General features: G+C 39.3%; 3 protein-coding genes and 1 long non-coding RNA gene across 14 annotated transcripts; 3 read left to right on the forward strand and 1 right to left on the reverse strand.

The window, feature by feature from the left end:
• The first annotated feature begins 77,631 nt into the window (after positions 1–77,631).
• Positions 77,632–80,258, forward strand: LOC130924012 (cathepsin Z-like). Its single transcript, XM_057850294.1, has 6 exons — positions 77,632–77,797; positions 78,710–78,873; positions 78,935–79,114; positions 79,315–79,465; positions 79,830–79,992; positions 80,069–80,258. The coding sequence occupies exons 1-6, from the start codon at positions 77,673–77,675 to the stop codon at positions 80,189–80,191; spliced, it is 906 nt and encodes a 301-aa protein (XP_057706277.1). The 5' UTR covers positions 77,632–77,672; the 3' UTR covers positions 80,192–80,258.
• A 2,700-nt stretch (positions 80,259–82,958) lies between these two features.
• On the reverse strand, positions 82,959–90,684 carry LOC130924014 (transmembrane O-methyltransferase-like). 7 transcript variants are annotated; one of them, XM_057850303.1, is made up of 5 exons: positions 90,640–90,684; positions 84,947–85,073; positions 84,091–84,381; positions 83,832–84,028; positions 82,959–83,742 (listed from the first exon to the last, which is right to left on the reverse strand). In XM_057850303.1, the coding sequence occupies exons 3-5, from the start codon at positions 84,350–84,352 to the stop codon at positions 83,419–83,421; spliced, it is 783 nt and encodes a 260-aa protein (XP_057706286.1). In that variant the 5' UTR covers positions 84,353–84,381; positions 84,947–85,073; positions 90,640–90,684; the 3' UTR covers positions 82,959–83,418. The 7 variants fall into 7 exon arrangements, with proteins under 7 accessions (XP_057706286.1, XP_057706284.1, XP_057706281.1 ...); XM_057850301.1 differs by lacking the exon at positions 90,640–90,684 and adding an exon at positions 86,717–87,034; XM_057850298.1 differs by lacking the exon at positions 90,640–90,684 and adding an exon at positions 86,630–87,034.
• LOC130924018 (uncharacterized) lies at positions 83,366–84,644 on the forward strand. The gene is made up of 2 exons (XR_009064817.1): positions 83,366–83,619; positions 83,848–84,644. It is a non-coding gene; the product is annotated as an uncharacterized LOC130924018 (long non-coding RNA).
• On the forward strand, positions 86,380–213,510 carry LOC130924010 (LIM and calponin homology domains-containing protein 1-like). Of its 5 annotated transcripts, none has more exons than XM_057850285.1 (27): positions 86,380–86,696; positions 130,461–130,531; positions 134,258–134,327; positions 139,566–139,672; positions 146,786–146,816; positions 150,308–150,418; positions 153,618–153,816; positions 161,256–161,517; positions 166,776–166,793; positions 167,245–167,377; positions 171,981–172,138; positions 172,245–172,710; positions 180,157–180,408; positions 185,698–185,806; positions 187,405–187,454; positions 187,622–187,706; positions 188,573–188,641; positions 188,933–188,961; positions 189,400–189,513; positions 196,186–196,278; positions 196,352–196,489; positions 196,725–196,819; positions 202,048–202,170; positions 207,424–207,477; positions 210,353–210,461; positions 210,546–210,648; positions 211,656–213,510. In XM_057850285.1, the coding sequence occupies exons 1-27, from the start codon at positions 86,607–86,609 to the stop codon at positions 211,679–211,681; spliced, it is 3,165 nt and encodes a 1,054-aa protein (XP_057706268.1). In that variant the 5' UTR covers positions 86,380–86,606; the 3' UTR covers positions 211,682–213,510. The 5 variants fall into 5 exon arrangements, with proteins under 5 accessions (XP_057706268.1, XP_057706270.1, XP_057706269.1 ...); XM_057850290.1 differs by lacking the exon at positions 86,380–86,696 and adding an exon at positions 91,557–91,565; XM_057850287.1 differs by lacking the exon at positions 189,400–189,513.
• The last annotated feature ends 1,446 nt before the right edge of the window (positions 213,511–214,956 follow it).

The raw sequence follows: 214,956 nt of genomic DNA on the forward strand, positions 1-214,956 counted from the left end.
CATTCTCAGGGTTATCCTCAACCCATTTAAAAAAATTTTATGACTGTTGTCAAGTCCCACCCTTCCTAAAAAGCCGTGTTCAAGGCAAGCTAGGCGCTAATGACGCACAGCTGCACCACTACCGTGGCGTCTCTCTCGCTTTTTGATGACGTAATTTCTGCATGAATTCCGATTTGAGAGACTGGACAGTACAGACCGCCGCGACAGTCTGGAAAAATGTGGCCCAGATCGGATTTGAACCACATACGAAAGTGACCCAGATCGGATTTGAAATGGTCCAGTTCTATGCGACTTGTCACGTTCAGACCGTCAAGTTAATGCCTCACTCGAGTCGGAAAAACACGAAAAAATCGGATTCGTGCATTAAGACCTGTAGTATGAACGTAGCCATAGTGCCTTAATATGTGAAATTTAATGAAAACAAGGAATTCATCAGTTTAAATTATAAAATCAAAGTGAAAATGTGAAGGCAAGAAAAAGGCAAGGCAAATATATTTGTATAGCACAATTCAACACAAGGCAATTCAAAGTGCTTTACATCACATGAAGATCCACAGGCAGCGATAAAATGATTCATAAGAATCACATTAAATCAAAAGAAAGTTAAAACAAAGAGAATTGAAACAGGAAATAAAATTATACATAAATTACTAACGCTAACGAGTCTGTCATTTCGCAAGTAGTTCTATATGCATGAGATATCTAGGCGTAGATTGTATGTTGTCGGCTAAGTCAGGTAATATTGGAGCCACCTAGCCTAGCATCGAGTTTGCTACAGCGTCTCAATAAACACTCTTCCATCTCTGAGTCTCTGACTTTTCTTGCGTCATTCAACCAACGCATTGTCTCGTTGCAGAAACGGTGACCAAATCCGAACGGATGAAAAAAAAAATCGTAATGCCTGAAAAACGTGCAGATTTTGAACGTAATGTACGGCGTACACATTTAAAAATGAGTGCTCACTTGTACAAATTACGATGAGACCGTACAATTTGACAGGTATGAATTATAGTGGACCGTCACAGTTAGGTAGTAGCACTCTGTAGCACGGGACGTCCAACCTTCAACTGTCAGTGGTCAGGGCGAAACTATGTGCTTTAGCAAAATCATCTTCGATGGCTTTGCGTGCCATTTCATAAATGTCGAGGATACGCTGTTGGAGAAATATGTCTGTGAGGGAACAATGTAACGCGGGTCAAGCGTTGCAAATAAATTAACGAAGCCCGCCGTGTGTTTTCACTGGTGTCATTTTCGGGGTTGTCCTACCCGGGGAAAGTGATATCTGTGGGTGATGCGAGCTGAGGTGCCGGAGTCATGTTATAAAAGTGTTGCAATTAGCATGGGGAACAAGTGCTGAGCAATGCTTGCAATTTTTTTTTTTTTTCAATATTTTCTCTCCCTCTGCATTGTAATCCATGGGGAAACCAAAATGTTGCCACACCGCAACAATAAGCCAGTGCTTCCTTAAAATTCGGTCTCTCCGCTCCTCCGCTCGCCTTAGCTATTTGTTTTCTTTCTTGTTTCACTTTCACTTCGCTCGTAAGCGAGAGAGGGCGTTACTCGGCTTCTATTACACAGGTGCTTGACAGCGATCCGACATTTACTTGCGGGGCGGGAATTTCTCCACAGTGGTGCTTCACGTCACACACACACACAGAGCTCAATCATTTCATTTCACAAGCGTTCGGAATACATTAATTGCAAAACCGAAAAGGCGCGGGTTATAAAGGCGCACTGAACCGTACAGGGCGAACCGAACGGTTCGGCTTCGAACCGAAAACCGTTTCACCGCTATTTCCAATTGATACAAAGAAATCCCTATCATGTAAATAAGATGTGAACCACTGAAGAACATTGTCAGTGAGCCTTACCCACTGTTCCAATCTGCTGAGTCATATGGTGTGATCAACCGTGTCGAATGCGGCACTGAGATCCAATAGTAGCAGAACAGATGATTTGCCTGAGTCAGTATTCCGATGAATATCATTTAGGACTTTGATCAGCACAGTCTCGGTGCTATGTTGTGGCCGAAATCAAGACTGAAATGAGTTAAAAAGATTGTTTTGCATCATAAAAGCCTGGATCAGTTAAAAAAAACGACCCTCTCGATGATTTCCCCGATGTTTGCCTATGATTACTAATGGTTGAGGCATCCAGATTAGGTTTTTTTTTTTTTTAACAAGAGGTTTTATTACTGCTGTTTTTAAAGTATGTGGGAATGGTCCTGTTTGAAGAGAAGTATTTATAATCTGTTGTATGTCTGGGGCTATGCAATAAAAACAGTTTTGAAGGATGTCAAGGGAGCAAGTTGTGGGCTTTAATTAAATTTAACACAATTTCTGCTAAGGCAGCATAGTCCAAGAGGCTAAACTATTTAAGAATGACTCGGGGGACAGGTTTGGGAAACAGTTAGTGAAATTTATCACATTAACGTATGACATTTATCTGGCTAAAATGTGAAATCCATGTTATAGTATGAAACTGAACTTTTTCCCCCCGAGCTATAAGCGAAAGAGATATACCGTATTGGCCCGAATATAAGACGGTGTTTTTGCATTGAAATTAGACTGAAAAAGAGGGGGTCGTCTTATATTCACGGTCTAGACGTTATACCCATTCACGACACTAGATGGCACCAGATATCATTGAAGCGATGTTCTGTCATGACAGATCTCAGCTACTCTCAAGTTTAACCAGTTTGCATTATTTCATTGCAATGTTTTTCCTTATTCAGATTTGTTTCAAGACTACAGTTACAGTTAGACTTCATTTTTATGGTTAATGCAGTTATTGCAATTTTGTTGTTTTGTTTTATCACAATAGATTGGTTTATTTACATTTCAAAAACCAGAAGCCATTCATTTACGAATGTAGATTGCACTTTAGTTTACATATTTAAATGTTCAGATATTAAGATTTGAGTGAGGCAAAATAACATGCTTTTTCTCTCAAATATACTCTTATAATCATTTGTTCCGGATGTACTGTCTTTCTGTATAAAAATTAATTTTGTGTTCAAAAAGTCTTTTTTCAAACTTGAGTCTTGAAAAGGAGGGGGGTCGTCTTATAATCAGGGCCGTCTTGTATTCGGGCCAATACGGGTAGTTTTTCGGTCCCTCTTTCCAATTTATTTATTTGGTTGCGTGCTGTGGGATTTTGCTGATGTATAATATGCGGGCAAGCTTCATAAAAGTGTGACGACACTGCCGTAGACCATGAAAAAGCCTGCAGATCATTTTAATGTTGTCACATACTGTACATTGCACGGCAGAGGAGCGTCATGTACTCAGTTGAGGGACAATTCATCACCAGGCTTGCTGACTTGAAATGGGGGTGATCGCAGAGGCTGATGAGTTCGGAGTGGTGAGGAGGAAGATGAAGAGGATGAGTGCTGGGGGGGTAAGATATGGTGGAGGGGTGGTTAAGGGCTTACCTGAGCTGTCAGAGGTGGCCGACAGGCTTCTCCATCAAGCCGCCTCTCGCTCTAATAACTGGGAGAAAAGGCAGGCGCATGACTGATGGATGTCGACAGGTAGTTTGGAGGACGCCGCGTCATATCGCATTCGGCGGTCCTCCATTGCCACCCCGACACCATCCCGGGGGGCTCGGCTGTAGAGCTGTGTTTTATGACATCATCAAGATTATTTGCGCTGCACTGTCAAAACACAACATGCTATCAGGAAAAACGCAGCCAGGTGGGAAAACACATGTGTTACGTCTTACACATTGGCTTTCATATTGATATCAACTACAGTGAAACATATCCTACTTCCGGGTACCAACATGGCCTAAATGCATTTAAATGGGTTTATCACTAATAGACATCCAATCCATTTGAAGTGGGATCATTCACTGCCTACCCTCCCATTTTAAATGGATTGGATGCCTAACGCCGTCAATGGAAGACGATAAGTTTAACAGTGTCAGACCAAACCATGATAGAAATCACTTTACATTTAAGTGAGTATCCAGTATATATAAAATATATATGTATGCTTTTTGTTTATTTATTTTTCTTTTCAAAAAATGTGGTATCGGCATTGGGCAATACCTCACAACCAGGTGTTGGTATCGGAAGCCAAATAATGGTACCAGTGCAACATTATAAAAAAACCAAACCTTTAAAGAAATCTGACCTTTTGGCCTGATTGCCGGAATCACGCCAGCTGAACCGCCGGAACAGCACTAGCGCAAGTTCACGGACCTGGGCCGGCGCCAACCCAACAACCTGGCCAAAAGGCCAAACTCCGCGAATTCACCTTAGTCTTAACCACTTGTACTGACATTTTAAAAGCTGGATAAAGGCTTCCAAACAAGATGACAATTTATTCCAAGTCGGCAGCAATCATACAGCACAGAGAGACCCAGGCGAGGAGGCAAACTGGATCCAGGGCCACCATATCACAAGTCAACAAAAGATTCCCGAGAAAATGTCAACGATTAGTTATACATTCAGTCTTTTAAAGGCTCTGGTGAGGCGGGTTGTGGTCTATAAGAAGGGTGTGTTTGGGCGTTGTTTAGGATTATTGTTTGTTGTGGATTGGACAGGAGAATTTGGGCATTACTGTTGTCAGGGCAACGAGAGTTAAGGATTTCCCCATCCTTAGCGTTACGTGAGTGCTGAGTGTTCACTTCTCGGTCGCGGGTTCCTCCGTATCAGATGTTCCTTGTGGCAAGAAAAGATGTCCCGCCATTTGTTGTGGACTGTCCAGAAGAGCTAATTGCGGGATTTGGTTCTGCAGAAGTGGTCTTGCCTTGCCTATCACCTGCTTGTCGGTGTCAATCTTGCTCAGTCAGCTGCATTACGCACGCATTGGGCTTCCGTGGTCCGAAGGCGTCCTGTGTCTGTTCTGCCCTTATCTGCCTGTTGTCTTGGCGCTGCAAATTCTAATCTATCCAAGTCCAACTGTTCATAATATCTCATATATTCAGCTTGTTTTTCATAAACTATGATATAAATGCTATTTATTTTATATTGGGTGTGTTAGAGTAATAGAAACAGTCAAACAGTAAAAATGAGAAAATATGTTATTCCCTTCACCTTTTAGACACAGTTGATCCACCACATTTAGTCCATACATTAATAGTTTCATGTTTTTCTTCCCTACCTTTAGTTCTCACAGTTACGCAGAGCTCCAAACTAGCATTTTTTACTAGGAGCACAGTGGCCCCTAACTTAAAATTTTAGGGGTGCAAGCAGAAGATTCAGGAGCGCACACTATAAATCAATGTGCAAAGTTTTCCTCAAATTTTCACTGTTTAACGGATAAATACTTTAATAATAAATGCATAAAACTACGAAATTATGACTATTTTATCCTCTATCAGTTTTTAAATCAACCTTTTTTATCAGTTTTGAAATCAACGGACTATTTTCTACTTCTGTCCCTATCACCTGTGATGGGGGGAAAATATTATGTGATGCCTTAACATTTGCACATTATTCCTTTGTGATGTATGATTGCTTCTGTGACCTAGATTGTAACAACTTCTATTGTTTTTCACCTTGGGTCCCATAGTTAGGAGGGAATCTCACGAGATAACTTAAATAAACATTCTACTTTAACCGCTGGGAGGCTCAACTGGGGGGGAATCTCATACCCTTCGGGGGGTGGTCTCACGAGTTCAGTTGGTGCATCTTCGTGGGGACAGGGAGTGGCCACCCGTGTTCCTGCATCAGACGTGCCCATAAGAGTCGGGAGATTACCCCAACTCCCCGGAAGTCTGCCAGAGGATTACGTATGGGTCGCTTGGCTTTGTTCCTTCGCCACTTTGCCGGAGCGTTTGGCTCCCCGCTCATTTGTCAACGGTAAGCGAGTTTCATTGCTAAGGAACAGTTTGTTGTGCTGTAACGGTAACGCGGGGATTCTGGGATTGACAAACTAGATCTAACGTCATCGTTACCACTTGTTCTTGTTTTGATACTTGTTGTTTGCTCTTGTGGGACTGTAATCAATAAATCTCATTTATTCTGCATTTTCTAATCAATAAACATCGTCTATTGGGCAAAAGTGTGCTGGTTGCTGACTCACCGCGAGCCCGGAAATTTCGGAAAACAACCTGTCACTAGAACCAATCAGCAACAAATGTATTGATGGACAAATCACCTGCGAGGACACTAGCCAACCCGGAAATTGACATCCACACTTTGTCAACATGGAGAAGCATATCATTTTGGCAGCAGGGTGGGAAGTTGTTGGCGCTCAGAAAAAGACTTCAAATTTTGAAATGCCCTCCTAATCAGAGATGAGTGATGACGCACAGGCAGTGGATGTCGCTGCCGCTTGTTGCTGCAGTCGCATCGCGCCCCGTTGTGGGCTTTCAGCTCAGCGGCGATGTCTTTCGCCATCGCTCATCGCCCCCCGTGTGTACTCCCCCCTTCGGCCTCCTTTGAAACAGTGCCGGCGCCTTTGCTGGAAAGAAAGTCACTTATTGTCCTTTTCACCATTGTCCGCAAGTGCTGTCAATTTTTTGTGCTTCCCCCAATTATAACCCGCTCCACAGCGTCCACACTTTGCCCGCCTCCACCTTCTTTCTCTTCTGGTATATTTTCACTTGGCAAACTAGCTAGTTACATCACCACCAACGAGTGGATTTAACCATGAAGGAGTTTGTCAGCAAAAACAAAAACAACATAATGTTACTGGTCGCGCATGTGTGCACTGGCTCTAATTTTAGTCAAAAACTGCGACCATTTGGTCACAGTCTGGAGCACTGTACCGTGTACATCTTCACATGGCACACCCCCTCCCATACAACAGCGCCATGCATGCTTCCTGTTATCCTTCATGTCTATTCTGCCCCTTGGAGCCATTCATAGGCCTCCGACTTTTAGAACCAGGGCATCTTATAGAAGCTTCCCAGCAGGTCATTGCACCCCACCCCGACAGCGTGGATATATTATCCCCCATTGGGAGCCCCACAGATTACAGTAGCCACGACCAGCTGGCGCCACTATGGTGGCCCCTCTTGTACCACCCGCTGATGCTGATTGACGGCACTGTTTTGTCACATCTCCACTCTAGGAACTCTTTCAAATGTATACAGATATGTATTTTTCTTACTCTGTGTGTGACCTTTATTTCTATAAAAAGGACTGACAGGCCTGTTCTATGACTCATGATATGTTTACAGGGAAGAAGAACACTGGTTCCTTATATTGGTATGATAAATTATCACGTTTAAAAATAATAATTTTGACTTCTATATTTGCCAAGACATTTTTTTTTTTTATTATTTGCGGTGCAGGTCACTGGGAGAGCATCAATATACAGTATGTTGGTTCTATTTAAATAATAAATGTTTTTAAATAGGTTTTTTGCCTCTTCTTGTTACAGTATTAGAGAAGTACTTTGTAGTTCTGTACTGTAATTACAGTAGTAACTTCGATTTATAAGACCAAGGGCGTAAGTTTGGCCTCAACATTGGTAGAGATGATATAACAGCATAACCTGCATGTAGACTTTTTGCTGAGGACGGGACATTAATAAGACCAAATAGATTAGTGAACTGCAGGGCTACATTTCTCATGAATATGAAACTAATTAACTGATAGGCTATATCATCATTGCAAAATAAATACAGTGCCCTCCATAATTATTGGCACCCCTGAAGAAGATGTGTTTTTTAGCTTCTAATATATTTTTTTGAAATTTAAATACGTAATATGGGACCTTTAATGGAAAAATCCAACCTTCAATACAAGTGAATTCATTCAGTGGGGAAAAAATCCCACATAAAGAAAAAAATATTTGACATCAAATATTGTGTGTCACAATTATTAGCACCCCTGGTGTTAATACTTTGTACAACCCCCTTTTGCCAACAAAACAAGGTCTGGGGACTGAGATGGCCAGGGGAGGAGCTTGATTTTGTGTCTGGTGAACCATTTCTGTGTAGATTTGGCCATATGTTTAGGGTCATTGTCATGCTGAAAGACCCAGTGACGACCCATCTTCAGCTTTCGGGCAGAGGGCAACAGATTTTGATTTAAAATGTCCTGGTATTTCAAAGCATTCATGATGCCATGCACCCTAACAAGGTTCCCAGGGCCTTTGGAAGCGAAACAGCCCCACAGCATCACTGACCCACCCCCATACTTCACAGTGGGTATGAGGTGCTTTTCAGCATGCGCATCTTTCGTGGCATGCCAGACCCACTTAGAGTGTTTGTTGCCAAAAAGCTCAATCTTGGTCTCATCTGACGAAAGCACAAGGTCCCAGTTGAAGCCTGGGACGGTGTGTATTTTTTGTGTCGGACCAAGATTTTTGTTGCCAAAAAGCTCAATCTTGGTCTCATCTGACCAAAGCACACGGTCCCAGTTGAAGCCTGGGACCGTGTGTATTTTTGTGTGAATTCAAAATGAAGGAAAAAAGTAGCGGCTTATAGTCCGAAAATTAATGTAATGCAAATAAGGTTGCTAAAAAGTTGGTGGGGACAATATGAGCATCCTGAAAAGTCGGTCGTGTTATGTCCCTACTGTCCCTATGCAAATGTACGCCCTTGTATAAGACGTAGCACGGATGAAAATTCATGCATTTCACAAAAACTGAAGTAATTTTGATGAAAATACCACCTGCATATCCAACCATAAGAGGTTCTACTTTGGTTATTTACTGCCGATTTTACTACAACAACACCTTTATCCCATCCATCCAAATTAACAACTGCATTTTCAGTGGAATGGAGTTCCTCAAGGCAATGTTGGAGGTCCCATCAGTTTCTATAAATGTTGACTATTCTCATCCTTGCCAACTTGAGTGCTCGTTGCATAGCCAAGCAGGTGGCCCGCAGCTGTTTCCACGGCGACCACCATCTTCTCCTTTCAAGTGTGCACAAACATGCAACGAACAGGAGACGACGTGCATAAATTGTTTCCTAATCTGGTTATTCCTCATTTCCATGGATATTGGATTACAAGTATGCAGCCAAGACAGGAGCGGGTGGGGAAATTTTCAAATTTTTTCTCAGTGTGCCATATTCCATCACCATCCGCCATTGATTTACCAAGTGCACGTTAACCCTTTAAAGAACAGTGGTGATACAATGGACAGCTACACAAAAAATTACATTTAAAGTGCCTTTGACAGGATAAAAAGTCTTAAATAGCATTATTATGTGTATTATAATCATATTATGAGAGGATTCGACTATATACAACAATTTGGCAAAGCGCAGAAATTAGGCTTTTAATCTGCTGTTTAGCCATGCCTTCCATTATAGGGCTCTAGCGTCCCCTGATTTAAAATTCAGCCCATTGAGGGAGAATTATTCAAAATGGGGAAAATGCAACAAAGAGATACGCAAAATGTCATTGTTTCAGTCTCTCTACTCCAATATTTTTACAGAATATTCTTTTTATCAAAGTATTTTTCCCCAATTGCTAAATAAATGGTATGGTCATGACAAATAACATTCTTGTGCTACATGGAATATGAAATATTTAAAATGCATTTATTCTGTACGGCATGGCAAAATTACTCCATAATGGTCAAAACTGTCCACTTCTTGCACCTCCCAAACTATATTTCATGCCACCGGAGTTAGTCCAGCTTTTGTCATTTCCCTGCCCGGCTTCGGAGAGCATAAACAAACCAGGAGGCGTGACAGCTAGCCGACATGCTAACCCAAACCGAGTGATGTTTCAAAGTCTATTCTTGGCTTTCGAAACGAAAAATCACTCAAAACTACCCGGGATCATGTCATACAGCGGGGGGGTTGTTGATTGTCTTCGCTGATCGTCAACCGGCCGAGTTACAGCTCGTCAAACCCGTTCCCCTGGTGCGGCCAGGAGAGCTGGCAGCTGGAAAATGTCCGCCGAACAAACTCGCCGACATTGGAGTAGCGCGTAGCTGCCACATGGTCAACACGAATATGGCATAAATTAATGCTTAAAAACACGGCGAAGACGTAAACAGTGAGAAAGCGGCGTACAGTTGTTATGTGCAGCTAAGAAGGCAGGATGTGTCTTAGTAGAACCTTTCTACGTGTCCGTCCATGATCAAACCTAAGTAAATATTCCTTTATTTAAAGAAGGTTTGTAGTGTTTCCTTTGTAATTGTTGTATTCGCGGCCATTTTTAACACAAAGTAGACATTTCTGATGGGGTGGAAAATTTGCCAGAACACCGGGCAGACGAAGAGGGCAATAAACTGAGTATAGCGCTCTCACAGCGTGGGGGGTGTGCGACAAGCCGCAGGTCGTCGGCAGAGTGGACAAGGAGCATGTCAGCCACAAGATGCAAGCCACCTCCTAATTAAAAAGATTGCCATGATCCCAGTATAGTTTGCTCACTTCATCCTAAGTCCAATGGTCCCACAGTTTTCGCACACTTGTTTTGGCCGATCTCGGGTTGAACGGGAACTTTCTGAAACCCAAAAAGGCTCACACGCCTCTCCCTGGTGCAGCTACAAAAGCCTGCAGCCGTTTGACTGGCGTGATGCGAATAATAAACTAATTAATCTGCATAATCAGCTGAATCCGCAGTCCATATGCATGCTATAGAGCAGTGCTGTATTGTGAGATGCTGATCCGGATGACGTCACATTTGCATTCGTCCTCAACCCAAGACTGGAGCCGGAAGTCACTCATTTTGATGGCGCGGGATTCAAAAATTGAATATATAAAACAATCACTTCCACATACATTCAAGCAGTCCATTTCATTCAGGCGCATAAAACACCATGTGAACTATCAAATAAACATGCTTTTTGGTGTTGTCCGCACTTTAAGACATGGGCAAGTGACTATTTTTTAATATTATTATATTACTATTATATTACTATTACTATTATTACTGTTATTATTACTATTTTTATTTTTATTTATTCTTTATAAACTTAGATATTAGCTATTTTTAAATGTTAATCATTATAATGATGATTTATTTTGGAATATGAATAAATTTCAGATTACTACAATGTTTTTAAAAAAGCTAAATAGTGAAAACCCTTGTTATGGCCCCAATTAACACTTTAGTATTAGTACTTGAGTCATTGCATGCCGTTGACAACATGTCCAATTTATTTAAACTTGGAAGGACTACCGTAATTTCCCGAATATAACGCGCACTTTTTTTCCCCAAAATCAACTCGTAAAATCATGGATGCGCATTATACACGGGTACATGAATGGAGACAGAAATATATATAAAGTAGGGCTGTCAAACGATTAAAATTTTTAATCGAGTTAATTACAGCTTAAAAATTAATTAATCGTAATTAATCGCAATTAATCGCAATTCAAACCATCTATAAAATATGCCATATTTTTCTGTAAATTATATATATATTCTGTAAAATAAATTGTTGGAATGGAAAGATAAGACACAAGATGGATATATACATTCAACATACAGTACATAAGGACTGTAGTAGGCATTTCACTCTACTGTCATTTAAATCTGTCTATGCTGTCCTCACTCCGAAGCGTCTACTTTTTCCAAAGCTAGACAGCTAGTGAATGACGCCTTAATAATCAGACTTCTTCCTTTTTAATCTGATTTATTCATAAAATGGCTTCAAACCATTGTCCTCTTTAGACCATCGTAAAACTACAAAAAAAAGTACACAAGCATTGTATTAGCAACAACGTTAGCTTAGCACGCTATACAGGTTCACTAAACATAAACAAAAAGCGTCTCATACAAAAAATATAACATTTCGCTTACTAGCATAATATGTACATTCTTTACAACAACCATACTTACGGACAAATCTTGTCCAAGGATCATATAAGCACAACATTACAACGTAGGCGTCAGCCCCAGGCGTCTTGCAGCCATATTGAACTGGCAAGAAGACAAGAAACCATGTCGCAAAGCGACCACAAGAGTTCGCTGTTAGACAGCACAAAAAGTCTTGCTGTAAAACTTACCAAAAGGCAGAATACTGTCTGAGCGGGACATGTGCGTTAATTGCGTCAAATATTTTAACGCGATTAATTTAAAAAATTAATTACCGCGCGTTAACGCGATAATTTTGACAGCCCTAATATAAAGACAGATTTTTTTTTTCATTGACACAGCCATGTTGTGTTGAAGAAAATGTATGCGGCGATCCGTTGCCGACCATTACGGTACATGACGTCACCATTTTGTTTCGGTAATACTTGTTTTGGTAATACCACACTGATTGGTCGAATTATTTCGTCTGTGTTAAATTCTGCTTTTTTCACTCTTCATAAAGCACAGAATTTAGTTTCTTGAACTCATTTCAGTCAACGTTTATTGCAGCTGCGCAACTCGGACCGTAACAAACGTAACACAACACAGACTTTCTGTGTCCGTCAACTATACAGTATCTGTCCCTCGGGAAACTCAAACCCAAATAACAATAGTTCCTCTTGTTACAGTCCACAGCGATGTGCTTTTTCCGTTTTCCGACTTCAATCCCCATTTTAATTTTACCGTATCAATCCATGGAAGAAACATTTATTCATCATGATGAACCGAGCAAGTTATACAGCAGCCTTTAACTTTAAAAGAAAAGTCACATCTGTTTTGTTTTCTCCTAGATTCTGGTAAGTTGGAGAAGTTGTCAAATCATATTATTACCGTAAATATTGTCGGTTTATGGTAATGTTTTGAACTACTAATGTGCTATGCTTGTGCTGTGTTTTACCAGTCAGTAAAATGACATTTCTGTATCTGTACATGAGCTCTGTTTTCTTGTATTCATCTATTTATTGGTGCTAAAATCAGGGTGCGCGTTATAAACGGGGACAATAATTTCCCCTAGATTTTACAAGTAAATTTGGGATGCGCATTATACATGGGTGCGCCTTATATTCAGGAAATTACGGTAACCGTGTATGCTCATCTTTCAGTGCCAATGACGCCGCTGAATGTCCAATCCATTTTGACTGGGAGGGTAAAAAATGACGCCTAGTGCTATTAATGTCAGCGAAGGAGTTAAATGAGTGCCCTGTAAAGGTAAAAAAAGAAGTCATAATTTGTGCTTGAAGGGGTTAATGAAAGCCGCTTATAACAGCGACACATTAATCGTGCGGGCTAAATCTTTTATGGCATTTTCCTTTTCAGTCAGCATATTTTATACAATGCAATAATTACTCTTTGTCTCCTTGAAATGACATTTGCGTGCCATTAATGGGACATTTTCTAACCACTTACATGCAGCAGTGCTGCTTGAATAAAAAAAGAAAGAAAACGTTGCTTTTACCGAGTCGCATTACACTCTGCTTAATGAATATTTACTAAATGCCTTTTGTTGTCCTGCGGCACTCACACTCACTGCAGTAAGAGTTATTATTATATCACATGTTCTATGGGATTATGCTCCCCTTATCGTCAAGGTTAAAATGGCATTGTGGCAGTGGTAAGCATTCGGTTTGTTTAAATATATTTTAGGGTTTGACTAAGCAGAGGAAAACGAACACCATGGATGTTCTTCCTGCATGGCCAGCGTTGACCTTCCTTGCAAGGGGTCAAAGAGTGCTGCACATAACTGTATTTTAATATTCACTAGGGGTATATGTCAGCCTTAGGCAAACCACATAATTCAACTACTATTCACAGATACCGATACTAGTATCAGTAATGAGTTTTGACCAACATTTGACCATGTTGGTAAATTCGGTAATTTAATAAAACAAGAAAATATTAGTCTTTTCATCCCGCTTTGACTCTGTGTTGTTCGGCTATGTTCATTCCCCTTTAAGAACTCAGACAGTGTGCTTACGTATGGAGTCGCGTGGTTTTCAGGAAGCCAAACCAACAGAAGCCCGGTAGGCTAACGCTAGTGGCTAATGCTACAAGTAAACGGGATGGATTTGGGCTTAAGTTAGCTTCACCAAACTTTCACCCGACATTAAGTAAACTCTTGGCGGGTTCCAAACGGGCTTTCACCTACTGTCCTCCCTGGTTCTCACGATTACAGGAGAGGATGCTTTCAGTGCTTTCTTCTGGTAGCCAAGCCACAGGCTAACGCTAGCGGCTAACGGTACAAATGAACGTGATGGAGTCGGATAGCGGCTCTAACCTTGTCGAAATGGCTGAAATTAATATCTGGACTGGGCACGGACTTCATAGAGCAGGGGTAGAGGTTAGATTTTGTGCCCGAACCCGAACCCGACCCGACCCCGGGTCGGGTCGGGTCAGGTCGGGTCGGGCCCACATTTTAAGCATTCACGCTCGGGTAAGGTCGGGTCGGGCCGCCATGCCGGACTTAGAAATTATTTTAAAAAATTAAAAAATAAAAAATAAAAAAAAAATGGAGAGCAGGCTCTCTGTATTGCGCTTTTGCTTGTGCGTGTGCACGAACGCCGTGGCGCCGGCCGCTTTTTCTTCTTGTCCTCCCGCTGTATCGTTTGCGCACGGCCGAGGCACCGCCCTCATTTTCATTTCCTTGTCAGAGAGGCGCGTCCATGTGAGAACAATATCCCACACACTCAGAAATATGTTTAACAAACTTTCCCAGCATTATTTCGTTGTGTGAATGCTTTGATTATTCTAAAAAAAATATGTAGATTATTTAAACATTAAGAAAACTTGCGTTTTTTTCTGCCAACTCGAAGAAATGAAAATAAATTGCTGCTGCTGCGTTTTTTCCGCCTCACTCAAAAAAAAAACAAAAAAAAAAATCGGGTTTTTCGGGCTCGGGCCTGCAAATCTAGTTAAGTGATCGAGCTCGGGCCGGGTCGGGCCTCAATACCAGCGGGCCGTGTCGGGTCGGGCTGGATTTTTTAGGCCCGAACTAGGCTCTAAGAGGGGTGCCCAAGTCTGGTTCTCGAGAGCCCCTATCCAGCTTGTTTTCCATGTCTCCCTCCTCCAACACAACTGAATCAAATGATCAGCTCATCAGCAAGCTCTGCAGGAGCATGATAACGATCCTGATTATTTGATTCAGGTGTGTTAGAGGAGGGATACATGGAAAACAAGCTGGATAGGTGCTCTCGAGGGCTGGACTTGGGCACCCCTGTCATAGAGCAATCATTATGTCGCGTTATTTGGTATCTCTGTGTGATTCCTCTGAAAGCTTTCATGTTGGTAAAGCACTCAGCATAAAGTATAATCCAACAGTGAAGCCTATATATAATATGACAGTTTAATGGCCACAGCTATTTTTCTGTATGTGTTTGCTTTATTCTGCCATCATAAAATCTTAAATGTTTCATTGGCATCAGAGCAATACAGCTTTAATCTGATTGTGTCTGTGTGGGGTGCATGTATTAAAAAATGTTCTGGGGAAAAAAAAAACCTGAAACCTTGACGTAAACACTTGTGTTGAATAATTATGTCACAGCAGCCATTACTAATAAGTTGTCTGAAGTGTACTGTTAAAGCTGCAAGTTATTTGTGTTACAATGACATGTTTGCACAGTCGTCATATTGATTTTTATTACGTTGTACATTTTTCAAGTCATACAAGCTGTTATAAATGTTCACACTACAATTCTTATTGTTTACAAGATTTTTTTAATACTTAATGTTTAGACTGCATGTGCAATTGTTAAATTGAAAGCTGGTAAATAACGAGAAACAGCTCATTTGTATTCCATGCATTGATTCAAATTTTCAAACTATATAACAGTCCGCTTGGGCGAATTTATCGTCATTTATCGTTATCGAGGTAAATCTGCTCAATTTATCGTGATACGTACTTAAGGCCATATCGCCCAGCCCTACTAAAATTACGTCAATAGTATCGGGGAGTACTAAAAAATAACGTGCTGATGGTGCGGAATATGTACTTTTCGAGATTTAATTTCCAATCTCCAGTTACAATACCTAAAATTGACCGCCCAGAAGATGATAGACGAGTGGCATCCAGTGTTTTTTTTCATCAACGATGATGATAACGAAGATATTTCGTTGACGAACAATGACGCTGATGTGACGATGACGAGCCAAAAATGTGTCTTGGGAGACTAAAACATGACGAGACAAGAAAGAGATGAAAATTTGCCATAGTTTCCGTCATAAGTTCACAATGTGTTTAATTTTCTTACAATATGTATGTGAAATTAGCACGCATCGTAGCAGTGTTTGGTCGTTTCACTCATGTGACGTGCTGCACCCCCGCTCTCCCTTCATACATGCTTAAGGAGGAAGTTCAGGATTTTTTACATTAGGCTTAATTTTTGAGTTAGCAGGCGTTTAGTTAGTGGTTAGTTGTTTGTTATTTGTTAGTTTCAAGGCTCTGGAGTGGCTAAACCAGCGCAAGTCAGTGGCACCATTACAGCATGCCAATATAAAAAAAAGGATACAGATCTACGAACAGATTTAACATAGTAAAAAAAAAAAATACAAAACGCAGATCATTGTTTCAAAACAACCACGCAGCCAAAACAATGTCACACCAAACTGCCGTAATTCATTTCATTCTGCAGGACTATTCTTTTAGATGTGTTATACGACCCCAATAAAGAGTAGTGCTTCGGTCACTCGTTGTCACGCTGCATTCGAGCAATGTGACCCAGATCGGATTTAAATCACATACGAATGCGACCCAGATCGGATTTGAAATGGTCCACTTCTATGCCACTTTTCCCATTTAGACCACCAAGTTAATGCCTCACTCGAGTCGGAAAAACACGAAGAAATTGGATTCATGCGTTAAGCCCTATGGTTTGAACTTAGCAATTGGAAGAAGACAAACACATTTTGAGATTACTAAAATATGACTGAAACTAACAAGTATTTTCGGCCAAAAGACTAAGAAAATTAAAAGGGCTGCCAAAAACAACACTGGTGGCATCCAATCATCGTTCTGCTATTCCAATGGTTGCCCATCAATATACATGACGTTAGCAATTGTGTCTATGTGGGTCAACCTCCCGTTTGTCCCCAATAGTAAATTAATGGAAATGAATGAATGGAAATAGTACTGAGCTAAACCTACCAATTCTGTCCGAAAATGATTTCCCTGGTGCTGAATTCTCTGGTAAAGATGTGGAAGAACATACAAATGTTCAGTTAAATAGATGGCTTGAGTGTCGAGGGCTAAAAAAGAGCCGAGCCGACCTAAGCTTAGCCTTAGCTTTTTTTATCGACACCTTTTTCTTACGCCACTGACAATGACATTCTCCTGTTTCAACAGTCCATCCTTTACCACCATATGCCTGTCTTTCTTATACTGTATATTATATCCTCTGGTTGTTCTTGGGGGCAATTTACATTGCTATTTTTGTGTAGCGATCGCAAATGCTACTCAGTGACAGCCAACAAACACATTTAATTTTTTCATTAATAACAAATTTTAATTCTATAATTTCTTTACACTTCCCCCTTACTAAAGTTGTTTTTTTACAACAGAAAAAGTAACAGTGGCAGTCAGATACCGTTTAAAAATTTTTTTTTAGATGATTCATTGTCAGTCTGAAGGAGCACGGCAAAACGCCACGCTAAAAAGTAAGTAAAAATAATCAAAATGGCTTGCCTTTTCGTCCTCTGAAGGACCATGGCTCCAACAAAATGTTTACTGCATATGAAATGTGAATGGCTTCACCTGGCTGACGTTAAACTGGTCTTTTGGACGTCCGCGCAACTTGATCCATTCTTCACATTTTTTCCTTCGAGTTTTTAGTTACGGGAAACCTATGAAGAAAACATCCTTCATATGTCGTAATGTCTACAGACGTTTCTACAAGTTCTATATCAGCAGTGTTTGATCGTCATGTTTATTTTTGAAAGATTACCGGAGAAAACAAGCAGAAATATAATGGACTGTATGTGAGGGTGTGTGTATAATGTCCCACTTCCGCGTTACGATGGCAATGTCACGGTCTAAAAATAGCATCTGTGCGGTATGCTACTGGGAGGGTGCCAGCGAATAAACATTCACATGTCTAGCAATGTCGATTGCTGCCACTGAGAAAAGAGCAAATGCTTTGACATGGATAAAATAATCTTTTCAAAATCGGTTGAGAAATACGATAGAAATGACTTCATTTCAACGTCAATGTATTGATTTTGATGGGAAGTCGCCCTTACCAACATGGCCGCCCTGAGGCCATTTTGGTGGGGCGATGAAAGGTCTTTTCATGCTTCTACCATGAATTGAAATGAGTTCATCATTAGTAGACGTCCAATCCATTTGAAGTTCAAGTTTGGCTGCAGTTCGACGTACATTCGTTTATTTGCTTCCAACCCTCCCATTTCAAATGGATTTAACATCTAGTGCCGTAAATTATGTTCGTCCTCTGGCCAATTAGATTATCACTATCGCCAAACTATGTTAGTAATTACTAGGGTTGTTCCGATCATGTTTTTTTGCTCCCGATCCGATCCCGATCGTTTTAGTTTGAGTATCTGCCGATCCAGATATTTCCCGATCCGATTGCTTTTTTTTTGCTCCCGATTCAATTCTAATCATTCCCGATAATTTTTCCCGATCATATACATTTTGGCAATGCATTAAGAAAAAAAATGGATAAAACTCGGACGAATATACTGTATACATTCAACATACAGTACATAATTACTGTATTTGTTTATTATGACAATAAATCCTCAAGATTGCATTTACATTACTAACATTCTTTCTGTGAGAGGGATCCACGGATAGAAAGACTTGTAATTCTTAAAGGATAAATGTGACTTTGTATATTGTGACTAAATATTGCCATCTATTGTATTTGTTGAGCTTTCAGTAAATGATACTGTAGCCATTTAACTGTTCTGCCCAAATGCATGATGGGAAGTGCAACCATGACTGTGCAACGTGGCACCAATTGATATATCTTCTCTGCGTTGGGAAATAACATAGGGTGTTAAGAAAAAGATCAACTACTACCCTTAGTCCCCACTTTGCTTCCCACGATATCTCTATTGTTGAGAGAGGGATAGTAAGGCTTAAGCCAATTAAAAAAAGGCACTAAAGGCTGCCAAAATTCACTCTATTCATTTTACGCTGCCTTTTAGCTCTATATATAGGTAAAACGGCGCCATTATAGATTAAACGTGACATTGCGTGAGTGGGTCGTGCAGCGCATGCGTTGATTGCGTCAAATACTTTAACGTGATTAATTTTTAAAAAATTAATTACCGCCGTTAATGCGATAAATTTGATTACCCTATTTTAAGCCAAAACTAAAGACTCTGGATGAGTGTAAGACATTTTGTCTGTAACGTTAATACAATTAGAAAAAGATTTAATTAAAAAATATATATATTTAAAAAAGGTATGTCCGATATTTTTTTGCCGATTCCGATAGTTTTGAAAATGACGTGATCGGGACATCTTTAGTAATTACTTTAAAATATTCCAGTACTGTTTTATGGTGGATTTGGAAAAGTTAAAAAAACATATGTATATATTCAATTTGAAAGCAAAATGGTAGAATTACAGTTTTTTTGTAGGTCTACCCCTGTTATCCAATATCTTGCTCCCAAGAGGGACCAATTGCAAAACGTGGTGATCTTTTTGTGTATTTAATTGGCCCAAAAATGACAATAATGAAAATATTTCAAGAGGGTTACTAATTATCACTGCAAACTGAAGCGTGACCAGTTAAACTGAACTCAATGGTAACAATGGGCTCATTTGCGCTGGTTGCGTCTTTATACTGTCACATAAATCACATAGTGGGCAGCTGGGGATGAGCTCTGGATTCCTATATTCCAGTTATCTTTGACCCTTTTGTGCTTCCGACGATGACACATATTTTTTCTTCGAGGCCTTTCCGAGTTGAAACACAAGATGGCTCCTCCCGAATGTGCCGCCCGACTGGATTTCAAAAAGAATAGCGTAAATATGCCCCTGGTTAGAGCTTTAGATCATGTCAAACATGAAAAGAGTAAGATGAGACACGCTGCAAACGCACTTTGTAACCATGCCACCAAATTTGGGGGTCTTAAAATGAGTCATTGTAAATCGGTCTTTTAATTTTAACTCAATCACAGAACCAATGAAGTAAAACTACTCCCTTTGGGTAGTAAATAGAATAGTTTACACAATGCTTACAATACTTACACAATGATGAAAACTCTTCATCTCTGAGATATTATGGCACCTTTGTCTGAGAGTATATATGTTTATAGACTCTAGGACAAGTTAATCTTTGAATAATTCCTAAAAGTGGTCAAAATGACCATGTTTTTTGGGGGTCATGGCTTCCTGAGACTTTTTGGTGGGTCTGCTCATGATTGATGTGCCTACTAAATTTCACATTGCTTAGTAAAAGCAGTTAAAGGGGCTAATTTTTTCAAACTCTTCCATGTTGACCATATAATTGTAGGGATGCTATGCAAAGCAAAGGAACCCATATATAATATGCGCTTTGAGCAAATCTTAAATACTATATGGTTCTACCAAGATTTGACATCCCATTTATTTCCAATGGTGCTATTCATTTCCAATGGGATAAAAATGACCCCACCTGAAAAAGCCCCGAAATGTACAGGTGTGACAAATGAACAGGAAGTGAGTCCGAAATGCTCTCAAATCAATGCAATATACCAAAACCAGAAACAATGAAAATTTGCAAAACACCAAAAAAAACTGCAAAATTTTAATCAAATTTAGTCAAATAGCCCTTTACAAAAACCTGAGAGGTCCTTAAGGGGCTTTACAACAAAGCAACATACAGGTAGTCTCCGGGTTACAAACAAGTTTCGTTCCTACGCTAGCGATGTAACCTGAATTTCCGCGTAAAACGGAATTAACCCCTTAACTACCCCTAAATACCACCTACATCTCAAAATAACTAACCAAAAACATGTATTATACCTCATTGTACCGTCTTCGCCAAGACATTGGAGCTAAGTCCTAGCTAGATAGCGAGCTAAGCTCCAAAAAGACGATGACAGACATCTCTGTGGTTTGCTGACTTTACTCAGCTGCTCATGACATCAACACTTGCAGAATGAAACTAAAATTAAAATGAATTTGAATCAGTTTCATTTCAATAACAGTAATTCAAATTTGTGTTCATAACTAGCTCCTGATATAGCAATAACAATTAGGGTTGTTCCGATCATGTTTTTTTTGCTCCTGATCCGATCCCGATCGTTTTAGTTTGAGTATCTGCCGATCCCGATATTTCCCGATCCGATTGCTTTTCTTTTTTTTTTGCTCCCGATTCAATTCCAACATTCCCGATAATTTTTCCCGATCATATACATTTTGGCAATGCATTAAGAAAAAAATGAATAAAACTCGGACAATTATATACATTCAACATACAGTACATAAGTACTGTATTTGTTTATTATGACAATAAATCCTCAAGATGGCATTTACGTTATTAACATTCTTTCTGTGAGAGGGATCCACGGATAGAAAGTCATGTAATTCTTAAAGGATAAATGTGACTTTGTATATTGTGACTAAATACTGCCATCTAGTGTATTTGTTGAGCTTTCAGTAAAGGATACTGCAGCCATTTAACTTCTGCCCAAATGCATGATGGGAAGTGCAACCATGACTGTGCGTAGGGCTACCAATTGATATATCTTCTCTGCATTGGGAAAGAACATAGGGTGTTAAGAAAATGATCAACTACTAACTTTCTTCCCCACATTCCCACGTTATATTTAATTGCTGAGAGAGGTATTGTAAGGCTTTAGCCACATAAAAAATGGCTCCAAAGGCTGTCAAAATTCTCTCTACACATTGTATGCTGCCTTTTAGCGCTATCTATAGGTAAAACGGCGCCTTTATAGATTGAACGCAACAATGCGTGAGTGGGTCGTGCAGCGCATGCGTTAGTTACTTAACGTGATTATTGAAAAAAAATTAATTACCGCCGTTAACGCGATAAATTTGATAGCCCTACTTTAAGCCAAAACTACTCTGGATCAGTGTAAGACATTTTATCTGTAACGTTAAATACAATTAGAAAACGATTTAAATAAAAAATATATATATATTAAAAAAAGACATGTCCGATATTTTTTGCCAATTCCAATACTTTGAAAATGACGTGATCGGACCCGATCGATCGGGACATCTTTAATAACAATCCACACAAACAATTACAGTAATTTCCTGAATATAAGGCGCACCCGTGTATAATGCGCACCCCAGATTTACTTGTTAAATCTAGGGAAAATTATTGTACCCGTTTATAACGCGCACCCTAATTTTAGCACCAATAAATAGAAGAATACAAGAAAACAGCGCTCGTGTACAGATACAGAAATGTCATTTTACTGACTGGTGAAACACAGCACCAACATAGCACATTGGTAGTTCAAAACATTACCGTAAACAGACAATATGTACGGTAATAATTAGAGGTGGGAATCTTTGGGCACCTAACGATTCGATTACGATTCAGAGACTCCGATTTGATTATAAATCGATTATTGATGCCCCACTCCACCCATTTTTAAAAAAAATTTTTTTATGTTTTGTATATTTGTTCCAAAATTGTTCAAAAATCCTCTCAGGCTAAATAAGCCAAACTACTATTTTAGTATCAAGTTACCGGTTAAAAACAGTAAATAAAATACTCAATTCCCCATTCTGTGTCAGCAGCTTTAAACTACATTCAATTAATTTAATGTTGTGAATCAACCGTTAAAGTTGTTAAAATTGCGCCCGTTATTCCATAATTTCCCTCATGTCTAGTTTCGACATGTGAAAGTTTTTTTTTTTTTTTTTTTTTTTTTTTTTTAAACCTGTCCTGTTCAGCTGTTTGACACAGAGAATGGAAGTCTAAGTGCCCGGATTCTGAACAGTTTTAATGTTTCACATTGAGAGTCTGACATACTCCCATTGTGATCATTCAAAATACCTTTTTATTATGACAAAGCAGCGAACAGGAAGGGATTATGGGGGGACAGAAGAAAAGAAATACAAGAGAAGAAAGAAAAGAAACACATACACAAACAACAACAAGAAATACATTGAACATCTAAACTAGTTACTAATATGCTGGTGCTATCGTCAGCGAGATGTAATTCCGGTTTACACCATGTGGGGGCCTATTGGCCAGTGAAAGAGGAGAATGGGGGTGGGGGTGTCTATAAGACTATAAACTAAGTGATTGAAAGGGGTAGAGTGTACACAAATCAGTTCTGTGATCTAGAACCCAGTAATCGTGTGAATCTCTTATGAGTGAAAGCCCGTTGGCGACCAACCCTACGCCGCCGCATCGCCAATCCCGGCACCGGAACCCCCAACCCGAGCATGCCCTACCACATCCAGCAGCACGCAAGCCCCACCGGGCGCGCGACAGCCACGCAGACGGGCGGAGAGACCGCGCGGGCACCAACCCAGGGCCACGGCCCACACCCAGCCAGCCCGGGGAGGGAGGGCGGGCGGGGGGGCGGGGGGATCCATGCGCAGCCCATCCCTCCTCCAACCGCCCAGCAAAGGAGCCACCGTCACCCCCCCCCGGGACCCAGGGTGGTCCCCCGGGCCACCCGCGTGCCCATCAACCGGCCTTCAGGGATGGCAGGAGGGGACGCATCACCAACCCCACGCCTACACCCACCCCCGCCCGCCCACCCGGACCACGAGCCACAGCCCCCCAACCGGCACGGCACGCCACGGGACCCCCAGCGGCCCGCCAAGCCCCAGGCAAGGCAGGGTCCCCCGCCGGTGCAGGCGACACCCCGCTGATACACCGGCGCCCAGCCAGCGACCCGCGACGGAGCGCAGGGTGGACGCCCAGCCAGAGAAGAGAGGGGAAGGCGGAGGCAGGAGAACGCCCAGGGACTGCCATGGGGCGACGCAAGATCGGAGACCCGACCCCCCAACCTACTCCCGCGGCCGGCAGCCGAGGCAGAGGGGGAGGCCACACCCCGGGAGCCACGCCATATAGAAAAAGTGTGGGACCCACCTACCACCCTATTACTGTGGCTGCCAGGTTCCCGACTGGCAGCCATCACCCAGCACCGTGATGGGGGTGTGAGGGGAGGGTAGTGCAATGTATGCATTAAAATAGGAGAGCTTGGCTTGGGGCAGTGGGACCGCAGCATGGAGTTTCTGTCCAGCCGCCCGTCCCACCGCCCTTTGCCAGAGCTCTCCTGTGGAGTATGATGTGTGTGGTGCATTTAAAAAAGGTGCAGGGATGGCGGGGCCTGTGGTGAGGAGGCAGCCGTGAGGCCCCCCCCCCCCCAGCAGGTCCCAACCATCCCACAACCTTGGTGTGTGGTGCATTAAAAACAGGGGGGAGTCGGGCTGGGACTGTAAAGCCCCGTCCCAACTCTCCCCGGAGAAATGTATGAGCATGTAAGTGCCAGGGTGAAAAATATTTACAGTGCCGAAGTGAGAAGTGCGTGAGTTAAGAGGCAGGCTCCCGCGGGCGTGGCCCCGTCCACCAGAACCACCGGCCCCAGGGCGGAAGAAGCGTCAGGGCCCCGATCAATCCCCGCCCCAGAACACACACGGCGCCTCCGCGACCGCCCACCCCCCTCCCACCCACCGAGCACCCACCCCGCACCCCGAGCAGGCGCCACACCAAGCGCCGGCGACCAGGGGGCGTCCACCCCACCGGCAAGGGACAACAAGCCTCACCCTAGGCCCCGCGGGCCCCAAGAGGCCCCGCTAACGACCCCGCCGGCCGGGGGGCAGCCGCGGCCGCCGCGGCCCAGGGAGGCAGACAGGGCCGGAAACAGACCAAGGGGAGAGAAGCGCACCCCCCACAACCCACCCCCGGGCCAAGAGGGGCGCGCGGTATGGCACCAGAGGGCACCTCCCCGGCACCCGGTACAGGGAGACGCGGCTCCGGCCGGGCGGACCTGGGAGGCAACCATGGCTGCCGCATACACCCCCCGGCCCCCACCCCAACCCCAACCCCACCCCGGCCGGCCGGGGAAGGGCCGCGGCCCCGGACCGTCACCCGCACGGCCCCCCCCACCCGCCCACGACACCAGCGCGCGCCCGACGGGACCCCCCGCACAGCCAGACGCAACCGGACAAGCCCCGGCCGAAAATCCCGGGGGCCAAGACCGGCGGCGGGACGGCCCAGGGCAGGACGCCAACAAACTCCACCTGTAAAGCTGATAGAAGAAGAGGTTTATCAAACACCATTAGATGTATGCCAAGGACCAGTGAAGTGTATTATTTACGCATAGTTCCTTAATTGTTCCAAGTCTGATAAGTAATATATAGGGTGTTCCAAAAAAAGTTGCATATGATCCCCAGCAGCTGGAAACCAAATTGTCCATGAGTATCCTTGTAAAATAAGCCCATTGACCGACTAAACTGTGAAGAAAGAAAAATTATTTATTACATGCTGTTGGGAGTGTATAAAACAATTCGGATTTAAACATGTCCAGTTTCCAGCTGCAGAAGGATGCATACAACTTCCCTGGACACCCCGCATACATCCATTTATGTATACAATTTTATTATTTTTGTGGCATTCCTTCGCAGGTGAGAGAGAATCCTTAGTCTATGTTCATCATTCTTGCGACCGTTTCCCACTGTTGTTCGTATTTGTCCATTTTATTTGTCTGTTTGGCAGATATTTTCTCTAATGTTATATATTCAATGATTAGATTTAGCCATTGGTTAATGCTAATGTTTTGTTTGTTTTTCCAATTCAACAATATTGTTTTTTTGGCTATCGTTAGACTTGCTAGTAGTGGACGGGTTTGATGGATAGAGATATTCACTGTATTCAGATCGCCAAGCAGACAAAGAGTTGGAGACAATGGAATCCTGCAGTTCAATAGGAAAGAGAGTTTCTTCGTTATCTGTGCCCAGAAATCTTGTATTGGTTTACATTGCCAAAGAGCATGAAAGTATGTATCTGAAATATCTTCGTTGCAGCTTATACATTTATCGGATTGGGAGAACCCCATTTTGTGCATTTTAGATTGAGTAATATGCCATCTGTGCAGTATTTTGAACTGTATAAGCTGAAGGTTCTTATTCTTTGTCATTATAAATGCATTTTTACAGATGTTGGACCAATAGTTATTATCTAATGTTACCGAAAGTTCGTTATTCCATTTTTCGATTGGTAGGCAAGTAGAGTTGTTACATGAGAGGGCTTTATATACTTTTGAAAGTATTTTTTGTTGTTGAGGATGTATATTTATTATTTTATTTACGAAAGGTGGTGGGTCTAACGTACCCGTTAGTGATGGAAATTTGCTTCTGATGGCTGCCCTGATTTTATTGTATTGAAGGAAATTGACCCCTTTGATCTGGAAATCTTGTACTATTTTTTCATATGACATGAATGTATTATCTTTAAACAAATGCTGTAACTGGTTTATTCCCGTATCATCCCATGTGCTGAAATAAATAGGAATTTTATTAACTACAAAGTCTGGGTTGTGCCAGATTGGTGAGAATTTACACGGGGCTTGTTGTGATTGCGTAATTTCCATACCTCTCCACCAGGCTTTCAAGGTACATGCTATCATTGGGTTTTTGAAGCAGCTATGGTGCTTAATACTAGAGCTAATAAAGGGGAGGTTTGCCAATTGTATTGTGAAAGTTTTAAAACTGTTTCATCATTTAAAGATGGATTCAAGTCAAGATTTTGCCGATTTAGAGGTATTTTAGATAAAAGTAATTAGGTTCTCTACAACAAAACCTTCTGGAGAAGTCTACTGCTTTAAGATGGCGCCTGTTTACTAGCGCGGGAAAGTCTGTCATTTCACATCTAGTCTAGATATATGTGATATCTACTATAGCCGTATGTTGCCGTATCTTTGCAACAACTAGCAACTGGGCGCTGTTTGTAGTGGCTGATGGCCGCAGTCAGGTATTATTGTTTTTTTTTCACCTAGCTGCATTAGCTGCACATGATATTTACTCTTGGTCCGTTCCTCATTGCGTCCCGAAGACCGCGCTGACTGCGTTTTATTTCCGCTTTACCTGTTATAATTCAATAATCGGAATTTGGATGTCTGTGAATCGTTCTCGAATATTCCACGGCCGAATCGCGAATAATCTAAGAATCGGAAATTTTGCGCGCCTCCAGTAATAATATGATCTGACAACTTCTTCAACTTGCTAGAATCCAGGAGAAAACAAAACAGATGTGACTTTTCTTTTAAAGGCTGCTGTATAACTTGCTCGTTTCATCATGATGAATAAATGTTTCTTCCATGGATTGATACGGTAAAATGAAAGTGAGAACGTAAGTCGGAAATCCGTGACCGCTCATCGCTGTCGACACGACAGTAACAATAGGGACTATTGTTATTTGGGTTTGAGTTTCCCGAGGGACAGATATGTATAGTTGACGGACACAGGAAGTCTGTGTGCTTACATTTGTTATGGTCCGAGTTGCGGAGCTGCAATAAACGTTGACTCAAATGAGTTCAAGAAACTAAATTCTGTGCTTTACGAAGAGTGGAAAAAAGCAGAATTTAACACAGACGAAATCATTCGGCCGATTAGAGTAAAGTATTACCGAAACAAAATGGTGACGTCACGTACCGTAATGGTCAGCAACGGATCGCCACATACGTTTCAACACAACGTGGCCGTGTCAATTAAAAAAAAAAAAATCGGGTTTTATATATATATATATATATATATATATATATGTTAATTTCTGTCTCCATCCATGTACCCGTTTATAATGCGCACCATGATTTTACAAGTTGATTTTGGGGGAAAAAAGTCCACGTTATATTCGGGAAATCATGGTAGCATGTATAAGTTTGCATCCACACATCATCAAAAACAATCACATAACCTCGCTCCACGTAGTCGACCCCAATTGAAAATGCACAATAAACAGTACAAAAGGTTTTATATACAGGTGTTGACTCCGTGGATGCTTCACAAGCAACAAATGTGCGCACAGTGGGGATTCTTTACGAGGTTCTTCCAGTCCTGTAGATTTCAGTCACTTCCAATTAATTTTGGAGCATTTTCAGGTCACCTCCTTGTTGGCTAATTGGCTGCCATTGACTGTGCTGGATGTCCAATCCATTTCAACTGAAATGGGGCAAATGAACAATCACGTTTGAAGTCCAAATTTTCCAAAAGAAATTGCTGAAACGATGAAAAGAGAAATATCAAAACTCTGTGGTGACTGGTGATTAGACATGAGCAGTTTACCGGTTTCAATGTATACCGTGGTATGAAAACATCACGGTTTAAAAACCGCAAAAATTTTCCCTCATACCGTCTGTTATGTCCCAAGGACGGCTCGCGAAAGGCGTAACATAAAACGAGCCACACAAATTCACAAGTGGCACAGATTTATTTACACAACAATCAAATTCGCAATCAATATGTACAAAATGTGGATGAAGCGCAGCTTCAGGGTAAGCCCAGGCCAAAACAACAAACAAAAGGAATCTACACTTGAACCCCACCCGCTAACTAAACCCTGATCATGAAAAAGAACAAAGAAAAGACAGCCACTAACCTCGCTTCTTACACTAAACCAAACAGGAGAAAACAGGTTGAACAGAAATGGCGAATTACCCCTACTTGCTTCAGTGCTCTTATTTACAGTGGTGAACAAAAACGATCCAATAACGAATAAACACAAAAGACCTCACCGAAAAAGCGGGAGTGTATCAAACTAGCGATCAAATGCAAACGAGAGTGAATGGCGAGCAAACAGCTGGCGAGGAGGACCGCGGCAGAATGCTGTCAAATGCGACCTCCCAGAGCGTTGACAGCGGCAGGTTTTTGAAGCTTCGCGCCTTTTTTCGTGGCCAATCAGCGTCGATCAGCTTTCGTCATAGTGGGAGAGGAAGCAGCCAGCTGGTGGAGGCGATGATCAGCTGACTGGAAGAGTCTCAGAAAATTAACTATTAAACGACCAGGGGCCGTCACACCGTCCCTACGGTATTAGCTATTTTTTTATGTCCCAAAAATGAATGGAGAAATCCCTTGCTTGCATTTGCAAGGCTCAATGCCCCCCCCCACCGGTTGTTGCACCGTGTCAGCTGTTCTACACCATGGCTGGAGGAGGGGAAAGAAAACAAAGTCCCTGGTATGGGAATACTTCGGCTACAGAAAAGTTACAGAAGGCCGCGGCTTTGAGGAGGAGGGCCAACCGACATGTAAAACATGTTTGCTGAGGGTGGCTGCCGAGGAGGCAATACATCCAATATGATTTCGCATTTATACAAAATTTAAGGTTAGTAAACACTGTCATGAACATTTCCCACCAGCTACGACCGTTAACTCCAGCGTGTTTAGTGTGTCTAGCGGTCGTAAAACATAGTGCTTTTTTTCCTCTCTGGCAACTGTCTGTGTTGAGAAAGAGTGTGTCTGTGTAATTTAAAAATGATACCTGTCATACACATGTGTTTTTTATGGGAAATAATTATTTTTATTTATTTATAAAAATTCTGTTCAAAGGAAAATGTTTTTTTTTTTTTTTTTTAATTAAGCCAGATATCTCAGAGTAACACATTTCAGAGCTGTAATTGCAATACCGTGGTACCGTGAAACCATGATAGTGGCTTGAGGTTATCATACCGTCAGTACCGGCACATGCCTACATTCAAACCATTGCTCAACAGTTCTGGAGGGTTGTCTGTGACTTCCCCTTATTTGATTATCAAAGCCTTGAGTACATTAAGGGGGATCATGTTACACCTTTGTGTTCTTCAAAGTATTGAGATAACAGGGCTTACTTTTATTTCACCAATTAGTATATGTTAAAACTAACCCAAATGTGAAATACGATTGCTTTGACTGAGAATAAAAGACTGCATAATACATACAAGTAAACATACAAATTTGAGTACATAACAGTTTCGACTGTTCGATGCAGAATTGAATAGAAAATGTTACTTAAAGTGATCCTCGATCTTTAAGACAAGTAATTCTTAAAAGATAAATATTAGTATGAGTTATAATAATTTGATATTAAAACCCCTCTTAATGTTTTCGTTTTAATAAAATTTGTAAAATTATTTTAAGTGATAGGTCGCCGTTCTTTTTACGTCGCAGTGCGTCACCGGGCCGAACTTCCAGCGTGTCACTCTTAGATACCCCAACATGTCGTCGGTTCTGCCCTTCCAATTTGAACCAGATCGGAAAAGTGAAGGGAAGGACAGCACTGTTGGTCGTTCAAAAGACGAGCAGCAAAGGCAAAATGAGAACAGGAAATACAGTACCTTATAAGAGAAGAATTGGGCAAAACTGGTGATGTACTCGCTGCAAGTGCGTCTCAATGATAACGGAGCAGAGAGTGTATGCTGTTGAGAACTCCGGTTTTTGTTGGCAGATCTTCAAGGTAAGATATTGCGTTTTCAAACTTATCCCAGTATAATTATGTATATTGTTATTGTCCAGAGCTGCCGTATGCTTTACATACAGTACAAGCCAACAGTTTGAGGGGAACAAATCCTAGAATCGAGTGTAATCCATGTCTTGTACATTGTAACGCGTGGTAGGTAGGATACGTGCATAAAAGTACCAAAAAGAGGAGAAGCTTCCACTTATGCACTTTTATTCACGCAAAAAATAATATTTTCACCTTGACCACTCGGGAGCTCGGCGGTACGCAGACACGCGTTCCCAGACAAACTCCAACATAAAAGTAAGGTCCATGTCAGAGTCACTGTCGTCACTGTAGCAGGCCATAGTGCTTTAATTATTTGGTATGATTTGGGGAAAACTCCCACGAAGAATAGTCAACAAAAAAGATAGCAATAGTAATCCAAATCCGCGTTTTTTCACTCACTCGAAGATCCAGGAATTAGACCGATTAATGGCAATGTTGCAACCGCGATCAGGCCGTCGAATCCACAAAATGGACTGATCCCAAAAGCCGCCGTGGGACCGACGAATCCAGAAACTAGACAGATCCGAAACCAATATTGCAGCCGCGGTGGGACCGTTGGATCCAGAAATTAGACGGATCCCTTACTTGACTGAGGATCCAGGAAAAATGTCTGGGCGCCAGTTCTAACGCGTGGTAGGTAGGATACGAGCATACAGGGACCAAAAAGAGGAGAAGCTTCCACTTATGCATACCCTAATTTTTGCACTATAAGGCACACCTGACTATAAGCCACAGCCCACCAAATTTGGCACGAATACGACATTTGTTCATAGATAAGCCGCACCGGACTATAAGCCGCAGCTGTCCTCACTGTATCATGGGATATTTACACCAAAGGATATTAACCGGTACAACCTTATTTGACAGCGGCATCATACGACCGACTGTCATAACACCAAATGAACCATCATTAAACTTTGACCCAATTACTGCAAAGCTTTATTGCTTCAAGAAGCTTCATTTGGCCATCACTGCTCCCTTGGGGGAGACAGTCAACCTCTGCTGCATCCAGCTGTTGACTGCTGTCATCCCACATGCCTCTTAGCATGCATTGCAGCGCTACAGATGTAAATAACAATCAAAAATCATGTTCTGTGCTAAATATTTCTTCAGTTACTGTTCCAATTGTTTCATCAATTGCTAGTTATGGTATTTGCTAACACTTTCTTTGACAGTGGTGCCATAAGACTGTCATTACACAATCATAATTATGACATGTCTCTGTCCTGAGCATTCATGAATGCTTATAACAGATGTCATTAAGTGTTATCCGGCAAATGATCTCACTTTTAAATGGATGCAAAAGATCCAAGATGGACAAAAATTGAGTTAGTGACATAATTTGCCAAATGACACTTAATGACATAAGCATTCAGTAATGTCCATGATAGTGTCATGTCATAATTTTGATGATCTTATGACAGACAGTCTTATGACACCGCTGTCAAATAAAGTGTTACCTAAAAAAATAACAAATAAGCCGCACTGGACTATAAGCCACAGGTATCAAAATGAAGGAAAAATGTAGCGGCTTATAGTCCGAAAATTACGGTATTTATTCACAAAAAAATAATAATTCCACCTTGACCACTCACCTCACTCCACTTGTTACCATTTGACTGGAAATTGCATCCAAAAGCAGCACAGCGTGGCATTTTACTAAGTGAGTTTAGGCAGCAATACGCAATTGTTGTACGCTACACATTTGGAAACATCCCATTTACGTCATCACTGCAAGCCCGCAAAACATGGCGTCAACTATCGGTCAAAATATGTACTAAATATGATCAAATATTGCCATTGATTCAACCTTTTATGTGTTTCTAACAACATATTTTAGTACAAGAGAACAATTGTGGTTTATTAGAGCCTACATGTATTTAAGGTAGAGGATCACTTTAAAATATATTGCCATTACAGTGGCAGGAGTTTGGCAAGGGTTTGAACTATTTGGAGACCACCAAGAATCTCTCCTTTTCTCAACAAAAATGTCCTTTATGTAGTCATACAAACAGTGTTGGCTCAGCGTACGCAAGATGATGTCATGATGAGGATTAGTATTGTAGCAGCTTAATCCTTGGGAAACAAACAAATAAATACGCAGCCTGATGAGTATTGAGGTTTGTCGGAGCATATGGATGACCTCCGTGAACAATGAATGCATCCTTTCCGGCTGGAGAATCCCTCTAAGCATGATAAATGATGCTCGGACTGCTGCACATTGATTTGGGCCATCTGGACTGAACAGGATGTGACCATATTTGGTAAAGGGAGTCTAATTCAACCCAAGCTCCCCATGTCTTATCACGCATATGCTACATTCCAAACGGCTAGAAAGTTGGGAACTTCCAACATCCAAGTAAATGCCATTTATGGGGAAATTGCATGGGGATGCTTTGCTCTCCCATGGGTGACTTCCTATAGATTTTCGGTCACTTCCTATTCATTTTGGTGTATTTCCTTGTTAACTCATTGGCTGCCATTGACGGTGCAAGACGTCCAATCCATTTGGACTGGAAGGCGCGAATGAACAAATATTCAGAATAAAAAGTTTCCATGTATTTTTTATTTTTCTCATTTTTTGTGAACTTTGTAGTTTTTGTGATTTGGTAAACTTATTCCCCAAATGTTACAGTTTTACTGTTTAGTTTTTTCTCTGACTGTTTTCGCGGATTTATTTATAACCTTTATTGCGGTCTGTTGCATTTTCTGTGTTTTTTCATTTATTCACCGTTGTGAGATATATTCGAGATTTTTTTGTGGTTTTCACAGCGGGGTTGCATTTATTTTAGGGCATTTCTGAGTCATTTCCTGTAGATTTTCGTCACTCCCTGTTAATTTTGGAGCTTTTTCAGGTCACTTTCTTGTTCACTCATTGGCTGCCATTGACGGTGCAAGACGTCCAATTCATTTGGACTGGTTAGGGGGGAATAAAATGTTTAGAACAAAAAGTTTTCAGGGGTTTTTTTTTTGTCAATTTTGTGTGGTTTTGACGAATAGGGTGTTTTTTGTGAGGTTTTTTTTTTTTTTTTTTGTATCGGGGTTTTCGCAATGTTTTTGTGTAACTTGCAGTTTTCGTGATTTGGTCATTTTATTCCTGCATTTTTCGGTTTTATTGTTATTTTTTTGTCTCACTGTTTTAGCAGGGTTTTTTGTTTTTACCTTTTATTGCGTTGTTTTTTTTTTGTTGTTTTTTTTTTTTTCACATTTTCTGTGTTATTTTATTTTTTTCACGGTCTCCGATATTAAAAAAAAATTCTTGGCTTTTGCAAGGAGGTTGAATTTATTTTAGGTTCATTTCTGAGTCACTTACTGTTCATTTTGAAACTTGGAAATGAATGGTGCCATTGGAAATAAACTGCAATGTTTTGGTCCAAATTTGAAAATCTTTTTGCAAAAAAAAAAAAAAAAAAACCCTACAACAACGCACCCACGATTATGTAGGAAGCTGCTATAAACTGAAACTAACGTAAAGAAAGAAACAATACACGCAACTAAAAATGTCCCTCGACATGTTTAGCCTCTCTCCATTGACTTCCAGTAAAATCCCAATGGGTCTCTCGCTGATTTATGGTTATTCCTTTAGCCACGACGGAGCCTCAGGGTGGAAAAGGTCCGGGATTAACAAGGTCGGTGATAAGAGAGAAACACCGACCCGTGTCTCTGTGTTTAATAGCTCCTGCAATGCGGGGGGAATTGTGGGGGTGTACATCTGCAGCTTGTGGGGCTCAAGGGATTTCATTACACAAAGACAAATGGAGGATCCAGGCAGGCACAGCAGAATTTTGGGGAGAGAGGAGGATGGCAATTAAGCTTATCGGGGGTAGCATGTCTCAAGTGGTAGAAGAGCATGCATTGGGATGACCTACTAAAACCTCATGTCAACTGGAAACTGGCTAGCTGCTGCTAGTAATCATGATTTCCTGACACATTGTGATGAGAACATACGGACTAACGCTGCATGGCCATCACATATAATGTTCTTCACAACCCTTTTTTCAGATGTTCCATACAACACTAATGTATTATATACATAAAATGATTTTCTTTTCTTTCTTTTTTTTTTTTTATATAATTTCGGTGTACCATATTTATACATTATTCTATGCAACTGTTATGTAACATAGTTACATCTGATACACGTTCCATACAACTCTAAAGTAATGTATTTACTTATCTTTATAATACCGCGTTTACACCGTATGGTACGTTATATCCAACTCCAGTGAACAATATTTGTCCTCTTTAATGTTTACATTCTAAATGTATCATTTTTACACCACAATCAACAATCTACATAACTTCAATGTTCCATTTTTGTCATATTCGTCAAACCTAATTTACTATAAATTACTACTCTATCACATTTACATCATATTACACATTCTCTATATGCGAATGAAACATATTTACATGATATCAAATGTTCTATAGAACGATGACATTTTCATCACATGTATTGTTCTATAAGTCTAATACATTGCATACCATATCATACCACACCATGTTGAAGTTCTATACAAGTCATATGTATCTTGTTTACATCATCATTATCATCATGTCTACGAAACTACATTCTACCGTTAATATTCCATACTTTCATTTTAGGCAACTATAGGTAGTCCCCAGGTTACCAACGGGTTCCTTTCTTATGCTGGCGATGTAACCCAAATTTCTGCGCGAGTTGGAATTAACCTTTTAAGTACCCCTAATTAACCCCTCTCAAAATTACTATCCAAAAACATGTATTATATGAGTAAAGTAAAAAAAAAAAAAAAAAAAAAAAAAAAAGATAGATAGATATTACTTCCCCCTGGTAACGCTGATCACACCATAGTTCTTCTTGCAACTGACATTTATTAATTTGTCAACGTCAAACTATGAACACACTATTAGGAAATATGTAAAATCCAATAATGACAAAGAGTGGACAATAATGCCTTAAGTGCCTATGACAACAAAAAGTATGTTTATTTCATATTTCTTATTCATATTTCACGTGGTATTTTATGCTCCCGAATGAAATGGATCACTTGGATGTGTGTGGAAGCAATCGATTTATATATTCAATTTTTTGAATCCCGCACAACGAAAATGAGTAACTTCCTGGATTGTGGAAGAATGCGAATGTGACGTCACCCGGGTCAGCATCTCACAATACAGCATTGCTTTAAAGGACTGCGGATTCAGCTGATTTTGCGGATTAATTTGTTTATTTTTCGCATCACGCCAGCCAAATGTACTGCAGGGTTTTGTTGCTGCACCAGGGAGAGGCGTGTGAGCCATTTTGGGTTTCAAAAAGTTCCCGTTCACCGCGGAGTTGGGCCAAAACAAGTCCGACAACCATGGGACCTTTGGACTTACGATGAAGTGAGCAAACTACGTGTTTTGTATTATGTCAAATACTGGGATCATGGCAATCGTTTTAGTAAGGATGTGGCTTGCATTTTGTGGCTGACAATGCTTCTTGTCCACCCAGAAGGCCACTCGGCCAACGACTGAAAGCTTGTCACACACCCCCCTCGGTCCTCTTCGCATGCCCTCCGGGAGAGCACTATACTCAGCTTATGCTCATGCAGTCCCCCGCTCTTGTCTGCGGTTCTCCATATTGTCCAGACTTCCGGCCCCCTCTGCCCTCTTTGTGTGCCCGGCAGTAGACTACTATCCTCGGGTTGAGTTCGGGCAGCTACGCGCCCCTCCGACGTCGGCCGATTTTGTCCGGCGGTCATTCTACAGCTTCATCCACGGGAACGAGCACTCCTGCCCGTAGCAGGGGAACGACGACCCGAACCTTGCTCGCCGACGGAGGCTGGCCGATCGGTGAAGGCTGTCATGTCACCCTTGCTATCGTGTTTGACATTAATTGGGGTAGTTTTAAGCCATTTTTCATTTTCAAAAGGCGAAAAAGATTGGAACAGCCGCTCGATGGTCATTCTCCAGCTGCTTCCCCGGCAACGAGCACTTCAGCAGGGGAACGACGAGCTGTAACTTGCTCACCCCCAGGTGGTTGGCCGATCGGTGATGACAATTGACAACAATGATCCGGGGTAGTTTTGTTTGATTTTTCGTTTTCGAAAGATAAAAAATATGACTTGGAAACGCCGCTCTTTTCGGGTTAGCATGTCGTCAAACTGTCACTCCTCCTGTTTTGTTTACACTCTCCGAAGCAGGGGCAGGGAAATGACAAAAGCAGGACTAACTCCGGTGCCATAAAATACCGTTCGGGAGGTGTAAGAAGTCGACAGTTTTGACCATGATGCAGTAATTTTGATTGAATCAATGCATTTTTAATATCTCATATACCATTTAGGACAAGACTGTTATTTTTCATGACCATACCATTTATTTAGAAATTGGGGAAAAATACTTGGATAAAAAGAATATCTCGTAAAAATATTGGAGTAGAGAGATTGAAAAAATGACATTTTGCTACTCTCTTCGTCTCATTTTCCTCGTTCTGAATCTTCCCCCTCAATGGGCTGAATTCTAAATCAGATGAAATGGTGATCCTGCCGACGTCATCCTCCAGCCGGGGATGCTAGAGCACTATAATGACAGGCGGGGCTAAATGGCAGATTAAAAGATTAATTTCTCGTCATCTTTGCTTTGCTAAATTGTTGTATATAATTGAATAATCTCAAAATATGATCGTAATTCATATAATAATGCTATTTAAGGTTTTTTTTTTTTTTTCATGCTGTCACAGGAACTTTAAAACTAAATCAATCGAGACATTTTTTTTTTTTTTTTTACAAAAACATTGCTCAATTCAATGGCTGCACAATAATACCAAGGGAAATAAGGTCCAAATCTTGGGCAATTCAACAAGGAAAACGCCAGGTATTAGTGGCAGCGGTGAAAACAAAAGCTGCTCCATAAGCTAGCGGTCAAATAGTGAGCGAACAGTGGAGGGCATCGCCGATCCCGTTCCGTTTACTGTTTCTCTGCCTTCTTGAAATGTTAATTGGCGTTCATCCCTGCTCCCCAACGTGAAAGCAACGCTTCAAACTAACAGAAAATAATGCTGGCGTGACGTCAAACAAGTCCGAGTGCAACAAAGGAAAGCGGACTGCACATATACTGTAGTATAATGAAATACCAGCTATGCATTGTAAGTACTGTAGAGATCAACCATTTAGATTGAATTTTGTTATTTATTAGGTCTAATTAATGTGAAATGTATAAAATGTATCATTGTACTGTACTTACCATTCCATGCTGAGAGTTGGCGAACAAGACACTGTTAAGCGACTTAAAAAAAAAAAAAAAAATCCACTGGAGACAAAACAGCGGACGAGACACGCATCGTAAAGTCGAAATGACGTAAATCGGGTACATCGTAACCTGGGAACTACCTGTAAAATGTAGTACATTTAATATTTTTACAGTTCTATACGACTCTGGTGCACCTTCTTTAAAACATCTAATTTGTGACGCTTCATCACACTCACTTTTCTGTACAACTCATAAATGCCATAGTTAATCATATTTAATGATCTGCACAAGTGTATTACACCATGTTACATCAGATTATACATGCTACTGTGAAATTTAATCTACCTCGCTTACACCATCTTCACATTCTATACAACTAACACAGCATAGTTACTGTTCTATACAAGTATATGGCACCATATTTACACTGTACTGCTTCATGAACTGCATGTTTAGCATTTTACCAAAAGAGTTCAGCACGAAATCAATTGTTGCTGGCATACTGAGAGGTCATTAAGAACATGCCAAGCAAATTCCTTCTCCATGGTCCAAGGCACACAAAGACTCCAAATCCTGTTTTTTAACGGCTGACTTGACGTCGGGGAGCTTATCGGCGTCGCCAATTTACTTAGGTGGAAAAAGAGCGCGGATCAAATGCTGCCAGTTCGTCAAGATTAACCACCTGCATGACGCCTGACGTTACCGCTTTCACCACAATCTTCTTAATCTTCTTTTTTCCTCCTCTATGCCATTGTTGTCATGTAATAGAATCCATACAACTCCAATTTAGCATATTTACACCGTATTTAAACCTGTAGGCAACTTTAGCAGACCATATTTAGACTATTTTATAACACAACCATCTGTTTTATATATAAGGTAATATTTTTATTACATAACATTTGCACCAAAATGAATGGAATTTAACACTAAGTATATACATACAAAGATAGTTCCCTAAAATAAATTTAAACAAATCTATAAATGTTAGTATTTCTCCTTTGCTACGACAATCCATTACACCTCACAAGTCGTCTTGTAACGATACTATTTTCTGGCTTCTGATAACGGTTGTAGTCTCAGCCGATGCCGATACTGTACCAATAATGCATTTTTGAGAAAATACTTTTTTGCCCCTTTAACACTAAATTACTGCATACTCACATGACTGTAAAGAAAATTCCTGGTGAGACACTGCTTGACTCATTGTCTGCCATTGACGGCCTAAGATGTCCAATCCATTTGAAGTGGGAGGGATGGTACCCTCCCGCTTCAAATGGATTGGGCGTGTATTCATGTTAAACTAATTGTTGGGAGGGTACAGTTTGGCCAGAGCAAGAACAAATTTTATTGTTTGCCTAATTGGACCTAATTGAACTGAATAAACTTTTTTAAACTTCTCAAAGGCCAAACAGTGCATCTTCATGAAATTATAAGCAGTAAAAATAATAATTGACCACAGCATCCTATCTCTCTATTAGCCTCCCTCTTTGTGCACCAGCAGCAACATAACTCAACTCCATCTGTAGCAATGCACAAATGCAAACAGCGCCCACACACGCAGTTTAGCCACTTACCTTAGCTTACTTTGCTTACTTCTACAGCACTTTTAAAACAGGTCTCAAATTACTGCGGCATTTCTTTCAGTAAAAGACAAGAAAATTAAAGTACCTTTGACTTTGGGATGCTCCAGTTGAGCAGCAATAGCTTGGCCGGTGTGTGTGTGATGTGTGTGAAGTACTACGCTTTCCAGTCTGTCAGGGAAATTAAAGTTTGAACTCCAAGACAAGTGTTACCTCGATAGCTCGATTAGAGAAATGAATACGACCAACCAAAGATTGCCTGCTTCAAAGACTTAATAAACATGATATATCAAGGGTACAAAATGATGTGATTCAGCCAGGAGCTGTGATCACCCAGAAGTACAATAGAGGCTGGACATTTATACTATTGAAAGACCCAAGTATGCTTACTGTGAAACGATACCTATGAAAACGAAAGTGAAACTTAGTATCATCTCCGGTGGTTTTCCACAGAAAAACATCTCCAGTAAGGGAAAAAACACCTCGAGTTCTGACCTTGAACACAGGCTCTGGCTAGAACGATGATGACATCAGTCTGATAAGCCACAGTCGCCCATTGTATTCATTCAGGGCATATTGGAAAACACAGGAACATAACAGTCCACATTTGGGCATATTGTGATACAGTCTACAATAGTCAAGGCTATGGGAAGGCACACTCAAACAGGTTAATATAACAATGATGCTCTATGCGACAATGTTCTCATGCAAGCATTACAAAAGCATACAAAATATGAAGTATAATGGTTGTGTTTTTAGCATAAATAGAATTTCTTTCACACAGTCGGCTATCTAGCAAAGCAGGGAAAGTTGAAAGACTTGGCTGCTCCAGACGTCGTTTAAAAGTTTATGGCCCGTGCCTTCTCCAGCTTTTCTAAAACATGTTTCATTACTTAATTTTTTTAGTGCAAGATAGTCATCTCCTTAATGTATTTGCGACTTGGGACCTGATACTTAGGGTCTTTGGTTCTTAACCTGGGTTCAATCGAACTCCAGTGGTTCCATGAGTAAGTCTAAAGGGTTCGGCGAAGGTAAAGAAATGCAGAGCCCTATTTTCGTACGCTGATTAAATCCAGGCAAAGTGGCTTTTTAGACTAGGTTTTTGACTGGGTTGCTCTCAATTTAAAAGTTTAATCCATTTCTTTAAATTGCTAGTCCTCAAACTGATGGGCGGAGGAACTGGTTTGCTCAGTGGAAGGTTGACTCGCACTTGATATGGGGAAATACAAAAGAGAAAATGACAGCGTGGTCTCAAACTTTGACCTGTTTTTAAAACATGCTGTCAAAATGAGAAGAATTTTGAACGAGGGTTTGCTAAATAATTAGCTTACTTGCTTAGATACATTGGTTTTGACTTAGAAAAAAAATTGCTTTATTATCTAATTCTGAAGGGTTTGGTGAATCCACATGTGAAACTTGTAGGGTTCGGTACCTTCAGCAAGGTTAAGAACCACTGACTTAGGTACTGCCTGTGCCATAAAAGGCAGGGTTCCCACGCTTTCAACGAAGGCAAGGGGCAGGTTACAGACAACAGTCATTTCGGTGATTTTTTTTGGACATCTGTCTTGCTGCTTCACTCTTTTCGTCCCACTGCCCAGGGTTTGTTGCTGCAGTCCATCCCCAGCCATTGTACTCAACGCTGAAATATTCCAAAACCGCCGACATTTTCTTCTCCTACACCTAGTTTGTTTTTCCTCCATGTGAAAAAGCTGCCCCGGCATTGGTTAAGAGCAACTAGCCAGCTGTGGTCTGGAGCTGGTCAATAGCGATAGCTGCTTAGCATTCAAAGTAATTCAATTTAATTCAATTCAATTTTATTTGCATAGCCCTAAATCACCACAAGGTTGTCTCAAAGGGCTTTGTAGAGGCAATATGATACACAATCAGAAACAACAAATAAGTAAACAAAGATGAATAAATAAAGTTCAAGTCCTGGGCATCCCCCATCATTGGACCCTCCATGTCGGCAAGGAAAAACTCCCAAAACTCCAAGCTCTTTGTGAGAAAATGAGAAACCATGGGGAGTACCACAGTCAGGAGAGATCCACTCCCAGGACGGATAGACAGGATGCACCAGGACTGCTAATGGGAATTAGCAGACGGGGTTACAGTCTATAAAGATGCAGTAGAGTAAAGGAACAAGAAGATGTCCATCTAGCCAGATGAGACGGGGGTGGCAACGAGGACGTCCATCCAGCCAGGGGTCCGGATAGTCAGGAGGCTGCAGCTGAAAAATAGCGGGGGGAAAGGGGACACCGGGTGACTAGTGATGAAAAGACTAGTTAACTAAATATTAACATTGGGAAATAGAAATAAAGTAAGACAAGTGGTAGGTAGATGGAGAAAAAGGAGATAGAACTCAGTGGCTGTACTTCCCCCAGCATTATAGCTTCTAGTGCAGTTTAGATTGAACTGTGAGTCTAATCCGACTTCAACTAGCCTGGCCATAAGCTTTGTCGAATAGGAACGTTTTTAATCTAATCTTAAATGTGCAGACTGTCTCGGCTTCTTTAATATTAGCTGGAAGCTGATTCCATAAAACAGGGGCTTGGTGGCTAAAGGCTCTAGCTCCGACAGTACTTTTAGAAACCCTGGGAACTACCAGTAGACCTGCATTCTGAGAGCGGAGTGTTCTGTTGGGGTGATATGGAACTAGAGCATCGGTGAGATAAGATGGCCCCAACCCATTAATGGTCTTAAATGTAAGAAGGAGGATTTTAAATTTAATTCTAAACTCGACTGAAAGCCAGTGAAGGGCCTGGAGCACAGGGGTGACATGCTCTCTTCTATTAGTTCCTGTTAAAAGTCTTGCTGCTGCGTTTTGGACTAGCTGCAGACCTTTTAGAGAACTTTTAGGACAAGCTGCAAGTAGGGAGTTACAGTAATCTAATTTAGATGTAATGAACGTGTGTATTCATTTTTCTGCATCGTTTTTAGATAAAATATTTCTAATTTTGGCTATGTTGTGCAGGTGAAAAAAGGCCGTTCTGCAGGTTTGTTTAATATGAGCTTTAAACGATAAGTCTGGGTCAAATAGAACCCCTAGGTTTTTAACTGTGGTGCTGGAGGCTACACTTACATTGTCCAGAGTGACTATCTGGGCAGTTAAAGAGTCTCTCACACTTTTCGGGACTATTATAAGGACTTCTGTCTTTTCAGGGTTAAGTAGAAGATAGTTAGTGCTCATCCAGGTATTTATATCTCGGACGCAGGTGCTTAGTTTATCCACTTGCCTGATCTGCTCAGGTTTCATTAATAAATACAGTTGTGTGTCGTCAGCGTAACAAAGACGATCAAGTGTGATCACACAACACAAAGGGTATTGAGTGTCAGGAGAAAAAAGGCTGCGTTCAGTGTTACCGGACCAGTAAATTGTATCAGCACCCTGTTTGTTGGTACTCGCCGATACCGATACCACCATTTCGGGCCGGCTCGGGCCCCCCCCCCCCGCCGATACTGGTATCGGTGCATCAGGAGTATCTATACACAGTAAACATACTGTAATCCAATGTTTTATACAACAACAAATCTAAACCAATTTTATTATAGGGTACCATATTTATTTGCAGTATTTTGTGTCCTACTGTACACAATTCTTGCATATTGTGGTCTTTTTTTCGTCCAAATGCAATCAGCATTACATTGCATTGCAGTCATCTGCGGTCTTTCCAGCCTCATTTGCATGTGCAGGCCCAGCCTAAAATGTCAAACTACTGCGGCTGCCTCATTAATAAGAAAAAGGGAACATCTCCAACCCAAAGCGAGTGTGTTCGTGCGCATGTACACGTGTCTGTTGGTGGTGTGCGCTTCACTTTTGGCAATTAAACGAGCGAGTGCGGTAATTCCAAGCACTCCCCTCCGGCTCTGACATGCATACAATAAATATTTCAATGAAAGTGCAGACAAAAGACACACAAACACACACACAGTCGGGGGCTGATTTAGGGAAACACACAAAATAGTCAAGTTGTTTTATAATAAATAGATTGTTATTGATGGAGGGGTATTTTGCCTAAAAGCCAAGGTCACCTTGTATTTTTTTTTTTTTTTTATTACTGCAGCGTGTGTAGTCTAATGGCGCAAGTATATTAATGGATGAGGCGATGGTGTATTTGCATAATGTTTCTATTTTGCATTTGTCTTTATAATGCTTGCCAACATTACTGCAATCTGATTGCATATATTAGTGACTTCATGCCATACTCAACTGCAATGTCAAGCTTTTTTCTTTTTCTTTTTTTTTTTTTTTAAGAATGGACAGTGTCGGTGATGGCTGAGAATGTGGCATTAAAAAAAAAATTTTCTTCTTTGTCATTATTTTGATGTTTTTCAGAAATATTAGGAAAAATATTTTTTATTTACGGATTTATTTTTATTCTTCAAACTCATAAAAGTTCCTTGGGGTAATATTAGATTGTGAATTCAAATACAATTAAAAATCCTTCCTAGCAACAAGTAGCTTGATTTTTTTTCATGCACCAAGCAACAACCATTCTTCCTTGAAGGGGGGTCTCGCCTATTTTTCAAGCATACGGCATCATTGTAAAGCACATTCAAGTAACAATTTAACCTTGAGTTGATTTGTTAAAGCGACTCACCGGCCACTTTATTAGGTACACCTGTCCAACTGCTCGTTAACACCTAATTTCTAATCAGCCAATCACATGGTGGCAACTCAGTGCATTTAGGCATGTAGACATGGCTTAAGACAATCTCCAGCAGTTCAAACCGAGCATCAGTATGGGGAAGAAAGGTGATTTGAGAGACTTTGAACGTGGCATGGTTGTTGGTGCCAGAAGGGCTGGTCTGAGTATTTCAGAAACTACTGATCTGCTGGGATTTTCACGCACAACCATCTCTAGGGTTTACAGAGAATGGTCCGAAAAAGAAAAAATATCCAGTGAGCGGCAGTTCTGTGGGTGGAAATACCTTGTTGATGCCAGAGGTCAGAGGAGAATGGTCAGACTGGTTGGAGCTGATAGAAAGGCAACAGTGACTCAAATAACCACCCGTTACAACCAAGGTAGGCAGAAGAGCATCTCTGAACGCACAGTAGGTCGAACTTTGAGGCAGATGGGCTACAGCAGCAGAAGACCACACGCCTGGTGCCACTCCTTTCAGCGAAGAACAGGAAACTGAGGCTACAATTTGCACAAGCTCATCGAAATTGGACAATAGAAGATTGGGAAATACGTTGCCTGGTCTGATGAGTCTCGATTTCTGCTGCGACATTCGGATGGTAGGGTCAGAATTTGGCGTCAACAACATGAAAGGATCCATCCTGCCTTGTATCAACGGTTCAGGCTGGTGGTGGTGGTGTAATGGTGTGGGGAATATTTTCTTGACACTCTTTGGGCCCCTTGGTACCAATTGAGCATCGTTGGAATGCCACAGCCTACCTGAGTATTGTTGCTGACCATGTCCATCCCTTTATTACCACAATGTACCCAACTTCTGATGGCTCCTTTCAGCAGGATAATGCACCATGTCATAAAGCTGGAATCATCTCAGACTGGTTTCTTGAACATGACAATGAGTTCACTGTACTCAAATGGCCTCCACAGTCACCAGATCTCAATCCAATAGAGCATCTTTGGGATGTGATGGAACGGGAGATTGGCATCATGGATGTGCAGCCAACAAATCTGCACCAACTGTGTGATGCCATCATGTCAATATGGACCAAACTCTCTGAGGAATGCTTCCAGCACCTTGTTTAATCTATGTCAGGAAGAATTGAGGCAGTTCTGGAGGCAAAAGGGGGTCCAACCAGTTACTAGCATGGTGCACCTAATAAAGTGGCCGGTGGGTTTATTTCACACAAGGCTTAGGCTACATTTACACTAGGTTGGGTATAGCCTTAAACACGTAGTTAGTTATGACTATACGGTATGTCGGCTACACTAATGTACCTCTTCTTGGTATACAGTAAATCCTTGCACGGGATAGGTAGCCGTGTAATGTTACCTGCTGCTTAATATAGACGGGTGTCTCCGTATAATAATCGGATACAAACGAAGTGACGTCATGGAGCGCACCTTTGTCATTTTTAGTGCGGGATTACGGCATTGTAAGCAATGGAGGGGGATGATCAGGACGTGGCATTCCTGCTCCTCTTTTCTTTTCCACAGCCATTGTTTACAGTTTATCCTCTACAGTACGGGTCCCCAACCACCAGTCCGCAGACCGGTACCGGTCCGTGGCGCATTTGCTACCAGGCCGCACAGAAATAATAATTTATTAATGACTGCATTCTGGCCAAATTAACTTTGGCGTGTGCCCCTTTAACACACCAATATCCCTGTCTACTCTAGATATAATACTACAGGATAGAATGTCGTCATAGAAATCCATTGATTGGACTGCTAGCAGTACATCTTGTTTTGTATATCTACAGTATGTGCGCTTGTCCTCGATAATGATGTATGACGTAGGGCGGGAGCATCACATTTGTTCCCGGAAATAATTATTCCCCCACACTAGAATGACTGAAAAACAGACATCTTTGGACATTTTTTACTGGGAAGAGGACACTTGACAAGCCAGAAGATGAGCCTACAACCACGAAGAAAAAAAAATCTATGCTACTTCCCAATCATTAAAGACCCAAGACCTGCGAAGGAGTGGATTCGTGACCCGTATGTGAACAAACCGAGTGATTCGAGCATGAATGTGCAACAGGAATATCAGCTTGTAGAGATCGCAAACCACAGTGACTTTAAACGTGCATTTGAGACAACAACTCTACCGAGGTTCTGGATTAAAGTCATTTCAGAATATCCTGACATCGCTAGGAGACCACTGAAAAGTGTGCAACAATTTCCAACATTTTTGTGAAGCGGGCTTCTCTCACTCTCCAATCTCGGGACCATCTCGTCTCAACGAAACAAGCTCAGGCCTCCAACTGATTCAGCGGGTGAGTTGTATTTTCCCTGCACTTTAACACAACGGGGCTAAAACAAATGTTATTTCATTAGGGCTATCATAATTATCGCGTTTATGGGCGGTAATTATTTTTTTTAATTAATCACGTTAAAATATTTGAAGCAATTAACGCACATGCCCCGCTCAAACAGATTAAAATGACAGCAGAGTGTAATGTCTGCTTGTTACTTGTTTTTGGGTGTTTGGTGCCCTCTGCTGGCGCTTGGGTCCAACTGATTTTATGGCTTTCAGTACTATCAGTGAGCATGGTGTAATCATTGACATCAACAATGGCGAACTATTTATTTTTTGTTTGAAAATTTTACAAATTTCAGAGGTAAACCGCGCGGACACATGAGGCTGCTCCTTTCTACGCATGCGTAGTCTGTACAAATGCAGGCGTACCTTGCAGAAGCGGGGGGTGGGGCCTTAAACGCACCTTAAACGTATTGCGGAAAGGTATAAAAATAGTCTGCAAAATAACCGTGAGAAAGTTATGCCTCCTAGTGTAGACGTAGCCTTAATATAAACTTGTCTTTGCATAATGACTTTCTCAAACAGCTGGAAATTTAACTCATTTACTCCCAAAAACGTATAAATACGTTCTATTTTTAATTGCTTCAGTGTCCCAAAAACGTATGTATACGTCTTTTGCGTTTTTTTGTTTTGTTTTGTTTTTTACAAGAGGCATCTATAGGTTCCGATCTATCTAAGATACAATGCACAAAGCTCCAAACCCATTTTAAAGCAATAAAACTGGCCACTGGAGGTCAGTAGCGCATTTGGTAAGAACTCATCTCGGGACAAGAAAAATAGTCAGGAAGCGGAAGTTGGAGGGATCTTGTGAAGATGCGTGAGAATTTGAGAAAAATGTGGAGAACGATCAGGAAAAAACTACACAGGAGGAGTGTTTTGAAAAGAAAACAAAACCATCGTCAAAGAAGGATTAAAAAAAAATCTATCTTGATGAGACAGACGGTGACGTCCACAACAGCGTCAGGTTCCACACGCATTCTGCGGAGCTCACGTTTGAGTTACTCCTTAGCCCGAGGTTGAAACCAACGATGAAGATGATGAAAAAAGTTAGACCGATCTTGATCCGGACTTATCAGATTAGCCACGGGAGCAGCTGAGAGCCTTCCCCGTTGTTATGTGCGCAAATAGTTCAACAGTTCAATAGTTTAGTTATGTGTAAATTAATTGTTACTTTGCGATCAAAAGCTCTATTTGTCTTGTTGTTTGTTATTTTGTAGAACGAAAACATTATTCAGATGTCTGAGATGTCACATAAGCGAAAAATAGCTGTGTTAAAGTCAAAGTTATGTTTGAAATGTATGCTTTCACAAAAAGCTCAATTTCTCTGTTGTTTAATCAGAAATTGGAAAATTGCTCAAACTAATGCTGATTTCTAAAGAATGGAAAAAGATATGAACTAACTTTTTTTCTGCTAAAAGAAGAGAGTCCAATCTTTCTTTTAGTGGGTTCCATGTTTATATAGCAATAGAACAGAATTTTATGTGGGCCTTGCCAAATCAGTCAAATTCCAGTAAAACGGCCTGGAGCGAAGGGCCTTGCTCCGGTGAAAATGGCTGGGAGTGAATGAGTTTGAGAACCTCTCTCTTTCTCTTACTTTCGGTTTTCAGAGTGCAGGCATTTCTGACGAAACGCATCGAGCTTTGGAAGTGTGAAAAAAAGAAACTCTCTATTGCATCAAAAACACATTTCCTCTGTGACAGTTTGGAAAAGTATTCCATTAATTCGACTGCGTTTTGTTGTTTGTCTGCATCTTGTAACCTGCTCAAGTGCTAAGTGTTAGCTAAACTGTAGCATTAGTACATGCATTGTGTCTTGAGGGTGAGGGGGCAGTGCCGCACACGTCAGAGCAAAGGAGCTCTGGAAAGAGACAGGTACCACTGATCGTTTCAGCACCACCCACCGGCAGACAGAAAAGATTAGATGATTTCTAAAACATATGAATGTGTGGATGGTCAAGAAAACCATGCCGGCTGTGTTTTTATCTGGGGAATGACGATATTGCAGGATTAAAAGCTCAAAAAAGTGAAATTCTGCATGCATCCCCTCCCCCTTTATATTACTACACCTGCTAGCTTAATTAAATTCAAATGACATCCTCCTTATTTTCGTATAGTTTATGTGACGTTTGATTTAATAGTGCTCAAGTAATTTTTCGTTGTCTTTTTCTTTCTTTTTCAGTTGGGAGCTAGAAAGGTTTTTACAAATGTTTTCCTCCCTCTGTGTTGGTTTTGAAGGTGAACTATGAAAACAAAACCTGCAGCTCTCAGCGTGATGTCAAAAGAATATTCCTCCCAGTAACAATTCAGCAACACGGGAAACACATAACAGCAGCCAGCTGTCAACAAAAGCAGCAAAATCTTATTCTCCCGCCAAGTGACGAGGAGCTCGTTATCCCAGAACGACTGAAGGCTTCTTGCAAAATGCATGTTGACATTTTTAGCAGCTCAGCACTAACAAAACCATTCAATTACATTTACAATGTAATCATAAAGACATCTTTTTCAAGTGTCCAGCAGGTCAATGCTTGTGCCACGAGACCACTTGGCTGAGATCATGTAAGGCCTAACCAAGAATATTATGATTATGTATGATTAGAAGTTATTAGGATTACAATTAGTGAGATTAGATACGACTGCGGCTAATTATTTTTTACTCGAGACGAGGGCTGAAACTATTGATTATTTTAATAGTTGATTAATTGATGAACTAGTTAGTTCGAATAATCGAGTAATCGGATAAGGTACGTAGGAAAATAAAATACCTGAGCTAAGCCTCAAATAAATGGTATAAAAAATAAATTAATGAGGATCGAAGTACAACACAAGAACAATTGGCTAACTTACTGAAGGAGTTCGGCCCCAAAGCCGTGGAAACAGCGACAGCCGAACGAAACGGTTATTCTGCTGGCACTGGTCCCGCAAGTCGGCCGGGAGGGGCCAAAATCCTGCGCGTTCATTCCGGTGTTAACCCTTTGTACTGACTCCATTTCAAACGGTTCAAAGAAGGCTCACCGAAAACAGGTTGACAATTTATTCGTCGACAGTGGTCAAAAACAAGGCAAGACAGACGATGGAGAGACAATGCTGGATCCAGGGTCGGCAAAACAAAGGCTACATAGGAATGTTCCTGAGAAGCAACAGTTGTCATCTAAATGTTCAGTCCTTTTGAAAGTTGCGGTGGAGTGGGACGTGCCGAAGAAGTGGCTCGGTGTTGTCTTGGGATCATCCCTCTGTGGCAGGTTTGGCCGGTCGAGTTTGTGCGTCATCGTTCGTGGATGGGACGTGGTTGCCACGGCGACCGACGCAGGTTTTGACGTCCAAAGCGCCCATGCTAGCAAGTTGTTGGTGGGGCAGGAGCGTCCTGACCCCTAGCGGAGCACTGATGACGCTTTTTTCTTCGCCTATCAGGTGAAGGCTGATAAGCTAGTCCACTTTACTGTGTCAAAGGGCATGGAGCTTGTTTCTTTAAACTATGGTTAAATGCTTTACTATAATGAATCGGTTAGACTAGTACTTCTCAAATAGTGGGGCGCGCCCCCCCAGGGGCGATGCCAGGGGTGGCGCGTGACCTCGGGGAACATGCTTTTTTCAATGTGCGCGCAGTATTTTTGAAGTAAGCAAGAGCACACGGAAGAGACTCATGAAGACCTGGAGAGCTGTGCGCCATTTTCGAACGCTGTTTTCCGGCCGGACTCACGCAGCGACCCACTGTCTTCTCCGGTTCTCACGTGTCCGCCCGAGAAGTGCCATTTTCGGCTTGGGATCGTCACAACGACCGCCCTCACCTACGGTTCTCCCTCGGCCGCCGAGAATGCGCTTTTTTTGGGCCGTTTGCCTTTTGGCTTTGACATTTAATACAGTGGTAGATGAGGAAAGACCACTGTTTACTGTGTCTAAAAATGATTATAGCGGACAGCCGGAAGCCAAATCAATTAAGACGCCACTTAAAGACATTAGACCCCAATCTCATTGTTGTTTTTCAGCGAAAACGTGCCGAATATTGCCAACAATCGTCCTGCTTTGTCAGTGTTATATCAGTAAACCAGTGAGCACTATTAGCATGCTCAGTGCAAAATAACCCCACACCATTGCAAACTGGAGGTGATACTGCGAGCAGCAAGCAGCGAAAATAACAACTGTCCTTCTGTCCAAAGACACCTTTTTTTATTTATTTTTTTTTTTCTTCTATTCAGTTTTGTTTTTTGGGTCCAATTTTTTTGGCATATTGTCCTCATGAGTTCATGTTTCTAATCAATTTGAATTTGATATTATTTACTGATTTTATTTTTCAGTATCAAATGGTCAAAAATTTACCTTGAGTGTATTTTTACAGTTTGGATGTGACTTTTTTTTTTTTTTTTTTCAAATTCAGGCAAATTGATGCGCGTTAAGTGTTTTCTGTTAGAAACAAAACAATGTTAATAAAGTTATACTTTATAAGTTGATCTCTGTTATTTTCTCTAATAGAAAAAAAGGATACAATGTGAGGCAGAGGTGTACTTATAATAGTAATATTATAGACAAATGATACTATTTACAGTGGTGGCAGAGTTTGGGGGGGGGGCGCAAAACATTTGCGTCTTCCTTAAGGGGGGGGCGTAACAGAAAAGAATTGAAGCACTGGGTTAGACTAATGCAAACAATTATATGGTGTGTGCGAGAAAGGTAACTATTCTCTTCATTCCCCCTCACGAGCCCCGACGGGATCGCAAAAACATGGATGGAGCCTTAGAACTTAGCAAGTGGTTGAAAAATTAAGCATAGCAAAAGTGCACTAGCTTAAAAGTTATAAAATGCTAACTTTTTGTTGACAATGCTCTCAACAAATGGTTCAAACACATATTCCCACAAAAAACGGATTTAAAAAAAAAAAAAAAAAAAAACATCAGCTCAAACAAAAACTTATCTTATATTAGTCTTAAAAGGGAGCAACTGGATTCAGCCATGTGAAATGAGTTGTTTCATATTCACTGTCACCTCGAGAGGTCAGTGTATCCACCCAAATCAATAAAAATACAGTGGTACCTCTATTTACGAAGTTAATTTGTTCCATGACCTTGTTTGTAAGTCGAAATGGTCGTATGTCGAGCAGGATTTTCCCATAACAATATTTTACAATTCCATTAATTCATTCAAATGCACGAAAACCTACACTAAATTCTCAATAAATATTAATGTTACTATAGCAAACATCAATTACAAAGAGAAAAAAAAATACATTATAAATGAAAATCGGAATAATGATATAATAATAGCAATAATATCAATAATGATACCTGTAATAATGTAACAAACCGGGTTCTAATGTGGCAAATGTCTTCGCGTGGTGTACCTATACGCATCGTGTGGCTGACTTGATAGTGAGCCTGTTTATTCACTGAAAAAAACAAAACATTATAAATAACAAACAGAAATGGCATAGTCAGTCAGTAAAACATGCAAATAATATTGTAAACTGTCTTACAAAAGCAAAACACACAAACAACCTCAGTGAAAAATCCCACAAACCCCCAGGCTATTCGATGCTTTTAATGTTTCGTTCATTAGTTACAATAATTGTATAAAAAGCCTCTCAGGTTTAAATAAACGACTATTTCAGTATCAAATTAACATTTTAAAACAGTAAATAAAATACTCAATTCCCCATTCTGTATCAGCAGCTTTAAACTACATTCATTTCATTTAATTTTGCGAATCAACTGTTAAAGTTGTTAAAATTGCTCCCGTTATTCCATAATTTGCCTTCTGTCTACTTTCGACATGTGAAAGTTTTAAAACTGTTTTGAAGATAGATTCAAGTCAAGATTTTGCCGATTTAGGAGTATTTTAGATAAAAAGTCAATTAGGTTCGCTTGGAAGGTTCACAACAGCCTACTAGGGAAGTCTTCTGCTTTAAGATAGCGACTGTTTACTAACGTATCTAGTTTTCAATACTTCAATGTTGCTAACTTAGTCGAGTCTGTCGTTTTGCATCTAGTTCTATATACATATGATATCTATTATCTCCAGTAAAACGACGTTGACGTCGTTTGTAGCGGTTGTCGGCAGCAGTCAGGTATTCTTGTGTGTTTTATCCTGCGGCATGAGTTCAGCTAAAGCCGTGAGTTGAGCATTGGCATTACCCGGGTCTATGACAAGCATGAAGTTTACTCTCGGGACACAATGCGGTCCCGAAGACCGCGCTGTGTATTAGTTCCGCTTTACTCGACATATTTCAATTATTGGAATTTGGATGTTTGTGAATCGTTCTCGAATCTTCCACGGCCGAATCGCTCAAGGATGTAATGATGGCTGGACATGTTGTACCGTGGTTCCAAGTGTTGGATGGTGCGTCTTTACTCACGAGAGGTAATGGCTCGTCATCCAGAATGAATTCTTCGGCAATGACTCTTGTTATTCCCTGGGCTTTGGGACTGTTGAGTGCCAGTTTGTCACGCATAGCAAAGGTTTCTGCCAGTGTTAGTTGCGTAGGACCTTTCTTTTTGTCTTCGGTTTTCTTAACATACTCCTTATATTGTTTGTGGTGGTATTTCGCTAAATGCTTGATTAGATTGGTTGTATTAAAACTTCTTACAGCTTTACCACCACGCTTGACTTTATTGTGGCATATGTTGCACTCTGCCTCTTCTTCTTTGTCATCCTTTAAGGTGAAATTATCCCAAAAAGCTGACATTTTTACCGATAAGATCTCTCGGTAAATTGGGAAACGGTAATGTAGTTTGTTGAAGGTGTGCCATAAAATGTGGACCGGATTTTAGGGAAACGAAGCAAAAACTGGAATGGATTATGTAAATCGGTGCGCTGGAAAACACGGACCAGAATTTCAAAAAAACTGGATCGGAAGTCTGGATCGGAATTTTTCTGTGTCAGCCGATCCGATACCGATGCGTATTTTTTTGCCCATATCGGCGTTCGATCCGATCCAAATATCGGATCGGGACATCTGTAATCCTAATATGCCCCAAAATAAATAGGAAATGACTAGAGATGTCCAGATCGATCAGCATCCCGATCGATCGGGTCCGATCACGTCATTTTCAAAGTATCGGAATCGGCAAAAAAATATCGGACATGCCTTTTTTTAATATATATATATATTTTAATTAAATCGTATTCTAATTGTATTTAACGTTACAGACATAATGTGTTACACTCTTCCAGAGTCTTTAGTTTAAGCTTAAGGTAGGATTATCAAATTTATCGCGTTAATGGCGAGGATTAATATTTTTTAAATTTATCACGTTACAATATTTAACGCAATTAACGCATGCGCTGCACGACCTACTCACGCATTGTCGCATTCAATCTATAATGGCGCCGTTTTACCCATACAGTATATAGTGCTAAAAGGCAGCATAAAATGAGAAGAGAGAATTTAGGCAGCCTTTGGAGCCTATTTTTAAATGGCTAAAGCCTTACAATCCCTCTCCCAACAATTAGAATAATCGTGGGAAGCAATGTGGGGAAGAAAGGTAGTAATTGTTCTTTTTCTTTACACCCTATGTTATTTCCCAACGCAGAGAAGATATATCAATTGGTACCACGACGCACAGTCATGGTTGCACTCAGCTCAACAAACACACTAGATGGCAATATTTAGTCACAATATACAAAGTCACATTTATCCTTTAAGAATTACAAGTCTTTCTATCCGTGGATCCCTCTCACAGAAAGAATGTTAATCATGTAAATGCCATCTTGAGGATTTATTGTCATAATAGACAAATACAGTACTTATGTACTGTATGTTGAATGTATATATTCGTCCGAGTTTTATTCATTTTTTTCGTAATGCATTGCCAAAATGTATATAATCGGGAAAAATTATCGGGAATGATTGGAATTGAATCGGGAGCAAAAAAAAGCAATCGGATTGGGAAATATCGGGATCAGAAGATACTCAAACTAAAACGATTGGGATCGGATCGGGAGCAAAAAAACATGATCGGAACAACCCTAGAAATGACTAAAAAAATTTATTCTCCAGGAACTGTATTTCCTAGTTGCATACTAAAATCCTTTTAAATAAAATAAATAATTAGATCTTTGGGAAAATTATTGCTATGTGATGAATAAAGATTCATTAATTATAAAGCCTATAATAAATTAATTTTATAATCAAGTCTATTTTTATGCTTTGAAAAGAGGAGTAGGTCTAGTATGATATTATGATTTGCACATATTAAGAGGCATCACCGTAGTATTTTGCACCTGCCCTGCCACAAGAAGATAGAAGACCGTATCCTCAATGGGCCCCTAGCTCGTCTTTTTCACTTCTGTCGTCTTCTGAAAGAGGGAAGCTGCCTGCCGCCGCTGTGACCTTTTTGAATTTCACTGAGGAGAGGCGCTCTCCTCAGGAGAGCAGCTTGGGGGTCAGTTCTTGACATTCCGCTCAAGTCCAAAAGGAGGTCTTCAGCTTCTCTTTTGGAAAAAGAAAAAAACCTCAGGGAGGTGCTTGACTTTGAACACAGAGGTCACATGCATGTGATTTAATCAATCAATTCAAATGGGGGTGCGGCATTTGGATCGCAATGCTTTTTGTGTTCCGTTTTATTTTATGGCTTGTTTTCTGCACTTTGTCAACAAATGATTATTATTATTGATCTAACCCACCAAACATTTATAGTTTGCCTTTCAGGGACAGGAATCACTACAGTGGACAGTGAAAAAATGTCAAATCTTTTCTGCTGGTATTTTTCTCAATGATGTGGTGTTGAACTCATAAGTTGAGTTCAAAAGGCGGCCGACGAAATTCGCTCTGCTATTATAGGACTTTTTCAAGTCCGAAAGGGGGATTGAAGTCAATATGCATCTCGCCTAATGCAATCATGTCCGTAAATGGAGTTGTTTTTCACAGAAAACCGCTGACAGTTAGTTTTGCCTCAGATAACCATGGACTTTAACTGCCAACAATAATCATGGACTTTTAACTGCCAACCAGCAAGGCTCATGACCTATTTTGCAAGATGAGTTAATCAACAAACAGACACACCTCCTTTTAAGTACAGCATATAAGCAACGGCGAGCTCTCTGTTCGGTGTGCATTCCTCTACACAGCTTTTGTTCTGTCATTGAATGCACCCAGAAATTTCTGAAATTAAAACTGCGCTGTAATGATCTCTTGCCTCCAGTCTTTTATAAGGGTGTAACGGTACATGTATTCGTATTGAACCGTTTCGGTACTTGGTGCTCGGTTCGGAACGGAGGCGTACCGAACGAGTTTCTGACGTAATGTAACCCTTACTTTTCGAGGCTGTGAGTCGATCGGGTTACAGTTTCTTTGTGTGGATTATATTTACTCCGTCTTCTGTACTATAATGAGGACCAACACGGTAGGACAGTATTACCCAGAAACGTCAACGGCGCGACAACGTGGCCGCCGCGAGAACGCAGTGAAACGCGGGCGTTAAAGTCAATCAGCCAATGCACACCAGTCGCAGTGCTGCCGCGTGTGAGACGCGTCCCAGAAGCAGCTCAATGCGATGCACGCGAAATGAACGGCAGAGTTTATTATTTAACGCGAGAGGCGGCCCTCCTGCGTCAATACTACTAGCTAGCAGACCGGGCAGACCGGAAGTCACTCGTGTAAAAATACGGTGGATCCGGTCGATTTTCAAACTAATATGCAATCTTAACTAGAGCTGAGACGAATACTCGAGCAACTCGAGTAACTCGAGTTTAAAAACGGATCAGAGTAATTTTATTCACCTCGAGGAATCGTTTAATTTTGCCAGCTCTAAGCATCACGTTTTGCCCAGACTACTTTTAATGCGGGACATCGTGCTGACGTCACGTGCGTAGAGGAAGAAGCAATAAAAAAAATTTTTTTTAAACTTACCGCCGTCAACAGCCGCTACAAACTACGCCGATATTGCTAAAAACTACGGCCGCATGATGCCAGTGTGGTAGCAAGTAGTGTCCGATGCGTCTCATAGATATCGCATGCATTTAGGACTAGATGCGAAATGACAGACTCGGCCGCGTCTGGGCAGCGTTAGTAAACAGCCGCCATCCTTAAGCAGTAGACTTATCAGCGCTAATAAATATAATTTTACTGTCACTCGCTCACGTAACATTAGCCCTTCGGAGGGCTAGGTTTCTATTGATTATGACCACTGTCGATGCGTGGCTAACGTGTCTTACATACAGGCTTTATTTAATCTGTAAAAACACAGCGCTGTAGAGTCATGAGGGTTTAAAATTAGTCAGTCAGTTTTAGCTCAGTAGTCATTGCTGTATAAAACACCAAGTAGCACTGGTCCCTAATGTGCTCCAATACAGCAGGTATCATACATTTATTTTAAAGACTGCAAAAACTCAAAATCCTATCAGGACTTACAGTTTAGACTAACTTAAAAATAGCTTGACACAAATGGAAATTCAATTGAAACACGTGGGAAAAACACGTAGCTTTCAAGTGATGTGTGTTATCAAGCGTAATTACATTTTTAGGTAAGAAATATTTCTTTTATAAGATCTAGAAGTTTTTTGAGTGAAAGCAGTTAATTTTCTTTTCCTAGTCACATCTGAGATGCAATTGTTGGCTGTTTTCAACAATGTACATCGAAAATAAAGACATTGATTGACTGAAAATCGTTCAGTATTGGATTAAATGTATTTTTTTTCTCATGTATATTGATAATTGCTCTTTACCTAAAAAAAAAAAAAATGTTTTATCTGATTACTCGATTAATCGATAGAATTTTCAATCGATTACTAAAATATTTGATAGCAGCAGCCCTAATCGTAACCCACTTTTTGAGTCCATCAGATCTCTTGAGTGGTAGATCGGGGCACAATTGACTTGTCTTTGTTGATTTACAGTTGTCTTCTCTGCTATAATAATAACCAACACGGCCCCGTGTTCAATACAAAACCCCCCTACCACAACAAAACAAGTAGGAACTAGTATTCACATAGGAACTAAAGTCATACAACATAAAATATACAATATAAATGAATACTAAATCACATTTGTAAAATAAATAATATAATAAAATAAGTAATAGCCCAAACACACACATTTAAATTCATTATACTAAATGAATAAACCAATGAGAGTTCTTTTGTACAGTCCTTTTGTAAAGCCCTGATAATGGTAATTCTACCCCATTCCTGAAGGAGGCAGTAATTTACATGACCCGCCGAATCTCAACCACCAAACCTGATGTACTATAGACCCTACTCACCTACGTCACAAAATGACGTGTCGCTGTATCCGGCCGCCATATTGTCCGTATTTTTTAGACCTATTCTCATTGTTTTCAATTAGTCGTGCAAGTTATAGAGCAATTCATGGAAGCCCCGGTGTTATCTGACGCCGTAAACTCATTGGATGCGTTGCATAAAAGGCGTTATGTGGAAAAGCTTCAGTTTATCCATTCGCCAGATCCATATTTGATGCCTAAATTGATGTTTTTCGACCCGCTGTCTTCGCCGTCTTTGCCTGACATTGATATTTACAACTATCTTGTCCACACAAAATCAGCCTATTCTCACAAAAGTTTGAAAAACTTTAAGAGCTTGGAGGCTTATAAATGCTACGTTGCTGGTTGGGTGAAACAGGTCCTCGTACACGAAAATTCGGCAGGAATCTTCTGTTCTTGCTAACATCCACTGTCAAGTCTAATGTATTTCATGTCATTTGTCAATGGAGCTAGGGCTTTTAATGTTTATATGGTTTAGCGATAGCACTCTCACTACATACATATATAATATGTAATAAATATGAAGTGCGATAGCACTACTCCAGATTGTCCCTAGTTGAATTTATTTTTTGGCTTTTGACCTCAATAGTGAAATTGTAAATTAATTGTATGACAACTGTCTTATTATCCCCTTATAATTATATATTTTCAGGTAGTTCATTCACAACGTCTGAGTGTATGTTGTCGGCGATTAGCCTAGCAATGATCTTAATTGTGGTTGTCAGCCCAAAACCCTCTAAATATATATTAAATGCATCTTACCAGATATAAAATGACTACTACATAATCTGTGGTAATTGTTTGGAGCCCAGTTTTCCCATCGAATGGCAGCAACCCATCTCGCTCTCATCTCCAGGTCTCTCGGAATCCGGTAGAACTTCAAGTCTCTCCGTCGATCTTCTCTGTAATTGCAACCGACCGCCACACACGCCTTCACCATTTTTATTATTAATGTTAACGAGCAGAAAAACACGCCATAATAGGAGGAATTTACGTAGCGGTAATTAGGGATGGGAATCGAAATCCAATTCCAATTCGGAACCGGTTCCGAGTGTTTCGAGGCCTCGACATCACAATGAAAAAGCCTTAACGATCCCTTTAACGATTCCTAAAGACGCATATTGCGTCGTGACGTGTCTTGTTGTCCAGACGCATCAAACTAGCATGGCGCCAAGAACCACTCGCTCCAAAGCTTGACTACACTTCACCAGGAAAGAGTGTGAAAATGAAAGGTTACGACGGGTAAGCACGAGCATTGCAGCCATAAACATAACAATGACAGCACGTAAGTTGAAACGCTCGAAAGTGTGTCTTCACTTCACGAGGAAAAATTACAACAAAGCGACTTGCAGTCATTGCAAGGTGGAGATGACTGCATCGGGAGGGAATACGACTGCGCTGTCCTCACAGAGAGGCTAAGGCTCAGTCCTGGCTATACAGCTAGCTAAACTCCCAAATGAGATGCAGAAGACGTTGGTATAATTTGCTGACTTTATTCAACCATCACTTGAAGAGTGAAACTACGAATAGAAATGAAACAAATCCATTTCGTCCCCAATAACAAACAGGTTTGCATCAACGTAAATCAGCGATGATTAGCTGCTAATAACAGTAATAACAAATGGTTAGCATTCGTTCGCTAGCATTAGCACATCGTTCAAACCACTACACAACTGGATTTAAGTGTCCGATCGCGAGTGAAAACACAACAACAACAACACAAAAGATGATACATACAGGCGTTGCCTCTGTAGATATTAACATTAACAAAGAACGTAGGCTCGTAGAAGTGTTTCCTTCTTCTTCACGTGAGCGCGTTCTTCTTCGCGTGAGGAAGCGCAAGGGCGCCCTCATTTGAGCGTGTAAGCGCCACAAAAACTAAAAGGCATGCATTTCAATGTAATGGTAAATAATACACGTTAACCCAGTAGTCCCCAAACTGCGGCCCGCGGCCCAAATACGGCCCGCCTCCACATTTGGTCCGGCCATTTTGAAATTTTTTTTTTTCTCAATCGTGTTATTTATTTCCTGGCCTTTTCCTTGAAGAATTCAGAGAGGGTTATTTGGTTATTATCTATTTAATTAATAGTGTTTTTATTATTAATTAATATTATGATTATTACATTATATTATTATTTTTATTTTATTTACTTTCATTCCGTGAAGAATCCAGAAAGGGTTATTTGATTGTGGCTTTCTGAAAAACAATAATTTTTTACATTTATGCACTTCTGCAATCATCACACTTTTTCTGTTACAAACTGACCCCGGCCCCTCATCAGAGAAGGGAAAAGTTATGTGGCCCTCACAGGAAAAAGTTTGGGGACCCCTGATTTAACACATATTGCCAAAGGCAGAACAACAACCTATCTGCCAATATATACCAATGTTTTTTATTTCTATTAGATAAATGTTTCAGTAAAATGTTACACATTCTTGTGTATTTGCCACTTATTGCCACAGTTAACATTGAGGCTTTGGGCCTCTTTTGATCTCGTTGTGAGTTTGTAAGGTTGTGACTTCTGATTAAACAAACTCGATGCCAATCAAGACGTTTGTTCTTCCTTTTCCCCAAATTAGAAACGATAAGAGAATCGATAAAGAATCGAATCGTTAAGCAATATCGATAATGGAATCGGAATCGTAAAAATCCTATCAATTCCAATCCCTAGCGATAATGCTTAAACCCGACGAGCTGACGGACAATATGGCGCGGAGGCGTGGTTGTGACGTCATGTGAGTAGGGTCTATAGAAGCCAGCACAACTACTGTATGTACTCTCTTTTGTCTCACAAATCTTTGCAAAATCCTTCCTGCACAAAACACTGAAATAAAAACAATGACGCTTGAAGCCATTTTCCACGTTGTAACATGTAACATAACTCTTTCTCCTGTATTTCCTTTTTGTTTACTGCAGCTTTAATCAGCATCACAATTAAATCCAAATTAAGACCCCCTCCCTCCTTCTGCCCACCCCTTCCATCTTCTTAATACCTTGCACATCTAATCCAATTCATTATTGGAGGTAGGGGCTGTCAGAAGAGACAAAAGCGCTGCCAAATATGGATGCCTTTTGCTTTTCATTGGATTTTTTTTGTGCAGCCCTCCCATGGGGATGCTGGAGCGAGAAGAGCTAAGAAAGAAAAATACCTGAAGGGGGCTTGGGATGGGGTGTGGGGGTCCATTGTGTCACCTGCTTCATTGATGGAGGTGGCATTCAGAAAAAGGCAGGAGGGCATTCAGGGTGCTAATTGAATGTAAAGGTGGGAAACAACATTATTTACCACAACTTTTGATGTACAGTATGAGCACGACGTGCAAGGGGACACGGATGTTAATGCTTTCTTTTTAATCGCAGATGTGAATGCTCGTGTCGCAAATCAACACATTTACAGTAGCGTTATTTACGAAAGAAAACCATTGGTAATAGGGGGAAGCAGGTAACTTAATTTGCATTTCAACACATTGCGTGCCATTAACTCTTTGAGGTAATGTGGTCACTATTCAGGTCACAATATTTGTGATGTGGTAGTTAGTAAAGGAGGGAAACTGCTATTTAAAAAACACCTATTGACGGCATTACACGTCCAATCCATTTCAACGGGGAGAGGTTGGAAGTTATAATTCGATCGCTACAGCCGTTTTAACCTATAGATAAAACGAATATGATGTCTACTGCAGTCAAAGGCTGCAAAAAGGTCAATTTTATGTCGAGTCAGAAAACAATACAAATAAATAATTAAAATTCCTGCAGCAAAATATACACGGGCCACACTTCTTTTTTTCAATTGATTACAATTTGTTCTAATTTATTTTCTGAAGTTTTAATTTATTTATAATTTATTAGTATAAGTACAAATTTTAATAATTGTTTTATTTTTCATAATTATTTATTTCTAATTTTTATTTCTCATGGCCTGTTTGGAGTTTTTTTTTAATGATTTTTTTTATTTATTACAATTAAAATTGATTTTTCCTTTCAATTAATGAATGGAATTTACATGAATTAAAAAATAAATGAATTAAAAAAAAAAAAAAAAATTTATACATATATTTTTTATTTCTCATCGCAAAATACGTATGGGCAACACTGGAACCTCGACATTCGATCGCTTCGACACACGATCTTTTTGACGTCGGACATAAAATTCGACTCGCCATTAGTTTCTACATCCGACGACGTGCTCAAGACACGACCATTTATGACAGCGCGGCACTTTCTTTGTTTTCTTGCAAAACGGACGTATGGAGGTGATGAAAAAAGGTGACGCTTACCATTGAAATGAAGATGGAAATGACAGAAATTATGAGCGTGGTGTGCGCCTCAGTGAATTGGCTCGACTATACGGCCATAGAATGTCAATGATCTCGACAGTCCTCCTCCGACCTCAGTTTGCCAGTCTTTTTAAGGTGACAATTATTATTGTGGTAACATTGCCAAAGAAACCGTCAAGTTTTTAATCATTTATTTCAGAACTTGTGCAACACAGCATGCGTACTATCCACTGCAGTTGACGCCAACAACAACATTAATCGCTACTGCACCTGTCCAACTACCACGTCAGCCACGTGGTGCGTTCAGGTACAACACGCAAAACACATCAGTCACATTAGAACCCGATTCGTTACATTATTACAGGAAATATTAATATTTTTTTATTATTATTATAATTCCAATTTTTATTTATAATCTATTTATTTTTCCATGTGTAATTGCCATTTATAATAGTACCAGCAGTATTTATTAAGCATTTAGTGTAGGTTTTCTGGCTGTGGAATGAATTACGATAACTTTCAGATTAAAACCGCTACTTTTTTTCTTCATCTTGAATCCTGCGGCTTATAGCCCAGAGGAGCTTATTTGTTGATTTATTTGGGTTAATAGGTAACAACTTAATTTGACAGCGGCTTTATAAAACCGTCATAATTATGACATGGCACTACTATGGGCATTACTAAATAATTTTTCTGAGTGTCATCCGGCAAATTATGTCACTAACTCCATTTATTTTCAGCTCAGATCTTTTACCTCCATTCAAATTTGAAATCATTTGCCGGATAACACTAAATGACATCTGTTGTAAGCATTCATTAATGCTCATGACAGTGTCATGTCACAATTATGATTGTTTAGTGACAGTCTTATGGCCCCACTGTCAAATAAAGTATTACCAAATGCCATAACTATCAATTAATGAAACAACTGGAACAGTAACTGAAGAAATAATTAGTTTTGATTGTTATTTACATCTGTAGCGCTGTAATGCATGGTAGGAGGCATGTTGGAAAACAACTGTGTGACAACAGGTGGCAGTAGAGGTTAACCGTCTCCCCCAAGGGAGCAGAAATGGCCAAATGAAGCTTTGCAGCCAATTGGTTCAAAGCTTCAGGGTGTTTCATTTGGTTTTATGACAGTCGTATGATGCCGCTGTCAAATAAAGTGTTACCGGTTAATATCTTTTGGTGTAAATATCCCATATTACAGTGAGGACAGCCGCGGCTTATAGTCCAGTGCGGCTTATCGATGAACAAATGTAGTTTTCGTGTCAAATTTTGGGGATGGCGGCCTATAGTCAGGTGCAGTGTTGGGCACGTTACTTTAAAAACTGTTAGTAACTGAATTACTCGATAGTAAAAGTAACTAGTTACCAGGGAAAGAAACTATTTCCGTTACATTAAAAAGAAGTTGTATGTCAAAGAATTTTAAATTTTCTGAGCAGCATTCGAGTCAATTGAATAGAGAAGAACAGACAGGTCGTTGTGTTACAGAACTTTGTAATATTTATTGCACTTCACCAGCAACAGATTTATCCTACACTTGAAGTGCAACAAAAATAAACAGTAAACAATATAATAAAATAACAATCAGCAGTAAACAATATACGTAAAGTGAGTTTAGTAAATTAAATCTAACTTTCACAACCTGAGACAACTGGTCAAGTAGACATAGCTTACTCTACTTCAAGTATTTTGTTAACAAAAGTCAATAGTAAAACAATACAAAGATAGTTTCACTCTGTAGCATAAATCACAATCTCTAGTCAGACAACTGCTCAAGTAGACATATGCTACATATTCCTCTGAATCTGTTTTGCGTGTGTGTGTTTGCCGCACGCGCTGTTCCGGTTTGTGTGTGAAAACACCGGCTCTAATTGGCTTACCATGACACATGACTAACCCTCAGCCAATCACAATCACTTCCATCGCATCTATCCAGGGGGTGCATTCAGGTAGCCTCGTCCCCCTACTCCTCCCGTCACCCTCAAAGGGTCTGCCGTCCTCAAGATGGAAGCAGCAGTCTTGCTGGCTGACAGTATGGGATGGGAACGAGGGTAGCATTCAGGTGTAGCAAACACAGAAACGTTAGCAAGCTTTGGAAAGCATTGTCTAATTAAATGAGCAGGGACAAACAGCCTGGAGTCATAAGAAGTACGTGCGCTATTCTCGAACCTGAACGCACCTCAAGTCTTGGATGACAAATAAACAGAGCAGAGTAGACTCGCTACGGCCGTTGGCTGGTAGTTCCTTCAATTTATTCAGAGTAAGTAACGCACCGCTTTTGACCATCAGTAACGGGAATGGCGTTGTAACGGCGGAAAAAATAATTAGTTAGATTACCCTGTTACTGAAAAAATAACACCGCTATTTATAACGGCGTTATTCCCAACACTGGTCAGGTGTGCCTTATAGTGCGAAAATTACGGTAATCAAATTATATTGCATTCTTATGGGAGAATCCTGCTGAATTTACGACCATTTCAACTAACAAACAAGGTCCTGGAATGAATTAACTTCGTATGTAGAGGTACCACTGTACTAAAATAGGATGTCAAATGGGGGCCACAAAATATTGTCCTGTGGGCCACAATTGGCCCCTTGGCCACACATTTGAGACTACTGTCCTATCATGAAAGTAATGAAAATATTCAAGAAAAAAATAGAACATAATTTGTGCATGAAAGGGTTAACAGTGACTGACATTCATTTTATTTGAAGAGGGTTGATTGGTGGTGATTTTACTGGCCAAACATTTTCAGGTAATGTGTTCACACAATTTTTATTTTGATCACTAAAATGGATGTCGAGTAACAATTAAAAAAAAAAAAAAAATTATAGCTGATTTATTGTTAAAATGGTTATGGAAGTACATTTACAACACAAAAGCGAGCTTGTACAGTTAAAGCTGTTGGACTTGATGACACTATGCACTTTCCCCATCTGTGAAGAAGCTAGCGTTGACCCGCGCCGGGTGTTGGCCTCTTCTGTGTTATTCTATAAATATCAGATCAGGTTCCCATGTGTGAGCGTGTCCTTAATTGAGATAGAGTCCCTGCTGACCCCATGTAGGGCTGAGGCCTCTGCGACACCACCCGTCAATCACCCCGACTAATTGGTAGCGGTCACCGGCGTGTACAAAAATGGAGAGAAAAAATGATGGGACTGAACCTTTTCAGGTGTTCGGGGTTGTGACTAAAAACAGCAACACTGTATCATTGCAACATTCTTATAAACAAATGAGTCTTTCTTAACCTCTTGATGCCTGAATTGACATTAACCTGTTTCAGTGCCACCAATCATGTGGCCTATTGGAGTGAATTGAAATGAGTTTGTCGCTAGTAGACATCTATTTGAAGCGGACTTCAAATGGACTGAACATCTAGCGCCGTCTATGGCAGCTGAAGCATTAACTAACATACAATGGAGGAATGCATAAGTATATAAAAATTTGTATTGATTAAAATTAGGGCCGTCAAAATTATCGCGTTAACGGGCGTTAATTATTATTTTTTAATTAATCACGTTAAAATATTTGACGCAATTAACGCACATGCCCCGCTCAAACAGATTAAAATGACAGTACAGTGTAATGTCCGCTTGTTACTTGTTTTTTGGTGTTTGGCGCCCTCTGCTGGCGCTTGGGTCCAACTGATTTCATGGGTTAGTATCATGAGTGAGCATGGTGTAATTATTGACATCAACAATGGCGAGCTACTAGTTTATTTTTTGATTGAAAATTTTTACACATTTTAATCAAACGAAAACATTAAGAGGGGTTTTAATATAAAATTTCTCTAACTTGTACTAACATTTATCTTTTAAGAACTACAAGTCTTTCTGTCCATGGATCACTTTAAGAGAATGTTGATTTATTGTTATAATAAACAAATACAGTACTTATGTACCGTATGTTGAATGTATATATCCGTCTTGTGTCTTATCTTTCCATTCCAACAATAATTTGCAGAAAAATATGGAATATTTTATAGATGGTTCGAATTGCGATTAATTACGATTAATTAATTTTTAAGCTATAATTAACTCGATTAAAATTTTTAATCATTTGACAGCCCTAATTCAAATAAATGGTGAATATAGTAAATTAAATTGAAAAATACTGCTAAAAATGAGAATTTCTAAAATAAAAAAGATAATAAGAAATACAAGTAAGTATAGAAAATTTAATGAAAAAAATTCAAAAATAGTTGTGGCTGAATACACTCCCTGACAAAAGTATTGTCGCTTATCCATTTTGTAGAAACAATTGCTAATAACCTGACTTTTAACTAGAAACTGCAATTTCGGGAGAAATTACTTCTGGTCTTTGCCATGTGGAGATACAAATCTTAGCCCCAGCCAAGGTTGGTTTGGGGACAATTCGGGGACAATATCAGGTCACTTTCTGTCTATTTGGGGACATTTATGGGGCCTTTGATAATGATATCAGGTCATTTGGGAACATTTGGGAGGCGTGGCCTATTCATATCAGGTCATTTGGGAGCATTTGGGGGCGTGGCCTAGTCATATCAGGTGATTTGGGAACATTTGGAGGGCGTGGCCTGATCATATCAGGTCATTTGGGGACACGTTTTAATTATTCAATTGGTTTCAGAAATGGCTCATATGAAAGCTATGACCCTCCCAAATGATGTTGAATGTACAAAAAAACTCACTCAACTCACTAAAAAAAGATTTATCATATAATGAAGACAAATATGAATTTTTGGCAAGACAAAAGTTTTGTCGCCTACAGAAAGTCCTGTGAAAATTGAACACAAAATGTACTTCAAATATAAAAATTTGATACATAACAGAAGTGAATTAAAGGGTATGACGACACCTGGGGAAATGCTAATATTCCATCATTTATCCATAAACGCATGCCTTTTGGATTCATATCATGCCACTTCGTGTAAATACACACATCGCAACATCAAGAAAATGATAGAAATTTGGCTCGATTGTCAAGCTAAAAGGACCTGCCCCCGAAATACCGGAAATCTAGCATATTGTGTGCGTGACGTCACTACTAGGAAACAACTGGCTCAGTGCTTAGTACTGAATGGCGGCGATGATGGCGGACAATTTCGTTTCTAGTTGCAGCGACGAATCCGACGAAACGAACATTTTTCTAATGGTGACGAGGAGAGTTATGAACCTTTCTTTGGTGTTTTGGGTTATCAATTTGAGCCCAAACGAAAGCCAATGCAGCCTAATGAAAGGATCATTGAGGGGAGCAATCACACTGATGAAACCCCGTCAACAGTTCGTGTGGGAAACACCAAATGGTACGTTTTGCATTTCTTTTTGTGAAGCTGATACACCGTGACCGCAAAATAAAGTAATGTATAGAATAATTATCATTTATTGTGCTCAGTGTTGTTAATCTCACTGAAAAAAAGTAATTAATTATAGTTACAAATTACTTCTCCCAAAAAGTAATTGCGTTAGTAACTCAATTACCTGAATGTAAGAGTAATTAGTTACTTGGCAAAGTAATTGGTGATAATTACTTTTTTTTTTTCCCCTCAATTAAAAAAAAAAAAAAAAACATTGGCCACACTATGTGAAGTTTTTTGTGAAGGTTTTTGGTACAATTGGCTCGAGCCCAATTCTTTACCCTAATTTACTCTTTACCCTGAATCAAGTGTTAAAAGTTGTTAGAATTGCTCCCATTATTGCATTAGTTCCCTTCTCTCTACTTTCGACATATGAACGTTTTAAAACTGTTTCATCATTTAAAGACAGATTCAAGTCAAGATTTTGCCGATTTAGAAGTATTTTATATAAAAAGTTACTTAGGTTTGCTAGGAAGGTTCTCTACAACAGAGCCATCCTAAAAAGTCTACTGCTTCAAGATGGCGGCTGTCTACTAACGCATTTAGTGTCTGTCATTTGGCATCTAGTTATATCTATATACAGTACATGTGATATCTACCATGTCTACCATATCTACCATAACATGCGGGCGTAGTTTGAAGGCTATCGGCAACCACATGTATTGTGTTATTGGAGCTACCTAGCATCGCGTTTGTTCGGCGTCACAACTTTCTTGCCTCCTCCACACTCCTGCTCTGCTCTGTCGTCTCGGTGAGTCAGTCTCCCTCAGACTTTTCGACCAATATAGTAACGCATAGTAACGCATGCCTTTCCGTCCTCAGTAACGGTAACGGCGTTGCCAAGACGAGAAAAGTAATTAATTAGATTACCCACTACTGAAAAAAATAACGCCGTTAGTAACGCCGTTATATTGTAACGCCGTTATTAACAACACTGATTGTGCTATCATCAGTTTTCGCTCTGCCAACCGACACAAATATGAATTGGATTAGAGGATTTGTTCTATATATTTTATGAGTGATAATTTATACATGTGTCCAGTCCTATATCCAATGCGGGATATGTTTTTATTAACAAAGAGTACTCACTCTGGCCATTTTCCTCCTTTGCTTTGCCTGGGGTGGTGGGGTGGTCTCATCAGAGCCAGTCATCGTCCTCTTTCTTGATATCTCGGGACATTTAGGTGGCTGCACGTTTAGGTGGGCACCGCATCTGCTTTCAGCAGCAATTTCTTAGCAAAACCTGATTTAATTTGTCCATAGTTCGTATAGCTTTCAGGAGTAAAATGCGCACTACACAAAACCGTGCCGGAGGCTGGGTCTGCAAAATTAGCCCTCTTACCATTTAGCACTGACGAACTTTACTCATTGTCGGCGTAGTCCAGCTCTTTTTCTCGCGTTCGGGAACTCATGGGTACTACATTGCGACAGATGGCTATTTGTACACCACATAGCATGACAGGTTTGAACCATTTTAGCGATTTTTTGATGAAACACGAACGCAACTCTCTCGTCGATAAACAACGATGGCACCTGCCTCGACCTATTGTTTCCTTGTTATGACGTCTCCGCCCCATTCGGCTGTTTCCGGAATACTTTCGGAAATGTTTGTAGTTTTCGATCTATTTTCGATAATTGCTCATGAATGTGATTTATTTTTTTGTTAACTTTATTAATATTTGTTATCTTGCCACATAACGGTTCTATTGATATCTCACAGCCCCTTAGTGTTTTAATATCCTTTAAGTGGTGGGGCTGTGAGATCCAAATTTTGTATGACTTCCATGGGCTTGAAGGACTGCATCCATGCGGTTCGGCAAGGATTCATACAATTTATTGATGAAGTCAACAGGAACATCAAAGAGAGCAGTCTTGCATGCCTCCCGGAGTTCATCAACATTCTTGGGTTTTGTCTTCCATGCTCATGCTCAATGATGTTCATGTCTGGTGACTGGGCAGGCCAGTCCTGGAGGATCTTGATCTTCTTTGCCTTGAGGAACTTTGAGGTAGAGATTGAAGTATGCGATGGAGCACCATCCTGCTGCAGAATTTGTCCCTTTTTATGGTTAGGAATGTAAGAGGCAGCTAAGACTTGTTGATATTTCAGACTATTTATCTCTCAGGGTGCAGACAATTTAAAAACTGTGGCATTTGCCAAGGCCTGCAGCCTGTCAAAAGGATGGATGCTGGATAAGTGGCAAAAGGTGGATTTTTCAGATGACTCTTCCATCGAATTACACCACAGCCGCCACAAATATTGCAAGAGACCTACTGGAGCCCGCATGTATCCGAGATTTACTCAGAAAACAGTGAAGTTTGGTGGTGGCAAAATTATGGTCTGGGTTACATCCAGTATGGGGGTGTGCGAGAGATCTGCAGGGTGGAAGGCAACATAAATAGTACGAAATATCAACAAATCTTAGCTGCCTCTTACATTCCTAAACATAAAAAGGGACAAATTCTGCAGCAGGATGGTGCTCCATCGCATACTTCATCGCACACATCATTGAGCATGTCTGGGGTAGGATGAAAAAGGAAGCATGGAAGACGAAACCCATGAATGTTGATGAACTCTGGGAGGCATGCAAGACTGCTTTCTTTGATGTTCCTGATGACTTCATCAATAAATTGTACGAATCCTTGCCGTGCCGCATGGATGCAGTCCTTCAAGCCCATGGAAGTCATACAAAATATTAAATTTGGATGTCACAGCACCACTACTTAATTCGCTTATGTTATGTGACATATTTTTGTATTTGAAGTACAGTTTTTGTTCAATTTTCACATTACTTTCTGTAGGCGACAAAACTTTGGTCTTGCAAAATTTGACCTTTATGTCTTCAATAAATGATCAGTCTTTTTTCATTGAAACACATATATTTTTGTACATTCAACATCATTTGGGAGGGTCTTAGCTTTCATATGAGCCATTTCTGAAACCAATTGAGTAGTTAAAAGTCAGGTTATTAGCAATTGTTTCTACAAAATGGATAAGCGACAAGGCTTTTGTCAGGGACTGTATTTGAGAACATCGAAGAGCACTGAAGTCACATCATACGTGGATACTTGCCCTGACTATGCAACTGAATCTTCCATGTTGGCTCCTCAAGTACAACCATAATAGCCAAGTATTTCGGGAGGTTTTACTTGTAGTCAAAAACTTGCATGAGAGTAGTTTTTTTTTTTTTTTTTTTTTTAAATCAAAATTCCATCCATGTTGTTGGTCGATGTACAGCAGAACGATTCAAATGTCCAAGGGCAGTGCTGTAGCTTGGTCAATTTTCATCAAGGCATCCCACTTCTGCCGCCAAAAACTATGTTTGCGGGCGCAAATCACAGATCTCTCGAGAGCCGTTTTTCCCAGAATACAATTTGTGCTGGTAACCACAGGTCAAAGTATAATAGAATGATTGAAATGTCCAAGGACAGGACGGGTGCAGGTTCAGTTTTCACCAAAGTATGTTACATGGACAGTATCCCACTTCTGATACCCCCCCCAAAAAATAGAAAAAAAGATAGAATGTTTAAGCGTAGGAGGTCTCTTCATCCCGAGAGAACATCGGGAGAGGTTTCAACCCTCTTAAAATGCCGCGTGGTGGGAGGTCTATTTTCTCTCCATCTTCCCTCGCTCTGCAGGGAGTGTGCAGTGGTGTGTGTACGTGTGCTTGTGTGTGTTTATGTGTGCGTGCAGGTTTAAGCAGGGGATCAGAGGTGGGTGGTAGGGCTGCTTGACGTTCTAAGATCTTTCCGTGAGATTAAAAGCGAGAACCGGCGAGCGTTTTTATCTGGAGGTCACAAGGAGAGCTGAGATATGAGGGTCACTCGGTTCAATCTGGAAGTTTTTTCTATAGATAGAGGCATATATATTACTTTTTAATGTATGAAAGGGATGCTCTCTCACCAGGTGTATGACTAGAATGAATCCAAAAAGGAGTAAATAGCAGTTAATCTTTTAGCTTGCAACAACAAGAAAAAACAAAATATATAGTAGCAGGCATTAAAATGTCTTGTAAGTAGTATCTTTTTTTTAATATACAGTATATGAAATGTTTTATGTGTATCTACTTATGTGTATAAATGTGGGTTTTTACTTTGTATGCGTACTTACAGGTGCAGTATGTATGTGTACTGTATATGAAATGTGTATGTTCATGTTACATGTATTAAGCATTATGTGTGTATGCGTAAGTCTCATGAAATTAGAGTGAAATTACAATTATACATGGTTAAAAATTGTTATAATTTTGAGGGCATTGTAAAAATATCTAAAAGAGAAACAAATGCCTTAAAATGTGTGCCATTCATAGTTGTGTATGATTGTGTATGACTGTATGATACTAAAACAAGCAGCATTATTGTAGTTTTGACAAGCAAACAGCGCCAGCAAGTGGAGGTGTTGTGTGATTACATTTGTGTGAAAGGTTCAGTTCCTGTAATAATACCAAGGGCGTAGGTTTGCTAGGGATGGTAGGCATAGGCGGAGTTTGACTTTTGGGCCAGTGGGGCCACAACATGTTGATGACCCCAAAGCGTAGTGTCAGCAATAAAATTAACTTACAGGAATATTTATAATAATAAGTTGAAAATGAGCGTTTTTTTGTTTCCCATCATTCTTGAGGGGAATTCTAAATCAGGCTGCTCAGGACTTAAATATGGTACGCCCGCCGGTGTCGTGCCAATGTAGTTACCCCAGTCAAAAATTGTATCCCCTGTGTGGAGCAATATGGAGGTAGATTTGTGTCTTCATTATTTGTTTAAAAAAAAAAAAGTGATTGCAAAAATAAATTTGAAACTCATAAAAATACATTTGAAAGCTGTTTTTCTTTAATTAAAAAAAAAAAAAAAATTTATTGAAGTCAAATTTTTTTATTGATTGAAGCAACTTTTTGGATTTAAGTAATGTTGTTTTGCGTTTGGGCCACATTTTAGCAAGGACATTGGTGTCTTTATCATTCAATCAAAAAATAAGTTGCTTGAAACAAAAATAATATATTTTCAAACAAATAATCAACTCAATCCAAAAAAAGAGAAATTTCAATCATAGAAAAAAGGTTTTTGAATGCAAAAAATTGGGGTGCCAAAATTATCGCGTTAACGGGTGGTAATTAATTTATTAATTAATCACGTTAAAATATTTGACATATTTAACGCACATGCCCCGCTCAAACAGATTAAAATGACAGCACAGTGTAATGTCCACTTGTTACTTGTGTTTTTTTTTTTGTGTTTTGTCGCCCTCTGCTGGCGCTTGGGTGCGACTGGATTTATGGGTTTCAGCAGCATGAGTATTGTGTAATTATTGACATCAACAATGGCGAGCTAGTAGTTTATTTTTTGATTGAAAATTTTACAAATTTTATTAAAACGAAAACATTAAGAGGGGTTTTAATATAAAATTTCTATAACTTGTACTAACATTTCTCTTTTAAGAACTACAAGTCTTTTTATCCATGGATCGCTTTAACAGAATGTTAATAATGTTAATGCCATCTTGTTGATTTATTGTTATAATAAACAAGTACAGTACTATGTTGAATGTATATATCCGTCTTGTGTCTTATCTTTCCATTCCAACAATAATTTACAGAAAAATATGGCATATTTTATAGGTGGTTTGAATTCCGATTAATTACGATTAATTAATTTTTAAGCTGTAATTAACTCGATTAAAAATTTTAATCGTTTGACAGCCCTAGAAAAAATATCTGAGACTCAAATATTTGCATTTGAACACTTAATTTTTAAGTTAAAAAGTTTTCTTTGATTTTAGCAATCCTTTTTGTGTTTGGGCATCATTAAAAAAATAAAATTGCCCTCCCCTATTTTTTTTTTAAATAATATGCAGAGCAAATGACCGTCTAAGGTGCTAGTCACATAATCTGTTCGAAAAATGGCTGGCCTCCCCTTAAACTCCGCTTATGACAGTAGGGACATTACACTACCAACTTTTCAGGATGCTCAAATTGCCCCCACCAACTTTTACGCAACCTTTTTTGCATTATATAATGACTTCAATCATATACCGTAATTTCCCGAATATAAGGCGCACCCGTGTATAATGCGCACCCCAAATTTACTTGTAAAATCTCGGGGAAATTATTGTACCCGTTTATAATGCGCACCCTAATTTTAGAAGAAAACAGAGCTTGTGTACAGATACAGAGATGTCATTTTACTGACTGGTGAAACACAGCACAAGCATAGCACATTGGTAGTTCAAAACATTACCGTAAACTGACAATATTTACGGTAATGATATGATTTGACAACTTCTCCAACTTACCAGAATCTAGGAGAAAACAAAACAGATGTGACTTTTCTTTTAAAGGCTGCTGTATAACTTGCTCGTTTCCTCATGATGAATAAATGTTTCTTCCATGGATTGATATGGTAAAATGAAAGTGAGAACGTAAGTCGGAAATCCGTGAGAGCTCATAGCTGTCAACACGACAGTAACAAAAGGAACTATTGTTATTTGGGTTTGAGTTTCCCGAGGGAACGATATAGTTGACGGACACAGGAAGTGTGTGTCCTTACATTTGTTATGGTCCGAATTGCGGAGCTGCAATAAACGTCGACTCAAATGAGTTCAAGAAACTAAATTCTGTGCTTTATGAAGAGTGAAAAAAGCAGAATTTAACACAGACGAAATCATTCGGCCGACTAGAGTGAAGTATTACCGAAACAAAACGGTGACGTCACGTACCGTAATGGTCGGCAACGGGTCGCCGCATACGTTTCTTCAACACAACGTGGCCGTGTCAATGAAAAAAAATCGGTTTACATATATATGTAATACATATATATTTCTGTCTCCATCCATATACCCGTTTATAATGCGCACCATGAGTTTACAAGTTGATTTTGGGGGAAAAAAGTGCGCGTTATATTCGGGAAATTACGGTAGCTAAAATAGATTGTCTTCCCATGTTGTAAGGATATAATCAGCCCCACCATTATTAAGTGAATTACAGTACTTTCAATATGTTCAGACTTACATTGACCCCTTTTCACTTGCTGAATGTGCCAGTCCATTTTATCCCCTCGAACGCAAGTTTGATTGGCTGAAGACTTGAGCCCCCCTACACTCACACACACTCGTTTACATTCAGTTGGACTCTCACTGTTATCCCAAAGGTTCTAAATAAACAAGTTACATCATGAACATACACGTCCAACATGAATATGGCATAAATAAATGATTAAAGACATGGCAGGACGTTAAAAGTGAGAGAGCTGCGTGCAGTTGAGTTGTGTGCAGCCACATGGGAGGATGTGTATGAGGAGAACTTTTCTACATGTTCGTCCATAATCAAAAGAAGTAAATATTCCTTTTTTTATCGAAAGTTTGTAGTGTTTACTTTGGAACCACTGCATTCTCGGCCATTTTTAACATTACGCGCATGCGCAAAACCATTTATTTTTTCCATTCCTGGATCGTTAACAGATGATTAACAAGTTTGTACTTCATGTGGATGTTAATATAATTTGTGTTCAAATATTGCAACTTAAATTTGCATATAAAATCAAGTTTTCAAAATGTTTCTTTAGTAGTTTTTGAAAACAAAGGTTTGAATCGACAGGTGTACCACCTAAACCAATACATATGCACTGCAAAACCCCACCTCCTTGAAACTGAGAGTTAAAAAAAAATTAAATTCCCTTGTTTTCAGTGTAATAGAAATAATTGAAATTATCTGCTTGGGCTTCAAGTAAATTTTACTCACTTAGATTTCTTGAAATAAGAAAAGTACATAGCTGAAGATAAGCTTAACCCTTTATTGCCAAATGTATCATATTTGATACACCTAAGATTTTATGATTTTGAGAGTAATTCAGAATTTTGACTTTTTTTTTTTTTTTTTTTTTTTAATTAAAAAAAATGATGGATGCAAGTCAACACATGCATCGGCAGGTTCCATGAGGGGAAAAAAAACAGGATTTAGCTAGGGTTATAGATATTACAGCGCTTATTACACATATTCATTTCGACATTTCTTTTCACAAATTTGAAAAAAAGGTTTCATTAGGACCTTATTTTTCAAATTTTGGGATTCTCTGATAACTGCTTCATGTTGCAGGTCTTTAAGGGTTAACATACTTATTTTAGGCATAAAGTTTGTATGTTTAATATAAAAAAACGTTTTTGTCTGAAATGTACTTAATTCAAGAATAGAGATTGTTCAAAACATTCTGACATTACATTCAAAAGCATTTTTTTCTGGATTTAGGTGAAAAATGACCAACTTTTAGATGTGCGGCCTTAATAAGAATAAATACAGTAGTAATATTTACTTAAAGTAAGTGGAAGAATCTGACGCATTAATCTGTTAACTAGCCTTTAACACTCAAAACAAGATGGAGAAAATTATCCGACAAGATTTAAGAAAAATTGTCAGATTAAGACGTTATAGATTTGCAGTGTGAAAGTTAGTATAAGTCAATACAGATATATTTTTCATTAATCATTTAGCCTATCAATTAATTAGGTTCTTATTGGTGACAAATTTAGCCCTGACCGCCGTTCACCCAATCTGTTTGGTCTTATTAATGTCCCGTCCCCAGCAAAAAGTGCACATGCAGGTTATGCTGCTATATCGTCCCTACCAATATTGAGACTAAACCTACTGATTATCTTCACATAAATAAATATCATTAATTAGTATAACATATAACACTAGAAAATGCTCGGGTGAAACTGTGGAAAGGCTTTACTCTCTTATTCATTTTTAGGCATTTTGGGTCACGTTCTTGTCAACTCATTGGCTGCCATTGACGGCGCTAGAGGTCCAATAGCGTACCGCACATAGGCTATTTTTAGACCATGACATCGCATCGTAAAGCGGAAGTAGGACATTATATACACGCCCTCGCATGCAAACCATTGTATTTTGGCCTTCTTTCTTCGGTAATTTAAAAAACTGACATGCCGATTATTCACTGCTATGAAACTTGTAGAAATGACTCTAGACATTACAACATATAAAGGATGTTTTCTTCATACTCTCCCAGAACCAAAAAATGTGAAGAATGGAGCTACTATGCCGCGGACAAATGACCTGGAAAAAAAAAAATTAATGTGGTATCTGACTGCCACCGTTGTTACCTTTTCTGTTGTAAAGAAACAACTTTAGTAAGGAGGAAGTGTAAATAAATTAATAGGATTAAGATTTGTTATTAATGAAAAAATGAATCGTTCGTTGGCTGTCAACGAGTAGCATTTGCGATCGCTACACATAACAGCAATGTCCCCCAAAAGAGACGTAAGACAACCAGGGTTATAGATAAAAAGATGTATTAAAGATATAAAGATGGGGCTTATGGTAGTAAAGGATAGATTGTTGAAACAGGAGAATGTCATTGTCAGTGGCGTAAGAAAAAGTGTCGATAAAAAAGCTAAGGGAAGCTTAGGTCGGCTCGTTTTTTTCCGTCTTTTTCAGCCGTCGACACTCAAGCCATCTCTTTAACTGAACATTTGTATGTTCTTCCACATTTTTACCAGTGAATTCGGCACCAGGGACATCATTTTCAGACAGAATTGGTAGGTTTAGCTCTGTAAACATCTCCGTCGTACACTATTACCATTCATTTCCTATTGGGCACAAACAAGAGCTTGGCTAACAGCAGAGCCACAGAAGCTAACGTCATAAATATTAATGAGCGGAAGTGACGTGTAGCGTGCGGTACCACATTCATTTTGACTGGGAGGGCCAAATGAACGAATGCTGGTCAATGGCACTGAAAGATGAGCAATCCCAGCCACTCCTCCAAGTTTAAATGATCTGGATACCTATTGTTCTCAATTGCAGGTAATGGGTTATTTGGAAATCATCTAGAGATAGTTCAGTACCTTTTTTGGACCTGCTCTTTTTCCTATAAATTTTGGAAAGAATTTTGCAAATTAATCTTCAGGAATCTACACTAGGACTTCAAACGCAAATAGGAAAATGTCATTTGTTTGTTTCTAAAAAAACTAAAAAATGACAATGTTTGTATTATTATTCTACTCATTTTATTATCGAAATTCTACCTCCACAAATGTAAATTTAGCAAGCTGTTACCTTCTTTTTCTCACTTTCATAAATGTGTTTAAAAAAAAAAATCAAAGAATCTGAAAGCGGAAAAAGCACCGAATATTTATTTAAAAAAACCAATAATAATATAATATAATATAATATAATAATGGAATAATTGAATGACAGCATTATTCTTTTTTTTTTCTCTCTGATGTGCAATGTTTGGAATGTTTGTACCCCCTGGCATATTTGTGTTTGTTTTGTTTTGTTTTTGTTTTGTTTTGCTGATTGTTCATCTTTGTCTGCTTTTTAATAATAAAAAAAAAAAGTTATTTGTGGGTCACTTCCTTGTTAATTTTAGAGTATTTAAAGGTCACTTCCGGTTGATTATCGGTCCCTTCAAGCACATTTTGGGGCATTCGTTGGTCACATCTTGTACATTTTGGGTCATTTACTGCTGCTTTTAGGGTATTTCTGGGTCACATACCGTTGATATCGGGTCTTTTTTCCTATTGGAAATGAATGGGGCTATTGGTAATAAATGAGGAGGTTACTGTCAAATTTTGGTGGAACCATAGTTTTTTTTTTCTTTTGGGGGGGGCAAAAACTGTATACAACTTTTGTGTGCCTTATTTCCTGATTTTTTTTTTAATTATGTGATTTATTTTTTTAATGTAGGACGAGATACATTTTGATATATGAAAATTTAAATGCTTTGCCATTGGAAGCATACAATTGTACAGCACAGTAGAGGAAGGTCTCAAGTTTTAAAAAATTGGTGAGCCCTGCTATACGCCTTCATGAGATTTATTGGACCAATGACAGGCTGGCTGTGGATCTCAAGTGATGCCAATCAAGCCTAATTGTCATGTTCTACTTCCTCCTCTTTAAAATCAGGTGACATTTATTCTTGACTGCATTGCGTTCAAGTCCATTCGACATGTCTCTGCTGCTGAATTTCTTCCTTTTGGTTGCGTGGCCTGCAACCATATTGGAGGGAAGCATTTTCAGAGAGAGACCTCACTGTTATCGACCCGTGCCTCGCAAACCAGACTGGGGAGTCAAGTGAGTTCTTTTTTTTTTTTGAGACTTTTTACATCAGCATGAAGACTGCTTGAAACCGTTTGTCAGTATCAAGTGCATAGGTTATCATAGGGACGGTAGGGACCTAACACTAGCAACTTTTCAGGATGCTGAAATTGTCCCCACCAACTTTTAAGCAACCTTATTTCATTATATAGAGTTCTAATATATTCGTAATTTAGATTGTCTAACCATATGTTGTAAGGATAGAATAGACCCTATGATTCTTAAGTGACTTATTTTCATTATGTTCAGACTTCCATTAATCCCTTTTCACTTGCTGAATGTGCCGGTCCATTTTTTTTCCCCCTCAAACGAACGTTTGGTTGGCTGATGACTTGAAGTCCTTCGTCCCACTATAGACACACACGCACAGACATTCACTGATTCATGTCGACAACATGCTACCCCCTTCGGAGAGGAGGGATATTAGTGTTTTTGGCCAGCAGCAGGCACTGTAGGTCATTTATAAAGATGTCAATGTTGTGGAGGTGGGGGAAACACCACTAATTTTGCTACTGAAAGTCTGGCCTGCAACAGTTGGCATAACATTAAACTTGCTAACCATCAAAACTACTGCGGTCAGTCTAGCCTCCACAAAGAACAACAAAGTCCAGCTAGTCGTTTCTTATTTGGATCATTGTTTGCTTTATGTGCATTACGGTCATATCGTCCCTACCAATATTGAGACCAAACCTACGCCCTTGGTCAGTATACATGTCTGAATCAAGACTCGCTTGATGGGCAATGGGCAAGAGAGTAACAAACATTTTGCACTTCAAGTATGGACAGATGAATGCAAATGTCTTTGCTCCCCCCCCCACCCCCCCAGCCAGTAGATTTTCATTAACAACCTAAAAATTGCATCTAAGTAATATTTTGGTTAACTCTCAGAACTGCGCCAAGGCCCCACGAGATACTAAACCTTGTCCAGCTGCCGAAGACTTGGGACTGGAGGAACATTGACGGCATCAACTATGTCAGTGCCACTCGCAATCAGCACATCCCCCAGTACTGTGGGTCCTGTTGGGCCCATGCCAGCACCAGTGCCATGGCAGGTAAGGTTTCTTAAGTACTTAAAGTACAAAAGGAGAAATTCACTTTAGCCCTTCTTGGCAGATCGCATCAACATCAAGCGGAGAGCTGCATGGCCTTCAGCCTACCTGTCGGTCCAGCACGTGCTTGACTGTGCGGACTCTGGTACGTGTCATGGGGGCGATCACGGCGGAGTTTGGGAGTACGCCCACAAGAACGGCATCCCGGATGAGACCTGCAACAACTACCAGGCTATTGATCAAAGTTAGTATTTCAGGAAAATCTAGTTGCTGCTTATACCATATAAAAGTCCTGACCAACTTAAATGGTTGGTTGATGAAATTTTAATTTCTAGTCTGTGGTTTTTGTTGCATTTCTTAAATTGCATATAGTAAATTTGTAGCTCACCAATGTACAGTGCTTATTTGTAGTGCGATTCTATAATGCCAATTTCATTTCTGCAGAATGCCATCCATTCAACGCATGCGGGACGTGTCTCACATTTGGGCAATGTGACAATGTGCGTAACTACACTTTGTGGAGAGTTGGTGACTATGGAGCAATCACAGGACGGGACAATATGAAGGCTGAAATCTACACTAGAGGACCAATCAGGTTTAGTAAAACTCTTGAGGCTATGTGTAATTGAGTAGGGATGCAAACCCACCAAAATTGGGGAAAACTGTCTTCATAGGGCATTCATTGAAAGCGCTAAGCATCCAATTTCTGTTCACTCGCCCATCCCAGTCAAAAACCGATTGGACATCTAGTGCTGTCAATGGCAGCCAAGTGAGTAGACTAGCAAATGCCCAAATATTAATGGGCAGTGACCCATGAGATGGAGAGTAAAGAATCCTCAAGCAGTCTTTCCAGAAATTGAATCTTCTCGTAGATAACTCCACATTTTGAAACTTCAGTTTCTTACATTTTGTAGCAACGTATCATATGCTCCCACAAAAGTAATCTCTCAATCATGCAGCTGCGCAATCATGGCCACGGAGAAACTAGATCTTTACACCGGCGGTTTGTACATGGAATATGACAAAAATCCTGAGATCAACCACATTGTCTCGGTTGCCGGCTGGGGGGTGGAAAACGGTACGGAATACTGGATTGTCCGCAACTCCTGGGGGGAGCCCTGGGTAAGAAGTCCTTTGTACTAGGTGGCAGTACCTGCTTGAGTTTGGTGAAACTATTTTAACTCCATCTTCCCATTAGGGGGAACGGGGTTGGCTAAGGATCGTCACCAGTGCCTACAAAGGAGGAAGTGGACCACTCTACAACCTGGCTATAGAGGAAGACTGCATGTATGGCGATGTCATTGTACCAACAAAATATTAGATGCATTGAAAAGTAACATTTTAGTCTTGTATCTGCCATTCATAGACAATAAACTTATTTTTGGAAACTTTTCTTTATTACTGCCTAAAATTCAACAAGATGGGGAGAAAGCTAAATTGGTATTTCTTTGGTGTCAAAGTGGTGGACCCAAACTATGTATTGGAGTAGACTAACTCATGAGCTCGAATGCTTAAAATCTCAACTTTAATGTGCATTCTATCAACCAATTGATTGAACTACCCCGCCGTTTTCCCATGTGTGTTTGACTGTTGTCGTCTTCACAATAAAATTCATTCACCAAACTAGTTTGAAAATGGCACCGCTGATCTGTAGTGTCTACTGTAGTTGTAGTGCCTCCAAGCTTTCTCAGTTCCAGGTGAAAGTTGAGAACCTAAATTTTGCTAAGAGGAACATCCATAAAACATTTGAGAGCATGGTTTGTTTCAACCAGAGGTGGGTAAACTGTTCCTCCCACGGCCGCAGTGGGTCCTGGTGTTCCAACTGAATCGGCAGTTTAACCAATGAGGTTTCAGCAGAAACGAGTACCTGATTGCACTCGTAAGTAGGGCTGAACGATATTGTAAAAAAACTCACTTTTTAAGGGTTTTCGATGTTACGATATACTGTATATGTTGTGAAGGAATCTGAGCTTTAAGCAAGATTGCCAGAATCACGCCAGCCGGACCCAACCTGGGCCTGCGGAATTCCAACAACCCGGCCAAAAGGTCAAACTCCGTGCGTTCACCTTAAGTCTTAACCCCTTTTACTGACTCAATTTTGTAAGCTGGGGAAAAAGGCTTCAAAGCGCAAGTCTCCCTGAATAAATTGTCAGCAATCATACAGCACAGAGGGACCCAGGCGAGGATTCAGTCACCATATCACAAGTCAACAAAAGGTTCCTGAGAAATGAGTAGTTAAACATTCTTTTTGAACTCTCGCGGGGCGGGCTGTGGACAGAAGGATGTGTTCAGGCATTGTATAGGATTATTGTCTGTTTGTGGATTGGACAGGTGGTTTCGGGAGTTACTGTTGTCAGGGCAACGAGGGTTGTGAATTTTGCCACCTCAGTGTCAAAGGGGCTCTTGGAGTCTTATCAGTTGTTTATCAGTTGGATATCAGGCGATCTCCAGTGTTCCTTGTGTTGGCACAGGGCGTACCGCCATTTGTTCTGGACTGTCCGGGAGAACTGATTGCGAGAGTTGGTGGTGCAGACGTGGGCTTGTCAGCGTCAGTCTTGCTCAGTCAGTTGCATGACTCATGGTGGGCATCCGTGATAAGGTGTCATGTATCTTATGCCCTATTATTTTGCTTGTTTTCCTTAAATCATGGTATAAGTGCTATCCATTTTATATTGGGTGTGTTAGAGTAAAACAGTCAAACAGAAAATATGAGAAAAGATACTATTCCCTGATTGATTATATTAAGTGTGTTAAAATAATGCAAACAGTACCTTTTCTTGTAGGCACAGTCTATCGCTTTCAATTGCGATATTAAAACTTGAATTTTCTCCAGATGATCTGAATAGCTCTGTTTGGGAAGACAAGTTCACTCACCATGAGCACATTGTATTCACTTGAGATGTCCCGATCTGATTAAGTGATCGAAAATTGGGCCGATCGCCCCATTTTTCAGAGGATCGGAATTGTGTGAAAAGGATCTGGTTTTGTTTTTCTGCCACGTGTGTATAGCCTCTCACCCTCCCTCTTGCTAAGCAATGCGACCACTGTTTTTTCTTGGTCACCAGTGCAGCTGGTGTTTGGTACTAAAGTTAATGATGACTGACAGGTTTTTAGCTTTGATCTGGCAAGAGACTCCTCGATAGCTCTATGATCAAATGCACAAATGTGTTAATCATCATTAAGCTTGGTACAGTCTGAAGTGTGCTGTGGCAACTCGTTATGTAAGCGAGATGCTGTTCTCTGCAGCTTGAGCGCCAAAGCAAAAAAAAAAAAAATCGGATTTGAAACTCTGTATCGGCAGATTCTCAAAATCAGGTGACTCGAACTCTAACTTGGGTGCAAAAATAGATGGTAGGGACATCCCTATTGCAGATTTTATGAAGAAAAAGGTTTACATGAAAAGTCACACGTCCTGCAGTAGGACTATTGCGCATGTGCACATTGCGATGGTGATGTTCGAACGATGTATTGTGCAGGCCTACTTGTAAGACAACAGATTGGTGAACAGGTGTACTCATTAAGGCGTTCGAACAAAAATCTGCGCACACACTGCCCACCCCTGGTTGGAAACAATACATGATTTCCAACAGGAATTATTGTGTTCTTTTCTTTTGATAAAAGAGCTCCAGCATTCCGGGAATTAACGACTTGATGGTATAACAGTCTGGTTTTGCTTGAGTCATTTCAATCAATTCAATCAGAACTTTATCTTTCTGGTTCCTGAGGATCACAACAATGGAGCAACCTACAGGGCACAGCAGACCCTCTTTCTCCAGAGCTCGGAGATCCATAAGGTACTGTTGGGGGTCATGGTCCATGAGCACCAGGTGAAAGGTGTCACTGGTCCCTGGAGCCACTCCCAGAAGAGAGTGCAGTGTCGGGATGGTGTCGCCCGAGCTGCCTGTCAACACCTGGAACTACATAGTTTCATGTTTGCTGCTCCAATAGGACATTTTGCTGAGTTTCTGCAATGTTTTGAAGGCTTCAAAACAAAACAAAAACAGAAATTGAATCATAATGAAAATATGACATATTGTGGAAACGTGAGTTTTTAATGACTTGTGTGCAAATATACTAGTAGTGTTTCCTTGTTGTATTCGAAATATGCCATTGTCCTTTTATATCACACTTTTCTGTTAGCAAGATGAGAAGTTTGTTTAATCATGTTGCAAAGTGCTGAAAATGTTAGTTAATATCACTGTTAAAATAAGTCATGCAAAAATACTATTAAATATTGCAATAAAACTTCAAGGGTTGCTACGTGGTATCATAAGGTTAATTTTTGTCTCCCTCTGTTGGCCAACATTAGTACAGTATTTCCTCTTTTAATTCAAAATGAAAGAAATACTGTTCAGTATATTATTTAAACTACTTTTTAAAATTATTTTTACACAATCATAGAATACAAACATTATCTACAAGGATTAAGATGAATCTATCACAGCTTTTTAAAAAAAATCATGTTTGCCAAAAGAGTTTAAATTCCAGCCATTTGTGTAGTAGTGTGCCCACCCCTGGTTGGAAACAATACATGATTTCCAACAGGAATTATTGTGTTCTTTTCTTTTGATAAAAGAGCTCCAGCATTCCGGGAATTAACGACTTGATGGTATAACAGTCTGGTTTTGCTTGAGTCATTTCAATCAATTCAATCAGAACTTTATCTTTCTGGTTCCTGAGGATCACAACAATGGAGCAACCTACAGGGCACAGCAGACCCTCTTTCTCCAGAGCTCGGAGATCCATAAGGTACTGTTGGGGGTCATGGTCCATGAGCACCAGGTGAAAGGTGTCACTGGTCCCTGGAGCCACTCCCAGAAGAGAGTGCAGTGTCGGGATGGTGTCGCCCGAGCTGCCTGTCAACACCTGGAACTACATAGTTTCATGTTTGCTGCAAATTAACAAGTGGCTTTAATCAGTGCAATATTAGTGATTTAAGAGTCATGTTTTAACCTCCCTACCTGTGTGTGTTTAAAGCCTGCCACCAGGATGAGCTCCTCCCCGAGGTCGGCCACCGCAGGGTCCTGCTCCACTGTAAACAGCTTCCCATCAGGCGGTAGCAGACGCAGGAAAAGCACTGAGGTGTAGCCGCAATGCATTCCGAGTTCGAGCACCTTCGAGGGCTGGACGCGCTTAACCACCTGGTTTAAGGCCTCACCTGTACATAGAATAATTGTGAGGCCTACCACTATATTTCAGTTTGAACAGGCACACACTGACCTATCTGCGGGCCAACCGCGGCAGAGGCATGGGTCTCTGCGTACACGTCAAAGGCCTCCAGGACGCTGCTAGCATTGCCGTGGGTGCACCGTGAAAAGACAAAGGCGTGCGTGCTCTTTGCGCAGACTTGTCCTTGCAACAGCCGCAAGATCCAAGAGAGTGCGACATGACACAACTGGGCCGCACGGGCACGGTGGTGACCCAACGCCAGCATGATGGCAGGAAGAAGCGGCAGAGACGCCACCATCATCCAATAGGACATTTTGCTGAGTTTCTGCAATGTTTTGAAGGCTTCAAAACAAAACAAAAACAGAAATTGAATCATAATGAAAATATGACATATTGTGGAAACGTGAGTTTTTAATGACTTGTGTGCAAATATACTAGTAGTGTTTCCTTGTTGTATTCGAAATATGCCATTGTCCTTTTATATCACACTTTTCTGTTAGCAAGATGAGAAGTTTGTTTAATCATGTTGCAAAGTGCTGAAAATGTTAGTTAATATCACTGTTAAAATAAGTCATGCAAAAATACTATTAAATATTGCAATAAAACTTCAAGGGTTGCTACGTGGTATCATAAGGTTAATTTTTGTCTCCCTCTGTTGGCCAACATTAGTACAGTATTTCCTCTTTTAATTCAAAATGAAAGAAATACTGTTCAGTATATTATTTAAACTACTTTTTAAAATTATTTTTACACAATCATAGAATACAAACATTATCTACAAGGATTAAGATGAATCTATCACAGCTTTTTAAAAAAAAATCATGTTTGCCAAAAGAGTTGTTAAATGTTAAAATACAAATCCACATGTATATAGATTTGAAGGTTTAAAAAAAAAAAATACACTTACCAAGTCCAAAGTACGTTTGTGTCCAGTCAGGCACAGATGCAACAGCCGATTTACAAATAAACCCCGGATCTCAAGTACACTGAAGTACACTACTTCACTCTCGTTGCTATCATGGTATCCAGGACGCCTGAGGAGCAGATGGAAGTAATTCAGCCCCTCAGAAGGACTTTATTAGATACAAATGTACACTCCAACGAAAGCCCAACATCGACATTTGTCATTCACACTGATATTATTACTCACCTTTAGATTAGGTAATGATTTGTTCAATTATTTTACTTTTAATTGCGCACAGTTGTCGTCAGTTAGTGCATACCCCTGTAAATCCGGTTCCGTTTCACAATAAGAAAATGGCTTGGACTTAAAAAAAAAAAAAAAAAAAAAAAAAACTATGACAATTACATCCCATTTAAATATTATTGAATATGAATAAGTAGTGACTAAATACTGATACACTTCCTCTCAAACTACCATCACAGTAAGGCTAATCCAAACCAACTCTACCTTGATTGTTGTATGTCCAACGTCTTGCATTCGCAGATACTGATATCATCAAGCTTATCCGAAATTAGCGTTTTTTAAAAAAAATATTATTAATAAAGAACCAATGACGGGTTTTAATACAGGGACTGGCATGCATTCATTTGACACTCAGTGTAACTTCCTGTATGTTACTTTGCCCCCACCTCACCTTGCAGCTGGCACACCAATGAGAGTGTCCCGTTTTGATCACGTGGTTTAATCTCGTTGTCGGCCAGAAAACGGTATTTTTTATTTATAGTCTTGAAAAGCTGTTGTTATACAGATTTTTTTTTCTTTTGTAAATACATTTTAGTATATATTAGTACCTCCTGGCGTGTTTTTGTTTATTAGATGTAATTTCTTTTTCTTTTATATTTTTATGTTAATGAAAACAACAAAAATCTAAGTACCGGTAAATCTTGCAGTATGTTGTTATAAAAAAGAAAAATGTCACAGTTTAATAAAGGAAACAAAATTGCTAAATAATATCATAGTCCTTGAGGAAGATTTTTTTTTCAAATTGTCACAAAAAAAAGTTTATTTGTGCATTTAGAGACAGCATGTTTTCTCTTAATTAGTTTATTCGTTCTTATTTTCCCAATGCTTGTATTGATAATTGTTTTCGCGTCATATAAATAGATTTTTGGTGGTAACATGCAGTAAAGAGGACTGATTTGAAAGATGGATAAATACATACGAAGGACGTTGCCTTTGTGTGCCTGTTTTTCAACTTTCATCGCAAAACCACACAATAAATGGACTCATTACACGTTTTAAAGACGTTATCTCGCGCTAGCAATTCAAATGACAATTAGCGCAAATTATCGTCTTAAAACGTCATACAGTCAAAAGGTACGCTCATAAAATGGCCACCTGCGTGTTGCTTTATTAGAACTCAAATGCGAGCGTCGACACCGGAACTAGTGAAGCTGACTAGGGCGAGCTTTATGCTAGCTTGCCCTCCTCCTGTGGCCGCCCCCACACTCGCCGTGGAGCTCAAGCGGTGGGGAGCCACCGCAGCTAGATTGTTTCACCGGTGCTGCAACTGCGACACAACTGCCAGAGCCGACTAAATTGGAATAACGACATTAGCAATTATCTTTTAGGCGAAACCTAACTGTGCCAACAACGCTCGGGAATGGAAAATCCGGTGGCACCCACCGGACAGTCGCATCAGCATCGGCCGGTGACCGCGTCCGCTTTCCGAGAGGCGCAGAAATGGATTGAGGTAAGTGCCTCGTCGTTTACCTCATTCATCGTATTTTCCGTAGTCTTTGATGCTGTCTTTGTGATTTTGCATCTTCTCGCCTTGCAAGATTGTTGCCTCGTCACCTGTTGAAAGGTGACGTACGCTGACGTGCATGGAAAAATGGTTGCCCACCTGAGACGATACATTTTATCAAAAAACTTAACACTGGATACTGAGAGTTTCAATTAGTCACACGCTAGCCTAGTGCGTGCTATGTTTACTTGTCTAGTTAAACACAAAATAATTATAGTACATTGATGCCAACAGGTGCAAATAGAGATCAATTGTAGATTTGGCTTCAAATCTGCAATTTAGAAATATAGTAAGTCAGTTTATTGTTCTGGCTGTTTTGTTTTCCAATTTTGGGAGCTGCAGCAGTGTATTTTCACCACACTCAGTTTTACAATTTGGAAATTAAGAGAGTAAAAATTGGAATGGAATCAAATAAACTGAGATTGGAATTAGGTAGATGCAGTTCTGATGTCTACTAATGCTAATAAATGTCGTTTACCGTATTTTTCGGACGATAAGTCGCAGCTGAGTATAAGTCGCACCAGCCATAAAATGCAGAACGATGAGGAAAAAAACATATAAGTCGCACCGGAGTATAAGTCACATTTTTGGGGGACATTTACTTGATGAAATCCACCAAATAGAACATATATGTCATCCATAAAGGCAATTTGAAATAAAAAATACAATCGAGAACAACATGCTGAATAAGTGTACAGCAGGGTTCACTAGATCCGGACCTCGGTGTCACTTTTCCTGTCGTGTTTTCCATGTCTCCCTCCTCCAACACACCTGAATCAAAATAATCAGGATCATTATCAGGATTCTGGAGACGTTGCTGATGACATAATCATTTGAAAAAGGTGCCGTATTTATGTCCTGAAAAGTACGATACTTCTCGGCTTTTTTCTTTTTGCCATCTTTTCAGAAGGGTTTCTAAAATTAGATGACAACACGGAAAACGAAACTGAAAACGAGGAAAGTTTACTTTCTGATCTCACACGCACATCGCCCGATAAATAGATAGATAGATAGATAGATAGATAGATAGATAGATAGATAGACATAACGACATGTATGTTTGCCACAAAAATTACTGCGAACCGGCTTTCTAGTTGCCGGTTGTAGTATATTGACAACGCATCTCATGATCACCCTGGGCTCACGCAGCACAATGGCATGGGACTTGGGGGGGGATCTAACGTAGCACTTCTAGGTTGCTATTTGATTATATCTAGTGCGCGAGTGTTGTCGGAACATTAAAAAAATGTTAACATACGCCGCAAAAGTCACGTCTGCTCATCACTGCAAAACACCAGCGTATGACCGGTGACCGTTGCGGTTCCGCGCAATGCGCAAAGGAGTATAACAAAACTTTTTTTTATCTTAATGAAGATTTGTCTGCGAGTCAGATGCAGCCATCAAAAGAGCCAGATCTGGCTCGCGAGCCATAGGTTCCCGACCCTTGCACAAGATGGTGCTGCACTAAAGGGAATGTCATGCCATGATTAACCAATATTGAGCGATATATAAGGTGCATCGAATTATAAAGCGCACTGCTTTTGAGAAAATTTAATGCTTCTAGGTACGCCTTATAGTGTGCAAAATATGGTAGGTTACAGGGGCGTTACCAGGGGCAGTGGTGGCAGTGCCCACCCACAGACACGCTCTGCCCACCCAAAGAAAACTGGATGTAGTACTAACGGCAGTCTGGGCACCGCGTATGGTATCCCATTCAGGTTTTAACCTTTGCGTTATCACCTCCTCTTTCACCTTATGAAAAAAATAATAATAATAAAATTTAAAAAAAAAAAAATAATAATAATAATAAGATGTTGGTTTTGTTCCTAGAGGGCGCTACACACATTTAAGCATATTTTGATTTTCTTTTTTTATTTTATTTTTTTTTATTTTTTTTTTTTACATTTTACATTTTATCAGTTTTCACCAGTGTTCACCTGGCTGTTGAGTTTGCTGAGTTTTGAAACATTCTGAGGGGGTCAAAGTAGGGCTCAAAGTGTCGGCGGGACAAAAAATGACTGCTAGGGGGCGCTACATAGTGTATATGGAATTTGTCTTTACACTGTATCAAAGTTTGCACCTGTCTTGACCTGCCTGCCGATTTTGGTACATTTTGAGGCATTCTAAGGGGGTTAAATTGAGCTCATAGGGGCTGCGGAACAAAGAATAACTGTAATAATAATAATAAAACCGAGGAACCACAATAGGTTACCTAAAAAAACATTGTCACCTGCATGTCCATACTGTTCAGTTATGAGTGTGTTCTAAGTCAAATAAAATCAAATCAACTTTTATTTTTTTAGACCAAATCAGGAGAAAAAAAAACATGTTTTAAGGTGCACTAGCCCTACGCTGGATTTCGACCTACTTGAGCAATGTAGCTTTTTTTGTTGTTGTTGTTTTTGGGTTAGGGTTAACACGACTGGTAGGTTATGTATACCAAAATGGTAATTGTATAGTCTAACATTACTCTAGAGGTGGGAACCTGTGGGTACCTTCCGATACAATTTGCGATACGAGCTCACGATATATTGCGGTACAACAATTAACGATGATTGGGTCCGAAAATCAATCTATGATATTCTACAATACAACTATTCAAGAGAAAAGCAAGCTATTTGTAAATGGAATTTTTTTTTTTTTTGCGCTGTCAAAAAAATAGAAAGCAGCAGAATATTTCAGTGCAACATTTCTGTAAATAAATACAGAAAACACAACATTATTGGAAAATTCATGTTTAAGTGCCTGTGGCACAGTAGTTGGGGATCACTGACATATACTAAATCTATTAAGCTTCACCAAACTGCATGAACTGTTGACATATTTTACTAATGATGCAGCAGTTTGGTGGTCATCTATAGACCCCACTCACCAACGTCACACAATGACGTGTCGCTGTATCCGGCCACCATATTGTCCGTCATTTTTTATCCGTATTCTCAATGGTTTCAATTTGTCGTGCAATTTATAGTGCAATTCATGGAAGCCCCGGTGCTTTCAGACGCTGTAAACTCATTGGATGTGTTGCATAAAAGGCGTTATGTGGAACAGCTTCGGTCGATCCATTCGCCAGATCCATATTTGTTGCCTAAATCGATATTTTTCGACCCGCTGTCTTCGCCGTCTCTGCCTGACATCTGCTACCCTGATATTTACAACTATCTTGTCCACAGAAACTCAGCATATTCTCATGAAAGTTTGAAAAACTTTAACAGCAGCACTCTAAGCAGCATTACCCCCTTGTGACCCTTTACTTCCAATTTTCTAAAATGGCGACAATCCAAAAAAAAAAAAAAAGTTGACTGCGATTGCCGACACTTCAAGGATAGGTTGATATTGGACTATTTCTTCAATAAAATATGCCTGCCTCATTTGCAAAGAGACAGTCGCTGTTTTCAAAGAGTTCGATGTGACGCCAATATTACCAAACGACACGCTAACATGTACAACATTACAGGAAAGATACGCGGCGAGAAATTAAAGCAACTTGAAGCTAGTTTAATTTCACAGCAGGGTCGAAAGAATGCCACAAAGGCGAGATTGTTGAAATTATGAATTAAAAAAAAAAAAAAAAAAGTAAATGTGACACACAGAAGGGCTTGCTAAAAATCTGTTTAAATATATTGTTCTACGTAAATCAGCCAAGGTAGCCCCCCCCACATTTTTACCACACCAAATCTGACCCCTTTGCAATAAGTTTGGATACCCCTGTTTAACTGATGATCCGTAGACGAGGCCAGCTTCTTTCACTTGGTACCAGCTAAATATTATTCAAAAAATAATGATGGTGGAAGAAATAAACATCTTGAATTTGAAACTGTATGTTGTCGGCGATTAGCCTCGCAATGATCTTACAAAACCCTCTGAATATATATTAAATGCATCTTACCAGATATAAAATGACTACTACATAATCCGTGGTGATCGTTTGGTGCCCAGTTTTCTCGTCGAATTGCAGCAGTCCATCTCGCGCTCCTCTCCGGGTCTCTCGGAATACGGTAGAACTTCAAGTATCTCCGTCTATCTTCTCTGTTACTGCAACCAACCGCCACACACGCCTTCACCATTTTGATTATTAATGTTAACGAGCGGAAAAACACGCCATAATAGGAGGAATTTACATAGCAGTAATGCGTAAACACAACAAGTTGACGGACAATATGGCGCGGAGGCGTGGTTGTGACGTCATGTGAGTGGGGTCTATATTTGGGAGGAAAACACCATTTTAACATTTTTCCTTAAGCGCATATAAAGTAATTGATTTAGTAAAGATAACTTTCTGCTAGTGTTTATGATATATGATTGATGTATTATTAGCAAAACCAGCCATTGGGTTTTTTGGCAACAGCGACAATAAGTTATTTATAAAATAATAAAGCAGGAATAATCAACAGTTATATTGGCTGTTGGTGTGTGGATACTGTATCATGAGTGATATTGATTCAATATTTTTCAATATTTAGCCAAAAGCGACAAAAATATCACAATATATGTTGTGATAAAGAACACATCTGACAAATATGAACTGATAAATTTGTAAAAATAGATCACTATTTGGGCTAGGCGCTAAATTAGTGCACCTCTGCTTTTCAATAATCACCCAGTGGAGCATAAATGAGCACCACAGTGCCACAATAATGAGATATGATCCATATTTGAAGTGTGCCAGCAGAAACAATGAGCACATCATGTGGAATGGATTTTAGCCTCAATGCCAGACCGGCCCAACAATCAGCACACAAGCATCGTTTTGTTTGCCGCCAGGGAGAATTTCAGTGACAGCAACTTGTCGCTTTTGACTCATCATACCGCTCGGTCAGTCCACTGCATGAAAAGTCTGATGAATGGTTTGTTATCTGTTTTTTTGTTGTTGTTGTTGTTGAGTGGAATGCAGCCACAGCTTTATGAGATGACAAAAAGGCTGGCATAGCTGATAAATGCCTGATTTTCAGTGATGGAGTCGATGCAGCGGGGCCACAGCTAAGTATATAGAAGACTTTTTTTTTTTTTTAATCATGTTGCTTTATTTCCTGATTAATCACTGGGAAAAGTGATCACTGCTATCAGTATCATGATATCACTGAAGCAAATTAAGCTTTTGCTCCTGAGTTGGCAGATGTGATAGCTAAAACAGCAATGGTGAATATATTACTACAATTGAAATAAAAATAAAATATAGGTAAAAATGTACAAATTTTAGACAAAGGTACACACATTTGTGGAGGGAAATGCATTTAAAAATGGGGTAAAACTACTTAAATATTGGTCAAAAAATTACAAAGCATTATACAAATAGGACAATGATATTTCCAAAGAACAAAATATTAATTATTTTGTGTATTCTAATATTTGAGGTTGCATTGTGTAATCTAATATTTTATTTATGGCATTTCAGTACAATTTAAAAAATCAGAAAAATAATGAAATTTTGAATCTGAATAAAATTAGCCGTGAACTAGAAAGTTATTGGAAACGAAGCACAAGTGTGCTACTACAGGCTGAAGGCTGCCATCTACTGGCCAACTCAACCTACAGGCTACTCGTCACCTACGAGCACAATTAATTAATCAGCTCTAATAAAAAAAAAAAAAAACTAAATTATTTCTAGCCGAGAATTGATAGATACTGGCTCATATTCCAGAGTTACAAGTTTAAAGACATTTTGTCCTTAAATGACGGAGGAGTAGGACTTCAAAGTCAACTAGTACAACAACTTGAGTCGTGACTTGACAGGCCTTCAGCCTGTAAGAAAAAACTATACAGCTTTACTTAGACGAATTTTAAGAAAATGATGCCAAATGAGTAACAAATGCACACATGTAAATAATATACACGCAATAGATACAATTTTTCTTTTTAAAGTAATACTGAAGACAAAATGTAAATCAGTCATCATCAATCATTATTATTACAAATACAAAAATAAGTATTGCATGACATTGCAAAATATTATGATACCTAAATGTAAAAAAGTCAACTATTATTCAACAAATCTAAAAATATGAGAAAATACAAACTTTGGGGGAAATAATTTTTCAACGCAAAATACGCTAGACATGTGCCAATTACCGGTTTCAAGGGATACCGTGGTATGAAAATGTCATGGTTTCAAAACTGCCACAAAAATTCTCTCATACCGTCACTACAGTATAAGCTATTTTTATGTCCCAAAATGCTGGGCGAAATCCCTCGCTTACAGCTGCATGGCTCAACCCCCCCACCCCCACCGTTTGTTACTCAGTGTCAGTAAGTCAGCTGTGCTTCACGATAGATGGAGGAGGTGAAACTCCTGAACTTTTTCCGCCATCGAAGAAATCGAAATCACTGGTATGGGAATACTTCGGCTACAGAAAAGTTACGGACAGCCGTGGCTTAGAGGACATGTTTGCGGAGGGTGGCTACCGAGGAAGCTATACCTTCAATATGAGTTTGCATTTATAGAAATTTAAAGGTTAGTAAACACTGGCATGAACGTTTCCCTAGTACAAGAGTTAACTCCAGCATGTTTAGTGTGTCTAGTGGTGGCAAAACACATGGTGTTTTTTTCTCTCCAGCTAATGTCTGTGTAGAGAAACAGAGTGTGTGTATAATGTAAACATGATACGAGTCATACACACATGCTTTTTGTGGAAAATAATTCAATTATTTTTGTTCTGACGGTTATAATGTTGAGCTGTGGCTGTAGGTTTAGGCTCACCTAAAGGACTGCATTTATTTGAATTTTGTTTTGAATATTTCAGGGTTTTTTTTTTCAAAGTTACTTTAACCTAACATTATAGTAATATTCCAATTTGCTAATAGGTTTTGAAAAATAAATATTCTATTCAATGGAAAAAAAAGATTTTCAAAGTTACACATTTTAGAGCTGTAATTGCAATACCGTGAAACCGTGATATTTTGGTAAGGTTATATCAAACTGTCAGAATCTCATACCTGCACATTCCTGAAATGCACATTTATTAAAAAACGTATTGATATAGTGTACCCTCATAATTTGAGCGCTATTGTCAGTAGGGCTGCAGCTATCGAATATTTTAGTAATCGAGTAATCGACTGAAAATTCTATCGATTAATCGAGTAATCGGATAAAACATATATATTTTTAGGTGAAGAGCAATTATGAATATACATGAGAAAACAAGACATTTCATCGAATATAGAACACTTTTCAGTCAATCAATGTCTTTATTTTTGATGTACATTGTTGAAAACAGCCAACAATTGCATCTCAGATGTAACTAGAATAATAAAAAAAGACTAATTCACTGCTTTCACTCCAAAAACTTTTAGATCTTATTTAAAAAAAAAAAATTATATAGATATATTTCTTACCTAAAAATGCCATTACGCTTGATAACACACATCACTTAAAAGTTAGGATTTTTTCCCACGTGTTTCAATTGAATTTCTATTTGTGTCAAGCTATTTTTAAGTTCTAGTTAAGTTTTAAGTTAGTCTAAACTGTAAGTCCTGATAGGATTTTGAGTTTTTGCAGTGTTCAAAATAAATGTATGATACAGGCTGTATTAGAGCACATTAAGAACCAGTGCTACTTGGTGTTTTATCCAGCAATGACTACTAGAGCTAAAATTGATAGTTAGCATTATTATTTATTTTACACCCTCATCACTCCACAACGCTATGTTATGTTAAAGCCTGTATGTAAGACACGTTAGCTACGCATCGACAGTGGTCATAATTAATAGAAACCTAGCCCTCCGCAGGGCTAACGTTACGTGAGCCAGTGACAGTAACGTTAATCTTATTTATTAGCGCTTAGCGCTCTTTATTAGCGCTTAGCGCTCTACTGCTTTAAGATGGCGGCTGTTTACTAACGCCGCTGACTCTGTCATTTTGCATCTAGTTCGATGTGATCTCTATGAGACGCGTCAGACGCTACCTGCTACCAACGTAGCATCATGCGGGCTAGTTTTTAGCAACGTCGGCGTCTTTTGTAGCGGGTGTCAGCTGCAGTAAGTTTTTTTGCTTCTTCCTCTACGCACGTGACATCAGCGCGTTGTCCCGCATTAAAAGTAGTCCGAGCAAAACGTGATGCTTAGAGCTGTCAAAATAAACGATTACTCGAGGTGAATAAAATTACTCGGATCAGTTTTTAAACTCGAGTTACTCGAGTTGCTCGAGTATTCGTTTCAGCTCTAATTGTCAGATATGTACAGTACAGTAAATGCTGAACAAGTTTATTCTTACTTGGAATTATTATTTTAAAAAGAAAACATTATTTTAAGCCTCATCATTTTAATTTTAATGTTTATTTGTTTATTTTAATGTGATGTTAGCTTCTTCCATTTACATTTATCAATGACGATAATTCAATAGATGGTTATTTTGTACATCTGACCCTCCTCGCACACACAAAAAAAAAATCTTCCAAAGTATGAGCCAACTCCTGGGAGGCTTGTTGGCATCTTTTAAAAAGCTTCTTTTGACCCAGAATAAGAATGGGATCAGTGCATGGAGCTGAATAGGTAACTGATAGTGCAATCACGGTGTTTTTCTTCTCTTCCTCCCCCCGCCCCTCGGGGAAGGAGAGGGCTGGTATCATTGGCCACCTGGTAACGCTCACTGGCTCACTCACCCGAGGGAATCTGATCAAGTCTCTGTGAATGAATAAAAGGTTAGGTGAATGTAACGAGGCCTCCCCGTTCAGGATCCCGGCTCTCTGTCCAAGAATGCTAATTTTTTGTATGCACTGTGATGGATCAAATCAGAACTCAAAGGTCATCAAAAGTTGCTAGTACTTTGTCAGATAGTCAGTCACTTTACTAGACCTTATTTTTTTTTACCAGAACATTCGTCAAAAACTGCAAAAAAGTAAATGTCTTTTGTATGATTTTATTTTCAATTCCTATACAACCAATAATAATTGCCGTAACTTGCACAAATTTCAATGCTAGGGTTTCCTGATCTTTTCAAAATGTTCAAAAATTTCAAATCTGCAGTATGTAGCTGAACAATAGAGTTTAGTGAACCACTATATATTCACAGCTCACCTGTCAATAATTTGCCTAGTCGTGGATTGTTTTGGTGGGAAACCTATTCATCATCAATGAGTCTAGTGTTTTTTGTGCTCACTCTGACCCTATGTCAGTGTTAAAGGACCCATTATTCCATGGGCATCACCTGTAAATCGCCAGGATCGCAAAATCGAAACATGACGCCACATATCTTTCTCTTCGCCCTGTGGGCTGCCTTGGAATTGGTGTGTGCACATAACCCCTGCTGTCATGTCAGACTCCATCAATGATGTCATTCCCAGTTCATTGTTGTTTTTTCCGAGAGATGATGGACAGATGTGTTGAGTGCAGAGCATTCCTGTCATTTCCTCCCAAAAATTCGCGTTGATTGCAAGCAAAAGAAAAGGGTCATTTTAGTAGCTTGAGGATGGCTCCTTCATCAGCCTTCCCGAATCCTATGTTGATCTTAAACTCAATCCTATAGCAAAGAATGCCAGGATTGAATTCTGTCATCTGCCTTAACCAAGTTAATTTCATGAAATCTTTTTCCGGCATGTGACTCAATTTAATGAAGATTATGCTAATGAAAAGATTTAGGAAGTAGACACGTGAAGCGGTATTAAGGAGTCTTGTTAGCTCGAATTGCTGTGTCCAGCGCTGTAACTCTGCTGTTCTCTGGTAACTCTCTAATGAGCCGTAACGCGCACGCCTCTTTATAGTGTCTCTGTGTCACGTGTAATGTGTAGCCGGTAACGCGCACGGCCAAATGGACACTCAAGTACGGTGGGTGAATTATGACATAAAAAAGGGTCACCACACACGCACCGAATGCCAGTCAAGACCTTGAAGTTACTATTTGCCCCATTTGAACTACCAGTTGAGTTGAAACACTAAGGAAAATGGACCACCAATTTTCTGGTTTTAGAGTACAATCTGAACACTGATAGAAGCTACGTAAGAGGAAAACTCTTCTTTTACTTTTGTCTTTTCTCTACAGGGGTCGCCAGTGCTCGCCACCCCGAATCAGTTGACTCCATCTAACCTTGTCCTCTGCATCCTCTGCTCTCACACCAACTCTCTTCCGGTCCTCTTTAACTACTGTAAATGCATAAACCTCCTTGTTGGTCTTTCTTTAGACCTCCTGCCTGGTTTATGGGAATCCAGTTTCTCTCCAAATCCTCTAACATGTGCTGTCTCCCTCGTATGCTCATTGCTGATCATATCCATCCTGGTCACTCCCAAAGAGCATCTTCATCTCTGCCACCTCCAGCTCTGCCTCCATCCTGGTCACTCCCACAGAGAACATCAGCATCTTCATCCCTGCCACCTCCAGCTCTGCCTTCGGTCTTTTCCTCAGTGGCGCTGTCTCCAGACCAAACACCAAAGCTGGTCCCACCACAGTTTTATAGACCTTTCATTTTAGCTGAAACTCTTCACACATTACACCTGACACTTTTCTACCCGTTCCAGCCTGCCCGCACATGTTTTTTCCCTTCTTTTCCACACTCTCCATTGCTCTGGACTGTTGAGCCTAATTACTTAAACTCCTCCACCTTTTGGTCTCTTCTCCCTGAAACCTCACTCTTCCCCTTGGCTCCCACTCATTTACACACAGATACTCTGTCTTGCTACGGCTAACCTTCATTCCCCTCCTTTCCAGGGCAAACCTCCACACCTCCAGTTTCTCCTCCCTCTTCCCTGCCCTCTCTACAGATTTTTGCAAAGTTAACCACCATCTGTCCTTCTGCTTTTTTTCTCCTGGATAGAAAACCTGCCCTTCACCTCCTCTTCACCTCTGTTTCCTGCACCAGCATGTCCATTGATGTCCGCTCCAATGATAACTTTCACTTCAAGGGAGGTTCTGCATCATCTCATCAAAGTCCAACCAAAATTTCTCCTCCTTCAGCTCACATCCTACCTGTGACGCATACCCACTAACAACATTGATCATCACACCTTGAATTTCTAGCTTCAGGCTCATCACACTATCAAACACTCTTTTTACCTCCAGGACGTTCCTAACAAACTCCTCCATCACGATAACTCCTGCTCGATTTTTCTTCCTATCCTTATCATGATGGAACAATGTGAACCCTACTCCTAAACTTCTAGCTTTGCTCCCTTTCCACATGTCTCCTGAACACACAGTACAGTGGGGCAAATAAGTATTTAGTCAACCACTAATTGTGCAAGTTCTCCCACTTGAAAATATTAGAGAGGCCTGTAATTGTCAACATGGGTAAACCTCAACCACGAGAGACAGAATGTGGGAAAAACCCCAGAAAATCACATTGTTTGATTTTTTTAAAGAATTTATTTGCAAATCATGGTGGAAAATAAGTATTTGGTCAATACCAAAAGTTCATCTCAATACTTTGTTATGCACCCTTTGTTGGCAATAACTGAGGCCAAACGTTTTCTGTAACTCTTCACAAGGTTTTCACACACTGTTGCTGGTCTTTGACCCATTCCTCCATGCAAATCTCCTCTAGAGCAGTGATGTTTTGGGGCTGTCGTTGGGCAAGACGGACTTTCAACTCCCTCCACACATTTTCTATGGGGTTGAGATCTGGAGACTGGCTAGGCCACTCCAGGACCTTGAAATGCTTCTTACGAAGCCACTCCTTTGTTGCCCTGGCTGTGAGTTTGGGATCATTGTCATGCTGAAAGACCAGCCACGTCTCATCTTCAATGCTCTTGCTGATGGAAGGAGATTTTCACTCAAAATCTCTCGATACATGACCCCATTCATTCTTTCCTTTACACAGGTCAGTCGTCCTGGTCCCTTTGCAGAAAAACAGCCCCAAAGCATGATGTTTCCACCCCCATGCTTCACAGTGGGTATGGTGTTCTTCGAATGCAATTCAGTATTCTTTCTCCTCCAAACACGAGAACCTGTGTTTCTACCAAAAAGTTCTATTTTGGTTTCATCTGACCATAACACATTCTCCCAGTCCTCTTCTGGATAATCCAAATGCTCTCTAGCGAACCGCAGACGGGCCTGGACGTGTGCTTTCTTCAGCAGGGGGACACGTCTGGCAGTGCAGGATTTGAGTCCCTGACGGCGCATTGTGTTACTGTGGTCCCAGCTCTCTGTAGGTCATTCACTAGGTCCCCCCGTGTGGTTCTGGGATTTTTTTTCTCACAGTTCTTGTTATCATTTTGACGCCACGGGGTGAGATCTTGCATGGAGCCTCAGATCGAGGGAGATTATCAGTGGTCTTGTATATCTTCCATTTTCTAATAATTGCTCCCACAGTTGATTTCTTTACACAAAGCGTTTTACCTATTGCAGATTAAGTCTTCCCAGCCCGGTGCAGGTCTACAATTTTGTCTGTGTCCTTCGACAGCTCTTTGGTCTTTGCCAAAGTGGAGTTTGGAGTGTGACTGACTGAGGTTGTGGACAGGTGTCTTTTATACCGATAATGAGATAAAACAGGTGCCATTAATGCAGGTAACGAGTCGAGCCTCGTTAGACCTCGTTAGAAGTTAGACCTCTTTGACAGCCAGAAATCATGCTTGTTTGTAGGTTACCAAATACTTATTTTCCATTCTAATTTGGAAATAATTAAAAAAAAAAAAAATCAAACGATGTGATTTTCTGTTTTTTTCCCACATTCTGTCTCTCATGGTTGAGGTTTAGCCATGTTGACAATTACAGGCCTCTCTAATCTTTTCAAGCAGGAGAACTTGCACAATTGGTGGTTGACTAAATACTTATTTGCCCCACTGCATGTCCACCTTCCTCCTCTGCATCATGTCAATCAGCTCTCTACCTTTTTCCTGTCATAGTTCCAAAATTCAAAGTCCCTACTCTTAATTCTAGTCTCTTGGTGTTCCTCTTCTTGTTCTTCCTACGAACGCACCATCCTCCTCTCCTTCTTCGACCAACAGTAGTCCAGTTTCCACCGGTACCCTGTGGGTCAACAGCACTGATGGCGTTCACTGTTAACCCGGCCTCCACCGATCCAGTATGGAATTCATATATCTGATTTGCAGGTTTGATTTGGCACAGCAAAACACTGGCTTGTGCCCCCTTGCGGCTACATTTAAACTGCCAAAACCTAAAATAATCATAGCTGCTGTCCCCTCTTTACGAAAAATCTGACACTACCCCCAAATCTAGGAAATAACTGCGAGTCATTGTCCTTCAAGGAATAAAAACACGCACATGGTCTGTTCTAATGAGTGGTGTCAAAAAAGCTAAAGAAGTACAGTGTAAACATTTTTAACTTTTTGGACAATCGCACATTGTTCCATTTATTGGTTACACTAATAATGCCATCTGACTCCACTCTATTGATTGGCCCCATTCTCAGGCAAAGTGGGTCACTTTGCGTGACTCCTGAATCAAGCTCCCATTTCATTGATATATCTTAGCGGGGCTGAACAAGTCATTGGGCTGGATTTGTAACACAGTCAGGTTACCGTCTCCAAAAATGAGCAAGTTTTAAGTGTTGCGTGATGAATCACTGCTGAAATCGATGCCTGAAGATTGATAGATGATAGATTCAATCAAAAAATTATACTTGCCATTTGTCATGTTTGACAAGATTGATACATGATAGATTAAATCAAAGATTATACTTGCTATTTGTCATGTTTGACAGCTAGGAAAGAGACTGATGAAGCTTCCCCCATCAAGGGACTGTTTCTAATTGGGTCACTCAGGCTGCGTTGGTTTTCTAATTTCTGAGCTGCGACGCTGGGGAGCTTGATTCCTTTGGCCGCCAAGGGAGTTTGTGAAACATACCTTGGAGGGCTCACTGCCAGTGCTGTAAAAATGTGAGATTATACAGTGTAATATTAAGGACTAAGCTGGTTACTGTTTTTTTTGTTGTGCTTATTTCCATTGCTGATTTCAGTTATTATTAGTAGTAGTAGTTTTTATTTTTATTTATTTTTATTCTATTTGTGATTAAATGCAATCTTTATGTATAATTTTATTTCCGATTTTGATTGTCTTGGTTTTTACGTTGTATTGATTTAAATGTGATTTTTATGATCTTCATGTGATGTAAAGCACTTTGAATTGCCTTGTGGTGAATTGTGCTATATAAATAAATTTGCTTTGCCTTGCCTTGCCTTTTTCGATTATATAAGCCTGTAGTTGGAGAGATTTGTCTGTTGGAAGTTCTCCCATTCATATTTCATTTTTTTTCCAGTAATTTAATTTCCAGTATCGGTTCTCATCTGAAGACATTCAAGGCGAGGCAAGGCAAATTTATTTATATAGCACAATTCAACACAAGGCAATTCAAAGTGCTTTACATCACATGAAGATCATAAAAATCACATTAAATCAGTAGAACGTAAAAACAAAGATAATTGAAACAGGAAATAAAATTATACATAAAAATCGCATTTAATCACGAATAGAATAAGAAAAAAGAAAAAATACTACTACTAATAATAATTGAAATCAGCAATGGAGATAAAGCACAAGAGGAATAGAAAGCAAATAGATTGAAATATAAAGATGGTTTTGGATATGCTGTGTGAGCGTTTTTTGCCCTGATTTAAAGGAGCCAACAGTTTGACCATACTTCTGACCTTCAGGTATCCTGTTCCAGAGGTGAGGAGCATGATAACTAAATGCTGCCTCACCCTTCTTGGTTCTTGTTCTTGGAACATACAGGAGACCGGTTCTAGATGACCTTAGTGGTCTAGATGCTTCATTGGAATCTAACAAATCAAGCATGTATTTTGGCCGAAGGCAATTAAGTGTTTTGTAGACGAGCAGTGGTATTTTATAGTCTGTCCTTTGACTCACTGGAAGCCAGTGTAACAATTTCGAAACCGGTGTAATGTGGTCCAGTTTTCTTGTATTTGTGAAGACTCTGGCTGCAGCATTCTGTACTAGCTGCAGCTTCCTGACTGATTTTTTATCAAGACTTGTAAATATACCGTTGCAATAGTCCAATCTGCTGAAAATGAATGCATGCATAAGTTTTTCCATGTCTTGTTGAGTCAAAAGCCCCTTAATTCTGGCTATATTTTTTAGGTGGTAATAAGCAGATTTAGTGACTGACTTTAGATTCAATTCCAGTAGTTAGTAGTAGCCACATTAGACAATGTTTAACTAAGTGTGTAGTTTGCAGTTTAGCCAAAATGAACATGAATAGTCATAGTGCTTTAGGAGCTTGTTACCTTTAAGGGATCCTGGGAGGTTTAGGAGCAAACTTGAAACCTAATTTCTAGTACATATGATTTGTATGTTCCAAATGCTTAGTGGCCCAACCTAGACAAGCTTTATAACCCGGGTGGTCACACATTTTGTCAATAAATAACAAAATAACATTGTTCAGTCAGCAGAAGTGGAATGAGTCAATTACCCAAGTCAAGAAAGTTGCAATAGAGCAGGTTCAAATTATGACATGAGGATTCTTTGTCAGCTGATCACTGGACAGCATCGGGTCCAGCCCTAGTAAACACTAGCATTGTATCGTAGAATATTTGTGATTCTTTAGTTGTACACCAATTAAGCTTGTTGAAAAGTGCAGCAGTAAACGTTGGGAAGTGTTAGGCTCTTGACAATGTGCATAGTTGAAACTTACTGCTATGTGGCTAAACCTCAGTCACAGTTGTCAACTGTTGCTGGGCAGCCTTAGCGAGGCACTTTTCCACTGGGCTCATCCATGCACAAAACAGCTCACTCACGAAGATAAACGTGATAAATCCATGCACTCATTAGCATTTGTTGGCCTGCTACAGTAGAAACCTTGTTCTCATGTGAGGCAATGGAAGCCTTCACGGCTCGTTTGACCCTGACTCAGAACTTCACCGTGAACAGCAATGCGATCCTGCTGAAAGGTTTTTCAGTCTTTTTAAAATGGTCTTTGTGACCTGATGAAACCAATGCTGATATGTTTTTTAGAGCTGTCCCGACTAGTCGACATAGTCGACGTCATCGATGACGTAAATCCGTCGACGAGCACAACATCCCGTCGACGGTTAATGAAGGGTTAAAAAAAATATATGCACGGAAAGTTCAGAATGTCGGATGCTCTGTATGCAAGCGGGGAAAGCGGCACAAAGCCAAAAAACCGCACCAGAGTGTCCAAAACATTGATTTATTTCAAAGAAACAAAGGAGCGTACACTCTTCCGTCCTGTCTCTTCAATGCCAAGCTTGGCTAAACGTCGGCCGTGAAGAAACACCTCAAGCGCCGTAGCCCAGTTTGTAATTTTGTTTTTTTGTTTTTTCATTTTTTGTACACCAGAGGGTGCTGTCGCCTTACTAAATAATAATGTTTCATTGACAATGGGCCTGTAAGCGCTATTAGTATTGTTCTTAATGCTAACTGAAAGGTTTATTTCATGTTATGGTTTATTTTATAGTATAGAAAATTATATAAGGTTAAAAGGTCATAAATATATACAGTATATACAGTGATTGCACTTAAGGGAGAGATTGTCAATGATAAGGTAATTAATTAAGGTAAAGGCAATTCATATAGGCAATTCATTGATATATAAATAAGGTTTAAAAGGAAAAAGGTGAAAAGTTTTCGTTAATTTCTAATTGTGTTGTTTTATTTGTGTGCACCGTAGCTTTTACAGTGTGATCACATCAAGGATGGAATAAAAGTTGTAAACCATCAGTTTAAGAGACCATCTTTTCAATCAAGATGCTACACTAGTTAATTCTATCAGCATTTCAACTCATTGTTTATTTGTGATTTATTATTGTTATTTACGTGTTTATTTGTACTTTAATAAATAATTTAAGTGTTCCAATATGTTTTTTGTGAATTGATAAGCGTCAACAAAAATGTCATTGCTAAATTAGAAAACAAAACAAACAAAAAAAAATTTTTTTTTTTAAATGATTAGATTAGTCGACTAATCGTAAAAATAGTCGGCTGACTAATCGGGAGAAAATTAGTCGTTTGGGACAGCCCTAATGTTTTTGGACATATATCCTAAATGCTTGTCTACTCTTTGGATGAGCTAAATGGTCCCTTTACCATTTAATTCACCACCTAAGATTATGATGCACATCCTTGTGTGATATGGATTGCATGACAATTTTGAAGGCAAACGCAATTACTGAATAAATGACTTAACTGTGCTTTTACTAATTTCTCTCCTTTTGAGAATGTCAAATATCCTGAAGTGAAATGATTTACATTAAAGCACGTGCCTCTTGAGCACTTTTATCGCCATCCTCTTGCTAGTAGCAAGGGATAAAGTCTAATCCTTACTAATCTAGCCAGCTGCACCTCCCTCATTTCAGGGAAGGAGGTGTTGGGGTGCATTGACGGTTCCCATAAAATGGCTTGTGTCCCACTTAGTCTCATACACGATCTACTCTGAGGTGATATTTTACGTTTACTGGACTTTCAGCTTCTCTGACTTTTAAACGGAAGCACGAACAAAAAGACGTAGTTCTTAAATGATAAATGTTGGTATGAGTTAGGCCTGAACGATATTGGAAGAAACTATTGCTGTGATTTTTTGGGGGGGTTTGCGATATATTGCGATATTACAATATATATACATATATATATTTTAAGACATTTTCACTAGATGACTTGAATAGCTGTTTGGAAAGACTTTGGATGACTCACAATGACCAGTGTGCAGTGATCCCTCGTTTTTCGCGGTTAGTGGGGACCAGAACCCTGTGCTCTGTGTATTTATTCAGATTTAGCATTGGAAAGAGATACATATAAGGTATGTTTTTTTAATTTTTCCCCAAAGTATGATTTTAAAAAATGTATGTGTGTGTGTGTATATATATATATATATATATATATTTATATATATATTAGGGCTGTCAAAAAAACACGTTAACGGCCGGTAATTAATTTTTTAAATTAATCACGTTAAAATATTTAACGCAATTAACGCATGCGCGGAATGAACCACTCAAGCATTGCCGCGAACAGACTACAATGGCGCCGTTGGAAGTATATTGAGAGCTAAGCAAGTGGAGTGGATGCAAGTGTTACCGGCACCCCCAAGGGGCCGCTGTTATTTTCAATGTGACCGGCATTGTCAGATTGAGCAATGAGGAAGAAAGTGGTCAAGCGAGTCAGAGAGAGGGAGCGAGAAAGGAGACTGTAGAGATAGTGCGCAGTTAGCGCAGGCTTAAAATGCTGCGTCCCCCACATGCTTTTGTTTTGTAAATAAAAGTACCCACAAAAAGCCATCCAACGCCTTTCGGTACTTATATGCACACCGCCACATTCCTAAGGAGGAAGTCTGATGAACCGAGTCAACCGACGACAAAGAGCCAACCTGGATCGCCGGTCCACTCCTCACTATGGCGAGGAGTTCAAAGCACCGCCAATTACCAAAAGGGGCGAATAGGTAATACAGACATTCATTGGGGCCGCGCTATTTATTGGTATAAGCTGTAGCATTTCAAACACAACAGTTATAATTATTGTGGTGCGCGAAATGGCGAAGAATGACTGGAGATGATCTTTATCTTAACACCATGTATTGTAGTGTTGTATCGGTCGCGAACGATTCGTTCTTTTTGAACGAATTGTTTGGGTGAACGAGACCGAACTAATCACCATCTGCACTGATTCGTTCTATGAAGTTGGTGGCGCTTGTTCGCTGCGTGGGAGGGCGTTGAGCAAGCGGCAGCGTCTTCTGACATCGCACACGACCAATCGGACGCCAGCTTCATCGCGGGCAGGGGAGGGAGCGGAAACAGAATCAAGGCGTCTGTCACTCATTTCCACGTGTGGCCAATAAGCAGCCAGCGTGCAGGCAGGGGGGAAAGACTGAGTTTTGTCACTTCCCGTTCAGTGATTCGGGTCTCCGCTTCCTGACCTAGCTTGCTGCTAACTTGACTTTCCAGTAATGACTATGCGGTGTACGAGTCATAAAATGAAAGGAAATGACTTTGTCACATATTTGTTAACGTGGAGCCTATCAAATGCTGCTCAAACAGACAAAAACACCACACAAATCTAGCGAGCATGGTTTAGTGTTCTACTTTTCTCAACAGACTCGGGACTGTACCTATGACTATATACTATCAAATTTACAGTAATTTAAAACGCGTAGCTACGAGGCAAGCAAAAGCTGAGCTGCGGTCGCGTGACGGCAGTGAAGCGGGCAGAGAACTGTCACTATGTGGAGGCTTCATGGCAGCGATATTTACCTCATATGTGCACAGAAAAAAAAAGAATATTTAGTATGATCACCATAATACTGATTTGCAATGAAACTGTATATACATGTCAATTTTTTCCGAGTGTTTTATTTTTTTTTTCGTGTCAGAGGGTGTCGGTTGGTTTGACAAATTATGTCAATCCGTCCATCATGTGCTACTCAAGCGCCCAAAAACAAAGCGCGCGGACACGGGAGAAGTCGCAATATGTCTACATTTTTCTTAACAGACTAATGAGAGTAGAAAGGCGACATCATAAAGAGCAAACAATTATTTCTCGTCAGCATTTGACGATCTGAGATGCGGGGACGACAGGGGAGCTGACCGGATTATTTTATTTATTAATACCAGTGCAAAAATTCAATACGATCATCTTAATAATAAAAAACAAAAATACAACAGAACGAGAGGTAAATATGATGTGTTGGTCGTTCCATATTTAGAAATTAAACTTTCGATTTATTTTTATTTTCGTGACAGCAAGCATGCCGCGTTGGCTGGTAGCAGCAGCATTGTATATGTGAGCAAGATCATGCTAAAGAAAGTCCGTGCGCCCCCGACCCCCCACTTCCCCCTCAAAAGGAAAATGTTTAACCGTGTCCTAAATCGAAATGCAAGCACGAGCCATGACTTTGAGCCCATAGAACTAGGACAGACGACGCGGAAGTTCTCCCTCGCTTTTGCAGCAGCGGGAGGGAGACGAGGCTGTCTGTGAAAGCAGAATGATATCGCCTGTCACTCATTTCTGAAACTACGACGAGTGGTCAATGTGCAAGAGAGGGAGGGACCAAGCAATGTCACTTCCGTTCAGTTATACTGCGAAGCGGACTTTGGTGATTCGTTCGGCAACGTCACTTCCCGTTCACTAACCGAACGATTCGTTTGGGCGGGGAGGGAGATGAGGGGGGCGAACGATTCGTTGAACGATTCGTTTGAACGAATCTTTTTACTGAACGAACCGGAATGGATTCGTTTACTCAAGTGAACGACAGATCCCGTCACTAATGTATTGTATACAACGCAGAGAAGATATACCATTTGTAGCCACCATTGTGACTCATGGTTGCCCAAATTCCCATCATGCTTTTGGGCAGTTAAGAACATTTAGGTCACTACAGTATCATTTAGTGAAAGCACAACAAAAATAATATTCCTATCTCTCAAAAAAAATAATGTTCACAAAAAGAAAAGCGCTCAATGCAAAGAGAAGTGGCATTGTACTCACATTTATCTTTTAATTACTATAACTTGTACTCACATTTATCTTTTGAGAATTACAAGTCTTTCTATCCGTGGATCCCTTTCACAGAAAGAATGTTAATGTTAATGCCGTCTTGTGGATTTATTGTTATAATAAACAAATACTGTACTTATGTAAAGTATGTTGAATTTATATATCCATCTTGTCTTATCTTTCCATTCCAACAATAATTTACAGAAAAATATGGCATATTTTAGAGATGGTTTGAATTGCGATTAATTGCCATTAATTACGATTAATTAATTTTTAAGCTATAATTAACTCGATTAAAAATTTTAATCATTTGACAGCCCTAATATATCTTAATAAATGGTTTTAAGCACTTCAAATGTAATGATTATGATCAGTTTTAAACATAACTGTCCAACCAAATCATTTTTGAACAAGAATAAAATACTGTAGTAGAAAAATGCTTGGCTTTATTAAATACTTCTGTTTATCTACCTTAGCTGTGACTCTTGGTGGACATGTAGAAATTACAAACTCCTCATGATCACTTCTGGCATTTAATTTATATGTCTCAAACGTCTCCACACACACACACACACATTCATTCCAAAGCGGCTTCCTTGCAGAAACTGTTTAACAAGTTAAACGATGATTGACAGCTGCTGCGCTGTGATGTCCGCTTCTTTGGCAAGATCAAAGATACCAGCATCGTTAACTTTAATAAGCAAGTGCTGCAGTGACTGTGAGGTTCAAAGAGCGTGTGAGGCTCCGCGCAGAGCAGAAAGCAGGGCGTATGTGGATTAAAAAAAATAAAAACTATCGCACGTCCTTGCGATGGGACTATCGCGCACGCACACATCGCGATGGCGATGTTTAAACGATATATCGTTCAGGCTTAGTATGAGTTATAATAATTTGATATTCAAACCCTTCTTAATGTTTTCGTTTTTATAAAATCTGAAAAATTAGTTCAACTGGTAGGTCACCATTGTTGTTGACAAAGCAATGCACTTTGGGTGGTGACGTCACTGGGCAGTTCTGCTGTACTTCCACAGTGTCACTCGTTAGCTACATAAACATGTCATCGGTTTTGCCCTTCCAATTTTAACCAGAGCGGAAAAGTGATGAGCAGGACAGCACTGTCGATATTTCACAAAACAAGCACCAAAAGCAGTTAAATGAAAGTCTCCAGCAGGATTCGAACCCGTGTTTCCTGTGCGACAGATGAGCCCATAGACCACATGATTATACTTCCGCGTGACGTTAGAGTCATGATTTTCCTTTTGCAACCCACATGCGCTGTCTGTCTGTGCTGTAAAATCTGAAAGGGAAACGCAACTGTAAAGTGCGGCTGGCTTGACCACTGAATCAAAAAACGCAGCTCACTTCAGACAGCAAGCAGACAACAATAACATAGGAATTGCTTAAAAGGGTTTTATTGAACACACAAAAAAAACGATCGCGAAAAGGGAGACACAAAAACGGTCCGTGACAGCAGGTCGGGATCAATTTAAAAAAAAAAAAAAAAAAAAATGAGGGAAAACCATGTTGAGAGGCAGACAAACGAACAAAACAAGGCAATGATGCAACTAACAATGAAGGGATATACAAGCTGTCAAATGGCAGCAAGTTCATACAAGCTGCCTAGGATCGGTTAAAGACACTGCTGATGTGCTGGAATTGAATGCAGGTACGACGTCTGTAACTCATACCACATCTGTTACAAAACAATCTGACCAGCAGCAAAGTGTGACAAAATCATGCTAGTAGTCAAACTAGCTTCGCTTGCTAGCTAACAAATATTCTCCCAGTCCAGGCCAACCGATCGCATCATCACCCCCAGCGTGCATTGCGTGATTAAAACATGGCGCACTCCTGTACTAAATATTATAGATTTTTAAATCAATAACAATAATATATGTGTTTCTAATAACATAATTTAGTGAAAGAGAACAATTGTGGCTTATTAGAGCCTACAAGTTTTTAAGTCTGAGGATCCCTTTAAGCCATTAACAGTCTGTTTAGTTCAGGGCTGAAAACTTTTTTTTCTTGAATTTCTTCCATTTTGATGGCCGATATTGCATTTTGATTCCATTTAGTTTTCTTCGAGATCAAGCCGTAGTGTTAAATTCAAGATGCAAATTTATAAACATGACAAAATTACATCATACCATTGAAACATAATAAACTATGGCTGTAGTAATGCATGGAGACAAAAGTGACTTTATAAGACACTTTTTTGAATTTTAGAATTGCTGCCATAAAACAACAAGTGATGCTTGCTGTCAGTATATGACATTTTACTCTTCTGTGAATATGGGGGTCTTGATGACAATTACAGCAATGCAATCATTTTATAATGTTGATATACTGTTTACATTCGTGTGAACGTTCTTTGGAGGTGGACTTCTTGCTGAACTTATTAGCTACTTCAGTTCTAATGTCTCCATAACATTGCTTTGTTTTTACTTGGCATGAGCTGTAATATACTGGTAATATGTTTGATATTGTTAAATTTGTACACCTGTATAAATAAACACCACATCTCTAACTGCTGTTGCGTAAGTAAACCTTGCCAACCACTTTTTGTGTGAATATGTTGCGATGACATAATAAGCCTGAAGTCTACAGTTGTTAAATACAAGAACTGTTGGGAAACTAGTTAGGCTAATACACCTGAGGGGACCGATCCTACCATTTCCTTTTAGAATACTTCATAACTCATTATGAAATTTGTTGCTTTGGCAAGAGAAGGGATACGTTTACATAACAGTTCATAACTTAATCCATGTGAGTTGTTTCAAGTCGTGTTAGCAACAAGCACTGACCCTGAACTGGACCTTATTAAGAATGCACTGCTATTCATCTATTCCCAATTTTCTCTTTGGATTTCTTTCCTCCTAATATCCTAAAGCCCCCTAGGGAGAGGCACAATGGAAGGATTTCTGTACATTTGGGGTGGAGGGAGAAAAGAAGGGCTTCCTTCTGTTGATAGGAGCTCACCACTAACATGGACTGACAGACAACCACATTTCCAGGAATGACACATGGATTTGGTGTCAATGAAAGTGTAAACAAACAAGGTTTGTATACTGTATTTCCCCATGCAATAAGCATGGGTGTTTATTTTATCAAATGCAGATAGGGGAAGCCATTGATCTATAGAACCACATTTTTAAAATATTAAAATTATGAATATGTTTTGGGAAAATTACACTATTGAGCCTTTGAATCCCCCAAAAATGGGTGTGACAGATTTCTGCACTTGGAAAAATAGAAGAAGCCTCCCACTTGGATTGCATACAGTCGTGACTTTCTCTAAAATATTATCAAATTTACCGTAATTGCCAGACGACAAGCCAGTAGATTTTTTCCTCTGCTTTGAACTCTGAAGTCCAGTGCGGCTCATATATGGATTTCCACCAGTCTATGAGGTGTATGTCTTTAGTACGGTTGTCAAAGTTAGGAAAAAAATATCAAGACTGCAATGTTGTATCCAGATATGATATTTGATTGCAAAAGGATCAATACTCGTTTGTTTGTTTTTGTATAACCACGGGTCACCAGAAATTTGGTATCACGGGATAAATTTTATTTTTCACTTCTCTTGGTCATAATAGAAGACATTTTTGCGTTTCCTTGTTAACTAATTGGCTGCCATTGATGGCGCTAGACGTCTAATCCATTTGAAGTGGAAGGGTGGCAGCGAATGAACAAACTCCCAGTTTGAATGGATTGGACGTCTACTAGTGATAAACTATTTTAAAGAGTTTTAATTAATTTTTTAAGAGCCACATGATCACACCTCTATCGTCATCAATGAAACGAAAAGACAAAATAACATTTATTTATTATTATTATTATTTTTTTTTTTTAAATCAAGTAGTATCTAAAACTTTAGGATCGTATCAATAGTAGCCTTTCGGTATTAATATCTCTGCAGCTTAGCTTTCAGTGTGGCTTATATGTATATGATTCGATTTTGGCATTAACTCACCTTTTTTAAAGACACAGTTCGCATATTGACATTCACTATTTTTGTAAGAAGCAATGGAAATCAAACTGCAATAAAATTGGTTTCAACACAATCGTGCCACCATAAGCAGGCGGATGAGCCCTCATTCTGCCTCAGTGTTGACATAGTACGTCAGTGAATCTCCTGATTAGTTCAGTCTTGACAAGTACAGCTCATCTTTGTGGTGGTGAGAGTGGCGAACAAGTCTGAACGTGAGGACCAGAGAATAGGATCTTATCACTTTGCGTGTTTACAGGAGTCTTTGTTGCTTTTAGACTGAACACAGCATTGTACTGTACCATGGATGAATCTAGCCGTTGACATCTATGATAGGATACAGGATTGATTGTACAGTATGCTGATGTGTCTGTTGCCTGGATACTCGAATAATAATAGCAATTTTTATGTGTAGAGCGCTTTTACAGTTGCTAAAAGATGCTTTACATTTAAAACGAAGAAACTAGCAACGTAAGCAGAATAAAACAATTGATTAAAAACAACCATAATTTCAGTTTAATTTAATTTAAAAAGGTAGTTTTTTTTAGCAATTTTTTCAATCTAGGAAGGTTTAAACAGGTGCGGATGGATTTAGGGAGTGAAAGCTATAGAGAGAGGTCAGCAACAGAGAAGTCTAGTTTAGACAGCTGCTCTTCACAAGTGCCATAAATTGGTAATAGAAGGCAATTACAGGAAAACATTGGTATTTGGACAAATTTACTTAAAGAGCAAAGTGACTAATTCTAAAATATTTCCTTTTCCCATGTACCGTATTGGCCCGAATATAAGACTGATTATAAGACTGACCCTGAATATAAGACAACCCCCTCTTTTTCAAGACTCAAGTTTGAAAAAAGACTTTTTGAACACCAAAATCATTTTTATACAGAAAATAATTACAGTACATCTGAAACAAATGATTATAACAATATATTTGAGAGAAAAAGCATGTTGCCTCATTCAAATCGTAATATCTGAACATTTAAATATGTAAACTAAAGTGCAATCAAACTCTTAAATGAATGTCTTCTGGTTTTTGAAATGTAAATAAACCAATCTATTGTGGTAAAACAACAAAATTGCAATAAATGCAATAACTATCAAAGTGAAGTCTAACTGTAGTTTTGAAACAAATCTAAGGAAAAACATTGCAATAAAATAATGCAAACTGGTTAAACTAGTAGCTGAGATCTGTCATGACAGAACATCGCTTCAATGATATCTGGCGCCATCTAGCATCATGAATGGGGAGAGTATCTGAGATCTATCATAACAGAACTTCGCTTCAATGATATCTGGCGTCATCTATCGTCGTGAATGGGTATAATGTCTAGACCGCGAATATAAGACGACCCCCTCTTTTTAAATTTATTTCAATGCAAAAAACACAGTCTTATATTCGGGCCAATACGGTACTTTTTTAAATGAGACATATCGCATGTGGCTTTATATGCACTGAGGAAACACATGAAACGGCCTACAGCTTTCCAAATTGCACAGAAAATGATAACATTGCAAGAAAATAACAATACACAAATAATACAATTATTAAACATTTTATTGTTTTTAGTTGGTTGAGTATAGAGTTATGTTGAAGGGTAACCTCCACGTACCTCAATTAAACATGACGTCACACTTTTGCTACAAACGACAATAGTTTTCTATGAGTCCAACATTTAATAGCAAGTAACACACTTAAATATACTAGTATATCATATATTTTTAGTCTCTGACTTTTCTCCATCTCTGTAAGGCACTCGAAATTCTTTCAAAACATTCCGTACAGTACACTATTCAGTTTTAAATGTAGTCAATATCAATGTCTACAATGAGGCCTTTTTCTGAATCAAAGCCCTTTTTAAAAACCCCGTCGATCCTGGGTCTCCGAGAAAGCAGGTCAAGGTGAGGCATCTCCTTGCCTGTTTGAATGAGGCTTCTGGTGTGGTCAATGGCTCCGTTTCCTTCGGCCTCCTAAGAAAACGTGGTGAGCAGGATATTGGAGACTCATGGAGGCCCTCTCGAAAAGACCTTAAGCGTAAGAAACTAAGCTGAAAAAGCTGCCGTCAACACGGCGCCTCTTTGTTTCTTTTCCCGCAAGGCTTTAGGGGGGTTGTCACTATTCATCTTATGTGGTGTGCAGCATGGTTTTAGTCGGCTAAGCTTGCATTAAGTAGTTTAAAAATGACATCCAACAGAATTTTAAACTGTGGTGTATGTGAGTATTCAGAATCCCACGAGACGCTAATATAGTATGTCATCTACATCTGCAGTCAAGGGTCTCTGACTCTTGTGCACATCTGTCATTGCTCATTACTTAACCACTGTATGTAAAACAGATAGATCAGCTACACAAATTTGAAGTATAATTCTGTGGCTTGGTGATTAAATGCTGCAACTACCAGCGAAAACACTATAGACCCTACCCACCGACGTCACAAAATCACGTGCTCGCTGTATGGTTCCGCCCACTTGTCCGTCATTTTGTGTCTGTATTATCAATGGTCTCAATTGATCGAGCAATTTATAATGCATTTCATGGAAGACCCGGTGCTTTCGGATGCCGTAAACTCACTTGATGCGTTGCATAAAAGGCGTTATGTGGAAAAGCTTCAGTTTATCCATTCGCCAGATCCATATTTGATGCCTAAATCGATGTTTTTCGACCCGCTGTCTCCGCCGTATTTGCCTGACATCTGCTAGCTTCCCTGAACTGTACAACTATCTTGTCCACACAAAATCAGCCTATTCTCGCGAAAGTTTGAAAAACTTTAAGAGCTTGGAGGCTTATAAATACTTCGTTGCTGGTTGGGTGAAACAGGTCCTCGTCCACGAAAATTCGGCAGGAATCCATCTTGTGCTTGGAAAGGTGAGTTACGAAATTTTCAATTCAAAATCTTTTGTTATTGCTAACATCCACTGTCAAGTCTAATGTATTTCATGTCGTTTGTCAATGGAGTTAGGGCTTTTAATGTTTATATGGTTTAGCGATAGCACTCTCACTACATCCATACGTGTATGTTGTCGGCGATTAGCCTAGCAATGATCTTAATTGTGGTTGTCAGCCCAAAACCCTCTAAATATATATTAAATGCATCTTACCAGATATAAAATGACTACTACATAATCTGTGGTAATCGTTTGGAGCCCAGTTTTCTCGTCGAATTGCAGCAGCCCATCTCGCTCTCTTCTCTCCGGGTCTCTCGGAATCCGGTAGAACTTCAAGTCTCTCCGTCTTCTCCGTCTATCTTCTCTGTTATTGCAACCGACCGCCACACACGCCTTCACCATTTTGATTATTAATGTTAACGAGCAGAAAAACACTTCGTAAATAGGAGGAATGTACGTAGCCGTAACAGGGAAACATGATGTGTTGACGGACAATTGGGCGGCACCAGTCAGGAGGAAGGAGTTGTGACGTCACGTGGGTAGGGTCTATTCAGGGTTTCCACCATGTTTTTAAAAAGAATATAAGAATACTACTCCAGTTATAACAAGCACACAAAAATGCAATTAAATAAGATAAACTGTTTTCACTTAAAGCAACACAACCTTTCAGTTTTGATCAATTTTAGCGACGCCGATGGACAAAAGCAGTAGTGTTTTGCCTCGAGGAAGACTGTATTTCCCATGAGGACCAGCGCACACCCACACAGTGTCGTAAAATGATGATCTCCCGGTCGCCTGCAAATGGATTAAACCAGTGGTCTTCAAACTGGTCCGCTGTGGGTCATGGTTTTAGTTCCTGCTCATATAGTTGAACCAATGAGGTTTCTGCTAAAACACCCAGCACCTGACTGCAATCAACTGATTGCCCTTGTAAAACACCAGATTGGTGAAAAAGTCTCGTCATCTTGTCTGATTGGAATGAAATCCTGCACCCACAGCGGGCCTTTGAGGACCGGGTTGGAACCCACTGGATTAAATGACATTTCTGTTTCCAGGGGCTGTGTGAAGGATGAATATGAATAAGGTAATGTATCCTGTTGTGCCGAAACAATAGCATATGACGGTTAGCAACCTTGCGTATTAGTGTGGCTAAGCCCCCCCCCACCCCACTCGAATTTGTCAGCGCTGACGAGTTCAGTTGAGGGAGGGGGTGTCACGCCAGCGAGTGAAAGCCTGGCCAATGTTTATTCTTGAGTTTTGTTTTGTCTTGGTAGCCTCCCTTTTTTTCCTCCTCGGACAAAACTTTTTGTCTCTTTGGTTGCTCTACCGTTTTTGCAGAATTTGCACGAAAGCGTTTGCATCGACTTCCGTCTGTATAATGAATGTGGAAAGTGACGTATACCCTAAAGCAGTCAGCAAGGAACCTGCCGCCCTTCTCAAAGTTGATTGGTGCCGGTGAAAGCGATAAAGACTCCCTCAAGATATTAAAGAAGTGTAATTTGACTAGTTGTCAGTCAGCATATCACAAATGTTAAGAACATATTATATAAACGTTGAAAAGTTACCTAGTGTTGCTTTAACCTAAATCCCAGTGAATCTTAAAACCAATCCATTGCTGTTCACTGTTTAAAAGTAAAAAAAAAAGGTTAGTCTGAAACTCGCCTAAATTAACCAGTGAGACTACAAAAGTAAGGCAGCAAAATTGCCTTTTTTTTTTTTAAAGGTCGACAGGTATATCGGTCAGCTGAGACTGTATATCGGGCTAATTTATGGACTTTTTTCAATATCGGTTTTCGGCCAATATATAGCCGATATAATAGAAGGACTTACAGTGGGGCAAGTAAGTATTTAGTCAACCACCAATTGTGCAAGTTCTCCTTCTTGAAAAGATTAGAGAGGCTTGTAAGTGTTAACATGGGTAAACCTCAACCATGAGAGACAGAATGTGGGGGAAAAAAAACAGAAAATCACATTGTTTGATTTTAAAGAATGTATTTCCAAATTAGAGTGGAAAATAAGTATTTGGTCGCCTACAAACAAGCAAGATTTCTGGCTGTCAAAGAGGTCTAACTTCTAACAAGGTCTAACTAGGCTCTACTTGTTACCTGTATTAATGGCACCTGTTTTAACTCATTATTGGTGTAAAACACACCTGTCCACAAACTCAGTCAGTCACATTCCAAACTCCACTATGGCCAAGACCAAAGAGCTGTCGAAGGACACCAGAGACAAAATTGTAGACCTGCACTAGGCCGTGAAGACTGAATCTGCAATAGGTAAAATGCTTGGTGTAAAGAAATCAACTGTGGGAGCAATTATTAGAAAATGGAAGACAAAGAAGAACACTGATAATCTCCCTCGATCTGGGGCTCCATGCAAGATCTCACCCCGTGGCGTCAAAATGATAACAAGAACGGTGAGCAATAATGCCTTAACCACACGGGGGGACCTAGTGAATGACCTATAGAGAGCTGGGACCACAGTAACAAAGGCTACTATCAGTAACACAATGCGCCGCCAGGGACTCAAATCCTGCACTGCCAGACGTGTCCCCCTGCTGAAGCCAGTACACGTCCAGGCTCGTCTGCGGTTTGCTAGAGAGCATTTGGATGATCTAGAAGAGGACTGGGAGAATGTGTTATGGTCAGATGAAACCAAAATAGAACTTTTTGGTAGAAACACAGGTTCTCGTGTTTGCAGGAGAAAGAATACTGAATTGCATCCGAAGAACACCATACCCACTGTGAAGCATGGGGGTGGAAACATCATGCTTTGGGGCTGTTTTTCTGCAAAGGGACAAGGACAACTGATCTGTGTAAAGGAAAGAATGAATGGGGCCATGTATCGAGAGATTTTGAGTGAAAATCTCCTTCTGTCAGCAAGGGCATTGAAGATGAGACGCGGCTGGGTCTTTCAGCATGACAATGATCCCAAACACACAGCCAGGGCAACAAAGGAGTGGCTTCGTAAGAAGCATTTCAAGGTCATGGAGTGGCCTAGCCAGTCTCCAGATCTCAACCCCATAGAAAATCTGTGGAGGGAGTTGAAAGTCCATGTTGCCCAACAACAGCCCCAAAACATCACTGCTCTAGGGGATATCTGCATGGAGGAATGGGGCCAAAATACCAGCAACAGTGTGTGAAAAGCTTGTGAAGAGTTACAGAAAACATTTGGCCTCCATTATTGCCAACAAAGGGTACATAACAAAGTGTTGAGATTTGGTATTGACAAAATACTTATTTTCCACCATGATTTGCAAATAAATTCTTTAAAAATCAAACAATGTGATTTTCTGTTTATTTTTTCCACATTATGTCTCTCATTGTTGAGGTTTACCCATGTTGACAATTACAGGCCTCTCAAATATTTTCAAGTGGGAGAACTTGAACAATTAGTGGTTGACTAAATACTTATTTGCCCCACTGTATACATTGTTTTCAAATAAATGTTTTAAGCACTTAAATGTAATTTGACCCACTGTATGTTAGCCGTTTGAATGCTGATCTTTTGTTTTTAATAAATGATATATATTGTGCCAGTATATGGACTTTTTTCAAGATCAGCCGATACGATAGGATAACAATTATGTTCACCGTTTTGATGATGAGCCTTCTTACAAAGGTCGAACGATATATTGGCCTGCCGATACTACGGGCAGATAGATGGACCTTTTTCAAGATCGACTGATATCAGCTGATATATAGCCAATACAACTGAATGACTGCTATGTTCACTGTTTCGGTTGTTAATTGTGATTTTGCAACGTTTAGTGGCCAATTACCAAAGGAAGTAGCAGAAGAAAAATTGAACCTCTATTATAGACATTTATATAATCATTTTTTCCAATTACCTGTCACAATCAGCCTGCTCTAAAAAAAATAAAAATAAAAAAAGGATCTCGGCCTAAAATATCAGGTTACAAAATCGGCTTTAGACATTGACAATCGGCTGAATTTTTTTTTTCAAAATTGCCCTTTGAAAATCCAATATCGGTCGACTTCTAATACCCCCCCCCCTTATTTTCAGTATTTAAATCGCCACTCTTTGGCATGTCAGTTACAAATTGACACATTCACACTGCTCTGTCTGCCTTGACTGAAAATGCAAGTGAGATGATAATGATGTAGGTTAGTAGGATGGGGATTTGTGCTGGCTAAATTGAGGAAGCATCATTCGTGCTGCAGAAAGAGGCTGAGAGTGCCTTGAAGGGTGCATTCGGTGGATGGTTTTAAGGGGATTTAAATCATTTTTTCTACCCGCTTATTCTGCACCCAACCCTATTTCCCTGGCTACTTTTGGCACCAGTCACCATCCTCTACTTAATCTAATACAACCACTAAGCCCCGTAGTGGAGCCAAATACTGTTTCCTCTCCTGTTTTTGGGTGTTCAGAACCCCGTTGCTCTTGAAAGAGAACTGGGGAAGAAGTGAACGGAACTAGATGGGCCAGGAGAGGGGTTAATCCAAAGCCCAAACATTGTTCCATCATCTAATGCGGGTGGAAGAGGGAGGGACTGGTTGGAATGCTAACATTTAGCTCAGCATTAGAGCACTTTAGTGGAAATTTGGCTTGTTTAATCAGAGAGGCTTATCAAGACTTGGTAGCAATAGTGGAGATAGAGAAGAGAGCCAGTGTTGGAATTCTGCACATTACAGTGTTTGAAATGCAAATGTATAAAAATGCAGCTACTTAATTCAATAGTATTTTTCATGCTGTGTTCTTAGGAGGCTATTGAGCAGATTCAGAAGCACTTTTTTGGTCTACATGGGTCTTCGTTTGCCAAGAGTACGACCTGGGAGGGATGGCAGCGAATGAATGTTCATTCGCTGCCATCCCTCCCAATTCAAACGGATTGAACGTCTATGGCCGGTAGTGGCAGGCAATGCCAGGCAATGAGATAATTTTGGGCCATTTAAGGTCATTTTCCTGTTGATTCTCAGTTACTTCCTGTTGATTTTGGTGTATTTTATGGGTCTCTTCCTGTTTATTTTGAGTTACAGAACAGGAAGTGACCTGGGAGTCACCCAAATTAATAGGCAGTGACTCAAACTTAACAGAAAATGACCTGGAAATGCCCTAAAATGAACAGCAAGTGACCTGTAAATGCCCTGAAAACCGGACAGAATGACTGTGAACGCTCTGGTTTCAAATGAACGAACGTTCCCAGTGTAAATGGATTGGGCATCGAGCACCGTCAATACTATGGGGTGCCGTTTATAAAGCAGAACATGCTGAAAATTACAACATTTTCTCACATATAGCGCCACACAGTGTTAAAAAGGTGGTGTGCAATTTTTACAGTCCCTTTTTTTGCCCACTTACAACACTGTTTAGCAACTTAAATATTTATTTTTAAATAATAAGTATTGGACTTGAATCTGTGAATCCAGAACTAAATATTTATTTAAATCGTAAATGTAAAATGTTAAATGTATTTCCGAAATGTAAATCTGATATGTATATCCTAAATATTTATCTGAAATTTATATCCGAAATATTTATTTTAATCTGAATTTTATATTTATGTGCTAAATCATAAATATAAATATAAATTCTAAATTTAAATGTTATATCTGGAAACGGTTGCAACTATATATTTAGTGTAATATGCAAATTCACAGGACTGGAGACCGGAAGTAATAAAATAAAAGCTGGAGCAGCTCAGACTGTTTGTTTACGTTGCTTTGAAAATGAATAAAACCTTCTCAACGGTGGCAGTCTGCTCTTGGACATGAATCATTGTGATAATAAGAATATCTAGGTAAAATACACATCTCACCCTTATCATTATCAAATCATTGCAGCCTTAGAGTTAATTAACTAAGACACTATTATGGCGGAAGATTTTGGTAACAACATGTTGGTTCGTTTTTTTCTTTTAGACATTGACACCTTTTTAAAATGATATCTCGATTCTTGGCTGGAGCATATCGATAACCTTTTGGGATACAAAGTATCACGATGTATCACCATTTCGATATTTTGTCACACCCCTAATTAAATGAATTGTAAAGTTTTAAATGATGAATATTTATTTTTCTACGTTTCCAAGTGTTAAATGCATGACTAATTTAATAATAGTAAGGGTGTAACAGTCCATGGATTTGTATTGAACCGTTTCGGTACATGGTGCTCGGTTCGGAACGGAGGCGTACCGAACGAGTTTCTGACGTAATGTAACCCTTACTTTTCAAGGCTGAGAGTCGATTGGGTTACAGTTTTTTTGTGTAGAGTAAATTTACTCCGTCTTCTCTACTATAATGAGGACCAACACGGTAGGACAGTATAACCGAGAAACAGCAACGGCGCGACAATGTGGCTGCCGCGAGAACGCAGTGAAACGCGGGCGTTAAAGTCAATTTGACGCGAGACGCGACCCTTCTGCATCAATACCACTACCGGTAGCTAGGATCGGGCAGACCAGAAGTCACTCGTGTAAAAATACGGTGGCTCCAGTCGATTTTCAAACTAATTTGTAATCGTAACCCACTTTTTGAGTCCATTAGATCTCTTGAGTGGTAGATCGGGGCACAGTTGACTTGTCTTTGTTGATTTACCGCTGTCTTCTCTGCTATAATAATAACCAACACGACTCGTGTTCAATACAAAACCCTCCTACCACAACAAAACAAGTAGGAACTAATATTCACATAGGAACTAAAGTTATACAACATAAAATATACAATATAAATGAATACTACATCACATTTGTAAAATATAAACACATAATAAAATAAATAATAGCCCATTTAAATAAAATAATTTGAAATGAGCTAAAACACCTCATATTAAATAATAATAAAAATAATACACACATCCTGCTTACACAATTACATTTATGAATTTCTGTGTGGCGCTTTAACTTGAGAAAATCCACCAATAAAGCTTTTGAAAACCGTTTAAAAAAAAAAAAAAAAAAATAGATTCATTGAGGCACAGAGGTTGCGCTAGACATTTTCGTTGTCTGTCATTTTGACTGACAGGGTCATAAAAAAACGGTCATAGTCTATTTTTACCGGTCACCTAAATTTTTAAAATGATAATTATGACATATTCAATGGTATTTAGTTTTCATTCATTTTTAATTAATATTGTAACGCTTGCTTGGCGGCGAAAAATTAGACACGGGAGTCGTGGTATTTTTCTCCCTTTTTACTCTGCTTACCGCCAACAACTCCGCCCCCAAAGAAAAAGAGGCAACGATATAGACCCCAATCACCAACGTCACACAATGATCTTAATTGTGGTTGTCAGCTCAAAATCTTCTGAATATATATTAAATGCATCTTACCAGATATAAAATGACTACTACATAGTCTGTGGTGATCGTTTGGTGCCCAGATTTCTTGTGGAATTACAGCAGTCCATCTGCACTCATCCTCCCGGGTCTCTCAGAATACGGTAGAACTTCAAGTCTCTCCGTCTATCTTTTCTGTTACAGCAACCAACCGCCACACACGCCTTCACCATTTTGATTATTAATATTAACGAGCAGAAAAACAGGCCGTAATAGGAGGCATGTACGTAGCGGTAAACATGAACAGCTGACACACAATATGGCGGCTCCAGTCAGAGGGGCGGAGTTGTGGCGTCATGTGATTGGGCGGCAATCTTGTCCATCAATTGGATGACGCGCTGGCACACCGGGTGCACCAATAAGAACCTCGCGTTGATGTGTCAATCACGGTGCCGCCGCCAGACCCCGGTGACGCTACAATATTCGAGAGGAGATTGCAATATTCTGACAGAAGAGCCAACGACGTCATGCATTAAGAGAGACAATAGCTAATTAATATCGCCACCCTGTGGTCTGGGGTGTGAATTGCAACCTGTCAAAATGACGGACGGACGTCAGTTTTTTCCGTCACCGTTTTAAAAAACCGGTCAACGACGGAAAATATCCGGTTAACGCGACCCCTGTTGAGGCATTTCATTTGTAAAATACATGTTAAAATCTTTGTCATTGGGATCGCTTTTCTCTTTAGCATAGGACTTCTTTTTTTTCTTTCAGAAAGAAAGAAAGCTGACCAATACACGGGGTCTGAAAGGCAAATTGTTGTTAGATTATCTTTATGTACCCGCTACTTTTTGAGCAGAATTCTTGCTTTGTATAGGCTAATGTTCCTATTGTTGAAAGCACAAAGGTGTGTAATAAACAACTAGCACATTTATATTTTGCATTTTCTTTTCTTACTGTACTGAAAATGAACCGAACCGTGACCTCAAAACCTAGGTACGTACCGAACCGAGATTTTTGTGTAGCGTTACACCCCTAAATAATAGTGTAAGGTTTTCTGTTCAACTGATCTGGTTGGTTTTGCTTTATTCTTGAACAGCAGTTTTATTGTATTATTGGGTACAAACACGTTGACTAACACTTGATCTGGTGCCTATATTTTCACATGAGTTTTTTTTGTCTGGCATCTAAGAAGCAATCCAGCAAAATGACTGCATCAAAACAGCACACATGGCAGCACAGTCACAGGAGAATCAATTCATAAATTCACAATAGGGAATCCCTGCAGTGACGGCTAATGAAAAGATCCACATCAATGTATTGTCAGCAGATACCTCCGCTGACCTCAGATTCAACTTAGTGATGAGACCCCCAGCCAGGGAGCTATCAGTAACGCGTTAAGTCTAAGAACCACACTATTAAGTGCAATACACAATGTCACAATGTTTATGTTTGCTACTACGGCTAGGTGGCCTATTGTTGTTTTCGTTCTGCTAATCGGGAACCGAAGGCATTTGCAGATTAAGCTCTCTTGCCAAGTTGTATTAATGAGATTATTGGTCCCTGAAGCCGCAAGATGCACTCACATGTGTTTTTGAACTTGATAATTACATAACCCTCTAGAGACAACATCCTGTAAGAAGAATGCATCCAACTACAAAGCCAGCCACGTGGCTCGGCAGAACTTTTTGTTTTATTTTGTTTGTGTACTCTGTTCTCAATAACCAGCTATCAACTCTTAAACGAGCCATCATGTGTCTGTCGCCTCTGGGCTTGAGCGAGTACAGCATTACCTAACCGGGAAGCTTGTCTCCCTTCATACCTCCACTCATTGCTTGTTCATTTTGTACAGGTAGAATTTTCCGATGCTAGGCCTTCAGGGTGGGATGCTGGGCGAAGCAGCAGTTCAAACAGTCTCCTGTTTTCATTAGGATCTTTTTCCAAAACGGATGATTATTTTGGCAAGTTACTTGTGATCCATTGCCAGGCATGATTTGTCTCGAGAGGAATCCTTTTTATCCTGTTTCATCTCTTTAGACCCCCATGGTATGCTTTTTCAAATCAGTCAAGTTTTCATTTTTTTTTGTAAAGCATTTAGTATCGCAGCTTTCCAAAGTTTAGCGCCCTCTGTTTACAAAATATACCGAAGATCACATTAGGGCTGGGCGATATGGCCTTAAGTACGTATCACGATAAACCTCGTTAACGATAAATGACAATAAATTCGCCCAAGCGGACTGTTATATAATTTGAAAATTTGAAACAATGCATGAAATACAAATGAACTGTTTCTCGTTAAATTTATTTACCAGCTTTAAATTTAACAATTGCACATGCAGTCTAAACATTTTTGCGAAAGAAATTTCGTTTCCGTGTTCGCAGTGAGTCAGTGATACAAACACTTTTGTGAAATATACAATGTTTAATGTAGAACAAGGAAGAAAGCAAGAACAACAATAACGCTAGATATAGATTGTCACTTCTAAAATCCCCCCGCACCTGTTAAAGTACACAAGGTATTCCTTCGAGCAATCAAAACTCTTACCGTTGACAAGCAGGCGGAGAGCCGACACCCCGGTTGAGCTGCAGAGGAATAATAGCTAGGCGTCCGTATACTAACCACTAGCAGACTCTAACCGAAGAGGGAAAAATTCACAGCTCTTATAGTGGCTCGTCACCCGAGGGAAGGGGCTGACCATCTCTTCTCTCACGTGATGTACCACAACAATAAGAATTCTAATGTGAACATTTATAACAGCTTGTATGACTTGAAAAATGTACAACATTATAAAAATCAATATGACAACTGTGCAAACATGTCATTGTAACACAAATGACTTGCAGCTTTAACAGTACACCTCAGAAAAGGTATTGGTAATGGCTGCTGTGACATAATTATTCAACACAAGTGTTTACTACAAGGTTTGAGGTTTTTTTTTTTTTTTTCCAAAACATTTTTAATACATACACCCCCCACACAGACACAACCAGATGAAAGCTGTATTGCTCTGATCTTTCAGAGAAATCACACAGAGATACCAAATAGCGCGACATAATGATTGCTGCATGAAGTCCGTGCCCAGTCCACTCATTAATTTCAGCCGTTTCGACAAGGTTAGCGTCGCTATCCGACTCCATCGCGGTCATTTGTACCGTTATTCATTTGTCAGCCGCTAGCTGTGGCTTGGCTCCCAAAAAAAAGCACTGAAAGCATCTTCTGAAATCGTGAGAACCAGGGAGGACAGTGGGTGAAAGCCCGTCTGGAACCCGCCAAGAGTTTACTTAATGTCGGGTGAAAGTTTGGCGAAGCTCCCTTAAGCCCGACTCCATCACGTTTACTTGTAGCGTTAGCCGCTAGCGTTAGCCTACCAGGCTTCTGTTTGTTTGGCTTCCTGAAAACCATGTGACTCTATACGTAAGCACACTGACTGCTTTCTTAAAGGGGAATGAACATTGCCAAACAACACAGAAGCGGGATGAAAAGACTATATTTTCTTGTTTTTTTAAATTACTGAATTTACGGACATGGTCAAAATTACGTCGGTCATCGTGAAGAATTTCGCTAACGGTAAATTTTCGGTTTACTGCCCTGCTCTAGATCACATGCAATAAACCAGCTGAAAATAGGTGTAAGAATATGTTGACACGGCCTAAGATGGCACGCAAAATTACAAAAATAATTTTCATATTTGTTTATGGGGAACCACGGTTAGAAAGACAAAACCAAAGCCGCTAGCGACTTATAACCAAAACAGACACCTCTCTTAGGCATATATGAGTGTCCATGAGCAGCGACATAAAAAATTTCAAAGTCGTTCCCTAATAAAATCCCATTTAATTATGTTTTTTTTATGCAAGTATAACAAAACTTAAAATTGCTATAAAATTCTCAAATTTTACGCTAGATGTACAAAAATCACCAAATGCAGAGATCATCACCTATATTTTCAGACTCAATAGCAATATTTAAGATCATATATGTTTTCGATCAAAATAGCAACTTTTTTATTTTATTTTTTTTTTTAATTCAACAGCTAATAAATCACTCACTTTTCACATCAGAAACTGAATACTTGAGGATAGCATGCAGACTCATCTTAATTTTATTCAACAAAAGCAAAATTGGTATTTTTCTATATACAATCACAACTTATTTAGGTTGAATTCCACTATTGTGTAGAGATACAGGATTCAACATGGGGACCGTCACAAAACAAAGAGCTTTTAAGTAAAAAATTCTTGTAAAGGCTTGACTCGTGGACTTTTTATAGATATGAACTTAAAACAGTCTAGATTCTTGGTTAAAAGCAAAAAATGGGCAGTTATCTTTCATTTTACATAAATATTTCAAGCCAAAGTCACGGTATTGTTTAATCCAACATGGCTGCCGTCGCATAACAAAGAGGTTCTTTCAGTTGAAAGTTCTTGTAAATAAATGCTTAAATCGCGGAATTTCTATAGATATAAACGTAAAACAGTCCAGATTCTTGGATAAAAGCAAAAAACGGGCAGTTATTATCCACTTTACGTAAATATTTCAAGCCCAAGTTACGATATTGTTTTATCCAACATGGCGAGGCAGAGAGCTTTTGAAGTTGAAAATTCTTGCAAATAAATGCTTAAATTGCAGAATTTCTATAGATATGAATGTAAAATATTCTAGATTCTTGGTTAAAAACAAAAAACGGGCAGTTATCATTTATTTTACGTAAATATTTCAAGCTATTTTTTTCCATTCATTTCATTGTATTCACGTTTCAAACTGCATGCATGGTGCGAAAAATATAATTACCTTGAGTCCTCAACCAAATCAATCTTAAGACACTCCTGCCTTCTTGTATGCAGTAAAACCTTCGCCCCATTTCCAATAAATCCGGTGTTAGAACCTAGCATGTGTTTGAGTTATCACAGTGAATAGTGAAAGTCACCTCAACGCTCTATGGGTCGGCCCCCTACAGGAAGGCAAAATCTGTGGGAGTTGTCTTGTCAACTGATGTTGGAGTCTTTGGAGTTAAAACAATTTGATCTTAAACCCCTCTTGATGTTTTCGTTTTTATACAATGTGTAAAATTTGTTTAACTAGCAGGTCGCCATTGTTGTTGGCGAGATCACTGGGTTACGCTGCCGGGGTTCCAGAGTACAACTCTAGCGACATAAGCATGTCATCTGTTCAGCCCTTTCAATTTGAAACCGAGATGAACATTAATGAGCATGAAAGCACTGTCGATATTTCACAAAATAGGTAGCAAAAGCAAAATGAAGAGGTAAGACGGGATGAGACGAGACGAGAGTAGGACAAAACTGATGTTCTGCCAAAATGTGCTACACCGGCGAAACGTTTACAAGAGGCGAATTTGACACCCAACGTATTCCCTTGCGCTTTCAGCTTGTTTTGTTTAGATGCATACAGACAGAAAATAAACAAAATAATATCAAATAAGAGTGGTTTAAATATGCTACGTGACTAATGTGGTCAACAAATCAACAATCTGCTTTAAAGCTACCACAAGAAAACACGATACTTAAAATTGTCAGAGGGAAACACATGCAAAAAGTATTTTGAGGCAATGAAAAGATAGCACAAATAGTGAGTACTCACAGTTTTGAACCGATGTGCGAATGTGTTGGACGTCTCGCCGCGTAGGAGGGAATTGCAGAACACCGGTAGTGTTCATCTAGTGACGGTGACAAACGACGCCCTCCATAGGTCAAAACAGGTACTTAATATTATAGAATTTTTAAATCAATGGCAATGTTTTATGTGCTTCTAATAACAAGTTTTTAGTAAAAGAGAACAATTGTGGCTTATTAGAGCCTACAAGTCTTTAAGTCCGAGGTTCCCTTTAAATTGTCAGCCCTATTGTTGTTTTTCATACAAATAGTTACTGACTGTAATTATGACTTTAAACTACATCAACAAAATGATGATGTTTTATGGGTAGAGAGGGTCCACTCAGTGGTAGGATTTACCCAACTTAGTCAATTACATCACTATCATTTTGCAACTATAGTACGATAGAAAAATGCTACGTAACAGGCTAACAGCATGATCTCCACAATATCTGAAGTTGTTCACCGTCAATGTTAATGCAATAACATGACAAAAACAAGCAATTTAAATATGAGATATAATCACCAAAGATGCTTAATGCATTTTTATGTGTCACATGCAGCAGATGTGTTTTGCTACTTACTGCAGAATTGGATATATAAATTAGGCTTTTACTAATCAAATCATGTTAAAATGATGACACGATTACAGGCCAGTTAGCAAGTCTTTTGTGGCTTATTTGAAATCTGGCAAATTTGAAAATTTGCTTCTGATAGTGTTTAGGCCAGTAGAGAGATTGTTTCAGGTAGCTTTAATTGCGTTTTGACAGCTTTGTATTTTGATTCACCATGTTTGCATTCTTTTTAATGAAAATTAAAGGATATAACAGGCAGGGAATGTACCAGAACTGTTTGTTTGTGAAACAATGCAAGTGACATTCCAGTGAAAACAAGCAAGTCATGCACATTCCTCACTGAGGCCTTTGTGGTGCACCTGACAACAACCACAAAAAAGAGTTTTAAATTAAAGACGGCTAAATAATCCAAAAATGATACAGGTATTTACAGTGGGGCAAATGAGTATTTAGTCAACCACTAATTGTGCAAGTTCTCCCACTTGAAAATATTACACAGGCCTCTAATTGTCAACATGGGTAAACCTCAACCATGAGAGACAGAATGTGGGAAAAAAACAGACAATCACATGGTTTGATTTTTAAAGAATTGATTTGCAAATCATGGTGGAAAATAAGTATTTGGTCAATATCAAAAGTTCATCTCAATACTTTGTTCTGTACACTGTGTTGGCAATAACTGAGGCAAAACATTTTCTGTAACTCTTCACAAGCTTTTCACACACTGTTGCAGGTATTTTGGTCCATTCCTCCATGCAGAGCTCCTCTAAAGCAGTGATGTTTTGCGGCTGTCGTTGGGCAACACGGACTTTCAACTCCCTCCACAGATTTTCTATGGGGTTGAGATCTGGAGACTGGCTAGGCCTCTCCAGGATCTTGAAATGCTTCCGACGAAGCCACTCCTTTGTTGCCCTGGCTGGGTGTTTGGGATCATTGCCATGTTGAAAGACCCAGCCGCGTCTCCTCTTCAACGCCCTTGCTGATGGAAGGAGATTTTCACTCAAAATCTCTCGATACATGGCCCCATTCATTCTTTCCTTTACACCAGACATGTCCAAAGTCCGGCCCGGGGGCCAAATCCGGCCCTTGGTCAAATTTCATCCGGCCCCCAGCCTCTGTCATAAAATCAGTAACGTCTGGCCCGCACACAAACTTAATAAATTGGTCAGCAGTACTGCTAACAGCATATGAAGTAGCTTACACACTAAATGCTGTTCCTCATTTACCCACTATCTCTAAGCAACATTACCCCGTGTGACCCTTTACTCCCAATTTTATAAAATGGTGACAATCAACAAAAAAAAGAAAGTTGACTGCGACGGCTGACCCTTCAAGGATAGGTGAAAATTGGACTATTATAAAATACGCAACAACTGTGTCTGCCTCATTTGCAAAGAGACAGTCGCTGTTTTTAAAGAGTTCAACGTGAGGCAATAGTACCAAACAAGACACGCTGACATGTACAACAAGATTACAGGGAAGATGCGTAGCGGGAAATTGAAGCAACTTGAAGCTAGTTTAATTTTACAGCAGCAGTATTTCGCAAGAGCCCGAGAGTCGAAGGAGAACGCCACAAAGGCTAGTTGCGAGATTGTTGAAATTATTAATTAAAAATAATACTAAAGCAAATGTGACACACAGAATGGCTCGCTAAAATTTGCTTAAATATATCGTTCTACGTAAAGGACGTCAGCCAAGTTCGGCCCCCCAAATTTTTACCACACCAAATCTGGCCCCCTTTGCTAAAAGTTTGGACACCCCTGCTTTACACAGATCAGTCGTCTTGGTCCCTTTGCAGAAAAACAGCCCCAAAGCATGATGTTTCCACCCCCATGCTTCACAGTGGGTATGGTGTTCTTCGGATGCAGTTCAGTATTCTTTTGCCTCCAAATACGAGAACCTGTGTTTCTACCAAAAAGTTCTCTTTTGGTTCATCTGACCATAACACATTCTCCCAGTCCTCTTCTGGATCATCCAAATGCTCTCTAGTGAACCGCAGACGGGCCTGGACATGTACTTTCTTCAGCAGGGGGACATGTCTGGCATTGCAGTATTTGAGTCCCTGGCGCCGCATTTTGTTACTGATAGTAGCCTTTGTTACTGTGGTCCCAGCTCTCTATAGGTCATTCACTAGGTCCCTCCGTGAGGTTCTGGGATTTTTGCTCACCGTTCTTGTTATCATTTTGAAGCCACGGGGTGAGATCTTGCATGGAGCCCCAGATCGAGGGAGATTATCAGTGGTCTTGTACGTCTTCCATTTTCTAATAATTGCTCCCACACTTGATTTCTTTACACCAAGCGTTTTACCTATTGCAGATTCAGTCTTCCCAGCCTGGTGCAGGTCTACAATTTTGTCTCTGGTGTCCTTCGACAGCTCTTTGGTCTTGGCCATAGTGGAGTTTGGAGTGTGACTGACTGAAGTTGTGGACAGGTGTTTTTTATACCGATAATGACTTAAAACAGGTGCCATTAATACAGGTAACGAGTGGAGCCTCGTTAGACCTCGTTAGAAGAAGTCTCTTTGACAGCCAGAAATCTTGCTTGTTTGTAGGTGACCAAATACTTATTTTCCACTCTAATTTGGAAATAAATTCTTTAAAAATCAAACAATGTGATTTTCTGTTTTTCTTTTTTCTACATTCTGTCTCTCATGGTTGAGGTTTACCCATGTTGAAAATTACAGGCCTCTCTAATCTTTTCAAGTAGGAGAACTTGCACAATTGGTGGTTGACTAAATACTTATTTGCCCCACTGTATCTGCACGTTTTGAGAATGCAGTACAAATGCATGCCAACATGCAGAGCTCCTCCTGTAATAAATCCCCTGTCACAACACATTAGCTTGCCTTGGCTATTCGGTCAGGATGATTGCAGCTTACGCCAAGCTCGTTAGCGTTTAGCACCATTAACCAGCGATGGGCTTGACGTATGGCCTGCGCCTTTTGTACAGCGCCATTCCGGAATTTAGAACTTCAAAAGACAGGAAATTAAACATGAAAATATTTTTGTATGTTCATCTCTTTGATTTATAGCCTAATTGCTTAGTTAGATCACGGATGTTTTTCTTCATAGGCGGTGACAGGAAGATCCTTCGGTGACAGGAATTTTAGAGGAGGACTGGAAAATGGAATACTACTATGCGAGTAAGTGGTGATTTATTTTGATTTTTGTCAGACTTAAGTAATGAAATGGTTTAATTGATGGTTTCCTCTGGATGTGTTAGTTTGCTTTGGCTTTATTTGTGTTTGGGATGCCCCCCGATCAGATCATGTTAGCAGAAATCGGGCTCGATCAAGTCATTTTCCGGGGATTGGAATTGGGGTTTTAAAATGTATTGATTTATTTTTAAGTATTAACTCATCGGGTGCCGTTGATGGCCATAGACGTCCAATCCAATTGATTATTGTCGTTAATGGCAGTGAACCATGATCACTCACTGCCAGCCTTACCAGTTGAAATGGATTTGATGTTTATAGCCTTCAATGGCAGTGAATGTGTTAAGTGCTACTATAAAAAAATAATGCATAGGTATAAGGATTTGGCAAAAACTATGAAATATCATATTAACTGTACATTTACATTTCTGGTACAAACTTTATAAAAAAAGAGAAAATATCCAGCGGCAGCAAAAAAGCCTTTTTTCATGGCTATATTGTTTTTTGTTGTTGTTTTCTTTCTCCCTTGATACATTTCCGAGGTATCTAATCGTTTCTCGGGACCAGCAGATCCTCAAAATCCAGTGACTCTGATTCACATGCAAAAATATGTCATCCAGAATCCCTGGTTTTATCTTACTGGCTGTGATGCACTGACTCAATTACCCAACATTTTTTATTGCCGTTGTAAATTAACACATAAGAAGTAAGTAAACAAGGTCATAAATTTAGTCTAATAAGTACTGGAAGAAACCTGTGTTTGAAATAATAATGAATGTTTTTTTAATTACTATAATTGTGGGACTATAGTACGAAATCAAAGGAAATCAGCAGACAAGTGAACTCGAGTCACATGCGCTCGGATTTGAGTTGACTCGAGTCGTGAGTTTGATGGCTCGGCTTGGACTTGAAGAAAAAATAAGCAGACTCGGACTTGACTCGCTTGAGCTGGGAGGGTCCGAGACTCGGCTCAACTTGTGAGGCAATAACTCGAGACTCAACTCGTGAGACAATAGCCCCTTTCAGACATACGCTGAACTCCGGTTAAATTTAAACGGGTTAAACCTAGTTACGTTTTATCGTCCAGGACTTACCCGGAATATAGCATGTGTGAAAGCAGCCGTTTAATTCCCGCGTCACAGCTTGAAGGCTGATGACGTAAATCCCACGTGGGCCGATCGTCATTTCCTCTTTCTTCGCAGCAGACAAAAATCGGTGAACAAACATCGCAGTATCGACAAGGCAAACTAGAAAGATAGCAAAATTAAACTGGAAACATAACAAAATTACTAGTACCGTATTGGCCCGAATATAAGACGGCCCTGATTATAAGACGACCCCCGCTTTGTCAAGACTCAAGTTTGAAAAAAAGACTTTTTGAACACCAAATTAATTTTTATACAGAAAATAATTATAGTACATCTGAAACAAATGATTATAACAATATATTTGAGAGAAAAAGCATGTTATTTTGCCTCATTCAAATCTTAATATCTGAATATTTAAATATGTAAACTAAAGTGCAATCACATTCGTAAATGAATGGCTTCTGGTTTTTGAAATGTAAATTACCCGATCTATTGTGATAAAACAACAAAATTGCAATAACTGCATTAACCATCAAAGTGAAGTCTAACTGTAAATGTAGTTTTGAAACAAATCTGAGTAAGGGAAAACATTGCAATAAAATTAAAGCAAACTGGTTAAACTTGAGAGTAGCTGAGATCTGTCATGACAGAACATCGCTTCAATGATATCTGGTGCCATCTAGCGTCGTGAATAGGTACAATGTCTAGACCGCGAATATAAAACGACCCCCTCTTTTTCAGTCTTATTTCAATGCCAAAAAAACAGTCTTATCTTCGGGCCAATACGGTATATTGCTACTGGATCTTAGAGCTGAGGAAAGAATCCATCTTTGTGAATGTGTATATTTTGTTGCAATGCCATTGAAAAATGATGTAATGCCCGGGTTATAAAATCCTAACCCTAACCTCCCCGCCCAGAGAGCATTGAGTCGCCAACGAGGGACAAGTCTGAAAGTGTCCAACCTGGGTAATTCCTGGGACATCTCCCCATGTCTGAAAGCAAAGACATAGTTAAATCCCGCGTCACTTTACACGGGAATTTATCGCGATACTAGTCTGAAACGGGCTAATGACTCGAGACTCGACAAGCTGACTCGAAAAACTGGATCGTAAATGGGTTCCCACTAGATACGATACGATTTGCGATACAAAGCTTACAATAACGATGATCTGACGATATGGTGATACAACGATTATTGATATATCGGTGAGGAAATCATTCTAGGATATTCTACAAACAACTAATAAACATAAACAAGCGTCTGCTGTGAAGTGGAATGCATTTATCACTAGTAGACGTCCAATCCGTTTGAAGTGGGAGGGTGGCAGCGAATGAACATTCGTTAATTCGCTTCCATCCCTCCCACTTCAAACGGATTGAACATCTATGGCTGTCAGTGGCAGCCAATGACAGGCAATGAGGTAGTTTTGGGCTATTTAAGGTCATTTACCTGTTGGTTTTCAGTTACTTCCTGTTGATTTCTGGGTATTTTATGGGTTTATTTTGAGTTACAGAACAGGAAGTGACCTAGGAATGAACCAAATGAATAGGCAGTGACTCAAACTCAAGAGGAAATGACCTGTAAATGCCCTGAAAATCGGACAGAATGACTGTTAATGCTCTGGTTTCAAATGAACAAACGTGCCAGTCTGAATGGATTGGGCATTGTGCACCGTCAATGCAGCCTCAGAGTTAACAGACACTATTATGGTGGAAGATTTTGGTAGCAACTTGTTGGTTCCTTTTTATTTATTTATTTTTAGACAGTGAAACCTTTTTAAAACAATATCTCGATTCTTGGCAGGAGCATATCGATAACCTTTTGGGATACTAAGTACTACGATATATCACCATTTCGATATTTTGTCACACCCCTAGTTCCCACCTGCCTGTTATCCGCTTGGTTGCATTGACCGCTCCCGCCACGCACTCACGGAACAACCTGTGACTCGATTTGACTTGACTCGAAAACCTTTTGACTTGACACGACTCGTCTTTACAACCTTGTGAATCGACTCGCATGACCTCATGACTCAACATAACGTGATGAATCGAGTCGACTTGTCTCGACATAACCTCGTGACTCGACTCGACTCGCCTACAACAGGTAAGACTCGGGACTTACTTGTGACTCTGATCATAGTGGCTCGTGCAATTGTCTGAAAATCGGCATACCTACATTTTTGCAACGGACAACAGTCCTCTGTTGGGCCCGTTGAAAGCTGTTCAAGGGGAGCGAAACTGAGCAGGGCTTTTCTGTGATTGAAGTTGTATGACTTATGCGGTGGGAAAGAGGCGTTTCCTAATGGGAAAATTACATCTTTTCATCACTAAATAACTGCCGGAATGCCTGAGATATCAAATGGCACAAGGGTATCTGGGGGTGGTTGCTTTCTTCGTATGACACAATTAATTCCAGTGCTTTCTCCTGATGAAAAAGGAAGTCCAGAGAGCAGTGGTTCTCAAACTGGCATTGTTTGTGCATTTATTTGGTTTTATTTGGACCACCGTCATATGAAAACTGCGTCTTCACTTGTCAGAATTCATTAAAAAACGGTTAAATACTAAAGATTTTGCACAGTTCCTAAATTTTATTCATTTATTAATTTAGCTTTTGTCCATCAGGTTACTGAGCGCGATTAAACCCGGCTTGGTTAAGAAAATCAACAGACTTCCGACTCCCATTGCTGGCCTGGTAAGTCAATGACCTTTACCCTTTGTTGCTCCTACAGTGGTATGAAAAGTATGTGAACATTTTGGAACATTATCACATTTCTGCATAAAATCACAATCAAAGGTGAGCTGATCTTTGTCAAAATCACACAGATGAAAAAACTGTCTGCTTTAACTAAAACCACCCAAACATTTATAGGTTTTCATATTTTAATTAGGATAGTATGAAAACAATGACAGAAGGGGGTAAAAGATAAGTAAGTGAACCATCACATTTAATATTTTGTGCCTTCCCTCCACTTTGGCAGCAATAACTTCAACCAGACGCTTCCTCTAGCTGCAGATCAGTCTGGCACATCGATCAGGACTAATCTTGGCCAATTCTTCTCTACAAAACTGCTGTATTTCAGTCAGATTCTTGGGATGTCTGCCATTAATCGCTGTCTTTAGGTCATGCTACAGCATCTCAATGGGGTTCAAGTTTGGACTTTGACTTGGCCACTCCAGGACGTGTATTTTGTTCTTCTGAAACCATTCTGAAGTTGATTTAAGTCTGTGTTATGGATCATCGTCTTGTTGCAGCATCCATCCTCTTTTAAGCGTCAACAGACGGCCTCAGGTTTTCCTGCAAAACATACTGATAAACCTTTGAATTCATTCTTCCATTAATGATTGCAAGTTGTCCAGGCCCTGAGGCAGCAAAACAGCTCCAAATCATGATGCTACCTCCACCATACTTCATGGTGGGAATGAGGTTTTGATGTTGGTGAGCTGTTCCATTTTTCCTCCAAACGTGACCTTGGGTGTTACTCCCAAACAATTCAACTGTGGTTTCACGAGTCCACAAAATATTTTGCCAAAAGTTCTATGGAGTGTCCAAGGGCCTTTTGTTTGTTTTTTTAGACAGCAGTGGCTTCTTCTGTGGAGTCCTCCCATGAACAACATTCTTGGCCATAGTTTTACATATAGTTGATGTGTGCACAGAGATATTGGATTGTGCCAGGGATTTCTGTAAGTCTTCAGGAGACACTCTAGGGTTCTTTTTTACCTCTCTGAGTATTCTGCGCTGAACTCCTGGCGTGATCTTTGGTGGACGGCCACTCCATGTGAGAGAAGCAATGGTGCTAAATTTTCTCCATTTGTCGACAACTTCTCTGACTGTAGATTGATGAAAATCCAGACTTTTAGAGATGATTTTGTTTCCTTTCCCACATTTATACAAATCAACAATCCTTGATCGCAGGTCTTCAGACAGCTCTTTTGACCGAGCCATGATGCACATCAGGCAATGCTTCTCATCAAGACAGTTCTTACAAGGTGTGTATTTTATAGTGGCCAGGGCAGCTTTAAACCACTCATCAGTGATTAGGCACACACCTGCATCAAATTAAAAATTGGTTTAAGTTGCTATTTAAGTCTCCTTAGGCAGAGGGTTCATTTACTTATTTTTCCCCCTTCTGTCATTGTTTGCATACTATCCTCATTAAAATATGAAAACTTATAAATGTTTGGGTGGTTTTAGTTAAAGCAGGCAGTTTTTTCATCTGTGTGATTTCAACCAAGATCAGATCACATTTGATGGTGACTTTTAGCAGAAATGTGAGAAATTCCAGAAGGATCAGAAACTTTTTCATATCACTGTACATATACAGCAGGTATGGATTTCCAGCAGACAATACGTTTTCTAGAGTGGGAACCTCTGGGTGCCTTACGATATGATTTTCAATACAAGTTTTGCGATAATGATCATCTCACAATAAGGTGATACAGCAACTATCGATACACCGGTTGAGAAGTCAATCTACGATACAGCTAATTAACAGAAAAACAAGGTATTTCTAATGGAAAAACACACTTGTGCGTGACAATCCAACAAAAACTGTCTTTCCCGAAGACTATGAGAATATTTCAGTGCAACATTTCTGGAGAAACAGGCGTATGGATAAAGTAAGGCAAGTCTACTCGATGGGATTAATTGGCAAAAATGGACTATTGTTGTTATAAAAAGTGCCAAGGGACAGCATTTCTCTGGAACTGGGTACAAAATGGAATGGATAAACAAGTCTGGGTTGGGCTGAAGTGTCTTATCTGGTGGCGTCACTAATAGCTGCCAATGAGGCCTGCCACTCACCCCCCCTTTTTTTGTGTGTGTGTTTTTTTAACAAGTGTCTGGTAAACACCCCAGCCTCATTTTCCTCAGGCGTTTTCTGCACTACAACAATAACAAGTAATTACACACAACTTCAGCAACATATCCGTTACCCCAAACTTTTTCAAACAAGAGTAGAGTTCACTGCATTTGGCTGACAACTAATTCACTGTGTACTATAACTCTCGGTCAAAGTTTGCTGGGATATGCTTCTACAACCTTGTGATCCTAGTGAGGATAAGTGGTTTAGAAATTGAATAGATGAGGTGGAGTTAGTATATTTCATTCTTTTACATTTCATCACGTCTCCAGGTCTTGAGTCAATTGCGATAATGATTAATGAATACAACATGTTTACCTTCAAATGAGAATCTAACTCTTTAATGGCATCATAATCCCTAACTTCCCGCAGCTTTGCATGTTTTTTCGCTCACGGGGGCTGCAATTAGGTAGGTGAGAGACAAACAAACAAGAGGTCTGCTGTTATCAGGCCCCTTTACAATAAAACAGAGGCAACTCCCCCCATTCCTCTTCCTGTTTAGAACTAATGGGAAAACGAGCCTCTGAGGAGTTTTTGTAATTAGAGCAGCTACCTCAGCGCTCTGGCAGCTTGGCCTCCATCAACAGGTCGCTTGTTGCCTGCCTCAGTTTCATAAACATACCAACCAAATATCAGTTTCGCTCTCTACTCATTCCGTAGTGTTGTTTTCCCTGCTTTGGGAAAACATACTAATTATTACCAATTATGTAAAGAAAAGCAATAAAACTAATGGATGAAAGAAGGGATATGTATATACTGTATCTAGTGTGGACATCCACCAAAGTCTTTCTAGTATTGCTTAACCCCTTCAGACTCACATTTTTTCTGCTGGGCAAACAAAAGAAATCTTCACAAAGTGCAATTTTTTTAGTCGGGGATATTTCATGCTTTTATTGGTTATTTTTAGGGCTGTCAAACGATTAAAATTTTTCATCAAGTTAATCACAGCTTAAAAATGAATTAATCATAATTAATTGCAATTCAAACCATCTGTAAAATATGCCATCATTTTCTGTAAATTATTGTTGGAATGGAAAGACACAAAACGGATATATATATTCAACATACTGTACATAAGTACTGTATTTGTTTATTATAACAATAAATCCACAAGATGGCATTAACATTCTTTCTTTTAAAGGGATCCACAGATAGAAAGACTTGTAGTTCTTAAAAGATAAATGTTAGTACAAGTTATAGTAATTTTATATTAAAACCCCTCTTAATGTTTTTGTTTTAATAAAATTTGTAAAATTTTCAATCAAAAAATCCCTGCCGTTCTTCCACAGTGTCTTTAACTACGTAGGGTAGTGATTGAATTACACCACAAGGTGTAAATGGAGTGTTTTAAATTACTTAGCAATCAAGCCATTGAGTGTGTTTTGTCCCTGGACGGACGCCATAGTTCCCTGTTTCCATTTTACTTCACGCTCATTTGAGTGCTGGCTTCACAACGTACGAGACCTCTGATAGTTTATATATTTTGACTAAATATTGCCATCCATCGTATTTGTTGAGCTAAACTAAATGTTTGAACAGAATTTGACCAAAGTCTGAGTAAGTTTTATGTGTATTTTGCATAGCTATTTTGATTGGGAATGAACATTATTATTTATTTATTTTTATTTATTTATTTTTTTTAAATAAGAATATTATTTTTGTTGTGCTTTCACTAAATGATACTTACAATTGGGGGAATTTACGGGTCACTTCCTGTTCATTTTAGGGCATTTACGGGTTACTTCCTGTTGATTTTGATTCCCTTCCTATTCATTTGGGGACATTCTAGACTCACCTCTTGTTCAGTAACCCAGAATCAACAAGAAGTGACCCGTAAATGAACAGGAAATGACGAGTAATGCCTCAAAATTAGCTCATTACTTGGCATTGGCTGCCACTGACGGCCATAGACGTCCTATCCATTTGAAGTGGGACGGATAAGAGTTCTAGTTCAAATGGAGTGGCAAGGCTAGTGAGTCACCTGCACTCACATCGTGGGATCATCGTTATTGTGAGCCTTGTATCGCAAATCGTATCGTATCATGAGGTACCCAGAGGTTCCCACCCCTAATGACAATATATCGATACGGTGCTATATCGTGCTACTTTGTATCCCAATAGGTTATCGAAATGCTCTCTTATTATGTACAACATTAGGTTCAAAGTACAATATATTCTTGAAAAATCAGTTTTTGTTCTCAGGGAAAAAAAAATCCCAGAATAATGTACCGGTATTCAAATTCAAGTAAGCTACAGGAGAGTTTGCAAAAGATTCCTGAATGTGTTGGTGGGTAGTGTCGCCTACCCGCCCAAAGACACCACTGTCCCCAAAACAGAGGAAGCCATGTGTCAGCTTTTTTCTTTGCCCCGTTTTGAAGTGCCGTGAGAATATTTTCCAGTGTGTGTACAAATGTGTTCGTCTCCAGGCATTATAGCTTACAAACCTTTTTCAATGTACATTTCGATAAAGTTTTCATACCAAAATTGACTCTGAACCCATGAATGTTAAGGCCATTGTATTTGTGTTTCGGTCTGAGGGAAATCAGGGTGGAGAGGAAATGGTGACACCCTGAGATGGCGAGAGAGAAATTGCTTTGCCTGCTGCCTTTAGAATGACAGAAAGCAGGAAAACAAAGTGAGGGAAAACCTTGGGAAAAAAGGGAAATCTCGGCTCAGGTTACATCCAATACAGATTTTGTTGCAATAAAAATGTCAGTGGTGGAAATATTTGAGTGCTTGATTGGTAGAAAGGAGGCATTGCTAGAACTAGAAAGCTGGCAATTGGAAACGGATACTTTCCTTTAACAATGATTAAATTAGAATTTGAAATAAAAGTCGTCCGAAAGGAAAACCTGTCGCAGTCACATTCGTCCAAGCTTCATGATTTAGTGTGCCAAAGATGAGACTTTCTTGGCAAATACGGATCGATCATTTTTAATACTGCATTGGGATCCAATACAAAACCCTTTTGGACCGCCTGTCAATCCATCTACCTTATTAGTCCTACTACTTTTTAGTTGTTGCTGTTTTGAACGGCTAATTCTTTAGTAACAAGTGTTGTTCGCATGCAGGACAACCTGAGTGTGTTTCTGCGTGGATGTGAGGAACTAGGACTGAAGGGCTCCCAACTGTTTGACCCCGGAGACCTTCAGGACACGTCGACACGCCCTGCTACCAAGTAAGTCTGACTGTTGTCTTTTTTTTGTTTTTTTTTGTTGCATTGGTGCCTTTCTGCATAAACAGTACCGACAAAGAATGTGCAAAGGTGGCATTTTTCACTTTTTGAGGTAATAAAGGAGTCCTAACAGAAAAACTAAACATGAAACAGACTGACAGGCAAACAAGTCTAGCATTGTTATAATCCTCTATGTGACAAATCTTTACAGACATATATTTGTATTATAATACAAACACAAGTATTTTCTTCATTCGCTGCTTAACACAGTTAATATTACTGCAGCGCGTATACCGAGCATCTGTGATCATCACCCTTCTGTAAATGCATATATTTGGTAAAAAACTTAGATGGTAAAAAACTACCAGTGTTCTGCAAAAATGTGCTACACCGGCAATACGTCTTACCAAGGTGAATTTGACACCCAAAGTACTACCGTGCGCTTTCAGCTTTTGTTTAGATGCATACAGGAAGAACGTACTAAAAATGCCTTAAGAAAATACTTAAATGTAGTACAGTGATCCCTCGCTACGTCGTACTTCCAACTTCGCGCCCTCAGGCCATCGCAGATTTTTTTTTTCATATTAAAAAAATACAGATGAGCTATCCCGATCATGTAGTCTCACTTTCCCTCCTGCTGCATTTCTTGGTCAGTGCACTAGAGTTGCTTATTAAAGTTAACGATAATTGACAGATGTTAAGATTTGATCTTGCCAGAGATGCTTGGAAGCCAAAACTTCAAAGCGCCTGGTGCGTCAATCATCGTTTAACTTGTTAAACAGTTGCTGTGGCAACTCATTGTGTGTAAGTGAGCAGCTTGAGGGACTCTCATTAAAGCATTTAATGAAGACAATCATTTTTCTACTTTATTCTTGTTTGAAAATAATTTGGTGGGAGATGTTTAACACTTAATAATTATTACATTTGAAGTGCTTAAAAACATTTATTTAAAAAAAATGTGGGGCAAGTAAGTATTTAGTCAACCACCAATTGTGCAAGTTCTCCTACTTGAAAAGATTAGAGAGGCTAGAGAGCATTTGGATGATCCAGCAGAGGACATAGAGAATGTGTTATGGTGAGATGAAACCAAAATAGAACTTTTTGGTCGAAACACAGGTTCTCGTGTTAGGAGGAGAAAGAATACTGAATTGCATCCGAAGAACACCATACCCACTGTGAAGCATGGGGGTTGACACATCATGCTTTGGGGCTGTTTTTCTGCAAAGGGACCAGGACGACTGATCAGTGTCAAGGAAAGAATGAATGGCGCCATGTATCGAGAGATTTTGAGTGAAAATCTCCTTTCATCAGCAAGGGCGTTGAAGATGAGACGTGGCTGGGTCTTTCAGCATGACAATGATCCCAAACACACAGCCAGGGCAACAAAGGAGTGGCTTCGTAAGAAGCATTTCAAGGTCCTGGAGTGGCCTAGCCAGTCTCCAGATCTCAATCCCATAGAAAATCTGTGGAAGGAGATGAAAGTCCGTGTTGCCCGACGACAGCCCCAAAACATCACTGCTCTATTGGAGATCTACATGGAGGAATGGGCCAAAATACCAGCAACAGTGTGTGAAAAGCTTGTGAAGAATTACAGAAAACGTTTGGCCTCAGTTATTGCCAACAAAGGGTGCATAACAAAGTATTGAGATGAACTTTTGGTATTGACCAAATACTTATTTTCCACTATGATTTGCAAATCAATTCTTTAAAAATCAAACAATGTGATTTTCTGTTTTTTTTCCCATATTCTGGCTCTCATGGTTGAGGTTTACCTATGTTGAAAATTACAGGCCTCTCTGATATTTTAAAGTGGGAGAACTTGCACAATTAGTTGTTGACGAAATACTTATTTGCCCCACTGTATACATATGTTGTTGTTTTTTTAATTGTACTTTGTGAAAATGTGAAAAAACATGTCTTATATGCAGGGGTGCACATAAGTGGTCCGCATGCGCGCATGCGTACTGGACGTAGACAAACACGCTGGCCCTCAACGGCTTCCATACGCTTTTGCGTACCGATGGCTGACCACTGTATTTGCGGCGGACATGAGAAAATAACTTCTCAAAATGTCGAAGAGGCAGGCCACACTGAGTAATTACTTCCGTGTTCCCCCACCCCCGTCAAAAGACAGACAGACGACAGAGACGTCACCGGAGCTACCGAAAAAAAGGCCTTTTGCTAAAAAGTGGCTACAGGAGCTACCATGGCTAGAAGCAAATGATGCTCGCACGGAAATGCGGTACAAAATGTGCCGTGAGAATCCCAATGTCGCCGATAAGAGCAGCGCATTTTATGTAGGGTCAAAGAATTTCAGCCATCCAAGCTTTGAAAAGCACGAAAACAACAGCATGTGACAATTAAGCAAACTATCGATGTCAAACAGGACCCCACTCGCCCTATGGACATGTGGCGGAATAGGGCGGAATAAAGGTAATGAACAGCGACATGCACTGACAAACGTGTTTTTGCTTGCATTTTACAAAGCTAAACATGCACGTTCAATGAGGTCTTATTAGGAGGACATCCCACTTTTAAAAAGGCTTGGAGTTAATGTGGGAGCCACATAATGCCCTTTATTTTGAATTTGTGCTTTTATGTTTATTTCTTTACATTTCGCTTCAAAGTAATGGCAATTTTGTTGTGCCAGTTGATGTTAATCAAGCATTAATTGTTAATATAATTAATTAAAGTTAATTGGCTCTAAGTAAAGCTTGTCATAAATTTATCGCATTAGGCGGGTCGGCTCTCAAGCTCAATGAGGACCAAGTCACATCTCCAGGTCCTCCTCTGAGAACCTGGGCAAAAAAATTATGTGCACCCCTGCTTATATGTATCTCTTTCCAATGCTAAATCTGAATAAATACATTGCACAAACACTTTTTTTTTTTAATGGGGGGCGCTACTTCGCGATGTTTCACTTATTGAGGAGGGTTCAGGTCCCTAACCACGAAAAACAAGGGATCACTGTAACATCAAATAATAGTAATTTAAATACGCTCCGTGACTAATGTGGTCAACCGATCAGCACTCTGCTTAAGCCACCGCAAGACAAAACACAAATAGTAAGTACTCGCCGCTGTTAATCGATCTTCGCAAGCGCACTGGGCATTGTGTAGGACGTCTGGCCGCGTAGAACACCGGGTCAAGCAAATACAATGAATAAAAATAGCTTGATTTTTTTTTTTTTTTTCAATTATCAATGATTTCATCATCTGTCTGTCATGCATTGTTGGCTGCCTACTCAAGCCAATGCGAATCAATGGAAGATTGCGCGGAACAATGACTACATCTGTCACAACCCATTTCGGTCGACACGCGCTGCTCGCTTAGCCATGCGTCCTTCCACGTTGCCTGGTAACAAAAGTATGTGTTCTGTGTTTGTTGTTATAAATGTGCCGTATGTGTCTGTTGTCATCACTCGCTAACAAGGTGTCATTCCACAAAGACATCCTGACACATCGGCGTAATGTTGAGGGTTCCCTATAGGAGCTGCCTGACTTGTTCTGTCAAGACGAGAAATTCTTTGGTCAACTTGTCAGCCGTTTAGTTTCTGATCAAGTTAACAAGTGTGCTGTTGTGTTGACAAAAGAAACACTGATGGTATATTCAGTTTTGGAACTATTTTTTCCCCCTTGCACCTGTTTTCAAATTTTTAGAATTATAGAAGGCATCTCTGTGAATCAGGGCTGGCACTAGAACATGAAACCTCCTAGCCAGGTTGGCTAAACATTAAAATATCTCCGAGCAACATTTGCATGTGCAGGTAGTCTCTGGGTTATGACGAACTCGACTTACATGGTTTCGACTTTGCAGTCACTTTTTTTTTTTCTTTTAGTAACGTAAACAGTACCTTATTGTACCTCACAGTATCTTATTTTTGGCTTTATTAAGATGACCTTTCTGCCCTTTGGCGAAACATGTATTTGACTATAATGTTGACTTTTGTTTTGTGATGCATGCTTTTATTTTTGCGCAAGAAGCTTAGAGCAGGTAGTACGCGCGTGAGTAAGAGCACATGTACACATGAAGAAGAACGTATGTGCGTACACTAAGAACGGCGGGCGCACACACGAGGAAGACTGCATTTGCTCGCACAAAAAAGTCGCTCAGCTGAGTGTGATGGAAAGAAAGAAAGATTGCAGTTTAGCTCTGTTGTATAGCTAAGACTTAGCTCAAACGTCTTGGCGAGGACAGTGCAATGACGTATATGTTTTTGGATAGGCATTTTTGAGATTTAGAGGGTATTTAGAGGTACTTAAAGGGTTAATTCCAACTCACACAGAAATTCGGGTTACGCCGCCAGCGTAGGACTGGAAGTCGTGCGTAACCCGTGGACTACCTGTATTTAGGCACAACTAAATTTTTATGCGGGTAAACCTTTAACCTGATTTAGCCAGTCCTCATCACTGAAAAATCAATAAGCTTTAAATGATAATTAAAACTACCTAGTTATCAGAAACGTTTTGCTTGCAAATATTCGTTTATTAAACTATAACCCCTTTTTAAGAGCTATCGATTCTTGGTGAAATCGATACATCGTCACACCCTTGATCATTTGCCTACGAGAGTACTTAGAGCACTTTGTTCCTCTCCATGGTAAGGGATGAGAAGCTAAGATGACCTTTGCTCTCCTCTTACGTTTTTTTTCCCAACCAATCACACATCATTCGCCAAACTCATGCCAAGGTCATCTTAGTACAGAATGATCCTGTTATGATTCTTTATCATTTCTGGAAAGCATTGTCCGGCCCGTTTGATTGTTTAAAGGCAAAATGAATGTAATCAGCGGATAAGTAGAGATAAACTGCAGGGAGGGATGATAAAGCTCACTGTTGATTTTTATTCCCGTTCCTCCTGTTTCTGTTCACAACCTCGCCCACTCTCCTTGATTACGGTATTTTTTTTTTTTACTATAAGCCACTACTTCTTTCCTTCATTTTGAATCCTGCAGCTTATTGTCCAGTGTGGCCTATTTGTTGATTCATTTGGGTTAATAGGTAACTTTATTTGACAGCAGTGTCATAAGACTGTCATAAGTCCATTATAATTATGACATGACACAATCATGGGCATTACTGAATGCTTATGACAGATGTCATTAAGTGTCATCTAGCAAATTATGTCACTGATTCCATTTATGTCCAGCTTGGATCTTTTACATCCAATCAAAAGTGAGATAATTTCCCGGTAAGCATTCATTAATGCTCATGACAATGTCATGTCATAATTATGATTGTCTTATGACACTCTTATGGCGCCACTGTCAAATAAAGTGTTACCAAATACCATAACTAGAAATTAATGAAACAAATGGAACAGTAACTGAAGACATAATTAGTACAGAACATGATCATTTACATCTGTAGCGCTGCATTGAATGCCAGGAGGCATGTTGGACAACAACAGTGTTGACAGCTGGTGGCAGAAAGAAATGAAGTTTCTTGAAGCAATGCAGCTTTGCAGCAAAGTGGTTCAAATGGTGGTTCATTTGCTTTTATGACAGTCATATGATATGTCATAAGACTGTCATAAGACCATTATAATTATGACATGACACAATCATGGGCATTACTGAATGCTTATGACAGATGTCATTAAGTGTCATCTAGCAAATTATGTCACTGATTCCATTTATGTCCAGCTTGGATCTTTTACATCCAATCAAAAGTGAGATAATTTCCCGGTAAGCATTAATTAATGCTCATAACAGTGTCATGTCATAATTATGGTTGTCTTATGACAGTCTTGTGGCACCACTGTCAAATAAAGTGTTACCAAATACCATAACTAGCAATTAATGAAACAAATGGAACAGTAACTGAAGACATAATTAGTACAGAACATGAATTTTGATATTTACATCTGTAGCGCTGCAATGCATGCTAGTAGGCATGTTGGACAACAACAGTGTTGACAGCAGGTGGCAGCAAGAAATGAAGCTTCTTGAAGCAATGAAGCTTTGCGGCCAAGTGGTTCAAATGGTGGTTCATTTGGTTTCATGACAGTAATATGATACCCCTGTTAAATAAAGTGTTACCGGTGCAAATATCCCATAAAACAGTGAGGGCAGCTGCGGCTTATAGTCCAGTGCGGCTTATACAGTCCCTGACTAAAGTCTTGTCACTTATCCATTTTTAGAAACAATTAATTATTCAATTGGTTTCAGAAATGGCTCATATGAAAGCCGAGACCCTCCCAAATGATGTTGAATTTACAAAAATATATTTGTTTCCCTGTAAAAAGATTTATCATTTAATGAAGACATAAAGGTCAAATTTTGGCAAGACAAACGTTTTGTCGCCTACTTTAAGTAGAGTGAAAATTGAACAAAAAATGTACTTCAAATACAAAAATAGGTTACATAATATAAGCGAATTAAGTAGTGGTGTTGTGAGATCCAAATTTAATATTTTGTAAGACTTCCATGGGCTTCGGCAAGGATTCATACAATGGATTGATGAAGTCATCAGGAACATTAAAAAAAAAAAAAAGTCTTGCATGCCTCTCAGAGTTCATCAACATTCTTGGGTTTCGTCTTCCATGCTTCCTCTTTCATCCTACCCCAGACATGCTCAATGATGTTCATGTCTGGTAACTGGGCTGGCTAGTCCTGGAGGATCATGATCTTCTTTGCCTTGAGGAACTTTGAGGTAGAGATTGAAGTATGCGATGGAGCACCATCCTGCTGCAGAATTTGTTCCTTTTTATGGTTAGGAATGTAAAAGACAGCTAAGATTTGTTGATATTTCAGACTAATTACGTATCCTAAAAACGATACTTTTTCCTTAAACCCAGTCTTTTAAACGTCTTTGAAAGTGCAAAGCACATGTTCCTTTCCTTTACTCACGGATCAGATATTTGTATTTTATTTAGTAAGCGGATTATTGTAATGTAATAATGGCCCAAGGATAGACGAGTGACAATGTTACGCCATGTCGCTCCACAAGTTTTGTGGGAAATATTAAATCGCTGAACAGGCAGTTTCTTTGTCAGTTATTGTCGATTCATGTGGGCGGCTGAAACTTTTGATCCTTCTTATGCCAGATATAATTTATTACATATGAAGTCATCCTCTCATTCTGTCCCTCTGTGTGTGCTTGTGATTCTCCACAGGCGAAGCGATTGCACCCGAAAGCTCAAAAATGTAAGTGACCTCCTTTGAGTGTGAGATGTCTCTTTCCTGTTAGTATTACTGGCAGTGTAAATCTGTTTCCTGATTTCTTTCTTAGTTTTATACACAATGGGAAAAAAAATTAACATTTGCAGTGATAAAGGTAAAAAACCTGCCAGAAATGTTGCTTTTAAACGAAAAAAACACTGGCTTAACATTAAAACCAGTGGTAATTACTCAAGGGGTTAGCGGAAGGTAAACACGTTGTTTGCGATCCTGCTCCTTTTGCTTTTGTCAATACAAAATGAGGTCTGCTTCCTTCTCCCAAAGACGTGTTTAGCGCAGAGCGCCTGCACAAACACGACAAGAGCGAGACATTGTTCCAACCTTGAAAAGGAGACAGGAACGCTGCTGCTGAAAATAAGACAAGCTCCGGGACGCAAGCTGACTTATTGGCAGCCATTTGTGCAATGATTTAGAACAAAACATAAAACAATGTAAAACCTAAGGTAGTGTGAGCCACCAAGTCTTTGAGAGTGCAAAAAAGAACACAATTACACAAAGCTCTATCTTTAGCAGAGCTACATTTCTGTCTCCATGTCAACAGCGCAGTACGCTGTGATGACTTCGATAAGAGAGCTAAGCGTGGCTTAGTCTTTATTTTTGTCACATAACAACACGGGACTCAAAGTTCAGTTGAACTTCGTTGTATTTTTTCATCATATTTGTGAAATCGTTGTCTCCTTTACTGTCATCGCTCTCCTTTTTCTCATCATTTTACTTTTTTAAATCATTTTCTTTGTTACATTTGATATTTTCCATCTTCTTTTTCGTCTAAATAATCTTTACCATTTTCTTTATGCTCTTTTCTGGTCTTTGTCCTCTTGTCTTCTTCTACAGTTAGCGTTAATTCATACAATCTATTATAGAAACCCTGGATTATTTCTAATCCAAGTACCGTATTGGCCGGAATATGAGACAGTGTTTTTTTGCATTGAAATAACACTGAAAAAGAGGGGGTCGTCTTATATTCGCAGTCTAGACATTATACCCATGCACGACGCTAGATGGCGCCAGATATCATTGAAGCGATGTTCTGTCATGCCAGATCAGCTACTCTCCCCATTCACAACGCTAGATGGCGCCAGATATCATTGAAGCGGTGTTCTGTCATGACAGATCTCAGGTACTCTTTTTAGTTTAACCAGTTTGCATTATTTTATTGCAATTTTTTTCCTTATTCAGATTTGTTTCGAGACTACAGTTACAGTTAGACTTCACATTGATGGTTAATGCAGTTATTGCAATGTTGTCGTTTTATCACAATAGATTGGTTTATTTACATTTCAAAAACTAGAAGCCATTCATTTACGAATGTGATTGCACTTTAGTTTACATATTTAAATGTTCAGATATTAAGATTTGAATGAGGCAAAACACATGCTTTTTTCTCTCAAATTTATTGTAATAATCATTTGTTTCGGATGTACTGTAGTTATTTTCTGTATAAAGATTAATTTGGTGTTCAAAAAGTCTTTTTTTCAAATTTGAGTCTTGAAAAAGAGGGGGTGGGCTTATAATCAGGGCTGTCTTATATTTGGGCCAATACGGTATTTACCTCCACATTTCATCCATTTTTTTTTTTTTTTTTTTTTTTTTTAAATCAAATGATTAGCACCAGTTTAAAAATTATATTGCAGTTAGTGTTGCACGGAGACCTTTTTTTGGCTCCCAATTCCAACACCGGGTTATGTGGCATCGAGCAATACCATGTTTTTTTAAAGATTGAATTGCAAAGTAAAATTCCTACATTACTTGGTCAGACACCATTTACAGTGTTGTTAATCTTACTTTAAAAAACTAATTAATCACAGTTACAAATTACTTTTCCCAAAAAGTAATTGTGTTAGTAACTCAGTTACCTGAATGTAAGAGTAATTAGTTACTTGGTATTTTTTATTTATTTATTTTTTTCATTAAAAAAAAAAACAAAAAAAAAACAGGTCAGACTGTGAAGTTCAGAGGGTTTTTGAGACAGTTGGCCCATGCCCAATTCCTTACCTAAACTTAACTAGACAAAGGGGTATTGCGGATATTGTGATAACTAGATAGTAACATTTGCTATGTTTAGAAGCCATTTAATGTTGTGAATCAACCACTAAAGTTGTTAAAATTGCTCCAGTTATTGCATAAGTTCCCTTCCGTCTACTTTTGACATGTGAAAGTTTTAAAACTGTTTCATCATTTATAGATAGTTTCAAGCTGAGATTTTGCCGATTTAGGAGTATTTAACGAAAAAAGTTACTTAGGTTCGCGAGGAAGGTTCTCTACAACAGAGCCTTCCAGAGAAGTCTATTGCTTTAAGATTTCGCATCTAGTTCTATATACATGTGAGATCTACCGTAACATCACGTGGGCGTAGTTTGTAGGCTATCGGCTACAGTCAGGTATTATTGGAGCCACCTAGCATCGCGTTTGCAACAGCATCACAACTCTCTTACCTCTCACTTACCTCCTCCCCACTCTCGCTCTGCTCTCTCGTCTCTCCGTAAGTCCGTGTCTGTCAGACTTTCCTCGCGTCATTCAACCAACGTGGTAACGCACACCTTTACATCCTCAGTAACGGTAACGGCGTTGCAAAGATGAGGAAAGTAATTAATTAGATTACTCTTTACTGAAAAAAAATAATGCCATTAGTAACGCCGTTATACTCTAACGCCGTTATTAAAACCACTGACCATTTAACTCATTGTCTGACATTGACGGTGCTAGACGTCCAATCCATTTGAAGTGGGAGGGACGGCAGTGAATGAACGAATGTTCATTCGCTGCCATCCTCCCACTTCAAATGTATTGGAAGTCTACGAGTAATTTAATCATTTCAATTCACAGCAGACGAATGATTTGACGCTACACGATTGGACTTCTATCATCTTGGAAAGTACCGGATCCTTACCAATACTAGTATCGGTGCAACACTAAATGCAGTATTTGATGACATTTCTTGCCGTGTAACTGAAAACAGGTTTTCACGTCTTACTGCTGTTTTTGCTTTCAATACATCTACATCGACAAACAAGCAGTATGACCTGCAGTCTAACACACGCACAACTGTGCTCGTGTTGGAATTTTGCCAGGAGCAGCGGGGGTTCTGCGGCTGACAGAACATACTGCTCAAGTCAGTGTTACTTTGACAAGCAGAAACAAACAAGCAGCGTGACAGCAAGCTCAATACGCCATACTGGATTTGTTTTAACTGTATTTTCTGCATGCTTCTTTGCTCATGTTCAGCTTTTACTCTCGCCAGATTCAGCACAGTATTTACCACACATACATTGGAACCCTGAAAGTCAAACACCCCAAATTTATTTTCGATATGAACTTATTATTATAAGTATTTATAGGCTGGCTTCAATTAGTCACTGTTTTTCCCTACTTGGATTTTATCCCTATCCCCTGTGTATTACTGTACAATCAATAGATTTATTTACATTGAATTCATTTACATCTGACTGTGTTTTCAGGTTCTAATTACCATCTACTGGCTGGGTCGGGCTGCCAATAGCTGTATTTCCTACAACGGGCCCACATTGGACCTGAGGGAGTTTGAGGGCCTCCTGTCACAGATGCGAAAGGTTTCCACTTCCATCTTACCTATCTCATTGCAAAGAGACATGTTATGGAAAATAGGGTCAGCGTTATCAACTCACAAAAAACTTAATCACTAACACTGTCATGTTTTTCCAATAGTTGATTGGCAATTTTACTTTTTAACCTCTAGCTTCGTCCTCAGTCTAAATAATACAGTGGTTGTTAACCTGGGTTCAATCCAGTGTTTCAGGTCGATAAAATCATACAAATTTAGTCTAGTTACACACAATGAGTTGCCACAGCAACTGTTTAACAAGTTAAATGATGATTGACGCATGCGGCGCTTTTGAAGTCCGTGACTCTGGCAAGATCAAACGCAAATATCTGTCAACATCATTACCTTTAATGAGCAACTCCAGTGCAGAGCCGCAGTGCCTGGCGAACAAAGAGCAGGGAGAGGGAGGGCGCGAGAGTGAGACGAGCGATCGGCTCTAACAACTCATGTGTATTTATTTTTTTTTTAATTGAAAAAAATCTGCGATGGACTGAGGACGCGAAGTTTGAAGCGTGAAGTAGCGAGTAGGGTTGTTCCGATCATGTTTTTTTGCTCCCGATCCGATCCCGATCGTTTTAGTTTGAGTATCTGCCGATCCGATTGCTTTTTTTTTTTTTGCTCCCAATTCAATTCCAATCATTCCCGATAATTTTTCCCGATCATATACATTTTGGCAATGCATTAAGAAAAAAATGAATAAAACTCGGAATAATATATACATTCAACATACAGTACACAAGTACTATATTTGTTTATTATGACAATAAATCCTCAAGATGGCATTTACATTATTAACATTCTTTCTGTGAGAGGGATCCACAGATAGAAAGACTTGTAATTCTTAAAGGACAAATGTGACTAAATATTGCCATCTAGTGTATTTGTTGAGCTTTCAGTAAATGATACTGTTGCCATGCCCAATGCATGATGGGAAGTGGAACCATGACTGTGCGTAGTGCTACCAATTGATATATCTTCTCTGCGTTGGGAAATAACATATGGTGTTGAGAAAAAGATCGATTGCTACTTTGCTTCCCCACATTGCTACCCATGTTATTTCTAATCGTAGGGAGAGGGATTGTAAGGCTTAAGTCAATTAAAAAAAGGCTCCAAAGGCTGCCAAAATTCACTCTACTCATTTTACGCTGCCTTTTAGCTCTCTATATAGGTAAAACAGCGCCATTACAGGTTGAGCGCGACAATGCGTGAGTTGGTTGTGCAGTGCATGCATTAATTGCGTTAAATATTTTAACGTGATACATTAAAAGAAAAAAAAAAATTTACCGCCGTTACCGCGGGATAAATTTGATAACCTTACCTTGAGCCTAAACTAAAGATTCTGGATGATTGTAACATATTATATCTGTAATGTTAAATACTATTAGAAAACGATTTAATTAAATATATATATATAAATATATATATATATATATATTTAAAAAAGGCATGGCCGATATTTTTTTGCCGATTCCGATACTTTGAAAATGACGTGATCGGACCCGATCGATCGGGCATCTCTAGTAGCGAGTATTCCATTTCTTTCAACTTTTAGTCCTTCAGCACGATTTCCGTACTATAGTCATTGTCACAACAAGCAATAGAGGACGATAATGTGAATATTGGCTAATTTTTCTAGGACTGGCACTTTAAAATAGGCTGATTCAGGGATATTATAAAGTTGCATTACAAAAAAAACTAGGAACTGTATAAAATCCTGCAAAAAATGTATATGTCTCTAAAATCCTATTAATATTACTTTAGGTTGTTGAATCAGCTTGAGTTATAACTAGGGCTGTCAAACGATTAAAATTTTTAATCGAGTTAATTACAGCTTAAAAATTAATTAATCGTAATTAATCGCAATTAATCACAATTCAAACCATTTATGAAATATGCCATATTTTTCTGTAAATTATATATATATTCTGTAAAATAAATTGTTGGAATGGAAAGATAAGACACAAGATGGATATATACATTCAACATACGGTACATAAGGACTGTAGTGGGCATTTCACTCTACTGTCATTTAAATCTGTCTATGCTGTCCTCACTCCGAAGCGTCTACTTTTTCCAAAGCTAGACAGCTAGTGAACGACGCCATAATAATCAGACTTCTTTCTTTTTCATCTGCTTTATTAATAAAATGGCCTCAAACCATTGTCCCCTTTAGACCGTCGTAAAACTACAAAAAAAAAGTACACAAGCATTGCATTAGCAACAACGTTAGCTTAGCACGCTATGCAGGTTCACAAAACATAAACAAAAAGCGTCTCATACAAAAAATATAACATTTCGCTTACTAACATAATATGTACATTATTTACAACAACCATACTTACGGACAAATGTTGTCCAAGGATCATATAAGCACAACAATAAACCATGTCGCAAAGCGACCACAAGAGTTCGCTGTTAGACAGCACAAAAAGCCTTGCTGTCAAACTTCTCAAAAGGCAGAATACTGTCTGAGCGGGACATGTGCGTTAATTGCGTCAAATATTTTAACGTGATTAATTTAAAAAATTAATTACCGCGCGTTAACGCGATAATTTTGACAGCCCTAGTTATAACTAACAGCATAAAATGACAAGACTTCCCTGATGGACTTTTTCAATTACGTTAGTGGCGGGCTTTATCAACACAGGACTGTGGTTATGCAACAAAAAGGAAAAGACAACCCCCCCCCCCCCCCCCCCCCCCTTATTTCTCGAGACAGGAAAGGCCTTTCCCCACCATCCATTAGCAACTCAAAACATTTTTTAAACACCGACAAGACGAAAGGGAGGAGCCGGCCAGGTTTTAGAATGCAAGTTTGAAGATTAAATTAGAGCTTGCGTGTACATTTTGGAGACGACGTGGTTACAGAGAGACCTTCTAGCCTTTTCTTTATTCTATCTAGAAATGATGCTCAGCCAGGTAATTTTGTCTATTTCATCAGCATCAGGTAGAAATCCATATTGATATTATGTGATTGTGCTCCTTATATATGTTTTCCCATTTTCTTGGCTTGTTTGCATTCTATCAGTTCTCATCAGAAATTGTAATTGATTAACAGCTCTTTTGACTGCAAGACAGGAAATTAACAATTACACCAAAATTGGGGTGTTTTTTTCTTGTGTGTGTGTGTGTGTAATTTTCTGTGCCCGTGTTAAATGATCTGTTCCCTTTGTACGCCATCATTTTAGGAGCCAGAAGAGGCAGAGAGCCCCCAACGCAGCATCCGGGACAGCGGCTACGTCGATTGCTGGGACTCAGAGCGCAGCGATTCGCTTTCCCCGCCCCGGCATTGCCGCGAGGATTCTTTCGACAGCCTGGACTCGTTTGGTTCGCGTTCTCAACAGACACCGTCGCCGGATGTCCTGGTGCTCCGCAGCAGCAGTGATGGTATGGACCCTTTATTAATGTATTTTAACCGAGGTGGTTAGTTGAGTCACTCATTGACTGCCATTGATGGCGCTGGATGTCCAATTCATTTTGATTGGGGGCGAAGGGCAAATGAACGAATGTGTGTTTACATTAGGGTTGCAGCTATCGATTATTTTAGTAGTCGATTAATCTATGAACTCAATAGTTCGAATAATTGAGTAATCGGATTAGGAACATTTAATATATTGCAGAATAAATTTTAGGAGATGTAAAACAAAAGCTTGCTGAGATTGCACATTCAAAAGAGCATTAATGCGAATACAAAATAAAATTCCTGAGTGTTTCTTTAAACTATGCAGAAATGCACCTTCTTTTAAAAATAAATTAAATAAAAATAAATAAATAAATAAATTAGGATCTAAGTACAATAAAAGAACAATTGGCTAACTTGCATAGCAAAAGTCAGCTAGCTTAATTGCTGTAAAATGCTAACGTTTTTTTCACAATGCTCTTAACAAATCGGTCAAACACATATTCCCACAAAAAAAAAAAACGGTTAAATATACCCATAAACCGAATTACGAATGCATTAAAAAAAACATTAGCTAAAACAAAAACCTACCTTTTGTTGGTCTTAACAGGGAGCAGCTGGATTCAGCCATGTTAAATGAGTTATGCCATAATCACTGTTGACACTAGTAGACAGTGTATCCACCCAAATCGATGAAACAGAATGCAAACACTTTCAAAACAAACCATTACAACACTACTCTAATTAAACAAATACTCAAAGCAGCTAAATTTGATTCGAAGCATTTTTCTAATCGAATTACTCTAGTTAATCAATTAACCGTTGCAGCACTACTTTACATCCCTAAAATTTACCCGCCTGAGTAGCACTTTCAGTTAGTGTCCTCCCCAAAAGAAGAGGTCTCAAAAAAAACAAAACAAAAAAACTCGACAAGGTTATTTAAACCTCATAACAAGACTGAACTTGACCAGACTTTCTGTTGAGGTGACCCGACTTGATTTCAGTTGCACTTGAAAGTGACCTGACATTTTTTTACATGAAACATTCACTTACCTTGCAAGTATAGGACTTATTCCCAGTCTTGCTTTTAAGTAATAGTACACCAACTCTTTTGAAGGGAACACAAATACGGGACCTCTTGCAGATGAATGAAGGCCCATTGTGCTTTTATATCTGGTCTTGCCATTGTGAGGCCCGTTGTTCTATTTCGAATGTTATTGCAGGACAACGCCCAGCTCAATCAAAGTCCTTTTGATTCATGTGAAAGTTTTTTTTTTTTTTTCCAATTCTGTTTTACTAGGTAACTTTTCAACCTTTGTCAAATATTTTCATAACATTTTGTGATAATATGTCGACTGACAAGTATTTGAATGACACCTCTTTTATATCTTGAAGGGGTCTGTATCGCTTTCACCCACACTAATTAACTTTGAGAAGGGTGGCAGAAACCTTGCCGCACAAAAAAATATACAAATGTGCTGACTGCTTTACGGCATACGTCACTCCCTACTTTCCCCATTTATTATAAAGACGGAAGTTGATGCGAATGCTTTGGCACAAATTCTGCAAAGATGGCAGAGCAACAAAAGAGACAAAAAGTTTTGTCCGAAACCCTGCCACACAAAAAAAAAATACACAAATGTGTTGACTGCTTTACGGCTTACGTCACGCCTCACTTTCGCTATTTATTTTTAGGACGGAAGTCGATGCGAATGCTTTGGCCCGAATTCTGCAAAGATGGCAGAGAAACAAAAGAGACTAAAAGTTTTGTCCGAGAAGGGGGGGAAAAAAGGCAGGCTACCAGGATATACAGAATAAACATTGACCCGGCTTTCACTCACTGGCGTGACGCCTCTCTTTTTGGGGTGGAGGGGTTAGCCTCACTAAGCCACACTGTTGCTAACCATCATATGCTATTGTTTAGCCACAACTTAATTCATTACTAGAGGTGCACGGTAATTATCGGTCCGATGATAGGAATTATGACGTCATCACAATAAATCCAATAACATTATTAAGAGGCCCGATAATATATAATTTTTTTGGCACGGTGTCGGTGGATTTGAATGTGTGCGTTTGAGTTGTTTAATGGACCAAGACCGCAAAAGTCTCCTCTCGCACCAAATATTATATTTGCTGACAAAGCACAATATGTGTTGGGTTTATGTTTTAGTTCAGTGCTCATTGTTCAGGGGAACACATTCTCAATGATGCTGACTAATTGATTGTGATTGACTCAAATTGTATATATTTTAACAAATAAATATGGGCACTTAATATGAAGTCCAAACTGTTCTTGTCTTTGTTTTGTTCATTATGATAATGTTCATGTCATCATGAAAATTCTGGTTAGGTCAAAGGCAAGTGTATGCTGAATCCACCACAAGTATTTTTGGCCTACACGTGTTCAAAAAAAACATGTGAATATACATTTAAAAATTATATATATATAATCAGTTATCGAATCGGTATCGGCCTTGAGGAGGAGGAAGTTATCGATATCGGTATCGGTTTTAAAAAAATGGATATCGTGCACCCCTATTCATTACCTTAATACTATTCATCCTTCACACAGTCGTTGGAAACAGAAATGTTGTTTAATCCATCTGCAGGCGACCGGGAGATTCATTTTTGATTGATCGATGATTTTACGACACTGTAGGGGTGTACGTTTTTGATTGATTGATGATTTTAAGACACTGTACGGGTGTACGCTGGTCCTGATAGGAAACGCAGCGCTGGTCCTCATGGGAAACTCAGTCTTCATTAAGGCAAAACACTACCACTTTTGTCCACCGGCATCACTAAAATCGACCAAAACTGAAAAAATCCCAAGTGTTGCTTTAAAGCTGATTTACATAAGGTAAGTATTTCCTTTCACTCTTAACAACACAAGCATGTATAGCACAGTGGATGAGTGGTTAGCATGTCTGCCCCACAGTTCTGAGCTCAAGGGTTTAAAACTGGGGTGTAGGCATGTAAATCAACAAACCACCAAGTCAGGGAAAAGAAATGTTTCACACCTACCCTGAGTTCTTTTCTCAAACGTGTTCTTCCTCCCCCACCCCGCCAACGCATCACAGGACGACTAGTACGCGCTACGCGCCCACCTCAAATGGAAAGCAGCCAATTGGCTCCCACAATAGAATGAATGAGGGACCAGGTTGAAAGCGCGAAAGATTAAATGTAGTTGTTCCTGGAATGCTTTGAACCTTAATAATTTTATTTTTCTGGATTATTGTGTTCCTTGTAGCCTTTAACTCATTCACTGCTATTGACAGTTGTAGACACCAAATCAGTTTCAACTGGAGAGGATTGCGCTGAGTCATATGCAGGGATTGAGAGGGGGGCAGTGCTCCCCTGGTGGCCGAAAAATGTCATTGCATGTTATTGACTTTTCAATAAATATGAAATAAAGAACTACCCTTTAAAATGTTATATCAATTGTAAAGCAATAAAACAGACAACAAAAATGAATGTAAAGTATTTCATAGTGGGTCAAAATTATTTTTCCAACATATCATGTTCTTTGCTTTGCTTAGCCAAAACTACACCTGAGGAGATAATAAATATTCTGAATTTCTTTAAACCGAGCAACTAACCTCAAACCAAGGATTGAACATGAACAGTGTCAACATGTATATGGCGGAAAACACTCAGGTGACTTCAAGTTCCGCTCTGAGACCCCCAATTTGGCCAAATTTCAAAATTGTCCGATATGCATGTGTGATACATCATTGGAAAGCTTAAAATCTCAATTTTCTGGGGGAAGAAAAAAAATTGAACAGGAGGGCATTTAAATTTTTTTTTTTTTTTTTTAATTTAAACAGTAAAACCCTAACTGGAGGCAAGAGCACACAAGAGCAGAATTAAAGACGCCACGATTTTAACGAGATATTATCGCGTACTTACCTTGTTTCAATCCAAAAACTCCATGTAGCATTTATTACCGAGTGTCAAGACACAGCTGTGAATGGCCACAGCCAGATTTTTGAGGGGATTTTATGGGTGAAACATGGTGATATAACAAGGGTCGCAATGCAGAAATCGCAGACAACAAGGAGTGGTTGAGATTTTCATTTTCATAAGGTTTCCCTTTTAAACGTTATTTTTCAATTTTTCTTTGTTTGGATCGATTATTTATCATCTAACATATCGGTGAAAATGCGACAGTAACAAAAAAAAATACAATTAAGCAATAGTTATGAGGTAGACATCCGTGAATTTTTCATTGTGACGTAATTTGTTTAAAAGTTTAAAATATGGGAGTGAATAATTTTTTAAAGTCGTTTTCTTTTTTTTAAACTAAATATTAGACATCAATTAATGATTCTAAGCTAAAAATTACAGACATTTTGAATAATAAATATAATTACTTACCTTCTTTTTATGGCTAGGTTGAAACAAAAACGGTTGCGCGACGTTTGTAAACGGGGGTTTTCAGGGTAAAACGGGCAAATTAAAAATAGTTCGGGGGCTTCATGCGCCATGAATCTGCTATAGCAGCATATAGACATATTGTTCTATCAAACACAACAGTTGTTTTGGCTTAGAACACAGCACTATCTTTTAAAGAGGAGTGCAAGAGCAGAAACTGCTTTTTCAGTCTAGTCTGTGTTTTCCGCCATATACATTTTAAGTACAGTATACTACACTGGAATAAATACTGTAAGTATTCTGTTTTTTTTATTCCTGTGTATCCTATTCTGGATGAGAGGCCGTAGGCTGACCCATTTTTTCTCTCCCTCATTTGACCTTTGCGCCAAAGCTCTGGCACAATTGGCCTGTGTAAAGCAACCTCACCCTCACGGCAATCAAGAGCACCAATAGAAAAGTTCAGTTCAATTTGACGAAGAGTTCTATCTTCAATATGGTCATTTGATACGCTGTTTATGAATGAGATGCTTTGTGCTTGTATTGCCTTTTTTCGGCAAGAATAATTCAACTGATGTCATGTTACTTTTTGAAAATATTGTGCTTAAGTCACCTAATACCAAGGTTCTCCAACAGGGTAGAGTTAAAGTAGTGGTTAGTGATCTTTTTATTGACTTGATCATCACTGGCACTTGCAATGTTCTGCTTAATGGTCTGAGATTCCATCAGGACATGTGTTGAACATTTAGGAGAGGAATTTACAGAGCCTTTGAGTAATGCAGGTATCCATTACTTAGCACTTGTGCAAATTCAGGGATGAATACACACCACAGGAATGGTAAACACCACATCCTCACCGTGCCTCTCCCTGTTTATGCTGAGGATTATTATGTAACATGGAGAATGAAAAATCCTGCTGGCAACCCAGGTGTACCTTGGTTTCTTTTCATGTTGTAAAAACTGGACTGAGACAGAAGTTCCAAACATAATCTTTGGTTAGGAGTTAAGAAGATGCAAGCGAGAATGTGTTTCACGTGACTTGCAAACAGACACGGCAATGATTTAATATCCTTATAAAATCTTAGCTGTCTTGTTTTATCGAATTAAATGGAGTTGTGTGGCCTTTATTTTGAGCATGTTCATATTTATTGGGTTTAAAAGGGTAAAATGAGGTTATAGCCACTTTGCATTTTTTTTTTTCATTGTCATCATGAAATTGGTGATTTACACCAATGTTGTTAGGAGCAGATTACAATGATCCCTCGTTTTTCGCGGTCAATGGGGACCAGAACCCGCTGCGATAAGTGGAAAAACTGCGAAGTAGCGCCACCCCAAAGATTTTTTTTTTTTTTTAAATTTTTAAATTATTATTTTTTTCATTCAATGTATTTATTCAGAACTATCATTGGAAAGAGATACATACAAGACATGTTTTTTTTTTTTACCTTTTTTCTTCAATGTATCATTTAAATTAACTTTTATCTATAGCTGTATTTTAATAAATATGTTTTAAGCACTTTGAAATATAATAATTATAAGTTTTAAACATGTTACTGTCCCACAGCATTATTTTTAAACAAGAAAAAAGTATAAGTATAAAAGTATAAAAATGCCGATGTCACACCCCCGTCGGTGCCCTATATTCGGCTTGGACTCCAGCAGAGTCCGATGGCTGGATGGAGCCCTGGTGGCCATTATTCTTGCTTCATACTTTTATGCCATTGGCGGAGTCACCTGCCACTCAAACACACTGAAACTAGCGTTGAAGTTGAATCTTTGTGTCAAAATGATTCAATCTAAAATAAATGCCTTCAAAACTTTTTCCATTAAAAAAACAAAAAAAAGTGCGTTCAAAACTTTCTACTTAAAAAAAAAAAAAAAAAGTTTAAAACTTTTTGCTTTTCAAAAAAAGTGACACTTCAATAAAAAAGATATATATGAAATAAAAAATATATTTCAAATTTAAAAAAATATTTTTGCAAATGATTTTTTTCTTTGATTAAAAATAGTTTTTTGATTAAAGCAACTTTTATTGCGATTGAATGATTTAGACACAAATGTCCTACCCCTAATATGGCTCAAACACAAAAAGGATTTCTTCAATCAAAGAAAACAGTTTGAATGAAAAATAAAGTGTTCAAATGCGAATTTCTGAGTCTCAAATATTTTTTCACATTCAAACCTTTTTTTCTACGAATGAATTTTTTAAAATTTTTGATTGATGTGATTTTTCTTTTGAAAATATATATTTTTTTTGTTTGAAGCAACTTATTTTTTGATTGTATAATAAAGACACAAATTTCCCAGCCAAAATGTGGTCCAAACGCAAAATTGCATGACTTCAATCAAAAATGTTGTTTCAATCAAAAAAAAAAACTTGACTCAAATAAAAAAAAAATCAATCAAAGAAAAATAGTTTTCAAATATATTTTTTTGAGTTTAAAATTTATTTTTGCATTCAAACATATTTTTTTTTTATTGAAGTGACTTTTTCTTCGATTGAAAATATATATTTTGATCGAAGCAACTTTTTATTTGATCGAAGCGACTTTTTTTTTTTGATAGAATAATAAAGACACAAATCTACCTCCATATTACACACAATGATTTGCCACAGCAACTGTTTAACAAGTTAAACGTTGATTGACGCATGAGGCGCTTTAAAGGTAGTCTCTGGCCAGATCAAAGCTTAACCATCTGTCAATCATCGTTTACTTTAATTAAGCAACTCCAGTTCAGTCTCTGACGAACAAAGAGCAGTGAGAGGGAGGGAGGGAGCGGGCGTGAGACAGCGCGATCGGCTTTTTTTTTTTTTTTAATTGAAAAAAAATCTGCAATGGACTGAGGGCGAGAAGTTTGAAGCGCGAAGTAGTGAGGGATCACTGTATTTGGCTTTGCTGAACTAAACTGATTTGCAAATATTGGAAGTGTGTTAACGGGTCTGATAATGATACAGTACTGTACTTGTTTAACAGCTAAAGTACAGAAAAATTAGTACATCATTTAAATTCATCACTGCAAATGACTACCCTTTCTCCATCTCCTCCAACAGGTCGCGGCAGTGACTCTGAGTCAGATGGCTCGTTGCACCGCAAGGCCCCGGACATCCATAAAGACGACATGTTGGCCCGCCGCACCTCAATGAGCGAGCCGCGCAACACCATGCCCTTCAACCAGTACCTGCCCAACAAGTGCAACATGAGCAGCTATGTGCCGGCGCCGCTACGCAAGAAGAAGGAAAGTGACACGGAAAATGGCGAACGCAAGAGCTGGAGTACACTCACCTCGCCGGTAGGGGGAGAAAAACCTTTCAGGTGGGTGCTTATCGAAGCCTGGTTCGTGATGTCAAGCTACTTAACCTTTTTATAGGGCATTTAACTCATACGTTACAATTGACGGCAATTGTGGGCAATACACTTTGACTTTTATAGATTATAAACCACCTGTTTATGTCTTAAGAGGGAATATTTACATAGAGAGATTTTACAGACACATTTGATTAATCAAAGATCAACACACCAAATGTGGCCTGTAGAGGGAGCCGCACATACCACAAGCCCCATTCGTGTTCTCTGAGGTAGTTTGACTATAAAACACTAAACAAGTAACTTTTAAATAAAAAAAGTCACTGCATTTACAAAGAAGAAAAATAAATTCTACTTTACATTGGGAATTCCTCTTAAATATCCCCATTGCAGGCTACTTCGTTAATTCAGGGCCAATGGCCATGAATGCTAGTGCTGGCATAGCACCATTGCTGTAGCATACCATGGCTTTCCTTCCTCTTTATATCTGTCAAAACACCCATAGCTAGCCCTAAACTGTTCTTCTGTAATGGAATCAAGCATTGGACGGCGCAATCAAGTTCTCTGAGTGCTTTGTCACATCAGCCTTAGGGTTCAAATGGAGAGTTAAACACAACGCCTTCATCACATATTACATGGGTCATGTTGGTAGGCCACTTGTAAACCAAAATGTTAAAATAGAGGCCTACATGACCCAAAATATGATGCCTATGTATGTGGAAGTCAGGTTTTCATGGCATCGTTTTTTTAATTACCAATAAAGAAAGAATATCATGCATTTTTTTCCTACAGTTTGAATAGAATCGTGTGAAAAAACCCTTTGAACAATCAGGAAACAATCCTTCAAATAAGAGGCTTGGAGTTGTTTGTTGCCACTCCCAGTTGGTTTATTGCAAACGTAAACATAAAACAGAAGTTTAACTCAACAAGCAACACAAAACCTCATAGATGGGCTAATGAAAAGCCTCGGTGGTTTAACCCGTTAAACAACGTACATTTGAACATAAATGGTTGCAGTTGAGTAAGTAAAAGCCCCATGTCACTATTTGTGGAAATGCGATATTTCACACACACACTTCTCAATGATGCAAATCCATTCTTCATGTTTTTCCACCCCGTGACTGGTGACTGCTTGTTATTAGCACCCTTATTGAAATACCACGTGCCGTCCCTTGTTCTCTCCAGCCCTGTCTGTAAAACAGATGGTACAGATTGTCTGTCATCATCATTTCAAGGGAGTTGGAAAGCAATCTGCGGCTGTGATCTGACTTGTATAAATCAGGTCTTGGATGTTTCCTTTGAAATGAGCTGCTGTGTGCATTCTGAGCGGCCGGCTGCGAAGTGTGTGTACGTTATTGCTGCCAAGACGTAACACTTGTCATGCGGTTGTATCACATCAAGAAAATCCATGTAGTTTTCTAGTGGGGCTGCGTGGGGAGTCCTCTTGGCTTATTAGAAAAGACAAAATGATATAGCAGTATAAGAGATACAGTGCAGAATTTCAACATCACAGTACATTACAGCAGTGTATAGACACGCTAACATTGCACACTTCTAGTCGAAATGAATTGGACGTCTAGCGCTGTTAATGGCACTGAAAGATGAGCATTCACAGCCGGTCTTCTCACCCTCCATCAGGATGTAAGGAAATGAGCTCTGTTTCCTTCACTAACCCTGATCACACCCGGTGCCTGTACCGGACAGCTGCACACTTTCTCCCACCCTGCTTCCTGTCTGCCTTGTGAGCTTTCTAGCGGATTTATGGGCAAAAATAAGCTTGAGAGTGGAGAAGTTCACCACAGCCCAAAGAGGAACAAGAGTGTGAACTGCCTCCTCTTGCTTTTTTTCATTAGGTATTTAAAGGTGTATATAGTATACACTACAACACTGATTTGCACTTAGTCCTTTTAGTGTACAATACCATGCATGGTCAAACACAAATACCATAATGACATCGCCAAACATTTTTGTATCTACAGGTAGTCCCTGGTTTACGAACAAATTTTGTTCCTGCGCTGGCGATGTAACCCGGATTTCCACATAGGTCTGAATTAACCCTTTAAATCAGTGGTTCCCAACCTTTTTTGCACCACGAACCCGTATGAAATGAGTCTTTTTTTCACGGACTGGCCATGTGTGGGAGAAAATTACAGTAAAAATAAAATAATGTGCCGGGGCTAAAAAAACGAACAGTAAGTGCAGGGACAATGTACTACCTATATGGTTCGCCTTGAGGTATGAGGCTCTCAGTGCATTGGCTTTTGTTGCCTTGTTTGCTAGCTTTTAGCCACATAATATGCAGAATGGACTTGGTTTTAAGCTCCTCTTCTGGCTCAGTGGGTTTTTCCCTGTAAAAAGCTGTCCAAAGACAAGTTTTTGGGCCATCTTCACTAACGTGTGGGCTTTTTATTTGCAGGAACAAATCTGATGTGCCTATGTCATCATCGAGGACAAGGGCATATACAGTAGATAATAAAAAAATTGATGTTAGACGCTATCGCCATTGGCTTTCAATGACCACTTCCTATCCAGTTTTATTATTATATCGATTGACTAAACTGAGCAGAACAATCGGAAGTACCCTGTCCACCATTGCTAAGGTGTGCCGCACATAGCCGTCGCAGCTGACATTATTGTTTAGATTCACTGACACTCGGTTGCTAGGTATGGAAACACCCCGGTAATGGCAACCAACCATTGGACAGCGATGTACACAAATACTACTAGGATTTGTCATATGTCAAGAGGCACAAGCCAGTTTGTGGTCTTTAACAATTTATTTATTATTTCTCTGCGGCCTGGTAGCAAGTGCGCCACCCGGACCGGTGATTGGGGATCCGTGTTTTAAATAATTCAAAACACCCTCTAAATAAAAAAAATATATATATCCAAAAACATGTATTATACGTCATTGTACTGTCCTCGCCAAGACATCGGAGCGAAGTCCTAGCTAGACAGTGAGCTAAACTCTGAAATGACAATGTCAGACATTCGTGTGGTTTGCTAACTTTTTTCAGCTGCTCATTACATCAAAACTTGCAGAATGAAACTAAAATAAAATGAAATTAAATCAGTCTCATTTTCAATAACAGCAATTCAAATTTGCATTTACAAGTATCTGCTCATACAGCAATACCAAATGATTAGCATGTATCAGTTAGCGTCCGCACGTCATCAAAAACAATAAAAAAAACTCACCCCAAGTATTCGACCACAATTGAAAACGCACAATAAACAGTACAAAAGCGGTTATATGCAGCCGTTGCCTCTGGATGCTTCACAAGCAACAAATGTGTGCGCAGGCAGAGGCGTAGCAAGGGTCCCCGGGGGTCCCAGTCAACAAGCAACACGGGGCCCTTCGAGCGTGTGCAAGTAAGGGGGACAGTTGGACTTGGAGCAATAGCATATTTAATAAAAGTATAATAACGCCTCGGTCTCATAGAGCGCTTTTTAGGACACTCAAAATGCCCGGCTTCTACTAGATTAGGACATAAAACTACAGTAACATAGTACACTCACCACTGTCTTGCTTCCTTTTTTCCTCTTCTGCTTTTATTTTCTTTCTTTTGTTGCTTCCAGAAGGATAACTTCTCTTCATTTTGGATACACGCCAATTAAAAAAAGCCAAATTGCCGCTCACTCTCACTACGTAAGGGAGGAGGAGGAGTGTAGAGCAAGTGAAGGGGCCCCTTCAGGGAACTCGGACACAAGGCTTTCACTGGCACTGTTGCACTTGTCGCTGCGACAGAGCAGTAAAATTGTGTGTGCTAAATGTGATGGCCCTCTGGGGGCCCCTGCTGGCTGGGGGCCCTAGGCAGTTGCCTGGTTTGCCTAATGGGACGTGACGCCTCTGCGTGCAGGCTGCCACCTCTTCACTCTGCTGCTTCTTCACGTGTGCGTATGCAGTCACTGCCGTGTGTAAGGTGGGCAGGTTTGTAAATGCTCTCGCGTGCGGAAGTACAACCTGCTCTACGCTTCCTGCGCCAAAATAAAAGCATGCATCACAGAACAAAAGTCAACATAAAAAAAAATATATATATAAAATACACCAAGACGCAGGCTTCGTAATGTCGAAATCTGATAAGTCGGGTCTGTCATAGCCCGGGGACTACCTGTGTTGCTTATGTATGCTCATTAGAAGCCATCCTTGGCAATTTTGAGTAGTCGTTTCCATGCTCGAAAACTGCAGATGCAATGTTATATGTGCATGTGGTTTTATATTAATTTTGACATTCATATTTTTGTAATTAAAAAAAACTCATAAAGACCTAAGGGTCCACATACACGGACATCCCATTTTGCGTCAACTGTGGCTTACATGACCCAAACTGAAGAGCAGTATATGAATGTGAATGCCAGGAGTCAAATATAATGAATTAATCATTATTTTTATGTTATTTCAAGGTATTTTATGAATGAATTCAATCATTAACTAATAAAATTCTATTAAAAACAGCATTAATAAAACTTTGGATTAATAGAACCAGTAATACTCTCTGGTCTGGCAAAAAATTCTTCATAGTAATTAACTCATTACATGCCATTGACGCTATTTAAACTGGAAAAGACTGACTGTGAATACGCATCTTTCCGTGCCATTGACAGCGCTAGTCGCCCAATTGATTTTGACTGGGAAAGGCAAATGAACATTTGCTCATTTGCCTCTCTCAATCTAAATGAATTGGACGTCTCGCCCAGTCAATGGTAGCCAATGAGTTAAATGACTCCCCTTTAAGGGTTAAAAAAATGTTGTTGTTTTTTAAAATAATTAGTCCTAACTCATTGCCTTCCATTGACAAGTATTTTACATCCCGATTAATCTAAACTGGGAGGAGTGGCTGTAAGGGCCATTGATGGCAATAGACATCCACTTCATTTTGAGTAGGATTGCTGCCAAAATGGATTGGACAACTACTGCCGCCAATGGCAGCCAATAAGTTGAATGAGTGCCTTATAAAGGGTTATTCCATTAAAAAATTAGCTTATAAAAATGTTGATTCCCCCCCCCCCCCCCTTTTTTTTTTTTTTTTTGTTTTTTTTTTTTTTTGCTGAGGTTTGATGTTGGTTGTTGGCGGCGTTGCGCTACCTGCTTATAAATAAGACTGCCCCCTTGTGATTGTTTTGGGTAACATCAGTCAGCCCCTACATTTTACCTAAACCATTATTGCAATTTTCCATCATCTACCCAGTTGACATTGAAATAATCTACATCTAAAATGTGTGTCTGTCTGTTGTTTGTCTCTCCATGCGCTCATGTGTCCTGCCAGCGTGTCACATGACCCACAGTAAGTCATCCAATTGCCACGAGAGAAAGTCTGCCAGCCCTTTATTTAACTAATGCATCCAGGACTGCTGCCAAAATTGCATTTGTATATTTGTAGTCTTGACAATGATAACATTACATCTTTCTTTCCCTTTAAATTTAATCATTAGTGTTTTAAATGATGGGAAAACTAATGTTAAAAAAAAAAACATTTGGTCTAGCATATTTACGGTAGGAAAGTTGCAAATCACGTTCAACATATATTTAATAAAATACTTTGTACTAGATTTAATGTTCACACTGATAAACCTTATTGTTTTGTCCCAACTTCATTGGAAATGGGGATGTAATACTAATAAGTGTGTCACATGATAATCATAAACATCATGTGGAATGCCTGAAGTGGCAGGAAAAAAGTGCATTTCACAGCACCCTTAATTTTTGCTGTCCCTCTCCTCTCGTGTCCTCTGCAGGAGTGTGAGCCTGATAGACATGCGCAGCCAGGAGGACGCAGCTGCCATCTTGCAACCACATAGTCACGTGCGTCACGAGATGATGCATAATCAGTACAACCGGTTGAAGGAAGAGGACAACCATTGGCAAGATGTAAGGGAATCTGCTTAATCTGACATTTATTAGGAGTTTAGGAGATGATGTGTGGGTTCACATTAGCTGCAGGCAAAGCACTAAAGGATAAATAAAACAAGCATATTTAGGCGCTTCAAAGTGAAACTTCAAAAACTGCTTACCAATGCTTGGTGACATCCTGCCATTTTAAATGGGTTCACAAATTTAACATTAAAGGTCAACCGATATATTGCCTTTTTTCAAGATTGTTTATCGGCCAATATACAGTGGGGCAAATAAGTATTTAGTCAACCACTAATTGTGCAAGTTCTCCCTCTTGAAAATATCAGAGAGGCCTGTAATTGTCAACATGGGTAAACCTCAACCACGAGAGACAGAATGTGGGGGGGGGGGGGGGGGGGGGGGGGGACAGAAAAGCAAATTGTTTGATTTTTAAATAATTTATTTGCAAATCATGGTGGAAAAATAATTATTTGGTCAATACCTAAAGTTCATCTCAATACTTTGTTATGTACCCTTTGTTGGCAATAACGGAGGCCAAACATTTTCTGTAACTCTTCACAAGCTTTTCACACACTGTTGCTGGTATTTTGGCCCATTCCTCCATGCAGAGCTCCTCTAGAGCAGTGATGTTTTGGGGCTGTCGTTGGACAACACCGACTTTCAACTCAGTCCACAGATTTTCTATGGTGTTGAGATCTGGAGACTGGCTAGGCCACTCCAGAACCTTGAAATGCTTCTTAAGAAGCCACTCCTTTGTTGCCCTGTCTGTGTGTTTGGGATCATTGTCATGCTGAAAGACACAGCCACGTCTCATCTTCAATGCCCTTGCTAATGGAAGGAGATTGTCACTCAAAATCTCTCGATACATGGCCCCATTCATTCTTTCTTTTACACAGATCAGTCGTCCTGGTCCCTTTGCAGAAAACCAGCTCCAAAGCATGATGTTTCCACCCCCATGCTTCACAGTGGGTATGATGTTCTTCGGATGCAATTCAGTATTCTTTCTCCTCCAAACATGAGAACCTGTGTTTCCACCAAAAAGTTCTATTTTGGTTTTATCTGACCATAACACATTCTCCCAGTCCTCTTCTGGATCACCCAAATGCTCTCTAGCGAACCGCAGACAGGCCTGGACGTGTACTTTCTTCAGCAGGGGGACATGTCTGGCAGTGCAGGATTTGAGTCCTGGCGGCGCATTGTGTTACTGATAGTAGCTTTTGTTACTGTGGTCCCAGCTCTCTGTAGGTCATTCACTTGGTCCCCCCGTGTGGTTCTGGGATTTTTGCTCACCGTTCTTGTTATCATTTTGACACCACAGGGCGAGATCTTGCATGGAGCCCCAGATCGAGAGAGCTTATCAGTGGTCTTGTATGTCTTCCATTTTCTAATAATTGCTCCCACAGTTGATTTCTTTACACCAAGTGAAGAGTCACAGAAAACATTTGGCCTCCGTTATTGCCAACAAAGGGTACATAACAAAGTATTTAGATGAACTTTTGGTATAGACCAAATACTTATTTTCCACCATGATTTGCAAATAAAGTCTTTAAAAATAAACAATGTGATTTTCTGTTTTTTTTTTCCACATTCTGTTTCATGGTTGAGGTTTACCCATGTTGACAATTACAGGCCTCTCTATCTTTTCAAGTAGGAGAACTTGCACAATTGGTGGTTGACTAAATACTTATTTGCCTCACTGTATAGCCAATATAACAGGATACGTGTTTTTTTTACTGTTTGGGTGATGATCTCTAGGCCGGCCAATATGTGGATTTTTTTTTTTTTTTTTTTTTTTTTGGAAGATCAGTCAATATAAAGTCAGTCGATGTAATTGGATAACCTCTATGTTAACTGTTGTCCCCGGGTTCTAGGCAATTTCTGTTCCTAAACTGGAAACGATTGTAAAATTAGTTTAACTAGTAGGTCGCCATTGTTGTTGGCGTCGCAGGGCAGTGACATCACTAGGTTATGCTGCCGGTCTTCCTGAGTATTAGCGACATAAACATGTCCTCTGTTCAACCCTTTCAAATTGAACCCAAGAGGAACATTAATGAGCATGACAGCGCTGTCGATATTTCCCAAAACGAGCAGCAAAAGCAAAATGAACAGGAAAGACGGGATGAGACTAGGGCTGGGCGATATGGCCTTAAGTATGTATCACGATAAATTGAGCAGATTTACCTCGATAACGATAAATGACGATAAATTCGTCCAAGCAAACTGTTATATAATTTGAAAATTTGAATCAATGCATGGAATACAAATTAACAGTTTCTCGTTAAATTTGTTTACCAGCTTTCAATTTAACAATTGCACATGCAGTCTAAACATTAAGTATTAAAAAAATCTTGTAAACAATAAAAATTCTTGTGTGAACATTTATAACAGCTTGTATGACTTGAAAAATATCATCACTTGAATTTCATTAAATTCATTCCGCATTGTTATACACTAGATAGTGGCATACGTTTAGATATTTAGAATAGATACAAATACGGCACATCCACCCGCCCCCCAGAAATTATACTCAATTTAAAAATAAAATGTTTCACAAACCTTTCCTTTCTTTTATTCAGCTCAATTATTTACATCTTATGATTTTGGAAATCCTTACAGTATGCAATAAATAATATTCCTGTTCCCAAGCACTGTGCTTACTATACTGTATTTTTTACAAAAAATAAACAATACATAGTTACTCCCTGTCATCTAGGACAAGCCACTTACAAGACTAGCACTGTCGTGTATTACAAATACTGCTTTGAACACATCTCCACAGACAAAAGCAATGACACAGGCTTAAAGAGGTCAACTTTAATTGTGTAAATCACACTTAATGACGACACGATCTCCTGGTTGAAATAGACGACATCCACTTAATTCTATTGAAGATATGTAATGCTGGGGCAATTTGTCAACTTTACTTTTAAAAAGAAACGTGCACTGTTTATCCAGTAGATGGGGCTCTTGCAGTGTGTCAAACAGTGATTCAATTTAGGGCAATTGTCTTAAAAGTGGTTCATTGTTTCAGAAAGCCTCGGTTTTTCCATCCCTATCTGGAACCTGTCAAGAGTTTACTTAATGTCGGGTGAAAGTTTGGCGAAGTTAACTTAAGCCCGACTTCATCCCGTTTACTTGTAGCGTTAGCAGCTAGCGTTAGCAGCTAGCGTTAGCCTACCGGGCTTCTGTTTGATTGGCTTCCTGAAAACCATGTGACTCCCAACGTAAGCAAACTCTGCTTTCTTAAAGGGGAATGAACATAGCCGAACAACACAGAGTCAAAGCGGGATGAAAAGACTATATTTTCTTCTTTTATTAAATTACCGAATTTACCGACATGGTCAAAATTACGTCGGTCATCGTGAAGAATTTCGGTAACGGTAAATTTTCGGTTTACCGCCCTGCTCTAGATGAGACTAGACGAAAGTATGACTAAACCAGTGTTCTGCCAAAATGTGCTAGCCCGGCGAAATTTGACACCCAAAGTACTACCGTGCGCTTTCAGTTTGTTCTGTTTGGATGCATAGAGACAGAATATACCAAAGATGCCTTAAGAAAATACTTAAACGTAGAAATATCAAATAAGGGTGGGTTAAATACGCTACATGACTAATGTGGTCAACAGATCAACAATCTGCTTTAAAGCAGATTAAAGACTCAATAAAAACACAAATAATGAGTACTCGCCGCTTTTAACCAATGTCCGCATGTGTTGGACGTCTCGCAGCGTAGAAGAAATTACACAACACCATTATTGTTTGTCTAGTAACGGTATCAAACTAAGTCATCATGCCAAGCGTTCGTTGCGCGCATAAAATATGGCACCTTCCGTAGCTCAAATCTTTTACTAAATATTATAGATTTTTAATTCAAAATAAATATTTTATGTGTTTCTAATAACATATTTTAGTAAAAGAGAACAACTGTGGTTTATTAGAGCCTACAAGTCTTCCCTTTAAGTACCCTGAAATATCCCCTAAAGTTCAAAATAACTATCCAAAAACATGTATTACACGCCATTGCACTGTCCTTGCCAAGACGTTGGAACCAAGTCTTAGCTAGACAGCGAGCTAAACTGTAAGGTTTCCCTTCTTTCTCTATCTCTCGGCTGCGCAACTTCTTTGTTGGAGCAAACGCGCTCTCCCTCATGTGTGCGCGAGCACTCTTCTTCGAGTGTGCAAAACGTTCTTCTTTTATGTACATGCGCTCTTACTCGCGTGAGGTAGTACTACCTGGTCTATGCTTCCTGCGCCAAAATAAAGACATCACCAAACAAAAGTCAACATTATAATCAAATACACATTTCACCGAAAGGCATAACAGTAGTATTAATTAAATGAAGTAAAAAAATAAGATACCGTGAGGTACAAAAAGGTACTGTTTCGCAACTACAAAAAAAAAAAAAAAAAAAAGACACTGGAGACAAAATGGCAGAAGAGACTCCGGTGTCGCAAAGTTGAAATCACGTAAATCAAGTATGTCGTAACCCGGGGACTACTTTTATACGTTTATATACTAGCCATGACATCGGCCAGCCAACTGAGATTTGCTGCCTTTTTTTTCTGAATTTGAATGTGCCTTTACAACTCTAGTAAAAGTGGTCATTTGCATGTGTTAGGACTTGGCCAGGTGGAAAAGTCGCCGGCGAAGCATCTCGCAAGACCTCATCAAGAAGGAGGAAGAGAGGAAGCTGATGGAGCAGCTGATGACTGGAGGCCCATGCATCTCACAGAGGAGGAGAAGCATCAAGACGTACAGGGAGATCGTGGAGGACAAGTAAATCACACTTTTCTGGAAAATTTAAAATAAAAAAAAAACTCATTCCAGAATATCAGAAATCAATGTTTTTTTTTTTTTAATAATCTTCCCCACTTAATGACAGGGAACGTCGCGAGGAGGAGCTGCGGACAGCTTACCGGAGAGCCAAAACTCCCGAGGAGGCGTCAACTATCCTCCAAAGTTACGCCCAGCGTTTCTCCATAAGCGAGACAGTTATGGAGCGCCTACAGCTGCCCAAGGTTCTGGACCGCAGCATCTCCGCCGACCCATTTTTGACGGGATTCCCCGCTCCCCTCACCCCTTCTCCCACCACATCCCAACCGTGGGACGCCGATGGGCCCATGAAGTATCTGAGGCAACAATCGGCCCCGGCCCCCAGGTTTACGTCCACGCTGGAAGCGCAAATCGCCGACTGGCCCGGTGACTCGTCGCCGCACCGGCCGCAGATCCGCTCGCGCTCGTCCGAGCCACCGTCCAACCGGGCGTTGTCGCCCAAACCGCTGCCTTTGTTGACGCCCAAGCCTTATTTTCAGTCCTGGCCCACAACACCGGAACCTTGGCCGAGCAAAGTAAGTTGGATGCAAAAGTGCATTTTCAGCTTTTTGGTTTTTATAAACTAGTGTTGTTTTTGGCAGCCCTTTTATCTTTTTGTCTTCATCTTAGTCTTTTGGACGATGATACTTATTAGTCTTAGTCATATTTTAGTCATCTCAAAATGTGTTTTGTCTTCGTCTAGTTTTTGATGACGATAACTCAAGACTAATTTCGTCCAGGTTATAGTCGACGTTTACGGACTCCAAAAATAAATAAAGGTTTCCAACTATTTCGAATGAACCTTGACAGGCGAGCACCTATTGTAGCGTCTACAAGGACAACGCCAACTTAGTGATAATACACACTATGCAGGAAAACGGTACATTATTTTCAAATTATACCCACCTGGGTGCCACGAACTGTATGTAAAAGAAAAACAGTTGTCTAATAGTTTAAGAGAATGCTTGCCATTAGCATTAGCCTAATGCTAATGGCAAGGCGAATGCTATGCTAATACAACAAGTTGCATTTAGTGTGATGATCACTCAGCACCAGGGCTGCAGCTATCGATTATTTTCGTAGTCGCTTAATCGATGAAATACCCTAATTTTCGGACTATAAGCCGCTACTTTTTTCCCTCATTTTGAATCCTGCGGCTTATAGTCCAGTGCGGCTTATTTGATGATTTATTTGGGTTAATAGGTAACACTTTATTTGACAACGGCATCATAAGACTGTCATAAGAATGTCATAATTATGACATGACACTATCATGGGCATTACTGAATGCTTATGACGGATGTCAATATGTGTCATATTGTGTCACTAACCCCATTTATGTCCAGCTCAGATCTTTTACGTCCATTCAAAAGTGAGATGACACTAACCGACATCTATTATAAGCATTCAATAATGCTTATGACAGTGTCATGTAATAATTATGACAGTATTATGGCACCACTATCCAAGAAAATGTTACCAAATACAATAGCTAGCAATTAATGAAACAACTGGACCAGTAACTGAAGAAATAATTAGCACAGAACATGAATTTTGATTGTTATTTACATCTGTAGTGCCGCAACGCATCCTAGGAGGAATGTTGGATGACAACAGTGTTGACAGCAGGTGGCCAGCAGAGGTTGACTGTCTCCCCCAAGGGAGCAGTGATGGCCAAATGAAGATTTTTCAAACAATAAGACTTTGCAGCCAATTGGTTCAAAGCTTCATGGTGGTTCATTTGGTTTCATGACAGTCTTATAATGCCTTTGTCAAATAAAGTGTTGCCAGTTAATATCTTTTGGTGTAAATATTCCATAATACAATGAGGACAACTGCGGCTTATAATCCAGTGCGGCTTATCTATGAAGAAATGCCGTTTTCATGTCAAATTTGGTGGCTGGCGGCTTATAGTCAGGTGCACCTTATAGTCCAGAAATTACGGTAGTTAGTTTGAATAATCGAGTAATCGTATAAGGAACATGAAAAATTAAAATACCTGAGCTGAGCCTCAAACGGTATAAAAATAAAATAAAATAAGGATCTATGTACAACAAAAGAACAATTGGCTAATTTACTGTACATAGCAAAAGTCCGCTAGCTTAAATGCTATTGAAACGTTAACTTTTTTTTTCCGCAATGCTCTTAATAAATGGTTCAGACACATATTTCGACAAAAAACAGCTGAAAATACCTATAAACTGAATTACAAATGCATTTTTAAAAAAATTAGCTCAAACAAAAACTTATGTGTTTCTTAACATGGAGCAGCTGGATTCAGCCATGTGAAATGAGGCAGACTAGAGGACAGTGTATCCCCCAAATCAGTAAAACTAAATGCTACCACTTTCAAAATAAACCATTACAACGGCACTTTAATCAAACGAATACTCGAAGCAGCAAAATTTAATTCGAATCTTTTTTTCTAATTGAATATTCAAGTTAATTGATTAATCGTTGCAGTGCTAGTCATGTGTTTATGTATACTAATAAGGTTTTAAGAAGGTACCTTGACTTACAAGTTTAGTATGTTCAGTTACCAAGCTTGTAACATTTTTGGGCTGTTTTCATTGTTAATTCATTGACCGCCATTTACGGCGCTAGAAGTCCAATTCATTTTGAGTAGGAAGGGCAAATGAGCCCCTCCCAATCAAATGTACAGTAAGTGCCATCAATGACACTGAAAGATGAACATTCAAACCTCCCAGTTTAAATGAATTTGAATTCCATTGTAGTCAGTGCTGGGCAATGAGGTAATTTTGGTCACTTCCTTGTTAATTTTAGGGTACTTTTCTGGTACTTTCTGCATATTTTTGAGCATTGCGGGCCACTTCCTGTCCATTTTTTATCGTTTCCTGTTGATTTTAGCGCATTTCTTGGTCAGTTCCTGGAGATTTGGGTGCTTTTCCAGGTGATTTCTTGTTGATATCTGGTCATTTTTTTCCCATTGGAAATAAATAGGCATGTTTATGTAAAATTTTGGTGGTACGTAATGTTTTTGTGAAAAACTGATTACAACTTTTGTGTGATTTCTTGGTTTTTTTTTAAAATGTGAATCAGATGAAAAATATAGGGTGAGATACATTTTGGAATTTTGAATTTTTTTGCCATTGAATGTGCTTTTTTTGTCAAAAAAAATACCCACATTTTTGCCGCAACCATGAATGTTGGGGCGAAATCGAAAGATATCCTGTGTCTCGCAGTTGTTTTTGGCAGCCCTTTTCATTTTCATCCACATCTTAGTCTTTTGGACGATGATACTTATTAGTCTTATATACCGTATTGGCCCGAATATAAGACGACCCCGATTATAAGACGACCCCCTCTTTTTCAAGACTCAAGTTTGAAAAAAGACTTTTTGAACACCAAATTAATTTTTATACAGAAACGACCACGGAAAGCTTTTCTCTGACTGTGAGCATTTTTTAGGCGATCTTTTTGAGCTCTCCATCTCCGTACATTACACTCTGTGACACCATATTTCACAGCCGCTTTGCAGTTGTTTGAAGACACCGCCTCATTTATCACCATCAACTTGAAGTTTGCGTCATAACTTCTCCTCAGCTGCCGGTGTTCTGCCAAAATATGCTACATCGGCGAAACGTCCTACATTAGTCGAATTTGACACCTAAATTACTACCGTGCGCTCTAAACTTGTTTTGTTTAGATGCATACAGGAATAACGTACTAAAGAAATGCCTGCAGAAAATACTTAAATGTAGTTATATCAAATAAGGACGGTTTAAATACGCTACGTGACTAATGTGGTCAACTGCTTCAAAGCTAACACAAAAAAACACAATGGTTAAAAGTATGAGAGGGTAATACATGCAAAAAGTATCTTTGAGGCTGTGAAAAGGTTCTAAATAACTAAATAAAAACAAAAATAGTGAGTACTCACCGCTTCCAACCGATGTGCGCATGCGTGTGAATGCATACGCAAGCGCCCTGAGCATTGTGTAGGACGTTTCGCCGCGTAGTAAGGAATGGCCGAACACCTGTTAATCTGGCCAATCTTCGACCCACTTTTCTCCAAAGTGTCGCGAAGTTTCTCCATTTTTGGTTATCTCTTCTATTACCGGTATTTTCTTCTCTTTTCCTTCTTACCACTTTCTTCTTCGTGTCAGGGGTTCGCTTTGGCCGCCCGAGTCGCGTTCAGCATTCGATTCATTGATGACTGGCGCCATCCAGCGTCGTGAATGGGTATATGTCTAGGCCGCAGTTTTTTTTTTTTTTTTTTTTAGGCCGCAGTTATAAGACGACCTCCTCTTTTTCAATCTTATTTCAGTGCAAAAAACATCGTCTTATATTCGGGCCAATACGGTATTTGTCATCTCAAAATGTGTTTGTCTAGTTTTTGTTGACGAAAACTCAAGACTAATTTAATCTAGTTATAGGCTACATTTACTAAAAATGATTTCGTCTGTAAATTTTTTTTTTAATTACCCAATAAATAAATCAATAAATAAAGTTTTCCAACTATTTCACATGAACCTTGACAGACGAGCACATGTTGTAGCGTCTATCTACAAGGACAACAGCAATTTGGTGATAATACACACTCAGCAGGAAAGCAGTACATTATTTCAATTAATTATTCCCACCTGGGCACCACAAACTATGTATAAAAAATAAAATAAAATAAATAAATTGTCTAAGATTTTAAGACGATGCTACGAGTTACATTTAATGTGTGATGATCACTCAGCACAGAATTTTGAAGGCTAAAGCAATGTTGCATATTTTCTCTGGCCAAGATAAGAAAACAAATCTTACCGTGTTTTCTCGCATGAATTTGTGGAAAGTTTCAAAATTTAGAACTGTGCGAATCGGTAAAAAGCGTGGGCTGTGCAGTGTATTAAAAAGGGGATGCGTAAAATAGATACAAATTTTATATGTGGGGAAGCTTGGCTTTGTAAAGCACCCCCCTCAAAATAAGACATACAAAATAAAATATAGGGCACTGATGCTCGCTACTTGGCTAAATGTAGCCGAGTGCTTCTGTGGAATGTCTTGTCAGGCATCCCAGTCTCTCTTTGAATGGAGCCTTGTGTTCCCTATTGACTTAAGAAGTTGTCGGAGAAGGGTCCTCTCAATGTGGAGTGGACTCCCCGGTGCACAAAGAGGGCCCACACAGGCTGCTTGGAGACGGATGAGAAGGTGGAGGTATATAAGGGGGCGCAGATTGGGATGCGGGAAGTACGTAATGAGAAGTTCACCAGGAGCCTCCTCACACATATATTACGAGCGTCTCTTTGTCTCTGAGGCCCGCTTGCTGCTAAAGTCTGCATGTATAAGCTAATAGCGCATTGGTAGGCGGTGCTGAGCACAAATGAAAGCACAAGTGGGGTTTTAGCCCCACAGATTCGTTTAGTTCTAGTTCTCAATTCCTCCCCCAAGGTATCATTAGGGCCCTCTTTGAATACTGTTTGGTATTATTCCTCCAACAAATTACTTGCTTTGTAGAGAACCTTAACACTGATTTTTGCAATCGTGTGTATCCGGGTTAAAGTATATGTACTGTATTTTGGGAGTCCCAAACTGTTAGGTCTAAACTTACTTGTATCTAGCAAAATAACAAAGACCTAGAGGAGGACGAAGGCAAGGATCAGACAGGAGACGGAATCTTGAGTTTCACCGGCGGCCACCAGGGAGAGGGTCGACAGCGTAGCACGCTCGCTCGCAGTGAGTCTCTCTCATCCCCCTCCCTGGGGTTGCGTCTTTTATTGACAAGTGGAGAGCATTCATTGCACATGCGTAAGTTTCGTTTACCGAGAAATAGCTGTTATGGTATCAGTTACTGAGAACAGAAACCAGAATGAAACATTATGGTGACGTTTACTGAAAACAGAAACCTTACTCTTTTCATTGTGTAAGCACTAAAGCACAAGCGAATAGACTGCTACATGAGAAAACATAATCATAACACCTAGTTTTAAACACACATAATTGGTTTAATTATTGTAAATACTGTTAGTGTGCAAAAGCATTAAAGCACATCTTACACAAACATAGGGCTGGTATTGTGGCTTGAAGAATTTGTGGTATGTTCCAATATGGCAAAAGTATACGTTACATGTTGCTGGAATTATAGCTATCTAGCTATAGCCATAACTAGGCATGCATATAGTATAAAGGTGCAACAATTAATCGATTAATCGACAACTATTCGATTAGCAAATTATTCAACGACTATTTCAATACCCAAATTAATCGTTTAGGACCTTCTCCACCTTAAACTTCCCTAAATCGTTGAAATTATTACATATATATAACTTCTCAATTGTAAATATTAACATTTTTTCATTATATTTTTGTTAAGTCAAAGTAGCACATTAAAAAATCTGCTTTTACTTTGGGGGGGGAAAAAATCACATTTTTGCCACTTTTCAGACATCTTACTATCTAAACTAGCTTCTCAAAGAGGCTGCAACAAGTAATCAATTAAAATCGATTAATAAATTAGTTGCCAACAATTTTGATAATCGATTTATGCCGGCAGCTATGAGCAGTCTCATTTGCGATCTTGTTTATGTGTAATGTGAGGCTTTTCGCGTGCATGCCAGTGATTAGAGCAAGAGAGAGAGAGTTTACTTCTACATTCAGGCTGGGTTGCTGAATCAATAATTATACAAAATCTCGAGAGTTAGATTGTTTTTTGTGTTAGATCCACTGCGCCTCATCAGAGGCGAGTAAATGAAGCAAATTGCATAGTTTTTATTCTTTGTTGATGGGACATTACTACTTATCACAGAGGGCTAAGCTAGTTAGCAATTATGCTAATCAGTGTTCTAATCGTATGGAGAAGCATATTAGTGCTTAAGTTATTGTTGGACAGTAAAGTTGATTTTAAATTTCTTTTTATAAAGGAAACACCTATATAAAATTGGGCTGTCAAAATGATCGCGCTAACGGGCGGTAATTTTTTAAATTAATCACGTTAAAATATCTGACACAATTAACGCACATGCCCCGGTCAAACAGATTAAAATGACAGCAGTGTAATGTCTGCTTGTTACTTGTTTTTTTGGTGTTTGGCGCCCTCTGCTGGCGCTTGGGCCCAAATGATTTTATGAGTTTCAGCACAAGGAGTGAGCGTGGTGTAATTATTGACATTAACAATGGTGAGCTACTAGTTTATTTTTTGATTGAAAATTTTACAAATTTTAATAAAACGAAAACATTAAGAGGGGTTTTAATATAAAATTTCTATAACTTGTACTAACATTTATCTTTTAAGAACTACAAGTCTTTCTATCCATGGATCGCTTTAAGAGAATGTTAATAATGTTAATGCCATCATGTTGATTTATTGTTATAATAAACAAATACAGTACTTATGTACCGTTACCATATGTTGAATGTATATATCCGTCTTGTGTCTTATCTTTCCATTCCAACAATAATTTACAGAAAAATATGGCATATTTTATACATGGTTTGAATTGCGATTAATTACAATTAACTCGATTAGAAATTTTAATCGTTTGACAGCCCTAATATAAACCCAATCATATAACAGCTTAAAGTCTCAACACAAACTGTCATTCAAACTGTAAATAGTCATACAAAAGAGTGCTTTGAAATTGTCTTTTGTCTTCTACTTGCAACATGCCTCAAGTTAAACTGTGAAGGTAATTGAAAAAAAAGTCATATTATCTGATTAGTTGTTTGATCATTTAATTAATTGGCCCTTTAATCGATTATAAAAATAATCGTTAGTTGTTGCCCTAATACAGTATTTGAGGTTCATAACAACTGTAAACTTGTCCATCAGAATCTGATTCAGACTAGCATGGTAACAATTTGGACTACTCTTAAAAAAAAAAAAAAACATGTCAAGGCGCTTCTGGTGCTGTCAAACTGTATCATTTCAAATCATGTAAATGTGAGGCTTCATCACGGTTTATTTTATTAGCACATACAGTACGTAGTTGAATATTAGCACAGAATTGGCTCAACACAGCATCCATCTGTTCTAGGCCGAAGATTCACCACGTGTCAACGGCAATGCAGGAGGCAATGACGACTCTCCCACCACGTCTGAGAGTCAAGAAAGGGAACACTCGCCTGTTTTCTTACCATCCTCCTCGCCCAAAACCACAGACCACAACACCTCCACAGAAGGAGGAAGTCCGCTGTCCGCCAACACCGAGGAAGTGTCGAGTGATGTCCACGACAAGGAAGTCGTTCTGTGTTCAACGCCACCTAGCAGGCCCACTTCACTACCAGAGGTAAAACCATTGCGTGTTCAGTTACCGTTTTAGAGCATGTTGTGGAAGGACCTACAGGATATTGTGTTCTGTGACAGGAAAAGCCCTTGACTTCATTATTTTTTCCTGTGATTTGCATTCACTGCATCCTTTGTGTGGTGAACAAAAAAGCCAAAGAAAGAGTGAAATACTGTCTGCTTATGGAGACTTTTCAACACCCTCTCAACTGGTATTGTTTGTGACATGAGTGATCGAGCTAATTCAAACATCAAAAAATTCCATTGTTGACATGAATCATGCCCATTAAATGGTAAACATTTAACAGACAATTATCGATATTGTGTGCCAAATTTAATACTTATGAGCCAAGGGCAAAGGTTTGGTTTAAACATTGGCAGGGACGATATAACAGCATAACCTGTATGTACACTTTTTGCTCGGGATGGAACATTAACTCATTTACTCCCAGCCATTTTCACTAGAGCAAGGCCCTTCGCTCCCAGCCGTTTTACTGGGTTTTGACCGAGTTTGCAAGGCCCACAGAAAATTCTGTTCTATTGCTATATAAACATAAACCCACCAAAATAAATATTAGACTCTCTTCTTTCAGCAGAAATAAAAGTTAGTTCATATCTTTTTCCATTCTTTAGAAATCAGCATTAGAAAATAGCTTAGCTTGAGCAATTTTCCAATTTCTGATGAAAAACGGAGAAATTGAGCTTTTTGTAAAAGCATACATTTCAAACATAACTGACTTTAACACAGCTATTTTTTGCTTTGTGGCATCCCAAACATCTGAATAATGTTTTCCTTCTACAAAATAACATAAACAAGACAAATAGAGCTTTTGTTAGCAAAGTAACAATTTATTTACACATAACTAAACTATTGAACTGAGAGAGGACACTGTTGTGGCCGCGACAGCCGGGGTAAACTTTTCCCTCATCGCTGTAATATATTGATAGGATGATGTATGTCATCCTAGATCGTTTGGTTCGCCCTGGGAAGCACATCCTTGTTTGACATGTCATGTCTGGGTCTGTGGGGAATATACACTCACCGGCCACTTTATTAGGTATACCATGCTAGTAACGGGTTGGACCCCCTTTTGCCTTCAGAACTGCCAGAATTCTTCGTGGCATAGATTCAACAAGGTGCTAGAAGCATTCCTCAAAGAGTTTGGTCCATATTGACATGATGGCATCACACAGTTGGTGCAGATTTGTCGGCTGCACATCCATGATGCGAATCTCCCGTTCCACCACATCCCAAAGATGCTCTATTGGATTGAGATCTGGTGACTGTGGAGGCCATTTGAGTACAGTGAACTCATTGTCATGTTGAAGAAACCAGTCTGAGATGATTCCAGCTTTATGACATGGTGCATTATCCAGCTGAAAGTAGCCATCAGAAGTTGGGTACATTGTGGTCATAAAGGGATGGACATGGTCAGCAACAATACTCAGGTAGGCTGTGGCGTTCCAACGATGCTCAATTGGTACCAAGGGGCCCAAAGAGTTCCAAGATAATATTCCCCATACCATTACACCTCCACCACCAGCCTGAACTGTTGATACAAGGCAGGATGGATCCATACTTTCATGTTGCTGACGCCAAATTCTGACCCTACCATCCAAATGTCGCAGCAAAAATCGAGACTCATCAGACCGGGCAACATTTTTCCAATCTTCTATTGTCCAATTTCGATGAGCTTGTGCAAATTGTAGCCTCAGTTTCCTGTTCTTAGCTGAAAGGAGTGGCACCCGGCGTGGTCTTCTGCTGCTGTAGCCCATCTGCCTCAAAGTTTCAACGTACTGTGCATTCAGAGATGCTCTTCTGCCTACCTTGGTTGTAACGGGTGGTTATTTGAGCCACTGTTGCCTTTCTATCAGCTCAAACCAGTCTGGCCATTATCCAATGGCATCAACAAGACATTTCCGCCCACAGAACTGCCGCTCACTGGATATTTTTTCTTTTTCGGACCATTCTCTGTAAACCCTAGAGATGGTTGTGCGTGAAAATCCCAGTAGATCAGCAGTTTCTGAAATACTCAGACCAGCCCTTCTGGCACCAACAACCATGCCACGTTCAAAGTCATTCAAATCACCTTTCTTCCCCATACTGATGCTCTGTTTGAACTGCAGGAGATTGTCTTAAACCATGTCTACATGCCTAAAGACACTGAGTTGCCGCCATGTAATTGGCTGATTAGAAATTAAGTGTTAACGAGCAGTTGGACAGGTGTACCTAATAAAGTGGCTGGTGAGTGTATGTTTGTTTGTTGTGTGCGGCGCAGTGCAAAGTAGTGAGATTAAAGATGTGTGGTACATGGTGTTCAGCCACAACAGCCTGATCATTCTAATATTTATAAATGTAACAAATACACAACAATCGCCACTTGTCTCATCAAGATGGATTTTTTTGAGTCTTTCTTTTGTGGTGACCACTGCCTCGTGGCGGAGTTCGCCTGGTGAACTTGTGTGGGGCATGTTGTGTTTCTGGGGGGGAACTGGTTTGGCCGTGTGCGTTTCCGGCTGAGTCGTGGGACACTGGAGGGTAGTGGGGGATGCAAGCGGCCGAGCACAGCGGCACGGGCTCTGCTTGGCAAGCAGCATGGACTCAACGGCATCGTCCGCTGCACTGGTGGTCCCGGTCGTCCTGCTTGGACTTCCCGCGCCTGGCGTCCTGGTCATCCATCCGGTCGTCTTCCGCCGGTACCCCGGCTGTGCGGCCTGGTGGTTCATGCCATTGAATTGGGTTGCGGGTCTTACAATATGCACTACTGCCCTCCAGTGGCCAGTTTTAATGCTTTAAAGTGGACTTTCAGCATTGTGCTTTGGAGCTAAGTTGCATCAGAACCTAGAGATGCCTCTTGTGAAAAAAAACGTAAAAGACGTCGTCTTTGGGACACTGAAACAATTAGAAATAGAACGTATTTATACGTTTTTGGGAGCAAATGAGTTAATAAGACCAAACAGATTGGGTGAATGAGGGTCAGGGCTACATTTCTCACAAATATGAACCTAATTCATTCATATGCTAAATCAGTGTGCTCATTACGACCAGTCGATCACAACGCCAGTGTGGGTAGCTCGCGGCATCCCCCAATTTTATTTTTTATGTACAGAGTAAATTTTGATTATGTTGTATGTATGTTGTGTTGTGTGAGCAACATATTTGGTTATGCAGCACCCGTCTCTCTCTAAAGCAGCTTCTTGCTCACGTTTTTGGTTCTATAGTTTCTGACTGAGTTCACTTCATTTCTTCCAGTTTAATTAACGTTAACAGTAGAAAACACAAAAAGGAGAGTTCTCTCTAAGCAGCTTCCTACTCGAGTTTTGCAGGTTAGCAAGTTCACACAGTTTAATGTTATGCTAACTCTGATGCAGGTTGGAGTTTCAATAGCAAAAGTGGTGTGTTTCCCACTTCCAGAACATTGGTGTCTTTTTAGATTACTCACAGTTGCTCCTGCTTGCCAAAAAAAAGCTTATAATATCCCTCCTCTTTGAAGGGGGCCGGGATGGCATGTTGTTAGAGCTGTCCCGACTAGTCGACATAGTCGACGTCATCGATGAAAAATATATGCATGGAAAGATCAGAATGTCGGACGCTCTGTATGCAAGCGGGGAAAGCGGCACAAAGCCAAAAAAGCGCACCAGAGTGTCCAAAACATTGACTTATTTCAAAGAAACAGAGGAGGGTACACTCTTCTGTCCTGTCTCTTCAATGCCAAGCTTGGCTGCACGTCGGCCGTGAATAAACACCTCAAGCGCCGTCACCCAGTTTGTAAGTCCATCTAACTAACTAACGACATGTTTTATTGAAGTTGCTAAGCCTGTCGCGATATGCAATGAGTCCATTTATCGCACGGCAAATAAAAATGAGGGCGGTAATTTTCACGGCTGCCTTTTATCGCTGCGTGCGTGCATACATTGGTGCGTGCGTGCTGATGGCATCTGAGACTCCAGTTCCTTTCTCTTATCAACACGCTGTAGAATTAAAGTTCAGACATACAAAATAAGAAAACACATCTATATTAAATACTAACGTTACCACTGCTACACTGAGGTGAATGTGGGGGGAAAAGGCAACTTACTTTAGCCTGCTATAAAACATTGGCAGTCGTCTCGTGAAAGCAAACTTGCGGTTAAAAGATGACACTTCAAACATGAAAAATCGCTGGTTAACAGCATTTGCAAATGAAAAAAATGATAAAGAAAAAATCTATTATTGACAGTACATGCAAAGACAAAAAGTGCCTTTTTGCGGAGTGTAAAGCTGAAGTTAGCGGTTTAGCGAACGTACTTCCGGTGAACATTTCAAAATAAAAGCATGTCATGTTCGTCATATAAATAGCGATTTCTGGAGTTAATCCCACATACTTCAGAATTGAGATTCAACACTAAGAATACCTTTAAAATGAAAACCTTTATGAAAAATCTTATTGGCAATGAATAATTATTATAATTATTATAATACTTTTATATATAGTACTATAATGCTAGGTGTTTTTTTAAGAATTGTTTTGAATCATGTTGGAAAGGCAAAGTCAGTGTTCTGAATCTGTTTACATTCCATTCTTTTGCTCTAGTTAATTTTATCAGCATTTGAACTCATTGTTTATTTGTGATTTATTATTATTTACGTGTTTATTTATACTTTAATAAATAATTTAAGTGTTCCAATATGTTTGTGTGAATTGATAAGCGCCAACAAAAAATTCATTGCTAAATTAGTAAAAAAAAAAAAATTTTTTTTTTAATTATTAGATTAGTCGACTAATCGTAAAAATAGTCGGCTGACTAATCGGGAGAAAATTAGTCGTTTGGGACAGCCCTACATGTTGTCGACATGTATTTCCGTCGGGGCGGTGAGTGTGACCGTGTGTGTGTGTGTGTGTGTGTCGGAGGTGGGTCAAGTCATCAGCCAATCAAACATGGGTTTGAGGGGGGAAAAAATGGACATTCAGCAAGTGAAAATGGGTAAATATAATGAAATGACTATATTGAAAATAATTCACTTAATAATGGTAGGGTCAATTTTATCCTTACAATGTATGGGAAGGCAATCTAAATTACTTGTATAGCTGAACTCATTATATAATGCATACAGGGTTGCTTAAAGGTTGGTGGGGACAATTTGAGCATCCTGAAAATTTGGTAGTGTTATGTCCCTACCGGCCATATTCAAACCTACGTCCTTGCTATGAGCCTATAGCGAATTTGAATGGTTTATTTCAGTTAGCTATACAAAATGATTTGGTATACATGCAAACATGCACTATTTTTTTTTTTTTTTTTTTAAATCTAGGAACTACACACGCCTGAGGAAATCTTCAGGAGGAAGAGTGGAAGGCAGTCACCAGTGGCTCCAGTGGAGAAAAAGTGCGAATCAGCAGCCTCAGATCAGACAGCTGCAGGTCTGAGTCACGCGCAACTCTGCTGCCTCCACCTGGATGATTGTGGATCTGTCATATTGCAGACATAGTGCATTGTTTTTCACAATTTCAAACGGTTCGCACTCCCTGGGGATTTTCACTGGTATCCAGTCTAAATACATAAAAGGAGAATGAATGAAAGTGGGTCTGTCTCATGCAAATGCACTGTACTTTTTTTGTTACCATGACCACACCGGATGGAACAAAGGCAACAAAACGGGGGCTATCTTCATTACCTAACCACCTAAGTAGATTTGAAACGTAGTCATGCATGCAGCAAAGTTGCCAAATACATAAAAACCTGACTTAGAAATACCACATCTTGACCGAGCATAGCTGACAAGTAAGCAGAAAAGGCAGGTGGTTATATATACATTAGACACACTGTTGGCTAAGAATGTGACAAAATTTGGAACATTTACAGTGCCGTCAAGAAATATTTGCCCCCCCTCCGGATTTTTGTTTTGTTGGGAAGGTGTCTATTAGGGCTGCAGCTATTGATTATTTCAGTAATCGATTAATCTATCAATTAATCTATCAACAATAAATGCCAGTACAAAATAAAATTCCCGAGTGTTTTTTCCAAACTATGCAGGGTTGCACTTTCATTTCACAAAAGCAATAATTAAAATACCTGAGCTTAGCCTCAAACAGCATAAAAAATGAAAAATAAATGAGAATCTAAGTACAACAAAATAACAATTAGCTAACTTGCATAGCAAATGTCCGCTATCTTAAATGCTATGAAATGCAAACATTTTTTTAACAATGCTCTTAACAAAAAAAAAAAAACCTGCTAAATATACCTCTACACTAAAGTACGAGTGCATAAACAATCATTTTAGCGCCAACAAAAACGTACAACCTTATGTTGGTCTTAACAGGGAGAAGCTGGATCCAGCCATGTTACAAGACATATTCCCTGTTGCCTCTATAAGGCAGTGTATCCAACCAAATCAATAAACAAAATGTAAACACTTTCAAAACAAACCATTACAACGACACTCTAATTAAACGGATCCTCAAAGCAACAAAATTTGATTCTTCTTGATTTTCCGAATCAAATTAATTGAGTTAATCGATTAAGCATTGCAGCACTAGAGTCTAGTCAGTTGCATCTCGCATAGAAATAGCACTGCATTTGATAAAATTAACATTATAAAGCATGGTTGTGGCAGTGTGATAACCTGGGGCTGATTTACTGCCTCAGAACATGGACAACTTGCTGTGATTGACAGCACAATTAATTCTGCTGTCTACCAGAAAATCCTGATGGAGAACATCCAGGCATTAGTTTGTGCGCTCAAACTAGCGAGCTCTTAGATCATAAAATAATTAAGGTTTAGCATGGCCGGATTTTAATATATTAAAACAGTTCTGCAAAGAATGAGCTAAAATTCTTCCACAGTAATGTGAAAGACTCAGCACAAATTATAACAAATGCTTGATTTCAGTTATTGCTGCCAAGGGTGGCACAACCCATTATTATTTTCAAGGAGGCAAGAAGCTTTTTACATAGGGCAAGATGGGTTTGGATTTTCACTTTCAAATGTTTTATTTATCACACAATGTCTTTGCAGAAACCAAACAAGAAACTGTACCATCATGTCCATCATCTGAAACTTCAGTGGTGAGTCATTTACTCTTTAACTGCCATTGACAGTGACACGCACACACAGTTAAAATGGATTGGACATGCAATATATTACCATCAATGGCAGTGGATTAGTTTTGTTTTTTTATTTAACACACGGTACAGTTAAAGCTATCCTTTAAATAATCCTGTTTAATCTGTAGATGAGCATACAGAGTCGTCTAGAGGAGAACCAGAAAAAAGAGGATGTTCCTTGTTTGGGAAATCAACCGCCAACAACAACAGAAGGTGACTTGACACAAATTCAGTTCTAAATACTGTCACTGGTTTTCTACGTTTTGAATACCGTCATTTTCGCACTATAAGCCACTACTTTTTTTTCCCCTCATTTTGAACCTTGCAGCTTATTTGTTGATTTATTTGGATTGATAAAAGGTAACAATTCATTTGACAGCAGCGTCATAAGGCCGTCATAATTATGGCATGACACTGTCATGGGCATTAATGAATGCTTATCAGTTATGACAGATGTCATTAACCCTTTATTGCCAAAAGTATCACATTTGATACACCTAAAATTTCATGATTTTGAGACTAATTCTTTTGGGGGGGGCGGGGGGGATGACTTGATGCAAGTCAACACATGCATCTGCAGGTTCCATGAGAAAAACAAACAGGATTTAGCAAGAGTTATAGATATCAGAGCGCTTATTACACATATTCATTTTGACTTTTCTTTTTACAAATTTGAAAAAAGGTTTCATTAGGACCTTATTTTTCAAATTTTGGGATTCTCTGATAATTGCTTCATGTGGCAGGTATTTAAGGGTTAAGTGTCATCTGGCAAATTTTGTCACTAACTCCATTTATGTCCAGCTCAGATCTTTTTCATCCGTTCAAAAGTTAGACAATTTGCCGGATGACGCTAAATGACATCTGTCATAAGCATCCATTAATGCTCATGACAGTGTCATGTCATAATCATGACGGTTTTATGACGCCGCTGTCAAATAAAGTGTTACCGGTTAATCTTTTGGTGTAAATATCCTATTATACAATGAGGACAGCTGCGGCTTATAGTCCGGTGCATCTTATCTATGAACAAATATAGTCCAAAAATTACGGTACTTTTTACACACGCTTTTTTTCCATAGCTTTGAAAAACAGCAACCGCTCTCCGCAGACAAGCAGCAACCCAAATTTACGCTCAGAGTTCTTTGCAGGTAAACATCTTTTTCTGTTTTGTTGTAGTGAAATTAGGTCATTCTTAAATTCATGTGTTGAAAACTAGATCTCAAAAAGTACATATTACAAAGCATCACAGTAGTTACATTCAATCTTTTTTCATCACTACAAGGTTAATTATAATCTCTTGTGGTGTTTTCACAAATCAGATGGAAAGCAACATTTACATTCATTTGCATTACATCCTGCAGATAATTACAATCTCTTGTGGTGTTTTCACAAATCAGATGGAAAGCAACATTTACATTCATTTGCATTACATTCTGCAGATAAGGGGGAGAAGAATCACCATAGCAACGTGAGTACAGTCAACATTTTTCTAATACAGTATTTTGTGGTATACTGTTTGTAGACATGTCTCGATTCTCATCTGGCTCAATGTTATCGGCTGCTCGTATTTTCATTAAACAGAATTTATGTCGTTTTAACTCAAGTAATGACATGCCGCGGCTTCCAAGGGACGCGATTTAGTCGAAACTTGAGTCTTCCCTCCACCCGTGTTCACCTCTGTCCTTTTCTGTCTTCTCTCTCCTTCAGTAGGAGTGGATTGGCTAGCATTGGAGTAGTGCTGTTGTGGTAGACCAACTATCTCAGTCTTTTCCCTTCCCTTTTTTTCCCCCTGTATGTGTGTGTGATTCCTGGTTGTCTGAGGGTGTCCAACGTGTGCATGACTATCTCTGTGCCATGGGTTTTGTGGTTGCATGTGTTCGATGTTGGTGGGCGGGCGTCCAATTAGGTTTCCGTGCCGGTATCGCCTCAGGCCAGACGGGCCGACCGCTGGTCCTGGGACCCGGACGAGGAGCGAAAGCGTCAGGAAAGGTGGCAGCAAGAGCAGGAGCGCCTGCTGCAGGTACAAGAATAGTTTGGGAGACAAAGCATGGACCATGGGGTTCCTTCCTGCACTGGCAGGAACCTTTTTTTATTTGCAAAAAGGACCGTCAAATGCCACTTTACTATACTTTCCTATGCATTATTCAGCCAATCAAGTTATATTTTAAAGTAAATGATTATTATCATACATTTATACCTTATGTTTGTCCATCGCTGCTTTTTAAACGTAATCATAAAACCTGAGCCAAACATTTGATTTAAAAAAAAAAGCTGATTAACCGCATTTCATTGCTATTTTTTTTATGCTTGCAGCCTTCTTTATTGGTGCCGTTAACTTGTCTTTAACGTCCGCCTGCGTCCAGCTGCCACCACCTGCAGGGCGACATTGCGCAATCCAATAAGCTCATAGCTTTTGCTGCTGCCCAAATGTCCCTTGACCTTTTTCTGCAACACAATTAGAAAGACTTCCTCTGCCGAAGACGATGAGTGAATATGTGTTGTAACATTGTGCTATTTGTTTTTTTCTCCCCTGTGTATCCTGCTTCCATCATCAGTCTTCCAATGTGAATCAGAACGAAAAAAAGTTTTTGATTAAAATTTTGTTTTAAGCGTGACAGCTGTTTTCAAGTATGCAATTTTTCCCCTCCAGAAAACTTGTAAAGCCTGGTGGTAGAGAAGCCCACCAATGGCTCACAATGTTTTGGGGTAAATAAATAAATAAAAATGTTAAGTTGGCAGGAATTTTGAAATAAAGACTATTATGTGGTATTATAAGCCACTGATTAAGAATATTTAAACGGAGTGTTTCAAACTGGCACTTCTTTAAAACCATTTTAACAAACAATGCACTTTTCCATGTCAAAGCTTGGACTGGTTTGTTCATATATCGACCGTAAGATGTCGCTATTTCGCTTTCAACTATCACAAAACGTGGTTAAAATCTGTACTCTATACCAGGGGTTTTCAACCCAGTCCTCAAGGCACACTGTGGGTCCTGGTTTTTGTTCCAGCCGATCCAGCAGAGACAGTTGAACCAATGAGGCTTCTGCTAAAACAAGCCACACCTGACTGCAATCAACTGATTGCACTTGTAAAACACCAGATTGGGGAAAAAGTGTTGTCATCTTGTTTGGTAAGAATGAAATCCTGCACCCACAGTGTGCCTTAGTGGAATAGGTTGGGAACCCCTGCTCTATACAATACAGGTAGTCCCTGGGTTACAAAGTACTTTTTTTTTTTTTTTTTTTTTTTTTTTTTTTTTTTTTTTAAATTGAACAATAGACATACATACCGAACAACAGTAATACAGAAAAAACAGCTCACCTAGAATAAACCCTTATCAACAATACTGTATTTCCTCTTACATTGTAAGACATACAAAAATAAATAACAAACAAATTATAAGAAAGAAAAAAAAAACATGTTATTTACTAAACAATTTTGCATTAGCTTCTAGAACAGACTTGCATTTTTTATTCTGTATCATATTAAGTGATGTGAAATACGATTCAATTTCACACAAAAATAATTTAAAGTTCGGATTTACGTTTTGAAATTTAGATTTATGAATATATTTCCCCAGAAATATATAAAGGTTTAATATTGTATATGGTGGAAAACACAGACAAGACTGAAAAAGCAGTTTCTTCTCTTGCACTCCTCTTTAAAAGAAACTGCTGTACTTTAAGCTAAAACAACTGTTGTATTTGATAAAACAATATGTCTATATGCTGCCATAGCAGATTCATGGCGCATTAAGCCCCGAAACTATTTTTAATTTGTCCGTTTTACCCTGAAAACCCCCGTTTACAGACATCGCGCAACCGCTTTTGTTTCATCCTAGCCATAAAACTAAGGTAAATAATTATAGTTATTATTCAAAATGTCTGTCGTTTTTAGCTTAGAATCATTAATTGATGTCTCATATTTTGTTTAAAAATAATAATAATAAATGACTTGAAAAAATTATTCACTCACATATTTTAAACTTTTAATCAAATTATGTCACAATGAAAAAAATGGCGTCTGTAAAAAAGTCACGGATATCTACCTCACATGTATCGCTTAATTGTATTTTTTGTTACTGTCGCGTTTTCTCCGATATGTTAGATGATAAATAATTGATCCAAACAAAGAAAAATTGGAGAGAAAAAAACATTTAAAAGGGTAAATATATGAAAAAGAAAATCTCGACCACTCCTTGATGTCTGCAATATCGGCATCACGACCCTTGTTATATTACCATGTTTCACCTATAAAATCCCCCCAAAATCCAGCTGTGGCCATTCACAGCTGTGTCTTGACACTCGTTGATACATGCTAATATATCGTTAAAGTCATGGCGTCTGTAATTCTGCTCTCGCGTGCTCTCGCCTCCAGATAGGGTTTTGCTGTTTAAAAGATATTTTTTTTCAAAAATGCCCTCCTGTTCAAAAATTTTCTTCCCCCAGAAAATTGAGATTTTAAGCTTTCCAATGATGTATCACTCATGCATATCGGGCAATTTTGAAATTTGGCCAAATTGGGGGTCTCAGAGTGGAACTTCAAGTCACCTGACTGTTTTCCGCCATATATATTTTTATCTTTGGATTAAAATACAGTAATAATTGTTTTTCCTTTTAATCCAACCTTTTTTTCTTGTATGAAATAAAATATATTTTTGAAGCGCAGTCCAAAACTTTGCACTAATGGGGCAACCATAAAACAAATGAGGTATATTTTCAGGCTCGGTCTTCCAAAATGTGCATTTGTTGTCAACATCCTTAAAACGGGGCAAGTACACATTAGTTGGGTATATTTTATGTAAAATCTTCAAATGCAATTCCCTTTCTTTGTTGGAAACAAACAGTTTAAAAGGAACAAGCCACGCTTCTCTCCATTTAATATGATCAAACTGCGCATTTCAGAAGAATTTCCTGCGAGGTACCATTTTTCTATTTCTATAAAAATATTTCTTTATATGTTTGTTCGAACATTTTTTGCTTAAAATATATATATCATTTAGTAAAGGATATTCACATTAACAGATTTCTAATTCTGGTATTTATAATCTTTCGCTAATTCTAATATTCCACTGGGGATGGAGTTAGATGCCGAATGAAATTCTTTAAATTTAATGGGAAATCCTTTTTTTATTAGAAATTCTTCATAAGAAAGAAGCTGTTCATTACCTTTAAATAAATCTTTCAAGTACTGTATTGGCCCAAATATAAGACGGCCCTGATTATAAGACGACCCCCTCTTTTTCAAGACTCAAGTTTGAAAAAAGTTTTTTTGAACACCAAATTAATTTTTATACAGAAAATAATTACAGTACATCCAAAAAAAATGATTGTAACAATATATTTGAGAGAAAAAGCATGTTATTTTGCCTCATTCAAATCTTAATATCTGAACATTTAAATATGTAAACTAAAGTGCAATCACATTCGTAAATGAATGGCTTGTGGTTTTTGAAATGTAAATAAACCAATCTATTGTGATAAACCAACAAAATTGCAATAACTGCATTAACCATCAAAGTGAAGTCTAACTGTAAATGTAGTCTTGAAACAAATCTGAGTAAGGAAAAACATTGCAATGATATAATGCAAACTGGTTACGACTTGAGAGTAGCTGAGATCTGTCATGACAGAACATCGCTTCAATGATATCTGGTGCCATCTGGCATCGTGAATGGGGAGAGTAGCTGAGACTTGTCATGACAGAACATCGCTTGAATGATATCTGGCGCCATCTGGCGTCGTGAATGGGGAGAGTAGCTGAGACCTGTCATGACAGAACATCGCTTCAATGATATCTGGCGCCATCCAGCGTCGTGAATGGGCATAATGTGTAGACTGCGAATATAAGACGAGCCCCTCTTTTTCAGTCTTATTTCAATGCAAAAAACACCATCTTATAGTCGGGCCAATACGGTATATATTGTTTTTAATAGGGTTGTTCCGATCATGTTTTTTTGCTCCCGATCCGATCCCGATCGTTTTAGTTTGAGTATCTGCCGATCCAGATATTTCCCGATTGTTTTTTTTTGCTCCCGATTCAATTCTAATCATTCCCGATAATTTTTCACGATCATATACATTTTGGCGATGCATTAAGAAAAAAATGAATAAAACTCGGATGAATATATACATTCAACATACAGTACATACAGTGGGGAGAACAAGTATTTGATACACTGCCAATGGGTTTTCCCATTGTGAGTGTATCAAATACTTGTTCTCCCCACTGTAAGTACTGTATTTGTTTATTATGACAATAAATCCTCAAGATGGCATTTACATTATTAACATTCTTTCTGTGAGAGGGATCCACGGATAGAAAGACTTGTGATTTTGTGTATTGTGAGTAAATATTGCCATCTAGTGTATTTGTTGAGCTTTCAGTAAATGATACTGTGGCCATCCCAAATGCATGATGGGAAGTGCACCCATGACTGTGCATCGTGCTACCAATTGATATATCTTCTCTGCGTTGGGAAATAACTCAAGGTGTAAAGACAAAGATCAATTGCCACCTTGTTTCCCCACATTGCTCCCCATGATATTTCTAATCTTAGGGAGAGGGATTGTAAGGCATTAGCCAATTTAAATGTGGTTCCAAAGGCTGCCAGAATTCACTCTACCCATTTTGCGCTGCCTTTTATCTCTCTATATAGATAAACGGCGTCATTACAGATTGAGCGCGACAATGAGTGCGAGGGTCGTCCAGTGCATACATTAATATATAACGTGACACATTTTTTAATAAATTATCTGCCGCTATTATTTGGATAAATTTGATAACACTACTTTATGCCAAACTAAAGACTCTGGATGAGTGTAACATATTATGTCTGTAACTTTAAATACAATTAGAAAACGATTTAATTAAAATATATTATTAAAAAAAGGCATGGCCAATATTTTTTTGCCGATTCCGATACTTTGAAAACAATGTGATCGGACCCGATCGATCGGGACATCTCTAGTTTTTATCAATCCAATTTTGTATGAAGAGCGATTTGTTCCTTCTTGTTACATACTTGTTATTCCATATAATAGATTTGTGTGGGGGAAAAGTTATGGGAGTGACATAACTTCCAAGACAACAAGGCTTGTTGATAAAAACCTGACATTTTAACCGGAAGTTTCGAAACTTTGTAAGGGTTACGAAGTACTTGACTTAGGCGATTTCGACTATATGACGCCGGAGTCTCGGCCGCCATTTTGTCTCTAGTCTTTCATTTTAAAAAAAAAAAAATTTTTTAAGTTGCACAAAGAGTATCTAAATGTACCTCACAGTATTTTATTTTTTACTTTTATTAATATGACTTGTTCTGTGCTCACTAAATGTGAAGTTGTTCAGCCTGACAGAGCAAACAAAGCAGTTGTGCTTTTTGAAGCTTTTTACTTCCTTCACTTTTTACAGTTTGAGACAGCAATCAAAGCAATTGTGCTTTTTGAAGCTTTTTACTTCACTTTTTACAATTTGTAAAGCTGTAACACACATACGTACACATCTGTTCAAAACGACACGCATTTTAACAGTAAAACACTTAACATAAAACGATTGGTGTTCAAACGTCCAGCTAGTCTGATCAATATGTAAATTTAGTCAATGAAATTAGCCTAATTTGCTTCACAAAACCCCACAAGCTTAAATGCTACAAATGCTGACGTAGTTACAATTTTCATAGCAAATCGCTCACTCGTAACTCCACAAACTGTAGCTCTAAATTTAATTACAAATGCATACACAAACATTTGCAGAAGCAATTTAAAGCCAAACGAGTGCACAACTATAATTTATCCATGCGAGATGTCTCCTGTAGTGCTCCTGTATGGAAGCATTATTGAACGCTGACCCAACGCTGCCATCAGAGGGCAGTGTATCCTTCACCACTGAACAAAATACAATACTTTTGGACTTTTTTGGATAGTTATTTTGACATTTTAAAGGGTTAATTCCTACTTATGTGGAAATTCGGGTTACGTTGCCAACGTATGAACGGAACTCGTTCATAACCTGTGGACTACCTGTACTTTTTTAAACTTTCTATTGTGAACGTCTGAGGATTCGCTGCAAATGGAGTTGATGTTTACTAGCGATAAACTCATTTAATTTCACAGCAAAAGGATGATTGGATGCCACACAATTGGACGTATATACGATGGGCGACAAGTGCTCCATACATCTCGACTCGATCTCGACAAGTAGATATTAAACAGCATCGGCATGGTATATCTTAGTACTCCCTGTACCGATGACGTCATATTACCGTATCGGTACAGATACCGTTACTAGCATTGGTATCCGTGCAACACTACTTGGCATCAAAGCAAAAACCTGACACCAGTTTGGATTTTCCATCCAAAATGTTTTTAGGAACGGCTGTCACACCTAAAATATAATTTTTTTTGCCTAGTTTAAAAATGCTGACTTTTGGATGTCAGACACATTTCCATGTGTTAATCAGAAAAGTAGTAGAAACAGTGCGAGCCTGTCATTCCAACATGTCTGAAATTAGCCTTTCATAGACTGTCGTGTTTATCTTTGCATGTCAGCCACTGCCTGCTTCTTCTTTTCTCTTTTTCTTCATATTTCACCTCGACAAGCAAACATTTGTATACTTTTTTTAACACACCTTCGACAAGAATCGCAATGTTCTGTGTGTATACGCATGTGGTGGTCTTCCATGGTAACATAGGAGAAGTACCAGCGGGAGCAGGAGAAGCTGAAGGAGGAGTGGGAGAAGGCCCAGAAGGAGGTGGCCCAAGAGGAGAGACGCTACCATGAGGAGGTGGGAGCTGTTAATACTACCTTATGAGTTATGGGATGTATTGAAGTTTTAACTTTGGTTTATTTCACGTTAGGAACGTCTAATCCTACAAGAAACAGTCGCACCACTTACTCCGCTATCATCTGCCTCGCCTGCTTCCCCAGGCCAGGACACCATTGTGCGTTCACTCGCTGACTGGGAGCGCAAGCAGCAGCGGCTAGAGAAACCTTCGGTAAAAAAAATAATTACATTAATTATCAATGTCTTTGCTTAATGGTTTGCAAACATATTAAGTCCAGAGATCCCTTGAAGAAATGTATTGCCGTCCTGTTACACCTTTAGTACTGAAAAACCTCTCCAAAAGTAAAAGACTAAAACTTTTTGTTATAAAAGAACATGCCATTTTAAACAACCTTTTGGCTGAAATAAAATGAATGTTCAACGAAAGTCCTTTGCTCCCTATTCAGAAAGAAGGTACAGAGAGTGTGGCGTGTCAACTGCGAGAAAACAACAGGACAAGTGACATCAGAACCGTCGATGACAGTGTCAGAACAGCTAAAAGGTTTGTTCGCAATTTTTTGGAAATCAAAGATTCAGGGATTCTGCTAAATATATGTCTGAAATGAGTTATACAAGATCTCAATACAAGGGTTTTCCAGTTTACAACTTCAGTTCCTGTAGACCAGGGGTCCCCAAGCTTTTTCCTGTGAGGGCCACATAACTTTTCCCTTCTCTGATGAGGGGCCGGGGTCAGTTTGTAACAGAAAAAGTGTGACGATTGCAGGAGTGCCTAAATGTAAAAATTTATTGTTTTTCAGAAAGCCACAATCAAATAACCCTTTCTGGATTCTTCACGGAACAAAAGCAAATAAAATAAAAAATAATATAATATAATATAATAATAACACTATTAATTAAATAGATAATAACCAAATAACCCTCTATGGGTTCCTCACAAAAAAAAGCCAGAAAATAAAAAACACTATTGGGGGAAAAAAAAAAATATGTATTTTTTTTTTGTTCAGGGGGCCCGACCAAATGTCCTTAAACTACGGGCCAAACATCCCCAAACTATGGCCGGCGGGCGGCCGTAGTTTGGGGACCCCTGCTGTAGACCAACTTGAATTTGTAAACTGAAAATTATTAACTTATTCAGGGCCATTACTGGCGAGTGATTAATTTGAAAGTTTAAGACCAGCAGGGGTCCTAAGATTTAAATGAGCTAAAACACATCTACACGAGACATTGACAACAGTCTGTCTCGCGCTAGCCATGTTGAATAAACTCCGTTCTCCTCGTATGTTTACTTCCGCGCGCAAGTCCCTCGTCCTGCCCTCGTCGCTTTGCTAACGGCACGTCTGCCCGTCACTGATTGGTGGACTCCGCTGTCTGTTTGCCTCTTGTTAAGCTTGTTCGGACAGAATATTAATTAAAAATGAATGAAAACTAAATACTATTGAATATGTCATTATTATCATTTTAAAAATGTAAGTGACGGGTAAAAATAGATTATGACCGGATTTTTATGACACTGTCAGTCAAAATGACAGACAACGAAAAAGTCTAGCGCAACCTCTGCTCTGAACGCACAGTACGTCGAACTTTGAGGCAGATGGGCTACAGCAGCAGAAGACCACGCCGGGTGCCACTCCTTTCAGCTAAGAAGAGGAAACTGAGGCTACAATTTGCACAAGCTCATGGAAATTGGACAATAGAAGATTGGAAAAACGTTGCCTGGTCTGATGAGTTTCGATTTCTGATGCGACATTCGGATGGTAGGGTCAGAATTTGACGTCAACAACATTGGATGGATCATGGATCCATCCTGCCTTGTATCAATGGTTCAGGCTGGTGGTGGTGGTGTAATGGTGTGGGGAATATTTTCTTGGCACTCTTTGGGCCCCTTGGTACCAATTGAGCATCGTTGGAACGCCACAGCCTACCTGAGTATTGTTGCTGACCATGTCCATCCCTTTATGACCACAATGTACCCAACTTCTGATGGCTACTTTCAGCAGGATAATGCGCCATGTCATAAAGCTGGAATCATCTCAGACTGGTTTCTTGAACATGACAATGAGTTCACTGTACTCAAATGACCTCCACAGTCATCAGATCTCAATCCAATAGAGCATCTTTAGGATGTGGTGGAACGGGAGATTCGCATCCTGGATGTGCAGCCGACAAATCATGTCAATATGGACCAAACTCTCTGAGGAATGCTTCCAGCACCTTGTTAAATCTATGCCACGAAGAATTGAGGCAGTTCTGAAGGCAAAAGGGGGTCCAACCCGTTACTAGCATGGTGTACCTAATAAAGTGGCCGGTGAGTGTATATATAAAAACCGTTTTTTGTTTTTGTTTTTTTCTTATTGACATGGCCATGTTGTGTTGAAGAAACGTATGCAGCGATCCGTTGCCGACCATTACGGTACGTGACGTCACCATTTTGTTTCGGTAATACTTCACTCTGATCGGCCGAATGATATCGTCTGTGTTAAATTCTGCTTTTTTCACTCTTCATAAAGCACAGAATTTAGTTTCTTGAACTCATTTGAGTCAACATTTATTGCAGCTCCGCAACTCGGACCATAATAAACGTAACACAACACAGACTTCCTGTGTCCGTCAACTATATCTGTCCCTCGGGGAAACTGAAACCCAAATAACAATAGTGCCTATTGTTACTGTCGTGTCGACAGCGATGAGCTCTCTCGGATTTCCGACTTACGTTCTCGCTTTCATTTCACCGTATCAATCCATGGAGGAAATATTTATTCATGATGATGAAACGAACAAGTTACACAGCAGCCTTTAAAAGAAAAGTCACATCTGTTTTGTTTTCTCCTGGATTCTGGTAAGTTCAAGAAGTTATCAGATCATATTATTACTAGTGTTGCACCGATACCATTTTTTGGCCCCGATACCGATACTTGGCTGTGCAGTATCGGCCGATACCGATACCACCCCGATTATATATGTATATATAAAATTGTTTTTATTTTATTTTTTTTTCTCCCCAAAGAGCTACATAATTGGATGTGAAATCATTGCTATCAAGACTTTGTCAGGCTGTTGCTTACCTTTGCAAAATAGGAAAAAGACTAGTACAAAGTATAATACTAGCCCAACAGTAAGAAAGTAAAAATAAGTTCATAATAATAAACTCTGAATAAATTGATTAAACTTTTTTTAAACCTCTCAAAGGCCAAACAGTGCAACTTTCATGAAATTATTGTCACATTCTGCTGCTGGTTAGATTGTGTTTTGTTGCTGGGCTGTTAGTGGGGGCGTTCCTGACGACACACCTGAATCCAATGTGGGCTCATTAACGCAGCATTTAAGCACGGGTGAGCTCAGAGAAGGCTGCTGAGAAATTTGCTTTGCTGATCGCCATTGGACATCTCGCACTAGTCTCGCTACATTTGCCCCTGCATTGGTTTTTTTCTGGTAGTGTGCTGCACTCGTTTGTAACCTCTACCCTGTGCAGGTATTTGAGTGTTTTTATTTTGGCTTTTTGGCTCGCTGCCTATCGTCTTAGTTATTAAATCTTCAAGTTTCTAGTATTGAGCTCCGTCGACCTGCTGTCACGGACTCCTTTTGTTATATCTCCTATCCCGCGATCGCGTGTTATTTTTTGTTTGCAATCATTAAAACCTTGTACTTATCCCCCGCTTGTTGTCCGCTTCGAGGTCCAACCTCGTTTCCGCATTTGCGGACGCTCACAATTATATTAATAATAATTGACCACAGCATCCCGTCTCTCTATTAGCCTCGTTTTTTCGGGAGGGGGTGGGTCCCTTATTTCTTTTTCTGAAAGGTGGCAACCCTACTTTGGAAACAGTTCCCAAATTACTGCAGCATTTCTTTCAGTAAAAGACAATAAAAGTTAAGTAGACGTAGTGAACTGACCAGAGATTGTTGCACCTGTCCATCACCCTTCCTCTGGATAGCAGTCCTGCTCTTGCAGGCACAAACTCGTTGTGTTCGTTCACGTTTCGTCTTCACATGTTTTATCTGGTTCGAGGTATTGAAACTGGCCGATTTAACTCCACATCTCGAAACTTTCAGGCCGCAAATCTTGCACGCAGCTATTTATTTTAATTGACGGGATTTCTATTTTGAAATATTTCCCGACCGCCGCCATGTCGGCCATGTCATTGGTCAGAAGTGGCGATTGGCCCGTTCTCATTGGTCTGGAGCAGGCCAATAGCGATAGCTGTTTGGTGGTCACGTGTCATCACACAACACAGAGACAAAGTGTAGTGAGCGCCAGGAGGAAAAAAAAAAGGCTGCGGTCAAATGTTATAATAATGGACCAGTAAATGGTATCGACGCCGTCTTTGTTGGTACTCGCCGATACCGATACCACCATTTTGGGCCGGATCGGCGCCCCCTGCCGATACTAGTATCGGTATCGGTGCATCTTTAATTATTACCATACATATTGTCAGTTTACGGTAATGTTTTGAACTACCAATGTGCTTATGCTTGTGCTGTGTTTCACCAGTCAGTAAAATGACATTTCTGTATCTGTACACGAGCTGTTTTCTTGTATTCTTCTATTTATTGGTGCTAAAATTAGGGTGCGCGTTATACACGGGTACAATAATTTTCCCTAGATTTTACAAGTAAATTTGGGGTGCGAGTTATACACGGGTGCACCTTATATTCGTGAAATTACGGTAGTTTATAGGCCTGCACAATCTTGTTTGAACATCGCCATCGCAATATGTGCTTGTGCAATAGTTCTATTGCAGGACGTGCAATTGTTTTTTTGTTGTTTTTGAACATGTCAACTTTTGTTTTGCTTCATAAAAGCAGCAAGTGTGCTCAGACATGGCCTCCTGGATCCCTTTTTATACGTCAGTATGCATAATTCACAGATGAATCCCCTTAGCCTGGGGTAAACTGTATTTTATGAATGCAATATGGTCATGTTGAGTCAACCAAAGTCTTCCCAAACAAAGCTATTCAAGTCATCTGGTGAAAATTCTTCTGGTTTTAATAATGCAATGTACATCACCATATATCGCAAACCCCAAAAAGTTTCAATTCAAGTTTTGTTCAATATCGTTCAGCCCTAGTAGTTTATCTGCATTGTCTTTTTATTCTGAAAAAAAAAAAAAAAAAAAAAATCAAGAAATGAAGAAATCCAAATTTTGGGCGTGGGGGTTACCCTGGTTTTTTTTTTTTTTTTTTGTCTTTTATTAATACTAAATTACTGCATACTCAGTTGAATGTACAGTACTTGCTATCATGACTTGGTCAGAATAACTGAATAACTCACTGTCTGCCATTGACCACGCTAGACATTAAATCCATGTGAAGTGTGAGGTTTGACAGCAAATGAACGAATGTTTATTAGTGACCACCCTCCCGTTTCAAATGGATTGGACATCTAGTAGTGATAAATTAACTGGTGGGAGAGTGCAGCTTGGCCAGAGGAAGAAAAAAAAAATGTTTAGCTCATTCGCTGCCATTGATGGTGCTATCCTGTATCGCAGGGGTGCCCAAGTCCGGTCCTCAAGAGCCCCTATCCAGCTTGTTTTCCATGTCTCCCTCCTTTAACACACCTGAATCAAAAGATCAGCTCATCGGCAAGCTTTGCAGGAGCCTGACAATGATCCTCATTATTTGATTCAGGTGTATTGGAGGTGGGAGACATGGAAAACAAGCTGGATAAGAGCTCTCGATGACCGGACTTGGGCACCCCTGCTGTATCGGTACTGATATATCTGTATTTGTGCAACACTAAGTAGAACTGTTCTTTTATGTGGTCATCTGCAGCGCAGGAATTCAGAGCAGCTGTCTGCAAAATGGCCAGAAGCTTCACCAAAAGACCTCCACGTCTGTCAGGAAGCGTCAAGAGGGCGATGCCGGGAAGTCCATCCGACCTGCTGGAGACCGCAGGTGTGTTTTCAATGTGTGTGCGTAAAATGACTTCATATCTGTCTACTTCTGGCTTCTTCAGTCGTTCACTGAAAGAAGCTTTCTGCCACTGGCAGTAATTGGTGAGCATGATATGCATACCTGTCAAGTTGTATGGTTTCAGCATAATACAAGTGAGCACAGATTCTTAAAAGTGTATGACGTACGTTCAAAATCTGTACGTTTTTCTTGCATTATGTTTTTTTTCTCCGTGCGGATTTTGTCTCCGTTTCGGCAACGAGATAATGTGTGTTACTATGCTTTACTATGTCGGTTGGATGACGAGAGAAGAGTGGGAGTGGGAAAGAGGGAAGTGTTGTGACACTGTAGCAAACGCGATGCTAGGCTAGGTGGCTCCAACATTTCCTGACTGTAGCCGACAGCATACAATCTACAGCCACTTGATGCTGCACTAGATATCATATGCATATAGAACTAGATGCGAAATGACAGACTCGGCGGCGTGAGGAAACAGCTGCCATTTTAAAGCAGTAGGCTTCTCAGAAAGGCTAACTTTTTATCAGAAATACTCCTAAATCGGCAAAATCCTGACTTGAATCTATCTTTAAATGATGAAACAGTTTTAAAACTTTCACATGTCGAAAATAGACAGAAGGGAACTACCGTATTTTTCGGACTACAAGTCGCTCCTGAGTATAAGTCGATCCAGCCATAAAATGCCCAACGAAGAGAAAAAAAACATATACAAGTCGCACCGGAGTATAAGTCGAATTTTTGGGGGAAATTTACTTGATAAAATCCAACACGTAGAACAGACATGTCATTTTGAAAGGCAATTTAATATAAAAATACAATAGAGAACAACATACTAAATAAATATACAGTGTACAGTGTGTGAACAACAAAATGTGAATATACTTTCCTACGCTACGGCTCGGTCCTGGCTATACAGCGAACTCCCAAAAGACAATGCTGGACGTCCGTATAATTTGCTGAATCAATTTGGTCCTCGATAGAAAACAGGTTCGCATCAACGTAAATAAATGATAATTAGGTACTATTAGTAATAAGTAACAGGTTAGCATGCGTTCGCTATCATTAGCACATCGTTCAAACAACCACACAACTGGCTCTAAGTGTCCGATCGCGGGTGGAAAACACGCAACAACAATAGAAAAGATGATACACGCAGGTGTTGCCTCTGTAGAGATGATTTAAAAGCATAAACAATGAAAGTAGGTTCGCAGCCGTCTATTCTCTCTCGCTGTAACTCGCCCACTCACTCACTCAGAGCTACGTAGCTGTCCGTCTTCTTCTGGCGTGTGAGCACTCTTCTCCACGTAAACAAGTGCGAGTGCGCCCTCACGTGGGCGTGAAAGCGCCACAAACTAAATGCATCTATTTCATGTTAAAAAAGTCAATAATACAATTGAACATACACTGCCAAAGTCAGAACGCAAACGTGGCCATAGCTATAAAGAGTTATTCAGATAACTATAGCATAAGAACATGCTAACAACTTTACAAAACCATCAGTGTCACTGCAAAACACCAAAATAACATGTGAAATTATATCATAATGTGTTAATAATTCCACACATATGTCGCTCCTGAGTATAAGTCGCACCCCCAGCCAAAATATGAAAAAAAACGCGACTTATAGTCCGAAAAATACGGTAATGCAAAAACGGGAGCAATTTAATAACTTTGGCAGTTGATTCACATGAAATGAATTCCAAACATAGCAAAGGTTACTGTTTGTTTTTTTTTTTGTGTGTGTTTTTTTTTAAAGGAAAAAAAACATGAATGGTAACACCAGTTACTTTGCCAAGTAACTAATTACTCTTACATTCAGGTAACTGAGTTACTAACAAAGATGTCCCGATCACGTCATTTTCAAAGTATCGGAATCGGCGAAAAAATATCGGACATGCCTTTTTTTAATATATATTTTTTTTAATTAAATCATTTTGTAATTGTATTTAACGTTACAGACAAAATGTCTTACACTTTCATCCAGAGTCTTTAGTTTTGGCTTAAAGTAGGGCTATCAAATTTATCGCGTAAACGGCGGGATTTTTTATTTTTTTTTTCAAATAATCACATTAAAATATTTAATGCAATTAACGCATGCGTTGCACGACCCACTCACGCATTATCGCGCTCAATCTATAATGGCGCCGTTTTACCTATTTATAGAGCTAACAGGCAGCGTAAAATGAGTAGAGAGAATTTCGGCAGTCTTGGAGCCTCTTTTCAATTGACTAAAGCCTTAAAATCCCTCTCTCAACAATTAGAAATATTCGTGGGAAGAAATGTGGGGAAAAATTATAGTGGATGGTCTTTTCCTTACCACCCTATATTACTTCCCAACACAGAGAAGATATATCAATTGGTGCCACTACGCACAGTCATGGGTGCACTTCCCATCATGCATTTGGGCAGAACAGTTAAATGGCTACAGTATCATTTACTGAAAGCTCAACAAATACACTAGATGGCAATGTTTAGTCACAATATAAAAAAATCGTATTTATCTTTTAAGAATTACAAGTCTTTCTATCCGTGGATCCCTCTCACAGAAAGAATGTTAATAATGTAAATGCCATCTTGAAGATTTATTGTCATAATAAACAAATACAGTACTTATGTACTGTATGTTGAATGTATATATTCGTCAGAGTTTTATTCAGTTTTTTCTTAATGTATTGCCAAAATGTATATGATCGGGAAAAATTATCGGGAATGATTGGAATTGAATCGGGAGCAAAAAAAAAAAAAAAAAGCAATCGGATCGGGAAATATCGGGATCGGCAGATACTCAAACTAAAATGATCGGGATCGGATCGGGAGCAAAAAAACATGATCCGAACAACCCTTGTTACTAACTCGATTACTTTTTGGGAGAAGTGAATTGTAACTGTAATTAATTACTTTTTCAAAGTAAGATTAACAACACTGGTCATAAAGATGAAGTCTGCAGAATGAAAAGTGACAAAAGCGGAGATATTATTTTGCCAATTTGTTGCCAACCACAATTTGCCTGCAAGTATTGATGATCACTTCTCAGAATAAGCAAAAGAAATGTTCCCTGACTCAAAGATTCCATCGGTAAGTTAATTTTATCAACTGACCTTTTTAACCCTTAGATGCATAAGAGGGTCAAAAATTACCCGGTGAGGTTGTTTTCTTGGAATATCTTCGGAATGAAACATTGTTATCAATTCATATTCCAGGTATTCCTAAAAAAAAACATGTTTTTGACATAATGCCATTCAAATTTTTGATGAACTTTTTATACATTTAAAGAAATTGTCCTTTTTGTATTACTACCCTAAGCTTCCACAAATGGGTCAAAAATGACCCACATGCATTTTCTATGGATTCCAATGGGAATCTTTGATTCTTATCAACTTTGGCTGTCAGGAATAAATTTACCCCGGACTACACAGACTAGGTATGTAAAAAGTGACATCCCTTAAGAAGATTATTTTACACAGCAAGAGCTGATACGTGTACTGTAAGTATTATGTCCATATAGTATTTTTTGTGTGGGTGTTTCATGACTATATATTATTATTTATCAGCAAATTATCCGACTTCATAACTAGCTAGCTAACTAAGGTTAGGTTCATACCGCTTGTCCTAATGCACAATTCCGATTTTTTTTGTCATATCTGTTTTTTTTGGCGTACCCGTTCAGACTGCCTTTGCCCATTGAGCCTGTTCAAGTCTCTGATGTTAATTGCTGCATGAATTCCAATTTGGGGGACTTGAAAGTTCGGACTGCCGCCACATTCTGGATAAATGATAAATGTGGCCCGGACGGGATTTTATCCACATACAAAAGTGACCTGGATCGAATTTGAAAATGGTCCACTTTTATGTGACTTTGCCCGTTCAGTCGAGTCGGAAAAACACACCAAAAAAATCGGATTTGTGCTCGATTTACAGCCGAAATGGTCCTACAGATGTTGGATAATGGAGAGGCAGTGACAGGGTTGGACTCAAGTGCCTGAAAATTCTGCTGATGAGGACCCAGACTATTGTCCAGGTGGCACTGGCAGCTGTCCACCTGGAAATCCAGCTGAACAGGAGCAATCTGACTCATAAGATTCCACTTACGTGTCCTCCAAAGAAGAAAGTGTCCAAATCGTGGCCAACAGAATGAGTTGGTAGGGCTCTTACTAGAGAGAATTACCTCCCACCCAGGGCAGAACACAGCCACAATATCCTCAGAAATTGGTCAGTGCCTCCACAAGGACTTAGCACCGCTGTCTCACCAAAAAGATGCATGGGAGCTCTTCATCATTGATGATAAAATACAAGGAAGGATGAAGTCTATTGCTGTTTTTTTTTTTTTTTTTTTTTTTTTTTTATGTTAATTAAATCATAAAGATATTTCAAGCATGAAATCACTCTTGTGTGGCCCTAAATATCATACTAATTAATATACAACTTTATTCTTCACCAAAATGGCATAAAAACACATTAGTTCTAATATGGGTCATTTTTGACCCACTTATGGAAGAGTGTAGGGTCCAGTAACTTGTGCATCTAAGGGTTAATTTATAATTGGACACACTAACGAACTACCTTCAAGTCAAACTAAATTGCGAGCTGAAGTGCAGCCATCAAAAGACATGATAGAAATTGCCAAAAGTGCTACATGCAATTATAACAAAAGACACTGTTATATTTGAGTAATCATGATGTAGCTAAAGATATTGATTGCACCAGGTTATATGTGACAATATTACCAATAAAGTCATATTATTTTAAAAATTGAGTTTTATTTTGGTTTCATATTGCACGCTAAATGAAACGTAAGATTAGCCAACAATTAGTAACGGCGTACGTCATTATTTGTAAGATTACCAACAGCCTCGGGTTGACAGGTATGGATATGTAACCATGTCTACTGTAACGTGCTTGTGCTGTGTAATCGAAGCCAGGCTGTCGTGATGACTTGCAGTTTTTCTGTTTGCCTGTTACCCCAGCAGATGGCGCCAACTACTATTTTCTTGCTCTTCATGCTCTAAAAACAAGCTTGAATCTTTGCTGCAATCATATGCTCATCTCAGTTTCTCATCGTCATCATCATAAACGTGCCGCAGTATATTTTGTAGAAAGCCGCACAAAAGCAGGCTCTGGAATAAACTAATCAGTTGGCCGCAGTCATTTGAAATCCTAAAAAATCCAAGCAACCCCCATCCGAGTCAGTCAGTCAATCATGTAGTCTGTCAAATTCCACGACAATCTGTCCATTTTCAGGAGCCACGGCCCAGCCAAGAACCCTCTACGTTCTGGCGACACACCACCCAACAGGTATCCTCATGTCCACTTTTTGTGTCATGCTGTACTTGTGCTTGCTAGCTTCGTAGAAGAACAAATGTTATTTTCAGGGATGCATCTGGGCCCCCTTGCGCCATTTACGCATTTTGACAGCCACTGGCGCAACTTTGTAACTCCACTGCGCCAGCACCGGCGCAAGTCAATTACGATTGGCGCATATTTCTACATGATCTGCGCCACATATGACATACTTCTGTTAAAATAGCTAAAGAAATAAATTTAGTTAAACAGCAATTGAAAACTGTTCGTTTTCCTTCAGAGGTTTTAACTTTCGTCGTCTGCCATCTTGCCTTGGAGGCACCTTGCGCCGATTGGCCTGCCAACGTATACCTAACATATCCTGACGTATCCTAAAGAAATCCTGACATATCGTAACGTTTCCTAATTACTTATGAACACATATGAACAGGGAGGTCTGAATGCCATTGATTTTTCTAGTCTGAACTGCACCTTCAAGGTTAACTGGGCCAAACGTTTCCTTACAAATCCACATTCAACGTGGAATTTTATTCCTAATTTTATTTTTTCTAAGTGTGGTGGCCTGAATTTTATTCTGAGTTGCAGCTATGATGTTGACAAATTGGCAGGAAAGGTCTCTTTGTTTCACAAACAAGTATTGTCAGCATGGTCCATGATATACAAACACAATTTCTCACCACATACACATATAATCTGGAATAACAGGACAATTCTTCATAAAAACAAATCCTTATTTTTGGACAATTGGGTGCAAAATATTATTTTTGTGTCCCAACTTTTTAATCGCAATGGGCACCTGATGTCTGATGCAGTGTTTCTTAATTGTTTTCAGTTCCCAGTTAGACCTCAGCAATATGCCATTGTTTTTTATGCTAATCCGTCAGGTATCATGATGCTATGCAGAAATGTAAACTTGCCATTGCAAAGTTTAGCTCCTCCGAATATATTAAACTCAAGTGTGGGGAAATTGTGTTTGCGTCATAACAAGAATTCAAATAGATATGTTCGTTCACCTTTTCAGAATTACCTTAGATTCAAGCCATATGTTCAATCGTTTTGAAATCGATTTGTTGGAGATATAATTTGGTCCAGAGTTTGGACTATGCCCAACATGTTCCTGTTGACTAATAAGGTCAAAGAAGTCTCTTTCAAAATTATTCACAGATATTATCCTGCAAATCACTATATGAAAAAATTCAAGAGGGACATTGACACGAACTGTTCATTCTGTGGAGATCATCCAGAGACAGTGTTCACCACCTTTTTTGGACTTGTTCTTTTTCCAACAAATTTTGGAAAGATTTTTGTAAGTTTGTTGACAGGAATCTACATGTGGACTTCAAGCTAAAATGGGAAAATGTCCTTTTTTTTTTTTTTATAAAAAGATCAGGAATGAAGATATTTTTACTGTTAATCTGCTTCTTTTGTTGTCGAAATTCTACATCCACAAATGTAAGTTCAGCAAGCTGTTACCATCTTTTTCTCACTTCCACAATGAAACGGTATGCTACATAAATCTATTGAAAAAATCAAAGAATAGGAAAGCGGAGAAAATAATTGACATTTGCGAAAAGCTACACCTTTTTTGTGAATAGTTGATAATAGTATTATTCATTTATTTTTTTCTCTAATTTGCAATTTTTGGTATGTTTGTACCCCCTGGCATATTTGTGTTTGTATTCTTTTTTTTTTTTTTTTTTTTTTTTTTTTTGTATTAGTATTGTCTGTATTTTTATGTTTGTATTGTTGTTTATTTTGTTGTGTATTAAAAAAAAAAAAAAAGTAACGTTTCCCAGTGCCTGTCCGATATATCCGAATGTTTTTCATAACGAAAGCTAACACTTCCGCGGGGAAAGGCATAAGAGCCAATCGAGAGAGCGGATGGAGCAAGCGGGTCGACGTAGCACAGCCAATCACGAGTAAGTAGGAAGATGAGTCATAGCACAGCCAATCACGAGTAAGTAGGAAGATGACTCAGTGTCGTCACAGCCAATCACGAGCGAATGCGGAAGAATGGCGGCAAACAACATAGTTGTCGAACGTTGAGACGCTTTTATGGAAAATTTACGCCAATAAACTTTTTTTTTTTTTAACCAACATCCCCGACGGACATTGCAGAACGTCAATAAAAAAGCAAATTGGACATCTACCCTTTTCCTGGCCCACTTCCAAGTGCAGTAAGGTCAGGGGAGCACAAACTGCCAACACACAGACTGGTTATGTAGCTTGAGGGTAGAACATATAGGCAGATAGGCATTTTGGAAAAGCAGATTGTGAAATGTTGGAGCGTTTTATTTTTATTTTCCTTCCCTTTAAATCACTCTTAATACTCATCTGTTACGATCTGCTTTTAATGTATTGTTACTTTTATTATTCTCATTATTGTGTCCCTGTCTTGTTCTCTTATAAATGTTCTTATACACAATTTTAACTTCTAATTCTATGCTTTTTTTTTTTTAAATAGTGAAACATTTTGTATGTACTAAATGTATGTTGTATGTATTTTGTATTGTACATTTTGTCTTAAAATTGTTTGTTGATATATTAGAAAAATAGATTTTACTCAAATAATGGTTTTTCATTTGCAATTTAGAAATATCATGCTCCAATGAATGTATTTTGGTTTATTTCAATCAGTTATGTATACCTCGGCAATCTAGTTAAATCGGGCCCCATCAATTTTAGAATTTGGCCCCCTTTTCAGACACAAGGGGGGCAACTGGCCCCTTTTTTTAATTTCCCAGATGCATCCCTGTATTTTTGTGGCTGCCCTGAAATCCACTCAACATCATGTTCACTTCCTATAGTCTTAGCAATGTCACAAATACTTTGAAAGCAGCATGTTCTTCAATGTTGTTTATCTATGCAGGTCAGTGAGCGGCAAGAAGCTGTGCTCCAGCTGCGGGCAGCCATTGGGCAAAGGGGCCGCCATGATCATAGAGACACTTAGCCTCTATTTCCACATCGACTGTTTTAAGGTTAGTCAAATGTGAGAGTGGTCTACAGCTTGTAGACCATGTAAGAAATGTGCTTAGCTTTATTATTTGTTCTATTGTTACCAGTGCGGTGTGTGCAAAGGCCATTTAGGAGACACGTCCACCGGCACCGACGTGCGGATCCGGAGCGGCCTCCTCAATTGCAACCAGTGCTACATTCGCTCCCGCTGTAAGTCGCCTACACTCGATATCATTACCGCAACATCAGTGCATTATAAGGGCGTAATAGTATAAAGTAAGATGTTTCTGTTTAATAAAGCAACCAGCAGGTTGCTAGCAAAATTTTCTAATAAAATAACAATTTAACTCATTGGCTGCTATTCATGAGTTAATCTTCACCTCCCAGTCAAAATAAATTGGACGTCTAGTGCTGTCAGTGTACTGTACTGTCACAATTAGTTGGATGTCGGTATCATTGTCAATGGCAGGCAATGAGTTAAGAAAGAAACTCATTGGTGGTAGCTTAAGCTTTGTATGTAATGCTAAAGCTTCCATCTTTAATATTCCTTGGGTTTTTTTTCCAATAACGTTTCTTTTGACGCACTGCACAACCAAAAGCATTGGACCCACCGACACCGTTCCAACACCAAAACGACCGTAATTCTCACACAATGCAGGCGCTCTTTTGTTGGACGTGCCAAATATTACCATTCACCCCAAAATACATGTTTTTTTTTTTTTTTTTTTTTAGTTTACATATTTAAATGTTCAGATATTTAGATTTGAATGAGGCAAAATAACATGCTTTTTTTCTCAAATATATTGTTATAATCATTTTTTTCGGATGTACTGTAATTGTTTTCTGTATGAAAATTAATTTGGTGTTCAAAAAGTCTTTTTTCAAACTTGAGTCTTGAAAAAGAGGGGGTCGTCTTATAATCAGGGCCGTCTTATATTTGGGCCAATACGGTAATCAAAATAAAATAAAAAGAACAAGTTTCAAGTTTCCAGGACTGAAAATAAACATTATATTTGTACAACACAACTTCACTTAATCTAATGACAGAAATACTGTATACATATCAGACTTTGCGCATGAAAGGGTAAGGGTAAAATATATATGACCCCGCGTACCACTCTACACTATAAATCCACCTCATTTCCCTTCCCTTCCTTCATTTCCATCTCTGCTGATTTTTGCTGCTGGCTAAACATTTGCGACTCTTTCCCTTCAAGCGGCAGGACAACCCACGACCTTGTGACGCCTCCAGTCGAGTTGAACCCCGTCATCTGCCAAGCCCCGCCCTTTCCCGTTCTTCACGTGGGCCAAGCAAAGATTTTTCATCCATTGACAGTGTGTTCTCTGACTGCTGAGTGTCGACGTGAAAAACTATCACTCATATGAAGCACAATCAATTTGAGCTGCTATTCAGTTCCACATATGTAAAGCAAACACAGTTTATTCCAATATACTGTAATTTTTGGACTATAATGCACACCTGACTATAAGTTGCTCCCACCAAATTTGACAAGAAAACAGTATTTACTCATATTTTAGCCGCAGGGATATTCACACTTGAAGACTACTATTGACACGATACTACAATTTAACTGTATCAATACTCAAATTAAATGCAATTTTCAAGACTACATTATTAAACTCAAAATTAAATGTTATTTTTGATAATGGATATCCAATCATGTGGCTCTTAAAAACTAAATTAAAACTCTTTAAAGAAGTGTATCACGAGTAGATATCCAATCCATTTGAAGTGGAATCCATCTAGAACCGTCAATGTTCACCCAGTAATTTAAAAATAAAATTGATTCTTCCTCTGGCCAAGATGCACCTTCTCACCAATTATTTGATCACTAGTAGACATCAAATCCATTTGAACTGAGCTTCAAATGGATTAGACATCTAGTGCCATCAATGGCAGCCAATGAGTTAACAAGGAAAATTCAAAATATCCTCCATTACTATCGAGAGTTGCGTGAAATCAAATTCACCCCATGACACCAAATATCTCGCTAGCAGTATAGTCGCACAAAAATACATGAGTATCGATACTTTCACAATGCAGTATCGTTTCCGCATACAGCATTTCAGTTTTAATACTTTTTATTAGGGCTGCAGCTATCGATTATTTTAGTAGTCGATTAATAGATTAATTCGAGTAATCGGATAAGGAACGTAAAAAATGAAAACACCTGAGCTGAGCCTCAAACGGTATAAAAAATAAATGAGGATCTATGTAGAACAAAATAACAATTGGCTAACTTACATAGCAAAAGTCCGCTAGCTTAAATGCTGTAAAATGCTAACGTTATTTTTTTATTTATTCATTTTTTTACAATACTCTTAACAAATGGTTCACATATTCCCACAAAAAAAAAACGGCTAGATATACCCATAAACCAAGTTACGAATGCATTTTAAAAAAAAAACATTTGTATAACAAAAACATAGCTTATGTTGGTCTTAACAGGGAGCAGCTGGATTCAGCCATGTAAAAGGGGATACTACCAGAAGGCAGTGTATCCACCCAAATAAAAAAAATAAAATGCAAACACTTTCAAAACAAACCACTACAACACCACTTTAATTAAACGAATACACGAAGCAGCAAAATTTAATTTGAGTCTTATTTTCGAATCGAATATACGAGTAATCGGACAAAGGAACATAAAAAATTAAAACACCTGAGCTGAGCCTCAAACGGTATAAAAAATAAATGAGGATCTATGTAGAACAAACTAACAATTGGCTAATGTACATAGCAAAAGTCCGCTAGCTTAAATGCTATAAACTGCTAACGTTATTTTTTTATTTATTCATTTTTTACAATACTCTTAACAAATGGTTCACATATTCCCTCAAAAAAAAAAAAAAAAAAAACAGCTAAATATACCTATAAACCAAGTTACGAATGCATGTTAAAGAAACATTAATATAACAAAAACATAGTTTATGTTGGTCTTAACAGGGGGCAGCTGGATTCAGCCATGTAAAAGGGGGCACTACTAGAGGGCAGTGTATCCACCAAAATGAAAAAAAAAAAAAAAAAATGTAAACACTTTCAAAACAAACCACTACAACGCCACTTTAATTAAACGAATACTCGAAGCAGCAAAATTTACTTAGAATCTTATTTTCTAATCGAATACTCGAGTTATTCGATTAATCGTTGTAGCCCTACTATTTAGTACTTTTGGCCAAAATGTAAAAATCCATGTGAAAGCTTGTTTTTATAATCCAAAAATTACAGCACTTGGGGCATGTGCCCCCCCCCCCCCGTTTTCACCATGCGACATCAATCTCCGACACCAGATGATGTGAGATACGCAAAAGGATTCTTTGCACCATGCAATACAGGACTCCCACCAATGTAAACGTCATTTTGGACCAGCGGTCAATCATCCACCTGAGTATTGACATTAAAATCTGTTATTACAAATAATCTACAAGGCTTCCACTGACACACACGCTTTGAATGTAATTCACGAGGGCAATAACTGGACACAACTGACATGTGCCTTAGGAAAAAAAGTATAACCCCACAGCAAAGAAACATTACATAAACATATTTGTCTTTTGTTAAATCTCATCGGAAGGAGAAAAGTGGCCAAACAGTCATCATACTGCGAACTCCTTCGGTGCAAGTTGTCCACTTTGCCGCCTCAGTGATTTTGCAGTGATTGAATGCAATTGTTGTCCAATCTGAAAATTGACCTTTCGCTTTAGCTGCACCCATCAAGTTTTGTATATTTTTGTTCTTGCTCCTTAAAGTGAGTGACATAATGCTTGAATGGACGTCTCCCCCCCACCCCCCCAATTCTTGATTAACCTATGCAGTCACTTGTACAGCCCGAAAAAATTAACTGCCATTGACCGCGATAGACGTCCAATCCATTTCAAATCTTTGACTGCAATAGACAGCCAATCCATTTGAATGGATTGGACGTCTACTGTTGATAAACTCATTTGTAGGGTGCATCAGTTTTATTTTTTAACTCCCAATTCAAATGGATTGGACGTCTATCCCCCGTCAGTAGCGGCTAATGAGTTTTACCTAAGCGAAAGGTCCGTTGAACTTTTGCCAACTTTTTGGTTGTATTTTTTTTTTCGCTTCATTTGCATTTGGAGAGCTGCTCACTGTGCTGCAGATGTGTTCATAAATAATACAAATGAAATGCACGTATAAGCCTAATACCAAAATATGCTGTAAAAAAAAAAAAAAAAAAAAAAAAAAAGGTTTCAAAAATCAAAGCAATAGCCTTGCTGGTGTAGTCGAACTTTTTCCCCTTTCAGTATTTTTCCGCTTCTTCTTGTACTGCGAAGGCTTTTTGTGTATTTATTGTAATAGTCACCTGAATACTATCATCACATTTAGATGTTTTTTTTTTTTCTTTCACTGTATCAATGCAACTATGTGTTTATAAATAAAACATCCAAAGTCAGAATCAGTCTGTGTTGTTTAGATTTTGTCATCTGCCTCATATGGCGTCGCCTGACATTTTTCACTGTGGCATGTAC

This window comes from Corythoichthys intestinalis, chromosome 11 (genome assembly GCF_030265065.1).
Source record: "Corythoichthys intestinalis isolate RoL2023-P3 chromosome 11, ASM3026506v1, whole genome shotgun sequence".
Classification (NCBI taxonomy): Eukaryota; Metazoa; Chordata; class Actinopteri; order Syngnathiformes; family Syngnathidae; genus Corythoichthys; species Corythoichthys intestinalis.

Bases quoted from the DNA above. Each gene is read 5' to 3' on its own strand.
- LOC130924014 (XM_057850296.1), bottom strand. The intron at 84,029-84,090 runs GTCAGTGTGTGC...TTCTATGTACAG, and splicing joins CGCGGTTGGCCCGCAGATAG to GTGAGGCCTTAAACCAGGTG. The intron at 83,743-83,831 runs GTAGGGAGGTTA...GAAACTATGTAG, and splicing joins CAGGCTTTAAACACACACAG to TTCCAGGTGTTGACAGGCAG.
- LOC130924012 (XM_057850294.1), top strand. From the start codon at position 77,673: ATGTCTCTGCTGCTGAATTTCTTCCTTTTGGTTGCGTGGCCTGCAACC. The intron at 78,874-78,934 runs GTAAGGTTTCTT...CCTTCTTGGCAG, and splicing joins CAGCACCAGTGCCATGGCAG to ATCGCATCAACATCAAGCGG. The intron at 79,115-79,314 runs GTTAGTATTTCA...TCATTTCTGCAG, and splicing joins CTACCAGGCTATTGATCAAA to AATGCCATCCATTCAACGCA.
- LOC130924010 (XM_057850285.1), top strand. From the start codon at position 86,607: ATGGAAAATCCGGTGGCACCCACCGGACAGTCGCATCAGCATCGGCCG. The intron at 146,817-150,307 runs GTAAGTGACCTC...CTGTGTTTTCAG, and splicing joins GCACCCGAAAGCTCAAAAAT to GTTCTAATTACCATCTACTG. The intron at 172,139-172,244 runs GTAAATCACACT...ACTTAATGACAG, and splicing joins AGGGAGATCGTGGAGGACAA to GGAACGTCGCGAGGAGGAGC.